The sequence below is a fragment of the Callithrix jacchus genome, chromosome 2 (genome assembly GCF_049354715.1).
Source record: "Callithrix jacchus isolate 240 chromosome 2, calJac240_pri, whole genome shotgun sequence".
NCBI lineage: Eukaryota > Metazoa > Chordata > Mammalia > Primates > Cebidae > Callithrix > Callithrix jacchus.
The window spans coordinates 76849180-77120000 of record NC_133503.1 but is presented as its reverse complement, the minus strand read 5'-3'; the positions used below and the strand labels follow the sequence as shown (position 1 = coordinate 77120000).

The following is a 270821-nucleotide window of genomic DNA, read 5'->3' as shown; positions in this document are numbered from 1 at the left end:
AAATTCTCATATTTCTTTCTGATACTGATTTATAACGTAATTCCATTGTAGTCAGTGGACAAACTTCAAATGATTTCATTCTTTTAAGTTTATTTAGACTTGTGTTATGGTCCTAAATTATATGCCCCATCCTGCAAAATGACCCATAAAATCTTGAAAAAAAGATTACGTAACAGATCAAAGTGGTTTGTAGCACTTTTCAGGCTCTACCTTTACTAATTTTCAGTCTAGTCGTTCTATTATTGAAACTTTTGAAATCACAAGCTCTAACTATTGAACTACTAATCCTTTCAATCTGTCCATTTTTCCTTCATATATTTTGAAGCTCTGCTATTAAATATGCAATAAAAATTGCTACTTATTGCCAATCATTTTAACATTATGAAATTTTGCTCCTGGTGTCTAGTAATGTATCTTGTCTTAAAATCTATTTCACCTCACATTCTAGTTCTCTCATGAATATAGCTTGCCTGGTACATCTCTCCTTTTCAACTTATTTGTGCTTTAAAGCTAAAGTATGTTTCCTGTAGACAGCATATAATGGAATCTTGAATTATCATAGAACCTCATAATCTATTTTAATTGGAATGTTTCGACCATGCACATGTAATGAAATTACTGACCTGTCTGGATTATGTCTACTATTTTCCTTTTTTTTCTTTTTTGAGATGGAGTCTTGCTCTGTCACCAAGCTAGAGTACAGTTGCACAATCTCAGCTCACTGCAACCTCTGACTCCCAGGTTCAAGAGACTCTCCTATCTCAGCCACCCAAGGAGCTGGGACTACAGGCGAACGCCACCACATCTGGCTAATTTTTTTGTATTTTTAGTAGAGATGGGGTTTCATGATGTTAGCCAGGCTTTGTCTCCTGACCTCGTGATCCACCCACCACTGCCTCCCAAAGTGCAGGGGTTATAGGTGTGAGCCACCGCATTCAGCCCATTTTCCTATTTTTTAAAAGTCACATCTTTTCTCTTCCTCATTTCTTCCTGTTCTACCATCACTTCTGTCAAACCAGTATTTTTGTTTAGTGTCCCATTTTAATTCCTTTGTCGATTTTTTAAAAAATGCTATTTTTGTTATTTTTTTTTTAGACATAGGATCTCACTCTGTTGCCAAGTTGAAGTGAAGTGTCATGATCATAGCTCATTGTAGCCTTAAACTTCTGGGCTCAAGCCATCCTCTCCCCTCAGCCTCTTGCACAGCTGGGACTACAGGTGTGCACCACCACATGTTTTTTGTACAGACAAGGGTCTCCCTATGTTGAAAAACAGATCTCAAACTCCTGGCCTCAAGTGATCCTCTGGCCTTGGCCTCTCTCAAAGCACTGGTATTAAAGGCATGAGCCACTGTACCTGGCTGATTTTTGTTATATTCCTGATGGTTAATGTGTGGGATTGCAATATGCTTCAGAAACAAGGAAACGTGGTCCACCCTCACCACTTCCAGTCAACAACATACTGGAGACTCTTGCTAGTACAATAAGGCAAGAAAACCCATTAAAGGCATACAGACTGGAAAGTAAGAAATGAAAAACTGTCTTCATCATAGGAGACTGATCCCGCATATAGGAAATTCCAAGGAACCTACAAATATAAACTACTAAATCTAATAAACGATTTTATCAAGGTGACAGGATATAAGATCAATATGCAAAAACCAATTTTATTTCTATACATGAGCAATGAATAAAATAAAAATGAAATTAAGACATAATTCCATTCATAATCACATTAAGGATAATAAAATATTTTAAAATGATTTAACAAGGCACTACAGTTCAGGCCAGTTGTTCTGGCACTTGAGGAGGCAAGGCTACATGTTCGGGGCCAGCCTGGGGACCATAAGAAAAAAAAGAAAATGATTTAACAAAAGTATAAGACTTGTACACTGGGCAATATAAAATATTGCTGAGAGAAGTAAAAAGATAAAATATATGCAGAAGAAACCCATGTTCATAGGCTGGAAGACACAATATTGTTAGGACTGCAACTCTCCCCAAATTGACCCAAGCATTCAAATTATTTCCTATCAAAACCCCAACAGGCTTTACCGTATAAATGGACAAACAGATCCTTAAATGTCTAAAATAGCCAACACCATTATAAAAATGAACAAAGTTATAAGACTTACTGGATTTGAAAAGTTACAATAAAGTTAAAATAATCAAGACACTCAGGATTAATACCAAGACAAAAAAATAGTTAAATGAGACAGAACAAACTGTCCAGAAAACAAACACATACATTTATGGTTAACTGATTTTGAACAAAGGTACCAAGGCAATTCAATGGAGAGAAAACAGTCTTTTCAATAAACCACCCTGGGTAAAATGAATACGCAAATATCCATATGCAAAAATACATATACAAACAAAACAAAAAATTATCTTACAATAGATTACAAGCCAAAATGTAAGAACTAAAAAAAAAAAAAAAAAAATTTCTAGAAAAAAACATAAGATTAAGTAATTGAGGTTGATGTAGTTGAAGATTTTTTAGCGACGACACCAAAAGCTCTACTCTCAAAAATAAACCTTAAAATAGATATCAATATTAAAGTTTCGTGCTTCAAAAGACAGGCCAGGCGCAGTGGCTCACGCCTGTAATCCCAGCACTTTGGGAGGCTGAGGTGGGTGAATCACAAGGTCAGGAGTTCTAGACCAGCCTGGCCAAGATGGTGAAACCCCATTTCTAATGCAAAAATAATTAGCTGAGCCTAATGGCGGGCTCCTGTAATCCCAGGTACTCGGGAAGCTGAGGCAGAAGAATCGCCTGAACCTGGGAGGCAGAGGTTGCAGTGAGCCAAGATCATGCCACTGCATTCTAGCCTGGGCAACAGAACAAGGCTCTGACTCAAAAAAATAAGCAGCAGCCACAGGCTGGCTGGGTGCAGTGGCACACGCCTGTAATCCCAGCACTTTGGGAGGCTGAAGCAAGCACATCACTTGACGTCAGGAGGTGAGACGAGCCAGGCCAACGTGGTGAAACCCCGTCTCTACTAAAAATACAAAAATTAGGCGGCTGTGGTAGTAAGCACCTGTAATGCCAGCTACTTGGGAGGCTGAGGCCGGACAACTGCTTGAATCCAGGAGGTGGAGGCTGCAGTGAGCCAATATTGTGCCACTGCACTGCAGCCTGGTCAGCAGAGCGAGACTCCATCTCAAAAAAAAGAAGCCACTGACTGAGAGAAAATATATGCAAATCATATATATGATATAAAACTTGGATCCAAAATACATATATTCCTGCAACTTGGTAAGACAGCACAATTTAACAATGGAGAAAAAAATCTGAACAGACACTTCACCAGAGAAGATACAGGAATGTCTAAGTATGCATATAAAAAGATCTCCTGACACCAAGATGGCCAAGAGAAGCCAGCACCAGAACGCATCTCCCAGCGAATGAGACGCAGAGGGCTGGAGCACTTCAGGGTTCCAAACGAGGTGCTGAGTTCTTTTCTTTGGGACTGACAGGGTACTGGAATTGGGCCCAGGGAAGGAGCCGCAGGGCGAGCTGCCTGGGGGCGGGGGGGGGGGGGCGCAAATCAAGATGGGAGCGGCGCGTCCCCATCTGAAACGTGCAGCTGCCTCGGAGGGTCGGGGGACTTCACCCCCTCGGTGCTCCATTTCAGATCCGGAGCTTGCCTCATCCCTCCTGCAACCCTCGGTCCCTGAGAGCCCCGCCAGACGGTGGGGCGTGGTGGGTAGTTGATGCAAATCCAAGCAGCAGGTACCGCTGGGCTCGGCAAGTTGTCACAGGGATCTGGGCTGGATGGACTTATGCCAGCGGGACCGCCACACAGAGGGAGGCAGAGTTGAAAGCAGGGAAACAAGCCATGAGGTCGGCAGGCCCCAACCCCACATAACTCAAACTGAAGGGCTTGCTAGAGAGCTTGGCAGCAAATACACCAGCTTGACCCCGCAAGCAGGAAGATCGAGCTCTGGGAGAGACACCATTGGGAAGGCAGGGCCAATCTCACCTGCAAACAAACTCCAAGTTAGGACCACCCACCCAACAACCTGACTGAACCCAAGAGAGCCCAGCAATGCCCTCTTCAGGCCAAAAAACATACAGCTCTAACCTCAACAGAAAAAACATCTACTCAGGGATTCCTCAAGCCACCAACTTCAAAGATTAAAGGGAGATATATCCACAAAGATGGGGGAAAAAACAGCGCAAAAAGGAAGAAACCACCAAAGAACAGAACACCTCTTTTCCTCCCAGGGATCACAACTCCTCACCATCAAGGAAACAAAAAAAGACAGAGAATGAATCTGATGAATTAACAGAAGCAGGCTTCAGAAGGTGGGTAATAACAAACTTCTGTTGAATTAAAAGACCATGTTCTAACCCAATGCAAAGAAACTAAGAACCTAGAAAAAAGGTTAGACAAAATGCTAACTAGAACAACCAGCTTAGAGAAGAACATAAACGACTTGATGGAGCTGAAAAACACAGCACAAGAACTTCACGAGGCATACACAAGTTTCAACAGCTGAATCAATCAAGTAGAAAAAAGGATATCAGAGATAGAAGATCAAATCAATGAAATAAAATGAGAAGGCAAGATTAGAGAAAAAAGAGTGAAAAGAAATGAACAAAGCTTCCAAGAACTATGGGTTTTTGTGAAAAATCCTAATCTACGCTTGATCAGCATACCTGAATGTGATGGGGAGAATGAATTGACGTTAGAAAAACACTCTTCAAGATACTATCCAAGAGACCTTTCCCAACCTAACAAGACAGGCCAACATTCAAATCCAGGAAATACAGAGAACACCACAAAAATATTCCTCAAGAAGAGCAACCCCAAGGCACACAATTGTCAGATTCACCAGAGTTGATATGAAGGAAAAAATCCTAAGGGCAGCCAGAGAGAAAGATTGAGTCATCCACAAAGGAAAGCCCATCAGACTCACAGTGGATCTCTCATCAGAAACCCTGCAAGCTAGAAGGGAGAGGGGGCAAATATTCAACATCCTTAAAGAAAAGAATTTTCAACCCAGAATTTCATATCTGGCCAAACTAAGCTTCATAAGTGAAGAAGAAATAAAATCCTTAACAGACAAGCAATTGCAGAGAGATTTTGTTGCTACAAGACCTGCCTTACAGGAGCTACTGAAGGAATTACTAAACAGTGGAAGGAATAACCAGTACCAGCCACTGCAAAAACGTACCAAATGGTAAAGAATAACGATGCAATAAAGGAGCCATGTCAATTAATGGGCAAAACAACCAGCCAGCAACAAAATGGCAGGATCAAATTCACACATAACAATATTAACATTAAATGTAAATGGCCTAAACGCCCCAATCAAAAGACACAGACTGGCAAACTGGATAAAAAGTCAAGACCCATTGGTGTGCTGTATTCAGGAGACTCATCTCACATGCAAAGACTCATATAGACTCAAAGGGATGGATGAAGATTTATCAAGCAAATGGAGAGAAAAAAAAAAAGCAGGGGTAGCAATCCAAGTCTTTGATAAAACAGACTTTAACCCAACAAAGATCAAAAGAGACAAAGAAGGACATTATATAATGGTAAAAGGATCAATGCAACAAGAAGAGCTAACTATCCCAAATATGTATGCACCCAATGCAGGAGCACCAAGATACATAAAGCAATTTCTTAATGACCTACAAAGAGACTTAGACTCCCACACAATAATAGTGGGAGACTTTAACACTCCACTGACAATACTGGACAGATCAACGAGACAGAAAGTCAACAAGGATATCCAGGAGTTGAATGCAGATCTGGACCAAGTGGGCCTAATAGACATTTACAGGACACTCTACCCCAAATCCACATAAACACATTCTTCTCAGCACCACATTCCACTTACTCCAAAACTGACAACATAATTGGAAGTAAATCACTCCTCAGCAAATGCAAAAGAACAGAAATTATAACAGTCTCTCAGACAACAATGAAATCAAATTAGAACTCAGGATTAAGAAAAGCACTCAAAACCACACAATCACATGGAAACTGAACAACTTGCTCCTGAATGACCAATGGATAAACAATGAAATGAAGGCAGAAATAAAAACGTTCTTTGAAACCAATAAGAATGAAGACACAACATACCAGATCCTATGGGACACATTTAAAGCAGCGTCTAGAGGGAAATTTATCGCCAATAAATGCCCACGTGAGAAGCAAGGAAAGATCAAAAATCGACACCCTATCATCAAAATTGAAAGAGCTAGAGGAGCAAGATCAAAAAAACTCAAAAGCAAGTAGAAGACAAAAAATAACTAAGATCAGAGCAGAACTGAAGGAGACAGAGACACAAAAAACCCTTTGAAAAAAAATCAAGAAATCCAGGAGCTAGTTTTTTTTTAAAAGATCAACAAAATAGACCACTAGCTAGACTAATAAAAAAGAGAGAAGAATCAAATAGATGTAATAAAAAATGATAAAGGGGAGATCATGACCAATTCCTTGTAAATACAAACTACCATCAGAGATTACTACAAACAACTCTATGCACATAACCAGTAAACCTGGAAGAAATGGATAAATTCCTGGACACTTGCACACTCCCAAGACTAAGCCAAGAAAAAGTTGAAACCTGGATAGACCAATAACAAGGTCTGAAGTTGAGGCAGCAATTAGCCTACCGACAAAAAAAAGTCCAGGTTCAGACGGGTTCACAGCTGAATTCCACCAGACATTCAAAGAGGAGCTGGTACCACTCCTGTTGAAACTATTCCAAACAATATAAAAAGAGGGAATTCTGCCTAACTCTTTCTATGAGACCAATATCATCCTGATACCAAAATCTGGCAAAAACACAACTAAAAAAGAAAACTACAGGCCAATATCCATGATGAACACTGATGCAAAAATCTCCAATAAACTACTGGCAAACCGAATCCAACAGCACATCAAAGAGCTTATCCACCACGATCAAGTAGGCTTCATACCGGGGATGCAAGGCTGGTTCAACATACGCAAATCTATAAACGTAATTCACCACATAAATAGAACCTAAGACAAAAACCACATGATTATCTCAATAGATGCAAAGATGACATTTGACAAAATTCAACAGCCCTTTATGCTAAACACTCTCAATAAACTGGGTATTGATGGAATGTATCTCAAAACAATAAAAGCTATTTACTACAAACTCACAGCCAATATCATACCGAATGGGCAAAAATTAGAAGCATTCCCTTTAAAAAGTGGCACTAGACAAGGATGCCCTCTCTACTACTCCTATTCAATATAGTATTGGAAGTTCTAGCCAGAACAATTAGGCAAGAAAAAGAAATAAAGGGCATTCAATTAGGAAAAGAAGAAGTCAAATTGTCCCTATTTGCAGATGACATGATTGTATATTTAGAAGACCCCGTCGTCTCAGCCCAAAACCTTCTTAAGCTAATAAGCAACTTCAGGTAAGTCTCAGGATAGAAAAATCAATGTGCAGCAATCACAAGCATTCCTATACACTAATAACAGAGAGCCAAATTATGAGCGAACTCCCATTTAGAAATGCTACAAAGAGGATAAAACATCTAGGAATGGGGCCGGGCGCGGTGGCTCACGCCTGTAATCCCAGCACTTTGGGAGGCAGAGGTGGGTGGATCACAAGGTCAAGAGATTAAGACCATCCTGGTCAACATGGTGAAATCCCGTCTCTACTAAAAATACAAAAAATTAGCTGGGCATGGTGGCTCGTGCCTGTAATCCCAGCTACTCGGGAGGCTGAGGCAGGAGAATTGCCTGAACCTAGGAGGCGGAGGTTGCGGTAAGCCGAGAATGCGCCATTGCACTCCAGCCTGGGTAACAAGAGTGAAACTCTGTCTCAAAAAAAAAAAAATCTAGGAATACAACTAATAAAGGAGGTAAAAGATCTCTTCAAGGAGAACTATGAACCACTCATCAAGGAATTAAGAGAGGACACAATCAGATGGAAAAACATTCCATGCTCATGGTTAGGAAGAATCAATATGGTGAAAATGGCCACATTGCCCAAAGTAATTTATAGATTCAATGCTATCTATCACCATCAAGCTACCATTGACCTTCTTCACAGAACTGGAAAAACCACCTTAAACTTCATATGGAACCAAAAGAGAGCCCACATAGCCAAGACAATCCTAAGCAAAAGAACAAAATTGGAGGCATCACACTACCTGACTTCAAACTATACCACGAGGCTACAGTAATCAAAATAGCACAGTACTGGTACCAAAACAGAGATATAGACCAATAGAAGAGAACAGAGGCTTCAGAAGCAATGTCACACATCTACAACCATCTGATCTTTGACAAACGGGACAAAAACAAGCAATGGGGAAAGGATTCCCTGTTTAATAAATGGTGTTGGGAAAACTGGCTAGTCATATGCAGGAAGCTGAAACTGAACCCCTTCCTTACACCTTATACAAAAATTAACTCCAGATGGATTAAAGATTTAAATATAAGAACAAACACCATAAAAACCCTAGAAGAAAACCTAGGCAAAACCATTTAGGGCATAGGCACAGGCAAGGACTTCATTACTAAAAAACCAAAAGCAAAGGCAACAAAGGCCAAAATAAGACAAATGGGACCTAATTCAATTTAAGAGCTTCTGCACAGCAAAACAATCATTAGAGTAAACCGGCAACCAACAGAATGGGAAAAACATTGTCACAATCTATCCATCAAAGGGCTAGTAACCAGAATCTGCAAAGAACTAAAGTAGATTTACAGGAAAACAACAAATCCATTCAAAAGTGGGCCAGGGATATGAACAGACACTTTTCAGAAGAAGACAAATATGTGGCCAAGAAACGTGAAAAAATGCTCATCATCATTGGTCATTAGAGAAATGCAAATCAAAACCACATTGAGATACCATCTCACACCAGTTAGAATGGCGATCATTAAAAAATCTGGAGACAATAGGTGCTGGAGAAGATGTGGAGAAAAAGGAACACTTTTACACTGTTGGAGGGAGTGTAAATTAGTTCAACCATTGTGAAAGACAGTGTGGCGATTCCTCAAGGATCCAGAAATAGAAATTCCATTTGACCCAGCAATCCCATTACTGGGTGTGTACCCAAAGGATTATAAATCGTTCTATCATAAAGACACATGCACATGTATGTTCACTGCGGCGCTGTTAACAATAGCAAAGATCTGGAACCAACCCAAATGCCCATTGATGATAGACTGGACAAAAAAAAAAAATGTGGTTCATATACACCATGGAATACTTTGCAGCCATAAAAAACAATGAGTTCAGGCCGGGTGCGGTGGCTCAAGCCTGTAATCCCAGCACTTTGGGAGGCCCAGGAGGGTGGATCACGAGGTCAAGAGATCGAGACCATCCTGGTCAACATGGTGAAACCTCCATCTCTACTAAAAATACAAAACATTAGCTGGGCATGGTGGCACGTGCCTGTAATCCCAGCTACTCAGGAGGCCGAGGCAGGAGAATTGCGTGAACCCAGGAGGTGGAGATTGCAGTGAACCAAGATCGTGCCGAGCCGAGATCAAGCCATTGCACACCAGCCTGGGTAACAACAGCGAAACTCCGTCTCAAAAAAAAAAAAAAAAAACAACAGTGAGTTTGTATCCTTTGTAGAGACATGGATGAACCCAGAAACCATCATTCTCAGCAAACTGACACAAGAACAGAAAACCAAACACTGCATGTTCTCACTCATAGGCAGGTGATGAACAATGAGATCACCTGGGCACAGGGAAGGGAACAACACTCACAGGGCTAGGTGGGAGGGTGGAGGGGAGGGGAGGAGAGAGGAGGGGAGGGAGAAGGATAACATCTGGGGAAATGCCTAATGCAGGCAACGGTGGGGGAGGGATGGAGACAGCAAACCACCATGGCATGTATATACTTATGCAACAATCCTGCAGTATGCAGGACGTGCACATGTACCCCACAGCCCAAATACAATTAAAAAAAAAAATCTCCTACATCACTCATCACTACTGAACTACAAATTAAAATCACAGTAAGAGACTGTTAATATATACCCAAACAGTAAATAACATAAAAGACTGTCAATACCAAGTGGTGGTCAGAATGTAAAGTGGTACAGTCATTTTGTAAACAATTTGGTCTTTTCCTAAGAAGTTACGGAAAAGACCTGTTTTCTGTTTACTTATATAAAACAGAAATTCCACTTCTGCGTATCTATAAAAGAAGTGAAAACACATGGTCATATAAAGACTTTTATGCAAATGTTGATAGCATTATTTGTGACAGCCCAAAAATTAAAACAAAAATTTTTGAATTTTTTTTACCTTCTGAACGGACAGACAAAATGCCGTATCAATGAAGAATTAAAGACAGTGTACCACTTTTTAAAAAAACAGACATAACTAGCCAGGTATGGTGGCTCATGCTCACGCCTGTAATCCAGCACTTTGGGAGGCTGAGCTCGGCAGACTGCCTGAGTTCAGGAGTTCGAGACCAGCCTAGCCAACATGGTGAAACCCCATCTCTTCTAAAATATAAAACATTAGTCAGGAGTGGCGGCGTGCGCCTGTATTCCCAGCTTTTTGGGAGGCTGAGGCAAGAGAATTCCAAGAACCCAGGAAACAAAGGTTGCCGTGAGCTGAGATCATGCCACTGCACTCCAGCCTGGGCAACAGAGTGAGACTCCATATCAAAAACAAAAAGGACGTACTAGAATTGATATGTGCTAAAACATGGGTGAGCCACAAAAACACTATGCTAAATGAAAAAACTAATTAAAGAAACTATACAACATATTATTCCATTTACATAAAATAGAAGAAAATGTAAAATACTCTATATATACCAGAAACAGTGGTTGATGATGAAGGTGTGAAAAGTACAGACTACAGAGGGGCAACCAGGTAAAGGGGGCATGTACGAAAAATTTAGAGCTAAGATTAAACTTGGCGAAAAACTGAATGAATGCCTCCAACTCCCCGTATCTCCAAACCCAATTACTTTTGTTTTGTTTTTGAGATGGAGTCTCACTCTGTCACCCAGACTAGAGTGCAGTGGCACCATCTCCACTCACTGCAACCTCTGCCTCCCAGGTTCAAGCGATTCTCATCCCTCAGCCTCCTGAGTAGCTGGGTTCACAGATGCACACCACCACACCCGGCCAATTTTTGTATTTTTAGCAGAGGTGGGGTTTCACTATGTTGGCCAGGCTGGTCTCCAACTGCTGAGCTCAGGTAATCCACCCACCTTAGCATCCCAAAGTGCTAGGATTACAGGCATGAGCTACCACACCCACCCAGCCCCAAATACTTTTTATTAATAAATGAAGAACAAGAATGTTTGCTCCACTCTGTTGCAGCAATGTACTATAGCTTTCACCCAGTGCAGTAAGAAAAAAGAAAAGGCATTCAGATCAGGAAAATAAGAATTGAAGCTGTTTATTCACAGATGATAAGATTACTTAAGTACAAAAATACTAGCAAATCTATAAATAAGTAATTAGAATAAGTGATTTAATAAGGTTGTACGATATAAGATCAACATATTCAATATCTCTACTCCGAAAACTGCAAAACATCACTGAAAGAAATTAAAGACCTAAAGATATGGTGTGATGTACCTCATTCATAGTTTAAAAGAATCAACTAATAAGATAATCACTTCTCCCCAAACTGGTTTATAGATCAGTGCATTTCCAATCAAAACCCCAGCAGGTATACTTTTTGTTTTTAATTAACAAACTGAAGCTAGAAATCATATGGAAATGCAAACAACATAAGAAAACAAATAACCAAAACAATTTTTATGAAGTTGGAAGATCCATACCACCTGATTTCATATTTATAAAACTATAGTAATCAGGATAAGTGGTACCAGCACCAAGGTTGAAAAATAAGCAAAACAAAAAGCTGGGAAATACACCCACAAATATACAGTCAATTAATTTCTAATAAAGGTGCAGAGGCATTCCAGAAGACAAAAAACATTTTCATCAACAAATAGTGCTGGAACAACTGAAGATGCACAGGCAAAAAGATAAAATTTGATACACACTGTATACCATACATAACAATTAGTTTAAATAGATCGCAGACCTAAATAGATCATAGTAAAATTTAAAATTGTAAAACATCCAGAAAAAAACCTACAGAAAATTATTTGCATCCTTGGGCCGATAACAGATTTTACATATGACCCACAAAACACAGTCCATTTGCCCTTGCAAAAAAAATAATAAACTGAACATCTGCTCTCTGAAACACAAGAGGGAAAATACAATCCACAGATAGGGAGAAAATATTTGCAAATCACATCCCTGTTAAAGGACTTGTATCCAGCATATAAGAACTTTTGAAGCAAATACAGAACTTTTGAAGCACAAAGTAAGAATTTTATTCTCAAAAATGGGTCAAAGACTCAAAGAGACACTTCATAAAAGATATACAAATGACAGGCACATGAAAAGATGCTCACCATTAGTCTTTAGGGAAATGCAAATTTAAACCACAATAAGCTATTACCACATACCAACATGTAAACATGTAACTTACTAGAGGTTACAGTGAGCTGTGATTGTGCCACTGTACTTGTCTGAGTGACAGAGCAAGACCCCATCTCAAAAACAAAAAAGTAAATAAACTGACTATACCCCAAGTGTTAGTGAGGATGTGATTTAGAACAACTGGAACTCTCATATACTGCCAGTGAGAATGTAAAACTATACAACTTTGGAATAAGGCACTTTCTTAAAGGTTAAACATACACCTACCATATAACCTAGTATTGCTAGGTATTTATTCAAAATATATGAAAGTATGTATTCACTTAAACACACAATCTAGCCATTCCACTCCTATATATTATGCAGAGATTAAAGTATATGACCATATACCTTGTACACAAATGTCCATAGCAACATTCTTTGCAAAACAGTCCACGGGCAACAACTCAAAAGTCCATCAGCAGTTGAATGCTAAAGAAATAGTGGTACACCCATGTAAACTAACAATAAAATCCTAAATCCCAATCGTCTAAATGGACCCCCTCTTGGCCAAGGGGACCCCACAGAAACCTTGGAAACTGAGTTCTCAGCCATGATGGGAAGGGAGGTCAGACATGCTTTGTTATATCCCCTCCAGTTTGGAGTTTAGAAATAACTGATGAGCATTGTTTTTTAAAACAGAAATCATAAGACTGACAAAACAGACCCTTTGTGGCAATAAGATGCCAAATTATAAATATGACCTAAGGCCATACATGGCAAGGATTAAGTCACACCTGCAGACCAATGATCTCACTAAATACATCATTTTATTGTAACTGACTCTGACACAGCATCCTTAACTTAAACATTCCTTTCTGCTGATTCCAAGTTTTAGACAGAGCCTTACTCCTTTAACCAATTACAAATTAAAGAATCTCTGAATCCATGTATAATCTATAAGCCCCTGCCTTTTGGGGCCAAACTAATTGCATGCCTTCCACATACTGATTTGTGTTTTTGTCTCTTAACTCCTGCCTCCCTGAAATGTATACAACCAAACTGTAATCCAACCACCTTGGGGCCACTTACTCAAGGTTTCTTCGGTTTCTGTTTTCCCCTGGCCATGGTTATTCATATTGGGTCAGAATAAATCTCTTTAAAATAGTTTACAGAGTTTGGTTTTCCTGTTAACATCCATGAGAGAATACTGCAGTAAGAAGAAATAAAATATTGATACACATAACACGAATAAACATCAAAATAATTTTAATGAGTGCAAGAAGCTGAATGAGAAACAAAAATTTAAGAACATGTAAACTAATCTACATTGATGAAAAATGAGTAATTGCCTAGGGACCAAGGAAGAGATCAGCTAACTATGAGAGGGAAAGTTTACAAAGTAGCATGAGGAAACTTTCTCAAGTGATAGAATTTATTATCTTTGTTAATACTGGTGGTTTTACAAATGTTTATATAAGCTAAATCTTATCAAACTGTATACTACAAATTGTACAGTTTAGTGTATGTCAGTAATACTTCAATCAAGTTTTAAAAATAAATAAAACAAAAATCAAGCCAAATTAATGGGATAAAATGGTTACCAGACAGCTTGCATCCTGGATATAGGAAGATTCTTATAGACTAATAAAACTGCCTTTGCAAAAGTTATAATAATGAGAAAATTATGACAGTGAAAGAGATCTGCTCTAACCAATCTTCATCTTTCCTTTAACCTCTAAACTGCCCTCAATCATTCCTGGGCTTACATCACCCTAACTTTGGGAGACATTTATAGTTTATTTTATTTTATTTTTTTTTGAGATGGAGTTTCGCTCTTGTACCCAGGCTGGAGTGCAATGGCGTGATCTCGGCTCACCGCAACCTCCGCCTCCTGGGTTCAGGCAATTCTCCTGCCTCAGCCTCCTGAGTAGCTGGGATTACAGGCATGCGCCACTGTGCCCAGCTAATTTTTTGTATTTTTAGTAGAGACGGAGTTTCATCGTGTTGACCAGGATGGTCTTGATCTCTTGACCTCATGATCCACCCTCCTTGGCCTCCCAAAGTGCTGGGATTACAGGCTTGAGCCACCGCGCCCGGCAACATTTATGATTTAAATGATAATAGCCATTCCCCAAAACTGAACTGCCTTTGTAAAGCTAATGAAAGAAAGATCACCAGGTTACAAGGCTAAAATGTAGACATAAATGATTACCATTCATTATTCCAAAAGTCACAAGATTTGCAACACCCTCAATTACTCCTACAGGTAACAGTGCTATTGTAGAATCTGAGATTGGCCTTTTAAAATGTCTTTTCAGGTTTTTAGCATTTCTGATGATTCATCAGTGGCCACTAGGACCCACAGACCCCCACCCCTGCTGACCAGCCCTGTGGCTCCACCCAGAACCCAGACTCCCTGGCCCACCAAACTATCCTTAAAATCCTAACCTCCAAATTTTTGGAGAGATTAATATCAGTAATAAATCCATCTCCCATATGGCATGGCCAGCCTTGTGTCAATTAAACTCTTTATTATAATGCCATAGTCTCAGTAAATTGGTTTTGTCTGTACAGTGGGCAGGAAGAATCCACTGGGCAGTTACAATAATAAACAGGAGTTTACAACAGGCACAAACACAAAACTTAAAATAGATACTTCATTAAAGAAAAAACAGAAAGCAATGGCCAATAAGCATAAGGAAAAGTGTTCAATATCATTATTCATCAAAAACATGAAAATTAAAACTGGTACACACATATGTGGATATTTGATTTACATAAAAGGTGGCACTGAATGGGCAGGAAAAAGACATCTAGTTATCCATATGGAAAACCACTCAACATTATACCACACCCAAAACTCAATTCCAGGTAGACTACAGATTTAACTGTGAAAGGAAAACAAGAAAAGTTCTGTGTGTGTGTGTGTGTCTGGAAAGGTAGGGGAAGGGGTGTGTGTGTGTCCATGACCTTGTGAAAGGAAAATATCTTGGGCCTCCAAAATCAGTAAGCTAAAGGGAAAAGTCAAGCTGGAAACTGCTTAGGGCAAAGCTGCCTCCCATTGTATTCAAAGTCACCCCTCCCTTCACTGAGATAAATGCATATCTGATTGTCTTCTTCGGGACAGGCTAATCAAAAACTCAAAAAAAAAAAAAAAAAGGCAACTGTCTGCCCAGTGGCTTATGCCTGTAATCTCAGCACTTTGGGAGGTCGAGACGGGTGGATCACCTGCAGTCAGGAGTCTGAGACCCGCCTGGACAACATGGTGAAACCCCATCTCTACTAAAAATACAAAAATTAGCTGGGCATGGTGGTGGACACCTGTAATCCAGCTACTTGGGAGGTCAAGGTAGGAGAATCACTGGAACCCTGAAGGTGGAAGTTGCAGTGAGCTGAGATCATACCATTGCACTCCTGGGCAACAAGAGCAAAACTCCATTTCAAAAAAAAAAAAGCAACCATTTGTCTCTAATCTACCTGGAAGCCCCCTCCCTGCTTTGAGTAGTCCCCTCTTTCCAGACTGAACCAATGCTGATCTTACATATGTTGATTGTCTTATCTCTCCCTAAAATGTATGAAACAAAACTACACTTTGACCACCTTTGGCCCAAGTTATCAGGACTTCCTGAGGCTGTGTCATGGATGTGCATCCTCAGCCTTGGCAAAGTAAACTTTCCAAATGAACTGAGACCTGTCTTAGATTTTGGGGGTTCACAACCTCAAAAACAGAAAAGACAAATTTTTCTACATTAGAATTAACAGCTAGTGTTCATCCAAGATACTAATAACAAAATGAATACAACAATGAGTAAGACAGAGTGGGGAAAAGTATTTCCAATAAAAATAACCAAGCAAGGTTTCTTACTCGGAAATATATAAAAAATTTCTACATCTCAAAAACAAAAACAGAACTCATTAGGAAAATGGGGAACAGATCTGAGAAGTCACCTTACAAAAAAGGTCATTCTAGGCTGGGTGTGGTGGCTCATGACTCTAATTCCAGCACTTTGGGAGGCCAAGGCAGGCAGATCACTTGAGGCCAGGAGTTCAAGACAGTGGCCGAGATGGTGAAACCTCTGTCTCTACTAAAAATACAAAACTAGCTGGGTGTGGTGTCATGCACCTGTAGTCCCACCTACTTGGGAGGCTGAGGCAGGAGAATCACTTGAACCTGGGAGGTGGAGGTTGTAATGAGCTAAAATTGTGCCACTGAACTCCAGCCTGGGTGACAAAGTAAGACTCTTATCTCAAAAAAAAAAAAAAGTCATTCTAATGAAATGAAAATCTATTCATCGGCAGTCACTAAAATGCAAATAAAAACTATAATAAAATGGAAAAGAATGACTGAAATTAAGCAGCCAAAAACTTTAAAGTAAAAAGACTTATAATACTAAATATTGAGAATGTGGAACAATGGGAACTCTGACACACTTCTGGTAGGAGTGTAAATTACTGCAACAATTTGAAATACAACTTGGAATTAACAAAACTGAATGTAGGCACACCCTGTTGAGACAGCCAAGGGTAAAGGGGTTCCCAGAAAAACTGTTAACTGGCCTGTGCACTGCCCGGCCCCTCCTCTTCCTGCACGGTACCTGGGATTCAACCTGCGAGGCAGGAAGCACATTAACAGGGACTCTGGTTTTGCGGAGAATCCTTGTTTTCCATTTTTCCTTTTTGCTCAATAAATTCCATTATTCTCATCCTTCAAAGTGTCTGTGAGCCTAATATTTCATGGATATGTAACAAGACCCGGCTCTTAGCTGAACTAAGGAGGAAGTCCTAGAACACTGTGAGCCAACAATTCTTGTTAGGTATATCCAGCAGAAATGCATCCACAAGTGCATCTAATATACAAAAATGTTCACAGCTGCATTACTTATAAGTAATGTTTTAGCCTGTGGATATGCACACCTTAATAAGTGCCTCACCTCAACTAAGGTGCGCATATCCACAGGCTAAAACTCTTCAGACAGGCAAAACTGATTAAAATTTAGGAAACTGGTGTTGAGGAACAGATAGCCGGTTTAAGAAAAGATATGGAAGCTGCCTCTAGGTAGTGACAATGTTCAATTTCTTGATATTGGTGATTAGGCAAACATTCAATGTATAGTAACTCACGAACATGTAGATTTATGTCATATGCACTTCCCTCATATTATATTTCACAATAAAAGAGTTAAACTAGGGAGTGTTAGAACTCAGAAAACAATACTCGAAGCCAAGCGTGGGGGCTCATGGCTGTAATTCCAGCACTTTGGGAGGCTGAGGTGGGTAGATGACCTTATGTCAGGAGTTTGAGACCAGCCAAGCCAACATGGTGAAACCCAATCTCTAACCAAAAATACAAAAAATTAGCCGGATATGGTGACATGCGCCTATAATCCCAGCTACCTGGGACACTGAGGCAGGAGAACTGCTTGAAAAGTGGAGGTTGCAGTGAGCAGAGATCACACCACTGCACTCCAGCTTGGGCAACAGAGCAAGACTCTGTCGCAAAAAAAAAAAAAGAAAAAAAAAGAAAAAAAGAAAACAATACTCCAAATTATGGTGCTTTGGCATGCTGAGATGCTGAGTTCTTTAAACTAAAGGAGATTGGAACGACTCAAAGGCAAAATTTCTGACCTTCTCTTACCCCTCTTTTTCCCTCAAAGTGAATCACAGAAACCTCTTTCCCAACGTGAGTCATAGAAAGTAGAACTCCTCTTCCCAAAGCAAGCCATAAAACCTAGAAATGTTACTCTCCTTTTTCCCTTGAAAACCCTCATTCCAGAAAGGTCCTGCCCCATACCTGGAAGGAAGGAATGCTACATAGGTCAATAAATCTGAACAGGACTTGCTGGGTTTGCTCCCTTAGTCTGTTTAGGGCAAAGATTTTAGGTACACAAGGAATTTCCTTATGGAAAAATTATGAGGGAGGATTCTGCACCAAATGTAGGCAAGAGGGACAACATCTGGAACTTAGGCCATTCTCTTATGCTCATTAGTACTTCCATGCCCACTATTAAAGATTAATAGGGCTGGGCGCACTTGCTCATGCTATAATCCCAGCACTTTGGGAGGCCTAGGCGGGTAAATCACTTGAGGTCTGGAGGTCGAGACCAGCCTGGCCAACATGGTGAAACCCCATCTCTACTAAAAATACAAAAATTAGCTGGATGTGGTGGTGCACACCTATAGTCCCAGCTACCTAGGAGGCTGACACAGAGGGATCGCTTGAACCCGGGAGGCAGAGGTTGAGGTGAGCTGAGACTCCACCACTGAACTCCAGCCTGGGCAACAGAATAAGACTCTGTCTCAGGAAAAAAAAAAAAAAAAAAAACTCAATAAAGATTAATGCAAAACAGCCAGGTGAGATGGCTTAAGCCTATAATTCTAGCACTTTGGGAGGCCAAGGCAGGCAGATCACTTGAGGTCAGGAGTTTGAGACCAGCCTGGCCAATATGGTACCCTGTCTCTAGAAAAAACACAAAAATAAGCTGGGTGTGGTGGTGCATACCTGTAATCCCAGCTACTTGGGAGACTGAAGCAGGAGAATTGCCTAAATCCCGGGAGACATAGGTTGCAGTGTGCTGGGATCACATCACTGCATTCCAGCCTGAGTAAAAGAGTGAGACTCCGTCACACACACACACACAAAAGGTTAATGGAAAACTATAGCAACCAAGAAAAAGGCAGGACAATTGAAGATCCATCAGAAGGAAGTTTTAGCTGAGACAAGAAATACTGAATGGGTAGTGGAAGATGACAGAGGTATCTACTAAAGCCTTGGGACCAATTATAGAAACAAGGACTGTAGTAAGCTTTTCACATGTTCTCTTTGCTTACTATATATATGGTAGAAGATATTGAAGGTAAACTTTATAAGGTAGTCTTTAGTTAACAGAATATTCAGAGGCACTATGAAAGTATATATATAAATATAGCTAGCAATGATTGTTGTGTTTCTGTGTCTCCTTATTTGGGGGAAAGGGTAAGAACTTCATTTGTATAAAGAATAGTTATATCTTGCTGGTATAACAGACACAGACTGTTGAATGGTGTTTAGAAGCATTCATAAGGAGGCTGAGCAGCTAAGGGAGTGGACTGTGACAGTTTTTTATTGCCTCTCCAAACGTACTGGCTCTTAGCTTCAAATCCACCCTTTATTGCCCTACTTTGTGATAAGGATGTGAATTCTGGAAATGTTCTCCTTTGCCAACTGAAAATATTACAGCTTTATCAGCAGAGGGTGCTAGAGGAACACTTCAGTAGGAAAGTCTTTACTCTGCAACTGGGGGGCTTCCTGTCTCTGTCCCCAGCTTCAGGGGCCATCTGCCCTCTTGGTAGTTGGGGGGGGGGTCTCCTACATGCCACTCCTGGTCAGCAGTTTCCTTCCTGGCAGCCTTGACCAGATGACTGTGAACCAGCTCTGGCCCACAGCAACTCAGTGATCATCTCTGCTATTTATTGGGCTGCAACCAGCATATTCTTCAACAAAGTCTGAACTCTACAGTTATGGGGAAGGGGTCTCCCTTTCAAGTTTGTTTTGTCCTTGGAAATTCACCCTCCGTTGTAGGGTATTCTGCTTTATCCTTCTTGGTAGCTTGATTCCTTGAAATAGTTTAATTTTAAAATTAAACTTTACCTGCTCAGGCCAGGCACAGTGGCTCACGCCTGTAATCCCAGCACTTTGGGAGGTCAAGGGGGGGCAGATCATTTGAGGTCAGGAGCTTGAGACCAGCCTGGCCAACATGGTGAAACCTTGTCTCTACTAAAAATACAAAAATTAGCTGGGCGTGGTAGAACACACCTGTAATCCCAGCTATTCCAAAGGTTGAGGCAGGAGAATGGCTTGAACCTGGAAGGTACAGGCTGCGGTGAGCCAAGACCATGCCACTGCCCTCCAGGCTAGGCAACAGAGACTCTATCTCAAATTAAAAAAAAAAATCGAACTACCTGTTCCAATTACTGTGCGGTTTCTGTATTCTGACTGAAGCCGCCAAAAATTATTTACTGCTTAATATATGCTAAGCACTATTCTAGGTAGTTTATTTGCAGTAACTCACTAATCCTAAAAATGAACCTATATAGCCTATTATAAATCTTTCACACAAAAGATACAAATTCTCTATTCAGTATTATTCTTTAGAACAAAGATTAAACTTCCATAATCATGTTTGCTGAATAGTTCATGATTACATTAATGCATATCATGACTTTTCTAAAAATCTCAAACATTCCTATTATTTATTTAAAAAGATAAGCATTGTCTTAATTACAAACTACTAATGAATTACTGCAGCTGATTAAGGGCTATTAAAAGTCCTCACAATACATTCTTGACTATTCAGAACAGCAGGAGTGCTAAAAAAAAAAAAGAATACTAATAATCTTAAAACATAACTGTAGGCAGTTATCAATCCAGTTTATTCAGTTCTCAGGGGCTAACAATACAAATTCATTAATGTGAGTTTCACAAATATAGAGAAAAGGAACAACGGCCAAAAGGCAGAACTACTATATATTTATAAATACAGTCAACTATATGTGTTATTCAAGTAGTCAATAAGCACATTTCATTTAACCAAAGGCCAATGATGTAAAGTTTCAGGAGTCAAGACATGAATTCTAAAATGACATCTAAATCGAGATACCCCATATCCTGATATTTGTGTTAAATGCTTATGCCACTAAATTAACTACAATTTGAAGTCCTATTTTGAAAGCCTAGAAATTTCTTCTCAACGTTATGGGAAAAGAGTCACTAAAAATTACATTTTTATGTCACCAAAGCATAAGTTGGGGCCCCAAAATCTTAATAATTACTAAAAGAATTCCACAACTGACCTTCTTTTCACCATCCTTCTCTTCCTTTCTTTACCTAGTAGTTATGATAATTAACCATTATTTTTAACAGCCAGGTACCCAGTCCTAAGAGCTTTAAGATAGAGTAAATCATTTATTTCTCACAACTAGCCTATGCTATGAAAGTGGTTCTATTATTATGCTCATTTTACAAATGAGCAAAGTAAGGCACAAAGATATTAAGTAATCTGCCCAAAAAATGATAAAGCAGATATGAACTCATGAAGTGTGGTTCCAGAGTGTGAGTCCTTATAGACTTCTGTTGAGAGTATTGATAGTAGTTTCCTAAAACCTCATTACAATACTTAAGTAGATACCATTATTATCCCCATTTTTCAGTCAAGAAAACTAAAATTTGTCCCAAGTCACATAACTAGTGATGAAATCAGAATTTTAACCTAGTTGATTTACTCCAAAAACCAGTTTCTTAACTATTATATCACCTCTTTGTATCCAATAATAGCAATGAATCAAAAATCCATTAGATATATCAAATTGTACATCAAACTTATTTTCAAAGGGGAATAAGATAACATGTCATGATGTAAACTTGATTATACCCTCAGAAATACAAAAGATTGACTGATTCCTGCCAAGCATTTCCAATGGTGCCAACAAGCAAAGACATTTAAAAGATGTATCACCAACTGAAAGAAAATATACATCCTATACAAAATAGTTTAAGAGAAAAAATAAATGGTTGTACTATTAACTTTGCCTGCCATATGCAATAAGCAGCAAATGTAAACGTACCTGCAAGGAGGCAAGACCATGGAGTCTTTCACAAGCACAGATCCAGAAAGCAGGATGTACCAACATCTGGCAATCGTTTCTGAACTGTTTAAATAAGTAAATAAGTGAGTTTAAAAATACACATGATCATATGTATATGAATTCAATATAAAATATATTCTGGTAATAGTACAAATAATTAAAAATTAAGTAACACTACTTGGAAATTGGGATATTTTGCCTGTTGCCTAAGGTTTCATATAGACCATGTTTACATGAAATAAAAGTATAATCACTATCTTAAGGTATAAATTTCATAATATGTTTATCATCTTACTAATTATATTATTAATTTCACATCCTTCATTTTTGTGTACTAGATCATGTTTAAGACTAACTTAAATATTGTACTATTTTTGCATATTAGAAAATTTTCATTCTGATAATTTTATATATACTGAAGACAATATTATTTGGAAATCATACTTTTATTTATTTATTTATTTTTTGAGATGAAGTCTCACTCTGTTACCCGGGCTGGAGTGCAGTGGTGTGATCTCCCCTCACTACCATCTCCAGCAACCGCTGGCCTCCTGGGTTCAAGTGATTCTCCTGCCTCAGCCTCCCAAGTAGCTGGGACTACAAGCGTGTGCTACCACACCCAGCTAATTTTTTTATTTTTTAGTAAAGACAGGTTTCACCATATTGGACAGGCTGGTCTCAAACTCCTGACCTCATGATCCACCCACCTGGGCCTCCCAAACTGCTTGAACCTGGGAGGTTGAGCCACCATGCCCAACCTGTACTTTTATATTTTGCCTTCATTTTCAATTACAATTTAGATTAGAATGGCCTGTTTATTTCTTCTAATTTTTATTACAACAAACATAAACAAAATTTCCACCCCAGCTTCCATTTTATATGTGTTTGGGGGATAAATACCAAATGACTTAAATATGTCAACATTTTAATTAGGTTAAATCTCCAATAGAAATCCAGTATCTTGTGAGATACTACTAGTTTATATAATCTAATTTCTTTCTATTTCTCTCTTTCAGATATTTTTATCTACCACATGTAAACCTTCAATTAATTCCAGTGTCTAGAAGATTCTAATATCTATAAACCAAATCTTTCCTCTGAACTACAGAACTATATATCTACCTGGCTGTTCATTTGACGTGTCACTTGTATATTTAAAAGACAACTCAAGTTCAACAGTTCAGAATCTACTTCACTAACATGTCCTTCACACTTAGATCTTAAAGCATTCTCTCTTCAATAAATAGTAGTGCCATTCTTCATTCAGAAACCATAATAGCCAGAGTAAGGTTTCTGAGTCAATACCATTGCTTATCACAAAAAGGAAAAACTGTCAGCTTTCCAGTAGGTACATAAATATTCTTTTTTTTTGTTCCAAGAACGATTTCAAATTCTTTATATCACTTTTCCTCTTAACCAAGGGAAGATGCAAATCTCCTACTTAAGGTTCTTTTGTTTAAAAATCCTACTTCCTTTTTTTGAACAGGATTTTTTTTTTCTTTTTAAAGAGAAGGGGTTTTGCTATGTTGCCTAGGCTGGAATGGGTGGCTATCAACAGGTAGAATCATAAGAGCAATATAGCATCAAACTCCAGGTCTCAAGTAATCTTCCAGCCTGAGTAGTGGGGACTACAGGCATGCAACACTGTGCTGGGATGAAATATGACTTCAAGGCACACCCGTAATCCCAACACTTTGGGAGTATGAGGCAGGAGGAGAGAATAATTCAAGACCCGCCTGAGCAATACAGCAAGACCTTTTCTCTAAAAATAACTTAAAAATTGGCCAGGTATGGTGATGCATGCCTGTGGTCCCAGCTTCTTAGAAAGCAGAGGTCGGAGAACTGCTTGAGCCCAGGTAGTCAAGGCTGAAATATGACTTTATTATTTTATTTTTACTTTTTACAGAGTCTCCTCCTGTTACCCAGGCTGGAATGCAGAGTGGTTCAATCATAGCTCAACATAACCTCGAATTTCTGGGGTTAAGCAATCCTCCTGACTTCAGCATTCTCAGTAGCTAGGACTACAGGTGCATCCTACCACACTTGGCTAATTTTTAAATTATTTGTAGGCACTGGGGTCACACTGTTTTGAGCAGGCTGGTTTGAAACTCCTAGCGTCAAGTGATCCTCCTGGTTTGGCCTCTCAAAGTGCTGAGATTATAGGTATGAGCCACCATACCAGCCAGAGATGTGGCTTAAAAAAAAAATCAGTAAGGAATAAAATCAACTAAGGATAAATTTGCCCAAAATTAATATAAAAGAAAATTATGATTAGATACCACCACAAGCCTACAATTTTTATCTCAATTGGCTGAAGCCTTCACGGAGTTGTCATTAAATTCTCTGTAAATGCAGGAAAGATCCTGAAGATCACTCCCACTACCAAAAGACCCATGCCAACTCAGGAATCAGAAACTATTCTGACCTTGCAAAAAATTCCACCCTAAAAACACTGGCAATTCATCTGATAAATAAACACAAAGCACATGAAACCCTTTAACATGGGGCTATGCTATCTCTATCTCTTTGCAAGCAAATGAATGCAACAATAATCTACTCCAGAAAAGGGAGATATACTTAATTTCAACAGATTTTATTTCTTTAAAGGTTTCACACTGCTCCTAAGACAAAGACAAAAAAAAAAAAAAAAATTTTTTTCTGAGATAGAGTTTCGCTCTTGTTGCCCATGCTGGAGTGCAATGGCGCCATCTTGGCTCACTGCAACCTCCACCTTCTGGGTTCAAGTGATTCTCCTGCCTCAGCTTCCCAAATAGCTGGGATTACAAGCATGCACCACCACACCCAACTAATTTTGTATTTTTAGTAGAGATGGGGTTTCTCCATGTTGGTCAGGTTGGTCTCAAACTCCAGACCTCAGGTGATCTGCCCACCTCAGCCTCCCAAAATGCTGGGATTACAGGCGTGAGCCACCATGCTTGGCCGACAAAAAAAACTCTTAACAAGGCTTCCACATGCCTCTCCAGACCTCTCTTTTTCTTTTCCTTTGCTCCTGACACTGGAAAATATTAGCTTATTTTCATTCTATCCAATGAAAAAAAGAAAGTATACATACTCCTTCTCTGTCTCTATAAACCTCTAAACTTAAACTCTCAATTAACTTCCACATTGTTTTAAATTTTTTATAATTAGCCAGATACAAATTTATATTATGCTTAATATTTTTAAAAGAGCTTGAGATATAATTTACTGAATGATTTTTATGAAATTGAAAGAACAGTGCAAGTATCACCACAACCCAATATTAGAACATTTCCATCACCACAAAATGTTCACTTAGGCCTGTCTATAGTCAACCCCTGCTTCCACCCAAACGTGACAACCAGTAATTCACTCTGTACAGAGTTGCCATTCCTAGACAGTTCACATAAATGAAATCCTACAATATGTAGTCTTTTCTATCCTATTTCTTCCACTTAGGGTAATGTTTTTGAAGCTTACCCATCATGTGTCATAGTTCACTCCTTTTACTGCAAAATTTTTTATTCTACTATATAAATATGCCATATTTTATTCATCCACTAACCAACTAATGAACATTTTGACTGTTTCCTGTTCTAGGCTAGTATAAATGCTGCTGCTATGAACATGTGTACAGTCTTTGCATGGACATATCTTGGGTAAATACCTAAAAATGAAATTGTTGGGTCATATGGTAAAATTGTTTAGCTTTTTAAGAACTTGTCAAACTGCTTCCTAAAGTGGCCAACCAGTTAATATTTGCACCAGCAATGTATGAGGATTCCAGTGTTAATGCATCCTTTCCAACATTTATCTATCTTTTGGAATATGTCTAATTTGCAATAATTTATATTTATATAAGGATTCATTACATAAGTTATATACCTTATTATATAACAACTATTAACATATAATTGTAATATGCTTTATAATAAATTTATGATCTACCTTTTTATTATAGCTATTGTAACGGGTATAAAGCCATATCTCAATTTTTGTGTATGTTGTAAATTAGGGATCTAAATACACTTTTTGAATGTGAATATCCACTTGACCCAACACCATTTGCTGAGCTATGTTCTCCTCATTAAAATGCTTTCATATCTTAGTCAAAAAAGACCCAACACCATTTGCTGAGCTATGTTCTCCTCATTAAAATGCTTTCATATCTTAGTCAAAAATAAACTGTTCATAAACATAAGGATTTACTTCTGAACTCTCGATTGTATTCCATTACTCTATACTCTACACTTTTCCTTAGTAACACTTAAATATAATTATTTTCATTTTCTCTCCCCTACGACATGATAAACTCAACAACAGCAAATACTGTCTGTCTTCTTATCATTCTTTACCTAGGGCAAAGAGAATACACAGTAAACAAGAATTTAGTAATAAATACACAGACGAACAATGAATGAAACAGCTATTAAAATCCATATAAATCCAGCAAATACTCTAGAAATAATGATAACTGCAATGCACAGGTAATGAAACATTAAACTCATGATCATTCTTATACATTAGTTAAATCTATTTAATAAAAGAGGTCACTATCACAGCAGTAGACAAAAATGTAAAAAGAATTAAAAATACACTTGAGATATCTAGAACATTAAGAAATGTTTGGTACATTAGAAAAAAACCCAAAACAAATCAATAAAGCTTTGTTGAAAGATGTAAGTTGATATTAATATATTTTACAATACTTTCTAGCCATTAAATGCCTTTTATAGATTTAATTTGATCTATATCCAAACAGAACTCAACAAAGATTCTAAGACACCAAAAAGAAAAAGGAGTAAATATATAAAAGAATATTTTGAAAAGAAAGTAGTAGCATATTAAGTCTAGTCCTACAAAATATAAAACACCAATACTTAAAGTGAATAAAGTATTTTATAAATACATTTTAGCAAAAAACAACAATCATTGTTCATACTGCTCCTTGAAATAAATTTCAGTTTAATTAAAGGTTTAGTTAAAGCTAAGAAAGCAATTAAGAAATGTATTTCCTAGGAAAAAAGAAAACAAAGAATTATATCATACTTGTAGAAAAAATAACATTTAATTCTGAAGAATATTGGCCCACACAAGTTAAAACTTGAATAAAACAAAAAGATGAAAAGAAAATAATTCTCAAATATAATACAATAAAGAATAATACCTGTAATAGGTACCAGTACATAGAGAAATGCATTACTATTTCAAGTAGTAAATGAACAAAAGATGAAAGCACACAATTTTTAACAGGTACATAGAACACAGAGTAACTAGTAAACAGAAAATGCAAATGAAAACAACTCTAAAATACTAACCAAATTCACACATATTATCCATTTTACAGAGGGTGTGATAAAAATTTATTCACTGCTTACTAATACTGCAAATCAAAATCACCACAACCTCTTTTCCAAATCAACAGAGCAATACACAGCAAAAGCTGCAAGGATCCCATAACCTGTGCTCCACAACGTTATCCCAAGGAATTATCATAGAGAAGTAATTCTTATTTTTCACAACAAAATTTCAGATGAATTTTTTCTTACTGCTTATCTATGTTTTCTAATTTTGCTATAATTACATGTGCAATAATAGAAATACTAATTATTTTTAAAATCCAGTATGAAAAATCTATAGGTAACTTTGGGAGGCCGAAGTGGGTAGATCACATGAGGTCAGGAGTTGGAGACCGGCCTGGCCAACATAGTGAAATCCCATCTCTACTAAATATACAACAATTAGCTGGGTGCGGCAGTAGGCCACCTATAATCCTAGCTACTTGGGAGGCTGAGGCAGGAGAATTGCTCTAACCCAGGAGACAGAGGTTGGAGTGAGCCGCGATCGCGCCACTGCACTCCAGCCTATGCGATAGAATGAGATTCCGTCTCAAAAATAAAAATAAATAAAATAAAATATATATGTAAAAAAGACATCATGTAAGTAATTTAAATATCTAGTATTAAAGGCAACCTGAACATCTAGTAATACTACAATGATTGAAAAAATCATGGTGAGGCAGGAGAATCGGGTCTGGAGACACGAAACCTAAGGCCAACCCATGGCTGCCTTCTTGGAATTGGACTAAGGAAAACCTCACCTGTCCATGCCTAAATGACAAAGGGTCAGAGGCTCCTCCCTCTACAAAAACCCCTCTCCCTTATGTCATAAATGGGAAATGCCTCTAACTGATAGTGAACCAAGCCTCCACCTTCAGCCTTCATTCACACAGGGTGTAACCAACCACAGGTCTCTAAAGAGTACTTAGGGGTGTTAAATTCTTTTAGTTTAATAAAAACCCTAAAGAACATTGCAATTGGAGCTCTTGAGCCAGTTGCTTGAGTCTGCTCCCACTCTGCAGAGTGTACTTTCACTTCAATGAACTTGTGTTTTTGTTGCTTTATACATTTTGTTCAATTCTTTGTTCAGCACACAAAGAACCTCGACAACTCACAGTCAAGACTTTCCTTCCAGTAACTATGGTATAATCAGTATGAAGGGCTACCATAAAAGGATTAAAAAATACAAATATATAAGGAGATACACATAAAAGAGAAATGCACATAAAGGAGCAAAGCAAAACATATGCAACTCATGGAAAATATGAATGCATATGAAAGGCATGACGTAAAAAAACACCTGGATAAGATTAAGGGTGAATTATTACCTTCTGTCCAGATGGAAACAGCTGCTAAAAGTCTGTACAGCAGCAGTTCTCAAGAATGGGTGGAGAGGGCCGGGTGCAGTGGCTCATGCCTATAATCCCAGCACTTTGGGATGTCAAGGTGGGCGGATCGCCTGAGGTCAGGAGTTTGAGACCAGCCTGACCAAAATGGAAAAACCCCAACCCTGCTAAAAATACAAAATTAGCTGGGCATAGTGGTGCATGCCTGTAATCCCAGCTGCTCGGGAGGCTGAGGCAGGAGAAATCTCTTGAACCCAGGAGGAGGGCGGAGGTTGTAGTCAGTTGAGATCTTCATTGCACTCCAGAGAGCCTAGGCAACAAGAGTGAAACTCACGTCTCAAAAAAAAAAAAAAAAAAAAACCACCAACAACAACAACGGCAATGGGTGGAGAGAAGGTGAATACAGAAACATGGTCGATCCTCCAGGGGACATTTAACAACTGATGCTATTTTGATCTAATATACTTTTGAAATATTTCACTTTAAATTGGAATTTTCTTTTAAAGAAAGGGTCACACTGTGCTTTCCAGGCTGTAGTTCAGTGACGCAATTATAGCTCACTGCAGTCTCAAACTTCTGGGCTCAAGCAATCTTCCTGCCTCAGCCTCCTGAGTAGCTGGGACTACAGGAGCGCACCACCACACCTGACTTACACTGGAAAATATTTTCTCATGAACATATGTCACTTTCCAGGATAAACCAATGAAGACCAAGGATATCAGAGATAGAGAGAGCCTACTTTTGGGAACAAAATATTTTATTTATAGAAAAAGGCCTCCTCATAATATTTGCATTTACATCTGTATATGATTTAAAATTTCACATAACTTTGCAGTCTGAATGAATCTTTAATGGCCTGATTTAAATAATTCTAACTTAAAGCCTCTTAAAGCTCTATTAAAAGAACTTATGCCTTATGATTAAATGTTTAATTCATAAAAACACTAAGCCTAACTTTTGTCTGATGTTTTATAATTTTTCTATGATGTAATTACATTTGCCAAATGCTCTAATTTTTCAAATTTCCCTTTATTGAGTACTCAGTTAATAGAAGTTAACATTAAAATATTATATTAGACAGTAAAATCCTGAATATTATATTTGTTCAAGTATATTCTCATTAAGCCTTCCAAGCCTTCAATAGCCAGACACAGTAATGAATACATTGAGAACATTATACATTTTAAGAAAAATGTTCCTTAAAATTTCATTCATTAAGAATTTATAATTAGCTAGGCATGGTGGTATGTGCCTGTGTCCTAGCTACTTGGGAGTCTGAGGTGGGAGGCCGAGGCTCCAGTAACCTGTGCTAGTGCCACTGTACTCCAGTCTGGGAAACAAATTAAGACCCTGTCTCAAAAAATATATAAATAATGAAGGGAAACTCAGAGCCACAGTAATTTCTAGAAAATACATTATCAACCCTAAGAGAATGAAACACCAGCCACTCAAAGAAAAACATTCTCAAGAATTCTTTAACTCTGACCTATATCACTCACCATAAAAATCCAGGTCTCCCATGCCATCCTTCTTCCCCAAGTCTCTAATTTGTGTATGGCTCTAAATTTCCCAGTTCCTGAGGAATTTTTCTTCCATCCCTTCCTCTAGTGCTAAAACTCTTGCTCCGAATCTCTAGTACTCATAGTCAGACATCTAAAAAATAACTTATCTTCTCAATGTGTTCTTCCATTACTTCCTGAAGACACTGCTTCCACTATGGTCCTTTTAAAGTGGTAAATGTTTTCTCTCACACACTCCTCCTACTACTAGGCCTAGAGATAAGTCAGTGTCCTTTCCATGTAATTTATAATCAATTCCAAACCATTCTTTTCCTCTCCTCCCTAAAAACTTCCAGCTTTGAATCTCAGATCATCAGATCCTACTGTCCTTTCCTTATGCAAAAATCAATTACAGAAACCAATGAAGGTTAATCCCCTCACTTCTTAAATATTTTAATTATTGGCTTATGAATACCCTAACATTACTTCTGTCAGGTTTTGTAATGACATTAATACTTATGTAAATGATTCTTCTGATATAATGGCCTCTCAAATTCTTAATCTCTTCTTTAAAGGTCTTATCCTCTACTTTATTTTACTCACTCACTTCCACGGTTTGTCACCAGAAACCTTGCCTCAGAAATAACTATAAGACATTCATAATCTCAATTTCACGCATCCCATTCTTTTGTCAGCCCTCTCTTTCTAGTTTACTCTATCAACCAGACTCCCAGAATCTATCTATCATCTCACAATGATTCTATCATCTCTTTTCTATCCCTTCCTTCTGTACCCACCATAAATTGTTTTAAATTACATAATCACTCCTTTATAAATACTCCCTGAATTCTCCTTATGCTCATTTTATTATATTTAGTGGATGAATAAGTCCAACTTTTTGCTTATTTCATTTCTACCCCCATAGCTGAGTATGATTGATGAATAAAACGTAACTATCACCAACTTCAGTTGGACTCCCAAAGCTGCCTAGGAACCATAATATGTTACTGTAGACCATTCACTGTCTCCTTTCTTCAGATGCAAAATATAGTCTTCCTCATCTAAACTCTCAACTCATTATCTTGTTTTCTGTTTTACTGAGAAAACAAAAGCAGTAAGAAAATTTCCACTAAAAGCTAGCACATCAATCCACTTTTTATTCTCAACTACATCAAGGTATCTGCCTATACTCTGCCAGCCAAAACAAAAAATATCTAAATATTTCCTTAGAGAAAGGGACATAGCACTTCTACAACTTTTCATACAGTGTCTGGCATGAAGTCAAAAATTACCAATGCTGGAGACTGATGTCAACAAGATGGCCACTAGAGTTTACCTGACAGTTATCCCTTCAATAAAAAAAGGAGCAAAACAATGAATAAATGGCTATATTTTAACAATAGTCACCGTACACTGGATAGCACCAGGGGAGTGACAAAATCCTCGAGGAGCCCAGAAGCCCAGGATAGTTAGAGACCAAGGCCTTTGCCTCTGTCACTTTGTCTCCACACCTAGGATCAGCTCAAAGTCAGGAGAACTTTGGTATATAGGATAAAGGCAAGGTAAAGACCCCAAGCAGTCCCCATAGCCACCAGATGCCAGAAATCCTTGCTACAGGGAGACCCCAATCTTCACAGACCCCAAATCCAGTTTGGAGAGATTCAAGAGTTCGCAAAGCTGCACTGCCCCAGAGTACAAGCCCACATTATGCATGCCCCACATCCACCATCTGAGTGGCTATGGCCCAATGCCATCTTGAAACCAGATCCACTGCCAGAGCTCATCCTGCCCTGCAGGCCAGCAGCTACTACTTCTCTCCATTCTTGAGACCCTACTGTCATTCCACTATAGTCACACGGGTACCTGCAGCATCAACACACCAGACACACAGAATCTAGGCCCGAAGAAAAAGCCAAGACCCGGAATCTAAACCCATGTAGCAATATGCTTCCCAAGAATAGGCAGACCTGCACAGCATGAAACTGATAAAGAGCTGGCTGGCCCACCATGTCCTAATATGCAAGCCTAAAAACTAGCCCAGTGACCCCACCCCTAGCAAAACCACAACAGCAGTGTCAAACTCCCCAGTCTATGGCACTGAGGCAACTGCAGACACTGCTAACAAGGATTATAGCTGAAGAAACTGCATAGAGACCATACTACTGAGTCCACCCAGGACAAAAGTCAATGTACTATAATCAAAGACCACCCTAGAATCCATCTATAGAAAAAAAATGTCTCCCTATGAAAGCTACACCATAAAATAGAAAAAGCATTCAACTAGATGCACAGATATCAACATAAGGAACACAAAACACATGAAAACCAAAAATGAAACATGACATCACCAAATAAATAAAGTAAGTTAGGTCTGCAACAGACACCAGAGAAAAAATATTTTAAAAATGCCTTATAAAGAAATTTAAAATAATGAGGTTAAGGAAACTAAGCAAGACACAAAGAAATACAGAAAATTAATTCAATAAAATCAATAAACAATTCATGATCTGAATGATATATTCAACAGAGATAAAGATAAGAGATAACCAAACAGAAACCTTGGAGCTCAAGAATTCAATGAATGAAATAAAACTGCAACTGAGAGCTCAGCACACCACCTCAAGCAGAAAAATGAGTTTCTGAACTTGAAAACAGGTCTTCCGAAATAAGCCAGTTAGAGGGTTTAAAAAAAAAAAAGGAACAAAGAATGAAGAAATCCTGTTAAGACTTACGGGACACCATTAAGTGAACAATTTTTTGCATTATAGGGGTAATCAGAGGGAGAAGAAATTGAGAATGACACAGAAAGCCAATTTAATGAAATAACAGAAAACATCTCAAGTCTAGGGAGAGATAAAGACATCCAGATAAAGGAAGCTCAAAAATTCTCAATTAGACCACTCAAAAAATACTGAAACACATTATAGTCAAACTGTCAAAAGTCAAAGACAGAGAGAGAATTCTAAAGGCTGCAAGAGAAATGTATCAGGTAACATATAAGAGAACTTCCAATTATATTATCAACACATTTCTCAACAAAGCTATCCTTCAGAAGTAAAAGAGAAATAAAGACCTGGTAAGACAAAAAAACTGAGGGAATTCATCACCAAGAAATGCCTGTAGGAGTGCTATACCTGGAAACAAAATAATTACATCATGAGAACATGTGCAAGTATAAAACTCACCAGTAGAGATAAGTTTATAATCATTCTCAGAATACTGTAATGCTGTAACGGTGCTATGTAAATTTTTCAGTCCTCCAGTATGAAGGCTGAAAATCAAAGTGGTTAAAAACAGCAGGAGCTACAATTAATGGCTAAGAAACATCCAATAGATAAATGTATACATTAATACAACAGTATAAATTGTTGGGGAAGACAAAAAACATTCTGGAGTAATTTTGTGAGACTGATATGATTTGGCTCTGTGTCCCCACCCAAATCTCATGTCACACTGTAATCCTCATGTGTCAGGGGAGGGATTTGGTGGGAGGTGATTAGATCAGGAAGCAGACCTCCTCCATGCTGTTCTAATGACAGTGAGTTATCAAAGTGTGTGGCATTTTCCCCCTTACACTCTCTCTTGCTCCACCATGGTAAGACATGTTTGCTTCCCCTTTGCCTTTAACCATGATTGTAAGTTTCCTGAGGCCTCCTCACCATGCTTCCTGTTAAGCCTGTGGAAATGTGAGTCAATTAAACCTTTTTTATTCATAAATTACTTCCAGTCTCAGGAAGTCCTTACAGTAGTGTGAGAATGAACTAATACAGAAAACTGGAACCAGGAGTGGGCACTGCTTCAAAGATATCTGAAAATGTGGAAGTGACTTTGGAACTGGATAAAGGGCAAAGGCTGGAACAGTTTAGAGGACTCAGAAAAAGACAGAAAGACGTGGAAGTGTGGAACTTCCTAGAGACTTGTTGAATGCTTTTGACCAAAATGTTGATAGTGATATAAACAACAAAGTCCAAGCTGAGGTGATCTCAAATGGATATGAAGAACTTACTGGGAACTGGAGTAAAGGTCACTCTTGCTATCCTTTAGCAATGAGACTGGTGGCATTTTGCCCCTGCCCTAGAGATCTGTGGAACTTTGAACTTGAGAGACATGATTTAGTATCTGGCAGAAGAAATTTCTAAGTAGCAAAGCATTTAAGAGGTGACCTAGCTGTTTCTAAAAGTGTATGTTCATAAGCATGAACAAAGAGATTACATTTAAAAGAGAAGCAGAGCATAAAAGTTTAGAAAACTTGCAGCCTGACCATGTGGTAGAAAAGAAAAATCCATTCTCTGGGGAGAAATTCAAATTTGCTGCAGAAATGTGCATAAGAGGAGCCAAATGTTAATAGCCAAGACAATGGGGGAAATATTTCCAAGGCAATTCAGAGTCTTTCAAGGCTGCACATTCTATCACAGGCCCAGAAACCAAGGAGGGAAAAATGGTTTTGTGGGCTGGGCCCAGGGCCCCACTACTCTGTGCAGTCTTAGGACATGGTGCCCTGTATCCCAGCTGCTCCCACTCCATCCCAGAGACAGATTTCCCTATGCTGTTCTTGTGATAGTGAGCCCTCACAAGATTTGCTCATTAAAAAGTATATGGCCCAAAGGGGCCAATGTACAGCTCAGGCCATTGAATCAGAGGCTACAAGCCCCAAACCTTGGTGGCTTCCACATGCTGTTGGGCTTGCAGGTACACAGAAGGCAAAACTTGAGTTTTAGAAATCTCTGCTTAGATTTCAGAGGATGTATGGAAACGCCTGAATGTCCAGACAGAAGTCTGCTACAGGGGCAGAGCCCTCACAGAGAACCTCTACTAGGGCAGAGTGGAGGGACAATGCAGGGTTGAAGTCCCCAGAGTCCCACTGGGGCACTGCCCAGTGGAGCTGCCCACTGTCCTTCAGACTCCAGAATGGTAGGTCCACATGCAGTCAATGCCAGCCCATGAAAGCAGCCACAGGGGCTGTACCCTGCAGAGTCACAGGGGCAGAGCTGCCCAAGGCCTTTGGAGCCCACTCTTTGCATCAGTGTGCCCTGGATATGAGACATGGAGTGAAAGGAGATTATTTTGAGGCGTTAAGATTTAATGACTGCCCTGCTGGGTTTCAGACTTGCATGAGACCTGTAGTTGATTTACTTTGGTCAATTTCTACCATTTGAGACAGGAGCATTTACCCAATGCCTGTACCTCCATTGTATCTTGGAAGTAACTAAAACTTGTTTTTGATTTGACACACTCATAGGTGGAAGGGACTTGCCACGTCTCAGAAGAGACTTTTGACTTGGACTTTTGAGTTAATGCTGGATTGAGTTAAGATTGGGGGACTGCTGGAAAGGCATGATTGGTTTTCAAACGTGAGAAGGTCATGAGATTTGGGAGGGGCCAGGAGTGGAATAATATGGTTTGGCTCTATGTCCCCACTCAAATCTCATGCCAAATTGTAATCCTCATGTGTGAGAGGGACCTAGTGGGAGGTAACTGGATCATGGGGACTGATTTCCCTCACGCCGTTCTCATGATAGTGAGTGCCACAAGACCTGATGGGTTAAAAAGTGTGTGTCATTTCCCTCCCTTCCTCTCTCTCTGTCTTCTCCTGCTCCACCATGGTAAGGAGTGCTTGTTTCCCCTTCACCTTCCACTATAATTGTAAGTTTCATAAGACCTCCCAGTCACGTTTCCTGTGAAGTCTGTGGAATAGTGAATCAATTAAACCTCTATTCTTCACAAATTATCCAGTCTCAGGTAGTTCTTTATGACAATGTGAGATGGAGTAATACAGTGACCAAAGTTAATTTGCTATCGGCTTAAAATAGTGTATTGTAACAAGACTCTTTATGCTAGCCCTATGGTAAACATAAAGAAATTATATCAGATACACAAAGTAGAAAGAGAAAGGAAACAAAGTATAGCACCACAGTGAGCCATAAAACCACACAGATGAACAGAGAAAGAAAGATACAAAAAAAATCTATAAAACAACCAGAAAATCATTAACACAAAGGCAGAAATAAGTCCTTACCTATCAATAACAGCCCTGAATGTAACTGGGTAAGTTCCTCCAATTAAAAGTTATAGAATGGCTGAATGGATAATAAAACCCAACTGTATGATGCCTACAAGAGACTTGCCTCACTGCTAAAGACAAACATAGATTGAAAAGGGATAGAGGTTGGGAGCAGTGGCTCACGCATGCAATCCTAGCACTTTGGGAGGCCAAGGCAGGTGGATAACTTGAGTCAGGAGTTCAAGACCAGCCTGGCCAATGTGGCAGAATCCTGTCTCTACTGAGAAGTACAAAACTTAGCTGAGTGTGGTGGTGTCCGCCTGTAACCCCAGCTACTCGGGAGGCTGAGACACAATAATAGCTTGAATGAAGGAGGTGGAGATTGTAGTGAGCCAAGATCGCGCCACTGTGCTCAAGCCTGGGCGACAATGCAAGACTCTGTCTCTCTCTCTCTCTCACTCTCTCTCTCTCTCACACACACACACACACACACACACACACACACACACACAAAGTTAAGGGATAGAAAAAGGCACCCACACAAATGGAAACCCAATACAAACAGGAGTAGCTATACTTAAAGTCAAAAGCCATAAAAAGAGAAGAAAAAGGTGATTTATATAATGATAAAGGGATCAATTCAACAGAAAGATATAACAGTTATGTGTTATTTATGATATATATTGTATGATCATTATGTAATATATAATTGTGTCATATTTATATTTACAGTATATATTCACACACACACACCCCCAACACTAGAGTGCCCAAGTATGTAAAGCAAGTATCATTAGATCTAAAGGGAGAGAAAGACTATAATACAATGATAGCAGGGAATTCAAACACCCCACTTTCAGCCATTAAAAGACCTCAAAATATACTACAAAGTTACTGTAACAAAAACAAAACAAAACAAAACAAAAAAACAGACCAAGAGAGCAGAATGGAAATCCCAGAATTAAATCCATGCATCTACAAACAACTGATTTTCCAAAAACATGCCAAGAACACATAGAAAATGGATATCTACTTGCAGAAGAATGAGCTAAACTCCTACCTCTCACCATATACAAAAATCAACTCAAAATGGATTAAAGACTTAAATGTGAAACCTGAAACCATGAATCTACTGGAAGAAAATAAAGAGAATGCTTTGCAACACTATGTTAGGCAAGGATTTTTAAAATGAAGACCTCAAAACACAGGCAACAGAAACAAAAACAGACTAATCTGAATATATCAAACTAAAAAGTTTTTGCACAGCAAAGGAAACAACTGACAGAATGAATAGACAATCTACAGAAACAGAAGAGAATAACTGCAAACTATACATCTGACAGTGCACTAATATCCAGAATATATTAGAAACTTAAAAGCAAAAAAAGAAAAAAAAAAAGCCTGATTAAAAATGGGCAAAATAGCTCAACAGACATTTCTGAAAAAAAGACATAAAAATAGCCAACAGGTATATGAAAAAACATTTAAATAAACTAATCACCAGGAAAATGCAAACCCACACCATAACAAGACACCACTCCATTCCAGTAAAAATGGCTAGTACTAAAAAGACAAAAAAAAAACAAGTGTTGGAGAGGATTTCAGGAGAAAGAAACACTTATACACTGTTGGTTGGAATGTAAATTAGTAGTTATTATGGAAAACAATATGGAGCTTCCTAGAAAAATAAAAAATGGAACTTCTAGATGATCCAGCAATCCTAATACTGGATATATATCCAAAGGAAATAAAATCAGTATGTCAAAGAAATATCTGCACTCCCATATTTTACAACAGCCAAAATATAGACTCAACCTAAGTGTCCAAAAATGAATAAAGAAAATGGGGTATATATATACAACAGAATATCATTCAGCCATGAAAAAGAATGAAATCCTGTTATATGAGCAATATGGATGGAACTGGAAGATACTAGGCTAAGTGAAATAAGTCAGAGAGACAAATACTGCAGGATATATGTGGAATCTAAAAAATAAAAAGTTGGTCCCATAGAAGTGAAGTAGAACAGTGGTTATCAGAGGCTGCATGGGGAGGTGGGAGGGAAAGATGAGGAGAGGTTCGTTAGGGGGCACAAAGTTACAACAAAATAAGAGAAATAAGTTCTGGTGTTCTATTGCACAGTAAGATTACTATGGTTAACAGCCAAGTATTGTATATTACAAAATAGCCAGAAGAGAGGCTTCTGAATGTTTCACCACCAAAAAAAAGATTAAATGCATGAGGTGATGAATATGGTAACTACCCTAATTTGTACATTACGTAACACATAACTGTATTTGAATACCAAATTGTACTCCATAAATACATAACTATAATGTATCAATTAAAAAGTTAAAAATTATCAACACTGCTGGAAATGGGACCAAATAACCTAAAACCAATAGGAAAAAACCTTACTATATATGTTCAGTATGTTCAAGAAAAAGAAAAACAGATGAAGGATTCAACCAAAGAACTAGTATCTATGAAACAAAAATAAAAATCTAGAATTGAAAAACTACAATTAAAACTTAAAAATCCATGAGTGGGGATTTTAGACTAGAAACAGCAGAAGACAGAAATTCACAAATTAGAAAATAAGTCAGTAGAAAATGGGAGATAGAAGCATAGAGAGAAAAAAAGACAGAAAGATGGAAAACAGTGTAAAGGAAATATGAGACCAAAGAAAGCAGGAAGGAGGAAAGAGAAAACAGGAAAGAAGCAATAATTTAAAAAATAAGAATTTTCCAAAATTGATTAAAGATATCATATTAGGGCATCATGAAGACCTATAAACCCTAAACAGAATAAATCCAAAGAAAACCACACCTAGCATCACTAGACACAACTGCTGAAAAGCAAAAAGCAAGAAAAATCTCAGAAGCAGTCAGAGGAAAAACATATTAACTGCAAAGGAGTAACAATAAAACTGATTACTGACTCTTCAACAAAACAGAAGCAAGAACATGGTTAAACATCTTTAAAATGGTACAGAAAAAAACTGTTAGAACTATATATGTAGAAAAAACAACCTCCTAAAACACTGCTGTAAAGAATTAAAGAAGACTAAATAAATGGAAGAATATAGATGTTTACCTATTGACAGATTAATTATAACAACAATGTCATTTCACTCTGAACTGATTTGTGGACTTAATGCTATCCTAATCCAAAGCTCACAGCCTCCCACAGGCTTTCTTGTATATACCTCTGTGTGGAAACTGACTATCTGAATCTAGAATTTACACAGAAAGGCAAATCAACAGTGATAGACAAGACAATCTTGAAGAACAAGCCTGAATACAAGCCTTAGTTACTCTACTGAATACAAACTCATGCTATCACATATCAAAACACACAGCTTAGGCCTAGTGTGGTGGCTCATGTAATCCCAGCACTTGGGGATTTTTTTTTTTCCATCATCTTTGCCTTTTAATATAAGATTTGGTTTCATCATTTCTGAATGTAACACATTTCTTCTAAAAATAGAGCTCTCTGCTTGTTCTGAAACTTCTCAGCATTCACTGGGAGGTGAAGGGGAATAAGGCTGACTGTAATTCTGGGGTGATGTTGCCAGTTTCAAAGTCATAGATAAACTTTTCAAGGGATCCTGGATGCTCACAGCAAGGATGAGTTCATTTCAAATCCATGGTACTGAAGAAGCATGACAAAGCGTTTCAAGACCCCAGCTGTGCCTGGCGTGGACTCCTGAACGCATTACCGATCAAACAGGGCACCACACAGCAGCAGCCCCTCTCCCAGGAGGTACAGAAGACAGGGTGACCCTGCACACATCTACCAGATCACCTGAGGTCAGTTTGAGATTAGCCTGGCCAATGTGGTGAAACTCCATCTCTAATTAAAAAAAAAAAAAAATTAGCCAGGCACAGTGGCATGCACATGTAGTTTCAGCTACTCAGGAGGCTTAGGCAGGAGAACTGTTTGAACCCAGGAGACAGAGGTTGCAGTGAGCCAAGATCATGTCACTGAACTCCAGCAGGTGACAGAATGAGATTCTGCCTCAAAAAAAAAAAGAAAAAAAAATGTGATGGGTTTCTCATTAATTTTAAAATTACTAATAAATATTTTTTAAATTAAGAAAAATGGATCTTGAATTCTACCTCACATCAGAAGTAAAACTCAATTCCAAGATGAATTGTAGGTCTAAATTTGAGAAACAAAACACCAAACTTTCAGAGGAGAAACAAAGAACATCTTCACAATTATGAAGCAAGGAAAGATAGGATTTTTTTTTTAAACAGGACACAAAAGGCCCTAATCAAAAGGGGACAAGTTGAGAAAGGAATTTCTCTTCCTCAAAAGATGCCAATAATAGAGCAAAAAGAGCTGAGTGTACTGGCATATGCCTGTAAACCTTGGGAGTCTGAAGCAGGAGGATCTCTTGAGCCTACGAGTTCAAGTCTGGCCTGGGCAACACAGGAAAACCCCATTTCAAAAAAAAGAAAGAAGGAAGGAAGGAAGGAAGGGAGGGAGGGAGGGAGGGAGGGAGGGAGGGTGGGAGGGTGGGAGGGAGGGAGGGAGAGAAGGAAGGGTGGCACAGTGGAAATAGATATTGCAATAAACATACCACACAAAGGACTTCCATTCAGAATTCAAAAATAATTTTTACAGATCAATAGAAATGATATAGACTTCATCATTAGTAAACAGGGAAATGTAAAATAAAATCACAATGAGCTAACATAATGTAATCAGCAGTAGGTAGCAAAAATTCAAAATAAGCAAACAATAAAACACAAATATCAAGGGTTATCAAACATGTAGAGCAACTGGAACTTACTATACACAGCTAATGGGTATTAAAATTGGCACAACTAATTTTAGAAAACTGTTACAATCTCCAAAATTTAAACATGCACATTTCCACCACAGCCACACCTTGCTTAATGATGGTGATACCTTCTGAGGAATGCATCATTAGATGATTTCATCATGGGAACATCATGGAGTGTACTTAACACATATCTAGAAGATGGTATAGCCTACTATATACCTAGTAGGTATATAGTAGGTGTATAGCAATTGGTATAGCCTATTGCTCCTAGTGCACATACCTGTACATCATGTTACTCTACTGAATACTGAATACTGTGACACAATAATCCACTGTTGACCAAAACAACTTTATGTGGCATGTGATCATGATTTTATTCCTAGGAATATGCTCAACAGGAATAAGCAATAAGGATATAAACAGAACAGAATGTTAATAGAAACTATTATTTATAATACTAAAAATTAGAAATCGGCCAGGCATGGTGGCTCATAACTGAAATCCCAGCACTTTGGGAGACCAAGGCAGGCGGATCACCTGAGGTCAGGAGTTTGAGACCAGCCTGATCAACATGGTGAAACCCCATCTCTACTAAAAATACAAAAATTAGCAGGGCATAGTAGGTAATGCCTGTAAATCCAGCTACTCGGGAGACTGAGGCAGGAGAATCACTTGAACTCAGGAGGTGGAAGCTGCAATGAGCTGAGATTACACCATTGCACTCCAGCCTGGGCAACAAGAACGAAACTCCATGTCAAACACACATACACATACACACACATGAACTAGAAATAACCCAACTATTAACAGCGGAAGGGACAAACAAATCACTATTTGCACACAACAGTATACTGCACAGCAGTGAAAAAGAACACATGCAAAAACAAAGAAAAATTTGGAGATTTGTTAAGTAAAAACGCCTCACAAAAAGATTCTCTCAATAGCAAGCTCAATAAGTGGCAAAACTAACCTATAGTGACAGAAGTCAGAATTGTGATTACCTTTCAAAAAGAAAGTTGATTAGAGCCTTCTGGAAAACTGATATGCTCTATTTTCATCCGAGTACTCACTGCACATTTAGTATATCTTTATTAAAAATTTATTGCACTGTACACTTTTGGTGTATTCTATGCATGTTATATACTTCATGATTTACAAATATTTTTCAACGTGCTGTACATGAATGGTCCCAGAATCAAATGAATTTCAATGCTAACAGTTAAAATATAAACATAAAAAATTAGTTTAAGTGAATTATGGAAATACTTACCAAAAGAGAACCTGATTGCCACTGTATCTCTCATAGCGTGCTCTTGCAGACATTAATCTAACATATTTAAAAAAATTTGAAGATTTTATCTTACATTTTGTTTTTAAAATTCTGTTATAATTACAATAGACAGTGACCAGATCTACCAGGTTGTTTTCACTAAACTACAAAGAGTTTAGAAATGTATGCACATATATATATAATGCAATAATAGATAATATTCAATGGCATCAACCATAATACTCTATGTACGTTATAAAATCTGTCAATTTGCACTAAATAATGTTTTTATTACAAAAAATACAATCTGTCTGGTTCATTACTGAATCCTCAGTGTGAAGAACAGCTACTGACAGAGGCATGTACATACAAAAACATTGCTGAATATATAAATCGGTTTACAATAAAAAAATACTTTGAGTATTACAAAATGCTAAAGTTTCAGTTTTCGTTCTTCTTGATATAATTATTTGGCATACACTAACAGCTGAATTATGTTATACAGGAAAATATATAGTAAATAATAAATCCTTAACAATTATATTTTATCAATCTGGTCCATATCAGAAATTTGATTAATACCCAGGAAAAGTCACTGGATAAGCTGTTCATGATGGGAACACATGTTTAATTGAAATGTTATACAGTTAAATATTTTATAGCACTCTAAACTGTTTTTATAAATACAATCATAATGATCTATAATAAGCAGGACAGATAGCCAGCCCATTTTTTAGAACAATAAAATGGGGTTCAGAAAGTTTATGGGTCTTGTCCTCAGCAGCTTAGGCCAAATCAAGATTCCTGCTCCTTCCACTTTAATACAACACTGTAATACAAGGTACCATACCCAGCTGAAGCATTTGGCATAATAAATACCAATACAAACTACAAAAAGATAACAGGAGTTTTGCCTTTACTAGCTAGCACATCCTCAGCACTGTTTTGTTTCAGGTACTTACTTTTATTTAATCCTCAAAACACCTCAACAAAGATACTATTATTATCCCTATTTTATTGAAGCCAAAAACCACAGCTAAATGTTAGTTCCGACTTAAGGTCCCAGCTAAGAAAAACCGAAATGAGAAAGACAAATTCAGTTTTTACTGTCAGTGTTTTCCCCCCAACTCCAAAATCACCCCTACCAAAATATAAACTCCTGGAAACCAGGGATCTAATCTATATTGTATATTCCAAGGGCTTAAAACAATAAGGAATATAAAGGTGCTTAACAAGTATTTGGTGAATAAATTAATGAACGGCTATACATCATGTGCTCTTAAATACAGAACCACACTTACCTAAGCTGATGTTCCCTGAGATTTGATAATATTTCCATTCCATGAAGATAAGAATAAATAGTATTTAAGTCCTGTGGAACAGAAGAAAAAATTAGATTATTTTTCAAATATACTATTTAAAATATAAGGCACCCCACAATTCTGATTTTAAGCAAACAACTACTTATGGCAGAGCTGTTATCTATGGAAAAATCCTAAAACCTCTGAATTATAAAAGACTGGAAAAGGCCGAAAAGACCTCACTGGGCTCTGAAAGGAACTCCTCTTCAACACCACCAGTGGCCTCTATTCATTGAAACAATGCCAGAATGCAAAACTCATTATTATATATGAAAGCATATTAATGCATTATTTCACTTCTAAGCAGATGGAAACATTTCTTCTTTAGTGGCCTCCAAATATTTAATATCAAATATCCTGGCTGCCATCCTCTAGAGATGACCCAGTTTATCAATATTCCTCTTAAAATATGACTTTCTAAAGAATTTTTCTAAACAGACTCAAAATGACATGATCTACCACTAAATTAAAAAGATGCCCAATGGTACAATCCTATTGTTCACTATGCGAAAGAGGTAGAAAATCTTTCTCTACTCTTCACCCAGATAACTAGGTATTAAAACAGCAACGACAACAACAAAAACCTCAGGATGACATGGTATAACCTCAACTAGGAGCAGTGACATAGCAGAAGAAAGTGAAAACAGTCTACAGATCCCTGACAGCAAATGGTATTGTACCACTGATGTCGTTTAAGACTAAAAAGCAGACAAGTTTAAATTCACTATAAAAAAAGTTACTTCCCATTTCCTATAAGGAATAATGCCTTTATACCAGGGCAAACCACTTCCAAACACTGCCTTCCCACTCTGATATGCAACTGGCCAAGAAAATTATCAGATGATAGCGGGAGTAGTAGGGGAGAAACTAAAGACAACTTGTTTTCCAGTAGGTTAGTAAGACAACACAGAACCATTAAGAAAACCAACAAGCCACATTTTCCTTATCCAGTATATCTCTGATAGGCATTTGGGTTGGTTCCAGAACTTAAAGTACAATAAAAAAAAAGAAAAAAAGAAAAACAACAAGCCATGCATAGTGGCTCACACCTGTAATCTCAGCACTTTTTAAGGCTGAGGCAGGCAGATTGCTTGAGCCCTGGAGTTAGAGACCAGCCTGGGCAACACGGTGAAACTCTGTCTCTACAAAAAATAATTTTAAAAAATTAGCCAGGCTTGTGGCACACCTGTAGTCCCACCTCCTCGGGAGGCTGAGGTGGAGGGATGGCCTGAGTGTGGGAAGAGGAAGTTGCAGTGAGCTGAGATTGGCCACTGTACTCCAGTCTAGGTGATAGAGACTCCATCTCAAAAAAAAAAAAAACAGAGAGAATATAGCAATAATCTCTAATTCCAAAGATCACAATTAGCCACAGTGGACTGAACAACTGAACAACCACGCTTACTTCTGCTAAATCATTACAAAAATAACAGTGAAAAAGATGTTTAAGTATAAAAGAAGGATTTGAATAGGTTAAAAGAAGAAACCATGGCAAATGAGAAAGGTCTACTGCATTTTGGAAGATAGCAGACGAAGCAGTCATATGGTAAACTTTATTTCCAAAGATGGCCACAGAGATATTTATCTCATATGCTCTTTTGCAATGCAGTCTTGCCAGTAACCCATCAAAAATTGGAATCTATATGCCCTCCCCATAGATCTAGGTTGGCTTTGTCACTTGTTCTGACCAAAAGAATGTAATAGAAGTGAGGCTATGTACAAGATTCAAGTACCCTGAGACCGCCAATGTTGTGAAGAAACCCCAGCTAGCCTTGGGGAGACAGAAAGCCCACATGGAATAACACCAAGGTACTAGATATGTAAGTTATGCCTTCTCAGAGCAGCCCAGCTACCAACTGAATGGAATTAAAATAATCATCCCAGTTGAGGCTCTATGGGGTAGAACATGCTGAATGCAGGTAATAAAGAGTGTCATGGCAAAAGCGTGGCTCATAGTGGGCCCACTGAGCCTGCAGATCCACCTAATAATGGTCATTCTCTACTCTCTCAGTTTATAATTCGAATTTATATATTTGGCATTTAAAATACCTGCCACAATGGGTCCATCACCTGTGTGGTAAAAGCCATCACAATGGATCAAGCCAAGTGGAAACCTCTGTCCCATTCCCCAGAACAAGATAATAAATAAAAGACTATTTGTTTTTTCTTTTTGAGACAGAGTCTTCCTCTGTTGCCAGGCTGGAGTGCAGTGGTGTGATCTCAGCTCACTGCAACCTCTGCCTCCCAGGTTCAAACAATTCCCCTGCCTCAGCCTCCCAAGTAGCTGGGACTACAGGCACGCACCACCATGCCCAGCTAATATTTTGTATTTTAGTAGAGACAGGGTTTCACCATGTTCGCCAGGATGGTCTCGATCTCCTGACCTCATAATCTGCCCCCCCACCACTCCCCACCCAGGCAGCTTCCCAAAGTGCCAGGATTACAGGCGGTGTGAAATACCACACCTGGTCAATAAAAGACTATTTCTTCTAGAGGAGCACAGAATAAAAACTAGTGCCAACATTGAAGACTTAAAAGTATGCAGAGGTAATAGTTTCTCTTGTATTCTGTTTAATTCATGCAGAAAGCAGACAGATCCTGAAAAATGACTGTATGAACTATCACAGAATGAACCAAATTCTAGCCCTAATCACAGCTTGCAATCTCAGACATAATACTACATAATACATAATAGATGTGGTGAATGCATTACTTTCCACTCCAGTTAGAAGATCAGAAACAATCTACATTCATGTGGTGTAATATTAACTTACAGTTTTGTCTTAGGACTATTTTATCTCTCAGACTGTCTGTCATAACACAGTCAGTTGGGTTGGGTGCGGACAGACATCTAAACCTCTTGATCTGTTACATATTTTATATCACATTGATTGGACAGAATGAACAAAAGAATGGGCTAAAGGCAACTGGTATCCTAGAGTCCTTGGCAATACACATGTGGCTCCAGAAGATGGGAGATAAACCCTATGAAGACTCAAAAGATCTGCCACTTCCGTGAAGTTTTTAGGGATGCAGTGGTTGGGGCATGACAGGACATCTCCTGCAATATAAAAGTGACTCTGGCTTTAACTCAAGATAAAATAAGAGGAACTAGACCTACCCTTCACCTAAAACAACTAACAACAACAACAAAAGACAAATACATAAAAGATTTTTCGACCGGGCGTGGTGGCTCATGCCTGTAATCTCAGCACTTTAGGAGCAGAGGCTGACAGATCACGAGGTCAGGAGTTTGATACTATCCTGGCCAACATGGTAAAACCCCATCTCTACTAAAAATATAAAAATTAGTTTGGCATACTGGCATGGACCTGAAGTCCCAGCTACTAAGGAGGCTGAGGAAGAAGAATCAATTGAACCCGGGAGGCAGAGGTTGCAGTAAGCCGAGATCAAGCCACTGAGCTCTAGCCTGGGGACAAAGCGATACTTTGACTCGAAAAAAAAAATTTTTTCCGGGCCTGGTGCGGTGGCTCACGCCTATAATCCCAGCACTTTGGGAGGCCAAGGCGGGTGGATCACGAGGTCAAGAGATTGAGACCATCCTGGTCAACAAGGTGAAACCCTGTCTCTACTAAAAATAAAAAAATTAGCTGGGCATGGTGGTGCACGCCTGTAGTCCCAGGTACTCGGGAGGCTGAGGCAGGAGAATTGCTTGAACCCAGAAGGCAGAGGTTACGGTGAGCCAAGATTGTGCCATTGCACTCCAGTCTGGGTAACAACAGCGAGACTCCATCTCAAAAAAAAAAAAAATTTTTTTTTCATAAGACAGGACATCAGGAAATATCTAAAGTGAGGTAAAGATCCACCTGAAAAAAATCATAGTAGTAGTCCTGAACCAGGACTGATTCTTCCCCTCTGGGTGATACTCAGCAATGTCTGGAGTTACACCAGGTTGTCACAATTTTGAAGGAGGAGTGCTACTGGCATCATGTAAGCAGAAGAGATATTGCTAAACACAGCCATGCCCATTCATTTACCTATTGGCTATGGCTCTTTTCATGCTATAAAAGCAGAGTTAAGTAGTTGTTATAAAAATCATCTGGGCCACAAAACCTAAAATATTTACTATTTGGCCCTTTACAGAAAAAGTTTGTTAACCCTGGATAAGAATAATGTCTATATTTTAATTCTTATCAGTTATGAAATGCTGGGAACATTTCTGAAATCCAAGTTCCCAGAGGGCAGCCACCAAGAGACAACTTTACAAATAGACCTTCCTAAGGACAGCAGTCTTGGATCTATTGTATTAACTGTTCTTTTGTTTATTTGTTTGTTTTGACAGGCTATGCTTAAGTTACATTCACGAATGGCCTTAAAAGAAAGACAAAAGGAAAAATCTCTTCAATGGGTAGAGGTGTGAGCAGAAGATACGAGTCATGCCAAAGGATAGCAGCTGCTATAATTTAGATGTGGTTTGTCCCTGCCAAAACTCATACTGAAATTTGATCCCCTCAGTGTAGCAGTGTTAGCAGGTGGGACCTAATGGGAAGTGTTTGAGTGCTGGGGGTGAATCCCTCATGAATAGATCAAGGCCTGTCTGAGGTGGCAAGTGAGTTCTCACTCTCACAGAAACCTTCCCTGGAGAGCAGGTTGTTAAAGAGAGTCTGGCTTCCTTAGTTTCTCCCTCTTGCTTCCTCTTACCATGTGATCTCTTTTTTTGCAGCATGAACATGGCTCAATGCAGCCCCAACCTCCTGGGCTGAAGCAATCCTCCCACCTCAGCCTCCTGAGTAGCTGGGACTACAGGCACATGCACGTGACACCATGCCTGTCTAATTTTTTATTTTATTTTATTTTCTGTCGAGACAAAGTCTTGCTTTGCTGCCCAGGCTGGTCTCGAATTCCTGGGCTCACCAACTCTGCCTTGGCCTACTAAAATGCTGGGATTACGGGCATGAGCCACTGTGCCCAGCTTGCCATGTGATCTTCTTGCACACACTTGTTCCCCTTTCACTTTTTGCCATGAGTAGAAGCAGCTTGAGGCTCTCATCAGCTGCAGATAGCCAATCTAGAACCTTCCAGCCACCAGAATTATGAAGCAAATAAACCTCTTTCTTTATGAATGAGCCAGCCTCAAGTATTCTGCTACAGCAACACAAAACAGACTAAGACAGTGGCCCAAGGTGAAAATATATGTAAATTCTAGTGCATGGATGTCTGGTTAGGTGTCTGAAGGAAAAAGACAAAAAGAACAATAACAAGGGGGAATGGGATAAAGACACAGGACGGAGACATGGGAATGGTCACAAAGTGTATAAAGATGTTTGTATTCCACACTAATACCCACCAAAAAGCATAAACCATGGAAGAGGCACTGAACAATCATGAAGATAAAATAGGATATCCTAGAACTGGTACAATTAATACATGAGTAGACTGACCACAATGACACTATATAGAGGCTACACATGGGTCCAACAATAATGAACTTCCACTTATCAAGGTCTGTTTAGCTACTGCTACCTCTGAATGTCCAACCTGTCAGCAACAGAGACCAACCATATGAGTTCCTGTTATAATTCTATTATTTAAGGAGAACAACCAGTCAATCATTTGCTAACAAGTAGACTATATTAGGCATCTCTCATCCCAAAACGGCCAGTAGTTCATTTCACAGTGATAGATATCTATATTCTGGGTTAGGGTTTATCTTACCTATCTCAGAGGTTCAGCCAGGACCATAATCTAGGGGCTTACAGAATGCCTGAACCACAGGACTAGAATCCCACACACCAGTGAACCCAATTCAAAGCAAACACAGGAGTATGCTCATAACCTTGGGACCACTAGTCATATCACATACAACATCATCCAGAAGCAACTGACTTCACAGAACACTGTAATACCCTTATAAAGGCAGAGCTGAACTTTTAGCTTAAAGACAGTAATATGAAAGAATGGAATGATACCTTTTAACAAGATGATACATCAAATCACAGACCTCTATATGGTGCAGTGTATACAGCAGGAAGAATAGATAGACTCAGGAACAAATGAGAAGAAGCAAGAATCATCCATTTATCATTATTTCCAATGAGCCACAAAGGGATTTTATACTTCCCATACCTGTAACTGTGGACTCTGCACATTTGCAGGTCCTGATTCCAAAGGCATATACTCTTGCCAGGCAATAGTACAAGAGTCTCAATGAACAAGTTTACTGCTGCCACCAGGGCACTTTAACTCCAGGTACCAAGAATCAGCAGACAAAATGAGTTGCCATTTTGGCAGGGGTAACTGATCCTTATCAGTAGGTGGAGTAGGACTGCTTTTATATAATATGAACAGAGAGGAATGTGTGGAATCCACATGATTTACTTGGTTATTCCTTTACCTCACTTTAACTGTAAATGGACATATATCATAACATTAGCCTGAGAGAAATGATTACCAAGGGTTCAGACACTTCAGGAAAGAAGGCTTGAGTCATACCACTATATAAGCAACTGAGACCCTCAAACATGATTATGTGAGGAAAAAACAAAATGCAGAGTGGAGGAGAAAGGATAAGTACCAATTGCAACCCTGAGGTCAACCATACAGGGGCTATGATTCTTCCAACCATCATCTCTTGTCTAAGTTTCTTCTCAGGAAAAGAGTTCATTGAGAGCCATGTAGGAGCTGCTCCCTGAATCTCAAACCTGTGTGAAGAAGTAGATCTGTGTGCTGCAAAGTGTAAACTCAGGTGGCCTTCAAGGTATGCCTCTCAGATTCCAAATTACAGGTAGTGTAACTGAACAAAATCCCTATTACAGGGCTCTGTAATTTATCATGTTTGATTGGGGCCAAGCTTCCCATGCGATACTCCCAATTAATAACTGACCTGGTAAGGATACTGAGGAAAGGCTGTTCTGGGAGACTCAGGACTGCTCTGCTGAGTTCTCAGATTCTCCTTCCACTCTGCTAAACCTTGATTACACTGCAGTCTAAGGCTCTTCCATCCAACCTTCCTTTCATCTCTCCTTCACAAATGTCACATGAGTATCCTGGTGTGAATGCTCTATCAACTCTCTCCATTTTTACTCATAAGCATTTTCCCTAATAAATTTCTTGCATGTCTAATATTGTTGTGACAACTGCTTCTAACAGAACCCAGACTAACACAAACACTTTGCAGTATTCAGTAAAGAAATTTTCTATATTTTTTGCTGGACTCTTAAAAAATTTACAGTTCTCTAATTTTTTTTTTTTTTTTTTTTGAGATAAAGTTTTGCTGTTGTTACCCAGACTGCAGTGCAATGGCAAAATCTCAGCTCATCGCAACCTCTGCCTTCTGGGTTCAAGCAATTCTCCTGACTCAGCCTCCCGAGTAACTGGGACTACAGGCGTGCACCACCATACCCAGCTAATTTTTGTATTTTTAGTAGAGATGGGGTTTCACCTCATTGACCAGGATGGTCTCGATCTCTTGACCTCGTTATCCATCCGCCTCGGCCTCCCAAAGTGCTGGGATTATAGGCGTGAGCCACCGCGCTCAGCCCAGTTTTGTAATATTTTTAAATAATGTCATATTTGGCTGGGCATGGTGGCTCATGCCTGTAATCCCAATACTTTGGGGAGGCCAAAGCAGGTGGATCACCTCAGATCAGGAGTTTGAGACAAGCCTGGCTAATATGGTGAAACTTCATCTCTACAAAAAATACAAAAATTAGCTAGGTGTGGTGGTACACGCCTACAATCCCAGCTACTCAGGAGGCTCAGGCATAAAAATCACTTGAACCTGTGAGGTGGAGGTTGCAGTGCGCTGAGATCGTGCCACTGCATTCCAGCCTGCATGACAGAGTAGGACTCTGTCTCAAAAAGAGTCATTTTTTAAACTTGCGGCTTTTTGGTTTATTGCTGGTTTACATAAATCAATTGATTCTGTATAGTAAACTTAAATCCAATCATCTCGTTAATAAATTCACTTACTTTTCAGAGTTTGTAAATTCTTTTCGATCCTCTGCATATACAATAACATTGCCTATGAATACAGTATTATTCCTTCCTTCCTGAACTATACACTTTCCCCCACTTTTTCTTATTACGTAACACCGGCCCAAGTAAGTGTGGCCACACAGAGATAGTCCCCATCTTAACAATCAAGATTTCCTGACTTTACAATGATGCAAAAGTGATATTCTTTCAGTGGACACTGTGTTATGTTTTTGTTTTGCTTTTAGAGACAGGGTCTCACTCTGTCACCCAAGCTGAGTGCAGTGGTGCAATCATGGCTCACTGATGCCTCAACCTCCAGGACTCAAGCAATCCTCCCACCTTGGCCTTCCAAGTAGCAGGGACTATAGGCATGCGCCGCCATGCTCATTTAATTTTTTATTTTTTTGTGAGACCAGCCTGGGAAATCATAATTTGAATACCCATCAATCATGCTATTTTTCACTGTTTATATGCAACCCTTTATTATAAAATAGGCTTTGTTATGTGATTTTGCCCAACTGTAGGCTAATGTAAGTGTTCTGAGCATGTTTAAGGTAGGCTAAACTATGATGTTTGGTAGGTAAAGTATATTAAATCCATTTCTGAATTACAAGATTTTCAACTTACCATGGTTGTATTATGATACAACCCCACTGTAGGTTGAGAAATGTCTGTACTAAAAACACAGCTGCCTGGGCCCCACCCACTGAGTTAGGTGTAGGTAGACAGGAAGTCACAAAATTTCTATCCTGTGGAAATGTGCCTCTCATTTTTGACAAGATAACTTGTTCTGGTGGCAAACAAGTTCTGAAAATTGTAATATACAAAGGCTAGGTTATGGCAAACAGAATCAAAACTCGCATAACTTGACTTACTCCATGTGGGTAGGCTAGTGTTAAAGGGCACCAGAATTTTCTAAGACTCTCAACTACATTTATATCATAATTTTTTCTGTTCTCAAGTTACAGGACATCTTTGTTTCATCATTAATGATGCCATGAATATATGAGAAAGAATAAGAATGAACTTTTCAATGTTAAAGTCTGAGAAAGAATTTCACTCAAAAGTTTGAAGTATACATGTTTCTTCAGTTCTCTGCCTAGAGACACTAATAGGGTTTACCACTTTAAATCTAAAAAGCCCTTCTTCAAATAGCTTCAAATATTTGTTTGTAATCTCCCTATTTTAAAGGAACAATTTGGACAAATGAACATGTAGCTCTCCACAACATCCGTAATGTTGACTGCATGACTCTGAATTGAAATATCGCATTATTCCTGTCAGAGATTGACAAACTTTCTATAAAGGGCCAAATAGAAAATATTTGTGACCCAGATGGTTTTTATCACAACTATTTGGCTCTGCTTTTATAGTATGGGAACAGCCATAGAAAATAAGACTATGAAAGTGTGACTGTTTCAATAAAAATTTATTTACAAAAATAGCTGGTCACACTTTGTTGGCTCCTGAAACACATTGTCAAAAAATAGCTACAGTGTGGCCAAGCCACAAATAAACTCCTCTTTGACAAGAGGCCACCTTGTAAGTTTTGGAGGAGTTCTGTCTCCTACCATGAAAGCTGAAAACACCACATTTTCATTTTTCCAACCTCCCATACACAAAGGCAGGGGGCAAATTATTCAGATGTTACCAATTAGACACATTCATCCAGGACTTTGAATCAGAAGCTAGTGACACCAAGAAGCAAGACCTGCATAGAATCCACTTGGGCAGCCGGTGACGGCAGCAGGGCTATATTAGTCCATTCTCACACTGCTATAAAGAACTACCTAGCCGGGCACGGTGGCTCATACCTGTAATCCTAGCACTTTGGGAGGCCGAGGCGGGCGGATCACCTGGGGCCAGGAGTTTGAGACCAGCCTGGTCAACACGGCAAAACCTTGTCTCTATTAAAAATACAAAAAACTAGCTGCACGTGGTAGAAAACGCTTGTAATCCCAAGAACTTGGGAGGCTGAGGCAGGAGAATCACTTGAACCCAGGGGCCGGAGGTTGCAGTAAGCCAAGATTGCATCACTTTAGTCCAGCCTGGATGACAAAGCAAGACTCTGTCTCAAATACAGAACTACTAGAGACTGGGTAAAACTTAGAAAAAAAAAGAGATTTGGCTCATGGTCCTGCAGGCTGTACGGGAAGCATGCCTGGGAAGGCCTTGGGAAACTTACAATCATGGTGGAAGGTGAACAGGACGCAAGCACATCTTCAGACAGCCAGCAAGACAGAGAAGGCAAAGTAGAGCAAAAGTGCTACATGCTTTTAAACAACCAGATCTCAGGAGAATGAACTCACCATCACATGTGATTTTTACCACAACTATTTAGCTCCACTTTTATAGCATGAAAACAGCCACTGACGACAGATAAATGAATAGGTGTGACAGCAAGGGGGGAAATCTGCTTCCATAATCCAATCCCATAATCCAATAGGTAAATAAATGGGTGTGACAGCAAGGGGGTAAATCTGCTCCCATAATCCAATCACCTCCCACAGGTCCCTTCCCCAACAGTGGGGATTACAATTCAACATGAGATTTGGGTGGGGGCATGAGGCAAATCATATCAAGGGTCCACAACATATGCAGTGTACAGTACAAGTGGTCCACAGTGCAAACTGTGGCATCCACTATTCACTGTTAGTAGCAGTAGCAACTTTACAGAATCTGTGATAAGAATCACAGACTTAAGTCTGTTTTTCTAGTATTCCAAGCCTAGCCCCAAGTCTGCTTTTCTAGTATTCCAAGTAGTATTTCTAGCTAATTCTGTAGCTACCCAGTATACTTTTAGTAAATTCTTTCTTTCGATTGGCCAAAATTGAGTTCTGTTGCATGTAAGTAATAACCCTGTGAAATCCTGAACCAGCACCATCAGCATCATTTGGGAACTTGAAAAGATGTAAATTCTCAGGCCCCACCCCAGACCTAGTCAATCAGAATCTCTGGGTGTAGGGACCAGTAGTCTGTAGTTCACTAAGTCCTACAGGTGATTCTTCTGCACAATGAAGTTTGAGAACCACTGTTTATAAGTGGGGATCTATGTCAGTCTGGATTGTCTTTTAATGGGGAAGGACAACAGCACTAAGATGCCTAGTAAATCCTAGTACCTTTATTTGTGTACCTACTTTGAGGGTCACAAGAATACTAAGCATTCACAAAACAGAATAAAGTATGGTTGTAGTGGTAAGCTGATAAATCCTTTCTCATATGATGTGGGGGTTATGGCATTTTGTTTACACGGGACAGCAAGTTGTTGTTGAATATGTAATGCTGAGCTTGGAACTTCGAGACAACCTTCAGGTATCATATGACCTATTAGTCATAAAGTCACAAATAAAAAAAGAAAGAAAAATGCTGATAGAGTCAGGCTGGAAGTCTCAGTCTTTGGCAGTAAAGTATTTAAATAGTAGACTCAAGGAGGTGCTAATCGTTTACCCTAAATGCACTCGAAAGCTGCTCTAGGTAGCATTCAAGAGGTAAGTCGGCCAAGTGCAGTGACTCACACCTGTAATCCCAGCACTTTGGGAGGCCAAGGCAGTCGGATCACCTGTGGTCAGGAGTTCACGAATAGCCTGGCCAACATGGCAAAATTCCATCTCTACTAAAAATACAAAGAATTAGCAAGGTGTGGTGGTGCGCACCTGTAGTCCCAGCTACTCAGGAGGCTGAGGCATGAGAATTGCTTGAACCCGGGCACAGAGGTCACAGTAAGCCGAGATCACACCACTGTACTTCATCCTGGGCAATAGAGTAAGACTCTGTCCCAACTTAAAAAAATAATAAAAAAAGAGAGAGAGAGAAGTCATGAGAAGGGTGGGAAAACTATCCATTTAGGATAGCCTGACATCCCAGATCAGTAACATCTGATTCAGCACTAGCTTCTGTAATTTCAACAAAATACTGCGAAATTTATCCAGACACATTAGAAAAACAAGTATCAGCTCAGGATTAGGGAATAATGGGTTCTACCTAAGGAAAAAAGAAAAAGAAGTAGGTGAGGAAGTGGTGATGACTCAGTACTTCCTAAAACAGATCAGCTACACTTTCTCAGCCAGTTGTTTTTAGAGTAAAGGTAGGATAAGCTGAGGTGGGTAGGATGGCTGCCATTCTATAACAAAACAACTCTTCTGTATACCCTTTAAACAATTCTTTCTTACAGCATTCACTGCAGATATATTCTATGGATTTTCAATTTTGTTTTTAAATGAAATAAATTCATATTTTGAACACTATATAAACAAGTAATTACTGATTTAAATAAAGCAGGTTGGAATTTTTGTCCCCTTCCTTAGTTTACAATGTTATGCCAAGCAACTGTGCTGATCTCACAAACTCTGTTTCCCAATTCTGCTGACTGCCCTTCTACAGATGCTTAGAAAATCAACCAAAACTTGGAAGACTCAAACTGAAATGCTTAGAAAAGTTTTGCATTTTTCTGATGCTTAAAGTTTAAAACAAGTGAATCTCTTATCTATGATACACTTAATTCATCACATACAATCTTTTTTCTCTTTTTGACAAAGGCTCTGGCTATGTTGCTCAGGCTAGAGTACAGGACCGCAATCATGACTCACTGCAGCCTCAACTTCCCAGGCTCAAGTGATCCTCCCTCCTCAGCCTCTCGAGTATGCCACCACCCCTTTTTCTTTTTTTCCTATGTAGAGACAGGGCTATGTTGCCTAAGCTGTTCTTGAACTAAGCTCAAAGGATCCTTTTCTACCTTGGCCTTCTGAAGTGCTGAGATTATAGGTATGAGTCACCGCACCCAGACACACAAAACTTTCAGTAAAACGTCATTATCCAAAACTTCTATTAACCATGATATTTTACTCATTCTCTTTTTTACCTAGATAACAAATCCATCCCAGAAATTTTAACAATGAAAAACGTCTCAGGATAGATCCTAAGGTCAGCACAAATTCAGTTCTAACCTATATACATTCTGCAGCTATGGTTCTATAACAAAAAGTTATGCTGAAGAATTTTCTACAAATCATTTGGAAGGCAACCTAACAATGTGAAAGACAGCTGGATGCAGTGGCAATGCCTATAGTTCCAGCTAATCAGGGGGCTGAGGCAAGAGAGATCACTTGAGCCCAGAATTAGGAGGCCAGTCTGGGCAATGTGGAGATACCTGGTCTCTAAAAAAAAACCACACACACACACACACACACACACACACACTCACACCCCCACAACTTGGACTCTGGAGATAACCCTGTGTTCAAATTCTGCCTCTTTCAGCTCTGTCAGTTATCAGTTGTATAATCTTGGATAATCTGCTTAAAGTTTATTATCTATACAATGGGAAGGATAAAATATCTTTGAACACCAATTTTTTTGTTGTTGTTGAGACAGTTTCACTCATGTTGCCCAGGCTGCAGTGTAGCAGTACAATCTTGGATCACTGCAATCTCCACCTCCCAGATTTAAGTGATTTTCCTGCCTCAGCCTCCTGAGTAGCTGGGATTACAGGTGCTTGCCACCACAGCCAGCTAGCAGTGGCTCACGCCTGTAATCCCACCACTTTGGGAGGCTGAGGCAGGTGATCACTTGAGGTCAGGAGTTCAAGACCAGCCTGGCCAACGTGGTGAAACTCAGTCTTTACTAAAAATACAGATTTTCAAAGTGTTTATTAAATGTGCAACAGAGAGACGATCACACAGTAAACAGTAATATTAGTATATTTTGTATTCTAAAATTACAAAATAAGGATTAAAATATGCAGCAGACTACTAAAGCATTTTGAAGATTTAACAATATGTCAAAGTTAACAATACCATATATTAAACATAGAACTTATTGATTTTCTCATTCATCGTAGTGTAAATGAATCCAGCAAAATGGCAGTAAAGATGTATAAAACATTTAACACAACTGGAGCCCAGACTTTGGGTTCTAAATATGTTTCTCACTAAAAGGAATTGAAGTTATTTGGATAAACAGCTGACTTCAGTACTAGAGCTAAGAAACTACAGGCCCGGAACATCTTTTTATGCCAGAAAGCAAAAAAGTACTTAAAGACTAACGGGGTCATGTCAAAAGGACATAGGAGCTGACTTTGAAAGGGCTTACACTAGCTAAATTTGGAGCAATTTAATAATCAAAAAGTATAACAATAATGAATGCAAAAAATAATCCTTTACTTCATAGGGATTTAAAAAAGAGAGGAGGAGAAAGAAAGGCAAGGAAAGCTCTTCTATATAGAAAACAACTAATAAGTGTAAAAGAAATATAGAATCAAAAATATATGGCCAGGCATGATGGCTCACATCTGCAATCCCAGGACTTTGGGAGGTCAAGGTGAGAGGATCACTTCAGGTCAGCAGTTCCAGGCAACACAGCAGAAACCCCATCTCTACTTAAAAAAATAAGAAATAACAAAAATTAGCCAGGTGTGATGTGATCCTCCAGATGCACGCCTACAGACTCAGCTACTCAGAAGGCTGAGTGAGGCACAAGAATTGCTTGAACCTAGGAGGCAGAGACTGCAGTGAGCCAATATCACACCACTGCACAGCAGCATGAAGGACTGAGTGAAATTGACTCAAAAAAAGAAAAAATTATCACTTTGTAACAGCAAAGTAATAATTTATGTGAGAACTTTCAATGCATGCTAAAACCACAAGGTAAAAACACTGTTGGAGAACACAACATTCACACATTCTCCAAGTATAACCTTGGGATCACTTATAAATTATAGCATTGTACCTTTACAACAAATGATCCTATTTTGCATGCCCAATAATGGAAAGAACTGACAATATGTGTTAGTGATGGGATAATATGGGAAATACAGACAACCACCTTATAGTTTCACAATAAAATCATTTCCCCTGAATCTAATCATAAGAAAACAACCAGATGAATCCAGACTATAATACATTCTATAAGAGAGCTGGCGAGACTCTTCGAAAGTGTCATGTTCATAAAAGGAAAAAAAAAAACAGGACTGCTCTAGATTAAAGGATGTAACATACCTTGACTAAACCTGGACTGAAAAATCAAACAGGGGTAAGATGGCCAGGAACAGTGGCTCCCAGCATTTTGGGAGGCTGAGGGGGGTGGATCATTTGAGGTCAGGAGTTCAAGACCAGCCTGGCCAACATGGTAAAACCCAATCTATACTAAAAACACAAAATTTAGCCAGGCCTGGTGGTGCACATCTATAATCCCAGCTATGTGGGAGGCTGAGGCAGGAGAACTGCTTGAAACCGGGAAACAAGCTGCTGCAGGGAGCCGAGATCACACCACTGTATTCCAGCCTGGGCTTCAAGAGTGAGGCCTTGTCAAAAAGAAAAAAAAAAAAGGAAGAAGAAAATGAAGAAAAGAAATGTGCATGGTGGCTCACACGTGTCATCCCAGCATTTTGGGAGGCCGAGGTAGGCAGATCATCTGAGGTCAAGAGTTCAACATAAGTCTGACTAAAATGGAGAAACCTGTCTCTACTAAAAATACAAACATTAGCCGGGAGTGGTGGCACATGCCTGTAATCCCAGGTGTGAGGGAGGCTGAGGCAAAAGAATCACTTCATCCCAGGAGGCAGAAGTTGCAGTAAGCCATGATCATGCCATTGCACTCCAACCTAGGCAACAAGAGCAAAACTCCGTCTCAAAGAAAAAAAAAGGAAAGAAACAAACAGGTGTAAGAGACATGTTGGCAATAACTGGTGAGAGGTAAAGTGTCATTACGACTGCAACTATTTTCATATGGTTTAGCAAATGTATATGTTAGAGAGACAGAAATAAACATGGCAAAATATTACTGTGAGTAAGGGACATATAATAAAGGATACTATTCTGTCAATGTTTCTTCTTTTTATCTAAAAAAAGGTGGTTTTTTTTCCAGGTTTTTAAAAAATTATACAACATTCTGGGGTACATGTACAGATCTTGCAGAATTGTTAACACAGGTATACACGTGCCATAGTGGTTTGTTGCCTCCATCCCCGCATCACCTACAATAGGTATTTCTCCAAATGTTATCCCTCCTCAATATCCCCAACCACTGCTGGCCCCCCATCCCCCAACATACCCCAGTGTGTGATGTTCCCCTCCTTGTAACCATGTGTTCTCATTGTTCAACACCCACTTATGAGTGAGAACATGCAGTGTTTTCTTTTCTGTTCTTGTGTCAGTTTCCTGAGAATGATGGTTTCCAAATTCATCCATGTCCCTGCAAAGGACATGAACTCATCCTTTTTTATGACTGCACAGGATTCCATGGTGTATATGTGCCACATTTTCTTTATCCAGTCTATCCTTGATGGGCATATGGGCTGGTTACAAGTCTTTGCTATTGTGAACAGTGCCACAATGAACGTATATGTGCATGTGTCTTTATAATAGAAAGATTTATAATCCTTTGGGTATATACTCAACAATGGAATTGCTAGGTCAAATGGTTTTTCTGTTTCTAGATCCTTGTTTCTGCAATTTAAAAATTTTCAAATAGAAAGATGAGCGGTGAGGAACATATAACTATTTCCTACTTCTCCTTCATGTGGTGACAGATATTTCTAGCTATATTTAAATTTCAACTTTTTCATTATTGCTGAGGACAAATGCCCCCAGCAATGTTCTCTGGGAAAGCCTACCTCTTTTTACAGCTATGTTAGAATCTAGTCCTTGGCTTGCTATAGATTTAAGCACTTACACATTTCTCATATTAAACTTGAACTTTTCATTTGTAGACTAGTATACATTATTTAACATTGTTTAATATATTATTTAATTAAATTGCTAGAAAATTAACTTTGCTAATAAAAACTGACATTAAAAATTATACCCCGAGGATGTGGAGAAATAGAAATGGTTTTACATTGTTGGTGGGAGGGTAAATTAGTTCAACTATTGTAGAAGACAGTGTGGCAATTCCTCAAAGATCTAAAACCAGAAATACCATTTGACCCAGCAATCCCATTACTGGGTATATACCCAAAAGATTATAAATCATTCTGCTATAAAGACACATGAACAGGTACGTTTACTGTGACACTACTCACAATAGCAAAGACTTGGAACCAACCCAAGTGCCCATCAATGATTTAAAAAAATGTGGCACATATACACCATGGAATACTACACAGCCATAAAAAAGGATGAGTTCACATCCTGTGCAGGGATATGGAAGAAGCTGGAAACCATCATTCTCAGCAAACTAACACAGGAACAGAAAACCAAACACCACATATTCTCACTCCTAAGTGGGAGTTGAACAATGAGAACACATGGACACAGGGAGGGGAATATCACACATGGGGGGTCAGGGGCTTGGGAGGGATAGCATTAGGAGAAATACCTAATATAGATGACAGGCTGATTGGTGCAGCAAACCACCATGGTATGTGTATACCTACGTAACAAACCTGCACATTCTGCACATATATTCCAGAACTTAAAGTATACATATATATAAAAAAAACTATACCCTAGAATTTTAATTTTTAAGAATGAAAGTCTCAAATGATATGCTTAAACTTTAGGATTTCAATAATTAATCACTGAAATTACAATGTATCAAAACATTAAGCATCCAATTATTTATAAGTTCAAAGTGTAGCTTTTCACTTACTTCACTTTTCTGATCCTACTATGCATTATGAAGTCACCTAATACTTGTTAATTCTAAATTCCACATGTACTTTTCGATCCTTATCTCTCTTTGAATTCTCTATAGCATTTGACTGCTGACATGTTATCATTCACTCTCCCATCCTTCTGTAATATGGTTCTCTCTGGATTCTTGTCCAAATGAGAAACATTTAGCAATGATTATAAGCACAGACTATGAAATCAGACTGCCTAGGTTTGAATCCTGACTACATTGTGTCTAGCTGTGTGACAATAGACAAATTAATCTGACTCAATTTCCTTGTATGTAAAATGTGAATAATACCTTCTTTCAGAGGGTTTCTTGAAGGATTGAATGTATATATAGTTTTCATAACAGTGACAGGCATCCAATAACCACCATATAGCATGCAAGTCTTCAGTATTTTATTTCCATTATTACCTTTCTGCTCTGGCTGCTTTTTTTCAGTTTTTATTCTTTGTCATTTTGGGTCCATCTGCTCCATCTAAGTCTCCTTCATAGGTTTCTCATTTTTTTCTTACTCCTATAAATGTTTATAAAGTTTATGTTCTCAGAATGGCAACATCTGCCTTTTATTCGCTAGAGATTCTCTACTGTGAGGAATATCTTCCACATGCATAGCTTCAACTATCATATATGCCTATGAATCCAGTATTTGTATTTCTGGCCAAAAGCTCTCCAGTAAACTTAGAAATTCTATGTTCTACTAGACACTGAACACTTTCATCTGGCTGACTCATCAGCAACTCAAGTGCAAAATTCATTACCAGTTCCCTAATTTAGGTAACAGTACTCAGGTTCGTTGGCTCTGGCCCGAAATCTGTCAATCCTACTTTCTAAATATCTCCATTTACTACTGCAAATGAGGCATTTTAGAAATTCAGTATTTCTCAGTGAATAACTGAAATAACTGGACTCTAAAATCCATTCCTTTTTTCCTTTTTCTTTTTTTTTTTTTTTGAGACGGAGTTTCACTCCTGTTACCCAGACTGGGGTGCAATGGCACGGTCTCGGCTCACCGCAACCTCCGCCTCCTGGGTTCAAGCAATTCTCCTGCCTCAGCCTCCCAAGTAGCTGGGATTGCAGGCGTGCACCACCATGCCCAGCTAATTTTTGTATTTTTAGTAGAGATGGGGTTTCACCTTGTTGACCAGGATGGTCTCAATCTCTTGACCTCGTGATCCACCCGCCTCGGCCTCCCAAAGTGCTGGGATTATAGGTGTGAGCCACCGCGCCCAGTCTCTTTTTCTTTCTTTTTTTTTTTTTTTTTGAGAAAATTTCGCTCTGTTGCCCAGGCTGGAGTGCAATGACTCAATTTCAGCTGATGATGGGTTGTTCTGTCTCAAAGAAAAAAAAAAAAGGAAAGAAAGCAAGCCTCTGCCTCCTGGATTCAAGCAATTCTCATGCCTCAGCTTCCCAAGCAGCTGGGACTAAAGGCACGCACCACCATGCTCAGCAATTTTTTTGTATTTTTAGTAGAGACAGGATTTCATTATGTTGGCTAGGCTGGTCTCCAACTCCCGGCCTCAAGTGATCCGCCTGCCTCAGCTTCCCAAACTGCTGGGATTACAGGCATGAGCCACCACCCCTGGCCTAAAATCCACTCTTCACACTACTGCCAGAACAATCTTTATGGAAGCCATATCTAAGTTCCTTAATAAGGAGAACACAATTCTTCATGATCTGGATCCTGACTATCCCTCCAGCTTCATCTACTTTACCACTTATTCTTGTCCTAGTGTTCCAGCTGCCTAGGCGACTTGCATGTATATACCATACTTATCTTGTGGCCTTGGCATATGCTGTTACCCTTTCAAGAAACACACCTTCCCTTCTTCACCTAAATTTCTATATGCAGTTATTCCTTGGTATCTACTGGGAATTCGTTCCAGGAGGCTTCGTGGATATCAAAACCCACGGACACTTGAGTCCCTTATATAAAATGGTACAGTATTCGCATATAACTTACAGATATCCTCTGGTATCCTTTATTTTCTTTTTCTTTTTTTTTTTGAGAAAGAGTCTCACTGTGTTGCCTAGGCTGAAGTGCAGTGGTGTGATCACACTCACTGCAGTCTCAACCTCCTGGGCTCATGAGATCCTCCCATCTCAGCCTCCTGAGTATCTGGCATATGCCATCACACTCTGCTAATTTTTGTACTTTTTTTTTGTAGAGACAGGGTTTTACCATGTTGCCCAGGCTGGTCTCAAACTCCTGGGCTCAAGCAGCTAGGAGTTTGAGGATCCACCTAGGCCCCCAACGTTTTGGGATTATAGGCATAAGCCACCACACCTGGCCTTTGTATACTTTAAGTCGTTATTCTAGATTACTTATTAATACCTAATACAGTGGAAATCCTATGTAAAGAGTTGCTATAGTGTATTGTTTAGGGAATACTAGCAAGAAAAAAGTCTGTACATGTTCAGCACAGGCGCAACCATCAGAGGCCTAACTAATTTTCCATCCTCGGTTAGTTGAATCCACAAATGTAAAACTCATGTATATGAAAAGTCAACTGTATCCTAGACTCATCAGGGTTCCCTTTTCTAAAACAACTTGAACAGCACCTGCCTACCCTTTGCTCTTCTCCCTCAAAGGCCTTCCTACAAACTCCTGACACCTGATATTTATAACTATCACAGTTATATTTAATCAGATCATATTTTAATTGTCTATGTATTTCTCTAGCTCCTCCCCAAATGGAAGAACCGTCTTTAATCTTTTAACCTTAGCACACGAAACAGTGCTTAAGAATATTTACTGCACAAATGTTCATTAGGTAGTCTCCCTCAGAAAATTATGTATTCACCTGTGCCTCAGAGAGACATTTAAGAATCCAAACTCTACAACAGGCACTTATGACACTCAAAAACTCTTTTCTAAAAAACACAAAGGATGGTAACCTATTTTAGTTTGGTTCCCTGAGAAAAGCTGTGGTCATTTGCAAGTTTAGACACTTAAGATTTTCATTCTGAAAGACTGAGAAACTTCCCTCAGAATTCTCCAAAGAGGAGGAGGAGGCAGGCATGATGAGCCTGACTACATGACAAAATCTTGGTCTTCGCAAGGGACAGAATGATTGTGAACTCTTTAACACTGTGTTTTATCATTTGACTTTACCTTGGACCAGCCTGAGTAAACTAAGGTCTGGCTGTAAATAAAAACAGAATGAGCAATTTCATTAAAATAGTGGAGAATGTGTTTCCCCTTTGTCATTACATGCCAAAGAAACATCAAACATGTGTTGCTTATGCCTCCACAATTTATTTCCAATAAAATTGCTCATTCTGTAGTCAAGCTCATCAAATTAGGAATCTCCAACATATGTAAAATGATGGACCTGGAAAAGATGTTCATTCAGATAATCCAGGTCTCATCCTGATCTAACATTCCCTTTCTATCCAACTGGATTTACAAATGAAGGTCAAGGGGCCCCAGAGGTATAAATAAGTTCTTTTTCTTTTCAAAGAACCCTCTGAATGTGCATCTGCTGCAGGAAAGCACAACAGAATCTTTTTCTGACAACCAGAGATGTGCACAGCGACTCACTCAAAAATGACTCCAAGTACAATCAACGATGCTCTTTCACCAATTCAGAAAAAAACTCTCCAAGTGTACATTTAAAGATCATTATTCTAAATTCTGTAACAATTATACTAAATTCTACATTTTTAATTTTTTTATGAGAATTCTAATATTTTTATTCTTTTTAAATTGCATTTTAGGTTTTGGGGTACATGTTCAGAACCTGCAAGATAGTTGCACAGGTACACACATGGCAGTGTGATTGGCTGCCTTCCTCCCCTTCACCCACATCTGGCATTTCTCCCCATGCTATACCTCCCCAGCTCCCCCCCACCCCTGCTGTCCCTCCCCTATTCCCCACAATAGACCCCAGTGTGTAGTGCTCCCCTCACTGTGTCCCATGTGTTCTCATTGTCCATCACCCGCCTATGAGTGAGAACAGTGGTATTTCATTTTCTGTTCTTGTGTCAGTTTGCTGAGAATGATGTTCTCCAGATTCATCCATGTCCCTACAAATGACACAAACTCATTGTTTTTGATTGCTGCATAATATTCCATGGTGTATATGTGCCACATTTTCCCAGTCCAGTCTATCATCCATGGGCATTTGGGTTGGTTCCAGGTCTTTGCTATTGTAAACAGTGCTGCAATGAACATTTGTGTGCATGTGTCCTTATACTAGAATGATTTATAGTCCTTTGGATATATACCCAGTAATGGGATTGCTGGGTCAAATGGAATTTCTATTTCTAGGTCCTTAAGGAATTGCCACACTGTCTTCCACAATGGTTGAACTAATTTATACTCCCACCAGCAGTGTAAAAGTTTTCCTATTTCTCCACATCCTCTCCAGCATCTGTTGTCTCCAGATTTTTTAATGATCGCCATTCTAACTGGCGTGAGATGGTATCTCAATGTGGTTTGGATTTGCATTTCTCTAATGACCAGTGATGAGCATTTTTTCATATGTTTGTTGGCCTCATGTATGTCTTCTTTTGTAAAGTGTCTGTTCATATCCTTTGCCCATTTTTGAATGGGCTTGTTTGTTTCTTTCTTGTAAATCTGTTTGAGTTCTTCGTAAATTCTGGATATCAACCCTTTGTCAGATGGGTAAACTGCAAAAATTTTTTCCCACTCTGTTGGTTGCCAATTCACTCTAATGACTGTTTCTTTTGCCGTGCAGAAGCTGTGGAGTTTGATTAGGTCTCATTTGAAATTCTACATTTTTAAAAATCTCAGCTCCTCTTAAATTTTAATAACAAAAAAAACCTAGTTCTTAAAGAAAAAAAAAAAATTTTCTGATTTTAAGTAGGCAATTACATTAACACCTAGCAGAGCATGAAATTTTGCCCAGAGAAGTTGTGAATCATTTGGTGTAAGAACATAAACAGTTAAAACTGGCATTTACCTATATTTTTCTGTGATATTCCCTGGAAATGCGTTTTGAAGCCATACAGAAAAGGAGTCTCTGTTCCAAGATACTACTAAGTTTCCTCCATCTGAATTGTCTCTCAAGAATTGCCAGGTAAAACACTGTTTGTGGTAACTCTACTTTATTTATATTTTAATGAAAATAGAAAAAGAAAATTTTGCCATTTTGCCAAACTTCAATCAAGACTTTTTACCTCAGCACTTTAAAGATTAGACAAGTAGAAATTACTACTAGAATAGTAAAGAAACAGTATTTTTCACATTTCCTTTTTAAAGTAATTTACTCTACAAATATTTAGATATCTTCTATGTACCAAGCACTGTGTGATGAACACCGGGAGATAAGGGTACACTCACTGTCTTCAAGGAGCTTATAATCAGAGAGAAATATGCAAGTAATCATAACACAGAACAGTAATTACTATGGTGAAAGAGGGTGCGCAAAGTATCCTGGGAACACAGAGGAGTGGAAAAGTGAGGAGGGAAGGATGCAAATTCTGCAAATGAGCACTAGAGATTTTAGTGAAAAATCAGAATGTGCCAAGCCAGAGGATGACTTTCCAGACAGAAAAAATAGCCATCTAATACATATGGCTATCATTTACTTAGTGTTTATCATCAAGACACTTTGCTAATTATTTCACATATATTATCCCATTTAGCCCACACAAGAATCCTAAAAAGATATTCAGTCCTAGAGAAGTTAGATAACTTGCCTAGGGTCACTCAAATTCTCAGAACTGGAGCCCAGATTTGAAGTAGGGTTCTCCAAATACAAAATTCAAAGGCCAGTAACACCATACCATATGTACCAGGTTCCCATCCTATGCAATGCACAGAAAAAGGAGAGATTTTAGTGCCGGGATACGAAGGATAATCAGATGAATACCAAGGAAAGCCCCAAGACAGGAGGTTCAAAGTCCAGTCCAAAGGCAAAATGCAAAGAACCAACGCAGCTTCATAGTCATTTGGCTGCAATAAAGGAATACTCACAATGAGCTGGGAATGGTGGTGCACAGCTGTACTCCCAACTACTTGGGAAAATTGCTTGCACCCAGGAGCTGACGGCCAACCTGGGCAACATAGCAAGACCTCATCTAAAACACACACTCACGTGTGCACACACACACACACTCCAACTCAAATTAAGTTTAAAGGTAGAACAAATCTACAATGACAGAAGCAGAACAGTGGTTTCCTTTGGGAGGATACTGACTGAGAAGGAAAATGGGGAAATTTCTGGTGTGCTGGTAATACTCTTTATCTATAGTCTATATCATAATATACACAGTAAAATATGTTTGTAAAAATTAATCTGCAAGTGTATATTTAGGGTATATGGTCTTTATGTTTTTTATAGTCCATTTCAAAGTTGTTGTTTTTTTTTTTTAAGTCTGGGGGATGGAGAGAAATTACCTTTCCAACCAGTGACCATGTTGGGCTAATTCTACCTCCTTAATATCTCACTATCCCACTTAACTGCTGCCACTACTGGGTCTAGGACCTTATCTCACAAGTGAACTACTGCATTTGTTACTAATAACAAAACATACTTCTTGGTTTCCATATTATCTTAGTATAATAATGAATCGTTTTATGTTTCATATAGAAAAGTATCCCAGTTTGGATAAAATATATGTCTGGTCTACCTGTATACATATAAGCCTCCTTGTCTCTGGTGTGCTCCTCCCCACTCAATTACATCTCCAAAATGCTCACGTAGTAATCTTTATAAACCTGATCTTATTTCCAGGCTTTACACCCTGCAATGGTTCTTTTTTCCTTTATTTATAAGATGGAGTCCAAATTCCTGAAATTATCCAAGCCTTGCTTGTACATCCAGCTTCATCATTTAACATCTGATATCATGTACCATCATCCCCAAACATCATAAACATTAGACCAGTGTTTTGCAACCTTTTTTTCATTCTCACCCTTTCCAAAAGAACCTTTCAGACAATTTTTCCTAAGCACTGCCCCATGCCTAATTGAATACTAAGGAATAAGATACTGCCAATTTAGGGCTGAGTTTTGGAGGACTACAAACCATAGCAATAGCTGTGATTTTTTTTTTTCCCCACTCCCCTAAAAACCAATTTTTGCATCTCTGGGAGTGATATCACTTCCAAAGGGAATGCATGCTCTAGACTAAAAGATTGGCTTCTTATTCTACAACTATACATGGCTTGCCACCATCAGTACTTTTGCTCCTGCCTCTCTGCCTGGAATGACCTCTCTCGATCATCCAGCAATCAATTCTTGACATTTAACACTGAATTCAATGCTGTTCCATGAAGTTTTTTCCTTTCTCCATCTTGCAATCCCAAAGCCCTATTCATACCTTTGTCACTAATAACAATAACATTTATTACATTTATGTTTTTTTCTTTTTTTTTTTTGAGACAGAGTCTCGCTCTGGTGCCAGGCTGGAGTGCAGTGGTGAGATCTCGGCTGGCTGCAACCTCCATCTCCCAGGTTCAAGCAATTCTCTTGCCTCAGCTTCCTGAGTAGCTGGGACTACAGGCACACACCACCATGCTCAGCTAATTTTTGTATTTTTAGTAGAGACAGGGTTTCATCACGTTGGCCAGGATGGTCTCAATCTCTTGACCTCGTGATCTACCCACTTAAACCTCCCAAAGCGCTGAGATTACAGGCATGAGCCACTGCACCCGGCCACATTTACGTTTATGTCTCCCAAGTCACTGTTGAATAGGGATCATGCTCCAATTCCTCTCTACAACCTTGGTTTTTAATATGTCAGATATATTATTTCTTAAATGAATGTACAAATTAATGTTATCATCTGGGTGAGGTAACCATATCCCAGTTTAAGTGGAACAGTCCCTCTTTAACCTGTTATTCTGACATTCTGGCATAAATATTAATACCTTCTCTTTTTTTTTATTTATTTTATTTATTTATTTTTTTTAAAGACGGGGTTTCACCATGTTGGTGAGGCTGGTCTTGAACTCACGACCTCAGGCGATCTGCCCGCCTTGGCCTCCAAAGTGCTTGGATTACAGGTGTAAGCCACCATGCCCAGACAATACCTTCTTCTAATTTCCAAAAATGATTTGAATAACAAATTGGTAATCTATACCTAGGAAATGGGAAATAAAATTCTGAGCAAGAGAACATAATCAGATCTGAGAGTTAGGAAGATCACACTAGCAGCAAGATGACAATAAAAATGACTCAAGCAAAAATCTGGGGTAGAAACAATAAAATAGCCTGAACTAGAGTAGTAAAACTAGTAAGAAAAGGACAAATAAAAAGATTCAGGGGATAAAATAAAGTTTAATGGCAAGTTTTATATATGAGGAATAAAGAGAAATAAAACAAATTTCTAGAGAGCGCAACTGGGCCAACTGCCAACAGAATATGAAAAAGGAATAATAATGGCTTCAATTTAGGACAAATGGCTAAAGAACCTTGAGGACAAGGTAGTTAGATACATAATGCTGAAGCACATAAAATGTAGGGAGTAAGTGGGAAAATATAGTCCTAGGAGGTATTAGTCCATAACAATTAACTGAAACCAAGCTGCTGAGACTGTCCAAGAAATACAAAGTTAGCAGTTCTAATGAATAGGAAGTATTATCTTTTCAATTGGTGATGACTTTACAAAACATATTTCCAAATTTTGGTTTGTAAAATATTTTTCATCATTTAGTATGTGCAAACCACGGTATTAAACACTGAGAGGGAAATAAACATTTAGGGAAATATAAGGAGTTCATTCTGAAGTAAAAAAATGAAAGGTTATAAAGAATGGTATTAGATGTCGGCTGAGTTGAGATACAGCTAAGTTCAAGGTCTCAAATTATCACTGGGGCTTCTTTAAGGAATTCTGGCATAATGACATGAAGAAGTACAGGCACACCCTGCTTTTACTATGCTTGGTTGGTATTGTGGAATTTTTTTTTTTTTAATACAACTGAAGGTTCATGACAACCCTACATCAACCAAGTCCATCAAGCTCACTTCATGTCTCCGTGTCACATTTTGGTAATTCTCATAACATTTCAAATTTTTTCATTATATTTGCTATGGTGGCCTGTGATTGGCAATCTTTCATGTTACTACTTTAACTGTTTTGGGACACCACGAACTGTGCCCAGGTAAGATGGCAAACTTAATCGATATATGTTATGTGTTCTGACTGCTCCACTGGCTGTTCCCCCATCTCTCTCTCTCCGCCCCCTCTCTCCTGGGGCCTCCCTATTTCCCTGAGAGGTAACAATATGGAAATTAGGCCAATTAATAACCCTACAATGGGCTCTAAGTGCTTAAGTGAAAAAAGTCACATATCTCTCACTTTAAATCAAAAACTAGAAATGATTAGGAAGGCTGAGAAAGGCCCAAAGCCAGGCCTCTTGTACCACACAGTTAGCCATGCAGTGAATACAAAGGAAAAGCATATGAAGGAAATTAAAAGTGCTACTTTAGTGAACAAAAAAATGATCTACAAAAATGAAAAAGCCTTATTGCTGATATGGAGAAACTTTGAGTGGTCTGGATAGAAGATCAAACCAGTCACAACAGTCCCTTAAGCCAAAACTTAATCTAGAGCAAGGCCCTAACTTTTCAATTCTACAAAGGTTGAGAGATGAGATGGCTGCAGAAAAGTTTAAAGCTAGTGGTAGCTGGTTCCGGAAGTTTAAGGAAAAAAGCCATCTCCACTAACATAAAAGAAGTTATCCTGAAGATCTAGTTCAGATGATTAATGAAGGTGGCCACACTAAAAAACAGATTTTCAATGTAGACAAAACAAACAGCCTTATATCAGAAGAAGATGCCACCTAACACTTCCATAGCCAGAGAGGAAAAATCAATGCCTGGCTTCAAAGCTTTAAAGGACAGGGTGACTCCTGTTGGAGGATAATGCAGCTGGTAACTTTAAGTTGAAGCCAACTATCATTTACCATTTTTAAAACCCTAAGGCCCTTAAGAATTACATCTACCCTGCCTGTGCTCAATAAATAAACAACAAAGCCTAAATGACAGCGCATTTCTTTACAGTATGGTTTACTATTTTAAGTCTACTGATGAGACCTTTTGCTCAGAAAAAAAGATTTCTTTCAAAATACTACTACTCACTGACAATGCATCTTGTCACTCAAGGACACAGATGGAGATGTACGAGGAGATTAGCAATGTTTTCAGGCCTGCTAACATCCATTCTGTGGCCCATGGATCAAGGAAAAATTTCAACCTTTAAGTCTTGCTATTTAAGAAACACATTTCATAAGGCTACAGCTGATATAGATAGTGATTCCTCTGACAGATCTGTGGGAAAAAAATTGAAAACCTTCTTGACAGAATTCATCATTTCAAATGCCATTAAAAATATCTGTGGGCCAGGCAGGGTGACTCCCGCCTATAGTCCAAACTCTTTGGGAGGCTGAGGTGGCAGGATCGCTTGAGTTCAAGGCCAGCCCAGGCAATGTAGTGAGACTATCACTTAAAAAAAGAAAAAAATTGTGGGCCAGGCGTGGTGGCTCACGCCTGTAATCCCAGCAGTTTGGGAGGCCGAGACAGGCAAATCACAAGGTCAGGAGATTGAGACCACCCTGGCTAACATGGTGAAACTCCAACTCTACTAAAAAAAAATACAAAAAATTAGCCGGCATGGTGACATGCTCCTGTAAGCCCAGCTACTCAAGAGGCTGAGGTAGGAGAATTGCTTGAAACCAGGTGGAGGTTGCAGTGAGACGAGATGGCGCCACTGCACTCCAGCCTGGGTTACAGCGCCAGCAAGACTCCATCTCAAAAAAAAAAAAATTTGTGATGCATAGGAGGAGGTCAAAATATCAACACAGGAGTCTGAAAGAGGCTGACTCCAACCCTTATGAATGACTTTGAGGGGTACAACACTTCAGTGAAGGAAACAACTGCATGTGTGTTAGAAAAAGCAAGAGAACTAGAATTAGAAATGGAGGCTGGGCTGGCTCCCAGCACTTTCAGAGGCCAAACTGGGAGGACTGCTTGGGCCCAAGAGTTCAAGACCAGCCTGAGCAACATAGCAAGATGTCCTCTCTACAAAAACAATCAGCCAGGCATGGTGGCTTGTGCCTGTTGTATCAACTACTCAGGAGGCTGAGGTGGAATCACTTGAGCCTGGGAAGTAGAGGGTGCAGTGGGTTGTGATTATGCCATTGCACTCCAACCTGGGCAACAGATTGAGATCTTATCTCAAAGAAACAAAAAGGAAAGAAAAAAAAAAGAAATGGAGATGGAGCCTGAAGGTATGACCAAATTGCTACAATATCATGATAAAACTTGAGTGGATGAGAAGCTGCCTCTTATGCATGAGCAAGAAAACTGGTTTCTTGAGACAATCTACTCCTCGTGAAGATGATGTAAGCATTGTTGAAATGACAACAAAGAATTTAGAATGCCACATAAGCTTAAGCTTAGTTGATAAAGCAGCAGCAGAGTTTGGGAGGACTGACTCCAATTTTGAGAGAAGTTACTGTAGGTAAAATGCTATCAAACAGCATCACATGCTACAGAGAAATCTTTCATGAAAGGAAGTCAATAGATGTGGCAAACTTCATTCTTATTTTAAGAAACTGTCATAGCCACCCCAACCTTCAGTAACCACAACCCTGATCAGTCAGCAGCTATCAACACTAAGGCGAGACCCTCTACCAGCTAAAAGATGATGACTGGCTGAAGCTTGGATGACTGGTTAGCGTTTTTTAACAATAAAGTATTTTTAAATTAAGGTACATACCTTTTTGTAGACATAAGCCTATCAGACACAGTAGACTACTCTATGTGTAAACAACTTTTATGTGCACCAGGAAATAAAATTCATGTGACTCACTTTATTGGAATATTGGTGTTACTGTAGTGGTCTGGAACCAAACCTGCAGTATCTGCGAGGTATACCTGTACCTTAACAGCTTTTGTTTTTTTAGAGCACTTAATTTTCCATAAAGTATTTAAGTCTAAAATTTTCCATAAGAAAATCTTTGCAAATTGAAAAAGGAAATCAGAGAACTAGCTCAGGAAAGACAATGTTCTGTGAAAGCTGAATCTATAAGGAGAAATCTCACACACACACAGACACACAACACACACACACACAGAAAGATATCTAAATGGCACACTTTACAACCTGTGTCTATACTCAATGTCTGGCTTGCTAGGATTATGCCAGAGTTGGTAGTTTCACCTAAGGACAACAGACGGTTCAAAATAAAGGAACCATTAATTTTGTCCCAGAAACACAAGGAGTTCTTTACTCATTATTTACTCATCAATTACACAATGCAAACAAACGATTTCAACATACTAATTCTTATCCCTTTGTATATTTTTCATAATGCTTTGCACCCAGTAGGCATTCAAGGAAAAATAAGCTGAATAAATAATAATAAACCCCTTCTATTTTACACTTGATTAATTTGGCTTCTAGGACACCACCACTCTCTCCTGGTTTTTCTCCTACTGCACTGTTTGCTTCCACTCATTCTCCTTTGCTGATTTCTATTTTTCTCCCCTGACCTTATATTGGTGTCACGTCCCATGCCACTCACTGTCCTTGGTCCTCTTCTATTCTCTATGTACACTGATTACTTGGTAATTTTATCTAGTCTCATGACTTTCAGTATCTGTGTGCTGATGAATATAAATTTTTATCTCCAGCCCAGACTTCTTAGTAATATAAATTTGTATATGAAACTTCTTACTCATTTCTAACAGACATTTCAAATTTGACATGTTCAAACCTCAGTTTCTGATCTTGCCCCTAAAACCTACTCCTGCAGTTTTCCCCATCTTTCTGATGGCAGCTTAAACCTCTCTGACAATAACTCCAACACTCCAGTCATTTAGGCCAAAAACCTTGAAATCATGCTTGATTATTCTCTTTTCCTCAAGGTTCACATCTAATCCATTAGCAAATCCTGTTGGCTAACCCTACCAAGTATTTCTAAAATTTGACCCCTTCTCATCCCTTCCGTTAATATCACTATCACTTTAGTCAGTTACCATCATCTTTTACCTGTTTTAATGAAATAATAGCCTTTAACCTCCTGCTTTTGCCCTTAAACACCAACAGTCTATTCTCAACATAGCATCAGGAGACTCTTTTTAAAAAGTTACTAAGTAGGGTAGTCAGGTGTAGTGGCATGTGCCTGTAATTCCAGCTACTTGGGAGGCTGAAGCAGGAGAATCTGTTGAGCCTAGGAATTAGGGACCAGATTGGGCAATATAGTGAGACCCTCTTTAAAACTAAAGATTAAAAAAAAGGTTAAGTAGGTCAATATCACTCCTCTGTTTCAAAATCTTTCAGTGTTCCGTCTCACTGAAAAGTCGAATAATTTGCAATGATTTAGAAAGTTCTACATCATGTGCCCTGTGCTATGCATCATTATTACCTCCTCTCCTACTTCATCTCTTACTAGTCTCACACCTGTTCACCCTTCTCCAGTCATACAAAGCTGCTTGCTATTCCTGGAATGTATCAAGACATGCTCTCAACATAGGGTCTTGGCAACGATTGCTCCCTTTGCTGAGAAAGCACTTTCTCCATATACCACTACAGCTAATGCCATCACATGCATCAAGTCTTTGATCAAAAATTATCTCAACCCAGACAAACAAACCACCTTATTTAAACTGCAACCCAGCCCTTGCCCATTGCTTTCAATCCCTCTTATTCTGCTTTTTTTATAGCAATTATAAGCTACACATTATGTAACTTATCTGTTTATTATATTCATTATCTGTCTTCCCCCCTCTTCACTATCAGAATGTAATTCTTACCAGGGCAGAACTGCTTTGCTCATGGATACAACCTAGTGCACAGAATAGTGCCTTAAACTGGTAGACTCTGAATAAGCAACTATTGAGCTAATATATTTATAATAGACCCTTAGGAGTCCAGTAAAAGAGCAAGGACCTTCTGAAGACAGAAATAAACGTGTGAGAATTTTGTCAAATTATTTATCACAAATCATCACTGGGATTCAGATTTCCTTCTTCATACTTCTTTACCCCAAACAAATTCTACACTCATTTAAAAACACTACCAATGCATCAGTTAACCTGTTATGCTGCTAGATGTCAGGGCTATCTTCTTTTTACTGTGGGCAGCTATTTATTATTCCCTTGAGCAATGCTTCTGCTCCAGGAAAACAAAATAAAACTTAACACAGCACACACTGGCCAACATAACTTTATAAACAGTTTAGAAATTTTCCTAAGGCTCAAAAATAGGCAATTTCAGCCAGGCACGGTGGCTCACACCTGTAATCCCAGCACTTTGGGAGGCTGAGGTGGGCAGATCACTTGAGGTGCCTGGCCAACAAGGCAAAACCCCATTTTACTAAAAATAATACAAAAATTAGCCGGGCATGGTGGTGTGCTTCTGAATCCCAGCTACTCGGGAGCTGAGGTAGGAGAATCACTTGAACCCGGGAAGTGAAGGTTGCAATGAACTGAGATTACGCCACTGCACTCCAGCCTGGGCAACAAAGTGAAAAGGCAATTTCGAAATAAATAATTCTACTGTTAAAGAGCAGTAGAATTTTCCCATTAAAATGTGAATTTAGTAGCACAAGTAATGTTTAAAATTAAAAGTGTCCAGGCACCAGGCACTGTGGCTCACACTTATAATCCCAGCATTTTGGGAGGTCAATGCGGGCAGATCACTTGAGGTCACGAGTTTGAGGCCAGCCTGGACAACATGGTGAAAGCCCATCTGTACCAAAAATACAAAAAATTAGCCGAGCATGGTGGCACGTGCCTGTAGACCCAGCTACTCGGGAGACAGAGGCAGAAGAATCTCTTGAACCCAGGAGGCAAAGGTTGCAGTGAGCTGAGATCGTGCCACCACACTCCAGCCTGAGTGACAGAGTGAGGCTGTCTCACAAAAAAAAAAAAAGAGAAAAAAATTACACTAAACTAAAACCTACATTACACATTGTAAGCCTTGTATAATACTTTCCAATGCTATAAAGCTGTACAAGAATTGGCCTACTCAAATGTATACTTTCAGTAAGCTCAAATTGCCTTCAAGAATCATCATAAGAAAATAAAACATAAAATTATGAATGCATACCTCGAAAAGAGAACTCTGGAAAGTGGTAGAATCTGTGTTGTTCCTATGCAAGCATCAGGATCTTCGGTAACATAATTTAATCTATCATGACATCAGTTAGGGCCTGAATAATGATCATGTCCCAAAAGGTCAGCCCAACCGCTGACCAGCCCTAAGTCTCGGTATGCAAAACACTATATATCTGAGGAACTCCAAAGTGACTTAGGAAAAATTAACCAAAGCATTTCATTTCATTTACTTCAACTTTAAACAAGACAATCCAACAATCTACCCACACTGTTGCTGTTTTGTTTAGAAAACACGTCCCACCTGTTATAAAAACTTCTCCGAATAAAGGAAAACCTTCCCCCAAACCTCAGCATTCTACCTGGATAGGCAAATCTAACAGGTTTTAGTTATGTGCGTGAAACCTAGCCTTCAGGTTGAATGAACTCGTTTAAGCTAATGCCATTACTGTTAACTCGACACAGCAAATTTTGGATCTGAGCACGAAATAGTGTAAAATTTCCCAGGGACAGTCTTAAAAGGTCCCTACAGTGGTGATCTTTAAACATCCATCATCTCCTACAGAATTCACCATTTGACTGAATGTAAACTTTTAAACTAACTTTGAAAACTTTATTTTTTTTAGGCAACTGTACAATATTTCAGGGACCTTTAAAGAAAAACTATTTCTATATTAGATAGCTGAGATACTTCCTTTACAATTTCCATCTCGTTTTTCACAGTCTACTTAAACGAATAGGCATCTAACTCCGAAACGAATATTTTACCCAACTCAAAAAATAATAAATAAATAAAGCACTTAATAATGGTGCTTTCTTAACGACACTTGGAAGACCCCGGCAAGGACAGGTACGCGGGTTAAGACGGCATCACGGGCAGGAAGGGCGGTCGGCATCCTACTGGCGACAAGGGCCTGGGTCAGGGCAGAGACTCAAGAGAACAGAGATACCCAGTAGCAGGTGCGAGGCTCTGGAAACAGGGCAGTCGCCGCGGGTTTCTGGCAGACAGAGGGATGCTGTCTGTTGGACTGTGGGGCGCGCATAAGGGTCGACCAGCCTCACCTCGGGAGTTCGCTCGGGTGGCTTCTTCCTCAACGCCTGCCTAGCGCCAGGGTCCACGGGTGAGTTCATGGCCACCGTCCGGGTGCTCCCCAGCCTGCCCTTAGCAGCCCACGCCACAGTTCATTCACCACAGGCAAAGGGTGCGGTACCCTGCCCCCGCCCCAAGGAGGGAACTTCGCGCCGTAACAAGGTCCGAGCTCAAGCAAACAACCCTTCGCAACGCCCGCCTAGGGCCTCTACCCACGCGCGACTGGCCGGAGACAAGCCCGCGCGGGGGCGGGGGAGAGTAAGTGCGCACGCGCGGCACGCACGCGCACGCTAAGGAACACCCAAGGGAGTGACTCCACTGTGACGTCAGAATTGGGGCGGTGCGAGTAAGTTGTTTCCCGCAGTAGTCGTGAGATTTAAAGACACCTCGCGATACCTCACGTAAACCCGTCACGGGATCTGCCTCAGTGTTGTGGTTCTGACCTCTCCGTCCGCTGTAGGAGTCGGAAATGCGCTCAGGGTCTGAGCAAAAGTAGCATTTTGGGGCAGAACCGTGGAATGGCGTTCTGGGTGGAGAGAACTGTTGTGCTCAAATCCGGAAGCCCAGGGCGTGGCCAAGCCCGGGCTTGCACTCCCCCTCTGCAGCTTCCGCGGCCGACTTTGAATATACGGAAGTAGAAGCCGCCATTCGGCAAAGAAGGAAGTCCATGCACACCCCGTATCTCTTTAAATAAAAAGAAACCTCTTGTGAAAGCTGCCCACAGAAAAGTGCTTGTACTATTCGAAACGGACATCCTGAGACCAGGGCAGAGAAAGCAAACTTTGACGGCCAGGATAGGCAGCCAGTGCCGCGGCCTGCTCACGATTACCTTTGAGTCAAAAAACTGGGTTTGGACTGCGTGAAACTAAATGCCCTGGGCAGTACTCTCTCAGGCAACTAGGTTTAGGGTTGAACTCGAGTGGCAACTCTTGCAATACTTTTTACATTCTAGTCTGCTTCCCAACAGGCCTTTCACTGGTAAGAAAAACGGACCACCCTTAGGAGCAGCCAGAGAGCTGCTGAGTCTGTTTCAACAATAAGCTCACTGACAATTTCAGAATACATCGCTCTAGGATAGTCCTTACCCTTTCTCTCTCTTTTTCTTTTTTTTTTGTTTTGAGACAGAGTTTCGCTGTTGTTGCCCAGGCTGGAGTGCAATGGCATGATCTCAGCTCACCGCAACCTCCGCCTCCTGGGTTCAGGCTTTTCTCCCACCTCAGCCTCCTGAGTAGCTGGGATTACAGCCACGCGCCACCATGCCCAGATAATTTTTTTTGTATTTTTATTAGAGACGGGGTTTCACCATGTTGACCAGGATGGTCTCGATTTCTTGACCTCGTGATCCACCCGCCTGGGCCTCCCAAAGTGCTGGGATTACAGGTGTGAGCCACCGCGCCTGGCCCACCTTTTCTTGTAAATTCATAGGTAACAGTTCCTAACTTTGGCAACACCACCCTTCCACTGAATTTTAAGCTCCTTGAGGGCTGTAACCACATGTAGGTACACCTTGGTATTTCTCACAGCAATTAGCACCGCTCACTGAATAACAAGGTGATTTATGATTATGACCGTGTTTTCAACTAATGACCGATTCACACAGTAATTTTCGGCAATGACTGCTCACGCTAATAAGAGCTGTTTTCTGTTGGTCCTGGTGCTTGCCCAAACTGGTAGTTTACAACAACATACTTTTAGCATTTCTCCTTTTCAAGTATAGAACAAAAACCTTGCCAGAGAAGTGTGACATAGCCATTGTAGAAATAAATTGTGGAAAAATCACAAGGTGTGACAGACGATCTGTTTTTCTCATCTTTTTTTTTTTGTATAAATGTAACCTCTCAAAGGCCTGCTCAGGATCAGACAAAAGTTATCCCTTCCATTATTCAAGGGTCAATTTCCAGAGTCACATCAATAGTTTGAAAGAGAGAAAAGGAACTATAAAGCATAATCACCATGAACTTGGAATTTAGGGGCAAAGAAACCTAGAATTTGTGTCTCTAATATTAGACCTCGTCTAGTTAAGTGACTTGAAGCTATTTAACATCTCTGAACTTCATTTTCCTTATCTGTTAAATGGGAATATAGTAAAGGACCTATGGTTTCAGAATTTTCTTAGGGTTCCATGAGAAAATTCACATGAAGCACTTAGTATGTTGCCTGCACAATCCAGGCACTATTATTTCCATTATTTCGCCTCTGGGAAGTGATTTTTTTTTTTTTTTTTTTTTGAGACTGAGTTTCACTCTTGTTGCCCAGGCTGGAGTGCAATGGCATGACCTTGGCTCACTGCAATGTCCGCCTCCTGAGTTCAAGGGATTCTCCTGCCTTAGCCTCCCGAGTAGCTGGGATTATAGGCCCCCACCACCACACCTGGCTAATTTTTGTAGTTTTAGTGGAAATGGGGTTTCACCATATTGGCCGGGCTGATCTCAAATTCCTGACCTCAAGTGATCCACTCATCTTGGCCTCCCAAAAGGCTGGCATTATAGTTGTGAGCCACTGCTTCGGCCTGGGAAGTGATTTCTCTAAAGTAGAAATTCAACTATGAATAATTTATTTTTTAAATGTAGTTTTTTTTCACTTATAACAATTCAGAAACACATTTAAATATTTGTGAAGATGTGGAGCAAGAGGAACTATTTCAAACTGCTGGTTAAGTGCAAATTGGGAAGTCACTTTTGGCCAAAAAAAAAAAAAAAAGTAATAAGGCTGAAACATAACATACTTTGTGACAGCAAGTCCACTCCTTGATATAGGCCCTGTAGCAGCAGTCTTCAACCTTTTATTTCACTGGTTTTGTGAAAGATAAACTTTCTATGGGGCTGTGGGGAGTGGGTTTCAGTATGGAACTGTTTTACGTCAGATCATCAGGCACTGGATTCTCATAAGGAACATGCAACCTAGTTCCCTCACATGTGCAGTTCATGATAGGGTTCCTGCTCCTAGATAATGTAATGCCCCTGCTAATCTGACAGGGGGTAGAGCCCAAGCAGTTATGCTTGCTCACCTCCTGCTATGCAGCTGCTTCCTAACAGGCCACGGACCAGTAGCAGCCTCAGCATGGGGACTGCGGACTCCTGCCCTATTAACGGAAAAGATGGACAAAAATGTTCATTACTCATAGAAGCCCAAAACTGGAAATAACCCAAATATCCATCAATACTGAAGGGATAAATTGTGAAAGTCATCCACAATGGTATATAGCTACATAGCACATAGTGATGATTCTCCAACATAATGTTGAGAGAAAAAAAGGAAAATAAAATAGAGTAAAATTATACATGCAGAGTTTAAACACAAGCAAAATTAGGTCTTTTAGGAATGCATATAAAGAAGTAAAATAGTAAAGAGAAAGCAAGGAAATGAAGTCAGGTTGATAGTTACAAAAATGAGAAGGTAGAGCATTATGATCAGGATAGAGCACATGGAGAAGGGGGTCTTCTGGGCTGCTGAAAATGATCTACTTATTGGCTTTATTGATGGTTACATGAGTATATATTTATTCTGTTTTCTGAATATATTTCACAAGAGAAAGTATGCAAACATAATTAGGCTTTGTCATTAGACAGCAACACTAAAAACTACATTAATATCCATGGTGACTATCCATATCTAAAAAATATACATTTTCAAAATCTATTTTGTCCTTTACTATATTGTATTATATTGTTATATACAGAAAAAAGTGAGGAGAGACAGTAAATTTCTAATAGCTATTCTGAGACAAAAGGCAACCTCCAGGGCAGGGTTCACCAGCATTAACTTGTATCTGAAAGAAAAATAAAATGGTCTGAATGCAAGTAATTTATTAAATTGTGGGAAAATAAGGACTTTTTAAAAAAATTGGCTTAACTATTTTTGTTAAACTTACTATTACCTGACAGCACATTACATATGAGTAACATATATATATATTTAATTTTTTTGGTCTATCCCCTCCACAAAAGGGAAAATATGTAAACTCTATATAAACAGAAATAATGTGTCATTTACTGGCATATCCCTAGCATCCAAACCTATGCCTAGCACATAATAGGTGTTGAATAAACATTTGCTGAATTAACAAAGGGAACTAAGGACTGACTTATTAAGAGGGCACTTTGCTATTAGAAAGAGAGGTACTTGAATATCATGAACCTGCTCAAAAGTGAAAGAAAATTTCTTTTTTTTTTTTTTTTTTGAGATGGAGTTTCACTCTTATTGCCCAGGCTGGAGTGCAATGGTGCATTCTCAGCTCACTGCAATCTCCACTTCCCAGGTGCAAGCAATTCTCCTGCTTCAGCCTCCCAAGTAGCTGGGACTACAGGCACCTGCCACCATGCCTGGCTAATTTTTTGTATTTTAGTAGAGACGGAATTTCACCGTGTTAGTCAGGATGGTCTCAATCTCTTGACCTTGTGAACCACCCACCTTGGCTTCCCAAAGTGCTGGGATTATAGGCGTGAGCCACTGCGCCGAGCCAAAAATTTTTTTAAAAGAAAAGAGAGGGCCAGGCGCGGTGACTCACGCCTATAATCCCAGCACTTTGGGAGGCCGAGGCGGGTGGATCACGAGGTCAAGAGATCTAGGCCATCCTAGTCAACAAGGTGAAACCCCATCGCTACTAAAAATACAAAAATTAGTTGGGCATGGTGGTGCGCACCTGTAGTCCCAGCTACTCGGGAGGCTGAGGCAGGAGAATTGCTTGAACCCAGGAGGCGGAGGTTGCGGTGAGCCGAGATTGTGCCATTGCACTCCAGTCTGGGTAACAACAGCGAAACTCCATCTCAAAAAAAAAGAAAGAAAAGAAGAGAGGTATTTGATTGCTCTCCACTGACAACTATGGTGTCTGGTTACATAGCTATTGCATTGCAAAATTGAATGCTCAATGCTCAATAAACAGACATAATCATATATCCATCTTTCCAGAATAACTACAAACCACAAAAACATGAAGTAAACAGCTCTGGTTTTAACAGTATCTGAAATGAAGTAAGGAACTGACATTTGGAGTATGCTACAGGTTGAGTCACTACAATGGAAAAATAAGAACTTTTACTGACTCACATCCAGAAGGTCCATTGTTATCATTGAATTAGAATCTCTGGGAGTTGGGATCTAGGTGCTCCTAATATGCAACCAGGTTTGAAAACAACTTTAAACTATAGTATCTGTGGTTCTAAACTAGTCTGATCCATTTTTAAGCTCAGCCACTGTACCATACTTAAGAAGGACATTGACTTGTAAGTGCTAGACCAAATATGCCCCCCCAGAATGATATCACAAGATTCTTAAGGAACTAATAATGCCTTCCGTGTATTTACACATTTATCAAGTTTCGTCCTTCCCCTTGAGACAATGTAGGAAAGGAATATTGCCTTTATCATGAATTTGAATTTGTACACTGAGGTAAATATAAATGTAGCAGGAGCGGCTGCGGGAAAGGATCTCTCGGACACGGAATATAGGAGGAAGGAATTTATTTTAGCTGGGAGCAAGGTGGCATAGGTGCCTAACAGCCAAGCTTATTTAACAAAGGGAGGTCTAGCCTTTATATAGGCTTATACTTTAGATGTTACACGTGGAAGAATCTTAGGTTCATAGTTTTAGGACTCACATGTGAAAAGGTTTTAGTTTATAGTTTCAGGAATTACCTACGGAAGTGTTCCGGTTTACAGTTTTAGGACTCACATGTGAAAAGGTTTCTGGTTTGATCTTGTTTTAAGTAAAAATCGTGCCTTCTGGAGAGTTTTCCCAAAGCCTAGCCTGTTGTTTTCAGGAAGGAGATTCAGGAGGCGCCGGCTGGCCTGCTCTTTTATTGAGATGCACAGTGGATGACGGGGGGGGGGGGGGGGGGGGGGACGGGGGGGGGACGGGGGGGGGAGGGAATCCCAAATGCCTGGGTCTCCCTCCTCATAAAGACAGGATTTTGGACTGTCCTTATTAAGACAGGCACTTGAAAAGGAAGGAAGCTCAAGCTTCTTTAACTTAAGACTCTCCTTAGAGTAAATGCAGGTTTATTTGTGGGATGTCTAAGAAGTCTGTGTTAACCCAGATAGTGATGTCTGCAGTCTGATGAAGGGATCAGGTCTAGATTCAGGTTCACCAGTAAGAAAGCTGGTGTTAAAAGAAAGATAGAGACCTAGTCACCTCACTATTGGAGGAGAGAGGGTAACTGAACACATCCTTTAAGACCAAAAGGCCACCAAAATTCTCCTGACAAATAATGGGTGAAAACATATTCTGGTTTTGACTGCTTTTTTTTTTTTTCAGGGAAGTCTCAACTAATCTTAAATTTAGAGGAAACACGGCAAAGCCCAGTCTGCAGTAAGGAACAAAAACAGGAAGCACGACGCTCTCCTATCTCCCCTTTTTCCATCTGCCTAAGCTGTTAAACTCACAGCTACAATTTTCCAGCCCCTCTCACACCTTCAGCTCAGGTTTGGTCCTACTTGCCACCCTACCCCTACCTATCATATTGGCAAAGACAAATGAAGAAATCCTGAATATCTTTACAATGTATCTGTCACCACATAGTAGTTGAGAAACCATACTGGTCTGAGAGAGAAGATGAACAACACAGGAAAAACTGTATGATTTCAAATAATCACATTAAAGTCTCCATATCTCCTTTTCTCATTAGCAAAAATCTTCTCCTAAATGTTACCAATTTAAACCTCTAAAATAGCTGACAGCCATTTCCCAAATACTTGAGACTTCTCTGCTTTGAAACAGTCCACTTATTCTCTTTGGTTACGAATGATACATGTATTATATGAAAACAGGTACATCAAAAAGCCCCTGGGTCTAGTCCGGCCTCCAGGACTAACTGCCCAGATCAACCCAACCTGAGGAAGAGAATTTAGCAATATGCTTACTCACTGGAATCACTGCTATAGAGCAGGCACAAAGCTGACTTCCCTACAATACAGATAAAGACAACAGACTTGCTCAGTCACATGCAAATCATTGAACAAATAGGACTAAAACCCAAACTATTCAGCCAGTTTTTTGTAAAGTATAGTAATTTGTATTGAATACGATGTTCTTTTTTATTGAGACCCAGATTTGCTCTTGTGCCCAGGCTGAAGTGCAGTGGTGCGATCTCAGCTCACCGCAACCTCTGCCTCCATGGTTCAAGCAACTCTCCTGCCTCAGCCTCCTGAGTAGCTGGGATTACAGGTGACTGCCACCACACCTGGCTAATTTTTGTATTTTTAGTAGAGAGGGGGTTTCACCAGGTTTGTCAGGCTGGTCTCAAACGCCTGACCTCAGGTGATCTGCTTACCTCAGCCTCCAAAAGCGCTGGGATTACAGGCGTTAGCCACTGCACCCGGCCTGTATTGAATACAGTTTTCTTAACAACATATGTAACTTCTAGGTTTTTGATTGTTTGGTTCAGTTTGCTTTCATAAAAACATTTAAAGAAGTTTTCAATTTGTTGTCTGTGTAAGATACTCTATTTTCTGTAACTATGTTTTTATTCATAAGAACATGTTAAAAATTCTCACAATAGGTGGGGGGGACACGGAGGAAGACTGGCCACATTATCTGGTAAAAGTAGCAACCAAAAATTATTAAGCACTTGGAGTATGCTAGCACTGAGCTAAATTCTTGACATTCATTATTTCATTTGATTCTCACAATCACCTCATGAAGTAGATTCTATTAAATTACCTATGTGGAAAGGTCACATCCTTAGAAGTGTCAAACTATGGGCAAGAATCTAGGTGGTCTGACATCAGAATCCATAATGTTAAGTACTTTAATATATGAAATAAAGACCAACACCATCCATCAAATCGATATGTGTATTTATTGCACAAATATCCCCTAGAACTGGGAGGTTATTATAATACAAGTGTACATTTGAGAAATGTATACAGAACAAGAAACAACTATGTACATTTTACATATCCATCATCTAAGTAACTTAGAAAAAGCAGAACAATCTCATAAGACATATACCAGAAATAGGCATTATGTAAAATCTGTTTTTTAAGTGATCATCCCCAGAGTATGCCAATTTCAACAAAATGAAATCTGTAATAGTATGTTTTTATTGCACTTAACATTTTCAAACTCAAAATTAAGACATATTATTAAAAGCCAGAAATACTTAAAATCAAACCAATTAGTTTATATACAGGAAAAAAATTAGTTTTAATTCTATAATGTAAAAGATCCCTTTTTTATTTCCTGTTTCAATAAACAGGGTTTTTATTTTGATATGTAATAACTGTCTGTTATCATAACTTGAAAAATTATTTTGAACAAGCCAAAAACTCTTTTCACATTCATCATAATGACCACACTTTAAAGTAGCAGCAGCTCATTCCTTGGGCTTTGCATAAGGAAAGAATGACTATGATGAAGACAACAGAAATTATAGAAGAGTTAGGAATTATAAAACTCAGGAATGGGAGGGAAGGGGGAGGAAAACAACAACAACTCAGGAACCCTATAAGGATTAATGATTCTTTAAGGAACTATAGGCCACTTCCTTCCCAGCAAAGCTTAGCTTTAGAAACAACAGTAGCATGAGCCACCCACTTATTGAGGACTAGAATTTAAAAAATGGTAATTAAACATTTTAAATAAAGAATAGTTTGATGGTTAAGGAAACACCCAGATATTATACAACCGCTACATATAGCTACAATATAAAAATAATGTACAAGGCCGGGTGCGGTGGCTAATGCCTGTAATCCCAGCACTTTGAGAGGTCGAGGCGGGTGAATCACTTGAGGTCAGGAGTTCAAGACCAGCCTGGCCAACATCATGGTGAAATCTCATCTCAATAAATGTACAAAATTAGCTGGGCATGGTGGTACACACCTGAAATCTCAGCTACTTGGGAGGCTGAGGCAGGAGAATCACTTGACCTGGGAGGCAGAGGTTGCACTGAGCTGAGATGGCACCATTGTACTCTAGCCTGGATAACAAGAGTGCAACTCCATTTAAAAAAAAAAAAAAAAAAGTAAAATGGCCCACATGAACTTTTTAATATTCCGAATTCTGCCAAAAAGATTGACTCATAGAATTCCAAAATTAGACAACCGAATAATTTTGTTAATGCATGGAATAAGAAAATTAAGCCAAAGAAAATAAGCCAAACACTCCTTGGCAGCGAGTCATCCATGGGAGACTCAGGTAATAACTGGGAGCAGGTAAAAGGTCATGGGCCAAACAGATTGCAGACACACCAATTTCAGGTTTACATTCCATAAAAACAACCATTTCTTCTTCATCTAGTTGGAGGTCTCTCTTTTTTTTGAGGGAGAGAGAGGAGTCTCACTCTGTCGCCCAGCCTGGAGTGCAATAGCGCAATCTTGGCTCACTGCCACTTCTGCCTCCCAGGTTCAAGCAATTCTCCTGCCTCAGCCTCCTGAGTGCCATCACACACGACTAATTTTTTGTATTTTTAGTAGAGATGGGGTTTCACCCTGTTAGCCAGGATGGTCTTGATCTCCTGACCTTGTGATTTGCCTGCCTCGGCCTTCCAAAATGCTGGGATTACAGGTGTAAACAACTGCACCTGGCCTGGAGGTCTCTTGAATACATACAGAACAAGGCAAAATGTGACCCAATGCTGTAAATTCAAGGTCAAAGACAACTTTCCATTAACTGTTGAAAATTTAACAGCAAGAATGGATGTTTTATATAGTAAATGTATTTTAATAACTGAATAAACTAGTGTATTTTTTAAATCAATGATGAAATTATTATGAAAATGTCAATGAAAGCAGAAACCAACTTTACTACTAGCATTAAGTTTCTTAGACCAGATAAGCAAAGAATAAACTATAATGTAGTATTCAAGTAAACTGAGGTAGTAGAGCGTATTGAAAACTTTATCCACCCAACTTTCTATTTACATTACTTACAAGAGTTTGGTTCTGTATTAGCCTTTCTTACAAGTAACACTCTATAGTATATACAAAGGCAACAACTGAGAAGTAAAATTCTCTGAAAAAATGCGCTTTTGGAAGGGAGGGGCTCTTAGAAAAAAGAATATTTTTAAGAGTTATGAATTCTATTAGTGTAAATGGAGTATTATTAAGCAGTGAAACAAATATTTGGCTCCTATGGGTTCATGAAGGGCTGATACCAAAAGCAAGGGCCTTGGCTACCTGAGTAGTTTTAAAGAATATAGTATGGTTTTTGCCAATGCTTTTGTGTAATTTTTAATCCCAATTTTCATTTATGTTAAATTAGTGAATAGGTAAATAATAATATTCATAAGAATAGTTCATACTTATAAACAAATGGTATGAAGTAGTATTCTCATTTGGGGAATCTCAACCTTAAAAAGGTTGGCTTTACTTATATTTTAAGAGTATGTGAAACAGAAAAATCACCAGTAAGTACAGTTCAGCGATATGGACAATACTAGTTGCAAAATTTTTTTTAAAGGCATGTTTACCAATCTTGTATTTCTTACCTCTTTTAAAAAAAAAAAATAGGTATATATGTACACTTGGGTGGATAACCTAACACATTCACACTCATTATTCTAAGTTTGTTATAATTAACAGGCTGTTTAAAATACTTGGAGAAATAACCAGAAATTAGCTGTTTTGAATTGCAAAACAAAGTAACAAATAATCAAGGTTTTATAGATTTCTGTACCTTAGAAATTAAAAATTAAAAACTAACAAAATGACCTTCTGAGCCATTAAATTATGAGACACTGTTGCTATTTATGAGTTGTGACAACACTGAGTGATCACATGAAACTCCTGACAACATTCATTTTGTAGAAATTTTTACCATACATTTTGGCTTTTTCAAATGCTTCAAAATTATTAATGTTGCTCTAGTTTGTTTAAAAATCTACCACCACCCAAAAGTCCAGTCAAAAAGAAAAAGCCATCTGACATATATGGAATACACAATGCTGTGCAGGATACCCTGGTGACTGACTCATTCAGAAGAAAGTCTAAGAGGGAAAAAGAATCTCCATAAATGCATGTTGTGTCTGCTTCCTTGGTTTCTACTTATCTTCCCACCAATTTCTAACAACCTTAGGCATACTAAAGGAGTATTTGTGCAACATATGGAGAGTGAGTGCTTGCTACAGCAGCCAAAAGTGGAAGATCACTGGATTCAATCCTGAAATAAAAGAAAAAAAAAATGTCAGTTCCAATTTTCTATACTGAGGACATGAACTCTACTACCTGTAAGGTCACAGTACCTCAATGGTTAAGGGCCTAGGTCACTCAGGACAAAATTTTCAGTAAATAAAACACAGAACTACAGATATGAGTAACAAAATCATAAATGTAGGAAAGTGTCTCAATGACATGCTGATGGAACATACATTTGGGCAAGACACAATGACTAACAACTACAATCTAGTGTAATAATAGCTTGATACAGTGACTCATGCTTGTAATCCCAAAACTTTGGGAGGCCTAGGTGGGAGGATTGTTTAAGCCTAGGAGTTCAAGACCAACCTAAGCAACATAGTAAGACCTTGTCTCCGTGAAAATTTTAAAAAACTAGCTGGGCGTGGTGGTGTGTGCCCACGGTCCCAGCTACTCCTGAAGCTGAGGCAGAAGGATCTCTTGAGTCCAGGAAGTTGAGGCTAAAGTCAGCCATGCACCAACAGCAGGGCGACAGAGTGAGACCCTGTCTCAAAAAAAAAAAAAAAAAAACGCCGGGCACAGTGGCTCACGCCTATAATCACAGCACTTTGGGAGGCCAAGGCGGGTGGATCACGAGGTCAACAGATCGAGACCATTCTGGTCAACATGGTGAAACCCCGTCTCTACTAAAAATACAAAAAATTAGCTGGGCATGGTGGCGTGCACCTGTAGTCCCGGCTACTCAGGAGGCTGAGGCAGGAGAATTGCTTGAACCCAGGAGACGGAGGTTGCAGTGAGCTGAGATCATGCCATTGCACTCCAGCCTGGGTAACAAGAGCGAAACTCTGTCTCAAAAAATAAAAATAAAAATAAAAAAGAATAATAGTCTGTACCCAGATTGTTTGAGATTCAAATGTTTTTATAATAAGATTTACTGGAAGTAATGGGAGCTTCATCAAAATACATTTTACCACAAATTTATAAGAAAAGAAAAATGGCCAATCAACATAGACAGTAGTAATCAGATCCCTCATGGTTAGAGAAATTTGGATAAAATCAGGTGCCATTTTTTAGCTAGTACCTTGGAAAAGATCAAATTTGGTAAGAGCCAGTAGTGAGTAGAGTGCCTATTACTGTTTGTGGGAATTCATATTGAAACTTTCTGGAGAGTATTCAGTATAATCTATCAAACTATCAATACAGGCCCTTTAACCAAAAATTCTATTTCAATGAATTTATCCTACAAACGTCAAAGATTGATATTCAGTCTAGCATTGGTTTATAGTAGCAAAAAACTAAAAACAATCTAAGTTCCAAAATATAATGGAATGCTAGACAGCCATTAGGAAGAATGACATTGATTAGTATGTGCTTATATGAATAGTCAAGATATATTAAAAGTTGTACAACAACATAAGAGCATAAACCAACATAGATTTTTAAAAAATATTCATTTAAAAATTCTATAAAACAATCTGTTAACAGCATCTGAATAGGGGTTGGAAGTTGGGGGAAAGAAGACAATGACCTACTTTTCATTGTCTGCCAAAATATACTGTGCATTTTGGTTATATGTACGTTAGTTTTAAATCTTATCTTAAATATTTTTACATAAAGGCATTAAACACACACATACACACACACACACACACACACACTCACTCACTCCCCAGATATACAAGATTATATCCTGTTACTGATTTTCCAAATATTGGAAAACAATTTTCTCTGTATAACTCAAGTAAAAATCTTCATCAGGACTTGATCAAGAGTGTGGTGCTACAGAATATAAAGAGGGTCTAAAGTAACAAAGATACAGAGTCATTCAAATCCCTGTCAGTCCTACCAGTGTGTGACATGTGGCATGTTAACTGACAGAATCATCTGTTTCCAACCTGGATGACACTGCCTACACACTGTAGGATGATAATACGAATTAAGAAATAACACTAATAAATTTTTAATTTGGGTTTCTGACATACAGTAGGTTCTCAGTGATGTTGGTTTCTTTTCCCATCATAAAAGCCAAACTAGATAAAAGTTCTGGCTTGTTTTACTTTCTTTAATGGGATTTCAAGAAATGAATCACACGAACACGCCTAAAGTGGCCAAAGAACAGAGGAAAAGTGACCACAGAACATAATGAAATAGGGCCATACAATGCTCCCTACCAACTTCCCATTGCTCTTTCAGTAAGCATTTTTGTTAACTTTTCTGCCACAGAAAAATGCAGAGTAGACAGATATAATATATAGTTAATGGGAAGGAGGAGTAATATGTAGATAACATATTATCATTCACAGACTTCTGTTACATCATTTGGAAGGCAGGATACATACTTGGGAAAAAAGAGTTTTCAACATATTTAAAAAATAAAATGAGTATGTACTTATTTTTTCTGACACAAAAATTCAGATTTTAATTCATTCTGACTATATTCTCAACCTACTATATGTAATGGCACAAAGAAGGGATAATGCCTTTCAGATTTGTGGATGACAGGAAATCTGCTATTATATGGTACAGGGCAACCTAAATGATAACAGCCTCCAGCTTCTCATAGAAAAAGATACTTAAAAGAAAAAGGGCAATTCTGAGCAACATTCCTTACCTGATGACAGAGCAATGAAAGCAAAGCCAGAGAAGAAACCATTAACATACCCCAGAACCACTCCCAGCTCCTTGACATGAACACGCATCTGCCCCCTCAGGTATTCAGACAGCATTTTACTTTTGAAGTATAGCTCCTGCAACCGGTCTTCAAGATGCATTACACACTGCAGTTAGGGAGGAATCAATAATCAAGTCAGAAAACAGTTTGCAACACTGAGTCATGGCAAATTCCAAAACAAAATGTTTCAGACAATTCTCTTTATTTATTCCAACATGAACTAAAATTTGAAGCACATTTTTAAAGTATGTAGTTTTAGCTAAAAAGGGAAGTGAACCTTTTCCTGGCTCATATCAAAGATTAGCTTCTACATCGTCTTTTTCTCTTAACAGTGCCAAAATACACATGATATAAAATTTACTCTTTTAACAATTTTCTGTTTGTTTGTTTTTGTTTTTGAGATGGAGTCTCACTGTGTCACCCAGGCTGGAGTGCATTGGTGCAATCTCAGCTCACTGCAATCTCTGCCTCCCGGGTTAAAGAGATTCTCCTGCCTCAGTCTCTCAAGCAGCTGGGACTACAGGCATGCACACCGCCCAGATAATTTCTTTTGTATTTTTAGTACACACAGGGTTTCACACCACATTGGCCAGGCTGGTCTTGAACTCCTGACTTCAGGTGATCTGCCTGCCTCGACCTCCAAAGTGCTGGGATTCCAGGTGGGAGCCACTGTGTCTGGCCCCTTTTTAAAGCATTTTCAGTGGTACTAAATACATTGAAAATGTTGTGCAACCATCACCACTATCCATTTCCAAAACATTTTTCTGCTATGTTTTTATTGTAAATTTGATCAATATAAAATTTTTATGAATAAAAAATTTCAATTGTATTTACATAGGAAAGGATGTATTCTGTGGAGAATAAAAAACAGTTGGCAAAACTTCACAAAGAATGCTATGTAGTTTCCCAATTTCTAAGCTGAAAGACTGAAAGTTAAAACACATCTGGGCATGGCGGCTCACACCTATAATCCCAACACTTTGGGAGGTGGTGGCAAGAGGATCACTGAGAACAGCCTAGGCAACATAGTGAGACCCCTGTCTCTACAAAAAAAAAAAAAAAAAAAACAAAAACCAATTATCCAGGTATGGTGGCACGATCCTGTAGTCTTAGCTAGTTAGGAGGTTAAGGTGAGAGGACTGCTTGAGCCCAGGGTTTTGAGGGTGCACTGAGCCATGACTGTGCCACTGCAGTTCAGCCTGGGTGACAAAAGTCAGAAATATATGAAAACACATATATTCTGTTTTTTGTCAATTAACTTGCTCAATTTACTAAAATAGGTGATTTATCATGTGAATTGATGCTTAACATATTTGAGGAAAAAACAGAAGTTTCAGGTGCTAAACATTAGATTCTTCAGTGTTCCTTTCCAATGAAAATCAGCTATTAAGCTCCTAATAAAAATCCACTTTATTATTGGAAAAACACAACCAAATGGTTGTGGCTTTGTAGCGTATATTTTTCTCACAATACTTTAGGCTGATAATGCCATAAGAAAATGTTGAAAACGTTAATTGCTGAATATATGTATACATAAAATATGTAATATAATTATATTACTGTATTAACCACTTGACAGTATATAATTCCATAGTACTAAGAGCATTCACAATGTTGTGCAACCATCAACACCATCCATTTCCAGAACGTTTTTTCATCATCTCAAACAAAAACCCTGTATTCAGCATCTCAAATGAAAACTCTGTACTCATTAAACAATAACTCCTCATTCTCTTCTTTCCTGCAGCCTTTGGTAACCACTATTTTACTTTCAGTCTCTATGAATCTGCCTATTTGTAGTACCTCATATAAGTGAAATCATACACTATTTGTCCTTTTGTGTATAGTTTATTTCACTTAGCATAATGCTTATGAGTTTCATCCATATTGTCGCATGTATTAGAATTTCGGTCCTTTTAATGGCTGAATAAATATTGCAACAAAACCCCATTTTGTTTATCCATTCATTTGCTGATGGATGCTTGGGTTATTTCTAACATTTGGCTATTGAGAATAACATTTCCATGAACAATAGCATACAATTATCTGCCTGAATCCCTGCTTTTAATTGTTTTGAGTATAAACATAAAAGTGAAATCAACAGATCATATGATAATACTATGTAAAACTTTTTGAGGAACAGCCAAACTTTTCCACAGCTCCATTTTACATTACCATCAACAATGCATGAGGGTTCCAAGGTTGCCACATCTTGGCCAATACTTATATTTGTTATGGATTCTTTTTATCATAGTCATCCTTACAGGTATTGAATGGCAGGTCACTGTGGTTTTATTTGCATTTCTCTAATGACTAATGATGCTAAACATATTTCCATGTGTTTATTGGCCATTTGTATATTTTCTTTGGCAAAATGTCTATTCAAGTCCTTTGCCTTTTTTAAATTCAATTATTTACTTTCTGTTGAGTTGTAGGAGTTCTTTATATATTCTGAGTATCAATCCCTTTTCAGATATATGATTTGCAAATATATTCTCCTATTTTATAGGTTGTCTTTTTACTCTGTTGATATATAGCTAATAAACAAAAGTTTTTGATTTTGATGAAGTCCAATTTATCTATTTTTTTTACTTTTTTACTTATGCTTTTGGTATCAAATTCAAGAAGTCATTGCCATATCCAATGTCACAAAGATTATCACCTAGGTTTTTTTTAAGTTTTATAGCATTAACTAAAATCTTTGATCTATTTGGAGTTCATTTCTGTACATGGCATAATTCTTTTGTATGTGAATATCCAGTTTTCCCAGCAACTTTTGTAGAAAAGACTCCTTTCTGGCCGGGCACTGTGGTGCACACCTATAATCCCAGTACTTTGGGAGGCCAAGGCGGGCAGATCACCTGAGGTTGGGAGTTTGAGACCAGCCTGACCAACATGGAGAAACCCTGTCTCTACTAGAAATACAAAATTAGCAGGGCATGGTGGTGCATGCCTGTAATCCCAGCTCCTCGGGAGGCTGAGGCAGGAGAATTGCTTAGAGTTCAGGAGGTGGAGGTTGCAGTGAGCTGAGATTGCATCACTGCACTCCAGCCTGGGCAACAAGAGTGAAAATCCATCTCAAAAGAAAAAAAAGAAAAGACTCCTTTTCCTGTTGAACGGTCTTGGCACCTTTGTTGAAAATCAATTAAACTTATATGTGAGGGTTTTTAGAATCTCCATTCTATTCCATTGGTCTATATGCCTTTCCTTATGCCAGTAGCACAATGTTTTGAGTCCTGTAGCTTCATAGTAAGTTTTGAAATCAAGAAATGTGAATCCACCAACACTGTTGTTTTTCAAGATTGTTTTATCTCTTTGGGGGGGTCTCTTGACATTCTTAATTTATTTTAAGATGGGTTTTTCTATTTCTGCAAAAAGTATCAATTGGATTTTGATAGCAATTACATTCAATCTGTAGGTAACTTTGAGTAGTAATGACATCCTACATTTATATATGCCTTCAATTTCTATCAGTAATGTTTTATGTCTTACGGTGTACAAGTCTTTTACCTCCCTAAATTTACTCCTAGGTAATTTATTCTTTTTGGTACTATTGTTAGTGGAACTGTTTTATTAATTTCCTTTTCAGAGTGTTCACTGCTCAAATAATTGTACAGAAATGCAACTTACTTCTATGTGTTTTATATTACGCAAATTTGCTTAATTTGCTTATTAGCACTACCAGTTTTTTGTGGAATCTTTACGTTTTCTATGTACAAGAGGATCATGTCATCTGCAAACAGAGATAATTTTATTTCCTCTTTTCCAGTTTTGAAGTCATCCGTATTTTTCTTGCCTGACTTCTCTGGCTAAAACTTTCAGTAGCATGTGCAAACAGACGCAGTGAAAGTGGATAGCATTGCCTTTTTCCTAATCTTAGGGAAATGCTTTCAGTCTTCCACCACTTAGTGTGATGTTGGCTGTGGGTTTGTCAGAGATATCCTTTATCATCTTGAACTACAGAGCTTTTAAACTATGCTATATTATAGTTCTCCTAATAAGTGAAAGAAAGAACCCTGTAAGTTTGAAATGGAGTAATTAGTAAGAGGTCATCAGTATTATAAAGAGGTCATTCAAAGTCCTGACATGACAATGAGGATCCAGAATATCAGTGGCCTATGAAGATGAGGAAGAGTGAGAAAGGTTGTTCTCTTTCCATGTGAGGATACAATGAGAAAACAGCCGTTTTATGACATTCTACATAAAGCTTGGGAGATTTTGTTTTGTTTTGTGAGATGGAGTTTCACTCTTGTTGCCCAGGCTGGAGTACAATGGCGCATTCTTGGCTCACCGCCACCTCTGCCTCCCGGGTTCAAGCGATTCTTGTCTCAGCCTCCTGAGTAGCTGGGATTACAGGCATGTGCCACCATGCCAGCTAATTTTGTATTTTTAGTAGAGATGGGGTTTCTCCATGTTGGTCAGGCTGGTCTTGAACTCCCAACCTCAGGTGGTCTGCACTCCTTGGCCTCCCAAAGTGCTGGGATTATAGACGTAAGCCACTGTGCCCAGCCAAGGGAGATGTTGCATGACTATACTACACATGATCAAAAATTCTGGCTGCTGAAATCAGAACATACAGACAGGTATACATCCCCTTTTGTCTTAGCTTGGGCTGCCATAACAAAATATCATACACTGAGTGGCTTAAAAAAAAACCACACACATGTATAGCTGGGCATGGTGGCTCATGCCTGTAATCTCAGCACTTTGGGAGGCTGTGGCAGGAGGAACACTTGAGCCCAGGAGTCTGAGAATAGTCTGGGCAATGGGGCAAAATGCCATCTCTACCAAAAAATACAAAAAATTAGCCAGGCATGGTAGCATGTGCCTATATTCCCTGACACTCAGCAGGCTAAGGCAGGAGGATCATCTGACCCCAAAAAGTCAAGGCTGCAATGAGCCAAGATGGCACCATTGCACTCCAGCCCAGGTGATGAGAGTATGACACAGTCTCAAACACATAAACAAAAAAACTCAGATATTTATTTTCTCACAGTTCTGGAAGCTAGAAATCCAAGACCATGGTGCAAGCATGGTTCGGTTCTGGTGAGGGCTCTCTTCCTGCTGGCAGACGGCTGTTTTCTCATTGTATTCTCACATGGTGGAAAGAGAACAACCTTTCTCACTCTTCCTCATCTTCTTAGGCCACTGATACCATCATGAGTACCCCACCCTCAAGACCTGATCTTAAAATACCTCCCAAAGACCCTATCTCCAAATACTGTCACACTGAGGATTAGAGCTTCAATATATGAGTTCGGGTCATAACACAAACATTCAGTCCCTAACAGCTTTTTTACACAAAAACAATCATGAAAGCTAGCAGCAGTATTTACAGTAGGCATAAATGAAGCAGAGTTTAGTTATCTACTAGAGCCCTTAAAGTAATGCAATCATTGCTACACATACTTACAAAATTTGGAGACAAGTTATGCTTATAAAGCTGAAGTGTGGAATGAAGCAGGTTGGAAACAAGACTGGAAACCAATACTTCCTTTCCCAATTTATTATCTGTCACTCGTCTCTGGCTACTGGCCACTTGAACAGTCCATTTATCCATGTCAGCTATAATACAGACAGCTTCTGCTATTGGTTCATCCAACACTGGATGCTGGAAATAAAAGAATAATTCATCTTATGATTAGCAAATGAAGTTTCCAAAGACAATAGTAATTCAGCAATGAAGGTTTACTAAACAAAAACAAAAGAATATTAAACTTCAATATTTTGATATCTCCTTGACCAAGGAGAATAGAATAACTAACTCATTAACAAACACCCTGAGACATATTATAGATGTCATCATAGATAGAGACTTTGTATTCATTACAAGGACTTTGTATTATTTAGTCCAGAACTTAACTTTCAACAGTCTTTTGATCATTCATTAATTTGAAAAATGTATTAGGTGTTAACTATGTGCCAGGCAATTGAAAGAAAATGTTCTCTACCCTAAAAGAGACAAACATTTTATTTTGTTTTTTTGTTTTTGAGACGAAATCTTACTCTGTCACCAAGCTGGAGTGCAGAGTCACTATCTCAACTCACTGCAACCACTGCCTCCCGAGTTCAAGCTATTACCCTGCCTCAGCCTCTCAAGTAGCTGGGACTACAGGTCTGCACCACCACACCTGGCTAATGTTTTGTATTTTAGTAAAGAAAGGGTTTCACCATGTTGGCCAGGATGGTCTCGATCTCCTGACCTCATGATCAGCCTGCCTTGGCCTCCCAAAGTGCTGGTATTACAGGTGTGAGCCACTGTGCTGCATCTGAGAAAAACATTATAAAAATTGGACAGGGTAGGACAGGACAAGACAGATGCAGTGGCTCACATCTATAATCCCAGCATGCTGGGAGGCTGAGGTGGGAGGACCGCTTAAGGCCAGGAGATTGAGACTAGTCTGAGCAACATAGCCAAACCTCATCTCTACCAAAAAAAAATCTAAAAAATCAGGCAGGAATGCTGGTATGCACCTGTAATCCCAGCTATTTAGGAGGCTGAGGCAGGATGATTGCTTGAACCCAGAAATTCAAAACTGCAGTGATCTAAAACTGTGCCACAGCACTCCAATCTGGGTGAAAGAGTGAGACTGTGTTTCAAAAAAAAAAAAGACTTATTTACATAAATAAGTCAATGGTAAGATCCTGTGCTAACTATCCCAATATGTCAGGCATTAATATCCCTCAGCACCAGAGAAGCTATTCCTTGATGTCACGAAATACTTTGTTGCCTACATGCCTTAGATTTTTCTGTTTGACTAAGACATATGTCTAGAGTATGAATACAGCAGTAAAAATGGGACACATCAACATATACTAATATGGTTCCCTAAGATACATTGTTAAATGAAAAACAAAATTTTTTTTGAGCCAGGCCCAGCGGCTCATGCCTATAATTCCACTACTTTGGGAGGCTGAGGAAGGTGGATCACCTAAGGTCAGGAGTTTAAGACAAGCCTGGCCAACATGGTGAAACCCCAATTCTACTGAAAATACAAAAATTCAGCTAGGTGTGGTAGTGGGCACCTGTAATCCTAGCTACTCAGGAGGCTGAGGCAGGAAAATTGACCCGGGAGGCAGAGGTTGCAGTGAGGTAAGATTGTACCACTGCACTCCAGCCTGGGCAACAAGAGTGAAACTCGGTCTCAAAAAAAGTCACTATACATACAGTTATGTTTCTAAAAATTCATATTTACATCTAAATAAAAATGTACAGAAAAAAGAAAAAAATCAAGTATGAAATACTGAAGATCTCCATGCAGAAGCAGGAATATTAAGAGTATAAAGGTCTACATTTTACTCTGTGCATCTTTATATTGTTTATAAGCCCATGCTTAGCATCCTCAAATGATATTCCTTTGCCTAGTTAATAAACAACTACTCTGAATAAAGCTCTGCCCTGGAAACTAAAGAAACAAGGACAACAGAACTCATAGGCTTGTAAGGGAGATCAAAATAAATACATCTATCTTTTTAAAAATGTGTTAATGATGAAGCAGAAACCAAGTGCTGGGGAAGTAGAGGAGGGCAATTGTGGATCTGCATGATACGGAGTTTCTCAGTGAAAGGGATATAGGAATATGACATTGGAGTGTATAGATAGGACTACTAGTAAAAAAAATGGGAGTACATGGATAATTCAGTAAGAATAAGACTCAGAAATAGAAGTAGATACAAATGGCTACATTTGTGAGAAATGATTTTGAGAAATAAGAGATAAGAGAATGGCAAAGGAAAAGCCCAGAAATATACCTTGGGAAGATTTTCCATGGAATGCAAAATTTATTTGTTTTTTATAAAATGGCACTCAAATATTTATTCATCTCTTGCCAAGGACAGAACTCTTTGTTAGTCTTCACTTAATTATGGAAATACAATTTTGGCAAAGGTATATACACCTGTGATATAGGAAAATCTATTCAGCTGACCAACAACATGGGTTCAAACTGCAGGTCCACTTAGATGCCATTTATTTTCAATATAATATATGGAAAAAGTTTTTGGAAATTTGCAACAATTTGAAAAACTTAAGAGACAAAAACTGCATAGCCTAGAAAAACAGAATATAAGAAAAAGTGAGGCATGTCATGAATACATAAAATATATGTAGATGCATGAAAAGTGGTGTGCATTTGTAATCCTAGCTACTGGGGAGGCAGAGGCAGGAGGATCAATTAAGCCCAGTAGTTTGAGAGACTAACCTGAGAAATATAGTAAGACCTATCTCAAAACAAACAAAAAATATAGATAGTATGTTTTATCATTTACTACTGTAAAATATATGCAAATCAACTAAAAAAGTTAAAAATTTATAAAAACTTACACACTTACAAAGCATACAAGGTGACATTCACAGCCCAGCGAAATGTAAGCAAATGTAAAGATGTAGTATTAAATCATAACTGCATAAAATTAGCTGTATAACCTACTATACTACTGTAATAGTGTTGTAGCCACTTCCTGTCACTATTGCCCGAGCTCAAGTGTTGCAAGCATGTACTTAAAATACCCCACCAAGTTAATCATCTCTGCGGGAGCAGTTCCTCTCTCCAATAAATTGTGTATCTCAGTAAAAAACTGATCTCTTGTGGGAGGCTAAGGTAAGAGGATCCCTTAAGCCCGGGAGTTCAAAGCTGCAGTGAGCTATGACTGTACCACTGCACTCCAGTCTGGGTGACAGAGTGTGACTCTGTTTCTAATAAAACAAAATAAAACAAAAAGATAACAAATAAAACTGATCTCTAAAGGTTCTCAGGTATTTTCCATCATGTTTACTGTGATACAGCAAACCCTGAATAATATCATGGGACCCACATGGAGTGCCACTAGTGATGCTGGGAATGCTCTTAAGTAGAGAGAAGTTAAGACATTACAAGAAAAAGTTGAATGACTTGATATGGACCATAGATTGAAGGCTAGTAGCTGTGGTTACCCACCATTCCAAGATAAAATGAATCCATCAAGAGGATTGTTGTAAAATAACACAAGTAAATTTGTGAAGCTGTCACTGCAGTGACGCCACTAGGTGTGAAAACCATGTACTTCTGCAGAACACCTTTTTATCTCATAATGAAAATGCAGCTGTTATGTGGATACAGGATTGCTGTAAAAAAGCTCTAACTATAGACTCTAACATTGTTTTTTTTTTAAAAAATGAAGTCATTATACAACAACATAAAGCAAAAGGAGGGTAAAGGATCTAAAGCTGGAGAATTTAATGCTAGGAAAGAATGGGTTTATAATTTTAGAAACAGTTTTAGCTTAAAAAACATCAAGATAACAGCTTTTGCTGACCAAGAGGCAATAGACAAATTCCCAGACACCATCCAGAAAATCATAAAGGACAAAAGATACCTGCTTGAACAGGTTTTTATTGCAGATGAAAGTACCATATTGTGGAAGAAGATGCCACAAAGTACATTTATTAGTAAGGAAGAGGAGCAAGCACCAAGATTCAAGGCAGGAAGGGATAAGCTAACTCCACTGTTTTGTGTAAATGCATTCAGGATTAAGATCAGAACTACCCTTATATAAAGAGCTGCTAACCTCTGGACCTTGAAGAAAAAAAGGTAAACACCACCCCTGCCAGTCTTCTGACTGTTGAAAAAGAAATCTGGAAAAACAAAACCTCTTTTTCTGGATTGAATCCACCCATGCCTTTTTTTTTTTTTTGAGACAGTCTCACTGTGTCGCCCAGGCTGAAGTGCAGTGGCAAGATCTCAACTCACTGCAACCTCTGACTACTGGGTTCAAGCGATTCTCTTGCCTCAGCCTCCCAAATAGCAGAGACTACAGGTGCCTGCCACCAAACCTGGCTAATTTACGTATTTTTAGTAGAGATGGGGTTTCAATACGTTGTCCAGGCTGGTCTTAAATTCCTGACCTCATGATCCGCCCACCTCGGCCTCCCAAAGTGCTGGGATTATAGGCATGACCACTGTGCCTGGCCCCACCAAGCTTTATCTCTAAAATCAGGAAGTACCTTGCCAGTAAGCGACTGCCTTTTTAAGTTCCTATGTTTGACAATGCCCCTGGCCACCCAGAACCTTGTGAGTGTTAAAGTAGTCTAGTTGCCTCTCAACACATCTCTAACTCAGGCTCTAGATCAGGGTGCCATAAAGGCCATTAAACACAATATTCTATAAAACTGACTGTTAGTGCTATGGAAAAGAACTGCAATGGAGAGAACATGATGGCAGTCAGAAGAATTACTCCACAGAATATGCCATTGCTGTTACAGAAAAATCTATGAAAGTCATCAAGCCTGAAACAATAACTTCCTGCTGGAGAAAACTACATCCAGATGTTGTGCACAGAACTTAACAACAGAACCAATCAAGGAAATCATGAAAGAGATTGTAAATATGGCAAAAAAAAAAATTGGTGGGTGAAGACATTCAAGATATGGATTGTCAAGAAATTCAAGAGCTAATAGACACCATACCAGAGGAATGAACAGAAGACAACTCAATGGAGATGAGTGCTTCTAAACCAGTGGCAAACAATGAGGAACAAGACATAGAAGCATCAATGCCAAAAATCAAATTAACATTAGCAAAAGGGTTCTTAATATTCAAGACTGCTTTTTATTTCTTTTACAACATGAACCCTTCTATGATACTGAAACCGCCTTTGCAAAAGTTATATTACTGAGAACATTATTACAGTAAACTAAGCTAGCCCAAACCCCATCTTGCCTTTCCCTTAATTATTATGGGCTATGGGGCCAAGCTAACTTTGACAGACATTTAGACTACAGTTTTTCAATTTTATTATTATTTTTTAAAGTGTGTACTTTTATTCAACTATGTACAGGTAAGCCATAGCTGCCTCCACCCACTCCCAGGGAGACCAAAAGCTTTCATATATCTCAAGTTGGGGGACCAAAAAAATGGGCCACAAAGGCTGATCATTCAGAATACAACAAAATAGAAAAAATTAAGGTGAATATTAAGAAAATTTTGCATTACAGAATTTACATGAAAGCAATGCTATCACCTCCCCACTGTGGACTCTCTTCTAAGACTTCTTCTTAGAGAGAAGGGGGGTGGCTTTTAGGAGGGCAAGGGACTTCCTGTAGCAATGCATCTCAGATATTTGGAATGACTATTAAAAAAAAGATCAATGTACAATCAAAGTCCTCAACCACACTGTAGAACTTCAGGGAATGCTCACTCCAACCAACTGCTGTCCCCTACACTTTCCAATTTTTAAATCCTGAGTGAAGCCAAACAAAACAAATAAAGCCATGCCAATCTTGTTTTCTGCACAAGTTAGGTTTTGTCAAAAAAGGGTGTAATGCAACTAAGTAACAGTCTTCCTAGAAGCATTTGCAGTGGACAGTGGAGGGCCGGACTCATACTCCTGCTTGCTGACCCACATCTGCTGGAAGGTAGACAGCGAGGCCAGGATGGAGCCCTCCATCCACACAGAGTATTTGTGCTCCGGAGGAGCAATGATCTCGATCTTCATCATGCTGGGTGCCAGAGCGGTGATCTCTTTCTGCATCCTGTCGGCAATGCCAGGGTACATGTTGGTGCCGCCAGACAACACTGTGTTAACATACAGGTCTTTGTGGATGTCCACATCACACTTCATGATGGAGTTGAAGGTAGCTTTGTGGATGCCACAGGTTTCCATGCCCAGGAAGGAAGGCTGGAAGAGTGCCTCAGGGCAGCAGATCAGCTCATGGCTGATGGTGATAACCTGGCTATTGGGCAGCTCATAGCTCTTCTCCACGGAGGAGCTAGAGGCTGCTGTGGCCATCTCCTGCTGGAAGTCCAGGGCGACAAAGCATAGCTTCTCCTTGATGTCATGCATAATTTCCCACTTAGCCGTGGTGGTAAAGCTGTAGCCATGCTTGGTGAAGATCTTCATGAGGTAGCCAATCAGGTCCTGGCCAGTCAGGTCCAGACACAGGATGGCACAGGGGAGGGTGTATCCCCTGCAGATGACCATAGTGTGAGTAACTCCATTGCCAGAGTCCATCACAATGCCAGTGGTATGGCCAGAGGCATACAGGGACAGCATGGCCTGGATGGCCACGTACATGGCTAGGGTGTTGAAGGTCTCAAACATGATCTGGGTCATCTACTTGTGGCTGGCGTTGGGGTACAGGGGGGCCTCAGTCAGCAGCACATGGTGCTCCTTGAAAGCCACATGCAGCTAATTATAGAAGGTGTAGTGCCAGATTTTCTCCACGTCATCCCAGCTGATGATGCTGCTGTGTTCAATAGGGTACTTCAGGGTCAGGATGCCTCTCTTGCTCTGGGCCTCAATGCCCACGCGGGAGTCCTTCTGACTCACACCCATCATCATGTCCTGGTGCCTCCACTGCCCCATGATGGGGGAGATGACAGCCTTGGGGGGATCACTGCCCACAAGGCTGCCCTTGCACATGCAGGAGCCGTTGTTGACAAAAAGTACGGTGATATCATCATCCATGGTGGACTGGTTACAGGTATGGACAGGTGGCAGAGTGGTGAGGACGAGGCTCTGTGCTTTCAAGGCATATGCAATCCTGGCAGTCTAGGCTACAGTTTAAATGACAATACATCTTACTCAAAACTCAACCACTTTTGTAAAGCTAAAAGGAAGCCATCAGGCTGATGGGAAGAGAGGAGTCTGAGTCCTGCTAAGGTGCAGACATTATTCTGGAGGTTATAGGATATGAAACTTACCCAGTTGCTAATAACACCACTATTGTAGATTGGCCTTTTGAGAGATCTTTCCAGGTTTTTTGCATGTCTGAGTCCCTTGCCTTGGCTCCACCTGGACTGACAACCCGCTCCTGTGGTCCCATCCAGAAGCGACTTGGCCCCAGTAGGGCAGCCTCAACCCCCTGTGATTTTATTTCTTCCCCAACCAATAAGCCACAAGCACCTTTTATGTGGCCACCCCACCCCTTTCTTCCAACTGCCTTTAAAAAACCCTTAACCTACAAGCTTTGAAGGAGATGATTTGAGTATAAACTCCATCTCCCATGTTGGGTGGCTGGACTTGTGGCTACTGAACTCTTTCTTTACTACAATATCATAGTCTGTCTTTACGCAGTGGGCAGGAAGAACCCCTGGGAGGTTACAAATTTGGGGGCTCATATGGTATCACCCTTGTGGCTACCTGCTTGTGGTTTGGTAGCCCCCTACTGGCAATAGATCCCGAGGCTAGCCCAAGTGGCTGTGTAGTTCTCTTGGACTGGAGGCTGAAGCTGACATCATCTCTACTAACAATGCACTGCTGACCCATGGTGCATGGATTTAATTGCAGTAGAGAAATAGTTCCTGTAAAGTCTTGCTCTGTCACCCAGGCTGAAGTGCAGTGGCACAATCTCGGCTCACAGCAACCTCTGCCTCCCAGGTTCAAGCAATTCTCCTGCCTCTGCCTCCTGAGTAGCTGGGACTACAGGCACACACCATTGTGCCTGGCTAATTTTGAATTTTTACTGAAGACGGGATTTCACCATGTTGGCAAGGCTGGTCATGAACTCCTGACCTCAGGTGATCCACCCGCCTTGGCCTCTCAAAATGCTGGGATACAGGCATGAGCCACCATGTTCAGCCTGGGGATATTCTAGATCTTGTAAATTGTTTACCGTCTCTTTGGAGATAACTCCTGCATCCCTGTTTAAGTCATCCCCTTAATTAAGGCTTACTGATTTCACATATCAGGTTACCACTAGTAAAAGGACTCAAAAGTCAGAGTTTGTCCTCACTGAAATCTGGTAATAAAAGATTTTAAAAGAATTTTTCTTTTGAGATTTTCATAGTCAGAAATCAACTTAATTAAAGCTGATATTTGGGCTATATGTTTACAGATACTGTTTGAAAGCCCCTGCTCTCCCTCCGAAAACTTCTCATTGGATGGAATTTTGTCTTGATTTCTGGGTATGTATATGTTTCTGTGTATTTATACGTGCTGTGTGTGATGTTTATATAGAGAGCTTCAATTAATTGGTTTAAAGAATAATAAGCACTTGAATTAAACATTGTCAGAAAAATGGAAACGTTTAAGGCCTGTAGGTCACATGACTCTAATAATGTTATTATTAATAAACTAAAATGAAAATGTCTTCCAAGTTTATATATTTAGTCTGAATTAGGCAGGTCAGACACTGCTGGATGCTTTAAGGTCATAAACTGATTCTGTGACTTTTACTAATTGTCTGTTCTCCAACCAATAGATTCTAGGTAAGGCCTGGAGACATAAGGAGTTAGGCAGGTCCACTGGCTAGGCTGGGAAAAGTCATAGGCTTTGAAATCTTACACATGGTTAAAAATGCTTGTTTATCAGGTTTCTCACCAAAAATAAAATCTGCTAAAAGTTAACAGTGCAGGGCCGGGCGCGGTGGCTCACGCCTGTAATCCCAGCCCTTTGGGAGGCCGAGGCGGGTGGATCACGAGGTCAAAAGATCGAGACCATCCTGGTCAACATGGTGAAACCCCGTTTCTACTAAAAATACAAAAAATTAGCTGGGCATGGTGGCGCGTGCCTGTAATCCCAGCTACTCAGGAGGCTGAGGCAGGAGAATTGCCTGAACCTGGGAGGCAGAGGTTGCAGTGAGCCGAGATTGTGCCATTGCACTCCAGACTGGGTAACCAGAGCGAAACTCTGTCTCAAAAAAAAAAAAAAAAAAAGTTAACAGTGCAGCATGCATTTGAGACTACTGTAAAAACAGTTTTATATGCAAGGTGCAGAAGGAAAAAAGAAATGTGAATTTGGTGGGAGGCTATAAGAAGGGATGGGAATATGTTTTTGTTAAAGGGAATAACATTTTCTATGGCTCAGGGGGTTTTAACGATTGTCTTATCCTGAAAGACTAATGTGACAAAACTGAAGGTTTAGGCAAAGTACAGAGGATTTGTGAAGGGTTGATCTTGTAAAGGAATTTCTGTAGGTATGAGCAAGTTTGTTAAGATCTGAAGGGGACTATTTAATTTTTCAGTATGTTGAACACTGAAACAAGATCACACTAATGCAGGGCTGGAATCTGGGCTCACCTATCTGTATTACATGGTTTTCTTTTTTTTTCCTTTTTTTTTTTATTGCAGTTTAGGTTCTGGGGTACATGTGCAGAACATGAAAGATAGTTGCATAGGTAAACACGTGGCAGTGTGATTTGCTGCCTTCCTCCCCTTCACCCACATCTGGCATTTCTCCCCATGCTATCTCTCCCCAACTCCACCCCCACTGTCCCTCCCCTCCCAGTGTGTAGTGCTCCCCTCCCTGTGTCCATGTGTTCTCATTGTTCATCACCCGCCTATGAGTGAGAACATGCGGTATTTCATTTTCTGTTCTTGTGTCAGGTTGCTGAGAATGATGTTCTCCAGATTCATCCATGTCCCTACAAAGGACACAAACTCATCGTTTTTGTTTGCTGCATAATATTCCATGGTATATATGTGCCACATTTTCCCTGTCCAGTCTATCATAAATGGGCATTTGGGTTGGTTCCAGGTCTTTGCTATTGTAAACAGTGCTGCAGTGAACATTCGTGTGCATGTGTCCTTATAGTAGAATGATTTATACTCCTTTGGATATATACCCAGTAATGGGATTGCTGGGTCAAATGGAATTTCTATTTCTAGGTCCTTGAGGAATCGCCACACTGTCTTCCACAATGGTTGAACTCCCACCAACCACCAACAGTGTAAAAGTGTTCCTATTTCTCCACATCCTCTCCAGCATCTGTTGTCTCCAGATTTTTTAATGATCGCCATTCTAACTGGCGTGAGATGGTATCTCAATGTGGTTTCGATTTGCATCTCTCTAATGACCAGTGATGATGAGCATTTTTTCATGTTTGTTGGCCTTATGTATGTCTTCTTTTGTAAAGTGTCTGTTCATATCCTTTGCCCACTTTTGAATGGGCTTGTTTTTTTCTTGTAAATCTGTTTTCGTTCTTTGTAAATTCTTAATATCAGCCCTTTGTCAGATGGGTAAACTGCAAAAATTTTTTCCCATTCTGTTGGTTGCCGATTCACTCTAGTGACTGTTTCTTTTGCCGTGCAGAAGCTGTGGAGTTTCATTAGGTCCCATTTGTCTATTTTGGCTTTTGTTGCCAATGCTTTTGGTGTTTTGTTCATGAAGTCCTTGCCTACTCCTATGTCCTGGATAGTTTTGCCTAGATTTCCTTCTAGGGTTTTTATGGTGCCAGGTCTTATGTTTAAGTCTTTAATCCATCTGGAGTTAATTTTAGTGTAAGGTGTCAGGAAGGGGTCCAGTTTCTGCTTTCTGCACATGGCTAGCCAGTTTTTCCAACACCATTTATTAAACAGGGAATCGTTTCCCCATTGCTTGTTTTTGTCAGGTTTGTCAAAGATCAGATGGTTGTAGACATGTTGTGTTGCCTCTGGGGCCTCTGTTCTGTTCCACTGGTCTATATCTCTGTTTTGGTACCAGTACCATGCTGTTTTGATTACTGTAGCCTTGTAGTATAGTTTGAAGTTGGGTAGTGTGATGCCTTCTGCTGTGTTCTTTTGGTTAGAATTGACTTGGCTATGTGGGCTCTCTTTTGGTTCCATATAAAGTTTAAGGTGGTTTTTTGCAGTTCTGTAAAGAAGATCATTGGTAGCTTGATGGGGATAGCATTGAATCTATACATTACTTTGGGCAGTATGGCCATTTTCACGATATTGATTCTTCCTAACCATGAACATGGAATGTTTCTCCATCTGTTTGTGTCCTCTCTGATTTCGTTGAGCAGTGGTTTGTAGTTCTCTTGAAGACGTCCTTTACATTCCTTGTTAGTTGTATTCCTAGGTATTTTATTCTTTGTAGCAATTGTGAATGGCAGTTCATTCTTGATTTGGCTCTCTTTAAGTCTGTAATTGGTGTGTAGGAATGCTTGTGATTTTTCACATTGATTTTGTATCCTGAGACTTTGCTGAAGTTGCTTATCAGTTTTGGAAGATTTTGGGCTGAGATGATGGGATCTTCTAGATACACAATCATGTCATCTGCAAATAGAGATGATTTGGCTTCCTCCTTTCCTAATTGAATACCCTTTATTTCTTTTTCTTGCCTGATTGCTCTGGCTAGAACTTCCAGTACTATATTGAATAGGAGTGGTGAGAGAGGTCATCCTTGTCTAGTGCCAGATTTCAAAGGGAATGCTTACAGTTTTTGCCCATTCAGTATGATACTGGCTGTTGGTTTGTCATAAATAGCTTTTATTATTTTGAGATACATTCCATCAATACCTAGTTTATGGAGGGTTTTTAGCATAAAGGGCTGTTGAATTTTGTCAAATGCCTTCTCTGCATCAATTGAGATAATCATGTGGTTTTTGTCTTTGGTTCTGTTTATGTGGTGAATTACATTTATAGACTTGCGTATGTTGAACAGCCTTGCATCCCCGGGATGAATCCTACTTGATCATGGTGGATAAGCTTTTTGATGTGCTGTTGCAATCGACTTGCCAGTATTTTATTGAAGATTTTTGCGTCTATGTACATCATTGGTATTGGCCTGAAGTTTTCTTTTCTTGAGTCTCTGCCAAGTTTTGGTATCAGAATGATGCTGGCCTCATAAAATGATTTGGGAAGGATTCCCTCTTTTGGGATTATTTGGAATAGTTTCAGAAGGAATGGTACCAGCTACTCTGTGTGTCTGGTAGAATTTGACTGTAAACCCATCTGGGCCTGGGCTTTTTTTGTGTGTGGTAGGCTCTTAACTGCTGCCTCAACTTCAGATCTTGTTATTGGTCTGTTCGGGGTTTCGGCTTCTTCCTGGTTTAGGCTTGGGGAGGAGGCAAGTGTCCAGGAATTTATCCATTTCTTCCAGGTTTACTAGTTTATGTGCATAGAGTTGTTTATAATAATCTCTGATGATGATTTGAATTTCTGTGGAATCTGTAGTGATATTCCCTTTATCATTTTTTATTGCATCTATTCTCTTTTCTTTTTTATTAATCTGGCTAGTGGTCTGTCTATTTTGTGAATTACGGATTTTCTTACTAAATTGATCTACTACTTAAAATAAAATTGTAAAAGATTAAAAAAGGGTTATGAAAACTTTACCTTATGGTTGAGCTAATTAAGATTCAATAGATTTGTTTATAAGGTTTTATTAAGAATTGGGTTTAACATTACTAACACACTAATGCAAAGGTGAAATTTGGCTTTCTCTAGAACAAGACTTTTGGGAGGCTGAGGTGGGAGGATCACTTGAAGCTCCAGAGTTTGATACCAGCCTGGGTAATACAGCCAGATCCCATCTTCACAAAAATAAACAAACAAACAAATGTTAGCCAGGCAGGCTAACATGTTCCTACAGTACCAGCTATTTGGGAAGCTAAGGTGGGAGAACTGCTTGAGACCAGGAGTTCAAGGCTGCAGTAAGTCATGTTTGTGCCACTGCACTCTAGCCTGGATGACAGAGCAAGAGTCTCAAAAAAAAAAAAAAGTAACGGAAGAATGGCAAGAAACATAAACTATGCAAACACCATGCAATAATCCACACACATTAAAAAAATGTTTACACACTGTTAGTATAGGGAAATATTCTTAACTGTTATGTGACAAAAGCAGAATTTAAAACAGATAACAAAATCATATAGAGTACAAAAATATGTATATATGTAAATACATACACATGTATATATTTTATATATAAGGACTCAACTATATAAAAATATATATCATATAGATACACAGATATACACAAGCATATCTTTTATATATGAGGCTTCACATATATACATGATATATGAACACACATACATACAGAATAATAATCCTAACAAGAAGATGCAAAGCACAGTGTGACTAATGTAACCAAACAGTATAAGTCTGGTATATAAACATCAGTATTACTTTCATTATAGCCAAAGAAACTGAGGCTTTCCTAGAGTAAATATTCTGTCTTATGATATACAGTAGTAAGTGGTCAATTCTGGGTTTTATGAGAAGTCATAATGATGCCTAATGCCTGGAGGAAGTTTTGTATTAAGAATAGCTGATAACAGAGGGAAAATTTGTGTTTGACTTTCTTTACATTTCAATATTTTGTATAATAAATATATATTAATTCAGTAAGAAAAGTGCTACTTTCTTAGAAATCAGGGAGAAAAAGAAACTCCCCTCTTATAATTCAAAAAATAGGATTTTATCTTTTTTAGAAAGTATCACTTCCATTATTTTTATATTAAAAGGTTCCTACATGTTTTTCCATGTAGTCACATAAAAAATAATTTTCATTATAAATTGATAAATTATAAGTATGCAAAGATTAACGTCATTTTTTAAGAAATCCTGGCTGGGCGCAGCGGCTCACACCTGTAATCCCACCATTTTGGGACACTGAGGCAGGCGGATCATGAGGTCAGGAGATTCATGAGGGCAGGAGACTGAGATTATCCTGGTCAATATGGTGAAACCCCTTCTTTTCTAAAAATACTAAAATTAGCTGGGCATGGTGGCAGGTGCCTGTAAACCCAGCTACTTGGTAGGCTGAGGCAAAATAATAGTCTGAATCAGGGAATCAGAGGTTGCAGTGAGCCGAGATCATGCCACTGCACTCCAGCCTGGTGACAGAGTGAAACTCCGTTTCAAAAAAAAAAAAAAAAGAAAAGAAATCCTATACATGCTTTAAAATGATTGATAATAAAAATCAACACCCTGTCAGTGCTGAGATTAAAGTTCTTTATTTTCCTTTTTGTCAAATTTTTCTATAACAGTGCTTTGATAATATACTTACATGACTAAATGAAAATATGAGAGGGAAAGACTAGAAACCCAATTACTAAAACAGAGAGGGAAAGATAAATAGTTCCTTCTTTTACTCTTGGAAAGAATCTAAGAGGAACAGATTCTTTGGGACCACTAATATAAAAGTCTTGGGGGAGGACTCAAGATGGCGCTGTGAGAACAACCCAGGATTGAAGCTCTTGCTGGACGCACGGAGAGGGTGAGTCGGGGAAGCATTTCCAGATGGATCTTAGTTGCCCACAGAACGGGGAAATTCCCAGGTATAAAAGAGACGTGGGACGCCAGGCAGAGGTCTCCGCTGGCGTAGCCGGCAGCCGGTGCGGCTCCGGCCCGCGCCGGAGCGCAGAGGTGCTCCACAGCGCTCCATACAAAAGCGCACTGTTACGGGTGCCCTGTTGAACCGGCAAACTAAGACCCGAAAGGGCTGAACTTGAGACTGAACGGGTCTTGAACTGTGACCCAGCCCAGGAAATCCCAGGGACTCAGCGTTTGGGGGAGCGCAGTGCAACAAACAAAACGGCGATTCCAAACGCTCCCGGTGAATAGGTTTTCTTTTTAAAGTGCAGCTCCGCAGGGGAGGGGCATCAGCCATCACCGAGGCAATCAGCCCCTACTGAGGTACACGCCCATTGCTGACGCAGCCTGCCGCTGCCAAGGCAACCAGGTACAACAGAGAGACTCCGCTGCAGGGCTTAGCCCGAAGCAACAGGGCGGAGACCACAGCAGAAGGGCGGAGCCTGCAGGAAAAGGGCGAACCTCACACCAGCAGGGCGGAGCCTCGGCAGGCAAAAAGTGACTAGACTGGCTCCTAGCTGGGCAGGACAGTGAGGCGGACACTCACAAGGAAAGCCCCAACCCCCACCCCAGACAGAGAATCTGAGGGAAAAAAAGGGGTTTTCTTACGAGTTAGGTTGCAGCAGAACTAAACATAGCAGCCTAGCAGCCCTGAATGAACAACAGAGCTCACAGCTCAGCACTTGAGCTCCTACAGACTGTCTCCTCAAGCAACTCCCTGACACCTCTATATCCATAAGACTGACATTCGGCAGACATCATCCTGGGACAAAGATAGCAGAAAAAGAAACTGGTAGCATCCCTCGCTGTTCCGCAGCCGCTACAGGTGCACCCCAGACAAGCAGGGCCTGGAGTGGACCTCAGCGGTCGTACAGCGAAGGGGCTAGACTGGTAGAAGGAAAACCAAGTAACAGAAATACTCCATCATCAACAATCTGGGTGTCCACACAGAGATCCAATCAAAAAGTCAGTAACTACACAGACGACAGGTGGATAAATCCACAAAGATGGGAAGAAACCAGCCCAAAAAGGAGGAAAACACCTGAAACCAGAACACCTCGCCACCTAGAAAGGACCAAAACTCCTCACCAGCAAGGGAACAAAGCTGGACGGAGAATGACTGTGACGAAATGACGGAATTAGACTTCAGAATGTGGATAATGAGAAACTTTTGTGAGCTAAAAGAACATGTTTTAAATAAACGTAAAGAAACTAAGAACCTTGAAAAAAGATTTGAAAAAACATTTGAGGAAATGATAACAAGAACGGATACCTTAGAGAGGAATATGAATGAACTAAAGGAGCTGAAAAACACAATACGAGAACTTCGCGAAACATGCACAAGTTTCAATAGCCGAATTGACCAAGCAGAAGAAAGAATATCAGAAGTTGAGGATCAACTCAATGAAATAAAACGAGAAACCAAGATCAGAGAAAAAAGCGCAAAAAGGAATGAACAAAGTCTCCAAGAAATGTGGGACTATGTGAAGAGACCTAACCTACGTTTTGATAGGCGTACCAGAATGTGATGAAGAGAATGAATCCAAGCTGGAAAATACTCTGCAGGACATTATCCAGGAAAATTTCCCCCACCTAGCAAGACAGGCCAACACTCAAATGCAGGAAATACAGAGAACACCACAGAGATATTCCGCAAGAAGAGCAACCCCAAGGCACATAATTGTCAGATTCAACAAGGTTGAAATAAAGGAGAAAATACTAAGGGCAGCCAGAGAGAAAGGTCGGGTCACCCACAAAGGGAAGCCCATCAGACTCACAGCAGATCTCTCGGCAGAAACTCTACAAGCCAGAAGGGAGTGGGGGCCAATATTCAACATCCTTAAAGAAAAGAACTTTCAACCCAGAATTTCATATCCAGCCAAACTGAGCTTCAGAAGTGAAAGAAAAATAAAATCCTTTGCGAACAAGCAAGCACTCAGAGATTTTGTCACCACCAGCCCTGCTTTACAAGAGCTCCTGAAAGAGGCACTACACATAGAAAGGAACAACCAGTACCAGCCATTCCAAAATCACACTAAATGCTAAAGAGCATCAACATAATGAAAAATCTACAACAACTAACGGGAAAAACAGCCAGCTAGCATCAAAATGGCAGTGTCAAATTCACAGATAACAATATTAACCCTAAATGTAAATGGACTAAATGCACCAATCAAAAGACACAGACTGGCAAATTGGATAAAAATCCAAAACCCAGCAGTGTGCTGTATCCAGGAAACCCATCTCACATGCAAGGATACACAAAGGCTCAAAATAAAGGGGTGGAGGAAGATTTACCAAGCAAATGGAGAGCAAAAGAAAGCAGGAGTTGCAATCCTCATCTCTGATAAAATAGACTTTAAAGCAACAAAGCTAAAAAGAGACAAAGAAGGCCATTACATAATGGTAAAAGGATCAATACAACAAGAAGAGCTAACGATTCTAAACATATATGGACCCAATACAGGAGCACCCAGATACATAAGGCAAGTTCTTAACGACTTACAAAGAGACAGACTCCAACACAATAATAGTGGGAGACTTTAACACTCCACTGTCAATATTAGACAGATCAACCAGACAGAAAATCAACAAGGATATCCAGGGCTTGAACTCAGACCTGGAGCAAGCAAACCTGATAGACATTTACAGAACTCTCCACCCCAAATCCACAGAATATACATTCTTCTCAGCACCACATCATACCTACTCTAAAATCGACCACATAATTGGAAGTAAAGCACTGCTCAGCAAATGCAAAACAACTGAAATCATACCAAACAGCCTCTCAGACCATAGTGCAATCAAGTTAGAACTCAGAATTCAGAAACCAACCCAGAACTGCACAGCTTCATGGAAACTGAACAACTGGCTCCTGAATGTTGACTGGGTAAACAATGAAATGAAGGCAGAAATAAAGAAGTTCTTCGAAACCAATGAGAATGAAGACACAACATGCCAGAATCTCTGGGACACATTTAAAGCAGTCTCTAGAGGAAAGTATATAGCAATAAGTGCCCATATGAGAAGAATGGAGAGATCCAAAATTGACACCCTATCGTCAAAATTGAAAGAGCTAGAGGAGCAAGATCAAAAAAAACTCAAAACCTAGCAGAAGACAAGAAATAACTAAGATCAGAGCTGAACTGAAGGAGATTGAGACACGAAAAACCCTTCAAAAAATCAATAAATCCAAGAGCTGGTTTTGTGAAAAGATCAACAAAATAGACAGACCACTAGCCAGATTGACTAAAAATAAAAGAGAGAACAACCAAATAGATGCAATAAAAAATGATAAAGGGGAAATCACCACAGATTCCACAGAAATTCAAACCATCATCAGAGAATATTACAAACAACTCTATGCACATAAACTAGTAAACCTGGAAGAAATGGATAAATTCCTGGACTCCTGTGTCCTCCCAAGCCTAAACCAGGAGGAAGCTGAAACTATGAATAGACCAATAACAAGGGCAGAAGTCGAGGCAGCAATTAAGAGCCTACCACACAAAAAAAGCCCAGGTCCAGAAGGGTTCACAGCCGAATTCTACCAGACACACAAAGAGGAGCTGGTACCATTTCTTCTGAAACTATTCCAAATAATCCAAAAAGAAGGAATCCTACCCAAATCATTCTACGAGACCAACATCATCCTGATACCAAAACCCGGCAGAGACCCAACAAGAAAAGAAAACTTCAGGCCAATATCCATGATGAACATAGATGCAAAAATCTTCAATAAAATATTGGCAAGCCGATTAGAACAGCAAATCAAAAAAATTATTCATCATGATCAAGTAGGATTCATCCCAGGGATGCAAGGCTGGTTCAATATACGCAAGTCTATCAACGTAATTCACCACATAAACAGAACCAAAAACAAAAACCACATGATTATCTCAATTGACTCAGAGAAGGCATTTGAGAAAATTCAACAGCCCTTTATGCTAAAAACCCTCAATAAACTCGGTATCAATGGAACGTATCTCAAAGTAACAAAAGCTATTTATGACAAACCAACAGCCAATATCATACTAAATGGGCAAAAACTGGAAGCATTCCCTTTGAAATCCGGCACTAGACAAGGATGCCCTCTGTCACCACTCCTATTCAATATAGTACTGGAAGTTCTAGCCACAGCAATCAGGCAAGCAAAAGAAATAAAGGGTATTCAAATAGGAAAGGTGGAAGCCAAATTGTCTCTATTTGCAGACGACATGATAATATACCTAGAAGACCCCATCGCCTCAGCCCAGAAACTCCTGAAACTGATAAGCAACTTCAGCAAAGTCTCAGGATATAAAATCAATGTGCAAAAATCACAAGCCTTCCTCTACACCAATAACAGACTTAAAGAGAGCCAAATCAAGAATGAACTGCCATTCACAATTGCTACAAAAAGAATAAAATACCTTGGAATACAACACACAAGGAACGTAAGGGACCTCTTCAGGGAAAACTACAAACCACTGCTCAACGAAATCAGAGAGGACACAAACAGATGGAGAAACGTTCCATGTTCATGGTTAGGAAGAATTAATATCATGAAAATGGCTATACTGCCCAAAGTAATTTACAGAATCAATGCTATCCCCATCAAGCTACCATTGACTTTCTTCACAGAACTGGAAAAAACCACCTTGAACTTCATATGGAACCAAAAGAGAGCCCGCATAGCCAAGTCAATTCTAAGCAAAAAGAACACAGCAGGGGGCATCACACTACCGGATTTCAAACTATACTATAAGGCTACAGTAATCAAAACAGCATGGTACTGGTACCAAAACAGAGATATAGATCAATGGAACAGAACAGAGGCATCAGAGGCAACACAACATAGCTACAACCATACAATCTTTGATAAACCTGACAAAAACAAGCAATGGGGAAAGGACTCCCTGTTCAACAAATGGTATTGGGAAAACTGGCTAGCCATGTGTAGAAAGCAGAAACTGGACCCCTTCCTGACACCATACACCAAAATTAACTCCAGATGGATTAAAGACTTAAACATAAGACCCGGCACCATAAAAACCCTAGAAGGAAATCTAGGCAAAACCATCCAGGACATAGGAGTAGGCAAGGACTTTCATGAACAAAACACCAAAAGCATTGGCAACAAAAGCCAAAATAGACAAATGGGACCTAATGAAACTCCACAGCTTCTGCACAGCAAAAGAAACAGTCTCTAGTATGAATCGGCAACCAACAGAATGGGAAAAAATTTTTGCAGTTTAACCATCTGACAAAGGGCTGATATCCAGAATATACAAAGAACTCAAACAGATTTACAGGAAAAAAACAAACAAGCCCATTCAAAAGTGGGCAAAGGATATGAACAGACACTTTACAAAAGAAGACATATATGAGGCCAACAATCATATGAAAAAATGCTCATCGTCACTGGTCATCAGAAAGATGCAAATCAAAACCACATTGAGATACCATCTCACGCCAGCTAGAATGGCGATCATTAAAAAATCTGGAGACAACAGATGCTGGAGAGGATGTGGAGAAAAAGGAACACTTTTACACTGTTGGTGGGAGTGTAAATTAGTCCAACCATTGTGGAAGACGGTGTGGCGATTCCTCAAGGCCTTAGAAATAGAAATCCCATTTGACCCAGCAATCCCATTACTGGGTATATATCCAAAGGACTATAAATCGTTCTACTACAAGGACACATGCACACGAATGTTCATTGCAGCACTGTTTACAATAGCAACGACCTGGAATCAACCCAAATGCCCATCAATGATAGACTGGATTGGGAACATGTGGCACATATACACCATGGAATATTATGCAGCAATCAGAAATGATGAGTTTGTGTTGTTTGTAGGGACATGGATGAATCTGGAGAACATCATCCTCAGCAAACTGACACAAGAACAGAAAATGAAACACCGCATATTCTCACTCATAGGCGGGTGAGGAAAAATGAGAACACATGGACACAGAGAGGGGAGTACTAAACACTGGGGTCTATAGGGGGAAAAGGGGAGGGCCAGTGGGAGGGGGAGGTAGAGAGGGATTGCCAGGGGAGAAATACCAAATGTGGGTGAAGGGGAGAAAGCAAACAAAACACACTGCCCTGTGTGTACCTATGCAACTGTATTGCATGCTCTGCACATGTACCCCAAAACCTAAAATGCAATAAAAAGAAAAAAAAAAGTCTTATAAACTTTGTAATGGTGATTTTGCTATTTGTATTACTCTTTGTTCATCTGTTTTAGTAACCGTATGGCATAATAGCTTAAGAACATAGCTTAAGAACAGGCAGATAAGAACTGAATTCTAGTTTTTGCCTTTCACTATCTATGTAACTTACAAACTTCTCTGAGTCATATCTGAAACACAGAGATAACAATAATAAGTACCTCAAAGGATTATTATAAGATTAAGTGAAATAGTACATTTAAGTGCCTGGGACACAGTAAGGCAACAATAAATACTAAATGCTATTATTATTATTATTCATCCTATAATAATTAGCAGGTAGAAACCCTTAAAATCAAAATGTTATCTTTATCTTCAGTAGGAGGCAGCAAGCCTTTCCAACGCCAAGCTTTCACAGAGTAAAATTCAAAAGACACTATGTTTGGTGACAGGTACAGATGAAAGAAGAAAAGAGACTAACTAACTAGGATAAGACATAAAGACAAGTGCACACAGAGTGCAATAGAAGAACTCATGTACAATTCCTTAACCAAGTAATTCAACAAATAGTAGGCACTACATTAGGCACTGGGAGGGAAGCATTGGAAAAACTAGAAACGGTTCCTTTACCCTGAAGGGCATCCATACCAACAAATAATAAAAATTCTGTCCTTTGAAGCAATAATACATTCAAGTACCTTTCTCAGGCATTACTTTTGTTATGTGTTGTACTACATTTAGTTATACACTTGGCCTATTTTCTCTGTTGCTAAGTAAAAAACTTGAAGTCAGAAACTTTTTCTTTTTTCAGACATATATCCCTTGTAGTACTGGCGCTATATTCAGAACACAGTAGGTCAAGAAATATTGATCTGATTGGTATTCAAAAACTGAGCAAACTAGCCTTTAAATATGAAGATCATAAGTTCTGATAAGTTTTCTTCACAAACTTTATGTCTAGATTTGTCATAATTCCTCTTCTATCTAATAAAACGCCAAACTTCACAACTTAGCTTTCTATAGACACAGGTTAAACCTTATGGACTAACAACTGACTGACTGTTGCTCACTGAGCCACATTTTCTCATCCATAATTTCCCAATTGGCTTTCTTCATTGCTTTTCTTTTCTTTCTTTTTTTTTTTGTTGAGATGGGAGTCTTGTTCTGTTGCCCATGCTGGAGTGCAGTGGCATGATCTCGGCTCACTGCAACCTCTACCTCCCAGATTCAAGCAATTCTCATGCCTCAACCTCCCCAGCAGCTGGGATTACAGACACACGCCACCATGCCCAGATAATTTTTGTATTTCTGTAGGGGTGGGGTTTCACCATGTTGGCCAGGCTGCTCACAAACTCTTGACTTCAAGTAACCTACCCACCTCAGCCTCCCAAAGTGCTGGGATTATAGGCCTGAGTCACCATGTCTGGCTTCTCCATTTCTTTTTTAACTTTTTAAATTTAGAGGTGGCCAGATTTTGTTATTAAAGCAAAACATTAAACTGATACGTACAACTGAGGGGAGAAACAGAAAATCCAACAAAATAATAGTTGGAGAATTCACTATTTCACTCTCAGTAATTGATGGCAGAACCAAACCAAAAATCAGCAAGGACATAAAATACTTATATAAGGCTATTGTATAATGGTTATCTAACTTGACCTGATAGTTACAATACATCTCAACAAGAGCAGAATATATATTTTTTTCAAGTGCCATAAAACAAGTCTCAATAATTTAAAAGGGGTGAACAATGTATGTTTTCCAACCATAATAGAATTAAATTAGAAACCAACAACAAAACAATTTTTAAGAATTCCATACATATTTGCAAATCAAATAGCACACTTCCAAATAACTCGTAAGTCAAAGAAATTACAAGTAAAATTTAATAACATTTTGAAATGAATGAAACTGAAAACACAACAGATCAAAATTTGTCAGATTCGGCTAGGCAGAGTCTCATGCCTGTAATCTCAGCACTTTGGAAGCCCAAGGTGGTGGATCATCCGAGGTCAGGCATTCAAGACCAGCCTGGCCAATATGGTGAAACCCCATCTCTACTGAAAATACTAAAATTAGCCAGGTGTGGTGGTGGGTGCCTGTAATCCCAGCTGTTCAGGAGGTGGAGGCAGAGGCAGGAGAATTGCTTAAACCTGGGAGGCAGAAGTTAAAGTGAGCCTAGCTTGAGCCACTGTACTCCATCCAGCCTGGGTGACAGGGCAAGACTCTCTCTCAAGAAGAAAAAACAAAGGGGGCAGGTGTGGTGGCTCATGCCTGTAATCCCAGCACTTTGGGAGGCCAAGGAGGGCAGATCATGAAGTCAGGAGACCATGCTGGCTAACACAGTGAAACCCCATATCTACTAAAAATACCAAAAATCAATCAGGCATGGTGACACGCGCATATAATCCCAACTACTTGGGGGTCGAGGCAGGAGAATCATTTGAGGCAGGAGAATCGTTTGAGCCCGGGAGGCGGAGGGTGCAGTGAGCTGAGATCATGCCACTGCATTCCAGCCTGGGTGACAGAATGAGACTCTGTCTCAAGAAAAAGAAGAAGAAGCAAAAAAACCAACAGAAAATATTTTATGGTCTGGGGGCTGAAAGGTCTCTGTCTCAATGACTCAACTCTGCTGTTAGACATGAACATATCCAGACAGTATATAAATGAATCACTGTGGTTGTGTTCTAATAAAAGTTTATCTATAAAAATCAGGACTCTTTGGTCCACTGTCCATAGCTTGTTAATCCTTGATGCATATTGGCAAAAAAATATATACAATTTAAGTTAAACAACAAATGAACCTCTTTTTTGGAGAAGCCCTCACCTTTCGAAAAACACACGCACACACACACACACACACACACACAATTATGAAATTCAGAAATAGAAGACGGGACATTACTAGCGACCTTATAGAAATTAAAAGGATTATAAGTTTATACTATAAACTACTTTATTTCAATAAATTAGACCACTTAAATGAAACTAGTAAATTTCTAAAAGACAAAAATTACCAAAATTGACTCAGGAAGAACTAGAAAATCTAAATGTATAAAAGGTGAAGAAATTACATCAGCAATTTAAAATATTCTTATTTTTAAAAGCCTGGATACAGATGTTTTTACTAGTGAATTCTACCAAACATTCAGAGAATAAAAATAGTGCTGATCTTCTAGAAACTCTTCCAGAAAATAGAGATGGACATACTTCCCAACTCACTCTCTAAGGCCAGTGTTACCCTGATATCAAAGCTAGACAAAGACATCATAAGAAAACTAAAGAGCAACATTTCTCACGAATATAGACTCTAATATCCACAACAAAATATTAGTAAATCAAATCCATATTAAAAAAAATTATATAGCATGACAGAGTGGGATTCCTTCCCAGGAATATAATGATTGGCTTCATGTCTAAAAAATTAATCAATGAAATCCATGACATTAATAATTTGAAGATGAAAAACCATATGACAATATCATCTCATTAGACATTCAGAAAAAGTATATGACCAAAAGCCCACATTCACTCATGAATAAAGGATGGAACCCCTTTATTCCCACCCTGGGCTAAAAGCTAGGAATAAAAGGGAACTGCCTGTCTCTAAAAGAAGCATTGGGTTAAAAAAATAATAAAAATAAAAAGGGGGCTGGGCACAGGGGCTTACACCTGTAATCCCAGCACTTTGGAAGGCCAAAGCAGAAGGATTATCTGAGATCGGAAGTTTAAGACCAGCCTGACCAACATGGAGAAACTCTGTCTCTACTAAAAATACAAAATAATACAAAATTAGCCGGGTGTGGTGGCACATGGTGCATGCCTGTAATCCCAGCTACTCGGGAGGCTGAGGCAGAAGAATCACTTGAACCCAGGAGGCAGAGGTTGCAGTGAGCTGAGATTGCGCCATTGCACGCCAGCCTGCATAACAAGAGTGAAACACCATCTCAAAAATAATTAAGTAAATAAATAGGGTTTATCCATCTAATAAAGGGCATTACAAGAACCTTACAGCTAACATCACACTTAATCATGAAAGATGCAACGTCTTCTCCTAAGATCATGAATAAGGCAATGATGTCCATGGTCACCATTTCCATGCAACATTCTATTTAAAGTTCTAGCCAGTACAATGAATCAAAAAAAAAAAAAAAAAAAAAGTTGGGGGCAGGAGGGACAAAAGCATCCAGATTGTTAAGAAAGATTTAAAACTATCTGTTCACTGATAACATGAGCCTGTATGTAGGAAACCTTAGGGAATCTATACAGAAAAACTGAATAGACTAATATGAGTTCAGAAAGGCCACAGGATATAGGATCAATACGCAAAAGCCAACCCCACTTCTATATGTAAGCAATGAACAATCTGAAAGGGAAATTAAGAAAATAATTCCATTCAAACTTAAGCACCTATAAATTTCTGATACTGTAAATAACCTAGCTGATGAACATCCATGAATACATAAAGTACTTTCTGTATTTCTGATATCCATGTGGATAAATTTCTGAAACTTTATTTGCTCTCACAGTGACAGTAAGATAACAGACACTGAATATAAAGTAATGAAATCAGAGAATAAGGATTGTGTTGTAAAAGTATGACCAAAAATATAAGGCAATTTTGGGTTCTGCTGCTTAACATAGTTTGTTCTAAATAAACTCAAGACCAGTGAAGGTCACTTACCTGCACAGCATGAGACAAATCTGACATCAGACACTGACGGAACCTCTCATCACTCCCAATTCCTTGAAGAACAAAGTCAGGCACATAAGATGAGCAGTAGCCACCCAGCAAGGACCTCCCAAAATTGGCAATGTTGGGCTGAACAGCACTCACTTCAATTAACTTTGACCTGGAAGAAAAGTACCCCCCAAAGACATCTAATTAATAATAAACTTTTTTAACCAGTTAAAAAAAGAATTGTGAACTCTACTAGTCCACATTTTATACTAGTCTGTATTAATATAAAGAGTAAAATCATCCTTATATAATGGTAATGGTAAAATTCAAGAGTAAACTGGTAATAATAGTAAAATCAAGAGTATAATCATCCTTATTTAAAAACTTGCTCAAGTGCTCTATCAGAAAACAAAACACTTCTTATCAAGATGAGAAGGTCTGAGGAACAACTCAGTAATGAAGTGAGAATTAATCTTTTGTAACAGACTTTAAGAGAGCTGTCCCCTAAGTTTGTAACACATTCTTAATACAATCATCTAAAACAAAGTAATTAAATGCTTCACAAGTCCAAAGGTGGGTATGTAACATTTCTCAAGCATGAATCTTTTTACATACTTAACTGAAAATATACATTCTGTTTTCTTCTTAGTTTTGGCCAAACATATTTCAAACAGCCATCTAACATCTCAAGGATTAGTGCTCTCTGCCAGGCTCAGCATATGTCCTTTTGGGGGGCATAATTCACTCCTAAATGGCTTGAAACCTTCTAAGCAGTAAGAAATCATAACCAGATCCTTTAACTTTTCTCTGAGGTCTTCATAAAACCTTTCTGAGGTGTTTCTGGAACTCAGGCTTTAATCTTTTTTATGAGTTAAGAGAATATGAAAATAAGAGAAATCTATCTAGGACAATGATCTCTTCTTTTATACCAACCTTCAGAGAACAGCTAAACAAAAGTATGGTACATATTTATATAGGGCCCATTATAGGTGAAAACTTCCTACGTACCCAGGAAATGGTATTTCATCCTCTTCTGCCCAGTCTTCTTGCTCTCCTCCATAATAACTGCTAACTTGCCTAGTCATATCATGACCTGTATCTTCACTTTCACTATCCCCAAGGGCACTATCTGAACTTTCATTTCTTGGAATGTCCCATTCAGTTCCTATGGCAATTTTTTTGTCTGAACTCTCTTTATCCCCATGGGGGACAAGAATGGAGAGTGTATCTCTTTGGTCCTGCTGAGGAAAGCAGGTTTTACATGAATCTTGGGGAACTGCTTGTATACATTTACAAAATTCATTGTTTTGTTTGTTATTTTTTGTACACAATATTTTTGAAAACTCTAACATACAGCAATGGTCTTTACTATCTGTACTTGTTTTAATTGGAACATCATCAATAGTCCTGGTTTCAATTGAATCATCATTAAAATATTCATCAAATAAGCTCATGCTTTCTGGGTCTGAATGATTCCAACAGGGAAGTTCGCAGGGCTCTTCAGAAACCATGTTCTGTATATCAGACTCTCCAGATTGGTCCTTAGTTGTCTGTTTAGTTTCTTGATGCTGATCAATAGCCCCTCTTTCTTTCTTCAGTGGTTTGGTGTGATGCCTGGTAATCTGATCCACCACTGCCTGACTTCGAAGCTCAGTATCTGAATCAGGTGACATAGAATCCCCAATCAGGAAAGTAACCTTTGTGTGGGCAGCCTCACAAGAAAATGAAGCAGACACAATCTTATCTGGAGGTTTCTTTTCCACAACCATTCCTGTGGATCTCATTGCTTTGCTTGTGTGACTATCTGAATCCAGCAACTTCTCACTCTGCCATGTTTCCTCTGTTGGCTCTAAGCCTGACTCTGACAATGAACATTTGTCTACTGGAACAGATCCTGTGCAAACAACTGTCTCTAACTTGGTGTCAAGGCAAGTTCTTAATTTATCTCTGTACTGTTTAACATCAACAGCATTTTCTTCTTGGCAGTCAGAAGGAGAAATCACCCGGCACTCATCTGAAATTCCTAAAAGCTCCTTAGAGCTGTTTTGAATATCTTCTCTCTCTTGTTGAGAAATGTTCTCTACATTTTGCCCAAGGAGTGGACGACTGCAATATTTACAGTTACAATTAGAAGTTCTTACTTCCGACTCTTTAAAGAGCAAACTGCTTTTGTTTCTATGCATTGTGACAAGGACATACTCTGATTCTTCTATTTCACCTTTCTCTAAAGTGGTAGTAATAACTGTGCCTGGCATAACGATGGCTTCATCTTCTCCATTTTCTAAAAGATGTGTTTCTTGAAGTTCAGAGCATCTTATAAAATAAGTAAGAAAATAAAGTAGCCTCTGGACCATATCTTGTCGTTTGCCAACCACCACAGTCCTTGCTAACCGTACAGGAGAGCCGATAGCACCGTACAAGTCTCCTGTAATAAAAAAAACTCAGTTATTAAGCACATCCTTTACTGACCCAGCTAAGTAGGCTGTTTTTAATGATCAGAAACCTACTCTTACTATATGAATTGTAGTTTAGGTTTCACTCTTACTCTTTTCTTTTTGCAAACAGGGTCTCATGCTGTCATCCTAGCTGCAGTGCAATGGTACAATCATGGCTCACTGCAGCCTCGCCCTCCTAGGCTCAGGTGATCCTACCTCAGCCTCCTGAGTAGCTGGGACTATAGGTGCATGCCACCATACCTGGCTACTTTTCCGTATCTTTTTGGTAGAGACAAAGTTTTGCCATGTTTTCCAGGCTGGTTTTGAGCTCCTGGGCTCAAGCGATCCTCTGGCCTTGGCCTCCCAAAGTGCTAGAATTACAGGCATGAGCCACCATGCCTGCCTTTACTCTTAGTTCTTTAACAGATGAGTGACTATTCAAGGTGGGGAAGATGAGATGAATAATCTTAACCAGAGAGAAAGATGAATTTAAGGGTTTTCTGGTTTCCTCCTTAAACAAAGGCTATGGTTCAGAAATCTTAAGCAAATAGTTCTGAAACTCACATATCCCAAGAATATTCTCTAAGCCAGGCTCTGTGCAGAGCATTTCTACCTGGTTAGAGAAGTACTGCCTGAAGTACTATGTACACAAGGATTCTGTAGCTGTGTCCATTCAAGAAAAGACAAAGCACAGTATCTGCTGGCTTGTAAGGAGAAGAAAGGAGTAGCAGTAAAATGGAGCAAAGCTAGAGTAGTCACACCACACACCTAATCATTCCTGATTTAAATCATATCTCTGGGGCTGGGCACGGATTGCATGTCTGTAAACCCAGCATTTTGAGAGGCTGAGAGGGGTGGATCACTTGAGGTCAGGAGTTCAAGACCAGCCTGGCCAACATGGTAAAATCCTGTCTCTACCAAAAATACAAAAATCAGCCAAGCGTAGTGGCTGGTGCCTGTAGTCACAACTACTTGGGAAACTGAGGCAGGAGAACTGCTTAAACCTGGGAGGCAGAGGGTGCAGTGAGCCAATACTGCACCAATACTCTAGCCTGGGTGACAACAGCGAGACTCCATCTCAAAAAAAAATTTTTTTTTAATATCATATCTCTACACTTTAACTGTTATTCCCTTAGCCAGCACCCCACCCCACCAGCTCCCATGTTTGCATAAGCCTATTTTACCCTTCCATTCCCTAAAGGGTTGGGTACTCAGGATAGGCCAGAAAGGACAGGAAGAGAGAGACTCATATTTACTAAAAGGAAAAGAAAGGGCAACAACTTTAGCCATGCAGTTCATTTTCACTTTTGAATCCATTCTAAATATGACCAGCCACTATGTTAAAAACAGGGGAGGTGAGGGGGGCAGGACTAGAAATTATCAATATCACTTCTGTATTTATGCTATCGTTCAAATTAAACCAGTAATTTCAGTGCCAAAATAATGGAGAATAGGGCTGGGCATGGTGGCTCAAGCATGTGATCCCAGCATTTTGGGGGGTGGAAGTGGGCTGATCATTTGAGCCCAGGAGTTCAAGACCAGCCTGGGCAATATGGCAAAACCCTATCTCTACAAAAAAATACAAAGAAGTAGCTGGGCATGGTGGTGCATGCATGAAATTCCAGATACCTGAAAGGCCGAGGTGGAAGAATCACTTGAGCCCAGGAAGTTGAGGCTGCAGTGAGCCATGATTGCACCACTGCACTCCAGCCTGGGCGATAGAGTGAGACCCTGTCTTAGGAAAGAAAAAAAAAAAAAAAAAAAAAAAAGGAGACTACAAAGCCATTAATTCAACTTAAATTCAATTTTTGCAAATTTTCAGTATACACATTTAAAAACCTCTATTTTTACTTTACAAAACCCTCGCACTTTTTAAAGGAACAAATATAAATAGGTCTCAAACAAATATATGCTATAAATACCATCATGATAAATTTTCTCCTCTAACACTTGGCTTAAATATCACCATGCCACTTTTCTAAACTACTCCCACAATTCCCACGAATTACCAAGTAAGTTGAAATTGCTTTGGCACGGCAAGTAAGTCTTTCATGATTTCCAGTTTACTTTTCCAGCTCTATCTTCTTATACTCATCCTCCTTTTTGGCAGTCAGAAAAAGAAATAATCTTTATTCACGCAAAGCACTAAACTGGACCACTGAATATACTCTGCACTTTTATCACCTCAACTTTTTACTCATGTGATGTCCTGTCCCTTTCCTTAGTATCTCTGCCAGTCCATAGCTTCCCACCTAAGCATCCTCACTTAGGCAAAAGTAGGCTCCCCTATTGCACTCCCACTAAACTTTTCATTTCTCTTATAGTTATCCCTTGAATTATCATTGTTGTTTGCATATAAATTACCTACAGTCTCAGACCGTTGACTTCTTGAGGATAATTTCCAAATTATTCATCTTTATATACTCTGTGCTTTTTGCACAGAGCCTTAGGCAGTCAACAAATGATTGGAGAATTTAAAAAGGACTTAAATGTCCCAATTTTAAAAATACTACTAATAATCTGATTTTAAAAAGGTCCATGCAGGCCAAGTGCGATAGCTCATGCCTGTAATCTGAGCATTTTGGGAGGTTGAGGCAGGTGGATCATTTGAAGTCAGGAGTTTGAGACCAGTCTGACCAACACGGAGAAACCCCATCTCTCCTAAAAATACAAAAAGTAGCCAGGTGTGGTGGTGCATGCCTATAATCCCAGCTATTCGAGAGGCCGAGGCAGGAAAATTGCTCAAAACAGGGAGGTGAAGGTTGCAACGAGCCGAGATCGTGCCATCACACTCCACGCTGGGCAACAAGAGCAAAACTCCATCTCTAAATAAATAAATAGGTACATGCAATGGAATACTACTCAGCATTAAAAAGGAACGATCTATTAATACATACAAAATAGGTGAATTTGAATTATATTGAATGAAAGAAGTCAAAGTATATACTGTATGATTCCATTTGTATACAACTCTAGAAAATGCAACAAATCTACCATGACAGAAAGTAGGCCAGTGGCTGCCTAGGGATGGCGGAAGAGTAACAGGGAAGTTAGGGAGAGGGAGAAGGTGGAGGAGGAAGAGATTACAAAAAAGGTATAAGGAAACTTTTGGAAGTGATGCAATATGATTACCATTTTGATTGTGGTGATGGTTTTAGAGGCGCGCGCGCGCACACACACACACACACACACACACGCCAAAACTTATCAAATTGTGTATTTTATATTATTTATTTATTTTAAGACACATTCTTGCTCTGTCACCCAGGCTGTAGTGCAGTGTCAAGATCTCGGCTCACTGCAACCTCTGCCTCTGGGTTCAAGTGATTTTCCTGCCTCAGGTCCTGAGTAGCTGGGATTACAGGTGCCCACCAACATGCTCGGCTAATTGCTTTGTATTTTTACTAGAGGCAGGGTTTCACCATGTTGGCCAGGCTGGTTTCGAACTCCTGATCTTAAGTGATCCACCCGCCTTGGCCTCCCAAAGTACTAGGATTACAGGCATGAGCCACCGCACCCGGCCCAAATTATGTACTTTGAATATACGTTGAGCCAGGTGTTGTGGCTCATGCCTGTAATCCCAACACTTTGGGAGGCCAAGGTGAGCAAATCATTTAAGTCTAAGAATTTGAGACCAGTCTAGGTAACATGGCAAAAAATACAAAAACTAGCTTGGTGCGGCAGTACACGCTTGTAGTCCCAGGTACTTGGGTGACTAAGGTAGGGGAATCATCTGATCCCCAGGAGATAGTCAGCCATGATCGTGCCACTACACTCCAGCCTGGGGGAAAAATGAGACCCCATTTAAAAAATGCATTTACTGTATGTCAATTGTAACTCAATAAAATGGAAGGGAGCGGAGTAAGAGCAAGGGAGAAAGCCAATAGGGATGGAGATTGGTTATATGAATTGATAAGTTGTATGATAATCCAGCTGGCAAGCTCAATCACCAAAGCAACCTAAGGAAAGTTACTACATAGTCACTAAAATGTTCTTATCTTACTCTTCCCTCATCATCTAACAGCAAATAGAGTAAGAGCAGAAGTAATTAGTAGCTATGTTTACCAGATACTGTCCTAATCATTTTACATGTATTACCTCATTTAATTTTTACAACTTTTAACATATGTATCATGCATTATTATTCTTACTTTATAAATAAGGAAACTGTGATTCAAATGTGGTGTGCCTTACTCCACAGCCTGTGTCTTTAGCACCCTGTTATACTGCCTTCCTATTGCCTATGAACTTATCAACCATTACCTCTCCCCTCTGTTCCCCACCTGTTTAGTGGTACCTAACACTAAGGGAAACATTTTCCAAAATGACTCAGCAAGTGAACAAAAGTGGATCCACAGAAACCTCAGTGAACTGCTTCCCTCCTAACCAGACTGACTTTAGGTATCACAGGTGACTTTGTTGATAAATTCTTTCTTGCAAAGTACCTAACACAAAGTACAAAATCACAAATCACCCTGAAGATCTGAAGTTATTAGTAAACCAGCTATCAGCCTGCTCCTCTTGCTCTATATCTGCAGTTTTCTATTTATAAGGAATGATTTCAGGTCTAAGATGAGGATAGGACAATTTGGCAGGCATGAAAGGACAAGCAAAGCAGAGAAGCTTTAGAATGCAGGAGGTAAAATAGAACATTTTATTTATTTTTGGGTTTGTTATAAAATAATTACAGATAGCTACAAAAAAGTCTAATACACAGTATAACGGTTTTCAGATTACATACCCAGTTGAGCCCAAAGTGGGTTATATGGATGAGTCTTTGCCAACATGTCCACACTCTGAGAGGAATGCTTTTCTAGAAATATTTTTATAGGTGGTTGTCCATTTGGCATGACTGTTGGAACCCAGGCAAGATGATTGGTCAGAACCGCAGTAATGAGAGCTGGCAAGAATCTGAAAACAAAATACATCCGATCAGATTCCAATCTGCCTTTGTGAAACCTTAGGTAAAATGTAGTGACAAAGTCAGCAAGGAGAGTATATGCTCATGTGGCCAAATGGCACCAAAAAATGGAGAGGAGAAAGGATGAGTATATAACAGCAGGATTAAAATAAAAGTTAATAGTTTCTGGTTGAGAAGGAGTTAAAAACTACTTGAAATAAAGGTAGCATTCATAAGAGCTATTGCAGTTCATAGTACAAAACAGAAATGTCATTTTACTTCAAAAATTATGGATTCTTTTTCATTACTGAATCAACTAGGAGGCTCCTACATTTCTAAATCACTGAATGGGAAAATGAAGCAAAGTATTAAGCAAACTCTGTCTCCCATCAAAGAGAATAAAAAACATCTGAATTACTCATCTGGATTCCCAAGATTTGACGAACAGTTAAAATAAAACAATATGATAAAACACCACATCAAAAAGGCATCATTAGAATCCCAGCATTTCCTTACATGTTTTCTACCTCTTTTCTATTAAATAAAACTATAAATGGATACAACTCACAAAATATGAAAAGCCTCAGAGAATTCTATAATATGTCAGGAATTTTAATTACATAATTATAGACATTTTCACTGCTTTCATTCATAAGGTTCTGTGATGCTCTTCCATATCCTATCATTTAATTATCTTTTAGAATTCTGATGATTAACCTTGATTAATAATATAATTCCAAAGATAATGGATGGTTCTTCCACATCTGTAATTGAGTTTGATTACAATCTAGATAGCTAGTATAATAAACAAATAAATAAATTCATACTGATTTTTAGAAGCATTTTCCATTAGAAAAGTGAACTCCTTCATGAAACGATGGCAAAGGTGGTTCTTTTCTGGAGTCCCCGACATCATTGTAAGCCAGACAGGTTCTCCAATTCGTGGCATTGTGTAAAGATTACAAATTGTTGTTCTAAAAAGAGGAAGACACATTATGAAATTTACAGTTCCCAGAGTTACATACTCTTTTTTTTTTTTTTTTTGAGACGGAGTCTTGCTCTGTTGCCAGGCTGAAGTGCAGTGGCACGATCTTGGCTCACAGCCTCTGCCTCCTGGGTTCAAGTGATTTTCCTGCCTCAGCCTCCTGAGTAGCTGGGACTACAGGTGTGCACCACCACATCCAGCTAATTTTTGCATTTTTTTAGTAGAGACGGGGTTTCACCATGTTGGCCAGGATGGTCTCAATCTCTTGATGTCATGGCTCACCCACCTTGGCCTCCCAAAGCAGTGGGATTACAAGACAAGCCACTGCAGAGTTACACACCGGCCCCCAGAGTTACACACTCTTAATATAATTTTATGTTGCCAGCTTGGGCCTCACACCTAGATTATTAAAGCTTTTGAGAAAAGACAATGAAACAAGTCCTTCCTTCCTTGTCAACAACACAGTACCACCAGAAATATTCTCAAAATATGCTGGTTCTGGCGTTGGCTCTCCCCACCAGTGACTATGTGCCCTAGAGTAAATAATTTCCCTACACTTTAAGCATTTGTTTCCCATATCTGTAAATGAAAGGATATGATGAAAATTTCTAAGGCCCCTTCCGGCCCCATATTTCTAAGGGGTATACTGTACCTAAATATATTGCAAATAATCAATTTCATATACAAAAGGAAAATATTCTAAATGAGGTAACAGCTTATCCATCTACCCACTCAAACAATAGTTTATCTGCATCGTTTTGTTGCCGATTCTAAGACTCTAGTAACATTCTTAAGGACAGTGAGAGCACTATCCATTCATTCATGCTATATTTTATGACTCTCTCAACCTTCTACAGTGTGTTTCCTTGAATCAACACAAGAAAAGATTATCACACAATTAGTATAGTGACTTCTTGGTTGTCTTTTGGACTAATTTCGACAGTAGCTAGTCTTGTGAATTGTACTCTCTCCTGAAGCTTCAAAGCATACTTTCAAGATGTTAATCACTTTCTTTTTACATCATTATCTGTTCAACAAAGCCCTATACACTCACTAGACTAAGAAACTCCTGAAAAAGCCTAAGGCTTAAGAAACTAGTCAATCTTGCAGACACTACAGGATGGTGTCCTACTTTTTACTTTTTAAAACACTACTGTCTAGTAGAACTTGGCAATGATGGAAACCTTCACTGTGTGAAATGGTAGCCACTAGCTATATGTGGTTACTGAACACATGACATGTGACCAGTATGATTAAGGAAGTAAATTTATTTCAATTAAGTTAAATAGCCACATGTGGCTGACAGCCGAGATTGTATTGTGCAATACTACTCTATAAAGTTCTCTGAGATTTCCACAAATTCTAATACCAACCTCAGTATAATTGTCTAACACTTAGGATCCAAAAAAGGAAAAGAATTATCTTGCCTCTAAAGTTTTGTTGAATCTGAAACAATATAAATATGATATATTACAATGGATAGAAGCAATAAAAACATGTCATTTTAATGAGCTCCTTATAGAGCATACAATCATTGCTAAGAAGTTTTAAATAAACAGAAAGGTATTTTATAGAGCAAATATGACTAGAATACAAACTAGGGATATATGAAATGTTTGTTTTTAAAGCTTATTACAGGTGTCCATATATGATGGAAAATTGAAGACAAATGTTTATCCTCTCTTCAGTTTCTGAAGCCCCAACTCAATACCACCTAAACAATTGTAAACAGATAAACCAGTGCAACACACAGAATTAGAGAGGATCTCGCTGGGCATGGTGGCTCATACCTGTAATCCCAGCACTCTCGGAAACTGAGACAGGATGATTGCTTAAGCCCAGAGTTCGAAACCAGCCTGGGGAACATAGGAAGATCCTGTCTCTATTATTTAAAAAATAAATGAATGAATGAATGAATGAATGAATGAATGAATGAAAAAAACTGGCAAGGAACTATTACTTAAAATTAAAATTAGGGATTTCATGAAATTCTGGAAGACAAAACATAGGGTGGAATTGTGACCGAAGTAGCAGAATAGAGGAAGTTATAAGGTTATAGTATCACAGAGGGAGACATGGACAAAGGGGAGCTAATTTGGCCCCCTAAAGCAAGAAGAGGTTCAAGACTCACAAATTCTTGGCAAAGTCGTGACGGGAGTTAAGATAGAGTACTGAAAACTGGGAGACTAATTCAAAGTCCATAAATGGATGGCAGCTCCCTACCTCCTCTCCACTTACCCAGAAAATGACTACAGATAGGAGAGAGCAGATACAGCAGTTGAATGGCCCAGAAGAATGACTTTTTCAAAACTCTTTCTAACATTTGTATCTTTCAGAGTATATAATCAGACACAGAGTATATCTCGTAGTATTAAATCTTCATGGGATTGGTGGGGGGTACTGGAAGGAGCAGAGATTAGGAGGAAAATATCTAAATATGCTTCTTCAGGTAATGATAACAAAAAAAGGTTGAAAAACACTGCCCTGAAGTGAAGGTCTCCAGTCAGAAGCCTAATTATGCATAGAATTCCTGCAGTTTGGTAACTCATTCTGAACTACAGAGCACAACCAGAAACACTGAGAAAGCCTCCAAGAGGAGAAACAGACAAAAACAGGAAGAACACACACGTACTCACCCATATAAAATGAATCCAGAGAAAAACAGAAATCATGCACACAATGGAAGAAAACTTTTACACAAAACTCTAATGCACATTAAAATGAAAGAATATGGTAGAGAATCTAATTTTCATAGAAAAGGATTATCCAAAAATAAGAAAGCAACAAAGATTTGCTGAAATGAAAAAAAGCATAGAAAGGATAGAAAAACAAAGCATTCATAAAAAGGAAAACATGAAAAAAAAAAGGAACACAGAACAATCCAGGAGTGCCAATTTCTTAAGAAAAATAAGGATTCCAGAGAGAAAACAGAATAAAATTAACAAACAAAAAAAGTACCAGAGCTGAAGAACATGATAGTGCTATAACAATACTGAGAGGATAAAGGACCAAGGAACAGGTGTAAACTCATATATCGTGGTAGAAAATAAATATGATCTAAAACTGATAAATCAAGAAATAGCTTCATTATGTATACTTTTTAATAATATGGAGGTAATCAGCCAGGCTCAGTGGCTCAGGCTTGTAATCCCAGCACTTTGGGAGGCTGAGGTGGGTGGATTACAAGGTCAGGAGTTTGAGACTAGCCTGACCAACATGGTGAAACCCCACCTCTACTAAAAATACAAAAATTAGCCAGGTGTGCTGGTGTGCACCTGCAATTCCAGCTACTCAGGAGGCTGAGGCAGGAGAATTGCTTAAGTGGGGAGGTGGAGGTTGCAGTGAGCCAGGATCGTACCACTGCACTCCAGCCTGGGCAACAGACTGAGACTCCATCTCAAAATAATAATAAAAATAAAAATATAAAGGTAAATAACAAGAAATAACTAATATTTAAAAAGAAAATGTGTCCAGGAAGAATGGGGTAGGATAGGGCTCATTTATTTTTAATTATTAGGCCTTACAGAAATTTTTGTTTAACCATGTGCATATACTTTTAGATTAAAAGAAACAATGTAGGAGGGGACTCAAGATGGCGCTGTGAGAACAACCCAGGATTGGAGCCCGCGTTGAATTCGCAAACGGTGAGTCAGTGCTGCATTTCCAGACTGATCTTTGTTGCCCACAGAACGGGGAAACTCCCAAGTATAAAAAGACACGGGACGCCAGGCAGTAGGTCTGCCTGGCGAAGCCGGCAGCCAGGGCGGCGGCGGCCGGCCCTACTCAGCAATCCCCACAGGGCGCGCTTGTCCGGGTGCCTTGTTGAACCGGCAACCTGAGACTTGAGAGGGCTGGACTTGAGACTGAACGAGACTTGCACAGTAGCCCAGCCCAGGGGATTGCAGGGACAGATCGTTTGGGATACCCAGTGGGACGAACAAAACCGCGATTTCAAACTATCCCGGGCAGACGGTCCGAGACGCTCTGTGGGGGAGGGGCGTCCACCACTACGGAGGCAACCTGCCCCAACTGATATACACGCCCACTGCTGAGGCAGCCAGCCGTTGCCGAGGCAACCCGCCCCAACTGAGATACACGCCCACTGCTGACGCAGCCTGCCTTTGCTGAGGCAACACGCTACAACGAAGAGATTCCGCCGCAGGGCGTGGCGGAGACCACAGCAGAGCCGGCAGGAACAGCGCGAATCACACAACAGCAGGGCGGAGCCTCGGCAGCCAAACAGTGGCTAGTCTGCCTTTGAGCTGGGCAGGACACCTGATCGGACATCCAAAAATAAAGCCCAAACCCCTCAACACAGAGCATTTGAGAAAAAAAAAAAAGGGTTGTTTAATGAGCTGTGTTGCAGCAGAATCAAACATAGCAGCCTAACAGCCCTGAATGAACAACAGAGTGCACAGCTCAGCAATTAAACCCCTATAAAGTACAAACTGTCTCCTCAAGCAGCTCCCTGACCCCTCTATATCCAAAAGACTGTCATTAGGCAGGCATCATCCTGGGACAAAGAGAGCAGAAAAAGAAACTGGTAGCATCCCTCGCTGTGCCACGGCTACTAGAGGTGCACCCCAGACAAGCAGGGTCTGGAGCGGACCTCAACAGTCGTACAGCGAAGGGGCTAGACTGGTAGAAGGAAAACCAAGCAACAGAAATACTTCATCATCAACATTCTGGGTGTCCACTCAGAGACCCAAACGAAAAGTCAGCAACTACGCAGACGACCAGCGGACAAATCCACAAAGATGGGAAGAAACCAGCGCAAAAAGGAGGAAAACACCCGAAACCAGAACACATCGCCTCCTAGAAAGGACCAAAACTCCTCACCAGCAAGGGAACAAAGCTGGACGGAGAATGACTGTGACGAAATGACGGAATTAGACTTCAGAAGATGGATAAGGAGAAACTTTTGTGAGCTAAAAGATCATGTATTAAATCAATGCAAAGAAACTAAGAACCTTGAAAAAAGATTTGAAAAAAGATTCGAGGAAATGATAACAAGAATGGATACCTTAGAGAGGAATATGAATGAATTAAAGGAGCTGAAAAACACAATACGAGAACTTCGCGAAGCAAACGCAAGTTTCAATAGCCGAATTGACCAAGCAGAAGAAAGAATATCTGAAGTCGAAGACCAACTCAATGAAATAAAACGAGAAACCAAGATCAGAGAAAAAAGCGCAAAAAGGAATGAACAAAGTCTCTAAGAAATGTGGGACTATGTGAAAAGACCTAACCTACGTTTGATAGGTGTACCAGAGGGGGACGAAGAGAATGAATCCCAGCTGGAAAATACTCTTCAGGACATCATCCAGGAAAATTTCCCCCACCTAGCAAGACAAGCCAACACTCAATTGCAGGAAATACAGAGAACACCACAAAGATATTCCGCAAGAAGAGCAACCCCAAGGCACATAATCGTCAGATTCAACAGGGTTGAAATAAAGGAGAGAATACTAAGGGCAGCCAGAGAGAAAGGTCGGGTCACCCACAAAGGGAAGCCCATCAGACTCACAGCAGATCTCTCGGCAGAAACACTACAAGCCAGAAGAGAGTGGGGGCCAATATTCAACATTCTTAAAGAAAAGAACTTTCAACCCAGAATTTCATATCCAGCCAAACTGAGCTTCAGAAGTGAAGGAAGAATAAAATCCTTTGCGAACAAGCAAGTACTCAGAGATTTTGTCACCACCAGGCCTGCTTTACAAGAGCTCCTAAAAGAGGCACTACACATAGAAAGGATCAATCAGTACCAGCCATTCCAAAATCACACTGAATGCTAAAGAACTTCAACATAATGAAGAATCTACAACAACTAACAGGCAAAACAGCCACTTAGAATCAAAATGGCAGTATCAAATTCACACATAACAATATTAACCCTAAATGTAAATGGACTAAATGCACCAATCAAAAGACACAGACTGGCAAATTGGATAAAAATCCAAAACCCATCAGTGTGCTGTATCCAGGAAACCCATCTCACATGCAAGGATACACAAAGGCTCAAAATAAAGGGATGGAGGAAGATTTACCAAGCTAATGGAAAGCAAAAAAATGCAGGAGTTGCAATTCTCATCTCTGATAAAATAGACTTTAAAGCAACAAAGATCAAAAGAGACAAAGAAGGCCATTACATAATGGTAAAAGGATCGATACAACAAGAAGAGCTAACGATCCTAAACATATATGGACCCAACACAGGAGCACCCAGATACATAAGGCAAGTTCTTAATGACTTACAGAAGGACTTAGACTCCCACACAATAATAGTGGGAGACTTTAACACTCCACTGTCAATACTAGACAGATCAACCAGACAGAAAATCAACAAGGATACCCAGGGCTTGAACTCAGACCTGGAGCAAGCAAACCTGGTGGACATTTACAGAACTCTCCACCCCAAATCCACAGAATACACATTCTTCTCAGCACCACATCACACCTACTCTAAAATGGACCACATAATTGGAAGTAAAGCACTGCTCAACAAATGCAAAACAACTGAAATCATAACAAACAGCCTCTCAGACCATAGTGCAATCAAGTTAGAACTCAGAATTCAGAAACCGACCCAGAACCGCACAGCTTCATGGAAACTGAACAACTGGCTCTTGAATGTTGACTGGGTAAACAACGAAATGAAGGCAGAAATAAAGAAGTTCCTCGAAACCAATGAGAACGAAGACACAACGTGCCAGAACCTCTGGGACACATTTAAAGCAGTCTCTAGAGGAAAGTATATAGCAATAAGTGCCCATATGAGAAGAATGGAGAGATCCAAAATTGACACCCTATCGTCAAAATTGAAAGAGCTAGAGGAGCAAGATCAAAAAAACTCAAAACCCAGCAGAAGACAAGAAATTACTAAGATCAGAGCTGAGCTGAAGGAGATTGAGACACGAAAAACCCTTCAAAAAATCAATAAATCCAAGAGCTGGTTTTTTGAAAAGATCAACAAAATAGACAGACCACTAGCCAGATTGATTAAAAATAAAAGAGAACACAACCAAATAGATGCAATAAAAAATGATAAAGGGGAAATCACCACAGATTCCACAGAAATTCAAACCATCATCAGAGAATATTACAAACAACTCTATGCACATAAACTAGTAAACCTGGAAGAAATGGATAAATTCCTGGACTCCTGTGTCCTCCCAAGCCTAAACCAGGAGGAAGCTGAAACTATGAATAGACCAATAACAAGGTCTGAAGTTGAGGCAGCAATTAAGAGCCTACCTCACAAAAAAAGCCCAGGTCCAGATGGGTTCACAGCCGAATTCTACCAGACACACAAGGAGGAGCTGGTACCATTCCTTCTAAAACTATTTCAAACAATCCAAAAAGAGGGAATCCTTCCCAAATCATTTTATGAGACCAACATCATCCTGATACCAAAACCCGGCAGAAACCCAACGAGAAAAGAAAACTTCAGGCCAATATCCATGATGAACATAGATGCAAAAATCTTCAAGAAAATATTGGCAAGCCGATTGCAACAGCAAATCAAAAAACTTATTCATCATGATCAAGTAGGATTCATCCCAGGGATGCAAGGCTGGTTCAACATACGCAAGTCTATCAACGTAATTCACCACATAAACAGAACCAAAAACAAAAACCACATGATTATCTCAATTGACGCAGAGAAGGCATTTGACAAAACTCAACAGCCCTTTATGCTAAAAACCCTCAATAAACTCGGTATCGATGGAACGTATCTCAAAGTAATAAAAGCTATTTATGACAAACCAACAGCCAATATCATACTGAATGGGCAAAAACTGGAAGCATTCCCTTTGAAATCTGGTACTAGACAAGGATGCCCTCTCTCACCACTCCTATTCAATATAGTACTGGAAGTTCTAGCCAGAGCAATCAGGCAAGAAAAAGAAATAAAGGGTATTCAAATAGGAAAGGTGGAAGCCAAATTGTCTGTATTTGCAGACGACATGATAGTATACCTAGAAGACCCCATCGCCTCAGCCCAAAAACTCCTGAAACTGATAAACAACTTCAGCAAAGTCTCAGGATATAAAATCAATGTGCAAAAATCACAAGCATTCGTCTACACCAATAACAGACTTAAAGAAAGCCAAATCAAGAGCGAACTGCCATTCGCAATTGCTACAAAAAGAATAAAATACCTTGGAATACAACTCACAAGGAACGTAAGGGACCTCTTCAAGGAGAACTACAAACCACTGCTCAACGAAATCAGAGAGGACACAAACAGATGGAGAAACATTCCATGTTCATGGTTAGGAAGAATTAATATCGTGAAAATGGCTATACTGCCCAAAGTAATTTACAGAATCAACGCTATCCCCATCAAGCTACCATTGACTTTCTTCACAGAACTGGAAAAAACCACCATGAACTTCATATGGAACCAAAAGAGAGCCCACATAGCCAAGTCAATTCTAAGCAAAAAGAACACAGCGGGGGGCATCACACTACCGGATTTCAAACTATACTACAAGGCTACAGTAATCAAAACAGCATGGTACTGGTACCAAAACAGAGATATAGACCAATGGAACAAAACAGAGGCACCGGAGGCAACACAACATACATACAACTATACAATCTTTGATAAACCTGACAAAAACAAGCAATGGGGCAAGGATTCCATGTTTAAGAAATGGTGTTGGGAAAACTGGCTAGCCATGTGCAGAAAGCAGAAACTGGACCCCTTCCTGACACCTTACACTAAAATTAACTCCAGATGGATTAAAGACTTAAACATAAGACCTGGCACCATAAAAACCCTAGAAGGAAATCTAGGCAAAACTATCCAGGACATAGGAGTAGGCAAGGACTTCATGAACAAAACACCAAGAGCATTGGCAACAAAAGCCAAAATAGACAAATGGGACCTAATGAAACTCCACAGCTTCTGCACGGCAAAAGAAACAGTCACTAGAGTGGATCGGCAACCAACAGAATGGGAAAAAATTTTCGCAGTCTACCCATCTGACAAAGGGCTGATATCCAGAATTTACAAACAACTCAAGCAGATTTACAGGAAAAAAACAAACAAGCCCATTCAAAAGTGGGCAAAGGATATGAACAGATACTTTACGAAAGAAGACATATATGAGGCCAACAATCATATGAAAAAATGCTCATCGTCACTGGTCATCAGAGAGATGCAAATCAAAACCACATTGAGATACCATCTCATGCCAGTTAGAATGGCGATCATTAAAAAATCTGGAGACAACAGATGCTGGAGAGGATGTGGAGAAAAAGGAACACTTTTACACTGTTGGTGGGAGTGTAAATTAGTTCAACCATTGTGGAAGACAGTGTGGCGATTCCTCAAGGCCTTAGAAATAGAAATTCCATTTGACCCAGCAATCCCATTACTGGGTATATATCCAAAAGACTATAAATCGTTCTACTATAAGGACACATGTACACGAATGTTCATTGCAGCACTGTTTACAATAGCAAAGACCTGGAATCAACCCAAATGCCCATTGATAATAGACTGGATTGGAAAAATGTGGCACATATACACCATGGAATATTATGCAGCAATCAGAAATGATGAGTTCGTGTCGTTTGTAGGGACATGGATGAATCTGGAAAACATCATCCTCAGCAAACTGACACAAGAACAGAAAATGAAACACCGCATATTCTCACTCATAGGTGGGTGATGAAAAATGAGAACACATGGACACAGAAAGGGGAGTACTAAACACTGGGGTCTATTCGGGGGAAAAGGGGAGGGCCAGTGGGAGGGGGAGGTGGGGAGGGATAGCCTGGGGAGAAATGCCAAATGTGGGTGAAGGGGAGAAGAAAAGCAAAGCACACTGCCATGTGTGTACCTACGCAACTGTCTTGCATGCTCTGCTCATGTACCCCAAAACCTATAATCCAATAAAAAAAAAAAAAAAAAAAAGAAACAATGTATAAATAAATAAATAAGCTGATCATTTAAGAGTTTTTCATGAGTTTCTTCGGCATATTACCATCTACTATAAGTCTATGTGTCATGGGATAGAGCCAGATCACAAACACTGCTATTAGTGGTCGACTGAGAACCTTTGCTTTACTATTCTAGTGTTATATGTGCTGTGACGTCAGAGTGTTATCAAGTACTAAGAAGGCAAAGAAATTAATTACACAACAGTGCCTCTCACTATACACAACTCTATGTTGTTGTCATTAACAATCTAGAAGTAATGGCCGAGCGTAGTGACTCATGCCTGTAATCCCAGCACGCTGGGGAGTCGAGGCGAGTGAATCACCTGAAGTTGGGAGTTCGAGACCAGCCTAGCCAACATGGCAAAGCCCTGTGTCTACCAAAAATACAAAAACTAGCTGGGCGTGGTGATGCATGCCTGTAATCTCAGCCACCTGGGAGGCTGAGGCATGAGAATCACTTGAAGCTAGGAGGCAGAGGTTGCAGTGAGCCGAGATTACACCACTTCTCTCCAGCCTGGGTGACAGACCAAGACTCCGTCTCAAAAAAATAAAAAATATAATCTAGAAGTAATGGTTTATTCTAGAAATCATTTCTTTCATCCCCACTAATAATTATGCCTTGTCATTCAATCATAAGAAAAGCAAGTATTTTCAGTAATCTGTCCCCTTATTTTTCCCAGCCTGTGCCCTGACAATGAAAGACTCCTTTTGTTGGGAGAAAACTGTGGGCATGATTTCGTTTTCTTTGATATGCCTAGGGTCTACATAAAAATCTCAAGACTTTGTTAGGCAGCAATGCTAACTAAACATGCTTCTTGCTTCTCTAGCTTTCAAGGTTTCTGTATACATGTAAATCATTTCCTTCCTCTTCTCAACCACCCAAAATTTATTAATCACCTGATCTCGAATAATCATTTACTTTAAAGAATATGTCATTGTAATTTTAAATAATCCCTTAATTTAAGAAGTACATTTATCTCTCAGTGTCCTGGGGGGATTAGTTCCAGAATCCCCATGGTTACCAAAGTCTGTGGATACTCAAATCCCCTATGAAATGGCATACCATTTGCATGTAACCCATGCACATCCTCCTGTATACTTCAAACCATCTCTATATTATTTATAATACCAAATGCAATGTAAATGTTGTTAATAACTATTATACTGCATCAGTTTTTTAATGTGTTTTTAAATTGTAGTTAATTTTTATTGCTTTTTCTTCTTCAAATATTTTGATCTGAGGTTGGCTGAATCTGCAGATGTGAAACCCACAGATATAAAGGGCTGACTGCAGGGACTATTCTCATTACGTGAAATAGTTACATTCTATAAAGTCCACTTGAGCACTGAATTAGCAAACACTAAACCACTGCCCCTAGGGAAAATAAACAGGTTCCTATGAGCCTTTGGTCACATTTTCATCAACGCATCAATACATGACACCTTGATGTGCCTCTCTGTTTAAGGACTCATTAATATTAAACTCATGGCTGACAACATCATAAATAATGTCTGATGACTCATGGCTGACAACATCATAAATAATGTCTAAAGGAAGCTTATCTAACGCATGTATTTTTTCTATAAGGTGCATCACAATCTTCTTACACTGAATATTAGACAGGATTTCAGTACTACATTTGGAAATCATTTTTAATAGCAAAAATCACTAATAAAAAGCAGAAAAATGTAAAAATCTTGGCACTAAATAAATTTCAAAAAAGTACATTTGTTAACAGTATAAGAGTTAAAACAAGAAGGCAGAGCATTAGACCCTGTTTGATCTAATCTGGGTACGTGTGCATCAGGCAACTCACATTTTCACTGCTCTGCACATGTACACAAATTACTGCAAAAGCAATGCAAATATATTTTGGGGTTACAAATAAATGTTATCAAGTAGGTGAATTCTAAAATACAAAATCCACAAATGGTAAATATCAATTGTATATGTGAAAATGCTTATACAGGTAGACTTCCTATTGAAAATTATTATGAAATACTATAAGAATATTTAATAAACCTTTCAGATTTGCACAGTAACTGAAGCAAAATAATTAAACAATGCAAATGGAAAGGCACACAATCATAACATATACTTTCATAGATTTTATAATCTGCACATTGTAAATTCCAGGTAATCCTGAAATTCTAAGTCTAGGCCATTTATACTAACCAATACCATAGCAACTGACTCACAAGTATTTAAATAACATTTTAAAAAATAAAAATGATTTTTAAAATCTAAGATCAAGATCAGTATCCTGTTTGGAAGGAGTCTTATGACAGTATTTACTATTCTGGTAACCTCGGCTGAACCTACAATGACATTGTTTCCAAAGAGCCCAAGCAGAGACTTTTGGCCTTTGCCACAACGCTTGTGATTGCAGAAAAGAATCTGTCAATCCAACAGTATAATTAACTGCAAGTTCAAGGGCAAAGATTCATTGCCTTATACTAACACAAAATGTGATACTCAAAAAAGAATCTTGAAGGCTTATTTCAAGCAAATAAGCAAAAAGAACCACTGAAAACATATTTCTAATAATTCTGGTATAAACAAAGTAAACTAAAACAACTTAAACCAGACAAGGCATGCTGGCTCATGCCTGTAATCCCAGTACTTTGGGAGGTTGAGGCAAGAAGATCCCTTGAAGACAAGAGTTCAAGATTAGCCTGGACAACATAGTAAGACCCCATTATACAACATATTTAAGAAGTGAGGCAGGCATGGTGTGTATTTATAGCCCTAGCTAATTGGGATGCTGAAGTAGGAGGATCGCTTGAGGCCAGGAGTTCAAGGTTACAGTGAGCTATCCTTGTGCCACTATGCTCCTGCCAAGCAACAGACTGAGACCCTGTCTCCAAAACAAAAACAACTTAAACCACAAAAATAAAAATTTACAAATGAAATTTGTAATTCATTTGATCATTCATTGCACACTTCTTTTATATTAGTGGCATAATATATTTTAGGGGAAGCAAAACCCTTAAGAATCTTTTTTTTTTAATTGTACTTTGGGCTCTGGGGTACATGTGCACATCCTGCATCATGCAGGATTGTTGCATAGGTATATACCGCCATGGTGGTTTGCTGTCTCCATCCCCCTGCCCCCGAATTGCCTACATCAGGCATTTCTCCTGGTGTTATCCCTCCGTATCCTCCCTGCCCCCACATTGTCCCTCCCCTTGCCCCTTCACCTAGTCCAGTGAGTGTTGTCCTCTTCCCTGTGCCCAAGTGTTCTCACTGTTCATCACCCATCTATGAGTGAAAACATGCAGTGTTTGGTTTTCTGTTCTGTGTCAGTTTGCTGAGAATGATGGTTTCTAGATTCATCCATGTCTCTACAAAGGACACGAACTCATCGTTTTTTATGGCTGCATAGTATTCTATGATGTATATGTGCCACATTTTCTTTGTACATTCTATCATTGATGGGCATTTGGGTTGGTTCCAGGCCCTTGCTATCGTAAACAGTGCTGCAACGAACATACGTGTGCATGTGTCCTTATAACAGAATGATTTATAATCTTTTGGGTATATATCCAGTAATGGGATTGCTGGGTCAAATGGAATTTCTATTTCCAGATCCTTGAGGAATCGCCACACTGTCTTCCATAATGGTTGAACTAATTTATATTCCCATCAACAGTGTAAGAGTATTCCTTTTTCTCCACATCCTCTCCAGCATCTGTTGTCTCCAGAATCTTTTTTTTGGGGGTGGGGGGGTGGGGAACGGAGTCTTGCTCTGTTGTCCAGGCTGGACTGCAGTGGTGTGATCTTGGTTCACTGCAACCTCCAACTCCCAGGTTCAATCAATTCTCCTGCCTCAGCCTTTCCCGTAGCTGGGGCTACAGGCAGCCACCACCACACCCAGCTAATTTTTGTATTCTTTGTAGAGACAGGGTTTCACCATGTTGGCCAGGTTGGTCTTGTACTCCTGACCTCAGATGACCCACCCTCCTCAGCCTCCCAAAGTGCTGTGATTGCAGACGTAAGCCACTGCGCCTGGCTCCTTAAGAATCTTTGAGTAAGCTTTTAAGCAGTCCTGCTTCAGTCCACTTAAAAACTAAAACTATAGATTAAATTTAGAAAAATCAAGGCTATAACTTTTCATAGTTCTCAAATACTACTTATATTCATTGGAGGCCTATTTTATAGGTAGAGAATCCACTCTAGTTTTATGTGAATTGTTTTTGAATTGTGTTTGAATTGTCGTTAAGTTCAATCTCCCAGCTATGTAAATAGCACATGCGCTGGTGGCAGATACACTGAGCTACACGGGAATGTGTACAGAGTAAAGCTGTCATAAACCATTAGGAATAAGAAAAAAACAATTTTATCCAATTGATATTTTAATTTATCAGGATATTAGGTTCAAAATGTCTTGCTTTCAATTAAACATACAAATAAGTGCCTTCCTTTACATATACAAGCTCTCTTAATAATCAGAAATTGCTCTTAATTTCAATACAAAACTGCTCTCAAATGCTGACTCTGACATCCCTATTAAAAGTTGAGCAGCAATTATATAAGACAAGGGTTACAGTAGCATTACAGTAGCACAGAAGAAAGACACAATTTGGTAATGTTTCTCCTCAAAAAGTTTTGTCCTTTTTTTTTTTTTAAAGAGATGTAGTCTCACTCTGTCACCCAGGCTGAAGTGTAGTGGCACAATCGTAACCCACTGCAACCTAGGCTCAACCTATCCTGCCAAGCGTTAGCCTCCTGAGTAGCTGGGACTACAGGCACATGCCACTTGAGCCTGGATACTTTTAAAATTTTTACTTTATAGAGATGAGGTTTTTTTTTTTTTTTTAATTTTAAATTTTGTGGGTACATTGTAAGCATATATAAATTATAGGATATAATGTGTAATAATCATATTAGGGTAGATGGGGCATCCACTACCTCAAGTATTTATCCTTTGTGTTGCCAATAATCCAATCATACTCTTTTAGTTACTTTTAATTGTACAATTAAATTACTACTGACTATAGTCACCCTGTTGTGCTATCAACAGACACACGGTCTTGCTTTTTTGCCCAGGCTGGTCTCAAAAATCCAAGCAATCCTCTCTCCGTGGGCTCCCAAAGTGCTGAGATTACAGGCAAGTGCCACTAAGCTCGGCCCTTGAATAAGTTTAAAGCAGTTATTTCCAAAATAGTTTGTGAAATATAGATGCCAGGCCTCATACCTACTGATTCAAACTCTAAGAGTTTGGTAAATAGTTTTTAGTATACTTCTCTATACTGCTTCTATAAAGACAGCAGTACCTGAATGTCTTTTTTTTTTTTTTTTTAAAGCATAGGTTTATAACGTAATTTAAATACCAAACAAAAGTCTAGATCAATTTAGGTTGTGGGTTTTTTGTTGTTGTTTCGTTTTGAGACAGGGTCTTGCTCTGTCACACAGGTTAGAGTGCAATGGCGCAATCTCAGCTCACTGCAACCTTTGCATCCCAGGTTCAACTAATCCTCCTGCCTCAACCTCCCAAGTAGCTGGGATTACAGGTATGTACCACCAAGCCTGGCTAATCTTTGTATTGTTTGTAGAGACAGGGTTTCACCATGTTCCCCAGGCTGCTCTTGAAGTCTTGGACTCAAACGATCCACCTACCTTGGTCTCACAAAGTGTTGGGATTATAGGCATGAGCTACTATGCCTGGCCCAATTTCAGTTTTAACTCAAATAAGTTTTAAATCCTACTTCAGTTCAATGTGTTCTTATATTAAAATATTGATTTAAAAATATTTGAACTTCCAATGTCAGCTCTGACCTATAAAAAGCTTGGAAGTCGTTACTCTTGTTCTTAGAACAAAAAAAACTGAAGAAACTGAAAAATCAATGTCTTTTCTTAGTTACGATCACTAAACTGAGGACAGAGGGAAAACTATCAACCTGAAAACTGGAAAAAATAGGTAAATACAGAGAATGACAACTTACCTGAAGCAGAAGCCTTTAGAGCAAATAACCAGTAGGAACACTTAAACAGTAACTGATGAAGACTGAGTGTGAATTACCTCCAGTGACAAAAACTGCTAGGGGCCTAATCTTAGGGAGCCTCCCCACTTTCATGGGGTACTATCAGATTTTCATGTTGAGAATCAGAGAAACATCTGGCTATGTTTTGGACAGAGGTAGCAACAAAGTAACAGTTTTGAAATATTCCTAGAACATTCACCAAAACAAAGGTCTGTCCTCCAAAGAAAATTTAGACAACTTTAATTCCCACTAGCCTTTCTGGCTAGAAAGCCACAAAAAATAGTCTGAACAGACAAAGCATCAGGACCAAACACAAATTTGGCAAAGATTTTAGAATTATCAGAATGGAAATTGAAAATTATGATAAACATTTATTTTATATAATTATATATTTGATTATTACTACTCTGTTGTTTAAAACAGACAACATGCAAGCAGATGAGCAATGCAAAGAGAGATGGAAAGTCATTAAAAAAATCAAAAGGAAATGCTAGCAATTAAAAAAAAAGGATCAGGAATAAAGAACGCTTTTGATGGGCACATCAACAGACTGGCCAAGTTCAAGGAGAATCAATGATCTTGAAGATATGCCAATAAAAATTTCCCAAACTGAAAAGCCAAGAGAATAAAGGATGAAAAATAATATCCAGGAACTGCGGTACAATTACAAAAAGTAAACATGTAATAAATAAAAAATGGAGAAGAAATAAATAAAATACATGAATAATAGTTCAGGAATTTAAAAAGTTACTAAGAGACAACAAATCATAGATGCAGGAAGCTCATAGAACACCAAGCAGGACAGATACCAACAAATCTATTCCTATACATATTATACTCAAACTACAGAAAACCAAAGAAAAAGCTTTAATAGAATTAAGAAACACAAAAACAACCTTACCTATAAAAGAGTAAGAGCTGCATTAGAGTTCTTGTTAGAAACTATGCAAACAAAATGAGACTAGGGAAAATAGTTAAAACACTGAAAGAAAAACAACAATCTAGAATTCTGTATCCTGCAAAATAATTCAAAAGGGAAAGAGAAACCCTTTCTCAGACAAAAACTGAAAGAATTTGATGGCAGAAAAAATGATATTTAAGCAATGCTAAAGGATATTTTTCAACCAGGTGCGGTGGCTCATGCCTGTAATCCCAGCACTTTGGGAGGCCAAGGCAGATGGATCATGAAGTGAGGAGTTTAAGACCAGTCTGGCCAACATAGTGAAACCCTGTCTCTACTAAAAATACAAAAAATTAGCCAGGTGTGGTGGTGTACGCCTGTAATTCCAGCTACTCAGAAGGCTGAGGAAGGAGAATTGCATGAATCTGGGAGGCAGAGGTTGCAGTGAGCCGAGATCACAGCATTACACTCCAGCCCGGGCGACAGTGCTAGACTCTGTCTTATAAAAAAAAATTTTTTTTTTTTTCAGAGAAAATACAAGATAGAAACTCAAATCTACATAAAAGGAGTAACAGAAAAGTAATACATATAAAATAAAGTCTTTCCTTTTTCTTATTCGAAATTGACCTAATAGAAAAATATTTGTTTAGGGTAATAAAAACAACAACATATTGAATTATCATAGCTAATGGAAAAGTAAACTGAACGACAGCAATGTTATCAGGGATGTGAGGGAGAACTTGGAGTATTTTGTTATGAAGTATGCACACTGCCCATGAAGCAGTACAGGGTTATCTGAAAGTAGATTAGTTACAAATATGTACTGCCCACTATAGGACAAACATAAAAAAATGAAGTTTTAAAGAAATATATTGACACACTAAAAGAGGAGAGAAAAATGGAAGCATTTAAATGCTCAAAACAAGAGAAGACATAAAATGATGACAGGACAAAAACATAAAGAAAGTGAAATAAATAGAAAACAGTTGCAACCATGGTAGATATTAACCTAACTATATTAATAGCCACTTCAAATGTGAGTGGTCTTAAAATACCAGTTAAAAGATAGAGACCCAACTTTATGCTGTCTATAAGAAACTCACTTTAAATATAAAGACACAGATAGATTAAAAGTTAAGGTATAGAAAAAGTTATACTACATTAACACTAATCAAAAGAAAGCTGGAATTGATGATATGATTAGACTTGGTGTCCCCACCCAAATCTCATCTTGAATTGTAAGCCCATAATCCCCATAATCCCCACAGTCAAGAGAGAGACCATGTAGAGGTATCTGAATCATGGAGGCAGTTTCCCCCATGCTTTTCTTGTGATAGTGACTAAGTTCTCATCAGATCTGGATCTGATGGGTTTTTCTTTCTTTCTTTCTTTGTTTTTTTTTTGAGATGGAGTCTCACTCTGTTGGTCAGGCTGGAGGGCAGTGGCGCATCCTTAGCTCACTGCAACCTCTGCCTCCTGGGGTTCAAGCTATTCTCTGCCTCAGCTTCCCAAGTAGCTGGGATTACAGATGTGTGCCACGACATCTGGCTAATTTTTGCATTTTCAGTAGAGACAGAGTTTCACCATGTTGGCTGGGCTGATCTTGAACTGCTGACCTCAAGTGATCCACCTGCCTTGGCCTCCCAAAATGCTGGGATTACAGTAGTGAGCCACCGCGCCCAGCCAGATCTGATCGTTTTATAAGGAGCTCTTCCCTCTTTGCTAGGCACTTTTCCTTCCTACTGCCTTGTGAAGAAGATGCCTTGCTTCCTCTTCATACTCTGCCATATGAAGAGCCTGCATACCCAAGTCAATTCTAAGCAAAAAGTACAAAGATAGAGGCATCACACTACCTGACTTAGAACTATACTACAAGGCTACAGTAATTAAAACAGCATAGTATTGGTACCAAAACAGAGATAGAGACCAATGAAACAGAACAGAGGCCTCGGAGGCAATGCCATACATGTACAACTATCTGATCTTTGACAAACCTCACAAAAACAAGCAATGGGGAAAGGATTCCCTGTTTAATAAATGGTGTTGGGAAAACTGGCTAGCCATGTGCAGAAAGCAGAAACTGGACTCAGAGACATCTCACACTAAAATTAACTCCAGATGGATTAAAGACTTAAACATAAGACCTAACACCATAAAAACCCTAGAAGAAAACCTACACAAAACCATTCAGGACAGAGGCATAGGCAAGGACTTCATTACTAAAACACCAAAAGCCAAAACACCAAAAGCCAAAACAACAAAAGCAAAGCAACAAAAGCCAAAATAGACAAATGGGACCTAATGAAACTCCAGAGCTTCTGCACAGCAAAATAAACAGTCATTAGAATGAATCAGCAACCAACAGAATGGGAGAAAATTTTTGCAATCTACTCATCTGATAAAGGGCTAATATCCAGAATCTGTAAAGAACTAAAACAGATTTACAAGAAAAAAAACAAGATCATTTGAAAGTGGGCGAAGGATACAAACAGACACTTTACAAAAGAAGACATAAATGAGGCCACAAAACAGGAAAAAATGCTCATCATCACCGGTCATCAGAGAAGTGCAAATCAAAACTACGTTGAGATACTATCTCATGCCCGTTAGAATGGTAATCATTAACAAATTTGGAGACAGATGCTGGAGAGGATGTGGAGAAACAGGAACACTTTTACACTGTTGGTGGGAGTGTAAATTAGTTCAACCATTGTGGAAGACGGTTTGCCGATTCCTCAAGGATCTAGAAATAGAAATTCCATTTGACCCAGCAATCTCATTATTGGGTATATATCCAAAGGATTATTAATCATTCTACTATAAGGACACATGCACGTGAATGTTCATTGTGGCACTGTTTACAATAGCAAAGACTTGGAACCAACCCAAATGCTCATCGATGATAGACTGGACAGGGAAAATGTGGCACATATACACCATGGAATACTATGCAGCCATCAAAAACGATGAGTCTGTGTCCTTTGTAGGGACATGGATGAACCTGGAGACCATCATTCCCAGCAAACTGACACAAGAAGAGAAAATCAAACACCGCATGTTCTGACTTACAGGCGGGTATTGAACAATGAGAACACATGGACACAAGGAGGAAAGCATCACATACTGGGGTATGTGGGGGGGAACTAGGGGAGGGACAGCAGGGGGTGGGGAGTTGGGGAGGGATAACATGGGGAGAAATGCCAGATATAGGTGATGTGTGGAAGGCAGCAAACCACACTGTCATGTATGTACCTATGCAACAATCTTGCATGTTCTTCATATGTACCCCAAAATCTAAAATGCAATACAATATATATATATATATATATATATATATATATATATATATATATATAAAGAAACAATATCATTTACATTAGGTTCCCTGCCCCTGCCCCCAATAGACAGGTATAAATCTAAAAAAATATACACAGGATCTATATGAGGAAAAGTACAAAATTCTGTTGAATCAAACGTGATCTAAATAAATGGGAAGAGTTTCCATGTTAATGAATAGGAAGACTCTATTGTCCAAACATTAATTCTTCCCAACTTCATCCATAGATTCAACACAATCCCAATTAAAATTCCAGCAAGTTATTTTGTGGACATCTACAAACTGATGTTAAAGTTTTTACAGAAACAGAACAGACCCAGAATAATTAACTCAGTACTTAAGAATAAAAGCTGGAGGACTGACACCACTCAACTTCAGGATTTACTATAAAGATATAGTAATCCAGACAGCATGGGGATTGGGAGACAGGGGAGATGTTGGTCAAAGAACACAGAATTTGGCATGGGGATTCATGCATGTAACCCAAGCACTCTGGGAGGCCGAGGTGGGTGAAACACTTGAGTCCAGGAGTTTGAGACCAGCCTGGCTAATATGACAAAACTCTGTCTCTACTAAAAATACAAAAATTAGCCAGGTGTAGTGGCACAAGCCTGTGGTCTCAGCAACTTGGGAGGCTGAAGCACGAGAATCGTTTGAACCCCGGAGGTGGAGGTTGTAATGAACTGAAATTGCAACACTGCACTCCAGTCTTTAGGACAGAGAGAGACTGCCAAAAAAAAAAAAACAAAATTCAGGGCTCAAGAGATCTATTACACTTCATGGTGACTACAGTTAATATCATATACTGGAATATTGCTAAGACAGTAGATTTTAAGTGTTTTTCACAACAAAAATGATAATTATGTGAGGTAAAACATATGTTAAATAGCTTGATTTAGCCATTCCACAATGTGTACACATGTCAAAAAATCATTTTATACACCGTAAAGATACACAATTTTTACCTGTGAACCAAAAAAAAAAAAAAACCAAACAAACAAACATGGGAATGGCCAAAGAAAAAAAAAGGCAAAAAAATCAGAGATCAACAGAACAGAATAGAACAGACCAGACCAGACAGAATAGGGAGTCCCCAAAGAGACTCAAACAAATATAGTACAAACTGATCTCTGACAAAGGAGCGAAGGTAATTCAACTGAGAAAAGAAAGTATTTTCAGCAAATGGTGCGGCAAAGACGGGACATCCACTGTAGAAACATAAATCTAGACAAAGATCTTACGGTTTTCATAAAATTAATTCATAATGGATCATAGTCATAAGTATAAAATGCAAAACTATAAAGTATATAGAAAATTACACGTGAGAAAATCTAAATAACCTTTGGTTAGGTGATGAGTTTTTAGATACAGCACCAAATGCTATACAGGAAAGAAAAATTATTGAGTTGGACTTCATTAAAATTAAAAATTCTGCTCTGTGAAAGATACTGTTATAAGAATAAAAAGAAGCCACAGACTGGTAGATAGTATTTTTTTTTAAATCTGACAAAAAACTGGTATCCAAAAACAAAAGAGCAACAAAACCCCTCAAAACTCAACAATAAGAAAAAAAAAAAGCCAACTTAAAAAGGACAAAAACAACCAGATGCCTCACCAAAAAAGATACACAGATGGAAAATAAGTATTTGAAAGATGCTCAACATACGTTGTTTCGGAACTTCAAAGTGAAACAATAACCATATATCACTACCTGCCTCTCAGAATGGCTAAAACTGACAATCTGACAATATCAAATCGTGACAAGTATGTAGAGAAACAGGAAGTCTCATTAATTGCTGGTGGGAATGAAAATGGTACAGTTATTTTGGATGACAGTTTGATCATTTCTTACAAAGCTAAACACAGTTTTCCCATAACATCCAGCAATCATGCGCCTATGCATTTTTCTAATTGCATTGAAAACTTATGCCCACATAAAACCCCAAACATGAATATTTATAGCAGTATTATTCATAATCACCAAAAGGTATAAGAAAGATATCTTTCAATAGGAGAATGTAAATTAATAAACAAACTGGGTTACATCTATACAATGGAATATTACTCAGTGATGAGAAGAAATGAGCTATTAGGTAACAACAACAAAACCAAGGAAGAATGTTATGAAAGACTTGCTAAGTGAAAGAAGCCAGTCTGAAAAGTTCACATACTATATGATTTCAAGTATATGATATACTAGATTTGACAAAAATACAGACAGTAAAGAGGTAAAGAGACCAGTGGCTGCCAGCAGTTAGTGGGTGGGGATAAACAGGTAAAGCACAGGGGATTTTTAGGGTGGTGAAACTATTCCTTATGATACTACAATGGCCTGTATATGACATCATACATTTAATAAAAACCATAGAACTATACAACAGAGTGAATTTTAATGTAAATTATGGTCTTTGGTTAATAATAATGTATTAACATTAGTTCATTAGTTTTAACAAATATATCATACCGATGCAATATGTTAATAACTGAGTTCGGGTGTGGTGGCTCACACCTACAATCTCACTCCTTTGGGAGCCCAAAGTAAGCAGATCACTTGAGGCCAGGAGTTTGACACCAGCCTGGTCAACATAGTGAAACCTCACCTCTACTTAAAATATAAAAATTACCTGGGCATAGTAGTGAGCAGCTGTAAACCCAGCTATTGGGGAGGCTGAGGCACAAAAATCACTTGAACCCTGGAGGCAGAGGCTGCACTGAGCTCAGTTCACACAACTGCACTCCAGCCTGGGCCACAGAGTGAGACATGGTCTCAAAAAAAAAAAAAAAATTAAAATTAAGCAACAGCTGGGAAAACTGTAGATAGGGGGAGAGGGCTATATGGAAAAACTACTATTTGCTCAATTTTTCTGTAAATCTGAAACTGTTCAAATTAAGTCTATTCATTATGTACGTGTGTGCATGCATGCACAAACGTATGCACCAAATTGGAAAAATAAAGCTATTTACAGTTATTTATACTCAACTGATAATACAGAGTGGTCAAGAAATAAAGGATATAAGAGATAGGCATGTCTTAGAATTCACCATTTAGTTATTATTTCATTTTGCTGTCCTCCACTCCCATTCTCAACATTCCAGAAGAAAAGAAAGAAGGAATAGTCATCATTCAGCCTGTGGAGGGTTAGCTCTTCAGATACAAACATGGATAGTATCAGAAGATGCGAGAAAATCAGACTGCACTACGGATTAAAAGAGAACAAGGCTAGATTAATGGATATCAATCACCAACTCCTAAAACCGAAGTACAAACTAATAATCTACAGAGGCCTGGCAGGAACAAAATTATACAATATATGGGTTAATGCAACTGAGAGAGATACAGCCTATACCAAACTAAAGAAAGCTTGTCTGGTCTACAGGCCTAAAGGTTCAAATGTTTATTTAAAAAAAACACAGTAGTCACATAAAATGTCTGCTGGCTGGCTGGAGTTCCATCACCTACAATTTACCTGCTTTCAAAAATTTTATTCAACACTGAGAAAACAGAAAACACTTATCATGAGCTTAATACGGGCTCCCTCATTTCACTACAGGACAAAGAAATTAAATTTTATTAGAACAAATTAAAGAAACAAATCTTCCTGTGTACACTATGAATGACTGCATTATGGAAAGCTGGGGAATATGTACCTGAATTCATTTAGGGCATCGACTATTCGATTATATGCCAAACTCCTCTGACTGGCATCAGCTGATCTCCGGCTCATTTTCATAGCCTTGAAAACAATCATTAAGATAGTTAGTTCTTATGTTAATCATGAGCAAAACACGGAAAAAAGAGTCTTTTTTAGACAGAGTCACATATTTATACAACACTCTACCAAAATTCTTATTAAGAAATAAATAAAGAAGGTAAATGCATTTATTGTAGCTTTCTCTTCTATACATTTAATGAATGGTTGAACAACATTAAAAATTTTCAACTGTTTTCAATCTCTTATTTTTAAAACTGCAGACTGTCAATACATAAAAAAACTGCTGCTGACAGTTTCTGGGTTACAAAAAACTTCTTTTTCTCAAACAGAACAAGACATAATAACTCAGTAACAACAGCTCATGGTTTTACACTTATATTTCACAGATAACACTTCTGTTAATTCTTTTTAAAAAATTTGCCCAGCCAGGTCAACATGGCAAAATCCTGTCTCTACTAAAAATATGAACATTAGCCAGGTGTGATGACCCACGCCTGTAATCCCAGCTATGCAGGAGGCTGAGCATGAGGACTGCTTGAACCCAGGAGCCTGAGGTTGCAGTGAGCCGAGATCATAACACTGGACTCCAGGATAGGTGATGGAGTGAGACTGCCTCAAAAAAAAAAAAAAAAAAAAAAAAAGAATATAAAGATTCTACAGTAAGATATCTGGAGGTATTAGCAATATTTGCTTTCTTAAAATATATTTAGCCAAGGCTGAAAAGCCTTAATTTAGGTAGATGGAAAGGGGATCAGGATTAGAATATGGAGTTCAAAAAGAACTTTAATCTCTTACACTTTTTCAAAGAGAATTTAATTCTGTATTTTTTTTTTTTTGAGATGGAGTCTTGCTTTTGTTGCGCAGGCTGGAGTGCAAGGGTACAATCTCAGCTCATCACAACCTCTGTTTCCTGGGTTCAAGTAATTCTCCTGCCTCAGCCTCCCAAGTAGGTGGGATTACAGGCCTGCGCCACCACTCCTGGTTAATTTTGTATTTTTGGTAGAGATGGGGTTTCTCCATGTTGGTCAGGCTGGTCTTCAACTCCTGACCTTTCAGGTGATCCGCCCACTTCGGCCTGCCAAATTGCTGGGATTACAGGCATGAGCCACCACACTCGGCCTAATTTTGTATTCTTTATGTAATTACAAAGTGATTAAATATTGTTTAAAAAACATACTAAGAGGTCAGCCTACTTCAGACCAGAAATCATGTTCCTGCATATCTAAAAGCTTCAGAGGGTGACAGTGAAACATACTTTATGTTTTTTCAAACTGTTAAGAACTGGCAATTTATAAAGAAGTGAATATTATTTTGCTAGAATTTAATAGTGCTCTTCCTTAATCTGATCAGCAATGCTATTTTTAAATTAAGTCACAAATCTCAAGAGGTAGAAGACTTCAAAACAATTGCTGCCAAGGTACTCAGGAACAAAATCCACAGCTTTTATTAAAAAAAAAAAAAAAAAAAAAAAAAAAGTTTGAAAACTGGCCCTAGAAGAAGAAACTGGCACCTTCTTTAGATGGTGCACTATTCACTATTATATTCCAATCTTAATAATATTCTATCATTAAGTAACTACTATAGAACTTTAAAATTATTAATTCCCATTCATTTATGTAAAAGCATTCATTTAAGTTCATCTTTCAGCTTTAATAAAACATGGGATACAACAATTGAACAAATATCTAAACTATGAGCATTAACAATGTACATTTTATTTAGGTCAGGGTCCCCAATCCCTGGGGCATGGACTACCTGTCAGTGGCCTGTCAGGAAGTGGGTCAAGCAAGCGAGTGAGCGAGCATTACTGTCTGAGCACTACCACCTGTCAGATCAGTGGCAGCATTAGATTCACATAGGAGCAAAAATCCTGCTGTGAACTGTGCATGCAAGGGATCTAGGTTGTGTACTCCTTATGAGAATCTAATGCCTCCAAAACCATGGCAACTCCCCCACCATCAGCCCCATCTATGAAAAAACTATCTTCCAAAAAACTGGTCCCTGGTTGCCAAAAAGGTTGGGGACTGCTGCTTTAGGTTACAGAATTGTCGAAGAATTAAAACATGATAACACTTGCAAAGTAATCGTTAATGAGTTCTATGATGCCTATTTCAAGTTTTATACAAAGCCTGAAATAGCCTGAAATACTTCTCCAAATAACTCAAAATGTCAGTTCACCCCCAACTTATTACTGTCTGTGATGACTTTGGCTAGACTACAAAATGTGAGGGTAGCTAACGGAAGAAAATGTAATCAGTGTCTAGCTTAAGAAAAGGTAAATGAAAATAGCCTTTACTCATATGTCCAATAAAAAAGTATTGCTAAAGAAGTATTTGTTTTCTGACATATTAAATATGAACAACTAACATGTATGTCTTTTCTAGAGGCAGATGATCCTTAATCACTAATGAGTTATTGAGATACATCTTTGCTTTCTAAACTATTCTAACCGGTCTAGCCACCTCTCATCTCTTATTCTAGTCTCTTCAAAACACACTGCCAAGTGCTCCCTTCAGCAGCCATACACAAAGCACACCACCAAGTTAATCTCACCAATGTATGACTTGCAAACAGCCTTAAAGACAAAGTCAGAACTCTCTGGCAAGCACTTCACATTCTTTGTCATCAGGTCCCCATTAACTTCGCCAGTTGTACCACTCACTATTCCTCTTCATATCCTTTCCTCTCCACAGACTGTTGTAACAAATTTTGGTGACAGCCACTGATTTTATGAGCTCAACTTCTGGGAATCTCCTCTAAAAAATAATCTGGTAAATTCATCAAGATGTTAATAATAGGGTAGCAACAATTGTGAAAAAGTAGAAATGGCCTAACAGGGAAACTGTTACTTAAAATGAGGAGACCTACTAAAATAGATGTAAGAACCATTTACAATAACTTAAGAAATGTGTATGTGACAATGATTTTTATTTTATTTTACTATGAGATAGGGACTCACTCTGTCAATACAGTGCAGAAGCACAATTACAACATACTACAGCCTTGACTTCCTGAGCTCAAGTGCTTCTCCAACCTTGGCCTCCCTAGTAGCTAAGACTACAGGTGTGCACCCCCATGCCTGGCTAGTTTTTTTTTTTTTTTGAGATGGAGTCTTGCTCTGTTGCCAGGCTAGAGTGCAGTGGCATGGTCTCGGCTCACTGCAACCTCCTAGTTTGGCCTCCCGAGTAGCTGAGACTACAGGCATGCTAATTTTTTGTATTTTAGTAGAGATGAAATTTTACCATGTTGGCCAGGATGGTCTCCATCTCCTGACCTGGTGACTCACCTGCCTCAGCCTCCCAAAGTGCTGGGATTACAGGTATGAGCCACCATGCCCAGCCATGCCTGGCTAATTTAAAAAAATTTTTTTATAGAGACAGGTTGCTCAATCTGAGTTTTTAAAAATGGGCATATAATTAGAAAAATGTGGGCATAGCAGAATCCCTACCAAGTAAAAGCACAACATGCATAGAAAAGGCCTAAATAAGATTTTTCAACAATGAATTACTGTGTTCCCTTTGGATGGCAAGAATGTCAATTTTCTTGCTATTCTGCTATATCCAATTTTTAGAGCTGTATGTTTCAAAACATCCCGTATATCCTTCAAAATGCAGTCCAAACAAAACTTCTTCCCAACAGGAAGTCATTTCACTTTCCTCTGAATTTCTGATTGATTGATTGAGACGGAATCTTGCTCTGTTGCCAGGCTGGAGTGCAGTGGCATGATTTCGGCTCATGGTAACCTCCACCTCCCAGGTTCAAGTGATTCCCTTGCCTCAGCCTCCCAAGTAGCTGGGACTACAGGAACTCGCCACTACACCCGGCTAATTTTCTGTATTTTAATAGAGATGGGGTTTCACCATATTGGCCTGGATGGTCTTGATCTACTAACCTCGTAATTCGCCCACCTCGGCCTCCCAAAGTGCTGAGATTACAGGTGTGAGCCACCATGCCTGACAACTTTCCTCTGAATTTCTGAAAAAACTGTTTGTCCTTCCTTTTTAGCTTACATTCTAATATTTCACAAATTTTTTACTTTATATATTTGTATTATATATACTATCTCAGCAGCAATGACAAAAGTGATTACTTACTCCTTGAAATACTTTCTGTACTTGGCTTCCCCAAAAGAGTACAGTCTTATTTTTTCTCCTAATTGGACAGCCAATCCTTTTCCTTCTCCTCTGCTGGTTCCTTCTCATCTCGTTAAACTCTTAATGTTGAAATGCACCACAAGTCAGGCTTAACACTCCCTGTCCTCTCTTGCCAATCTCAACCAGTTTCATGGCTTTAAATACCATCTATACACTCATCACCTCTCTGGTGAACTCTAGTCTCATAAAAACACTTGGATGCCAAGGACACAAATATAAAAAAATCCATCTTCCTTCATCAAACCTGTTTCACTTGCAGTTTTTCTCACTTCAATGATGGCAACTTCATCCTTCTAACTGCTTGGCTAAAAAACTTAAGAGTCAACCTTAATTGTTTTTTCTCCCCCCCGTATGCCAATTCAGTCCACCAGCTAATCACAGTGGCTCTGTTTTCAAAATATATCCAGTATCCAACTATTTCTTAACAATTCAATCACTAAAATGGTTTGAGTATTCATCATCTGTCACCTGGATTACTGTAACAGTATCCTAATTGAAATCTATTATCCACCAACAGTAAGAGTGATCCTCATAAACAATGTCATTCTTCCTCCACTCAAAACCCTCCAATGGCTTCCCATCTTTCATACTTTTATAAGAATAAATGCCAATATTCTTACAATGGTATCTTATAAGGCCCTACATGATCTAGTGTCACTTCAACCCAGGCACCGTGACCTCATTAATATTGCTTAAGTAACAGGCTTAACCCTGCAGTAAGGCTTTTGCCTCTGCCTGGAATATCTTGTTCCAGATGGTTGTAGCTTACTTCCTCCATATCTCTAAACGATATCCAATGTCTTTCAATCAGGGGCCTTCTTGACTAGCCTATAAAAATTAGTAATTCTTCCTTCTAGGATTCCTTATATACCTTTCTCATTTTTCTCCAAAGCACTTATTACATACATCTATACTCATATGTTTATTTGTCATCCATGAGGTCAGAGTGTTGCTTTTATCACTTCTCTTTAGTCAGTAGAATGGTGTGTACCACATTTTAGGCCCTCAAATATTTATTTACAGAACAAATGGATGAATGATCTCATATCATTTATTAGAGAGTAAGCACCTTAAAAAGGGTTCAATCTATTTGCATCCCCCAGAGCACATGCACAATGTCTGTCAATTTTTCTGCCAAACAAAGAAACATAATGCTTAATCGAGAGAATAAGATTTTAAAAGGAAAAGATATAAACAACTATGCTTACCTGTTCTATTGCACTCTTTAATTTGTTCATGTGGCTTTCAAAGAGAGGAAAATGTGAAAAAAAGAATTCATTAAATTTGTTATTTTCATCTTCATCTTTGGATAATGAAAAGATTACCCCAATTGCAATCTTCTTTTTCCTCACAATTCCTGGGTTAGGGCCACAGCTTTCATCTGAGAGATTAAAGCTTTCTTCTATAGACCTTAAAAATAAATGTTTTTTTTTTTTTAATTTAAAAAATAAAAATAATTAAAATCACAATTCAATCTTCTTGCTAATTAAATGTAGACAAGCTAAAAGTATTTGGCTGTTTTATCAAACAAACCTATAATTTGTACCAGCTGTGTATCTCTTAAGAAATCTACTGGCTATTTTTTCAGGTTAATGTTTTAGTAAAAATTTTACTAGAGTCATATTGGGAACATTTTTGTTCAATTAGAAGTTACTAAAGAAGCAGATAATTCCAATTCATAATTAACCAAAAGGTGTCTACATTTTAAGATTTATACATGAGTCTGACAGAATCTTTTCCCTGTTCTAGGATCTACTGGTCTCTGTTTTGTATTTCAGGAGCTAAGTCAAAGATGAATGAATAAAGGAAATGAAAAAGAGAAGAAAACAAGAATTTTTAGTATCTACAGTTGTACTTAATGTAGATTTAAAAAACTCTTTCAAGAATGAATTACCTTGCCAAAATAAAAACATGAAAAATGGAAATATCAAAACATGTATTACATAAGTCAAAGACCTAAACATAAAACTCTTAGAAGAAAACCAATGGTGAAGCCATCATGCGTCATGACATTGATTTGGCAATGGTTTCTTGGATGTAACACAAAAACCACAGCTAACAAAGGAAAAAAAAAACTGGGCTACATATAAATTTAACCTTCTATGCATCAAAGGACAGCATCAATGGAGTAAAAAGTCACCCCACAGAATTTTTTTAAAATTTGCAAATCATAGATCTAATAAGGAATTAATATCTAAAATACATACAGAATTCCCACACCTCACCAACAAAGCAAAAAAACCCAAATATAAAATGAGCAAAGGACTTAAGTAGATATTTCTCCAATAAAGATATATATAAGTAGTCAATAAGCACATGAAAAGAGGGTCAAGTCGGGTGTTGTGTGGCTCATGCCTGTAATCCTAGCATTTTGGGAGGCTGAGACAGGCAAATCATTTAAGCCCAGGAGTTCTAGGCTCATGGGCAATAAGGCAAAACCCCATCTCTACAAAAAAATACAAAACAAAATAAACAAACAAAAAAACAATTAGCCAGGCATGGTAGCAAGCCTGTAGTTCCAGCTATTTGGGAGGCTGAGGTGGAAGGATCACCTGAGCCCGGAGAGGTTGAGGTTGCAGTGAGCTGTAACTTTGCCACTGGACTCCAGCCTGGGTGACTCAAAAAGAAAACAGAATAGAAAAGATATTCAACTTCACTAATTATTAAAGAAATGCAAATCAAATCCACAATGAGAAACCACTTCAGACCCATTGAGATAGCTATTATCAAAAAAATAGAAAATAAGTTCTGGTGAACCTATGGAGAATTGGAACCATTGTGCATTGCTGGTAGAAATGTAAAATGGTACAGTCACCATGAAAAACAGTGTGCAGTGTGACAGTTCCTCTCAGTCATAAAAAGAAGTGAATTTCTGACACATGCTACAACATCACTAAACCTTGAAGACATTGATGCTAAATGAAATAAGGCAGATGCAAAAGGATAAGTAGTGTATAATTTCATTCATACAAGGTACCTACGGTCATCAAATTCATAGAGACAGAAAATAGAACGGTGGTGACAAGGGAAGGGGAGGGAGGAATGAGGAATTACGTTGAATGGATACAGAGTTTCAGCTGGGAAGAGAAAAAAGTTCTGGAGTTGGATAGTGATGATGGTTGCACAACGGTATGAAGGTACTTAAATAAATGTCACTGAACTGTACATCTAAAAATGGTTAAAACGGTAAACTGTTAAGTATAACTTACCACAATTTTTAAAATGTAATAAATTTAAAGTTTTCAGTTCCAAACTTAAAATACACAGAATGCAAGTCCAGGCTCTAAGAAACCCATATAAAATTGTATTTAAGGAACTATTCAATTTTGTTCTGTGTTTAAAGTTCCAACTTACCATCTAGGAAATACCCCATTTTCCAAACTTGTTGTTTGGCTGCGTCGCCAACGTCGCTGGTAGCTGCTGGCACAACTTCGTGTAAGTGAGGAGTTTGGAGAAGGAAATGGAGTGATCAGCAAGCTGCTGAGAGATGCTGTTGAGTCAGGAGAACAATAAGTATCAGTAATGACTGAGCATAATGACAAATTTCCTTTTAACAAAATTACAAATAGGTTAAGTTAAACTTTATTTTGCTTCATGAGCCTCTAAAATGTCCATTAAAAAAACACATCCTTCTTGGAGCAAGGTCTCAGAGGAGAAAAATCATATATTAACAATGTATCAGCCAAAAACTCACACAATTCGCTTTTGGCATTCTCCTCTAGGGATTCCAAAATAAAATTATACTTTGCAACAAGGCATTAACCCTTTGGCCACTGGACTGACTGTCCCATAACTTAGCTGAATCCTTTTAGTTCTTAAAGAAAATCTGATGCTATTCAAACTTAATGTAGCAGCTGGATTTTAAGAACAAGCTATATTTGAAAATAAGTGTTTGAAAGGCATTTAAAGAGGTCATTTACAAGTACTCAGGGATCACCTGTGCACATGCAGTCAAACCTACCACTTTTAATTACGAATCATGACTATACTTAATAAGTACCAAAAAAGAATGCTCTCTGGAGTACCAAGGTGATAAACACATCCCAGCAGACTCCACTCTGTAATGGCTGCAATCCCCTGATCTTGGGGATTATTCCCTTCCCAAAACACTCTGAAATCTGTAAGATATGTTTATTGCCTGAGGTGTTAAGAGCTACAACTGCTGATTTTTCATTAAGCTAGGGGTCCTCCCCTTTTCCCCACTGGATTTAGAGAGGATAAGACTTGTCATTAAGGGCTTGCATTTGGCAATATCCTAGACTTCTTTTATGATCATAAGCACATACTGAAAATGTATATTCAAAACAGAGAAGGATTATCATTACTATTAAAAAGGTATATGCCAGATGATAAATTATTTTGGAGCACTAAAAACTGAGAGACTTTCATTACAAAAATCTATTCATTTGAATTCTGACAAATTCAATGATAGAGGATAAAGCTGTATGTGCCATGCAAACATGGAGACCATCAATGAACTCATTCTAAATTACTTTCTTGTATAGACCACATTTTATCAATTAGTATTGTAAAGCCTTATAGTCCAATTTTGGGTATGTACAACTAAATCTAGGTATGACTTCAGTGAAAAATAAAATGCTGTCTTAAGTTTGGAAAAAATACATTTCACTACATTCTAATATTAAAAATAACCCTATTAGAAAAATAAGAAAACACACATTAACTTAAATGGGATATATGAATCCAATAACTTGAAGGAGCCTAACAGATCAGTCTAGCCAGATGCTTCAACTTACAAATAATATAAGTATAGATAAATTAATTTACCATCTTTCAAATCTTAAATAAAATAATGAGAATTAAATTCCTGCCAGGGAAGCCTAAATCTCTAGATTACACAGAAGCAAAGGGTATTAAGATAAATATACTCTAGATTCCTTAAAACAAAAAATAAGGAACTCAATTAGAAAAGAAAGATGAGATTGCTTGAAAAACACAAGCTCTTCTTCTTAGAGCAGTGGTTGGCAACCCTAGCTGTCCTTTAGAATCACATGTTAGGTTTTACATTTTGTTTTGTTTCTCAAATACAGATGCCTAACCCCTTCTTTGGGTTAAATGAGAGTCTTTGGAAGTAAAGCTTAGGCCCCTGAATTTGTTTTTAAAACTTCTCCTTCCTATTCTAATACACACCTAGGGATTACAACATATGGCAAGGTTAGATTTTTCATTTATCTCAAAACTGAATCATAAAACAATTTTGATAGCAGAGCCATATAAAGTAACAACATATGCTGACTATCACAGTGAACTAAGTTTCTCTTATCAAATAGTAATTCAAGCCTGAAATTACTCCTCCTTTTACTTACGCTGCTCTCTGGGCCCCAATACTTTTCCTTTCAGCTGAAATGTTTTTTTTCTGAGCTTTTGCCTAGATAACTGCTATTTATTTCTCAAAATACAACTCAATCATCATTCTTCCGTAAAGCATTGTTGGCATCCCTGCCCTTTGCCCAGGCTAAGTGTGCTGCCCTTTCTCTTTGCACAGGTCTATCACTAAACACATCACACAATAAACAATGACAGATGATTTTCCTAATTTTTCTCCCAGTAGACTCCATACTTCTGTGTTCCTTAAGGGTAGACTCTGGGCTTTAATTTTTTTAATGTTCACCATGTTTCAATAAATGTTTGCTAGAACTACAAATTTTGGAAGAGTCCATATTCGAAAAAAAAAAAGAGTGTAACATTGGTTCAAAATGCCTATGCTTTTCTGGGCAAGAGACAATATGACAATTTAAACTCTAGTTAGCAGCAAGCAAATATAATCAAATGTGTATGTGTGTGTGTTTTTTTTAACTACAGTTTCCAAGTAGTCTTCTGACCAATGCTTTTCTTCTTATACTAAGCTTTAACCAATATACTTTACTCTGGCTTTAGTTCATCCAGGCTTTATTCTACTGAGCACACTTAAAAGTAAACATGAAAAATGTTAAATGTATGAGACTTTGCCCTGCTTTTTTCACAGTTCTCTTGTAAGGCTAATATCAATATGAACAAATTTGATAATAAAAGGGAGAGATAAAAAAGAAAATCAATGCCAACAGCAATCTTATAAAAAACTGAATACAAGAACCTGACATTACCAGACCGTGCTATGCCACTGTCTCTGTCCTCATTCAGCTCTCTTCCAGGCATGTCCATTGGGTTGCTGTGAACTATAAATAAATATGAAACTGTCAGTTATAAAATACATTGCTATTCAGGTGGATGAACAGCTCCTTTTAAATAGCAAACGAAATCATGCTCATCTCATTGCATTCCCTTATTTTTTTCAATAGCATGGCACCAACCCAACACCAAGAGCTATTACTCAGTTGAACAAGCTTTGAGCACTCTGTGAAGATTTGATACACAGTATAAGAATCTAAAACATAATATCTAAAGCAGAGGAGTGACTAAAAGTCGTATTTTAGAAGCATAGTCAATGACAAATATTTACAATATACTATGAAATGAAAAAAAGCAAGCTACTAAACAGTGTAAGTACTTGCTGGGACTAAGTGGTGGGTATATCACAGTTCACTACACTGTTTCTACCTATAACAATGTATGTTTTAAAATTCTCCATAATACACTGAGAAATTTGTTTTGAGAAATTTGTTTGAATAGTATGATCCCAATTTTGTTTAAAAAAAAACAAAAATGCAGGTATTTCTGGATGATAAAATGGCTAATATATATTTTATTTTTGCCTTTTTAAAATATTTTCCAAGTTTTCTATAAATATGTATTATTTATATCTAATATTTATAGGGAAAGAAAATATTAATGAAGAAAAGGTTTAAATTGATACCAATCTGAAAACGACAAGTAAATGTGTTTACATTCTAATAATTTCCAGTAAAAGGTTGTAACCCGCTAAAATGTGTGAAAACAAGGACTATGATTAGAATCCTAGATATATACACATGGACATACTCTACAATCATCAACTTGATTATATAAGCAAATATAGTCATATATGCCTTTTACAGAGCATTACAGTGGTGCTTGTTCATCTAAATCTTAGCTCCAAGAAAAATTGTTCTTATGGAATAGTGTAGATCAGAAACTTTACAATAATAACAAGATAGGATAATTTTCTGCAATTGGTGAACTATGGTACAAAAGCTACTCAGCCATGGAAACAAGACAGTGGCACATTAAAAATTCCAAGTGGTATCTTGAGAAATAAAGTTCATACTAAATTTTGGTTTCAGATTCTAAAGTTAAAGGCATTATGCCATGAGAGAAATGGCAAACTGAAATTTCATAAAAATGTCAATCTTACTGTTAACTCAGTGTCTGGAAACTTTAAGAACATGTTCAAGTAGAAAGGAATCAAGTTCTTATACTTCCTAAAGCAATTTTTCTTAACCACAACCTCAACAAATGCATTCATCTACTCTCTTGTTTCCACAACTTAACTACAGAGTCTAGCCGTTGGGGCACACCAACTAGTCTACCCACACAGCACATCGCAAACCTGCAAAGAAAGAGGCGCTCCTGATCAGGCGGAGCGGACCCTGCTCAGAGAATGCCCGCCTGGGGCTGCAGAACTGTGAAAGACCTACATGGCAAAAACGTAAAATACACATGAAAGAGGACTGTTAGAGAAGCCACAATGCGTCAGTGAAAAAAGGTGAGCTAAGGCAGCACAAGAGCAGACCAACGGATATGGATGGAAACTTTTAAACTAAGAATAATTCAAGGTGTCTTCTCATTTTTGAAACAGGATGGTGTTTCTTTAGCCATGATTTATATTAAACAACAATTTCATGTATTTTTACTAATAAATCCATATATAATAAAAACAAGCTTCTGCTATATCAGGTAAAAATTATTTTAAATGTTCAATCCTTTCTAATGTGAAACAGTATTTTCAAAGATTTGAAAAAGTATGATAATGTTATCTATCGAATCTGATATCTGCCAAATAAATTTATGTTTTAAGAAGTTGTTTTAATATTATAGCATGCTCCTACAATTGCAGTAAGGAGAAAACTACCTAAGCAGTTGGCACACGGCATACAACAGAGCGCAAAACCAGGAAAGAAATCTTACTGACAAATTAAAAATTGGTTTTTCTAAACCAGTGATAAGTTACAAAGTAATGGAAGAAACCAAGGTTACTAAACCAGGAGTCAGCCACTATGGAAGGAGGAACACAAATGAAGCAGCTCATCAGGGACCAGACGCCCAGTTGTTCAAGAGAAGTGGCTGCCACATGCTTCATCAAGAAAAGGTAACTGCAGTCTGAAGACCCAAGAAGGGCATTATAGTTTGAAAGCAAGCAGCTGGGTTACCTGTTAGTTATGCTTAATCAAAACAGTCTAAATAGCCATGTAGGACATTTATCTAGGATGGAATAGGGGGCTTTCTGTTTTAAAAAGTGACAACTCTATTTTTCTTCTTTCTTTTTTTGAAACAGCATTTTGTTCTGTCATGTAGGCTGGAATGCAATGGCATAACCATAGCTCACTGCAAGCTCGACCTCCTGAGCTCAAGTGATCCTCCCTTCTCAAGCCTCCCCATGAGCTAGGACAACAGGTGCATGCCACCAGGCCCAGCCAGTTTTGAAAACTTTTTAGTAAAGACAAAGTCTTGCCACGTTGCCCAAGTTGATCTCAAACTCCTGGGCTCAACTGATCCTCCTCCCTTGGCCTCCCAAAGTGCTGAAATTACAGGCATCAGCCACTGTATCCAGCCAACTGTAATTTTCAAATTGCTAACAGATACTATTTTTCTGTAACAAGAACTTCTATAATTATAGCACATGTATAGCAATCCTTCCATGTCTCAATGGTCAGCTCTTTAATTCTCCCTAGCTTTCTTTCTCTAGTTACTTCAGAAATTATCTACTTCTTTAATCTCCTTCCCTACCTCTTCTTCTCAGCATAAAATGTTTGTTTCCTAGAGTATGCACATGCGTATATCCACATACACACAGTAAAATTAACCAGACTGGAATCCTTTTTTTCCTATTATTCTACTTCAAAACTTACTCTAATTCTCACCCATCCTTGCCTCTTTCCTGCCTAAGCAGTCATGCTATTCAAGCCTTACTATGTGCTAGGGACTTAGTAAATAATCCTAAGTTCCTTCCTCCCTTAAGTTAACTGTAAGTCAACTAGGACCCCAAACCCTTATTCTTCAAAAACTCCTTCTATGAGTTATAACTTCTAGTCTTTAATTTCATCCTCCTTATAACTTCCTTTTTCTATCAACACTTAAACATAGCCAAATCTCTTCCACCTCCCTCCATACATCTAATCCTACAGCAGTTCAGCAGTTCTCAAAATGTCATCCAAGGACGCCTGAGGGTCTCCGAGACTTTCAGGGGGTCTGTGAAGTCCTCCATTTTCCACCTACATATCTGTGTGAGACTGGATTTTCTTGATACACTTCAATGAAAACAACATATCACAAAAGACTGAATACAGACACAGATATGAGAATTTAGGTGTATCCTAATCTAGACATTAAGGAGACTTGTAAAAATGTAAAACAATGTCACTCTTCTCCTTAATTTTTTGGAGGTTTGTAATAACATGAAAGGGGATGTTAGTGTTATTTTTCAAGGATTTGCTAAATATTTTTTTAAATTTCTAATAAAGTATTTATCAATAGTTGTAATACATACAAACAAAAGTTCTCTGCAGAACTCAATGATTTCTAAGTGTGTAAAGGACTCCTGAAACCAAAAAGTTTGAGAATGACTATTTGCATCTTGGACAAAGGTCTAACCTCTGAGTATTCTCAATTCTGGCGTCAATTCTCCCCACTGAAACTGCTCATGTAGGCCATCAAAAGGCTTCCTGTTGCTTTAGTCCATATTATCTTATGTTACCTTATAGCAGCAATCGATGCTGACTATATTATACTGTAAACATTTTTCCCATGATAACACACTCTCTGTATTTTTTCCCCCACAGTCTCAGTCTCAGTTTGTGTGCTTCTCTTCTACCCCTTCTTAAAGGCAGCATTCTCCAGGGTTCCACCTTCAACAATCTTTCCTTCTCCTTCTTTACATTTCCTAGGTCATCCTCCATTCCTGTGCTTGCAATTATAACTTATGTCTCGATGATTCTCAAATCTACAGAAGATACAGCTAACTGGTCAACTTCTATTATTTTTAAATTATTAAACATTCATCCATTTTTATGTTAAAGAGAATACTACTACAATATACCTATCTAACTAGCTAACAACAATGGATTTCTACACTTGGATATCCCGATACTTCCAAACGAACATGCCTAAACCTAAAATCATGAATTCTGATTTCTTCTATTCCCCTCAGTGAATAGCACCAATACCCATGCAATTAAACAGACAGCAAAGTGCCAAACTTGAGCCTCACCTCTTCTATCTAATTAGCTAATCCTGTCCACTCTATTTCCCTTAAAAGAATTTCTCAACTATCCCCACCCACGCTAACTTACTACAGGTACCATTATCTGTCATTTGGATTACCATGAGCAGCCTTCTAATAAGGGCCTTTTCTCAATCCCACTTGCTCACCTGTATCCATTCCTACTGCAGTTAGGATACTCTTCTGCAGACACAAAAATATAATCTGATTGTGTTACTAAATTCTGAAAATCCCTCTGTCATGGTCTCAAGAATGTATCTCAAAGATCTCCAACTATAAAGAGTATGTTTGATTAAGAACCCCTGCTGCTGTGTTCTGAAATTCATTGCCACATTTGTGCAAGGACACATAGCTGATAGGCTGCTCTCAGATAATGGGTGAACACAGTAGGTATACTAAAGCAAGCCCATTTTGGGGAGATTTAGGACATTTCTGAAAACCACCTTGGACTCAAATACTTCCCAGGGCCTTGCCAAACCTCTCTTGAACTGTATAGCAAGCTGAGACACTTCCAGTCAATGTTCTATCCCTCTCTCCTTCACTCATGGTCAGACTTACATCAAAATTCAGTGGTCTCTCAGCCTTTCCCAGCATGTTCCTCATTTTCCTTTACATAGTCAATTCCCCTAATACAATTCTTGCATGCTTAATTGGGTCTTTGGCACCTGTGAAAAAAACAGGTGAAGGACCCAAACCAACATACTTGCACTGGTGCCCAACTATACTACATGAAGCATTAAGTCCAAATTCCTCAGGTAGCCTACAGTGTCCTTTGTGATCTAGCTCTTGCTCCATTCTTTCTTTTTCATTTATTTTACTCCTACTCTGTGCTCCATACATACTGATTTATTCACATTCTTTCCATACTCTATGATCTCTTGCTCCTAGCTCTGTGTACAAATACTGCTTCATAGAACATTTCTTTCCCTAACCATCTGGCTAATCCCTCAAGCTTAGGCCTCATGTCCTCAAGAAAGCCTTCTCTGACTCACCAGGACTGAATTAAGTACTTCTTATTTTTATCACACCCTGTTCTTAACTCTGTCTAAGAATTTACTATAGTATACTGTAATTGTTGTATTATTTTTCTGAATTCCACTAACTATAAATCCACTGAGGCAGGAACTATATATATCTGGTTCACTATTGTATCTTCAGGGGCCAGAAGAGTGCTTGGCATATTACAGGTGCTCACCACATACTTATTGATTGACTGACTGATTAACTGGAAATTGAAAGAAATAAGAAATGATATACACAAAAACAGTCCTTGATTCACAATTAAAAAGGGTGCAAGTAAATGTTGCTCATATGTAAAGTCAGTAGTATGTAAAATGGATCGTCTACTCTCTTAAAAGAGAGGACAAGTATATCTAGCCTCCATAGTATAATTTACCTTTATAAGTAATAATGGATTTGTGTTATTAAAATGAATTCCTTTTGGCTGGGACATGGTGGTTCACACCTGTAATTTCAGGACTTTGGTAGGCTGTTAGGAGTTCAAGACCAGCCTGGCCAACACAGCGAAACGCTGTCTTTACTAAACATACAAAAATTAGCCAAGTATGATGTGCATGCCTGCAGCTACTTGGGAGGTTGAGGCAGGAGGATCGCTTGAACTTGGAAGGTGGAGGTTGCAGCAAGCCAAGATCATGCTACTGCACTCCAGCCTGGGTGACAGAGTGAGACTCCATATCAAAAAACAAAAACAAACAAACAAAAAAACCCTATAAATGACTTTCAACATTCCACTAGCCCTCTGAGGTTTGAAAATTATCAAATTATAAAGAAAAAAGATTTCATTATTTGTCATATTTCTGTTATTAAAATCAATGAAGTAATCAAGCAAGTTAAGAAAAAATAGAACTTCTATTTTTCTATAACACTCACACATTAAAAAGTATATGCCTAATACTATGACTAGCCCACAGTAATAAATGTTTTATAAGTGACTGCTCATTTGAATAAACACAAACTATAAAAAATAGATAAGAGGATGTCATACTGCTCAAGTTGGAAGAAAAAACTGTTTTCTACAAATATTTGTTAAAATTAATTATAAATAAAAGTTCTTACTAAACAGAAAATGAGAGAAATATTCATATTAATCTAATTGTTATCTCATTCCTCTGGCTTCCTACAGCTTTTATGCACCAGAAATATCGCAATACAGCAGCAGTTCAGTTGCCCTGTCTAGAAAAAAATGACCAGAAAGTTTAGAGAGTCTGTCACTTTAAAATGCAGAACTTAAATAACAACAATTAGCTAACTGAAGTACTAAATAAACTGTTGTAATAAATCTTTTAAGAAACATCAAATTTAAACATCTGCTCATCTGAATTACAGGTGACAAAAACGAGCATCATTTTAAAATGACTTTTGTGCTTACGGAAGAGAGAAGGAAGAAGGTGTAATAGTCTTCCTCAGCTGAAACAGTCAAAGGAACTAGTAAGGGCTTTTCTTATCACTGACAGATCTTTCAAAGATGCATCAAATTTAACAATGAAAAACAATGAAGACAAATTAGCTATATCTATAGCAGTTCTCTTAATCAGATAAAAAATAATTATGTTCAAATATATGAAAAATGTTTTCCAAATGAAACAAATGTATGAGATACTACCAACTTAAATGCCTTTTCCACTTACAGTATTTGAAATTCTTTGTTATCATAACAGATCTGTATCATTAAGGAATAACTTCAAAAAACACTTCTTAAACTGTTCATATATTTTAAACTTGTAAAATCAAGGGAGCCATTTACCTATATTTCCAAGCAGTCCGTTAATAACTGTGTTATTATCAGCCTTTAATGTATTGTTGTCCTGATTGATGAATTCAAGACTATCTTGTAGCCTATGGAGGGTGAGAAAAAATTAATTCCAAATTGGTTTTATGGTTTAATGGCAATTCTTTGTACATCCTAACGAAATTTTAATTGCAAAACCAGTTTCTTCCTATTAGCATTACAAATTAACTAACATAACTACTTAAATAGGATATTGGGAAGCAATAGCCTGAATGCCAGATCAAGTCTGCTGCCTCTTTTCCTAAATAAAGTTTTATTGGAACATAGCCATGCCCATTCATTTATGTACTGTGTATAATTGCTCTGATGCTGCAACAGCAGAGCTGAGAAACTATAACCCATTGTTTGGCTCACAAAGCCAAAAATATTTACTGTCTGGATCTTTAAAGAAGAAAGTTGCTGAACCTGATTTAGATTACAAACAAGGTTTCCCCGCATATTTTGGACCTAAAAATATTTTCTAATTATCTGATAAGGAGAGGTAGAAGCTAGGAGAAAGAGGAGGAGACTACATCATTAGGCAAATATCCAAAAAATGCTTTTAGTCTAATATATTACAAATAACCCATATCATTTCTTTTAGTGATTCTTTCAAGATAAAAAATAAAAGTACTTTATGCTTTAATACCCTTTCTAGAGATTTTAGGAATTATCAGTTAGAACTTAGAAGAGATGAAAAAACTCAGGTGATCATGACTAAAATCAGTGATTCCAACATGGAATCTTTAATTTCTACTTTAGTAGATCTCTAATCTCTGTATTTCTGGCTTCAAGATTTTTTAAAGCATCCATAATATTTTAAAGAAGACCTCCCACTTTCCTTCCTGTCTTAAAGTAAAAAAGAGCTACAGGTATTAGAAATTTAGCTAATAAAACTCTTCCAAGCAGGTCCTTTGTTTTTTTTAATCCTTTAAATTCTGGAGTACATGTGCAGAATGTGCAGGTTTGTTACAGTTATACACTGTGTCACAGTAGTTTGCTGCATCCATCACCCTGTCATCTACATTAGGTATTTCTCCTAATGCTATCCCTCCCCTAGCTCCCCACCCCCTGACAGGCCCTGGTGTGTGATGGTCCCTTCCCTGTGTCCATGTGTTCTCATTGTTCAATTCCCACTTATGAGTAACAGCATGTGGTGTTTGGTTTTCCATTCATGTGTTAGTTTGCTTAGAATGATGGTTTCCAGCTTCATCCATGTCCCTACAAAGGTCGAGAACTAACCTTTTTTATGGCTCCATATTATTCCATGATGTATATATACCACATTTTCTTTATCTAGTCTATCACAAATAGACATTTGGGTTGGTTCCAAGTCTTTGCTATTGTGAACAGTGCTGCAATAAACATACTTGTGCATGTGTCTTTATAATAGAATGATTTATAATCCTTTCAGTCTATACCCAGTAATGGGATTGCTGGGTCAAATGGTATTTCCAGTTTTAGATCCTCAAGGAATCGCCACACTGTCTTCCACAATTGTTGAACTAATTTACAATACTACCAACAGTGTAAAAGTGTTCCTATTTCTCCACATCCTCTCCAGCATCTGTTGTCTCCTGATTTTTTTTGAGACGGATTCTTGCTCTGTCGCCAGGCCAGAGTGCAGTGGTGCAATCTCAGCTCACTGCAACCTCTGCCTCCCAGGTTCAAGCAATTCTCCTGCCTCAGCCTCCCAAGTAGCTGGGACTACAGGCGCATGCCACCACACCCAGCTAATTTTTGTATTTTTAGTAGAGACAGGGTTTCGCCCTGTTGGCCAGGATGGTCTTGATCTCTTGACCTTGTGATCCGCCTGTCTCAGCCCTCAGAGACATGCTGGGATTACAGGGATGAGCCACCACACCCAGCCTGTCTCCTGATTTTTTAATGATCACCATTCTAACTGGCATGAGATGGTATCTCACTGTGGTTTTGATTTGCATTTCTCTAATGACTGGTGATGATTAGCTTATTTTCATATGTTTGTTGGCTGCATAAATGTCTCCTTTTGAATGTGTCTGTTCATATCATTCGACCACTTTTTGATGGAGTTGCCAAACAGGTCTTTTTAAATCACTAACAATTAGTGGGGGCTCTAGAGAATTTCTGTAGTTTGGAGTAGTTTTTTTTTGCTGCCTTTGACCTTGGGTTACCCCCAAGGGCTCTGGCTAGCCAATGAGCATTGTTCTGATATGGAACCTGCAAAATCTCTCTCTGGGGTCTTCTACTGCCTAACTTTAGCCCCAATAATTTATTAGGTTCTGGCACATGGCCCATGATCCTGACACCAGGCCTGCCTTTGTTTCAGCTTCACTATTCCAACTCTTTGCATTAATAGCTTGTAATACCCTGGTGGTTATCATTATATACTATCATTATATACTGTATATATTATGTCTAATATCCATATGGCTGATCCAGGTCAGTCCTGTTTGCAGGGTTAATTTCATAGGGATCTGAAAATTGAACAGCATAACCCTACAGACTGTAGTAACTCAACATGGTACCACAAAACCAAAAATCAGCATATTGACCTAAGACAGAAATCCATTCACCATTTTACTTCCCGATATTGATTCTACCAATTTATAGAAACAGAAACCACATCTCCCATTTCTCAACCAAATGCAATTCAGAGTGAAATCTGGCCTCTAAGAACTTTTAAACTTAAGGAAAGATGGAATATCTGAACTTGTGCTGCAGACCTATAAAAGCAGTTTGTTACTTTTCATGCTTTGCACATCTAAAGTAATACATTTCCCCCATATCCACAAGCACTTACGTATTGAGACTTCCACAAATACTGCTGCCAGTCCGTGCAGTAAACACTTTGCTGAGCATGAGCTGTGGAGGGGAACTATGAAGAAAAAGAGAAAGAGAGGCCTCAAAACTAAAATAGAATGACTTTTTGGATTTATTACAAATAAAAATGTATAAGTCACAGAGGTTTCACAGCATAGCTGCGAGAGTCATGAAGTAGCATTAAAATCATAGAACATTTTAAATGGAGTATGACAAGCTCAATCTGAGTGAAGATCATATAAAATTCTCTCTTTAAAAAACCCAAATATCTAAAAATGGACTCGATAACAAAAAAATCAGAAAACCTCTTACCGAATCTGATGAATTTTTAAGGTGGATCCTTTGTAGCTCATTGCTACTGAGCCAAACATCATCTCTCCAAGCATATTGGCATCAGAAGAACATCTTGAACCCTACACAATAACCACACATTAACAAACTGTGTTAATTAAAACGTTATGATTATTTCATGTTTTCATTAAAAACTTTTTATATAGCTATTCTACACTAAGAGTTGTAATTCTACACTGTATATGCTGTTCTGCAACTTGACTTTCTTCATTTTACAATGTCTTGTGGATATAACCATGTTATTACATATAAATTTGACTAATTCCTTTTCACAGCTGTACCAAATTTCCTGTATGAAAATTAAACAGACCAGTTTCCTTTACTAGTAGGCATTTAGGTCACTTCCAGATGTTTGCTATTATCAATAATGCAGAAGTAGGCATTCTTAACCACATCTTAAGCATATATAATATTTCTCCAGGATAGATAAGTCAAACTCAAAGAATATGCAGAGTAATTTTTACTACTCCTGTTGTACTAAAGAAAAATCCATAAATGGGGCAATTTATATCTATTTTGTATTTCTGTAAAGACGTATCTGTGATCTACAGTTTTAATACTATGCCTGTGAAAATCCTAATGGCATTTTTTACAAAACAGAAAAACATATTAAAATTTATATGAAACCACAGAAGACCACAATGAGTCAAGTCAACTCTGAAAAAGAAAAAAACTGGTGGCATCACACTTCTTGATTTCAAATTATACTACAAAGCTACAGTGAAAACAGTAAGGCACTAGCATTAAGACACATATATACACCAGTGGAACAGAACAAAGAGCCCAGAAATAAACCTACATGTATACAGTCAACTGATCTTCGAAAGGGTGCCAAGAATACACAATGGGGACAGCATAGTCTCCTCAACAAATGCTGCTGGGAAAACTAGATATCCACATGCAAAAGAATAAAACTGGTCTCCTACATCATGCAAAAAATCAACTCAAAATGGACTGAAGGCTTAGATGTTAAGACCTAAAACTGTAAAACTGCTAGAAGAAAACAGGAGAAAAGCTTGATGACACTGGTCTTGACAGTAATTTCACCCATATGGCACTGAAAGCACAGGTAACAAAAGCAAAAATAGACAAATGGGACTACATCAAACTAAAATGTTTCTGCACAGCAAAGTAAATAATCAAGATGGAGAAAAGATAAAATATGGAATGGGAAAAAAATATTTGCAAACCATGTATCTGGTAAGGGATTAGGCTTCAAAATGTACCAGAAACCACTACAACTCAATAGTAAAAACTAGTAACGCAATTAAGGTCTTGAATAAGCATTTCTCCAAAGAAATCATACAAATGACCAACTGATAAAGGAAAAATGCTCAACATTTCTAAACATCAGAGAAAGACACATCAAAACCACAAAACCTGTCAGGTTGCCTGTTATCAAAAAAGCAAAGACAAGTGGTGAGGATGTGGTGAAATTGGAGCCCTTGCAAATTGTTGTAGGAATGCAAAATGGTACTGTCCTTATGGAAAACAACATGGCAAGTCCTTCAAAAATTAAAAATAGAACTATCATGTGAACTGGCAATTCCACTTCTGGGCATTTATCCAAAATAATTAAAATCAGGATTTCAAAGAGACATTAGCACTCCTATGTTCATTATGGCACTATTCACAATAGCCAAGGTATGAAAATAACACCAAATTTCCATTGACAGATGAATGGATAAATGAAATATGATATACACATGGAATGAAACACTCTTCAATTTTTAAAAAGAAGAAAACTCTGCAACATGCAAAAACACAGATGAATCTTAAGGACGTTAGGCTAAATGAAATAAGCCAATCACAAAAAGATAAATACTGCATGATGAGATAAATACTCCACTTACATGAGGTATTTAAAATAGCCAAATTTACAGAATCAAACAGTAGAATGGTAGTTACCAGGCACTGGGGTGAGGGGGAAATGGGGAGTTACTAATCAATGACAGTAAATTTCAGTCAAGCAATTAGAATAAGCTCTACAGATCTATAGTGCAACATTGTTCCTACAGACAACAATTCATGGTACATTTAAAAATTTAAGAGGGTAGATCTCATGTTCTCACCACAATATTTTTTTTAAGACTTCCTTGATGCTGGGCGTGGTGGCTCACACTTGTAATCCCAGCACTTTGGGAGGCCAAGGTGGGCGGATCACAAGGTCAGGAGTTGGAGACCAGCCAGGCCAACATGGTGAAACTCAATCTCTGCTACAAATACAAAAATATTAGCTGGGTATGGTGGTGTGTGCCTGTAATCCCTGCTACTCGGGAGGTTGAGGCAGGAGAATCGTTTGAGCACAGGAGGCAGAGGTTGTGGTGAGTAAAGATTGTGCCATTGCACTCCAGCCTGGGAAACAGAGCAAGACTCTGTTTAAAAAAAAAAAGACTTCCTTGAACCACTGAAATGTTTTTTTTTTTTTTTTTCAAGGAAACTCCTGATTAAAAAGTTATCCCCTTTCATTATTCTTTGTCCTCACAGGAGTCAGAAAACAGTTAAAGATTGAGCTTATCCATTTGGTTACTATTTAGATATCATGGCAAATATTACTACTTACTTATAAAGTATCTATTCTCTAATTCTTCCTCATTTTTTGAAGTCTAGTTTGTTTCAGGGCACTAATATGCCCAACTGAAAAAAATTTTATTTCACAGCCTCACTTGAAGATAGGAGAGTTATAGTAATTTTTATACTTAAAAGATTAGTGCTATGGTTGGAGTAGCAATTTTCAGTACTCATTTACATACATTTGACACAGTCCTAGTCAGTTAGATCTAAGAGGAAGTCACTACAGATGGAGATGTGATAATATAATGATAAGGCTACAAGTATAATTTAACTCTAAGCAGAAAGATAAGAGAACCATGGTTTCTAAGGGTATCTTGAAGCCCAATATCATACCTAGATGGTATACTTTTAGTGTTATCATGTCAGAAACACAATCCCTACTTTGTTTAAGCCACTGTTTAGAGAGTATCCAAATACAAGTCTTAACTGATGCAATTATAAAAATCAAGAAACAAATGGTTTCTAAAATATTAAGAAAAATTCTAATAACAATAAAGTGAAGATAATCCCCATACAGCTGCACGCTGTTTTCTGTTTCATAATGTGATTCTTTTACTCTTTTGCCTGTTTACTCCCTATCTTACATTGTCCTAGTATTGTGGCTTAAGAAAATCCATATATGGAGAGAGGACACAAGATGGCGCTGTGACAACAACCATGGATTGAAGTCAATGCGCGGAAGGGGTGAGTCAGGGCTGCATTTCCAGACGGATCTTTGTTGCCCACAGAAAGGGGAAATTCCTAGGTATAGAGGAGATGCGAGACACCAGGCAGAGGTTTTGGCTGGCGCAGCTGGCAGCCGGTGCGGCAACGGCCTGCGCTGTGGCGGCGCTACACAGCGGTCCCCACAAAGCGCGCTCGTCCGGGTGCCCGGTTGGGCTGGCAACTTGAGACTTGGGAGGGCTGAACTTGAGACTGAACGGGACATGGACAGTGAGCCAGCCCAGGAGATTTCAGGGTGACAGCCTTTGGGGTAGCGCAGTGGGACAAACAAAACTGCGATTCCAAATGCTCCTGGTGGAGGGGTTCCCTGAGGCCACAGCTCTGTGGGGGAGGGGCACCCGCCATTACCAAGGCAAACCGCCCCTACTGAGGTACACGCCCATTGCTGACACAGCCTGCCGTTGCCGAGGCAACCCGCTACAACAGAGAGACTCCGCCGCAGGGCATAGCTTATGGCAGCAGGGCAGAGACCGCAGCAACAGGGCGAACCTCACACCAGCAGGGCGGAGCCTCGGCAGGCAAATAGTGACTAGACTGCCTCCTAGCTGGGCAGGACAGCACGGTGGACACTCACAAGAAAAGCCCCAACCACCCACAGACAGAGCATCTGAGAAAAAAAGGGTTTTTTTTATGAGTTATGTTGCAGCAGAATTAAACATAGCAACCTAACAGCCCTGAATGAACAACAGAGCTCACAGCTCAGCACTTGAGCTCCTACAAAGTACAGACTGTCTCCTCAAGCAGCTCCCTGACCCCTCTAAATCCAAAAGAGTGACATTTGGCAGGCATCATACTGGGACAAAGATAGCAGAAAAAGAAACTGGTAGCATCCCTCACTGTCCCGCAGCTGCTATAGGTGTACCCCAGAGAAGCAGGGCCTAGAGCGGACCTCAGCAATCATACAGCGAAGGGGCTAGACTGGTAGAAGGAAAACCAAGTAACAGAAATACTTCATCATCAACAATCTGGGTGTCCACTCAGAGACCCAATCGAAAAGTCAGCAACTACACAGACGACAGGTGGATAAATTCACAAAGATGGGAAGAAACCAGCGCAAAAAGGTGGAAAACACCCGAAACCAGAACACCTCGCCTCCTAGAAAGGACCAAAACTCCTCACCAGGAAGGGAACAAAGCTGGATGAAGAATGACTGTGACAAAATGACGGAATTAGACTTCAGAAGGTAGATAATCAGAAACCTTTGTGAGCTAAAAGAACATGTTTTAAATCAATGCAAAGAAACTAAGAACCCTGAAAAAAGATATGAAAAAAGATTCGAGGAAGTGATAACAAGAATGCATAACTTAGAGAGGAATATGAATGAATTAAAGGAGCTGAAAAACACAATACAAGAACTTTGCGAAGCCTGCACAAGTTTCAATAGCCAAATTTACCAAGCAGAAGAAAGAATATCAGAAGTCGAAGATCAACTCAATGAAATAAAACAAGAAACCAAGATCAGAGAAAAAAGCGCAAAAAGGAATGAACAAAGTCTCCAAGAAATGTGGGACTATGTGAAGAGACCTAACCTATGTTTGATAGGCGTACCAGAATGTGACGAAGAGAATGAATCCAAGCTGGAAAATACTCTTCAGGACATTATCCAGGAAAATTTCCCCCACCTAGCAAGACAGGCCAACACTCAATTGAAGGAAATACAGAGAACACCACAAAGATATTCCGCAAGCAGAGCAACCCCAAGGCACATAATCGTCAGATTCAACAAGGCTGAAATAAAGGAGAAAATACTAAGGGCAGCCAGAGAGAAAGGTCGGGTCACCCACAAAGGGAAGCCCATCAGACTCACAGCAGATCTCTCGGCAGAAACTCTACAAGACAGAAGAGAGTGGGGGCCAATATTCAACATCCTTAAAGAAAAAAACTTTCAACCCAGAATTTCATATCCAGCCAAACTGAGCTTCATAACTGAAGGAAAAATAAAATCCTTTGCGAACAAGCAAGTACTCAGAGATTTTGTCACCACCAGGCCTGCTTTACAAGAGCTCCTGAAAGAGGCACTACACATAGAAAGAAACAACCAGTAACAGCCATTCCAAAATCACACTAAATGCTAAAGAGCATCAACATAATGAAGAATCTACAACAACTAACGGGCAAAACAGCCAGCTAGCATCAAAATGGCAGTATCAAATTCACACACAACGATATTAAACCTAAATGTAAATGGACTAAATGCACCAATCAAAAGACACAGACTGGCAAATTGGATAAAAATCCAAAACCCAGCAGTGTGCTGTATCCAGAAAACCCATCTCACATGCAAGGATACACAAAGGCTCAAAATAAAGGGATGGAGGAAGATCAACCAAGCAAATGGAGAGCAAAAAAAAGCAGGAGTTGCAATTCTTGTCTCTGATAAAATAGACTTTAAAGCAACAAAGATCAAAAGAGACAAAGAAGGCCATTACATAATGGTAAAAGGATCGATACAACAAGAAGAGCTAACGATCCAAAACATATCTGGACCCAATACAGGAGCACCCAGATACATAGGGCAAGTTCTTAACGACTTACAAAGAGACTTAGACTCCCACACAATAATAGTGGGAGACTTTAACACTCCACTGTCAATATTAGACAGATCAACCAGACAGAAAATCAACAAGGATATCCAGGGCTTGAACTCAGACCTGGAGCAAGCAAACCTGATAGACATTTACAGAACTCTCCACCCCAAATCCACAGAATATACATTCTTCTCAGCACCACATCACGCCTACTCTAAAATTGACCACATAATTGGAAGTAAAGCACTGCTCAGCAAATGCAAAACAACTGAAATCATAACAAACAGCCTCTCAGACCACAGTGCTATCAAGTTAGAACTCAGAATTCAGAAACCAACCCAGACCCGCACAGCTTCATGGAAACTCAACAACTGGCTCTTGAATGTTGACTGGATAAACAATGAAATGAAGGCAGAAATAAAGTTCTTCTAAACCAATGAGAATGAAGACACAACATGCCAGAATCTCTGGGACACATTTAAAGCAGTCTCTAGAGGAAAGTATATAGCAATAAGTGCCCATATGAGGAGAATGGAGAGATCCAAAATTGACGCCCTATCGTCAAAATTGAAAGAGCTAGAGGAGCAAGATCAAAAAAACTCAAAACCCAGCAGAAGACAAGAAATAACTAAGATCAGAGCTGAACTGAAGGAGACTGAGACACGGAAAACCCTCCAAAAAATCAATAAATCCAAGAGCTGGTTTTGTGAAAAGATCAACAAAATAGACCACTAGCCAGAATCATTAAAAAGAAAACAGAGAACAACCAAATAGATGCAATAAAAAATGATAAAGGGGAAATCACCACAGATTCCACACAAATTCAAACCATCATCAGAGAATATTACAAACAACTCTATGCACATAAACTAGTAAACCTGGAAGAAATGGATAAATTCCTGGACTCCTGTGTCCTCCCAAGCCTAAACCAGGAGGAAGCTGAAACTATGAATAGACCAATAACAAGGGCAGAAGTCGAGGCAGCAATTAAGAGCCTACCACACAAAAAAAGCCCAGGTCCAGACGGGTTCACAGCCGAATTCTACCAGACACACAAAGAGGAGCTGGTACCATTCCTTCTAAAACTATTCCAAATAATCCAAAAAGAAGGAATCCTTCCCAAATCATTCTATGAGACCAATATCATCCTGATACCAAAACCCAGCAGAGACCAAACAAGAAAAGAAAACTTCAGGCCAATATCCATGATGAACATAGATGCAAAAATCTTCAATAAAATATTGGCAAGCCGATTGCAACAGCAAAACAAAAAACTTATCCATCATGATCAAGTAGGATTCATCCCGGGGATGCAAGGCTGGTTCAACATACGCAAGTGTATAAACATAATTCACCACATAAACAGAACCAAAAACACAAACCACATGATTATGTCAATTGACTCAGAGAAGGCATCTGACAAAATTCAACAGCCCTTTATGCTAAAAACCCTCAATAAACTCGGTATCGATGGAACATATCTCAAAGTAATAAAAGCTATTTATGACAAATTAACAGCCAATATCATACTTAATGGGCAAAAACTAGAAGCATTCCCTTTGAAATCCAGCACTAGACAAGGATGCCCTCTGTCACCACTCCTATTCAATATAGTACTGGAAGTTCTAGCCAGAGCAATCAGGCAAGAAAAAGAAATAAAGGGTATTCAAATAGGAAAGGTGGAAGCCAAATTGTCTCTATTTGCAGACGACGTGATAGTATACCTAGAAGACCCCATCGCCTCAGCCCAAAAACTCCTGAAACTGATAAGGAGCTTCAGCAAAGTCTCAGGATATAAAATCAATGTGCAAAAATCACAAGCCTTCCTCTACACCAATAACAGTCTTAAAGAAAGCCAAATCAAGAACGAACTGCCATTCGCAATTGCTACAAAAAGAATAAAATACCTTGGAATACAACTCACAAGGAATGTAAGGGACCTCTTCAAGGAAAACTACAAACCACTGCTCAACGAAATCAGAGAAAAACAAACAGATGGAAAAACATTCCATGTTCATGGTTAGGAAGAATTAATATCGTGAAAATGGCTATACTGCCCAAAGTAATTTACAGAAGCAATGCTATACCCATCAAGCTACCATTGACTTTCTTCACAGAACTGGAAAAAACCACCATGAACTTCATATGGAATGAAAAGAGAGCCCACATAGGCATGTCAATTCTAAGCAAAAAGAACACAGTGGAGGGCATCACACTACTGGATTTCAAATTATACTACAAGGCTACAGTAATCAAAACAGCATGGTACTGGTACCAAAACAGAGATATAGACCAATGGAGCAGAACAGAGGCATCGGAGGCAACACAACATATCTACAACCATACAATCTTTGATAAAGCCGACAAAAACAAGCAATGGGGAAAGGATTCCCTGTTCATCAAATGGTGTTGGGAAAACAGGCTAGCCATGTGCAGAAAGCAGAAACTGGACCCCTTCCTGACACCTTACACCAAAATTAACTCCAGATGGATTAAGACTTAAACATAAGACCTGGCACCATAAAAACCCTAGAGGAAAATCTGGGCAAAACCATCCAAGACATAGGAGTGGGCAAGGACTTCATGAACAAAACACCAAAAGCATTGGCAACAAAGGCCAAAATAGACAAATGGGACCTAATGAAACTCCACAGCTTCTGCACGGCAAAAGAAACAGTCACTAGAGTGAATCGGCAACCAAGAGAATGGGAAAAAATTTTTGCAGTTTACCCATCTGACAAAGGGCTGATATCCAGAATTTACAAAGAACTCAAACACATTTACAGGAAAAAAACAAACAAGCCCATTCAAAATTGGGCAAAGACTATGAACAGACACTTTATGAAAGAAGACATATATGAGGCCAACAATCATATGAAAAAATGCTCATCGTCACTGGTCATCAGAGAGATGCAAATCAAAACCACATTGAGATACCATCTCACGCCAGTTAGAATGGTGATCATTAAAAAATCTGGAGACAACAGATGCTGGAGAGGATGTGGAGAAAAAGGAACACTTTTACACTGTTGGTGGGAGTGTAAATTAGTTCAACCATTGTGGAAGACGGTGTGGTGAATCCTCAAGGCCTTAGAAATAGAAATTCCATTTGACCCAGCAATCCCATTACTGGGTATATATCCAAAGGAATATAAATCGTTCTAATATAAGGACACATGCACACAAATGTTCATTGCAGCACTGTTTACAATAGCAAAGACCTGGAATCAACCCAAATGCCCATCGATGATAGACTGGATTGGAAAAATGTGGCACATATACACTATGGAATATTATGCAGCAATCAGAAATGATGAGTTTGTGTCGTTTGTAGGGATATGGATGAATATGGAGAACATCATTCTCAGAAAACTGACACAAGAACAGAAAATGAAACACCGCATATTCTCACTCATAGGCGGGTGATGAAAAATGAGAACACATGGACACAGGGAGGGGAGTATTAAACACTGGGGTCTATTGGGGGGAAAAGGGGAGGGCCAGTGGGAGGGGGAGGTGGGGAGGTATAGCCTGGGGAGAAATGCCAAATGTGGGTGAAGGGGAGAAAGGAAGCAAAACACACTGCCATGTGTGTACCTATGCAACTGTCTTGTATGTTCTGCACATGTACCCCCAAACCTAAAATGCAATAAAAAATTTAAAAAAAAAAAAAGAAAATCCATATATTTAAACATTTATATATTTCCTTAAAAAGACACCAAGTAGCAACATATTTTATTATATATAACTGTTTTTATATTTGTTTTATCTATGTTTATTTACATGTTTTTTTTCTTTCTCAGAACTATAAACTTAATTTTGGTTTAATATGAGCACAAAGTGAATTTTTAAGAAAAGAGTAATTTCTGTCATACCTACGTTACCAATACAGAAAGCAACTAATTTATTCTTGAGATCTGGTTAAGATCGAATTTTTATTTCAAGACACAGAGGCTTGGGTATTGAGGACAACATTTTAGAAACAGAATAGAATAAATTTTTTAAATGATAAAATAGTTAAAAAAAAATCAATGCCAATCTTACTTGGCAACCTAAATTACTTCTGTCTAATGACAGACATGGCAGCCTTCCCTTAAAAGCTCATTTTTACTATAATGTATCTAACTCCATTGCTATTTTGAATGCATTTATTATTTATTATATTAAGTTACACAAATTTAAATACCAAGGCATTTATAGATTTTACTATTATACAAATACAATGATCCCCAGAAAGGAAAATACAGTAAAAATATTAATAAGTTAAAATGTAAATTTTATGAGACCATATAATTTACCATTAAGTTTCTCTTTGTTCTAACATATACTAGTTATCATGTCACTGGCTAACTATGTATTTTAAGATGACATAATCTACAATGAAGCTTATAATTAAAATGATGCCATTATCATTACTGTCTTTTAAAAATGCCTTATTTAAAGGTCTATTCTAAGTACTCACTGCTGGAAGCTAATAAATCTGTTATAACTTGTATAACTCAAAGACAATGTCCCACTTACCTGAAATTATATACACATATTTTTTAAAATTATTATACTTTTAAGTTCCGGGACACATGTGCAGAACATGCAGGTTTGTTACATATGTATACATGTGCCATGGTGCTTTGCTGCAACCATCAACATTACATCTACATTAGGTATTTCTCCTAATGCTATCCCTCCCCCACTCCCCCACCCACCAACAGGTGCCAGTGTGTGATGTTCCCCTCCCTGTGTCCATGTGTTCTCGTGGTTCAACTCCCACTTATGCATTGAGAACATGTGATGTTTGGTTTTCTGTTCCTGTTTTAGTTTGCTGAGAACAATTGTTTCCAGCTTCACCCATGTCCCTGCAAAGAACATGAACTCATCCTTTTTATGGCTGCATAGTATTCCATGGCGTATATGTGCCACATTTTCTTTATTCAGTCTACCAATGATGGGCATTTGGGTTGGTTTCAAGTCTTTGCTATTGTGAATAATGCTACAATACAGGTACGCGTGCACGGGTCTTTATGGTAGAATGATTTATCATCCTTTGGGCATATACCCAGTAATGGGATTGCTAAGTCAAATGGTATTTCTGGTTCTAGATCCTTGAGGAATCACCATACTGTCTTCCAATGGTTGAACTAATTTACACTCCCACCAACAATGTAAAATCATTCTTATTTCTGCACATCCTTTCCAGCATCTGTTGTTTCCTGACTTTTTAATGATAGCAATTCTAACTAGCCTAAGATGGTATCTCACTATAGTTTTGATTTGCATTTCTCTAATGACCAGTGATGATGAGCTTTTCTTTGATATGTTGGTTGCTGTATAAATATTTTCTTTTGAGAAGTGTCTGTTCATATCCTTAAGCCCACTTTTTGATGGGGTTGTTTTTTTCTTGTAAGTTTGTTTAAGCTCCTTATAGATTCTGGATATTAGACCTTTGTAAAATGGATGGATTGCAAAAATTTTCTCCCGTTCTATAGGTTGCCTGTTCACTCTGATGATAGTTTCTTTTCCTGTGCAGAAGCTCTTTAGTTTAATTAGATCCCATTTGTCAATTTTGGTTTTTGTTGCCATTGCTTTTGGTGTTTTAGTCTTGAAGTCTTTGCCCATGTTTACATCCTGAATGGTAATGCCTAGGTTTTCTTCTAGGGTTTTTATGGTTTTAGGTCATACGTTTAAGTCTTGAGTTAATTTTTGTATAATGTGTAAGGAAGGGGTCCAGTTTCAGCTTTCTGCATATGGCTAGCCAGTTTTCCCAACACCATTTATTAAATAGGGAATAATTCCCCCATTGCTTGTTTTTGTCAGGTTTGTCAAAGATCAGATGGTTGTAGATGTGTGGCATTATTTGTGAAGCCTCTGTTATGTTCCATTGGTCTATATATCTGTTATGGTACCAGTACCATACCGTTTTGTTTAGTGTAGCCTTGTAGTATAGTTTGAAGTCAGATGCCTTCAGCTTTGTTCTTTTTGCTTAGGGCTGTCTTAACTATATGGGCTCTTTTTTGGTTCTATATGAAATTTAAAGTAGTTTTTTCTAATTCTGTGAAGAAAGTCAATGATAGCTTGATGGAGACAGCACTGAATCTATAAATTACTTTGGGCAGTATGGCCATTTTCATGATATTGATTCTTCCTATCTATGAGAATGAAATTTTTTTCGATTTGTTTGTGTCCTCTCTTATTTCCTTGAGCAGTGGTTTGTAGTTCTTCTTAAAGAGGTCCTTCACCTCCCTCGTAAGTTGTATTCCTAGGTATTTTATTCTCTCTGCAGCAATTGTGAGTGGGAGTGCACTCATGATTTGGCTCTGTTTGTCTATTATTAGTGTAGAGGAATGTTTGTGATTTTTTTTCACATTGATTTTGTATCCTGAGACTTTGCTGAAGTTGCTTATCAACTTAAGGACATTTTGGGCTCAGATGATGGGGTTTCTAAATATACAGCAGAGACAATTTGACTTCCTCTCTTACTATTTGAATACACTTTATTTCTTTCTCTTGCCTAACGGCCCTGGCCAGAACTTCCAACACTATGTTGAATAGGAGTGGTGAGAGAGGGCATTCTCATCTTGTGCTGGTTTTTAAAACGAATGCTTCCAGCTTTTGCCCATTCAGCATGATACTGGGTGTGGGTTTGTTGTAAATAGCTCTTATTATTTTGAGATATGTTGCATCAATACTTAGTTTATTGAGTTTTTAGCATGAAGGGCTGTTGAATTTTAATGAAAGCTTTTTCTGCATCTATTGAGATAATTATATGGTTTTTGCCATTGGTTCTGTTTATGTGATGGATTATGTGTATTGATTTGTGTATGCTGAACCAGCCTTGCATCCCAGGGATGAAGCCAACTTGATTGTGGTAGATAAGCTTTTTCTTGTGCTGCTGGATTTGGTTTACTGGTATTTTATTGAGGATTTTCACATCGATGTTCATCAGGGATATTGGTCTGAAATTTTCTTTTTTTGTTGTATCTCTGCCAGGTTTTGGTATCAGGATAATGCTGTCCTCATAAAATGAGTTAGGGAGGAGTACCTCTATTTCAATTGTCTGGAATAGTTTCAGAAGGAATGATACCAGATCCTCTTTGTACCTCTGGTAGAATGTGGCTGCAAATCTGTTTGGTCCTGGGCTTTTTTTGGTTGGTAGGTTGTTGATTACTGCCTCAATTTTAGAACTTGTTATTGGTCTATTCAGGGTTTTGACTGCTTTCTGGTTTAGTCTTGGGAGGGTTTATGTGTCCAGGAATTTATCCATTTCTTCTAGATTTTCTAGTTTATTTGCATAGAGGTGTTTATAATATGTTAGTTTGTATTTCTGTGGGATCAGTGATGATATTCCCTTTATCATTTTTTTTGGTGTCTATTTGATCCTTCTCTCTTTTCCTCTTTATTAGTCCAGCTAGCAGTGTTAATCTTTTCAAAAATCCAGCTCCTAGGTTCATTGATTTTTTTGAAGAGTTTTTCGTGTCTTTATCTCTTTCAGTTCTGCTCTGATCTTAGTTATTTCTTGTCTTCTGCTAGCTTTTGAATTTGTTTGCTCTTGCTTCTCTAGTTCTTTTAATTGCGGTGTTAGGGTGTCAGTTTTAGATCTTTCCCGCTTTCTTCTGTGGGCATTTAGTGCTATAAATTTCCCTTGAAACATTGCTTTAGCTGTGTCCTAGAGATTCTGGTATACTGTCTTGGTTTGAAAGAACTTTTTGATTTCTGCCTTAATTTCTTTATTAACCCAGTAGTAATTGAGGAACAGGTTGTTCAGTTTCCATGTAGTTATGTGGTTTTGAATGAGTTTCTTACTCCTGAGTTCTAATTTGATTGCACTGTGGTCTGAGAGGCTGTTTGTTATGATTTCCATTCTTCTGCATTTGTTGAGGAGAGTTTTACTTAAAATTTTGTGGTCAATTTTAGAATGAGTGTGATGATGTGGTGCTGAGAAGAATGTATTGATTTGGGGTGGAGAGTTCTGCAGATGTCTATTAGGTCCACTTGGTCCAGAGCTGAGTTGAAGTCCTGAATATTCTTGTTAATTTTCTGTCTTATTGATCTGCCTAATATTGACAGTGGGGTATTAAAGTCTCCCACTATTATTGTGTGGGAGTCTAGGCCTCTTTGCAGGTCTCTGAGAACTTGCTTTATGTATCTGGTGCTCCTGTATTGGGTGCATATATATTTAGGATAGTTAGCTCTTCTTGTTGCATTGACCCCTTTACCATTATGTAATGCCCTCCCTTGTCTTTTTTGATATTTGTTGGTTTAAAGTCTGTTTTATCAGAGACTAGTTTAGCAACTCCTGTTTTTTTTTTTTTTTTTTTTTTTTGCTTTCTATTTGCTTGGTGAATATTCATCCATCCCTTTATCTTGAGCCTATGTGTGTCATTGTATGTGAGATGGATCTCCTGAATACAGCACACCAATGGGTCTTGACTCTTTATGCAATTTGCCAGTCTGTCTTTTCATTGGGGTATTTAGCTCATTTACATTTAAGGTTAATATTGTTATATGTGAATTTGATCCTGTCATTACAATGCTAGCTGGTTATTCTGCCCATTAGTTGATGCAGTTTCTTCATAGTGTAAATGGTCTTTACAATTTGGTATGTTTTTGCAGTGGCTGGTACCAGTTTTTCCTTTCTATATTTAGTGCTTCCTTCAGGAGCTGTTGTAATGCAGGCCTGGGGGTGACAAAATCTCTCAGCATTTGCTTGTCTGTAAAGGATTTTATTTCTCCTTTGCTTATGAAGCTTAGTTTGGCCGGATGTGAAATTCTGGGTTGAAAATTATTTTATGAATATTGAATATTAGCCCCAACTCTCTTGTGGCCTGTAGAGTTTCTGCAGAGAGATCCACTGTTAGTCTGATGGGCTTCCCTTTGTGAGTAACCCATCCTTTCTCTCTGGCTGCCCTTAACATGTTTTCCTTTATTTCAACCTTGCTGAATCTGATGATTATGTGTCTTAGGGTTGCTCTTCTTGAGGAACATCTTCATGGTGTTCTCTGTATCTCCTGAAACTGAATGCTAGCCTGTCTTGCTAGGCTGGGGAAGTTCTGAATAATTTATTGAAGAGTGTTTTCCAACTTGGTTCCACTCTCCCTGTCACTTTCAGGTATACCAATCAAACATATGTTTAGTCTTTTCACATAGTCCTGTATTTCCAGAAGCTTTGTTCGTTCCTTTTCATTCTTTGCTCTCTAACCTTGTCTTCATGCTTTATTTCATTAAGTTGATCTTCAATTTCTGATATCCTTCCTTCCACTTGTTTGATTCAGCTATTGATTCTTGTGTATGCTTCACAAGTTCTCCTGCTGTGCTTTTCAGCTCCATCAGGTTACTTATGTTCTTCTCTAAACTGGTTATTCTAGTTAGCAATTCCTCTAACCTTTTTTCAAGGTTCTTAGCTTCCTTGCATTGAGTTAGAACATGCTCCTTTAGCTCAGAGGAGTTTATTATTACCCACCTTCTGAACCCCACTTCTATCATTTCATCAAACTCATTCTCCATCCAGTTGTGTTCTGTTGCTGGCGAGAAGTGTGATCCTTTGGAGGAGATGAGGGATTCTAGTTTTTGGAATTTTCAGTCTTTTTATGCTGTTTTTTCCTCATCTGCAGGGATTTATCTACCTTTGGTCTTTGATGCTGGTGACCTTCGGATGGGATTTTTGTGTACGTCCTTTTTGTTGATTTTGACTCTATTCCTTTCTATTAGTTTTTCTTCTAACAGTCAGGTCCCTTTGCTATAGGTCTGCTAGAGTTTGCTGAAGGTTCACTCTAGATCCTATTTGCCTGGATATCACCAGCAGATGCTGTAGAACAGCAAAGCCTGCTGCCTGTTCCTTCTTCTGGAAGCTTCGTCCCAAAAGGGCACCCGCCAGATGACAGTTGGAGCTCTCCTATATGAGGTGTCTACGGACCCTTGCTGGGAGGTGTCTCCCAGTCAGGAGGCACAGGGGTCAGACACCCATTTGAGAAGGCAGTCTGTCCCTTACCAGAGTTCAAGTGCTGTGCTGGGAGATCTGCTGCTGTCTTCAGAGCTGGCAGGCAGGAACATTTAAGTCTGCTGAAGCTGAACCCATAGCCGCCCCGTCCCCAAGGTGCTTTGTCCGAGGGAGACAGGAGTTTTATCTCTAAGTCCCTGATTGAGGCTGCTGCCTTTCTTTCAAAGATGCCCTGCCCAGAGAGGAGGAATCTAGAGAGTCAATCTGGCTACAGAAGCTTTGCCGAGCTGAGGTAGTCTCCACCCAATTCAAACTTCCAGATAGCTTTGTTTATACTCAGTTGGAAATGCAGAAATCACCCACCTTCAATATTGATCTCACTGGGAGCTGCAGACTGGAGCTGTTCCTATTTGGCCATCTTGCCAACCACTCTATATAGACCTTTTTTTTTTTCTGAGACAGGGTCTCACTCTGTCACCCAGGCTGGGGTGCAATGGCATGATCATAACACACTGCATCCTAGAACTTCTAGGCTTAAGCAATGCTCCCACCTCAGCCTTCTGTGTAGCTGAGACTACAGGCTCACACCACCACACATGGCTAATTTTTTTTCTTTTTGTGATGGAGTTTCACTCTTGTTGCTCAGGCTAGAGTGCAATGGCACAATCTTGGCTCACCGCAACCTCCACCTCCCAGGTTCAAGTGATTCTCCTGCTCCCAAGTAGCTGAAATTATAGGTGTGAACCACCACATCTGGCTAATTTTTGTCTTTTTAGTGGAGATGGGGTTTCCCCATGTTGGTCAGACTGGTCTTGAACTTCCGACCTCAGGTGATCTGCCCTCCTCAGCCTCCCAAAGTGCTCGGATTACAGGTGTGAGCCACTGCGCCCAGCCCACATGGTTAATTTTTAAAAAATTATGAAACTTTCCAAGTGCAAGCTAGCATAAATCATGATGGTGCAGTATGGCACAGCACTATTATGGATACCCCTAAGGTATCGTGCCTAAAGGGGAAGTGAAATAGAAGAAGGCGAGGGAACTGTGCAGTAAATCCATCTTGAATTTAGTAATTTTAGACTCCTTTCACATAGCTTGTCCCATTGATTAGGTATAAAGATCAACTTCCATCAAAACACAATCATCTCATTACCAATAATTAAAAAGCCAAGATTCTATTTTGGTACTGTGTAAATATAAAATACTTGTGATTCATGCAAACTTGGATGACACAAATAAGTTTACATCAGATGACATTTGTTGAGCATGAGACCAAACACTGATCTTATATAAAATGTAACACTTTTAGAGAGAAGTTCCTATATATACTTACTAATACATTTAAATTCTATATTTTACAAGTCACATTATTTTTGAAAAATAAACCTGTGCATTATGTAAACTTCTAATTATACTTTAATCTTATACTACAACTGAAATGGCATTAGTATTTTATATTTATCTTCATATTTCAGTATTGAAAAAGTATATAAAATAAGAAATTATTCTGATAAACCAGTAAGTCTGAATTGGGAAATATAAGGAGAAAATACTCATGCAACCTATGCCTATGGCTCTCTACTTCTTCTATTCTTAGATTTATCAAAGTTCATAAACTTACTTGTTTATCTGTCTCTCCAGCTTCAATGCAACCTCTAGGAAGATAAGAACTAACTGCTATTTATATCCCCATGGTCTGCTGGATGATGTTCAAAAATATTTATAAATGAATAAATAACTAAATGACATCAATGATCTTACCTGGTACTTAAGACACTGGTCTTTTATATCAGAAGATGAAGTCACAGAACTATCTAAAGAGGAAGAACTGTCTCCTCCAGGTTTCAGTTGGCAGCATTTCCCAAAGACTTTAACTTGAGCATCACTGCAGAGTTTCTGAAATACAGATAATATTTCCACTCGTATTTTAACAGATTTTTAACCATACACAAATTTCATCATAGTATAAAAACCTTTGGAAAAACCAAGGATGAAATAACTCAAAATAATACAACCTTAATGACTGTTTGCATTTTACTATGTTTTCTCCAGTACTATTTTCTATTCTTTGTCTCATAACTGTAATAAAATTTGTGGGGTTTGTAATGCACTTTTCTGGCCAACATTATTACATCCTGAGAATTTTCTAGCTTACCAGGGCCTATACAATATTCATTAATACTGATGTAACAATATATTGCAGTAGTTTTTCAAATTATTTGCTCTCAAAATCCTTTTATGGGTCAGGCATGGTGGCTCACAACTGTAATCCCAGCACTTTGGGAGGCTGAAGCAGGCAGATCACTTGAGGCCAGGAGTTCAAGACCAGCCTGACCAACATGGAGAAACCCTATGTCTACTAAAAAGACAAAAATTAGCCAGGCATGGTGGCGCATGCCTATAATCCCAGCTACTTGAGAGGCTGAGGCACAAGAACCTTTTGAACCTGGGAGGCAAAGGTTGCAGTGAGTTAAGATTGTACCACTGCACTGCCCCCTGGGTGACAGAGTGAGATTCTGTCTCAAAACGAACAAACAACCCCCGCCTGAAAAAAAAGCAAACAAACAACCTTTAATGTTCTTCCAAATTATCAAGGATCCCAAGAGCCTTTTGTGTACACGGGTTATATCTATCAATATTTTTCCATATTTTAATTAGAAATTAAAACTAAGACAATTTAAAAATACTTATTCATTCCTTTAAATATAACAATAAACCCAAGTTAACGTAAGTAACATTGTCATAAAAAATTATCTATTTTTCTGGGTAGAAATGCAGGGATGAAAGGAGAAATGCAAATGAGACTTTTAGATTTAACCACACATAAATATATATGTTTAATCTTTTTAAATGAGAATACATTAATGTAATGAATAAATTTTTAATAAGAGAATGAACCGAGGACCAGATGACTGTGGAGTCTAATGTGGAAGAAAAATGTATTTCTTTTTTTTTTTAATTCCCCTTTCTCTTTCTCCTCTCCAATAACTTCTCTATGTCTTTCACTGTTCACAACTACCAAAGTTACAATCCACCAACATCAGTGATATTCCTAAAAGTATTCCAGTGCTTTATCATAGTTACCAGTATGTCCAGTCTACCATTTAACAGACCTCAGGTAGGTTTTTAGAAGAAACAATCTGAATAAAATCATTTATTGAAGACTGATTGTTCTATAGTTACCAACATCACCAAAAGCATCATTAAAAATTACATTTAGTAGTCTCCAAATCATCTCTAACAAAAAAATTTAATGTAATAAGAATAAGAGCTTTAGAACTAGATGTGAGTTCAAAACTTGGATCCTTGAGCAAGTTAATTGGCCTCTCTAAACCTTAATTTGTTATTTGTTTAATGGGAAGAAAAATCCTACCTAACAACACTTAAGGGAACGTGTGTGTGTGTGTGTGTGTGTGTGTGTGTGTGTGTGTGTGTGTATTTTATATACATACATATGTAATAATATAATACATAATAGTTATAATATTCTAACTATCTCCACAGAGCTGAGACTACAAGCGTGTCACCCTATCCAGTTAATTTTACTTTTTGTAGAGACAAGGTCTCATTAGGTTGCCTAGGTTGGTCTCCAACCCCTGGGCTCAAGTGATCCTCCTACCTTGATCTCCCAAAGTGCTGGGATTACAGGTGTGAGCCACTGCATTCGACCTAGTTATAACTGTTACTAGAAAACAGTTAAAATGAGGGGCTGATAAAACTGAAGTCAGAGACTTCACCAGGTATTTCCAGGCATGTTTCAACATTTGATAAAAATGTGGGTATTTTTACTACTGGTATCCTTGGCCACATCTTAATAACCTTATTATTTATTGATCACCAACAAAATGCCAGGCTTTATTGTACATTTTCTCTAATACAAAACATGGTAGATATTATTGATCCTATTTTACAGATGAGAAATGTGAAGCTCAAACAGGTTAGGTAACTTCACCATGGCTATAAGAGCTAGTAAATCCGTTATCTACCTACAGACAAAACCCAGTTGGCTTGACTTTCCATTATCACAAACCACCATTTCTTCAGTCAACAAAAATAATTAAGTACTATGTGTTCTAAGCCAGGGGGTGGCTGCAGACCAGTACCAGTCCATGGCCTGTTAGGAACCAGGCCACATGGCAGAAGGTGAGTGGTGGGCAAGTGAGCATTATCACCTGAGTTCCACCTCCTGTCACATCAGGCTCAGGATTAGATTCTCAAAGGAGCTCGAATACTATTGTGAATGTGCATGCAAGGGATCTTTCTCTAAAGAGATACAACAAATAAATGCAATACAAGATTCTCAACTGAATCCTTTGGTTCTATAGGATCTTATTTGGACAACTTGCCAATTTTTAATGGGATCTGAGGATTATTTGGTTATCATATATAAATAATTTTCTGAATTTTTGCTGTATTGTGGTTACACAGAAAAATGTTCATGTTACGTAGAAGAATGTTCATGTTTGTCCTTTTTTGTTTGTTTCTGAGACAGGGTCTTGTTTTGTCACTCAGGCTAGAGTGCAGTGATGTGATCCTGGCTCACTACAACCTCCACTTCCTGCACTCAAGCAATTCTTCTGCCTCAGCCTCCCAGTAGCTGGGACTACAGGCACTCACCACCACGTCCAGCTAATTTTTGTGATTTTGTAGAGACAGGGCCTTCCTATGTTGGCCAGACTGGTCTCAAACACCTGGCCTCAAGTGATTCACCTACCCTGGCCTCCCAAAGTGCTGGGTTTACGGGTGTGAGCCACCGCACCCAACCTAGAAATACCTTTTCCACTCCACAGATATATAGGAACTCCCTCATTTTTTCTTTTGTAATATTATAGTTTTATATTTTTACATTCAAATGTTTGATATACTTGGTTTCATCCTGATGTATACTGTAAGATACGAATCCAAATTAAGGCCAGGCACAGTGGCTCATGCCTGAGCCCAGGAGTTTGAGACCAGCCTGGGTAAAACAGTGAGACTCCCATCTCTAAAATAATAATAGTAAGTAATAACAATACAAGCCCAAATTAATCTTTCTTCCACATGGCTATCCAATTATCCCAGCACCATTTAAGATGATGCCTTAATCATAAACCATAATTCCTGCATGTATTTGGATGTATTTCTGATCCTCTATTTTGCTCCATTAGTCTATTGCCTATTTATGTGTCAATAACACACTGTTTTAAATATTGAGACTGTGCAGTACTGCAATTTTGAAATGTGATAGGACCACTTATCCTCGCTACCCTCTTTTTCAGTTTTCCAACCGATCATTGCTAATTTTTTTTCCATTTGAACTTTATAATTCACTATCTAGTTCTAGACACTAACTCACCCCCCACATACAAAAATAAGGATAACATTGTTTCTGTGATAGCATTATTTCACAAAGTACTATGGACTATTTTACAACATTAAGTACTGGCATAGAATATGTTTTGCCTTTCTATTTATTGAGGTATGTTTTCATGTCCCTTAAGAAGACTTTTAAAGTTCTAAACTTACAGATTTGGTTAAGTGTATGCATTGGCAATTTGTCTCTCTTTTTTTTTTGAGATGCCAGGCTGGAGTGCAGTAGCATCATCTTGGCTCACTGCAACCTCCACCTCCTGGGTTCAAGTGATTCCTCTGCCTCAGCCTACTGAGTATCTGGGACTACAGGCCTGTGCCACCACACCCTGCTAATTTTTTTATTTTTAGTACAGATGGGGTTTCACCATGTTGGCCAGGATGGTCTTGATCTCCTGACCTCGTGATACACCTGCCTCAACCTCCCAAAGTGCTGGGATTACAGGTGTGAGCCACCCCGCTGGGCCCACTTTGTCATTTTAATTGCTATTTTATATTATTTTATTTTTTTGAGACAGAATCTTGCTCTGTTGCCCAGGCTAGAGTGCAGTGGCAAGATCTCAGCTCACCGCAAACTCTGCCTCCTAGGTTCAAGTGATTCTCCTGCCTCAGCCTCCTGAGCAGCTGGGACTACAGGCATGCACCACCATGCCCAGCTAATTTTTTTCTATTTTCAGAGAGGCAGGATTTCACCATGTTGGCCAGGCTGGTTTCGAATGCCTAACCTCATGATCCACCTGCCTCAGCCTCCCAAAGTGCTAGGACTACAAGCCTGAGCCACCGTGCCTGGCCTTAATTGCTATTTTAAATGAACCATTCACTTTTATGTCTTCAAACTGGAAGCTATTTGCATATATCGAGCTTACTGATTCCTATATATTAACTTAAATCCTATGTGCAAATTTGATATTATAAATAAGACTCAACTACCCAATTAGCACTGTATGATGCATCAGAGTGTTCGCATACCTTAAAATCTATATTCATCTTTCCAAAGTTATACAAATTTACTGATGTATGACTTTATCCTTGTTTATAATTAGTGAAAGCTGATCCATGTGAATAGTCATATAACTTCACTGGGAACTCATGAAATAGCATTGCACTATTGTTGACATAAAAACAATGTCTAGGATAAGGATAGGAGCATGATAAAATCACAATGGATTCATTTGCCAATATTAGTGTTTATACTGAAACCACATCGCAATATTTTTTCAAACATGGGAAGTTTCTTCTGTTAAAAGTGTTTGAACCTGAGCAACTCCATCTTGAATAGGGGCTGGGTAAAATGAAGCTGAGATCTATTGAGCTGCATTCCCAGATGGTTAAGGGATTCTAAGTCACAGAAGGAGATAGGAGGTTGGCACAAGATACAGGTCATAAAGACCTTGCTGATAAAACAGGCTGCAGCAAAGAAGCTGGCCAAAACCCACCAAAACCAAGATGGTGATGAGGGTGATCTCTGGTCATCCTTGCTGCTACACTCTACCAGCACCATAACAGTTTACAAAAAAATCTGGAGACAACAGATGCTGGAGACGATGTGGAGAAATAGGAACACTTTTACACTGTTGGTGGGAGTGTAAATTAGTTCAACCATTGTGGAAGACAGTGTGGCGACTCCTCAAGGCCTTAGAAATAGAAATTCCATTTGACCCAGCAATCCCATTACTGGGTATATATCCAAAGAATTGTAAATCGTTCTACTATAAGGACACATGCACACGAATGTTCATTGCAGCACTGTTAACAATAGCAAAGACCTGGAACCAACCCAAATGCCCATCGATGATAGACTGGACTGGGAAAATGTGGCACATATACACCATGGAATATTATGCAGCAATTAAAAATGATGAGTTCGTGTCCTTTGTAGGGACATGGATGAATATGGAGAACATCATTCTCAGCAAACTGACACAAGAACAGAAAACGAAATACCACATATTCTTACTAATAGGCAGGTGAGGAAAAATGAGAACACATGGACACAGGGAAGGGGGTACTACACACTGGGGTCTATTGGGGGGAATAGGGGAGGGACAGCGGTCGGGGGGAGCTGGGGAGGGATAGCCTGGGGAGAAATGCCAAATGTGGGTGAAGGGGAGGAAGGCAGCAAAACACACTGCCATGTGTGTACCTATGCAACTATCTTGCATGTTCTGCACATGTACCCCAAAACCTAAAATGTAATAAAAAAAAAATGTCACTGGCAAAGTCAGGAAGTTACCCTATATGGTGTAAAAAATGGGCGGCATGAATAATCCACCCTTTGTTTAGCATATAATCAAGAAATAACCATAAAAATGAACAGCCTGCAGGCCTCAGGGTTGGGCTGCCGATGGAATTGCCATTCTTTATTCCTTTACTTTCTTAATAAACTTGCTTTCACCTATTGGACTTGCCCTGAATTCTTTCTTGCTCAAGATCCAAGAACGCTCTCTTCACTTCTTTAAGATCAGTACACATATTCACTTTAATCAGGTTTTATAGTTCAACAGTCATTTTTCATAGAATACAACAGATCTGAAAAAATGTATTCTAAGAAAGCTATACACTGATTAACAATTTTATTTCAACTTATATAAGAAATTATTTGAGCATGCAAACTACTTTGGCTTCTGAAACGAAATCAAAGCATTTATGTAGTTCACTGTGTATAGAATTTAAAATATAATAAAACGTATAGTTTCCTAATTTTGTCTGCAATCCCATTAAATATGCTCTACATACACAATGCTTGCTTTGCACGGAAATACAAAAATAATCTCCTTATGTTAATAAAGTGTTATAGTCTTCACAGAAAATTCCTTGGTTCAACCAAACATAAAAATGGATCAATATTCCACTGTGAAATATTGGCTTCTCTCTCACTACAGATAAAAGGTACTCAAAAGAGTGAATTATGATCACCTACAATCTTTACAAGGAAAACTACCATATGTCTTACACATTTAAAAGGGCTTAGTAAGTATTTTTACAGTGACCATTTTTTTAATGCTGGAATAGCTACAAAGTAAACAAGAATCACTAATAGGATTTTGATTTAATTAAACACACGAAAAATTGCGTAAGCCCAAATATTACTATCCTCTACTCCTACCTGGTGACTTTCAAATGATATTTTTTCAAAAATAATCTTAAAATTCAGATTCCGGCTGATAATAAACTGTCCCAAGTACCTGCACTGGTGCATACCACACTATTTGAGCATGCAAAGTACTTTGGTTTCTGAAACAAAATCAAAGCATTTATGTAGTGCATACCACTAGTGCAGCTACTTGGGAGGCTGAAGAGGGAGGACTGCTTGATTCCAGGAATTCAATCCAGCCTGGGCAACATAGCAGAACGGAAGGACAGAAGGAAGGATGGAAGGAAGGAAGGGAGGACAGAGCCTATTTCCAGTTTGAATTAAAAAACAAACAAACAAACAGCTGTTTCCAAATGAGAAAATGTTTTAATTCCTTTTTTGGTAAAGAGAACAGAGTAAAACAATTTTGCAAGCTTCACATTCTAAAGCTTGACTTTCTGTTTATAACTCACGGTGACATTATGTTCTAATTTTTAAAAAAAGAATGTTTTCAATACAAATTTGGTAAATATGCTGGGCAACATGGCTTATGCCAGTAATCCCACACTTTATGAGGCCAAAGCAGGCAGATTGCTTGAGCCCGAGTTCGAGACCAGTCTGGCCAACACGGCAAAACCCCATTTCTACTAAAAATATAAAAATTAGCCAGGTGTAGTGGTAACCCCAGCTGTAATCCCAGCTAATCACAAGGCTGAGGCATGAGAATTGCTTGAGCCTGGGAAGCAGAGGTTGCAGTGAGCTGCGATTGTGCCACTACACTCCAGCATGGGTGAGAAAGCAACGACAACAAAAAACAACAACAACAAACCTTGTCTCAAAAGAAAAAAAAAGCTTTGGTAAACTGTATGTTCGAAATAATATTATAGTCCTTATTCTCTTGTAAATTGTTTTAAACTAAGAAAACTGTTTTAAAACTAAGAAAAAAAATCGTAAGTTACTTAACATTTAGCAGAGCAAAATATAATACTGTACAAATACAGCAAAGCTGAATAATTTACTTTCATCCAGCAAACTGCTAATAATATAATAAACATAATGCCATCATCATCTATGAACCCAAATTATAATGTAGAAAGTTTAAAAAAACATTTACAACACAATGTCCTTCTTTATATAGAACCCAGGACAAACAATGAGTATTTCAGTATGTACAGTAGTGTTCAAAAGGAAGATATAAAATCTTCAGGAAGGTATTTACAGGATTTCAAAAATAAACTTCCTAACATTAATTACAACTGATCAAAATATGTCCTGAGTACTTACCACATGTAAGGCAGCATGCAGTGTACGAAATAAAGGTGAGTAACAGGACAATTTTTTACTTTAAGATTTTTTTCCCAGTCTAATAACAAATACACATACAAATACAACTATGCTACAGAAGGCTATGAATATGAGCAAAGAACTATGAGAATTCTGATGGAGAAGAACATAAATATACCTAGAGAAAATCACAAAATTCATAAACTTGTGATAAAATAAACCCTGAAGGAGGATAAATTTTCAATTAAGAGAAATAGTATATACAATAAAGGCATAATAAAATAAGTGGGACTGAAAGTAGTCAGCAATGTTTGATTTCTAGACACTGATGAGTTTCCAGAAAAGTTTTATAATGAAAAGAAGGGTAGGCTTATAGGCAAATTTCAGAAAGTTGAGTAATGACTGATTAGTTTGAGATTACTACTGAAACCCCAAGAGACAAGAGACTAAAACAGACCAAGGAGAGATCAAGAGATAGACTGAGAAGAGACACTCTAGAGAGCCTGAGTAATAGAGAGATAAAGGGAGAAGAAGAGACACCAACAGACACCAAGAAAGATGACTGAGAAGGACAAAGGGGCTGGGCATGGGAAAAGAGAGAAAAGAACACTATTATGGACTGAATACTTGTGTCTCCTCAAAATTTGTATGTTGTCCTAACCCACCATATGACATGAGGAGGTGGAAATTTTAGGAGATAATTAGGTCATATGAGTGAAGTACTCATGAATGGGGTTGGTGCCCTTATAAAAAAGACTGTGAAGAGTTCACTCCCCTTCTTTCTACCATGTGAGGGTAGAGTGAGAAGTCAGCAGTCTGCAACCCAGAAAAAAGCCCTCACAAAAAAACCCAAATATGCTGGGAGAAATAAAAGTATCTTGTTTAAGGCATGGAGTATACAGTATTTTGTTATAGTAGCCTGAACTAAACACACACAAACCTGAAGGAAAAAGTAAAGAATATTTTGTGGGTGTTGGGTAAAGAGGCATTGTGAATGCTTCCAAGCAAAAAGAAAAGCTAACTGAGAGGGAAAAAGAAAGACATCAGCAGGAGAGAAATTAATGAGACTAATGAAGCATCATCCCAGAAAAGGCATGCAAGGAGAGTTCAAAAAACCGCATGAGTTGATTCCTACAGGGCGATTTAACATAAAAAAGGAGCAGCTGAAGAAACACAAAATGAACAGCATTAATCAAAGTTAAGAGTAAAAGTTAGGTTATATGCTGAAATTCAATAAGATACAATCAAATACAAAAAAAAAAGCAAAACTTCAATAAATGTCTGCTGAAAAAGTAATAAAAAATAAGAGATAATTAAAAAAAAAATCAAATAAATAAATAAATCAGTCTCAGCCAAGTTCTGCTGAGCTGTTGTTAGCAGTCTAAATACAAAGAAAACATGCTTATCACATTTGTGGTTCGCCTTGGATTTTAACTGTCTGCTTGACCATCTCCAATTCTGACTCTTAAGCATCAGAATTGACTCTTAAGCATCAAACCACTCCTCAGCTATTCAAATCAAAATGTTAGATTCACCAAACATTTCATTATCCCTTAGCTCCAACATCCAGTCATTTCCTTCTCCTTCAGCCCCAATTATTTAGCTTGATAATTCTGGAATTATCAAACTAATCAACACTAAAAGTCAACCAAATCAAGAATGATGCTCACCGATACTGATATGTCCTCATTTCTTCTCTTAACACTGGAGTCAAACAAGACATTTCTCCCTCGTCTTTCACAGTCTTGATATACAATCAGTCGAATCTGGCTTGGATCAAACTCTGGTAAAGGCCAACTTGAAAGAAAAGTAAAGATCCATTAGAGTTATTTTAATAAATATTCCATATACATTCTTAGATATAAACCTATATAATAAAACCCAAAATTGTATTATTTTATCTTTATATAAAACATTACCAGTTCATGGCTGAAAACTAAAGAGTAAAAATAAAGGCAAAACAAAATTATTTTTATTTAAAAAATAACAGTGGCAATTATGACCTAGTATATATAAAATAGTTATCCTATGATTTTTAAAAGTATTAACTTAATAAATATACATGAGTATATTTAACATAATGAAAATATGTATGATTCCATGCCATGGACCAAGATGACACAATAAGGTTAACCCATATTTTTAAGTAGTTTAGTTACTATTTCTCCAGTATGGAAAAGTGAAAAATAAAACAGTTTTCAGTTTAAACACAAGACAAAAACAAGCAAAAAAAAAAAAGTGGAGCGCAATCAAGTGTAGTGAAAATTCTCATATGCTACTTGTATGAATATAACTCATATGCTGCTGCTATGAATATAAACTCCTGGGTGTGGTGGCTCACACCTGTAATCCCAGCACTTGAGGAGTCCAAGGTAGGAGGATCACGTGAGCCCAGGAGTTCGAGACCAACCTGGACAACATAGTGAGACCCCCATCTCTACAAAAAGTTAAAAAATTAGTCGGGCATGACAGCATGCATCTGTAGTCCTAGCTACTTGAGAAAATGCACTGGGAGGATCATTTGAACCTGGAAGGTCAGGATTATAGCAAGCTGTCATCATGCCACTGTACTCCATCATAGGTGACAGAACAAGACCCTATTTCAAAAAATAAAAATAATCTCTAGAAAACAGGTTTTTAAAAATTTATACATATGTACTAAACAAACAAATCTCAATAGAAATGAAGTTGTTCCCAGCAATTCCACTCCAAAAAAATTTATCACAATGAATGAATTTCAGCTATAGGCAAAAATAGACAACAAGCAAAAAAGATGTCAGAGAATGACTCTCACACACACACACACACACACACACACACACACAGATAGCTACTGTATTTTTCTACTTACATAGAGGTTAAAAATGGACAATGTTTGTCTAGGGGTTCATACTTAGTTTTTAAAACTATAAAGAAAACAAAGTAAGTAATGGCCTCAAGAGTTTGGAGAGTAATTATTTCTAGGAGTAAGGTAGAGGGAAAAGTGTAACCAGAAAGGGACATACTAGGTGAACTGGGGCAATGACTGTTTTCTATGTTTTTACCAGATAGTGCTGACATCTGGATCTTTACTTTACAATATATATTTAAACAGTACATCATATTTGTTTTATGCACTTTTATATATATGCATTACATTCCACAATTTAAAAGATTAATGGGGTGGGTGAGGTAAAGAAGGGAAAGAGAAAACAAACTGAGTGACAACTGTCTGGTGAACCGAACACAATACAAATGACAGGACAGCTGCTAGGCAATGGGAGAATGGATATGCTAGGAGCTGTTTCTCATTACTTACAACAGGCTATTTGTTTTTCATAATTTTAACTTTTATATTTGGTGGTATATATGCAGGTTACATGCATATATGTCATGATGCTGAAGTGTGGGGCACAATTGATGCTCTCACCCAGAAAGTGAGCATAGAACCCAACAATTAAGTTTTTCGACTCTTGCCCCTCTCCCTCCCACCTTGCTCTACTAGTCCTCAGTGTTTATTGTTGCCATCCTTATTTCCACGAGTATCCAATGTTCAGCTCCCACTCATAACTGAGAACATGAGGTATTTGGTTTTCTGTTCCTGCATTAATTCACTCACAATACTGGCCTCCAGCTGCCTCCATATTGCTGCAAAGGACAGAATTTCATTCTTTTTTAATTTTTTTTGAGACAGAGTCTCACTCTGTCGCCCAGGCTGGAGTGCAGTGGCACAATCTCAGCTCACTGCAATCTCCAGCCTCCAGGTTCAAGCGATTCTCCTGCCTCAGCCTCCTGAGTAGCTGGGATTACAGGCAAGCACCACCATGCCTCGCTAATTTTTTGTATTTTTAGTAGAGATCGGGTTTCACCACGTTGGTCAGGCTGGTCTTGAACTCCTGACCTCATGATCCACCCACCTCAGCCTCTCAAAGTGCTAGGATTACAGGTATGAACCACCATGCCCTGTCGATCTCATTCTTTTTTATGGCTGTGTAGTATTACATAGTACATACCTACCACATTATCTTAATCCAATCCACCACTGATGAGCCCCTAGGTTGAGTCCACGTCTTTGCTACTGTGCACAATGCTGCAATGAACATACAAGTGCATGTGTCTTTTTAGTAGATTTGTCTTCTTTTGGATATATACTCGGTAATGAGATCACTGAGTAGAATGGTAGTTCTCTTTCAAAGTTCTTGGACAAATCTCCAAACCGTTTTTCACAGTGGCTAAACTACTTTCCCACCATGGGTGTGTAAGTATTCCCTTTCCTCCACAGCCTCAACAACACCCGTTATTTTTTGACTTTTTATTAATAGCCAATCTGATTAATGTGGGATGGTGTATCATTGTGGTTTTGATTTGTCTCTCTCTGATGATTACTGATGATGAGAATTTTTTCATGTTTGTTGGCTGCTTGGATGTCTTCTTCTGAGAGGTGTCTGTTCATGTCTTTTGCCCACTTTTTTTTCTTTTTTGAGATTGAGTCTCACTCTGTTGCCCAGGCTAGAGTGCAGTGTGGTATGATCTCGGCTCACTACAACTTCTGCCTCCTGGGTTCAAATGATTCTTCTGCCTCAGACTCCCAAATAGCTGGGACTACAGGTGCATGCCATCACACCCAGCTAATATTTTTTATTTTTAGTAGAGACGGGATTTCAGCTTGTTAGCCAGGATAGTCTCGATCTCCTGACCTTGTGATCTGCCTGCCTCGACCTCCCAAAATACTGAAATTACAGGCAGGAGCCACCACACCTGGACTGTCCACTTTTTATTGTGGTTGTTTTTTGCTTGTTGAATTGTTTAAATTCTTTTTTTTTTTTTTTGAGACAGAGTCTCACTCTGTCGCTGGGTGTCAGGCTAGAGTGCAGTGGTGTGATCTAGGCTCACTGCAACCTCTGCCTCCCGGGTTCAAGCAATTCTCCTGCCTCAGCCTCCTAAGTAGCTAGGACTACAGGCGTGGACCACCGCACCTAGCTATTTTTTTTGTATTTTGGTAGAGACGGGGTTTCACCATGTTGGCCAGGATGGTCTCGATCTCTTGACCTTGTGATCCACCCGCCTCGGCCTCCCAAAGTGCTGAGATTACAGATGTAAGCCACCGTGCCTGGCTAAATTCTTTATAGATTCTGTATATTAGACTTTTGTCAGAAGAACAGTTTGTGAACATTTTCTGCCATTGTGTGGGTTGTTCATCAGGCACAATTCTTCATTTCTTAAGAGAGCCTTATCTCTAACCCTGTCAACATATGTGAAACTATATATAACTAGCAACATAAAACATCTTCATCCCAAATTCTTGACAGAAAATACAATTTTAGTTTTCCTCTGTCTAATGTCTGTATGCTAGTAAATGATAAAGACCTACTTAGTTATCCAGGTGAAACCAGAGATTCTTCCTTATACCACACTGACTTGCATTACACTCAACTGTTTCTACTAAACTGTGCTTTCATACTAAGCAAAGGAATCTGTAAAGGAACAGACTAAGGATGAAAATAAGGAAAGTGATCTCATGGAAAACAATGAAAAAGAACATTTTAGAAAGGAAAAAGAAATACCACGGCAGTCACTAAAAAGCATCCACGACAAAAGCAAAAGTCATTGGTGACCATGGCAAGGACAGTTCTTTTTTTTTTTTTAATATTTTATTGCATTTTAGGTTTTGGGGTACATGAGCAGAACATGCAAGACAGTTGCGTAGGTACACACATGGCAGTGTGTTTTGCTTCCTTTCTCCCCTTCACCCACATTTGGCATTTATCCCCAGGCTATCCCTCCCCAACTCCCCCTCCCACTGGCCCTCCCCTTTTCCCCCCAATAGACCCCAGTGTTTAGTACTCCCCTCCCTGTGTCCATGTGTCCTCATTTTTCATCACCCGCCTATGAGTGAGAATATGCGGTGTTTCATTTTCTGTTCTTGTGTCAGTTTGCTGAGAATGATGTTCTCCAGATTCATCCATGTCCCTACAAACGACACAAACTCATCATTTCTGATTGCTGCATAATATTCCATGGTGTATATGTGCCACATTTTTCCAATCCAGTCTATCATCGATGGGAATTTGGGTTGATTCCAGGTCTTTGCTATTGTAAACAGTGCTGCAATGAACATTCGTGTACATGTGTCCTTATAGTAGAACGATTTATAGTCCTTTGGATATATACCCAGTAATGGGATTGCTGGGTCAAATGGAATTTCTATTTCTAAGGCCTTGAGGAATCGCCACACCGTCTTCCACAATGGTTGAACTAATTTACACTCCCACCAACAGTGTAAAAGTGATCCTTTTTCTCCACATCCTCTCCAGCATCTGTTGTCTCCAGATTTTTTAATGATAGCCATTCTAACTGGCGTGAGATGGTATCTCAATGTGGTTTTGATTTGCATCTCTCTGATGACCAGTGACGATGAGCATTTTTTCATATGATTGTTGGCCTCATATATGTCTTCTTTTGTAAAGTGTCTGTTCATATCCTTTGCCCACTTTTGAATGGGCTTGTTTGTTCTTTTCCTGTAAATCTGTTTGAGTTCTTTGTAAATTCTGGATATCAGCCCTTTGTCAGATGGGTAAACTGCAAAAATTTTTTCCCATTCTGTTGGTTGCCGATTCACTCTAGTGACTGTTTCTTTTGCCGTGCAGAAGCTGTGGAGTTTGATTAGGTCCCATTTGTCTATTTTGGCCTTTGTTGCCAATGCTTTTGGTGTTTTGTTCATGAAGTCCTTGCCTACTCCTATGTCCTGGATGGTTTTGCCTAGATTTCCTTCTAGGGTTTTTATGGTGCCAGGTCTTATGTTTAAGTCTTTAATCCATCTGGAGTTAATTTTAGTGTAAGGTGTCAGGAAGGGGTCCAGTTCTAAGGAATAAAGAGTACAGAGGTCAGATTACAGGGGACTGAAGAGTGAATAGGAGCAGAGGAAATAGACAACTGGTTAAAAAAAAAAGAGAGAGAGAGAAAGAAAATGAATCCTCAGGTAGAGTGAGAGTGATTGATATTCTGCTATTAAAAATGACACATCTGAACATGTTTACATATATGTTGATGACAATGAATCTGAGGTGGAGGAGAAATACAAGGCCTCTGAGGAAATAGAGAACAGGATATAGAACACAGGTGAAAATATTAGCTCAATGAAAATAACTCTCAGACGAGGCTGGAAAGAAAGGAGGTAAAGACATATGTGGGTGCAGAAAGATTTGTAAATATGAAGGTAAGGTGCTGAGGGAATCCATGTCAGAGAGATCCATTTTCTTTGTCAAGTAGGTGAAGGAATATAAGGGAAAGGTAGTAAGGTGTGGGGATAGTATAGAGTAAAAAAGAGAATAGTGGTTGTTGGGAAATAAAATACAGTCATGTACCATATAACGTTTTGGTCAACAACAAACTATATGTGATGGTGGTCTCATAAGATTATAATGCAGTTCAAAAATTCCTATTGTCTAGTAACACTGTAGCTGTCATAACATGATAGCATAAAATATTACTCACATGTTTGTGGTGATACTACTGTAAACCATCCTGCACAGCCAGTTATATGAAAGTATAAAAGATACAATTATGTACAATAAACAATACTTAATAAAAGACAATGTTACTGGTTTATGTATTTACTAATCTTTTCATCATTATTTTAAAGTGCATTCCTACTTATAAAAAAATTAACTGTAAAACAGCCTCAGGCAGATCCTTCAGGAGGTATTCTAGAAAAGGGCATTATTATCATAGGAGATGACAGTTCCATGTATGTCCTTGCCCCTAAAGCCCTTACAATGGGAAAAGATGTGGAGATGGAAGACAGTGACACTGATAATCCTGACTCTGCATAGGCCTAGACTAATGGTATGTTTGTGTATCAGTTTTTAACAAAAAAGTTAAAAAACATTTAATTGGAAAAAGCTTATAGAATAAGGACATAAAGAAAACATGTTCTTACAGTTGTACAATGTGTGTGTATCTTAAGCAAAGTTTTACCACACAAGAGTTCAAAAGATTTTAAAAATTAAAAAGTTTATAAGTAAAAAAGTTACAATAAACTAAGGTTAATTTTATCATTGAAGAAAAACATTTTTAATAAATTTAATGTAGCCTAAGTATACAGTGCTTATTTATGAAACCTATAGTAATATACAGTAATGTCCTAGGCTTTCATAGTCACTTAATTACTCACTCACTGACTCACCCAGGAACTTCCAGTCTCACAAAATCCATTCACTGTAAGTGCCTTATATAGGTTTACCACTTTTTATCTTTTTTTGTGTATGTGTGATGCAGTCTCAGTCTGTTGCCCAAGGCTGAAGTGCAGTAGTGCAATTTTAGCTCACTGGAACCTCCACATCCCAGGTTCAAGTGATTCTCCTACCTCAGCCTTCCCAACAGCTGGGTTTAGAGGAGTGTGCCACCATGCCTGGCTAATTTTTGTATTTTTAGTAGAGACAGGGTTCCACCATGTTGGCCAGGCTGGTCTCCTGACCTCAGGTGACCCGCCAGCCTTGGCCTCCCAAAGTGCTGAGATTACAGGCGTGAGCCATTGCATCTGGCCTACTTTTTATCTTTTATACCATATTTTTGCTATACTTTTTCTATGTCTGGATATGTGTAGATAAACAAATACCATTGTGTTACAGCACAGCAATATGCTGTACAGGTTTGTAGCCTACGAGCAATAGGCTATTACCATACAACCTACGTGTGTACTATACCAGCTAGGTGTGTGTAAGTACACTCTGTAAGTTTGCACAACAACAAAATTGCCTAACAATGCATTTCTAAGAACACAGCCCCATCATTCACTGGTACATGAGTGAATATTGAATAGAAAACATAAGATTTCCAGGAAGGCAATGCTGGACATCTACGTAATGTTGAAGACTATGACAATGTATACTGGCCACAAAGTACAGTTAGGTGATTTTCTCCGGTAGGCACTCATGTGCTTGAATTTGGATCAAACTGTGCCAAGGTAAGGGTTTTGACAGGTATATGGGCCAAAAGAAAAGGAAGGCTATGGAAACGAATAAACTGACAAGAATACAGCTAAACTGATCTAAGCTAATTAGGCAACATAGTGATGAGATGAGGAAACAGAACAAAATGGAGGCAGTATAGTCAAAGTGCTGAAAAAAACACAAAGAAGGAGAGTGAGAGGCAGAGGGAACAAGGAATAGGAGGCTATAATCACAGGGTAGGATCCAAGTTTAAGATATTAGAGGTAGAACAGTTCATTCATTCATTAAATACGTATTGGTAACTATTATATGCGAAGTACTCGTTAGGGCAAGACAAGAAAGAACTTGCTCTGGGAGAATGATATAATAGTAGCTAAGCAAAGAAATAAATAAATTTGATAATTTCAGGTAAGCCAATATACAACAATAGAAGGAATGCTTTGTGTGTGTGGAAGGTATATTCCTTTTTTTTTGAGACAGAGAGTCTCGGTCTGTCACCCAAGCTGGGGTGCAGTAGCACAATCTTGGCTCACTGCAACCTCTACCTCCTGAGATTGAGATTCCTGTGCCCCAGCCTCCCAATTAGCTGAGATTACAGGCATGTGGCACCATGCCCAGCTAATTTTTGTATTTTTAGTAGAAACGGGGTTTCGCCACTTTGTCCAGGCTGGTCTTGAACTCCTGGACTCCAGTAATCTGCTGGGATTACAGACATGAGCCACCACACCTGGCTGGTATATTCATTTTTAAAAAGGTGCCTAATATAGACAAAATTTTCTGGAGAAAATAAAAAGTTGGGCTTCACTGGATATGAAGTCTTCTAATAGACCTTAAATGAGCAGCAATGCCACCTCATTTAGCCAAACTCCTCTGGTCTCCCAGACACCCAAAAAACAAAATCCAACTTCCTTTGCTTAGATATAAAGTTCTTCATGGGCTGGCCCAGATCTGCCTTTCCAGACTCACTTCATGTTACCCATGATTACTATCATATTGATCTTCTTAAAGATGCTAAGATACACCAGTTTCATGCCTTTGTACAAGCGATGTCTTCGACCTGAAATATTCTCACTCTCTCTGGCAAACTCTTATTTATGCTTAAAGATCTAGCTCTAAACATCACCTCCTCTAAAAAGTTCTTATTCATTCCTCCAAGCAGAGTTAGCTGCTGACTTTTGGGATTACACTTTACCTTAGATTATAAATCTAATAGTATCTTCATTCGATTGTCCTGTAATTTATCTGTTCGCATGCCTATTTCTTCCACTAGAAAAAAAAGCTCCCAGAGGGAAGATCTTACTCATCTTTGAATCTCCAGTCTCAAGCTTGGTAAATGAGTAAAACTACATACCCCAAGTACATGTAATATTATAGGCACTAGATACTTCATGAGTGAATGGATTCCACAATCTGAAAAAAAACAAAATGTGCTTTCTTTAAAAAGTAAAAAGGCATGGGCCAGGCACAGTGGCTCATGTATGTAATCCCAGCACTTTGGGAGGCCAAGGCCAGCAGATCATGAGGTCAAACGATGAAGACCATCCTGGCCACATGTCGAAACCTATAATTTTAGTAGAGATGCTACTAAAAATACAAAAAATTAGCCAGGCATGGTGGTGCATGCCTGTAGTCCCAACTACTCGCAAGGCTGGGAATGGCTTAAACCCAGGAGACGAGGCTGCAGTGAGCCGAGATCATGCCACTACACTCCAGCCTGGGCCACAGTGGGAGACTCCATCTCAAAAAAAAAAAAAAAAAAAAAAAAAAAAGACATGTCCATCAACTCATGAATATACAAAATGTGGTATGTCAATACAATGAAATATTTGGCCATAAAAAGAATGCATATTACATAGATGAACCTTGAAAACATTAGGTTAACAACAAAAAAAAGCCAAACACAAAAAGGCTACATATAATGATTCCACTTATATGACTTGTCCAGAATAGGCAAATCCATAATGACTGCAATGTGTATAGGGTTTCTTTCTGGGGAGATGAAATGCTCTGGAATTAGACAGTGGTGATGGTTTCCAAAATATTTTGTGAATATACCAAAACCAAAACCAGTAACAAAACAACCACCACCACCAAATAAAACTAAAACACTGAATCACACACTTTAGAAAAGTGATTTTTATATAATGTTAAGTATATCTCAGCAATAATAAAAACTAAGGCTTTATTACCAAACTTATTTGCAAATTTGTATTCTTTGTTAATTTAAAATAGGCCTTTATGAAAAAGGTAAAATTATAAAGCTTTTATAAAGAAACACAAGTGATTATGCCACCTTGAGTTAGGCAAAGATTTCTTAAACAAAACAAAAAATTTGTAGGCATAAAATAAAAAACTAGTGGACTTTATAAAAATTTTAAACCTGAACATCAAAACAAGCTAAAAAAAAAAAAGGCCAGCCAGAGGTTGGAAGACAACATTTGCAATGCATATATCTGATAAAGGACTTATAAACAGCCAAGACAAAGAACTCCTACAAAGCAGAAAGCAATAAAGAATCCAATTTTAAAAGGGTATAGATACAACCTGGACATTTCATGAAAGGAGATATATGAATGGATAAACAGTATATGGAAATGATAATTAACAGTGTTAATCATCAGAGAAATGCCAATTAAAACATGGTCATGGGTGGGCGCAGTGGCTCACACCTATAATCCCAGAACTTTGAGAGGCTGAGGTGGATGTATCACCTGAGGTGGGCAGTTCAAGACCAGCCTGACCCACATGGAGAAATCCTGTCTCCACTAAAAAAAAAAAACATACAAAATTAGCTGGGCGTGGTGGAGCATGCCTGTAATACCAGCTACTCAGGAAGCTGAGGGAGGAGAATCGCTTGAACCCAGGAGGTGGAGGTTGCCATGAGCCGAGATCCTGCCATTGTATTCCAGCGTGGGCAACAAGAGCAAAACTCCATCTCAAAAAACAACAGTCACGGATTCAAGATGGCGCTGTGAGAACAACCCAGGATTGGAGCTCGCGTTGAATCTGCAAACGGTGAGTCAGAGCTGCATTTACAGACTGATCTTTGTTGCCCACAGAACGGGGAAACTCCCAAGTATAAAAAGACATGGGACGCCAGGCAGTAGGTCTGCCTGGCGAAGCCGGCAGCCAGGGCGGCGGCGGCCGGCCCTACCTAGCAATCCCCACAGGGCGCGCTTGTCCGGGTGCCTTGTTGAACCGGCAACCTGAGACTTGAGAGGGCTGGACTTGACTTGGACAGTAGCCCAGCCCAGGGGATTGCAGGGACAGATCGTTTGGGATACCCAGTGGGACGAACAAAACCGCGATTTCAAACTATCCCGAGCAGACGGTCCGAGAGGCTCTGTGGAGGAGGGGCGTCCACCACTACCGAGGCAACCCGCCCCAACTGAGATACATGCCCACTGCTGACGCAGCCAGCCCTTGCCGAGGCAACCCGCCCCAACTGAAATACGCGCCCACTGCTGACGCAGCCAGCCCTTGCCGAGGCAACCCGTCCCTACTGAGATACACGCCCACTGCTGACGCAGCCTGCCCTTGCTGAGGCAACACGCTACAACGAACAGACTCCGCCGCAGGGTGTGGCGGAGACCACAGAAGAGCCTACAGGAACAGGGCGAATCACACAACAGCAGGGCGGAGCCTCGGCAGCCAAACAGTGGCTACTCGGCCTTCTAGCTGGGCAGGACACCTCATCGACCATCCAAAAATAAAGCCCAAACCCCTCAACACAGAGCATTTGAGAAAAAAAAAAAAAAAAGGGTTTTTTAATGAGCTCTGTTGCAGCAGAATCAAACATAGCAGCCTAACAGCCCTGAATGAACAACAGAGCGCACAGCTCAGCAATTAAGCCCATATAAAGTACAAACTGTCTCCTCAAGCAGCTCCCTGACCCCTCTATATTCAAAAGACTGACATTAGGCAGGCATCATCCTGGGACAAAGATAGCAGAAAAAGAAACTGGTAGCATCCCTCGCTGTGCCACAGCTGCTAGAGGTGCACCCCAGACAAGCAGGGTCTGGAGCGGACCTCAGCAGTCGTACAGCGAAAGGGCTAGACTGGTAGAAGGAAAACCAAGCAACAGAAATACTTCATCATCAACATTCCGGGTGTCCACTCAGAGACCCAATCGAAAAGTCAGCAACTACGCAGACGACCAGCGGACAAATCCACAAAGATGGGAAGAAACCAGCGCAAAAAGGAGGAAAACACCCGAAACCAGAACACCTCGCCTCCTAGAAAGGACCAAAACTCCTCACCAGCAAGGGAACAAAGCTGGACAGAGAATGACTGTGATGAAATGACGGAATTAGACTTCAGAAGATGGATAATGAGAAACCTTTGTGAGCTAAAAGATCATGTATTAAATCAATGCAAAGAAACTAAGAACCTTGAAAAAAGATTTGAAAAAAGATTCGAGGAAATGATAACAAGAATGGATAACTTAGAGAGGAATATGAATGAATTAAAGGAGCTGAAAAACACAATACGAGAACTTCGCAAAGCAAACGCAAGTTTCAATAGCCGAACTGACCAAGCAGAAGAAAGAATATCTGAAGTCGAAGACCAACTCAATGAAATAAAACGAGAAACCAAGATCAGAGAAAAAAGCGCAAAAAGGAATGAACAAAGTCTCCAAGAAATGTGGGACTATGTGAAAAGACCTAACCTACCTTTGATACGTGTACCAGAAGGGGACGAATAGAATGAATCCAAGCTGGAAAATACTCTTCAGGACATCATCCAGGAAAATTTCCCCCACCTAGCAAGACAGGCTAACACTCAATTGCAGGAAATACAGAGAACACCACAGAGATATTCCGCAAAAAGAGCAACCCCAAGGCACATAATCGTCAGATTCAACAGGGTTGAAATAAAGGAGAGAATACTAAGGACAGCCAGAGAGAAAGGTCGGGTTACCCACAAAGGGAAGCCCATCAGACTCACAGCAGATCTCTCGGCAGAAACACTACAAGCCACTAGGGAGTGGGGGCCAATATTCAACATCCTTAAAGAAAAGAACTTTCAACCCAGAATTTCATATCCAGCCAAACTGAGCTTCAGAAGTGAAGGAAAAATAAAATCCTTTGCGAACAAGCAAGTACTCAGAGATTTTGTCACCACCAGGCCTGCTTTACAAGAGCTCTTAAAAGAGGCACTACACATAGAAAGGATCAACCAGTACCAGCCATTCCAAAATCACACTGAATGCTAAACAGCATCAACATAATGAAGAATCTACAACAATTAACAGGCAAAACAGCCACTTAGCATCAAAATGGCAGTATCACATTCACACATAACAATATCAACCCTAAATGTAAATGGACTAAATGCACCAATCAAAAGACACAGACTGGCAAATTGGATAAAAATCCAAAACCCATCAGTGTGCTGTATCCAGGAAACCCATCTCACATGCAAGGATACACAAAGGCTCAAAATAAAGGGATGGAGGAAGATTTACCAAGCTAATGGAAAGCAAAAAAAAGCAGGAGTTGCAATTCTCATCTCTGATAAAATAGACTTTAAAGCAACAAAGATCAAAAGAGACAAAGAAGGCCATTACATAATGGTAAAAGGATCAATACAACAAGAAGAGCTAATGATCCTAAACATATATGGACCCAATGCAGGAGCACCCAGATACATAAGGCAAGTTCTTAATGACTTACAAAAGGACTTAGATTCCCACACAATAATAGTGGGAGACTTTAACACTCCACTGTCAATACTAGACAGATCAACCAGACAGAAAATCAACAAGGATATCCAGGGCTTGAACTCAGACCTGGAGCAAGCAAACCTGATAGACATTTACAGAACTCTCCACCCCAAATCCACAGAATACACATTCTTCTCAGCACCACATCACACCTACTCTAAAATTGACCACATAATTGGAAGTAAAGCACTGCTCAACAAATGCAAAACAACTGAAATCATAACACACAGCCTCTCAGACCATAGTGCAATCAAGTTAGAACTCAGAATTCAGAAACCGACCCAGAACCGCACAACATCATGGAAACTGAACAACTGGCTCTTGAATGTTGACTGGGTAAACAACGAAATGAAAGCAGAAATAAAGAAGTTCTTCAAAACCAATGAGAATGAAGACACAACGTGCCAGAACCTCTGGGACACATTTAAAGCAGTCTCTAGAGGAAAGTATATAGCAATAAGTGCCCATATGAGGAGAATGGAGAGATCCAAAATTGACACCCTATCGTCAAAATTGAAAGAGCTAGAGGAGCAAGATCAAAAAAACTCAAAACCCAGCAGAAGACAAGAAATAACTAAGATCAGAGCTGAGCTGAAGGAGATTGAGACACGAAAAACCCTTCAAAAAATCAATAAATCCAAGAGCTGGTTTTTTGAAAAGATCAACAAAATAGACAGACCACTAGCCAGACTGATTAAAAAGAAAAGAGAGAACAACCAAATAGATGCAATAAAAAATGATAAAGGGGAAATCACCACAGATTCCACAGAAATTCAAACCATCATCAGAGAATATTACAAACAACTCTATGCGCATAAACGAGTAAACCTGGAAGAAATGGATAAATTCCTGGACTCCTGTGTCCTCCCAAGCCTAAACCAGGAGGAAGCTGAAACTATGAATAGACCAGTAACAAGGTCTGAAGTTGAGGCAGCAATTAAGAGCCTACCACACAAAAAAAGCCCAGGTCCAGACGGGTTCACAGCCGAATTCTACCAGACACACAAGGAGGAGCTGGTACCATTCCTTCTAAAACTATTTCAAACAATCCAAAAAGAGGGAATCCTTCCCAAATCATTTTATGAGACCAACATCATCCTGATACCAAAACCCGGCAGAGACCCAACGAGAAAAGAAAACTTCAGGCCAATATCCATGATGAACATAGATGCAAAAATCTTCAAGAAAATATTGGCAAGCCGATTGCAACAGCAAATCAAAAAACTTATTCATCATGATCAAGTAGGATTCATCCCAGGGATGCAAGGCTGGTTCAACATACGCAAATCTATCAACGTAATTCACCACATAAACAGAACCAAAAACAAAAACCACATGATTATCTCAATTGACGCAGAGAAGGCATTTGACAAAACTCAACAGCCCTTTATGCTAAAAACCCTCAATAAACTCGGTATCGATGGAACGTATCTCAAAGTAATAAAAGCTATTTATGACAAACCAACAGCCAATATAATACTGACTGGGCAAAAACTGGAAGCATTCCCTTTAAAATCTGGCACTAGACAAGGATGCCCTCTTTCACCACTCCTATTCAATATAGTACTGGAAGTTCTAGCCAGAGCAATCAGGCAAGAAAAAGAAATAAAGGGTATTCAAATAGGAAAGGTGGAAGCCAAATTGTCTGTATTTGCAGACGACATGATAGTATACCTAGAAGACCCCATTGCCTCAGCCCAAAAACTCCTGAAACTGATAAGCAACTTCAGCAAAGTCTCAGGATATAAAATCAATGTGCAAAAATCACAAGCATTCGTGTACACCAATAACAGACTTAAAGAAAGCCAAATCAAGAGCGAACTGCCATTCGCAATTGCTACAAAAAGAATAAAATACCTTGGAATACAACTCACAAGGAACGTAAGGGACCTCTTCAAGGAGAACTACAAACCACTGCTCAACGAAATCAGAGAGGACACAAACAGATGGAGAAACATTCCATGTTCATGGTTAGGAAGAATTAACATCGTGAAAATGGCTATACTGCCCAAAGTAATTTACAGAATCAATGCTATCCCCATCAAGCTACCATTGACTTTCTTCACAGAACTGGAAAAAACCACCTTGAACTTCATATGGAACCAAAAGAGAGCCCGCATAGCCAAGTCAATTCTAAGCAAAAAGGACACAGCGGGGGGCATCACACTACCGGATTTCAAACTATACTACAAGGCTACAGTAATCAAAACAGCATGGTACTGGTACCAAAACAGAGATATAGACCAATGGAACAAAACAGAGGCACCGGAGGCAACACAACATACATACAACTATACAATCTTTGATAAACCCGACAAAAACAAGCAATGGGGAAAGCATTCCATGTTTAACAAATGGTGTTGGGAAAACTGGCTAGCCATGTGCAGAAAGCAGAAACTGGACCCCTTCCTGACACCTTACACTAAAATTAACTCCAGATGGATTAAAGACTTAAACATAAGACCTGGCACCATAAAAACCCTAGAAGGAAATCTAGGCAAAACTATCCAGGACATAGGAGTAGGCAAGGACTTCATGAACAAAACACCAAAAGCGTTGGCAACAAAAGCCAAAATAGACAAATGGGACCTAATGAAACTCCACAGCTTCTGCACGGCAAAAGAAACAGTCACTAGAGTGGATCGGCAACCAACAGAATGGGAAAAAATTTTTGCAGTCTACCCATCTGACAAAGGGCTGATATCCAGAATTTACAAAGAACTCAAACAGATTTACAGGAAACAAACCAACAAGCCCATTCAAAAGTGGGCAAAGGATATGAACAGATACTTTACGAAAGAAGACATATATGAGGCCAACAATCATATGAAAAAATGCTCATCGTCACTGGTCATCAGAGAGATGCAAATCAAAACCACACTGAGTTACCATCTCACGCCAGTTAGAATGGCGATCATTAAAAAATCTGGAGACAACAGATGCTGGAGAGGATGTGGAGAAAAAGGAACACTTTTACACTGTTGGTGGGAGTGTAGATTAGTTCAACCATTGTGGAAGACAGTGTGGCGATTCCTCAAGGCCTTAGAAATAGAAATTCCATTTGACCCAGCAATCCCATTACTGGGTATATATCCAAAGGACTATAAATCGTTCTACTATAAGGACACATGTACACGAATGTTCATTGCAGCACTGTTTACAATAGCAAAGACCTGGAATCAACCCAAATGCCCATTGATAATAGACTGGATTGGAAAAATGTGGCACATATACACCATGGAATATTACGCAGCAATCAGAAATGATGAGTTTGTGTCGTTTGTAGGGACATGGATGAATCTGGAGAACATCATCCTCAGCAAACTGACACAAGAACAGAAAATGAAACACCGCATATTCTCACTCATAGGTGGGTGATGAAAAATGAGAACACATGGACACAGAAAGGGGAGTACTAAACAGTGGCGTCTATTGGGGGGAAAAGGGGAGGGCCAGTGGGAGGGGGAGGTGGGGAGGGATAGCCTGGGGAGAAATGCCAAATGTGGGTGAAGGGGAGAAGAAAAGCAAAGCACACTGCCATGTGTGTACCTACGCAACTGTCTTGCATGCTCTGCTCATGTACCCCAAAACCTATATTCCAATAAAAAAAAAAAAAAACAGTCACAAGAACAACAACAACAAAAACCATGGCTACAATAATTAAAATGGCTAAAATTGACACAACTAACACCACCAATTGTTGGTAACAATATGAAGCCCCTTGAAATCTCATTGTTAGGAGTGTGAAAATGTAAAACCATTTTGGAATATTGCTTGGCAGCTATGATTCAACAGTCCCTCTCATAGGAAATTATCCAATAAAAATGAAAATAAATGTTCACAATCACAGAAAAGTTCCCAGCAGTTTTATTTAACCCCAAATGCCATGGAGAATGGATAAACAAACTATCATATATTCCTACACTGAAATACTACCCAGAAATACCAAAGAATGAATTGCTGATCACACAGTAACAAAGATGAACTCAAAAATACTGTGATGTGAAAGAATCCAGACATAAAATACTGATAATTCTATTTATACATACAAGAGGTAAAACTAATGGACAATGATAGAAATCAAAATGGTGATCAGGGATACAGAGTGAGGGGAAAGGAGTAGACAGGTATACTAAGAAACTTTCCAGAGTGATCAAAATGTTCTATATCTTTATTGCAGTTGTGGTTAAATAGACACATGTATTTTTCAAAATAAATCAAATTATACATTTAAAATATGTGCATTTTATTGTATGCAAATTATAGCTAAATTTTTAAAAGAGAAAGACTACTAAAAAGGTAACACTATATTAATCAAGTTACATTACATTATAGACATCTCATTAAAACAGATATTAAACATTTACAAAACTCACAGCATAATGCCAAATACTGGGAATGTTTCTCTTGTCACATTCTTTATGCATTTATTCACTGACTTAAAAGCACTCATTTAGCACAAAAAGAAAAAGATGGCCTCACCATCAAATGCTCAGTCTAATAGGGAAGACAGACAACTGATTTTATCAATGTGATATATGCTATGACTAAGGCAAACTTACAATCTAGATAAGAGGTCTGCATATGCAGGAAAGGTAAGGGTTTTTTGAAGAAAAATAATAAATGATAGACAATAAATAATAAATAGTAACTAAAACACAACGTCTATTAAATAAAAGCGTATTACATATTTTAGTTCATTTAATTTTCACAACAGGAATTCATTTGATCTTTACAACAACTCTATGTGGCAGGTACTACTATTTTACAGGTAAGAAAATTTAAGGCATAGAGAGATTAAATAGCATGCTCAAAATAATACAACTAGCTAGTAAAAGTGTCAAAGCTGGGTTTAGATTTCAGTCCATTATCTAAATCATTCTGTATGGTCTTGGCCTCTTGAGTAGGAAGTGATACTTAATAAGTTTAGGCTTCAAGTAATGGGCAGGGGAGGAAAGTATTCTCTTCCCTGAAAGAAGAAAACAGCATCTGCTGTAATTCTTAGTGATTTTAGCTCAGTAGTGTACAATGAAGCAACAGGCACAGCTATAAAGGCAGGTTGGAGCATCAGATCAACAGACATAACGAGTTCAGCAAGCACATACAGACTTCTTCATCCAAGCGATGAGTAAACAAAGGTTTTAAACAATAGTTGACAAGATCACCTGTGCATTTCAGAAAATCAGATATAAACCTGAAGAACTGACAAGAGAGAAGCCTGGAGAAAAGAATGTTATAAGCTGAACAAAGGAATAGCACTGAAAATAGAAAGTGATAGAGCTAGATCTTATTTAGAAGGCAGAGATAGGACCTGGAAGACTATATGGGAAATAAAGGATGAGAATGGCTGACACTCAGGTTTCAGATTTGATGAAAGGAGATATCATTAACATAGATAAAGAACAGGGCCAGGCTTGGTGGCTCACGCCTATAATCCCAGTACTTTGGGAGGCTGAGGCGGGTGGATCACAAGGTCAAGAGATCGAGACCGTCCTGGTCAATAAGGTGAAACCCCATCTCTACTAAAAATACAAAAATTAGCTGGGCATGGTGATGCACACCTGTAGTCCCAACTACTCGGGAGGCTCAGGCAGGAGAATTGCTTGAACCCAGAAGGCGGAGGTTGCGGTGAGCTGAGATCGTGCCATTGCACTCCAGTCTGGGTAACAACAACAAAACTCCATCTCAAAAAAAAAAAAAAAAAAATATGTATCGGGGGTAGGGGGCGGGAGTAAATTTGGGATAAGGATGTTGCCAGATTGAGTTCAAGGAGTTTGTGAGATATCTGGAGAAAGATGTGCAATAGATTGATGAAAAATGGTCTGGTGGCCAGGCACAGTGGCTCATGCCTGTAATCCAAGAACTTTGGGAAGCTGAGGTGAGTGGATCACCTGAGATCAGGAATTTGAGACCAGCCTGGTCAACATGGTGAAGCCCCATCTCTACTAAAAGTACAAAAATTAGCTGGGCATCGTCCATGACAGACTGGATCAAGAAAATGTGGCACATATTGGTGGGGCACGGTGGCTCACGCCTGTAATCCCAGGACTTTGAGAGGCCGAGGCGGGCGGATCACGAGGTCAGGAGATCAAGACCATCCTGGGTAACACAGTAAAACCCCATCTCTACTAAAAATACAAAAAAAAAAAAATTAGCCAGGCGTGGTGGCATGGGCCTGTAGTCCCAGCTACTCGGGAGGCTGAGGCAGGAGAATTGCTTGAACCCAGGAGGTATAAGTCGCAGTGAGCTGAGATTGTGCCACTACACCCTAGCCTGGGCAACAGAGTGAGACTCCAACTCAAAAAAAAAAAGAAAAGAAAAAGGAAATGTAGCACATATACACCATGGAATACTATGCAGCCACAAAAAAGGACGAGTTCATGTCTTTTGTAGGTACATGGGTGAAGCTGGAAACCATCATTCTCAGCAAACTAATACAGGAACAGAAAACCCAACTCTGCATGGTCTCACTCATAAGTGGGAGTTGAACAATTAGAATACATGGACGCAGGGAGGGGAACATCACATATCAGCACCTGTCAATGGGTGGGGGGCTAGCTGAGAGATAGTATTAGGAGAAATACTAATGTAAATACTAATTAGAAATGCCTAATGTACATGACGGGTTGATGGGTGTAACAAACCTGCATATTCTGCACATGTATCAGGAAGGAAGAAAGGAAGGAAGGGAGGAAGGGAGGGAGGGAGGGATATTATCCAGGTAGGCCCAACCTAACCATATAGGCCCTTTGAAAGCAAGTTTTTCACCAGCTAATAGGAGAACTGAGAGAGCTGAAGTACATGAAGGATTCAGTGATCTGTTGATCATTTGAGGATGGAGGAGTCCACACAACCAGAAAACAGGGAGCTCAACAAGCTTATTTTTCTTGTTGCCAGAATTCAGTTCTAGTAAGTTTGGAAAAAGCATTTTTCCAAAGCCTCAAGATAAGAACTCAGTCCGGTCAAGACTTTCATTTCAATCTTCTGAAACCATGAAGAGAGAATCCAGCCATGTTATACCAGACTCTGCCTTAAAGAACTGGCATAAAAATGGGTGTTGTTTTAAGAGTTTATGGTAGCTTGTCATATATCAATAGAAAACTTATAAGCCCTATAAAAATAAAAGCAGAGAATATCATTGCTATTTTTTAAAAAAATTAGCTGAGCATACTGACGGGCACCTGTAATCCCAGCTACTTGGGAGGCTAGGGCAGGAGAATTGCTTGAATCTGGGAGGCACTAGACTGAATCAGGATATGAGAGAGATCAAAGGATATGAAGTTGCAGTCACAATGGGAAGATCTCAGAAACAGAGCAATCAGTTAGCTAACAAGCCTCAAGATACAGCCAAGAAGAACACATGAAGGTAGAGAATAAGAGAAGGAACCGGAAGGCCAGAATGTTAGACATGTGGGCTGCTCAAGCTGATTACACAAGGTGATCTAAAATGAAGGACTATCAGCCAAGTGTCAACGTTCTTGATGAATACTGGCCAACTATCTGGTACAGGTTAGCCATGGATGCCAATAACAAAATAGAGCAAAGTGTGGAAGAATGTCATAGGTCTCATAAAAGAACAGGTCTTCATGAGAGCACAGGGAACAGTCTCCAGGCAATAGTGACAGGGCCAAGTTACTAAGCCCAAAGTTGAATAGGGTATGGCAAAATAAGCATTCCCTACTGGAAGGGCAAAAGAAAGAATTAAGGCCTCTGAAGGCCAAAAAAAAAAAAAGTGAGCAAATTGGGAAGAAAGTGGGGACACTAGGAAGGAGTTCTAAATGATGCAAAGAAAATAAAACCATAGGCATTATTAGACAAGGAAGGGAAGGATGGAGTAAAATATGAAGGCTCACTTCATTGAGAGGCTTATACCTTGGGTCATGTCTGAATTAAGATAGAAATGTCTAAAGCAGAGATGAAAATAACATAGCTTTACGTTTAAACAGAAATCTTTGTGAAGATGTTTTGGTCTAGATCAAACATTCCTAGAGTCATAAACAAAAAATGAAAACAAAATGCTGGTCAAAATCATCTGGGATGACATGTGTGCCTCTGCAGAGTATGTTCCTGAAATGGAGAAGGGTTACTAATGATTCCCTTTACCTTATAATAGAAAGAAGTTGTGACATGGAACTCTACAGACACATGAAACTAACTAAATAAACTTATTACCAAAAAGTTGCCTGACAGATTAATTATTTGTAATTAGGAGAATAAGAGAATTAAACAACAATCACTCACAACAGAGTGGCTCTTTAATAAGGCAAATAAGTTTAAACAGTAATAGTCATTCTAAATTTATTCATTTCATCAAGTGAAAGAAGTAAAGGAAAAGCAAAACTGACTCACTTAAAGCTGCTGTTCTGGATAGCGCTAGCTGGGGCCTCTTTTTTTTTTTTACCTGTTGCCCTGCTCTATCTTCACTGGTATTTGCTTATGCTCAGCACTCAAGTGTTTATGATGATCTCTCATTTTACCAGAACCTTCTGATACTGCTATCCACTTCATCATGTTACTTCTTTTTAATCAAAATTTAACTGAAGACAAATGCAAGCCAAATCACTAACAGTGTTAAGTATACCACCACCATTCACACAAATTTATATGCTATAGAAAAACTTTCTTCAATAATTGCTATTAAGGAATTGTATTTAGCATATTTAAATGTTGGTAAAAAAATTCAGTGATGAACCACAAACTATTTTAAGACTTTACATAGATGCTATTTATAGTGTGTCAGCTTATCTGCTCTGCATGTTTTTTTTATCTGACACCTTCAAAGAATGCTAATAGAAAATAAACATGCTGGAATAGACACTCTCCTTTACACATTGACACTGTGCCTCAGAAGACCATGTGAACTCCTGTAATACACATTACTGACTACTAAAATAGGACTAAGCCATGCATTCTCAGTGGGGCCAGGATCACTTCCAAGAGAGCAAACTGGTTCTTGGTGGGGAAGGCGAGAGAAAAAGACTTAGATATTAAGTGGGATGTAGCCCTCAAAAGGGCCACAGTACATAGGCAAATACACAGCATATCCGTGGTGTTAAAATTTCAGGAAGGGGGAATGTTTTTTAACAAAAAAAGGGTGTTAATACCGATTAAATAAAAGGTGCTGGGATAACTGGCTAGCCTTATCTGGATCCTTACTTTTTACCACATAAAAAAATAAACTCAAGATGGAGTAAAGATTTAAATGTAAGATCTCAAACTATAAACGTCCTTTAAGAAAACCTGGAAAAATACCCTTCTCGACATTGGCTTTGGCAAAGAATTTTTGGCTAAGTCCCCAAAAGCAATTGCAACAAAAACAAAAATTGACAAGTGGGACCTAATTAAAATAAAAAGCTTCTGCACAGCAAAGGAAATTATAAACAGTAAACAGACAACCAACAGAATGGGAGAACATATTCACAAACTGCGTCTGACAAAGGTCTCATATCCGGAATCTATAAGGAACTTACACACATCGACAAGCAAAAAACAACCCCATTAAAAAATGGACAAAGGGCATGAACTGACACTTCTCAAAAGATGACATCCAAGCAGCCAACAAACATGAAAAAATGCTCACATCACTAATCATCAGAGAGAGACTGATCAAAACCACAATGGAATACCATTTTACACCAGTCAGACCGGCTGTTATTAAAGAGACAAAAAGTAACCGATGCTGGTGAGGCTGTGGAGAAAAGGGAACACTTATACATTGTTATTGAAAAGGTAGTTTACTCATTGCAGAAAGCAGTTTGGAGATTTCTCAAAGAACTTAAAACAGAGCTACCATTTAATCCAGCATTTCATTATTGGGTATATATCCAAAGGAGAATAAATTCTTCTACAAAAGGACACATGCACTCCTATGTTCATCATCATGCTATTTATGATAACAAAGACATGGAATAAACCCTGGGAGCCCATCAATGGTGGACTGAATAAAGCAAATGTGGTACAGATACACCATAGAATAATATGCAGTCATAAAAAAAGAGAAATCATTCACAGAATGAAAACACGGAGGCAGCTGAAGGCCATAATCCTAAGTTAATTAATGCAGAAACAGAAAATGAAATACCACATGTTCTCACTTATAAGTGGGACCTAAACAATGAGCACACACTGACATAAACATGGAAAAAATAGACATTGTGGACTACTAGAGGTGATAGGGGAAAAACATGGGTGGAAAACTACCTATTGGGTACTATGCTCACTGCCTGGGCGATGGAATGCATATCCCAAACCTAAGCCTCACACAATATGCCCATGTAACAAACCTACACATGTATACCCTGTATCTAAAATAAAAGTTGAAATTTAAAAAAAAAAAAAGAAAGAAAGAAATCAAGGTGTTAATTTAAAAAAAAGGTTGCCTGGGGGAATATAAGTGAAAAATAATTTTTGAGAAATACTAGGCTAAACACTAGTTTGTATCTCAAAACATTAAAAATTGTCACCTATAAAAAATACTGAAATAATGTACTTGTTTTTCTTTTTCTTTTTTTTTTTTTTTGAGACGGAGTTTCGCTCTTGTTACCCAGGCTGGAGTGCAATGGCGCAATCTCGGCTCACCGCAACCTCTGCCCCCTGGGTTCAGGCAATTCTCCTGCCTCAGCCTCCTGAGTAGCTGGGATTACAGGCACACGCCACCATGCCCAGCTAATTTTTTGTAATTTTTAGTAGAGATGGGCTTTCACCATGTTGACCAGGATGGTCTTGATCTGCCGACCTCGTGATCCACCCGCCTTGGCCTCCCAAAGTGCTGGGATTATAGGCTTGAGCCACCGCACCCGGCCAATGTACTTATTTTTCTATGTGATAAAATCTCTGCCTTATCAATCATTTTAAAATTTAATTTCATGAACCTGTAAATAAATATCAATAATCTGTTCTCTTTCTCTACTCTTACTTACATTTGACCATCCATATATTTTGACCTCTAGTTAGCCATCAAAGGGTCTTATTATACAGTATACTTAGCAAACCTTAAGTTTTTTTAGTTCATGAATTCAATAATTATTTGTACAGTGCCTATGATGTGTCTTGCACTATGTTAGTTGTTCTTTCCTGAGTCTTATCTATCAGTGTTATTTCTCACTGAAAACATGGAAGGTGATAACAGACCTAAGAAACCATTAACATCCCATGCTCCTACGTGAAATGGAGAAAAAGAGGAGCCAAGTTTCAAAAGTTATGCATACAGAATTAAGAATTCACCACAACCACCAAGCAGTGAAAAACATTCTGAGTTTGATGAGAGGAGGGAAAGAAAAAATGAGGTAAGGAAGAATGGAGGCAGGGAAGGAGGGAAGTATGCTAAATTAGGCTCTAAGAGCCAAGGCAAAAATATTCCCAATATAACATCATGCCAATAACTGGCCACCATCAGAACCCAAAAGCACCACAGTCAATTGAAGCAATATTTTCTGTACATTGGTAAAGTTTTCTGAGTTTTTAAAAACCTCTGAATAGATTTTACTTTAAAGAAATCTTCTAACTGACCAACTTTTAAATGTGTCTCCAGACAGCAAAGTATATGGTCATAAAATCCTCTACTACTTTACACAACATTTAATTTTTTTGGTCCTACAACAAAGAAATAGTATTTATCATTCCCTCTGTAAAACACATCGACCAGGAAGTCCTGGCTAGAACAATCCAACAGGAAAATAAAAAAGAGGGCATATAAATTTAAAAGGAAGAAGTCAAATTAAGCTTGTCTGCAGATGACATCATCTTATGTTTAGAAAAAACTATCAGAACTTGTAAATTCAATACAGTTGCAAGACACAAAATCAAAATACAAAAATCAGTAGCATATCTATATGCCACCAGTGAACAATCTGAAAGAAAGTTTTTTTTTAAAGTAATCTCAATTATAGTAACTACATATAAAACATCTAGGAACTTAACCAAAGAAGTAAAAGGTCTCTACAACAAAAATTATGAAACAGTGATGAAAGTGATGAAAGAAATTAATGAGGACATAAAAAAATGGAAACATGGCCGGGCGCGGTGGCTCAAGCCTGTAATCCCAGCACTTTGGGAGGCCGAGGCGGGTGGATCACGAGGTCAAGAGACTGAGACCACTCTGGTCAACATGGTGAAACCCTGTCTCTACTAAAAATACAAAAAATTAGCTGGGCACGGTGGCGCGTGCCTGTAATCCCAGCTACTCGGGAGGCTGAGGCAGGAGAATTGCCTGAGCCCAGGAGGCGGAGATTGCAGTGGGCCAAGATCGCGCCATTGCACTCCAGCCTGGGTAACAAGAGCGAAACTCCGTCTCAAAAAAAAAAAAAAAATGGAAGCATATTCCATGTTCATAAGAATCAATATTGTTAAAACGTCCACACTATCCAAAGTAATCTGCAGATTCAATGCAATTGTTTCCAAAATACCAATGACATTCTTCACAGGAATAGAAAAAAAATTCCTAAAATTCATATGGAACCACAAAGGATCCAAAATAGCCAAAGATATCCTAAGCAAAAAGAATACAACTGGAGGAATCATATTACCCGACTTTAAATTATACTACAATGCTATAGTAACCAAATCAGCATGACACTGGCATAAAAACACACAGACCAATGGAAGAGAATACAGAACTCAGAAACAAATCCTATAGTGAATTCATTTTCAACAAAGCTGCCAAGAACATACATTCGAGAAAGGACAGTCTCTTCAATATAAGGCACTGAGAAAATTAGATATCCATATGCAGAAGAATAAAACCAGACCCCTATCTCTCACCATATATAAAAATTAAATCAAAATTGATTAAAGACTTAAATCTAGGACCTTAAACTATGAAACTGCTAAAAGAAAACATTGGAAAAACTTTCCAGGATATTGAACTAGACAAAGATATTTTGAGTAATACTCAACAAGCACAGGTAATGAAAGTAAAAACTGACAAGGAGGATCACAGCAAGTTATAAAAAGCTTCTGCACAGTAAGAAAAACAGTCAACAAAGTGAAAAGACAACCCAATGAATGAGAAAAAATATTTGCAAACTACCCATCTGGTGAGGGATTAATAACCAGAATGTGTAAGGAGCTCAAACAACTATATAAGAAAGAAAATCTAACAATCCAATTAAAAATGAGCAAAAGACCTAAATAGACATTCCTCAAAAGAAGACATACAAATAGCAAACAGGTAAATGAAAAGGTGCTCAACATCAGTGATCACCAGAGAAATGCAAATCAAAACTACCATGCAATATCATCTCACCCAGTTAAAATGGCTTTTATCCAAAATATAAGCAATAATAAATGCTGCTGAGGATGTAGAGAAAAGGGAACCATCATATAGTGTTGGTAGGAATGTTAGTATAACCACTATGGATAACAGTTTGGAGGTTTCTCAAAAAAACTAAAACTAGAATCACCATATGATCCAGCAATCCCACGGCTAAGCATATACCCAAAATAAGGGAAATCACTGGGAAGCAACCTAAGTGTCCATCAACAGATGAATAAAGAAAATGTGGTACTTATACACAATGGAGTACTATCTGGTCATAAAAAAGAATGAGATCCTGTCATTTGCAATAACATGGAGGTCATTATGGTGAACTAAGCCTAGAATAGAAAGACAAACTTTGCATCTTTTCACTTATTTGTGGGAGCTAAAATTTAAAATAATTGAACTCATGGAGATAGAGTAGAATGATGGTTACCAGAGGCTGGGAAGGGTAGTGGCAGGTGGAGAGAGGATGGTTAATGGCTATGAAAATATGGTTAAGTAGAATGAATAAGATCTAGTGTTTGATAACACAGCAGGGTGACTACAGTTAACAAGAATTTATTGTACATTAAAAAATAACTAAAAGTATAACTGGATTATGTGTAACACAAAGGGTAAATTCTCGATGAGACAGATGCCCCATTTACCTTGATGTGATTATTACACATTGTATGCCTGTATTAAAATATCTCATGTACTCTGTAAATACACACACACACACACACACATACACACGACTATTCTGGCCAGCAAAAGACTGGCAAATGAATGCATATTATTGGTCCCTTTCTCATATTGCTGTAAAGAAATACCTGAGACTGGGTAATTTATAAAGAAAAGAGTTTTAATTGGCTCATAGTTTTGTAGGCTGTACAGGAAGCATGACACTGGCATCTGCTCAGCTTCTGGGGAAGCCTCAGGAAAACTCACATTCGTGGAGGAAGGCAAAGGAGAAAGAGGCACCACATGGCAGGAGCAGGAAGAAGAAAGAAAGGGAAGAGGTACTACACAGTTTTCAAAAACCAGGTCTCATGCGAACTCCACCCCCATGATCCAATCACCTCCCACCAAGTCCTACTTCCAACACTGGGGATTACAATTCAACATGAGACTTGGACAGGGACGCAGATCCAAACCGTATCAGTATTTACATGTTTTAAGCTAAAAACAAAATGTTACAATATATAACTTTTAAATTCATCACTTCAGTTGACTTTTCCGTTAATATGCAAGTCTCAATTGTATCAGATAAGAGGGCTTTTAATTTTTCTTTTGACATGTTTACTCTGCATTAAAAAAAAAACTGTGAGCATAAGGTGCTGTTATCAGTTATTCCCATTTCTAGTACGACATCTTTTGATATAGTTTGGATCTGTGTTCCCACAAAATCTCATGTTAAATGTTCATCCCTAGTAATGGAGGTAGAGCCTGATGGGAGGTGATTTTCTCATGGGAGTGAGTTTCTCATGAATGGTTTAGCTCCATTCCCTTGATGTTGTGCTTGCATCAGAGAGCTTTCTTGAGATCTGATTGTGTGTGTGGTATCTCCCCTTGCCTTTTTTTGTTCCTGCTCTAGCCATGTGAAGTGCCTGCTCCTCATTCATCTTCTGCCATGACTGCAAGTTTCCTGAGGCCTCCCCAGAAGCCAAGCAGACACCAGCATTATGCTTCTTGCGCAGCCTACAGAAGTGTAAGCCAATTAAACCTTTTTTCTTTATGAATCATCAAGTCTCAGGTACTTCTTTATAGCAATACAAGAATGGCCTAATACACTGATTTCATTTTTTTTTTTTTTTGAGACAGAGTCACCCAGGCTGGAGTGTGTTCATGGCTCACTGCAACCTTGACCTCCTGGGCTCAAGTGATGATCCTCCCACCTCAGCCTCCCAGTAGCTGCGACCACAGATGTCCACTACCACACCTGGCTAATTTTTGTGTCTGGTACAGATGGGGTTTCACCATGTTGCCCAGGCTTGTCTCAAACTCGTGGTTTCAAGCAATCTGTCCACCTCAGCCTCTGCTGGGATTATGGGTGTCAGCCTCTGCACCTGGTCATAATCTATTTAATGTTTAAAAAAAATTAAGTACACAGTAACTAACAAAATATGACTCAAAAATACTATGAATTTAGTATAGCATTAATAAAAAGAACATCTATACACATTTGAGAACCAGAACTCTATGTGCATAGATTATGTACTGTTTATAGATAGTGCTCAATATTTTTGTAGAGTCAAGGACTAGATCCAATAACTATCCCAACTCAGGCATCATTATTTTGCCATTTTCAGGTATAAAAATGGCTGTTATACTGCTCTATGACACTATACTTGGTGAAATTAAACATTTTTTTTTAAGGTAAATAGAAGCATACTTCCTTTAAGATGCATCATACAGCTGGGTATGGTGACTCACACCTGTAATTTCAGCAATTTCAGAGGTTGAAACAGGAGGATTGCTTAAGGCCAGAGTTCAAGACCAGCCTGGGCAATGTGGTGAGCCCCTGCCTCTACAAAAAACAAAAAAAATTAGCCAAGCATGCTAGTGTACACCTGTAGTCCTAGCTACTTGGGAGGCTGAGGTAAGAAGATCACTTGAGCCCAGGAGGTCCAGATTGCAGTGAGCTGTGATAATGCCACTGCACTCCTGTCCAGAAAACAGAGGAAGATCCCGTCTGGGAAAAAAAAGACTGCATCATAAACTTTTCTTTCAGTGAATGGAAGTGTTTGAGGGAGAAACACACCTTTGTAAGACACATTTCCTTCTCCATTGATTCAGATTATATGGGTTTATAGATTCAGCTATAAAAGGCAAATGTAAGCATGCTTTCTTTCAGATGCATCAAAAACCATTTTCTTACAGTGAATGGAAGTGTTTGACGGAAAAACACCTCTTTAGGCAAAACTTGAGGATATGTTAGAACATGTTTCTTTCTCTATTAGTACCTATTAGGACAAGCTGAGAAATCCAGCAATAAAAGGCAAATGTAAGCATGCGTTCCTTAAAAAGAAATCAAAACTATTTTTAATCCACATTATTAAGAATGTTAAACCCTCTTAATTTACATATAAATATCCTTTATTCTATTCTGATATCTTCACTGTAAGTATCTGATACTGACTTTTGTTCCAATGGTTTATCTAGTACATAACTCTACAGCACATAACATCTGACACTTTCTTCACCTTTTCCTTTTCCTCTGTATTTCAGCAGAATTTCATATTTGACCTGCATGACATTTACAAAATAACCCCATTTATCAACTCTACTTTTTATTAACAGCCTTATAAAACTTAATTTTGTCACAGAAGTTTTCATTTCTGTGCAATCTTTATGTTCTCTGTCTCCCTTTTCATTGTAATCTTACATCTTATTTGCCAAGCGTCTTCTTATGCTTTACTCCTGTTTCAGAAAACACTCTTTCTTGTATCCTATTGAGGATACCAAATTACCTGATTACAAATTTTGATTCCAACTAGGAAGTTTCAGAAATTTAATCTTTTTCAGATGCATATTAATATTCTCTTTTCTCTACTCTGTAGTGTTATCGCTTTTTCTTTTGAGACAGGGTCTCACTCTGTCATTCAGGCTGGAATAGTGTAACTTTGAACTCCTAGGTACAAGTGATCCTTCTGCCTCAGCCTCCAAGTAGCGAGGACTACAGACAGGGTCTTGCTATGTGGCCCAGGCTGGTCTCGAACTCCTGGTCTCAATCAATCCTCCTGCCTTGGCTTCCCAAAGTGCTGAGATTACAGGCATCAGCTACTGCAGCTGGCCTGTAGTTTTGTTTTTGTTTTTGTTTTTGTTTTTTTTGAGACAAAGCCTTGCTCTGTCGCCCAGGCTAGAGTGCAGTGGTGTGATCTTGGCTGACTGCAACCTCTGCCTCCCTAGGAGGTTCAAGTGATTCTCCTGCCTCAGCCTCCCGAGTATCTGGGACCTCAGGCGCTTGCCACTGCGCAGAGCTAATTTTTATATTTTTAGTAGATACGGGGTTTCACCATGATGGCCAGGCTGGTCTCCAAACTCCTGACCTCGTGATCATAACCTTGGCCTCCCAAAGTGCTGGGATTACAGGCGTGAGCCACTGTGTTGGCTTAGCCTGTAGTTTTTAAAGCCCTGCCCCTACTTATCTTTAACAAGAGACTTCTCCAATCCAAAATGTTTCAAGTGCCCTTGGTCCCAATCTACTATTCCGTAAATGCTGGTTAAATCTCTAAGTTATTTAGCCAGGAAACAGGGAAGCCCAAATGTTACAGTCCAGAAGGCTTCTGTATTGGTCAGGGTTCTCCAGAGAGGTGCAAACAATAGAAGATATAGATATACATACAGATACAGATACAGATATAGATATAGATACAGACACAGATACAGATACAGATACAGATACAGATACAGATACAGATACAGATACAGATACAGATATAGATATAGATATAGATATACGAGATGGGATTTATTAGGAAAGTTGGCTCATGAGATTACAGAGGCTGAGAAGTCCCATGAGAGGCCATCTGCAAGCTGGAGACCTGGGATGCAAGCAGCATGGCTCAGTCCAAATCTAAGCACCTCAGAACCAAGGAAACCAATGGTGTAATTCTCAGACTGAGGCCAAAAGCCTAAGAACCCAGCAAGCCACTGTTAAAGATCTTTGAGTCCAAAGGCCAGAGAGCCTGGAGTTCTGATGTCCAAAGGCAGGAGAATGTTCCAGCTCCAGAAGAAAGGAAATCCCATTTCTTCTGCTTTTTTTTTTTTTTTTTTGGTTCTATCTAGGCCCCCAGCCAACTGGATGATGCCTGCTTATGTTGAGGGCTGATCTGCACTCAGTCCACAGACTCACACACCAAATCTCCTCAGGAAACACTCTTCACAGACACACCGGGAAACAATGTTCTTCCAATTTCTAGGTATTCTATAATCCAGTCAGGCTGACACCTAACATTAACCACCATGGCTTATATCACTGCAACTCCACTGTACTGCAATTGAAAGTATCTCCTACTATGAGGCTTAAAAGAAATTTTCTTAGGTAGGTAGGACCATCAGTGACAAGACATCATTAGTATACCTGTTTCTATATAATTCAAATTGATTTTGTAAGCAGTGGCCATTCCTTCCGGATTGACAACTGGTTAATCAAAAATTAACCTAAATACCATAGGGAGAAGCTGTGGAGAGAATGAATATAATAAAACTTCAATTACTTTGCTAAACAAGTGAGTAAATAAATACCTATTTCAAGAAGTACCATTTTAATGCTGGAAGCCTGTATGTATAGTAATCATTTCTCTATCTAAGAAATTATAATTCTCTGACAGAAAAATAATTCAATGATTGATTTGCTAATCTCAGTTCCAAACAATTTAGTTATCATTTTGGGACTTATTTGTACACAAAAATCTTAATTAATATTTATATAGATAGGCTATTTCTATCATTATTTTTCTCTAACTACATCTTAATATACTAAATATTATAAGAACACTAATCTTTAGACTTATTTTGTCATTAATACTCAGGGTATTAATGAAATTCTAGTGACTGTAATTTTCATTTCAATGACAGGTATAGCCAGCTGCTTGGCCAAAGGGTTACTATCATCATTTAATCAAATTAGATGTTAAAAAAAAATACTGTAACAAAAAGATAAACTATTATCAGCATTAAAGTTCCCAAATTCACTTATATTTATCATATAATTTTACATGCATGAAATTATATGCCCAAAGAATTCATTAACATGAATTCCTGGTAAAAATGGAACCTCAGCAACAGATTTCTATACTATGAGGGGCTATCATGTATAAATATGCTATATTTACTTAGTATTTTTCAGCAATACATATACCTAATTAAAGTGTACCTGCCCTATGTGGTTTGACTTTCTGACATTAACTCTATATACCTATGAACCTAAAAACTATAGCAAAACATGGGAAGAGTGCTAAATGAGCTAAATACAATTTAGAGAGCCAGTATCCAAGCTGTTCAACTGAGTCATACATAGCGGGGGGGCGGGGGAGGGAGAAGAAGAAGAACTTGTATAACGAGACTTATTTAAAATAAAAACAGGCAGGGCACAGTGGTTCATGCCTGTAATCCCAGCACTTTGGGAGGCTGAGGTGGGTGGACCACCTGAGGGCAGAAGTTTAAGACCAGCCTGGCCAGCATGGTGAAACCCCGTCTCTACTAAAAATATAAAAATTAGCTGGGTGTGGTGGCAGGTGCCTGTAATCTCAGCTACTCAGAGCCTGAGGCAGGAGAATTGCTTGAACCCAGGAGGCAGAGGTTGCAGTGATCCGAGACTGCGCCACTGCACTCCAGGCTGGGTGACAGAGTGAGACTCTCTCTTAAAAAACAATTTAAAAAATAAATAAAAACAATGAACCTAAATTAGTATAAGGCCATTAGTAATTCTAATTATTTAACTCAAATGACTAAGTGGGGACACACATTTAAGGTGTTCACAAAGCATCAAAAATAATTGTAAATAAATTCAGGTCCATCTCAGTAAAATTAGAGAATACTATTAACTATAAAAATAACTGGATTATGATCAACACACTAATACAATGTCAAGCTTTTAATTTAAATTTTACTTATAAATAAATATATATATACATATATATATGATACAAACACAAAAGCACACTGCTTTCCAAATATCTATAGTGAAGGTTCTCATGTAAACATATCAAGAAAGAGCCACAAATGGCAGAAAGAGAATCATAAAATATACATAAACCAAGGACTAATACACTGTATAGTAATTACGAATTACATATTTTTAAGCAATGATTAACACTTGCTTAAAATATTCTCAAGAAGGCCTTCTAATAATTGAGGTTATCATAATTTAACTTTTAATAAAATAAACCTATCTAAAATCCTGGCATTTAAAATTTTCAGATATTTTAATGCAAATAGATCACCAAATTTATAACTAGATTTGGATTATTTTGATGTTAACACAGTTGAATATCACATTAAGTTAAGCTCTACATTAGTGGCATCTGATTTCTCTTAAGCAGTTCCACTTTTCAAAATCCCTAAAAACTCCAGTCATGCACAACTGTCAACCCAGGTTAATAATAGCAATGAACCATATTCATCTGAAACCACAAGACTGTCAGGTGACATACGAAGAAGTCTGAATTTAACGCAAATAAAAGGCTCTCCATGCTGCAATGCAAAACGGCTTAATCCTAGCAATGGAACCATGAGGGACTGGGAGCCTTTAAGAACTGACAAAATCTATTTTTGCAAAAGGCTCCATCTTTCCAGTCCTACTGTTTCACAAGTAACATCCTGCTTTTTTGTTTCACTGAAGAGTCTGGGATTTTTACAGAAGCAATTATTACTGCTTTTCAATTCCTTTATCTCTTCTACTATAAGTACATGACTAAGAAAAAAAATCAATCTAAGTGTTCTCTAAATAAAGTGCTGTCCTGGAAACTGGTGCAGACCAGAAATGCCAATGTATTTTTTTAAGGGTGCTTTAACTAAACAAATTCTGGTCCAGAGTAAGAGGGCACAGGCACTACAGCTTAGAACCCAGGTCTTCAACAATCCATATGTATAAGAAATTGAGGTTCATCTGGTAAACAAGAAAACACAATAGTTCCTTTCCCAACTTCTGTATTTCCCAACTCTGCTATTTCAGACAAGTCCGCATATACCTTCTTGGAAGCCATAGCAAGCATGTATTCTACCCAGAGGACAAGGAAGTTGAAAAGCAGGCCCTAATGATCACAGGGCCAGATTGCTCAGTATGTAAACTGGCTAGCTAATCTGAACTCTTGTGTTGAGTTCAAGTGGACAAGTCTAGCCTTTTACTGCCTTTTAATTTATAAACCACAATAAGACTACCATATTGTAATACACTATGTAGCTGGTTGATGAAATAGAGACATTTTAGAATGCTTTACAAGCACTGTTTTTCAGTGGTTTTATATTTTAATATGTATCAGCATGTCATTTTAGAAAAACCAAGGGATGCATCTGTGTATGTATGCCAAAAGGACTAATTCAGTTAACAGAAATGCCTTAATACAGTGGGCTCTTAGTCTATTAGTTTATGAGGTTAACAGACAATATGCCAAGCCCAAGAATCATTCCTCACACCCAACATGGCAAAAACAGAAGAATGGGCTCTGAATCAGCCAAACTTGGATTTAAATTCCAACTCTGCTACATACTGATTCACTGTGATTGTAGAGAAATGCCTTAACTTCTCTAGTCCTCAGTTACTTGTCTATAAAGCAAGACTACCTCTAAGATTGATACAGGGATGTTTCTCTCTTCAACCCTTAGAACATGCATCACACACAACAAGATCTCCAAAATGATTATTACGTGAAGAAAAGCAAGGTTCAAAACTGTATGTATACCATCAGTAGGGAGGCAAACAAACGTAACAGTATGTTTGTATGTGCACTAAGCTTTTTCAAGAAAGATGAATTAGAAACAATACAAAGACACAAATTCTAAGTAGTTAACTTAGAATTAACTATTAAAAGATGAAACCCCAAGGAAATGAAAATAGAATTGGAGAAAGGGAAACATTTATGCTTTCTGTATTATGCTCATCTGTACCTCTAGTCTGATACTAAAATAGCTTAATAACCATCATACTTTTAAGGCAGAACATGATTTTTTTTTCCACTAAAGGGTTTCAGGATAGGAAGTAATTGGCCAGGGAAAAGCTTGATGGCCACTAGCTTAAAAACTAGCAAAGTGCCACAAAACTAAGAAATAATGGAAAAAAAGGGAAAATGTTCCAAAACAGGAAAACCTGTAGTTGAATTAATTAGAAGTTTATTTCTCTAATGTTAACCTACTAAGTCTCTATTCACCCAGAGGCTCAGATAAAAAATCTGTAAGTCCTCTAAATTCACCTATTAACAGCACCCAATCATACTAGCTCTGCTTTTACCGTAAAGAAAAAGGTGTTCCTCTCCCTAAGCAATCCCTTCCAGTCTCCTGCTGAATCCTATTTCTTATACCTCCGATTTGTTTCATTCATCTATTTATCTTTAAAAAGTTTCATGTTATGTTAATGTCACACTTACCTTCCCTTTTTCTTTTTTTTTTTTTTTTGAGATGGAGTTTCGCTCTTGTTACCCAGGGTAGAGTGCAATGGCGCGATCTCGGCTCACCGCAACCTCCACCTCCCAGGTTCAGGCAATTCTCCTGCTTCAGCCTCCTGAGTAGCTGGGATTACAGGCACATGCCACCATGCCCAGCTAATTTTTTGTATTTTTAGTAGAGACAGGGTTTCACCATGTTGACCAGGATGGTCTCCATCTCTTGACCTTGTGATCCACCTGCCTCGGCCACCCAAAGTGCTGGGACCTCGCCCGGCCTTACCTTCCCTTTTAAACCAAACATAAAAAACAGTCCTAAGCACAGTCTTCTATGTTCCATTCCACCTATGCACATTTAACACTATGACCTCCTTGCACTCTACTCCCTAATACTGTCATCTCATATCATTTCTAAGAAATTACCATTTCCTGGCTATCCTTCTGCATTCAGATATAGTAGGGTTTGGAACCCAGGGAGATATGTTTCTTAAAACCTTCACACATACAAAGGAATGTTACCTTGCAACAAAAATACACTACTGATACATGGAGGAGTAACATGTACAAAGGAATCTCAAAGGCACTTATATTAAGTGAAAGAACCTGATAAAAAGGCTACACAATGTATGATATCATTTATAAGACATTCTGGAAAAGGCAAAACTATAGGGATAAAAATCAAATCAGTTCTTGCAAGGGGCTTGATGTGGGGGAGAAGAGAATCACGAAAGGTACAAGGGAACTTTCTGGGGTGATATTCTATATCTCCTGTCATGTTGGCTATATGAGTATATATTGTCAGACTCATCAAACTGTAAACCTGAAAAAGAGCAAATTTTACTGCATGTAAACTATATCTGAAAAAAACAAATTCAAACAAAAAAACAAAAAAAATCACAGATAACTGTAATGATCTAAATGTGACTGATCTAAAGGATAAAATTTCAAAATCTCTCACCCCAGTTGCCTACTAAGAACACTCTTATCTGAATCTTAGCCTACCTCAAACTTACTAAGTACAACTAAATATCTCTATCTTTTCCACCATGCCTATTCGTCCCTCCTGCAATTCTCACCTTCTTTAATACCTCTATGTTTTGGCACTACTATGGCCCATGCTCCAGCCTCCCAATAGGGTAGATTCAGGCCACAACTTCTTCTCCTTCACATCCATATTCAGTCAAGCACAGAATCCTCTTCTCCCAGATACAGATCTTCATTTGCAATTTCTCTGCTACCATCATGACCCTGCCCTCTCTAACCTGTAATAACTGCAACCGTGTTTCACAGGCCTCTGTTTCCAGTCTCTTCTTACTCTGTCCCATTTGTCTGTCATGAAGCCAACTAACTTCCTAAAACACAAAGCTGATTGTATCATATCATTGTAAGTTACCAGTTGCCTAGTATACACAAAACTCTCCCCAGCATTATCTCAACCCCTCATCTCTTGCCATTTCCTTATATGTATATCTTGACTCTCAATAATCATCAAACCTGTCACACCCCTTCCTGATGCTATGCCTATGAGCATGCCTCAATTCTGAATACCTCTTTCTTACTTCATCCAACCTGAAAATTCCAATGTATACTAAATTTAGAATATAGCTCAATGCTACCTCTTCTAACAGAAGTAATCTCCCATATGTACCTCCAAATCATTTATCTAGCTCTATTAATAACCATCTGTTTAACATTTACTGGACACTGTGAGATTATAAAAATGTAAAGCTAAATGAGACAGAATCCCTGCTCAGATTTCAAATATTATATAACTACTTACTGAAGTATCAGTCTCACAGCCTAAACAAAAGCTCCTACAGCAGGGATTCTTAAAGTGCAATCTGCTGACCCACCAGGATCTGTGGTTCAGTGTGCTAATCAACTTGAATGGGAAATGAACTGCAGTTAGAAATTTCCACCAGTCTCTAACTACCATTTAGTATTTCCTTCTATTAAAATGCAGGCAACAAACTTCAGTGGCATTGAAGTTCCTATAACTTTGATCACCAATAGGAATCATATAGATAGTTTCATCATACTACAGCTGATATAGATACCTAGATAAATGTTACATGCTCATGATTATTCAAAATTACAATACTTATTAGATCCACTTCTAGGTCTTGTTATTTCATGAGTTAATAATGTGGTACGTGCTACTACATCAGAAATTTAATCTTCTGACAACTATTTCAACATGATTCCTTTATAATCCTCTGTGTTTTTTATTTTAAGTGTTTCTTTTTTCTTTTGTTTGAGATGAAGTTTCGCTCTTGTTGCCCAGGCTAGAGTGCAATGGCATGATCTCGGCTCACTGCAACATCTGCCTCCCACGTTCAAGTGATTCTCCTGCCTCAGCCTCCCAAGTAGTTGGGATTATAGGCATGCGCCACCATGCCAGGCTAATTTTGTATTTTTAGTAGAAATGGGGTTTCTCCATGTTGGTCAGGCTGGTCTTGAACTCCTGACTTCAGGTGATCTGCCTGCCTCAGCCTACCAAAGTGCTGAGATTACAGGTATGAACCACCGCACCCAGCCATTCTAAGTGTTTCTAAACATTTTTCTGAGAAGTTTGTGTACAGTTTTTATCAGCCTGTCAAAGGGCAAGAAAAAATAATTAAGAATCATTAATCATTCTTAATCTCATTCTTTACAGGATCTCATTCTTCTATGAAGGCCCAGTACAGTGGCTGGCATTAAAAAGAGGGAGCAGGGGGAAGATGTGTCCAACATGTGCTTACGAAACGAATGAAACAATATATGTTTGAAGTAATTTGTTTAACTCCTTCGCATTTTGACGCAGAGTCTCATTCTGTCAACAAGCTGGAGTGCAGTGACGTGATCATAGCTCACTACAACCTTGAACTTGTGGGCTCAAGTGATTCTCCGGACTTAGCCTCTGAAGTAGCTGGCACTACAGATGAGTACCACCATGTCCAGCTAATTTTTTTACATTTCGTATAGACAAGGGTCTCACTTTGTTGCCTAGGCTGGTCTTGAACTCTTGGCTTCAATCCATCCTACTACCTAGGCCTCCCAAATTGCTAAGATTACATGCATGAGCCACTGCGCCTGGCCTCATTTACATTTTTAAAACAAAGCCAAAATAATCTTTATTTTCCAAATAGTGTAAAGGCAGTATAACATCTTACGTTACCTCTAAGAAAGTACATTGAACAAGTCCTAGATTTTTAAGAGCTCTTTCAGATCAACTTTTGAAAGGCACACACCTATCTTTCATTTCACACTCTTCCATTTGTTCTGTAAGATTTTGAAAAATGCAAAAGGTTCTCTGCTATTATAAAAGAGTAATCAGGCTAACTAATAAAGGTCACTTCTAGTATAAAATGAAGTCATCCTAATGCTTTGGTCTGCATGTTCAAGGAGGAAAGCAAGGTTAGACAGTTGCTAAAGACCAAGAAAAGAATAAACACACAACTAAAATTATCCATTAGTATGATTTTTAAACACTTGCAAATTCTGAGAGCCCAAGAATATTTAGTACATATCTGAAATATTTTAACAAACACAGTCTTGGAATTTGAAATTTCTCTGAACAGAAGCTCTTTTCTTGAGGGGAAGAAGTCTGGGAAGCTTCTAAAGTCGGACATATGATATCCATAAATGTTTCCTCATGCTCTCTTAGTAACTGCTACGATAACTTCTATTAATTCGTAACTTACTAGTAATGTTACAAAGATTTTATAAATATCATCTAGACAAATTGGGAGATTTAGATATGCTACATAGTGTTTCTGTATTAAGGTATATAAAAACAGATTTGATCCAAGCAAGTTGTCACTTTCTCAGAAGTTGCCAGTTTCACAGATAAAAATACTTATGATCAAAGAATGATTCCAATGCATAGTTAAACTACATGGAACATTACTATTTGTTTAGTATGTAGCTTCCAGTTCCAAACTACTATAAATAAGATATGAGACAGCAAACAAACCTACGTAATACCAACTGGTACTAGAAGACAACAGGGCTTTTTTTTGCCCCCTGGCAAACAGTTATTTATTGTGTATGCCATGTTTTCAGAAAGTTGAATATTTTTTCCTCTGAGCTTTTTAAATTAACATGTAAACATTTATCAGTATATATTTACTGAATAAAATGTAAAATCCCAAAGCATCTTTTATATTCAAATAGTAAGGATAATAAAATAGTTCATTTAAAAATAAAATATGTATCAATTATCTAATATTTCAATATTGAATTTATAAATATATATTATATATTTTTTGAAATGGAGTTTCGCTCTTTCATCTATGCTGGAGTGAAGTGGCACAATCTTGGCTCAAAGCAACCTCTGCCCCCTGGATTCAAGGCTGTTTTAGCCTCCTGTGTAACTAGGATTATAGGTGCCCGCCACCACGTCTGGCTAATGTTTATATTTTTAGTAGAGACTGGGTTTCACCATGTTGGCCAGGCTGGTCTCAAACTTCTGAACTCAGGTGACCCGCCTGCTTTAGCCTCCTAAAGTGCTGAGATTACAGGCAGAAGCCACCTTACCCAGCCCTGTAGAGCTGTTTTAAGGATTAAATGAATATATATTTAAAGTCTTAAAATTCTGCCTGACTTATAAGCAATAAATAAATATTTTGCTATAAGTTACATTCTCTTACCTTTTAAATCTCTGTTTATAGATATGCCACATTTTTTATCACTTCACACATTCCTTCTGGCACTTAAATGACTTCAGCACAATGCAAAATAATCTATGCTATGTTCACATCTTAACTCATCTTTCAGGCTGTGAGTTTCTTGGCAGCATTGTTGTATTCAGAAAGTTTGACAGAATGCTTTTAAAATGGTAAACTTGTAGAACTGCACTGCTTACTGCAACCACAGCAAAACTGACATCACTGGTGTACTTCTGCATATTTTACATGGTAAGATCTGGTTTTATTTATATTCTCTACATGCATAATTATATTGGGGTTAAACATATAATTCTGACACATGTGCAATGTATATTACACAACATATTTAGAAATGCAAAGTGTGTAACTTTGGAACCGTCATATAACACATATTCCAAACATAAAAATGCTGAAGAGAAACTATCAAAGTATTCAGCATCTGTCCACCAAAAAACATATATAAAAATATTCATAGCAGCACTATTCTTAATAGTCAAAAATTAGAACCAATTTTTGACTGAAAACAATTCTCCATCAATAGACTGGATAAATTGTATTTTCATACAAGATACTAAACAACAGCAATTGTTACATGTGACAATATGAATAAATCTGAAATACCCTGAAAACAAGCCAAACACAGGGCTATGTGATTACAGTATGATTCCACTGGGCTTGCTTCCACAGCACATATACTAAAATTGGAACATGATTCCATTTACATAGAGTTAAACAGATAAAACTAATTTATACTGTTAGAAATCAGGACAGCAGTTACCCAGGGCAAAGATGAGGGAGAGTGACTAGAAAGGCAAATTAAGTAGGTTCCGGGACACTGGTAACACTTTGCTTCTGCATGCGGGTGCTGATTATATACATGTGTTCATTTTGAGAAAATGTACTAAGGTGTATGTTTATGATCCATACACTTTTCTGAATACATGTCATAGTTCAATAAATTGTACTTTACGCTGGGTGTATGGCTCATGTCTATAATTCCAGCACTCTGGGAGGATGAGGTGGGAGGTTCAAGACCAGCCTAAGCGACACAGTGAGACTGTCTCTACCAAAACATTGTCGAAGATAAACTAGCAGGGTGGCATGGTGGCACACCATTATTATTTTGAAGCTACTGTATGTACATGTTATAAAATAAACTAAGTAAACACTGTTAGAAAACAATTTTCAACATGAGAGAAATATAAAATTTTAAAACTTAAAATTTAATTTGAATTGGAACTTTCAGAGCTAACTTATTTTTTTTTTGAACAAGAGAAATTCTGTATGTCTGTTTTGTCCTCTGAAAAGACCTAGAAATAATGATGACCAGTGGCAGTGAAGACCTCTAGAATACAGTGTGATCACTAAATGCTGTTCCTACCAAAATGAACTGGGATTATTGGGAAAAATGGTCCTGTCAAAAAAATGTGCTTGAAATAGCATAGTTTTGTGCCTGAAAAAAAAACTACTAAGCTAATGTTAGAAGAAAATGCGTGCTGATCTAAAAAGTTCCCATTTGCCAAAGATGATTCACAAAAAAATTATGACTGCAACAGACTGCATCAAATGCTGAAAACAAAACAAAAGAAACTATCAACTAAAAAAAGTTCAGTGGTCACCTTTGAAAGTTGCTAGAACACTGAATCATTATTTTGAAAACTGATAAATAAAACATGCAAACTTTCTTTACTAAAAAAACTTATTTCAGAAGAAATGCAAACTAGCAAATCATTATTCTGCAACCACTAATGATATCATATTAGTGATCTCAAACTGTGATCCCCATACCAACAACATCAGCACTAATTAGAAACTTGTTAGAAATATAAATTCCTGGATGTGGGGCCCAACATTTTAAGTTTTTACTAGCCCTCCAGGTGATTCTGATGAACGCTAAAGCTTGAGCATCACTGAAATAATTATTACTGTAATCATCATCAATGGATGCTAAAACCATCAGGTGAATGCACAATGCTATAATGGACGGATCAGGTTGATACCCCCCGAACCTACTGATCCATCTTAACACCACTAGAAATGGGAAAACCAGAGGCTTTTGTGCTTTCTAGTGCTTTCTGGGTTTTTTTGGCTCATGCTTGTAATCCCAACATTTTGGGAGGCCCAGGCTGCAGGACTGCTTGAGCCTGGGAATTCAAGATTAGCCTGGGCAGCAAAGCAGGACCCTCCTCTCAAAAACAAAAGCTAAAAAACATAGTACCACCTATGACATTGTCTTGAAAAACAAACAAATAAAACCTGACTCTGAATCTTCAAGCCCCTAGATCAAACTCTCAATTTAACAAAAATAATGTGGAGAGAGGAACAAGGTAAGGTAAAATATACTGTAAGGAAGATATCAAACCCAAATGCAAAATATGGAACATTTTACAGACAATGAGTATATGAACCTTGGGATCCTACTTCAGACATCGATCTCTAAAAAGTCATTTCTGAGACAATCAGGGAAAACTGAACATGGATTGAGTATTAAATATCAAAGAATCATTGTTCATTTTTAGCTATATTGTTTCAAGATTCACACTCAAGTATATATACATGATAGGATGTCTACAATTTGCTTTAAAAGATGGCACCAACCAAAAAAAAAAACAGTAATAGTATTAATATTTAAAATAAGGTGAGGGAAAAATGAAACAAAAAACCAGAAATGTTGATAAATGCAAAAACTGGGTAATGGTAGATGTTAGGCCACGCTCTTTACATTTTTGCTATAAATCTTTCATAATAAAAAGCTTTAAGGCTGGGCACAGTGGCTCGTATCTGTAATCCCAGAACTTTGGGAGGCCAAGGTGGGTGGATCCCTTGAGCCCAGCAGTTTGAGATTAGCCTGGGCAACATGTTGAAATCCTGTCTCTATCAAAAAAAAAAAAAAAACAAAACTTTAAAAATTTTCAGGAAATCCATATAAGCAAGGGACACTGATAGAGTCAAATCCCACTAAAATGACAGTAAATGAAATATATGTATATATTTTTAAGACAAAAGGAATGACCGGAGACTATCAAATGTAGAGACTTCAATAAATATTTGAAAGACATTCTAGGAAATGAATTTTCAAAAACACAAGTAACTATGTTCTAAATGTCTATATATGGGAGTGTCAATGAGCAACCAAAGGAGTCATCTCAGAACCTAAAGAAGCAAAGGCCTTGGAAGCATAAGGCACCTTCAAGGATGGAGGAAAAAGGCACAGAACAAAAGTCTATGTAGGCATCTCATTTGATTTCATTTTATTTTAATTATTAATTTATTTAGAGACAGAGTCTTACTCTGTCACCCAGGCTGGAGTGCAGTGGCACAATCTCGGCTCACCACAACCTCTGCCTCCTGGGTTCAAGCGATTCTCCTGTCTCAGCCTCCTGAGTAGCTGGGATTACAGAAACCCATCACCACGCCCAGCCAGGCTGGTCTCAAACTCCTGATCTCAGGTGATCCGCCTAACCTGGCCTCCCAAAGTGCTGGGATTACAAACGTGAGCCAACATGGCTGGCCGATTCAGCTCCTTTTATTAAATTTTGCTTTACTGCACTTTGCAGATACCACTTTTTTTTTTACAGATTCAAGGTTTTTGGCAACTCTGTGTTGGTTCCATTTTCCAACAGAACATGCCACTTTTTGTCTCTATGTCACATTTTGGTAACTCTCAAAATATTTCAAACTTTTTCATTACTATTTTACCTGTTACGGTGATCTGTGATCAGTGATCTTTGATGTTACCATTGTAATTGTTTTTGGGGCACCACAAACTGTGCCCATATAAAACAGCAAACTTAATTGCTAAGTGTTGTGTGTGTTCTGACTGCTCCACCAACCGTTCCCCATCTCTCCTCCTTTCCTGGAGCCTCCCTAATCCCTGAGACACAACCATATGGAAATTATGCCAATTAATAACCCCACTATGGCCTCTAAGTGTTCCAGGGAAAGGAACTGCTGCACCTCTCTCACTGTAAATCAAAAGCTAAAAATGATTAAGCTTAGTAAGGAAGGCTGAGACAGGCCAAAAGACAGGGCTCTTGCACCAGTTAGCCATGTTGTGAATGCAAAGAAAAAGTTCTTGGAGGAAATCAGAGTGCTACTCCAGTGAATTAAAAAAACGATAAGAAAGTGAAACAGCCTTATTGCTGATAGGAAGAAAGTTTAAATGGTCTGGATGGAAGATCAAACCAACACAATAGTCCCTTAACCCAAAGCCTAATCCAGAACAAGGCCTTAACTCTCTTCAATTCTATGAGAGAGGTGAGAAGTTTGGAAGTAGCATAGTTTAGCTCAAGAGGTTTAAGGAAGGAAGCCATCTCCATTTATATAAAATTACAAGGTGAAAAAGCAAATTATCCAGAAGATCTAGCTAAGATAATTGATGAGAGTGGCTATACTACACAACAGATCAGTGTAGACAAAACAGCCTATTTATATCAGAAGAAGACGCCATCTAAAACTTCCGTAGCCAGACAGGAGAAATCAATGCCTGGCTTCAAAGCTTTAAAGGATAGGCTGACTCTCCTGTTAGGGGCTAATGCAGCTAGTGACTTAAAGTTGAAGCCAAAGCTCATTTACCATTCTGAAAATCCTAGAGCTCTTAAGAATGATGTTAAATTTACTTGGCCTGTACTTTATGGATGAACAAGGTCTGGATGACAGCATATCTGCTGACAGCATGGTTTACTGAATATTTTAAGTCCACTGTTGAGACATACTCAAGTACTGCTCAGAAAAAAAAGGTTCATTGACAATGCATCTTGTCACCCAAGAGCTCCAATGGAGATGTACAATAAGATTAATATTGTTATCATGCCTGCCAACACAATATCCATTCTGCAGCTTATGGATCAAGGAGTAATTCTGACTTTCAAGCCTTACTAATTAAGAAATACATTTTAGGAAAAAGAAAAAAAGAAATAAATTTAAGGCCAGATTTACAGTCATGTGGTGGCTCATGACTGTAAATCTCAACACTTGGGGAGGCCAAGGTGGGGAGACTGCTTGAGGCCAGGAGTTTACCAGACTCCACAACATAACAAGACTCTATGTAAAACAAAAAAATTAGCCGGGCATGGTGGCAAACATCTGTATTACTAGCTACTTGGAAAGCTGAGGTGGGAGGATCACTTAAGCCCAGAAGTTCAAGGCTGCAATGAGCTAGAATCACACCACTGCATTCTAGCCGTCTAGAATGAAAAACTAGAAACTCTGTCTCTTAAAAAAGAAGGATTATTTTGTCTCCAGAAGGCTAATGTCAAACTGCTGGGCTCTAGGCCTCCAAAAATGGTTCTTATGATATATCTGGGAAGAGAAAATTGAAAACCTTCTATAGGCCAGGCAATGTGGCTCAGACCGGTAATCCCAGTACTTTGGGAGGCTGAGATGGGAGGATCACTTGAGGCCAGGAGTTAGAGACCAACCTTGGCAACATGGTGAAACCTTGACTCTACCAAAAAAAAAAAAAAAAAACACCAAAAGAAAAACCACAAACGCACAAAAGTTAGCTGGGTGTGGCAGTACCTTTAGTCCCAGCTACTCAGGAGGCTGAGGTGGGAGGCTTGAGCCTGGGAGACAGAGGCTGCAGTGAACCAAAATTACACCACTGCACTCCAACCTGGACAAGAGGGCTAGATCCTGAAAAAGAAAGAAAGAGAAAGAGACAAAGAGAGAAAGAAATAGAGAGACAGAGAGAGAGAAAGGGGCAGGGGGGAGGGGAAGAGGTGGCGGGGGGGAGAGAGAGAGAGAGAGAGAGAGAGAGAGAGAGAGAGAGAGAGAGATAAACCTTACGGAAAGGAATCATCATTCCAGATGCCATTTAAGAATATTCATGATTAATGGGAAGAGGTCAAAATACTAACATTAACAGGAGTTTGGAAGAAGCTGAAGTCAACAAAAATGAATGATTTTTGAGGGGTTTAACACTTCAGTGAAGGAAGTAACTACACATATGGTGGAAATAGTAAGATAATTAGAATTCAAAGTGGAGCCTAAGCCAGTTGCAATGGTTCCACCCTGTTGGCCAGGCTGGTCTCGAACTCCTGACCTCAGGTTTTCCACCCACCTTGGCCTCCCGAAGTGCCAGGGTTACAGACGTAAGCCACCATATTTGGCCCGTTTCTTAAGTATTTCTAAATTAAGGTTATGTAAACATTGTTTTTTAAGACATAATGCTACACCACACTCTTAACAGACTACAGTATAGTGTAAATGTAACTTCTATATGCACTAGGAAACCAAAAAATCTGCATAGCTTGCTTTTTGGCAGTAATTACTGGCCTAGAATTTAACATGCAATATCACCTATGTATGCTTGTATACTATAAAGTTCCCTTTCCTAGTCCCATCCCTTACACAGAACAGAGGTGCATTCTCTTCAGAAACTGTCAAAGAAATACCAGACACATGGTCATTAGGACTTCAGAGAAAGAGGCTGAGAAACAGGTCTGAAAACAGAGAATTATGAAAAGGAATAAGAATTAGCTCTTGGAAACTAAAAACATGACAACTGACATAAAAATAGACACTTCTTCCCAAAATAATGAAATCTCCTAGAAGTAGAATAGAAAGGTAAGTCAGAGGCCGGGCGCGGTGGCTCAAGCCTGTAATCCCAGCACTTTGGGAGGCCGAGGAGGGTGGATCATGAGGTCAAGAGCTCAAGACCATCTTGGTCAACATGGTGAGACCCCGTCTCTACTAAAAATACAAAAAATTAGCTGGGCATGGTGGCGCGTGCCTGTAATCCTAGCTACTCGGGAGGCTGAGGCAGGAGAATTGCCTGAACCCAGGAGGAGGAGGTTGCGGTGAGCCAAGATCGCGCCATTGCACTCCAGCCTGGGTAACAAGAGCGAAACTCCGTCTCAATAAAAAAAAAAAAAGAAAAGAAAGCTAAGTCAGAAATTAGGAGAGGAAAAAACCAAGAAATCTGAAAAGATCAATACAGGAGACTCTCCCTGGAGGACCTAAAGTTCTAAGAAGTAGTAATGCAATCTAAGGAATCATGTACGAAAATTCCCCAGAAATAAAATGGCTCCAGATTAAAAGGCCCAGCAATTATTAGAAAATGAATTAAAGAAAAAAATAAACAAAATCATGGGTTACATCACTGAAATTTTAGAATGAAGATAAAGAGAAAAAGCAAGAAAACCCCCAAAAGAGCTTCTTGGGGGTCAGTTATGGCTTTTGACTTCTCAGTTGCAATACTGGAAGCCAAGACAATAGGACAATGCCTTCAAATTACTGACTTAAAATGAATTTGACTCTAGAATTGTGTACTTAGCAGACTGCAAAACAAGAATAAAAATACAACAAAGGCATTTTCAGACTTGCAGTCTCAAAACTTTATCTACCACCCATTAATGCTCAGGAATCTCCTGGATAGATATGGTCCACTGAAACACAGGAATAATCCAAAGAGAAAGAAGCCATGGAAGCCAATCAATGGGTAATCCCCCACCCCAACAAAACAAAAGAAGAAGAAGAAGAAAGAAAAAACCTGAGGGCAATGTAATTCCTGAGAGCAAGACAAAGAAAGCCTCCTGACAACACTGGGAGCATACCTACAGGGCGAGCAGTCCAGACTGCAGCCAGAGAGGGATGGAAGGTTCCAAAAAAGGACATATCCAGGAGGAAACAATATAAACTGATCAATTATCTGTCAGATAATTGATAAAGAGATAAATTGTTTTGAAAGGTTTTATGGAGCTTTTAAAGGATATAGAAATACTTAGCTAAAATTTTCAGAGAAAAAAATACAAAAATTCAGCAATTACCTTTAAGAAAAAGGAAAGAAAACATAAAATATACTTAGCTCATGAGTGTAACAGACATTTACAGTTTAACAATATAGTTAATGCTGATCATTTAACCAAAAATTCTAATATTGAAAGAATATGTGTTATGTGTTAAAGACCTAAACAATTATTAGGAAATGATGAATATATCAATAATAAACAGCATATTCAATGTGTTTGAAAACATAAAAGAAAGGCCGGGTACAGTGGGTCACACTTGTAATTTCAGCCCTTTGGGAGGCCAAGATGGGAGGATTACTTGAGCCCAGGAGTTTGAGATCAGCCTGGGCAACAAAGTAAGACCCCATCTCTACAAAAAATAAAAATCAGCTGGGCATGGTAGCTCTTGCCTGTAGTCTCAGCTACTTGAAAGGATGGGGTGGGAAGACTGTTTGACCCCAGACTATTGAGGCTGCATTGAGCCATGATCACCCCACTGCACCCTAGCCTGGGTAACAGAGTGAGACTGTCTCTACAAAAAAAATAAAAATAAAAAATATTAAAGTAAATACTCAAAGAAACCGCTAAGTAATTGAAAAAGCAGTTTGTCTCTAGAATTGGGACTGGGTTTGAGGCACAGCAGGACAGGGAACTACTATCGTAAGTAATTTTCTGCTATAATGCTGTTGGGCCGGGCAAAATTCAACACATAATATTTTCAGTCAGGTTTTAACAAGTAGGCCAGGCACAGTGGCTCATGCCTGTAATCCCAGCACCACTTTGGGAGGTTGAGGACGGCAGACTGCTTGAGGTCAGGAGTTCAAGACCACTCTGCCCAGCATGGTGAAACCCCATCTCTACTAAAGATATAAAAATTGGCGCTCCTGGAGGACTCAAGATGGCGCTGTGAGAACTACCCAGGACTGGAGCTCTCTTTGAATCCGCGGAGAGGTGAGTCGGAGCTGCATTTCCAGACTGATATTTGTTGCCCACAGAACGGGGAAACTCCCAAGTATAAACGAGATGCAGGACACCAGGCAGTACGTCTGCCTGGCGAAGCCGGCAGCTGGGGTGGCGGCGGCCGGCAGCACCCAGTGCTCCCCACAGGGCGCGCTTGTCCGGGTGCCCTGTTGAACCAGCAACCTGAGACTTGAGAGGGCTGGACTTAAGACTAAACAAGACTTGGACAGTGGGCCAGCCCAGGGGATTGCAGGGACAGAGCGTTTGGGGTAGCCCCGTGGGAGAAACAAAACCACGATTTCAAACAATCCCCGCGCACACGGTCCGAGACGCGCTGTGGGGGAGGGGCGTCCACCATTACCAAGGCAACCTGCCCCAACTGAGATACACGCCCACTGCTGACGCAGCCAGCCGTTGCCAAGGCAACCCCTCCCTACTAAGATACACGCCCACTGCTGATGCAGCCTGCTGTTGCCGAGGCAACCCGCTACAATAAAGAGACTCTGCCGCAGGGCGTGGCGGAGACCAGAGCAGAACAGCAGAGCCTGCAGCAACAGGGCGAACCACACAACAGCAGGGCGGAGCCTCGGCAGGCAAACAGTGGCTAGTCTGCCTCCTAGCTGAGCAGGACACCTCAACGAACATCCAAAAATAAAGCCCGAACCCCCCAACACAGAGCATTTGAGAAAGAAAGGGTTTTTTTAATGAGCTCTGTTGCAGCAGAATCAAACATAGCAGCCTAACAGCCCTGAATGAACAACAGAGCTCACAGCTCAGCAATTGAGCTCCTATAAAGTACAGACTGTCTCCTCAAGCAGCTCCCTGACCCCTCTATATCCAAAAGACTGACATTTGGCAGGCATCATCCTGGGACAAAGATAGCAGAAAAAGAAACTGGTAGCATCCCTCACTGTGCCATAGCTGCTAGAGGTGCACCCCAGACAAGCAGGGCCTGGAGTGGACCTCAGCAGTCGTACAACGAAGGGGCTAGACTGGTAGAAGGAAAACCAAGTAACAGAAATACTTCATCATCAACAATCTGGGTGTCCACTCAGAGACCCAATCGAAAAGTCAGCAACTATGCAGACGACAAGCGGATAAATCCACAAAGATGGGAAGAAACCAGCGCAAAAAGGAGGAAAACACCCGAAACCAGAACACCTCGCCTCCTAGAAAGGACCAAAACTCCTCACCAGCAAGGGAACAAAGCTGGACGGAGAATGACTGTGATGAAATGATGGAATTAGACTTTAGAAGGTGGATAATGAGAAACTTCTGTGAGTTAAAAGAACATGTATTAAATCAATGCAAAGAAACTAAGGAACTTGAAAAAAGATATGAGGAAATGATAACAAGAATGGATAACTTAGAGAGGAATATGAATGAATTAAAGGAGCTGAAAAACACAATACGAGAACTTTGCGAAGCATGGACAAGTTTCAATACCCGAATTGACCAAGCAGAAGAAAGAATATCAGAAGTCGAAGACCAACTCAATGAAATAAAACGAGAAACCAAGATTAGAGAAAAAAGCGCAAAAAGGAATGAACAAAGTCTCCAAGAAATGTGGGACTATGTGAAAAGACCTAACCTACGTTTGATAGGTGTACCAGAAGGGGACGAAGAGAATGAATCCAAGCTGGAAAATACTCTTCAGGACATCATCCAGGAAAATTTCCCCCACCTAGCAAGACAGGCCAACACTCAAATGCAGGAAATACAGAGAACACCACAAAGATATTCCGCAAGAAGAGCAACCCCGAGGCACATAATAGTCAGATTCAACAAGGTTGAAATAAAGGAGAAAATACTAAGGCGAGCCAGAGAGAAAGGTCGGGTCACCCACAAAGGGAAGCCCATGAGACTAACAGCAGATCTCTCGGCAGAAACACTACAGGCCAGAAGAGAGTGGGGGCCAATATTCAACATTCTTAAAGAAAAGAACTTTCAACCCAGAATTTCATATCCAGCCAAACTGAGGTTCAGAAGTGAAGGAAAAATAAAATCCTTTGCGAACAAGCAAGTACTCAGAGATTTTGTCACCACCAGGCGTGCTTTACAAGAGCTCCTGAAAGAGGCACTACGCATAGAAAGGAACAACCAGTACCAGCCATTCCAAAATTACACTAAATGCTAAAGAGCATCAACATAATGAAGAATCTACAACAACTAAAGGGCAAAACAGCCACTTAGCATCAAAACAGCAGTATCAAATTCACACATAACAATATTAACCCTAAATGTAAATGGACTAAATGCACCAATCAAAAGACACAGACTGGCAAACTGGATAAAAATCCAAAACCCAGCAGTGTGCTGTATACAGGAAACCCATCTCACATGCAAGGATACACAAAGGCTCAAAATAAAGGGATGGAGGAAGATTTACCAAGCAAATGGAGAGCAAAAAAAAAGCAGGAGTTGCAATTCTCATCTCTGATAAAATAGACTTTAGAGCAACAAAGATCAAAAGAGACAAAGAAGGACATTACATAATGGTAAAAGGATCGATACAACCAGAAGAGCTAACGATCCTGAATATATATGGACCCAATGCAGGAGCACCCAGATACATAAGGCAAGTTCTTAATGACTTACAAAGAGACTTAGACTCCCACACAATAATAGTGGGAGACTTTAACACTCCACTGTCTATATTAGACAGATCAACCAGACAGAAAATCAACAAGGATATCCAGGGCTTGAACTCAGACCTGGAGCAAGCAAACCTGATAGACATTTACAGAACTCTCCACCCCAAATCCACAGAATACACATTCTTCTCAGCACCACATCACACCTACTCTAAAATTGACCACATAATTGGAAGTAAAGCACTGCTCAGCAAATGCAAAACAACTGAAATCATAACAAACAGCCTCTCAGACCATAGTGCAATCAAGTTAGAACTCAGAATTCAGAAACCAACCCAGAACCGCAGAGCTTCATGGAAACTGAACAACTGGCTCTTGAATATTGACTGGGTAAACAATGAAATGAAGACAGAAATAAAGAAGTTCTTCGAAACCAATGAAACGAAGACACAACATGCCAGAATCTCTGGGACACATTTAAAGCAGTCTCTAGAGGAAAGTATATAGCAGTAAGTGCCCATATGAGGAGAATGGAGAGATCCAAAATTGACACCCTATCGTCAAAATTGAAAGAGCTAGAGGAGCAAGATCAAAAAAACTCAAAACCCAGCAGAAGACAAGAAATAACTAAGATCAGAGCTGAACTGAAGGAGATTGAGACACGAAAAACCCTTCAAAAAATCAATAAATCCAAGAGCTGGTTTTTTGAAAAGATCAACAAAATAGACAGAACACTAGCCAGACTGATTAAAAAGAAAAGAGAGAACAACCAAATAGATGCAATAAAAAATGATAAAGGGGAAATCACCACAGATTCCACAGAAATTCAAACCATCATCAGAGAATATTACAAACAACTCTATGCACATAAACTAGTAAACCTGGAAGAAATGGATAAATTCCTGGACTCCTGTGTCCTCCCAAGCCTAAACCAGGAGGAAGCTGAAACTATGAATAGACCAATAACAAGGTCAGAAGTCGAGGCAGCAATTAAGAGCCTACCACACAAAAAAAGCCCAGGTCCAGACGGGTTCACAGCCGAATTCTACCAGACACACAAAGAGGAGCTGGTACCATTCCTTCTAAAACTATTCCAAATAATCCAAAAAGAGGGAATCCTTCCCAAATCGTTTTATGAGACCAACATCATTCTGATACCAAAACCCGGCAGAGACCCAACAAGAAAAGAAAACTTCAGGCCAATATCTATGATGAACAAAGATGCAAAAATCTTCAATAAAATATTGGCAAGCCGATTGCAACAGCAAATCAAAAAACTTATTCATCATGATCAAGTAGGATTCATCCCGGGGATGCAAGGCTGGTTCAACATACGCAAGTCTATCAACATAATTCACCACATAAACAGAACCAAAAACAAAAACCACATGATTATCTCAATTGACTCAGAGAAGGCATTTGACAAAACTCAACAGCCCTTTATGCTAAAAACCCTCAATAAACTCGGTATCAATGGAACGTATCTCAAAGTAATAAAAGCTATTTACGACAAACCAACAGCCAATATCATACTAAATGGGCAAAAACTGGAAGCATTCCCTTTGAAAGCTGGCACTAGACAAGGATGCCCTCTTTCACCACTCCTATTCAATATAGTACTGGAAGTTCTAGCCAGAGCAATCAGGCAAGAAAAAGAAATAAAAGGTATTCAAATAGGAAAGGTGGAAGCCAAATTGTCTCTATTTGCAGACGACATGATAGTATACCTAGAAGACCCCATCGCCTCAGCCCAAAAACTCCTGAAACTGATAAGCAACTTCAGTAAAGTCTCAGGATATAAAATCAATGTGCAAAAATCACAAGCATTCGTGTACACCAATTACAGACTTAAAGAAAGCCAAATCAAGAGCGAACTGCCATTCGCAATTGCTACAAAAAGAATAAAATACCTTGGAATACAACTCACAAGGAACGTAAGGGACCTCTTCAAGGAGAACTACAAACCACTGCTCAACGAAATCAGAGAGGACATAAACAGATGGAGAAACATTCCATGTTCATGGTTAGGAAGAATTAACATCGTGAAAATGGCTATACTGCCCAAAGTAATTTACAGAATCAACGCTATCCCCATCAAGCTACCATTGACTTTCTTCACAGAACTGGAAAAAACCACCATGAACTTCATATGGAATCAAAAGAGAGCCCGCATAGCCAAGTCAATTCTAAGCAAAAAGAACACAGTGGAGGGCATCACACTACTGGATTTCAAACTATACTACAAGGCTACAGTAATCAAAACAGCATGGTACTGGTACCAAAACAGAGATATAGACCAATGGAACAAAACAGAGGCACCGGAGGCAACACAACATATCTACAACTATACAATCTTTGATAAACCTGACAAAAACAAGCAATGGGGAAAGGATTCCCTGTTTAACAAATTGTGTTGGGAAAACTGGCTAGCCATGTGCAGAAAGCAGAAACTGGACCCCTTCCTGACACCTCACACTAAAATTAACTCCAGATGGATTAAAGACTTAAACATAAGACCTGGCACGATAAAAACCCTAGAAGGAAATCTAGGCAAAACTATCCAGGACATAGGAGTAGGCAAGGACTTCATGAACAAAACAACAAAAGCATTGGCAACAAAAGCCAAAATAGACAAATGGGACCTAATGAAACTCCACAGCTTCTGCACGGCAAAAGAAACAGTCACTAGAGTGGATCGGCAACCAACAGAATGGGAAAAAATTTTTGCAGTTTACCCATCTGACAAAGGGCTGATATCCAGAATTTACAAAGAACTCAAATAGATTTACAGGAAAAAAACAAACAAGCCCATTCAAAAGTGGGCAAAGGATATGAACAGACACTTTACGAAAGAAGACATATATGAGGCCAACAATCATATGAAAAAATGCTCATCGTCGCTGGTAATCAGAGAGATGCAAATCAAAACCACATTGAGATACCATCTCACGCCAGTTAGAATGGCGATCATTAAAAAATCTGGAGACAACAGATGCTGGAGAGGATGTGGAGAAAAAGGAACACTGTTACACTGTTGGTGGGAGTGTAAATTAGTCCAACCATTGTGGAAGACGGTGTGGCGATTCCTCAAGGCCTTAGAAATAGAAATCCCATTTGACCCAGCAATCCCATTACTGGGTATATATCCAAAGGACTATAAATTGTTCTACTACAAGGACACATGCACACGAATGTTCATTGCAGCACTGTTTACAATAGCAAAGACCTGGAATCAACCCAAATGCCCATTGATAATAGACTGGATTGGAAAAATGTGGCACATATACACCATGGAATAGCATGCAGCAATCAGAAATGATGAGTTTGTGTCATTTGTAGGGACATGGATGAATCTGGAGAACGTCATCCTCAGCAAACTGACACAAGAACAGAAAATGAAACACCGCATATTCTCACTCATAGGCGGGTGATGAAAAATGAGAACACATGGACACAGAAAGGGGAGTACGAAACACTGGGGTCTATTGGGGGAAAAGGGGAGGGCCAGTGGGAGGGGGAGGTGGGGAGGGATAGCCTGGGGAGAAATGCCAAATATGGGTGAAGGGGAAAAGGAAAGCAAAGCACACTGCCATGGGTGTACCTACGCAACTGCCTTGCATGCTCTGCTCATGTACCCCAAAACCTAAAATCCAATTAAAAAAAAAAAAAATTGGCCAGGTGTGGTGGCAGGCATCCGTAATCTCAGCTGCTCAGGAGGCCGAGGCAGGAGAATCACTTGAACCAGAGACGGAGGTTGCAGTGAGCCAAGATTGTGCCACTGTACTCCAGTAACGGGCTTCACCACCTAGCCAGTCAGGAGTTCCATGACTGGAACTGATCATGTCACAGCTAGTACATTAACACAGGACTTTACTATGTAATCTTTAAACAATGTTCAGGCCTTTCCTTTATAAAAATTTAAAATATTAGATGGGTGCAGTGGTGTGCACTTGTAGTCCCAGCTACTCGGGAGACTGAGGCAGGAAGATTGCTTGAGTCCAGGAGTTCAAGTACAGCTTGGGCAACAAAGTAAGACCTTGTTTCTTTGAAAATATTTATTTTTTGGGCCGGGCGCGGTGGCCCATGCCTCAACACTTTGGGACGCCAAGGCAGGTGGATCATGAGGTCAGGAAATCGAAACCATCCTGGCCAACATGGTGAAACCCCATCTTTACTAAAATACAAAAAATGAACCATACGTAGTGGCACATGCCTGTAGTCCTAGCTACTCTGGAGGCTGAGGCAGGGGAATTACTTGAACTCACAAGGTGGAGGTTGTAGTGAGCTGAGATCACACCACTGCACTCCAGCCTGGTGACAGAGCAAGACTCCATCTCAAAAAAAAAAAAAAAAAAAAAAGAAAGAAAATATTTATTTTTAAATATTTAAATTATTCACAAATAATTTTTACTTTTTTAAAACAAATATATGGTTTGCTTTATATTCTAAAGTAACTGGACATTAATCAAAATTAATACAAAATCCATATTTATGGGAGTCATAACCGATTCCAAAACTTATTCTGGAACAACTGATTTTGGAAAATGAGGCTACCCTTGCAATGTAAAAAAAAAAAAAAATCAAAATAATAAAACTCTCCTTTAAATTGATAAACGATATCAAAGAAGAATCTGCTTAAATTGCTCATTGAATGAATAACTTTAAGTAAGCAACCCAAAACAGAAGCATTTTTGTTCAATGAATTAGAACTTTTTCAGTTCAGTAACTATTTTTATTCATTTGTTCATTCATCAAATATTTATTGAATGCCTTCTTTGAGCTGGACACCAGAAGTATAGCACTAAGTTAGACAAAGTCTGTGCCCTTATAGAACTTACAATCTAGTGAAGAATACAGATACATACAAATGCAATTAAAACACAAGCAAATATCTCCTACAATGAAGAAATACAGGAAAAACATGGTTTCTATTGGAGCTGTAAAATAACACTAACTCCAAAGTATTCCAAGTAGCATGCAAACACATGAAACAGATTATTCTCTAGAAACATCAAATGGTTCTAATCAGAGCCCACAACTAGAGGACAAACTAAAAAGAAGACTGGAAAGGAGAAACTGGGGGATGAGAGTGCTATAGTTCCAATGTGTACCCAAAGTTCACATCAGAAACTAAATCCTCAATGCAACAATTTTGAGAGGTGTGACTATTAAGAAGCAGTTAGGTAATGAAGGCTCTGCCCTCAGGAATGAATTAAGGTCATTATCTCGAGAGTGGAATTGTTATAAAAGTGAGTTCAGCCCCAAATTGCTCTCTCCCAAACTCTCTCTTGCCTGTGTGATGCCTTTTTCCATGGGACGAGGCAACAAGACAGTCCTCATCAGCTGCCAGCACCATGCTCTCCGACTTCTCAGCCTCCAGAACATGAGCCTAATAAATTTCTTTTCTTTATACATTATTCAGTCTCTGGTATTCTGTTATAACAGCAAAAACTCAACTAAAGCAGGAGATGTGGGAAGAAATTCTAACATCTGAGTACCTACCATGCCATTTAATCCTCAAAACAACTATAAGGAGGTAGGTATAATAAATACTGGGACTATCTCCTCAGTATCTACTTCCCCATCTTCAACCAGCATTTTGTGGGAGACTGATCTCACTGCTAGCTCCAGATGTACTACCACAATCAGAGCAACTCCATTCCCCTTGCCACAGTAACCAAAATAGTTAGTCTATGCCTAATCCAATCAGGTCATGGAGGACCATGAATAAGTTCAATGGTGATATAAACAGCATTGGGTTTAGGACTTTTGCCAAAAATCTTGGGAGTACATACAGGTCTTGTCTCTTAGGTAGAGTGGTATGAGGTAACAGATCAAGAAACACTGCTTCTAGCATTATCTATGATAAAAGAGAATGAAGCCTGAGGACTCAGCAATTAAGTGCATGAACTCGGGTTTGAAAATCAAGCAGTCTGATTTCAGAATTAAGAGATGCAAGCACACATACAGATGCCCCGCAGATAGTATTGGGCCATGGATCTGAACTCAACAAGTCTATCACACCAGCTACAACTCTATGAAAAGCTGATGAGCCAAACTGCAGACTTTGGACTTGTTAAGAATAAAGGCCCTGGAACTTAAACATCTGGGTTCAAATCTTTATTTCATCACTTAATAGCCATATGACATGGGGGAAGATACTTAATTTCTCTGTGCTTCTGTTTCTTCGTTAACATAACAGGGATAATTAGACCTCTTCATAAAGCTATTGTTAGAATTAAATGAGTTAATAGGTATAAAGTACATGAAACAGTGTGCAGCACAGATCAATCTCCTATTAAGCAATGAGAAGTAAATATTTCTAAGTGTTTTGATTAGAATTATGATCTAGGAAAATCAATTAAAAAGAACAGTGTGGGGCCAGGTGCAGTGGCTCACACCTATAATCCCAACACTTTGAGAGGTCAAGGTGGGATGACTGCTTGAGGTGAAGAGTTTGAGGACACAGCGGGCTAGTATTGTGCCACTGCACCTCAACTCCAGTCTGGGTGACACAGTGAGACCCTTTCTCCCTGCTGAAAAAAGATGAAGAAGAAATATGGCGTAGAGGGGAACACAGAACATACAAGAAGTGGGAAAGTAATGGCAAAGTTTTAAAAAAGACATCAAGGATTTGTATAAGGTGATGGCAGTGGAAAATGAAAAGTAACTGAAGCTACTGAAGAATTCGAATCAATGGTATTTAAATGAGCAAATGTGGCAACCAAAGCCTAGGAGGAATAAACAATGATCTCTAATTTTCAACTTGGTAGACTAAGAGAATGGTGGTCCCAGAAACAGAAAAAAGATCAGTAGAGGGTAGATTAGGACTCCTTTAAAATAAAAGAGATTCTGCTACGTTTTACACGGGAAGTTATTTTAAGCAAGTTTAAAATAAGTAGGATTTAAGATAATTATTACATTAATAAGAAGTGAGATCTAAGGCCAGGTGCAGTAGCTCATGCCTGTAATCTCAGCACTTTGGGAGGCCAAGGAGGGCAGATCACCTGAGGTCAGGGATTCGAGACCAGCCTGATCAACATGGGGAAACCCCATCTCTACTAAAAATACAAAAATTAAAATAAATAAATACAAATACAAAAATTAGTTGGACACGAGTGGCATGGGATCCCAGCTACTCAGGAGGCTGAGGCACAAGAATTGCTTGAGCCTGTAGGGCAGAGGTTGCAGTGAGCTGAGATTGTGCCACTATACTCCAGCCTAGGTGACACTCTGTCTTAAAAAAAAAAAAAATGAGATCTACGTTTTCATAAACTACATTTTAAAGTTGTATTTTTCTCTTTTTTCTCAATAAACATAGTTTAAAAAACAAATCTAATTCCACTACCAAGGGATGAAAAAGTAGATCAAATTAACAATCAAAATTATAATATTTACATTTCTTACTATAAAATTAAACTACCATATGATCCAGCAATCCGTCTACTGAATATATATCCAAAAATAAAAAAGAAAATTAGTATGTTGAAGAATATTTGCACACTCATATTTACTGTAGCAGTATCTACTCTAGCCAAGATATGTAATCAACTTAAGTGTCCATCAGCAGACGAATGTATAAAGAAAATGTCGTATATATACATAATGAAATATTATTCAGCCATTAAAAAAATAAAATTCTGTTATCTGCTGCAATATGGATAAGCCTGGAGGACATGATGTTAAGTGAAATTAGTCAGGCACAGAAAGACAAATACCACATGTCCTCACTCACCTGTCGAAAGTAAAAAAGTTGATCTCATAGAAGTAGAATAAAATAGCGGTTACAAGAGGCTGGGAAGTATATTAGGGAGGGAAGGATAGTGGAAAGCTGGTTAATGGAGTTTATGTATCAAAATATCATCCTACACCCCATAAATATGTATAATTATTATATCAATTAAAAATACATATATTTAAAATAAATTAGGTAAAATAAAAATTCTTGTGGGTATGGCAAATTTTTTTAAATCCCATTTAAAAAACAAAACTTCTGAAACATGATTCTTAAAATTGTTTGCAATATTATGAAACTAGCTTTTAAGAAATTCAGCTCAAAATGTGACATAAAATAAGAACACTGAAAGTGAAAAAATAACTCAGCACTACAGATTATTTCTTCTATAGAAATAATAAACAGAAAATTAAGTAGTGAGGCCATTTCCTCACATTTACTCTAAATCTGTCTCACTTTTTCCCCAAAATATTTATCCTCCCTACCAAAAACCCTCAAAGTCACCAGTTACCTCCATCTGGACTAATCTAATGGACACTTTTCCATTTCTCATCTCATAAGACCTGTCAGCAACAGTATACAAACAATTTATTACTCACTCTATCATTTTTAAAACACTTCCTTTTCTTGGCTTCCCTTAACACTATACATCCCTGGCTTTTCCCTATCTGTCTTTGTAGATCTTCCTCTGTCAGATCTGTATATTTCAACACATCCTCAGGGCAAAGCCCTAGGTCCTTTCCACTTCTCTATCTACACCCTTTTCCTAGATGATCTCATCCATCTGTAGTTTTAATATTAACCATACCATACACACAAACTCTTATCTCCAATCCCAATCTCTACTGTGAACTCCAGATTGACTTTATTAAAGTGTCATCTCTAGGTGGGTATCTCAATGGCAATTAAAACTAGACCAAATACCCAAAATAGAACTTTTGACCCTCTCCCTCTGCCCTTAAAATTGTTATTTCATTTATTCATTTTACAAATATTTACTGAGCATATGCTCAGACACTGTGGTGTCTACTGGCACAATAATGTAAAACCTGGGAGAGATGGATTATAAATTATTAAAAGAGTGATGACAGATAGAAAGTATGTTCTGACAGAAAATGGGGAGAAAGTTGCTATTTTTGATAGTGTTTCAAGATCAGCCTCTATACCAGCCTGGGCAACACGGTGAAACCCCATGTCTACAAAAAATACAAAAATGAGCCAGGCGGGATGGCCCACACCTTGTAGTCCCAGCTACTCAGAAGGCTGAGGTGGGAAGTTCACTTGAGTCAAGGAGGCAGAGGTTGCAGTGAGCCAAAATCACACCACTGCCCTCCAGCCTGGGCGACAGAGCAAGACCCTGCTCCCCTCGCCCCCCAAAAATGACATCTACCTAACTACCTAGGCATCTACTCCCCACAGGCAACCCATTAGGTGAATTTGCAGAGTCCCGACTATAAAATAAATCTCAATGCTTACCACTGAAGAGAACGCCAGAGTAAGCAGAGACGTGGACAATGACAACTGTGACAGATGTCACAGAAGGACATGCAATAAGCTATGAAACAAAGTTACAGTCAGACCTACCTTAGTCTGGAAGAAATCAGAAAAGGCTTCCTGGAGCAAGGAATTATTAGAATAAGCCCAGATGATCACTCCAAAAAGCTAAACAAAATGGTATAAGGGACTATGTCAAGAACAGGGAGCAGTACAGTTTGACATATCCCAGAATCTACAATAAATCCAAGGTGATAAAATCTTAAAAGGAGGAGAACAGATTAAGACACAGGCCAGAAGAAAGCAAGAAGTTATCAAAGATTAATGAGGTCATGGCAAAAAGAAACAGAAGTCAACCTAAAAAGGCTTCCATTGGTCAAATAGGAGACAATTTGATAGGAGTGGATTAAAACACATTAAAACTCAACAGCTCATGATAATCTTTTATAATGATAATTAAAACAACGTTCAGTGAACAACTCATTACCAATTACTTTGGAAAATGACATATGGATATCATCTAATTTTTATGCTCCCTTTTCTGTAGCGAGGAGTAATCAATAGTTGATAAAAGTTATTCCAGCAAATAACAAAAAGAGAATCAAGGTATCACCATTTTGTAAAGTCTAACAAAATAATGAATTAAGGCAACAATCAACAAAGAATGCTAAAATCATTAAAGGAGAAATTTATGAAATAGAAGAATAAGGTGATACCACCTGAAACTACTACAAGTGGGGCAATCAGGTATGTAGCTTTGATGAAGAGAAAGTATACAACATCTACAAAATATTTTTATTGAAAAAAAGGGAACCTAAATGTGATAAAATATCTAAATCTAATTTCAAGTTTTCAGGAAAGACAAGAAATAGTGGAATAAGTTACAGCAAACTTCCGGCAAACCTGACCATCAGGATTGCATGGAGGGGGCTTTTTAAACCATATATTGCTAGGAAACCATAAGACTGCAAAAGCCAAACACAGAACATGGGAAATTTCACATTTAAGCAGAGAGGGCTATTATAGAATAAAAATTACTTAAGCTACCTAACTGCAAATGCAATACACAGACTTTTAAGACTGATTCAAACAAACCTACCATAAAAAGACGTATTGAGATGACAGAAAATTGGAATATGGACTAAGAATAGCTTTTACTAGGGAATTTCTGTTAATTCTATTAAGTTACATTGAGTACAATAATAGTATAGTGGCTATTTTTTAAAATGTCATTATGCGGAAAAAAAAGTCAAGGCTAGTGAATTGGCAAAAGCCTCACTATGCAGAACAGGCGAAAGCCTTCCTTTAATGAGTCTGGGCCCAAACCAGTGGTTCTCACACAAGACTGGTACCTTAACCGTAACAACTACCTCTGGTTCCAGAAAGCCACGTGCTAAGCACCACATTAAGTTATTTACATGACTTATCTCTGAATCCTTAAACCTGTTATGAAGATATTACATTCTATACATCATTTTGTCTGCTGTTCATGATCACAGTTAGCACACTTTTTTTTGAGACAAAGTTTCACTCATCACCCAGGCTAGAGTGCAATGGCATGATCTTGGCTCACTGCAACCTCCGACTCCCAGGTTCAAGTGATTCTCCTGCAGCAGCCTTCGGAATAGCTGAGATTACAGGCACCCGCCACCATGAGCCACCATGCCTGGCCACAACTGGCACTTTTTTAAAAAGCATAATAAGCCAGGCGCAGTGGCTCATGCCTGTAATCCCAGGACTTTGGGAGGCCGAGGCAGGTGGATCACCTGAGATCAGGAGTTTGAGACCAGCCTGGCCAAAGTGTTGAAATCCCGTCTCTACTAAAAACACAAAAATCAGCTGGGCATGGTGGCGGGCACCTATAATCCCAGCTACTCGGGAGGCTGAGGCAGGAGAATCGCTTGAACCCAGGAGGTGGAGGTTGCAGTGAGCCAAGATTGTGCCATTGCACTACAGCCTGGGTGACAAGAGCGAAACTCCGTCTCAAAAAAAAAAAAGTGCTAATTCCCCAAAAAAGGATTCCCACAAGGAAAGCATGATATACTAGAATGAAAACTAAATGTGAGTCTACTCAAAAACCTGGGTTACATAAAAAGATGCTAAATATGATCCTTGGGAAATGCAAATTAAAACCACAAGATACTATTAGAATGGCTATAATCAAAAGAATCAAAAAACGATTAAGACAGTAAGTTTCAGCCAGGCATAGTGGCTCATGCCTGTAATCTCAGCACTTTGGGAGGCCAAAGTGGGAGGCTACTCAAGAGGCTGAGGTGGGAGGATTACTTGAGCCCCGGAGGTCAAGGCCGAAATGAGCCGATTGCATCACTGCACTCTAGCCTGGGCAACGAGAGACCCCATCTCAAAAAAATAAAGTAAATTTTGTATGTTTTTTACAATAAAATGTTTTAATTAAACAACAATATCAATATTGAAGAGACTGTGAAGAAACTGTAACTTTCATGCACTGCTACTGAGAATACAAAATGCTACAACTATTTTTTAAAAGTCTGAATTTTTTTTAAAGTTAAACACAACACTCAGCATATGACTCTGCAACTCCACTCCTAGGTATCCACCCAAGAGAAATGAAAATATATGTCCACATAAAGACTTATACGCAAACATTAACAGCAGCATCATTCATAATGGCCCAAATCTGAAAAAAAAAACCCAATGTCCTCCAACTAGTGAGTGAATAAACAAATCATGGTGTATCTACACGATGGAATACCATTCAGTAATAAAACTGAAGGAACTGACTGGGTAGTGGCTCAACCTGTAAGTCCAGAACTTTGGGAGGGCAAGGTGAGAGGCTCACTTGAGCCCAGGAGGTTCATGATGTATTAGGCATGGTTGCGCCATTGCACTTCAGCCTGTTGACAGAGTGAGACCCTGTCTCAAAAAAATAAAAGGAACTAACAAATGCAACAAATAACCCAGACACAAGACTATGGACAGAAAGTATCAGTGACTGTCCTGGTTGAGGAGGGGTTAGGACAGAAAGTATCAGTGACTGTCCTGGTTGAGGAGGGGTTAGGCTGCAACAGAGCATGGGGGAACTTTTTGGGTGATGGTAATGTTCCAAAACTTCATTGGGGTGGTGGGTATACAACTGTATACAATGTATGCTTAAAATGTATTTATACTTTGTTGTGTATAAATTACAGCTCAATGAAATTGTTTTTAAAAAATCATGGGTTGATTAGATCTATAAGTTATTAGCTGTGTGACATTAACCAGAATTTAAATTTTTTTCTTCAGATATGCCTGTTCTGTTTCATTTCATCAGTTTTCATTTCTCACATGCACACGTTTCATTTTTAAAGTGAGCAATTCTACAATGCACTGCAGTTACTGGGCTTACTGATAATTCTTACTTCCACTAGCAAAAGTATATAGTTGTCTGTACTGCTACTTGCTCTATCTTATAAGATTGTTGTGAAACATCAAATAAGATAACTGATGAGAAAGTCCTTTGGTAACTGTAAAACAGTATTACACAACTATATAGTAGACTTTACTTTAAAAAACAGATGAGAAATTTTTTTTTTATGGGAGTGACTTGAGACCCTTGTAAACCTAGGTACCTTAAGTCAATCTTTGCACAGAAACAGAAAGCAGTTGTCGATTCAAACGCCACCTTTTAAATATGCATTTGGAACCTGTTTCCTATTGTCTCTTGAGTTACTCGATGGCTCAATATAGTATTATCTAAGATGCACTTTCATTTTTCAAAGAAAAAACAACACTAAAGAAATGTTTAAAGAGAGACAGATGAGCATGGCACATTTATTTTTCAGGGGAAAAGACAGATTAGTTGAAAAATGTCTTCAATTCCACATGCATTTACTAAGTGTTTTCTGCTGAGACCTGCATTAGCAAGAGAGAGTGAATAATTTTAATAATATCAAAATTTCTTAAACTAGTGTGGCACAGTCATTTCAACTTTTCCCGTTTCAAAATTTGACATATTCTCTTTTTGTTTGTTTGTTTGTTTGTTTCTACTACTGCTGTACAATGGGGCTCTCTCCTATCCTACCAAGTTTGTGTGGTATTTGACATTTAGCCTAGTTATATTTGCAAGTTTCCACAATGCAATACGTATAAAGGCTGTTTGGACATAATCTCTTCCTCAGGTGCAGTTTAACAACTAAATTTTACTTTGAATCCAGGTTTATATCAAATCTTACAATTCTAAAAAGTTATTCTGTCAGCAACAGGTACTACAATGAAAAATTTACAAAGCCTGCAACACCACAAAATACTCTGCTAACCTTTTCAATTTTTAAGACTCCTTTTCAGTAACAGCTCTGAGGAGGAAGAATCTACAGCCAATTCCAAGGCCAGATTTCATTTAATTTGGTCTTACTTCAGTAGTAACCCTAAACTCTTAGGTTTCATATTGTGTCTTCTTTGATAACATTAAGGTCGCTCGGTTCAGTTACTGCACACCTCCAATTTTAGCGTCCAAAAAACCTGAAGAACGGCACCTTGCCTACTCACTCCTCCAACCTTCTCTCAACTCGGTAGCTTGGCCAAACGTGCTGCTCTCTCTACAACGCCAACCAAGCTGGAACGCAGCGCCCGGAGGACGACTGGTCACGGGGAGGAGGGGAGAACTTCGCGGCCCTGGAGTACCGCGGCTGAGGTCCAATCCAGCCCGCGCCTAACCCCACTCTGTGCCAGGAAGGCGTGTGGACCCAAAGTCTCAGGCCGCGGTGCTAGGTCCGGAGGAGCAGAGGTGCGCGTGGCTGGGGGCAGGTCGTAAACAAACCGACGGGAGGAGGGGGAAGGGGCAACGGCGAGGGGGGTGGGGTAAGAGGAAAGACAGGACCTCGCTTCAACCCTACGCCGCCAGCCCGCAGCCGGCTCCACCCCACCGTGGACCAGATGCTGGTTTCAGCGCGGCACTTCCGCGCGAGTCTCAACACCTAAGGCTCCAACACCCCTGGAGCTCGGAGCCCACAAAACCATCGGCTCCGCGACCCCAGCCCCACAGCGCCCTACCTGAACCCGCAATCTGGGTCCCGGGCGTCGCGGCCGGGAGGACCCAGCCCGCTCCTCTTGCTGAAGAGCTTCTGGAACAGCGTAGGGGCCATGCTAGCCACGGCCACGCAGGGGTCGCTCCGCTGGGCGCTTGCTAGGCCCCCGCTCCTACAGCCGCCCCGCCACCCCCATGGGCGCCTCAGTCATATGACAGAAATTAGTCACTTCAAACGGCCACGGCGCGCGGGGCGGGGCGTGAGGCGAGGCCGGCACTCATTGGCTGGAGGTGGGCCGCATCACGTGGCGGCGCGCCGAGCAGGGGGCAAGGCGGGGGCGTGGGGCGTGTCTTCCATAGGCTCACTGGCGGTTCCCGTCACGTGGCAGCTCACGGGGCGGGGCGTGCGCCGAGAAGAGAGGACTGGAAGGTGGGTAGGGATGTGTAGGGGGAGCGGGCTCAGTGTGGATCCTCCTGTGTGAGGCTGTCAGCGGCCATCAGAGGCTAGTCAGGGTGGCGCGGGGACGATACCACGAGCCTTGGAGTGCAGAAACCTTCAACCCCCGCACCCACAGAGTTGCTTAGGGAACCACAGGCAACCGACAATCGCTTGTCAGCCCCTCCCTAGTTTCTGCGGCTTCACACCTCCATTCCGCACCGGGCAGAGTCTGGCGGGCCCTGGAGCACGGAAGGCACACGAGCGTACCCGTGGGGCCGCGGTCAAGGCTGAACTTTGAGTCCAGGACCCCAGGCCCGCCCTTAGTAGGCCGCGCCGACCCGCGAAAGGTCTAGAATCTGGACAGCGCAGAGGCTGGCTCACGGGGACTGGTGGAGGACCTACGGGGACCCTTGCCACAGTTGTGGCACCCCGCAAAGACGACCTCGGGCAAGGACTGCGGGCAGTCGCCCTCAGTGTTTATATTAGCGCCTGGAACCCTGACACTGGGAATTAGTCTCTTGGAAAAGCTAGTGATTGGAGGCTCAGGAGTTAGGCTGTTTCCTTGGTAACCAACAAAATCAGAAGTGAAACCAACGAAGGCAGGAAGCCTAAAGACATATAAGTACAGATATCTAACCCTTTACGCTATTTAGAATTTTAATAAATCTATCTTAATGTCTAAGTATGACAAAGGGAGGAACTGTGGAATTTTAACCAAGTTACAGGGAAGAAACGCTTTCTAAAAAAGAAAAACATTGCTCACATGTGACCTCACGGTCTTATTTAACCCATGGAACCAAAATATATCAGTTTGGATCAAACTAATCTTATAAATTTTCAACACCCCCATCCATTCACTCCCCTTCCAGGATGAGGAAGCTTGTACAATGGGATGCAATTCCTCAGAGAAATGTAGGAAATAACTTGTATACGGTTGGAAGCCTGGATAAAAATAGTTTGGGCAGGTGTGGTAGCTCACGTTTGTAATCCTGACGCTGCGAGGCCAAGGCAGGCAGATCTGTTGAGCTCAGTAGTTCAATACCAGCTTGGGCAACAGTAAGACCCTGTCTCTACAAAAAAAAATTTTTTTAATTATCCAGGTGTGTCCGGGCACTGTAGCTCATGCCTGTAATCCCAGCACTTTGGGAGGCCGAGGCGGGTGGATCACACGAGGTCAGTAGTTCGAGACCAGCCTGACCAACATGGTGCAACCCCCGTCTCCAAAAAATTAGGCCGGCGTGGTGGCGCATGCCTGTTAATCCCAGCTACTCGGGAGGCTGAGGCAGGAGAAATGCTTGAAAGCGGGAGATGGAAGTTACAGTGAGCCAAAATTGTGCCATTGCACTCCACCCTGGGCAACAAGAGTGAAATTCCGTCTCCAAAATAAACAACACAAAAATTAGCCAGGTGTGGTCACGGCATATGCCTGTGGTCCCAGCTACTCGGGTGGCTAAGGTGGGAGGATGGCTTGAGTGTAGGAAGTCAATGCTACAGTGAGTGCCACTTGCACTTCAGCCTGGGCAACACAGTAGGGCCCTATCTCAAAAACAAAAACACAAAAAAAAACTTTTTTAGAGTTTTATTTAACTAGGTATACAAATCAAATTTTCTTTAAGTGGCTACCAACTCCCACTGATTTGCAGCTAGAGTTTACGCCATAAATAAGGGTCTGAAGATATTTACAAAAGAAAATGTAATAGGCAGAATTTATATCCCTATGAGAATTTGTCAGTGACGGAAATACTGAGTTTCAATGTTCCAAGATTTTTTTTAAGTACTATTTATAAATGATTAAGATATTAACATATTCATTCCACAATCATTTAAGTTCTAGGCAGTGGGGATCCAAAGTAAAGAGCTAGCTTTCTAGGTGAGGAGACAGTAAATAAGTATATAAAGTTATTTCAGGTGGTGACTACTGTTGTTAAGTTAGTAAGAAGTAATCAAATGAGGGTGTCAGCAAACACTGAGGAGGTACCATTTGAGGAAGCTACTGGGCAATATGGGATCAAAACAGCAGTACTATTTCACCTAGACATTTCAGATACTCCCCTGGCACTAAATGCTGAAAGATTTCTAACAGTAAAATGAGCTATGCATATTTTTCTCACACAACATTTGAATGTAGAATTAAATTTTTGTAAACAAAAAAAGTCAATGCAGTTTTTAAAAAATAAAAAGAAATGTAGATCCTATCAGTCAATGGGGCAATCATTTGAGGGACTATTGTTTTTACGTTAGTTAAGTTACAGTAAATGAGTATAAGTGGAAACAGGCTCAAGTCTGTCTGTACAGGACTGAAGACACTAAGGATTAATGGCTGTCCATGATTGGCACAAAAAAAGAATAGTTTCAGGTCCCCTCAGAAGGAACTTTCCAAATACCATAACCTTGTGTGCTTTCATCTTGGAAAAAAAATTACTTCATGGGTAATTATAGATACTAATAGTAAGGGAGAAGAACATAAATGCTTGCATAAAAGATACTTTCAGTATTCTCTAATCATGTAATAGCTTTATTTCTGTAGTCTCATTTAGTGTTATACTTGACAGGTACAGAGAAGAACTAGATTTACTTACTATTACCCATCACATTTCTCCTACATTGCAGCATAATACTAAAGTCACAAAATCAGAGAGCACTGAAATGATAGAATTTTGTAATAAAAGAGGACACTGATAGACTGGATAAAGAAAATGTAGCATATATACACCATGGAATGCTATGCAGCCATCAAAAGGGATGAGTTCATGTCCTTTGCAGGGACATGGATGAAGCTGGAAACCGTAATTCTCAGCAAACTAACATAAGAACAGAAAACCAAACACCACATGTTCTCCCTCATAAGTGGGAGTTGAACAATGAGAACACATGGACACAGGGAGGGAAACATCACACACCCAGGCCTGTTGTGGTGGGAACAAGGATTGGGATAGCATTAGGAGAAATACCTAATGTAGATGACAGGGTGATGGATGCAGCAAACCACCATGGCACGTGTATAACTATGTAACAAACCTGCATGTTCTGCACATGTACCCCAGAAATTAAAGTATAATAATATAAAAAAGAGGACAGAACTATGCGTAATTTTAGAGATCAAATTTTAAAAATTTCCATTTTAGTATCAGTGAATATTATCTTTTTTTTCCCCCTCTTACTTAGTACTACATCCTATCACAGAGAAGCTGAGGTGTCTTACAG

The 270821-nt window shown here is 38.9% G+C and overlaps 2 protein-coding genes and 1 pseudogene across 49 annotated transcripts in view; all 3 read right to left on the bottom strand.

Annotated features, from left to right (window-relative positions):
* The window catches only part of RAPGEF6 (Rap guanine nucleotide exchange factor 6), a 240722-nt gene extending 163137 nt beyond the window's left edge, over positions 1-77585 (bottom strand). For 24 of the 45 annotated variants that reach the window (XM_017969697.4, XM_002744622.6, XM_008991535.5 and 21 more), the window contains exons 1-4: positions 77290-77585; positions 43587-43657; positions 42286-42342; positions 22036-22119 (exon numbers count right to left, since the gene is read on the bottom strand). In XM_017969697.4, the coding sequence (XP_017825186.1) occupies positions 22036-22119; positions 42286-42342; positions 43587-43657; positions 77290-77358 (281 nt within the window). In that variant the 5' untranslated portion in view covers positions 77359-77585. Of the gene's footprint in view, positions 1-18934; positions 19034-22035; positions 22120-42285; positions 42343-43586; positions 43658-77289 lie in introns of all 45 variants that reach the window. The other 21 variants (XM_035290921.3, XM_035290932.3, XM_035290926.3 and 18 more) reach the window with 4 other exon arrangements.
* A 9914-nt stretch (positions 77586-87499) lies between these two features.
* FNIP1 (folliculin interacting protein 1) lies at positions 87500-267392 on the bottom strand. Of its 3 annotated transcripts, none has more exons than XM_002744624.6 (18): positions 267205-267392; positions 201707-201833; positions 192092-192226; positions 174539-174639; positions 174207-174281; positions 171401-171492; positions 165748-165831; positions 164366-164437; positions 161616-161751; positions 159470-159671; positions 154043-154128; positions 130060-130206; positions 129074-129243; positions 122906-124322; positions 121901-122069; positions 96471-96668; positions 91048-91163; positions 87500-88411 (listed from the first exon to the last, which is right to left on the bottom strand). In XM_002744624.6, exons 1-18 carry the CDS (start codon positions 267294-267296, stop codon positions 88333-88335), a joined length of 3498 nt encoding a protein of 1165 aa, XP_002744670.2. In that variant the 5' UTR covers positions 267297-267392; the 3' UTR covers positions 87500-88332. The 3 variants fall into 3 exon arrangements, with proteins under 3 accessions (XP_002744670.2, XP_035146831.1, XP_008989769.2); XM_035290940.3 differs by lacking the exon at positions 267205-267392 and adding an exon at positions 204033-204227; XM_008991521.5 differs by lacking the exon at positions 165748-165831.
* Positions 101836-103851, bottom strand: LOC144581399 (actin, cytoplasmic 2 pseudogene; annotated as a pseudogene). Its single transcript, XR_013532086.1, has one exon. The product of XR_013532086.1 is annotated as an actin, cytoplasmic 2 pseudogene (transcript).
* Positions 267393-270821: the final 3429 nt, after the last annotated feature.

Bases quoted from the DNA above. Each gene is read 5' to 3' on its own strand.
- FNIP1 (XM_002744624.6), bottom strand. From the start codon at position 267,296: ATGGCCCCTACGCTGTTCCAGAAGCTCTTCAGCAAGAGGAGCGGGCTG. The intron at 192,227-201,706 runs GTGAGCATCATT...TCTGTATTTCAG, and splicing joins ATGAGGACATATCAGTATCG to AAACTCTGCAGTGATGCTCA. The intron at 159,672-161,615 runs GTAAGTTGGAAC...TTTATTTTTAAG, and splicing joins AATGGGGTATTTCCTAGATG to GTCTATAGAAGAAAGCTTTA.